At 31.6% G+C, this 278,685-nt stretch overlaps 10 protein-coding genes, 1 long non-coding RNA gene and 1 pseudogene across 18 annotated transcripts; 7 read left to right on the top strand and 5 right to left on the bottom strand.

The window, feature by feature from the left end:
• The first annotated feature begins 2,115 nt into the window (after positions 1 to 2,115).
• On the top strand, positions 2,116 to 3,247 carry LOC132737835 (uncharacterized; annotated as a pseudogene).
• A 1,029-nt stretch (positions 3,248 to 4,276) lies between these two features.
• On the bottom strand, positions 4,277 to 12,712 carry LOC132737836 (uncharacterized). Of its 2 annotated transcripts, none has more exons than XR_009626788.1 (4): positions 11,918 to 12,712; positions 5,735 to 5,815; positions 5,028 to 5,132; positions 4,277 to 4,508 (listed from the first exon to the last, which is right to left on the bottom strand). XR_009626788.1 is itself a non-coding variant. In XM_060725191.1 (4 exons), the coding sequence occupies exons 1-4, from the start codon at positions 11,425 to 11,427 to the stop codon at positions 4,420 to 4,422; spliced, it is 393 nt and encodes a 130-aa protein (XP_060581174.1). In that variant the 5' UTR covers positions 11,428 to 11,820; the 3' UTR covers positions 4,277 to 4,419. The 2 variants fall into 2 exon arrangements, 1 of the variants encoding a protein (XP_060581174.1); XM_060725191.1 differs by lacking the exon at positions 11,918 to 12,712 and adding an exon at positions 11,310 to 11,820.
• A 5,693-nt stretch (positions 12,713 to 18,405) lies between these two features.
• LOC132737833 (uncharacterized) lies at positions 18,406 to 33,230 on the top strand. 2 transcript variants are annotated; one of them, XM_060725189.1, is made up of 10 exons: positions 18,412 to 18,518; positions 21,673 to 22,014; positions 23,337 to 23,969; positions 24,601 to 24,628; positions 25,080 to 25,652; positions 26,109 to 26,180; positions 26,537 to 26,929; positions 27,373 to 27,582; positions 27,844 to 27,989; positions 30,140 to 33,230. In XM_060725189.1, exons 3-10 carry the CDS (start codon positions 23,349 to 23,351, stop codon positions 30,947 to 30,949), a joined length of 2,853 nt encoding a protein of 950 aa, XP_060581172.1. In that variant the 5' UTR covers positions 18,412 to 18,518; positions 21,673 to 22,014; positions 23,337 to 23,348; the 3' UTR covers positions 30,950 to 33,230. The 2 variants fall into 2 exon arrangements, with proteins under 2 accessions (XP_060581171.1, XP_060581172.1); XM_060725188.1 differs by lacking the exon at positions 21,673 to 22,014 and having other exon boundaries at positions 18,406 to 18,518.
• A 10,122-nt stretch (positions 33,231 to 43,352) lies between these two features.
• LOC132737834 (uncharacterized) lies at positions 43,353 to 49,083 on the top strand. The gene is made up of 5 exons (XM_060725190.1): positions 43,353 to 43,436; positions 43,857 to 44,249; positions 44,583 to 44,792; positions 45,006 to 45,148; positions 47,495 to 49,083. The coding sequence occupies exons 1-5, from the start codon at positions 43,400 to 43,402 to the stop codon at positions 48,278 to 48,280; spliced, it is 1,569 nt and encodes a 522-aa protein (XP_060581173.1). The 5' UTR covers positions 43,353 to 43,399; the 3' UTR covers positions 48,281 to 49,083.
• A 15,352-nt stretch (positions 49,084 to 64,435) lies between these two features.
• LOC132737838 (actin-10-like) lies at positions 64,436 to 81,013 on the bottom strand. Its single transcript, XM_060725192.1, has 3 exons — positions 80,840 to 81,013; positions 75,173 to 76,054; positions 64,436 to 65,604 (listed from the first exon to the last, which is right to left on the bottom strand). Exons 2-3 carry the CDS (start codon positions 76,047 to 76,049, stop codon positions 64,865 to 64,867), a joined length of 1,617 nt encoding a protein of 538 aa, XP_060581175.1. The 5' UTR covers positions 76,050 to 76,054; positions 80,840 to 81,013; the 3' UTR covers positions 64,436 to 64,864.
• A 3,712-nt stretch (positions 81,014 to 84,725) lies between these two features.
• Positions 84,726 to 92,619, top strand: LOC132737831 (kelch-like protein 3). Its single transcript, XM_060725186.1, has 8 exons — positions 84,726 to 84,836; positions 86,440 to 87,429; positions 87,875 to 88,021; positions 89,517 to 89,645; positions 89,968 to 90,144; positions 90,741 to 90,887; positions 91,386 to 91,551; positions 92,112 to 92,619. Exons 2-8 carry the CDS (start codon positions 86,466 to 86,468, stop codon positions 92,269 to 92,271), a joined length of 1,890 nt encoding a protein of 629 aa, XP_060581169.1. The 5' UTR covers positions 84,726 to 84,836; positions 86,440 to 86,465; the 3' UTR covers positions 92,272 to 92,619.
• A 2,925-nt stretch (positions 92,620 to 95,544) lies between these two features.
• LOC132737832 (uncharacterized) lies at positions 95,545 to 99,677 on the bottom strand. Its single transcript, XR_009626787.1, has 2 exons — positions 99,146 to 99,677; positions 95,545 to 98,981 (listed from the first exon to the last, which is right to left on the bottom strand). It is a non-coding gene; the product is annotated as an uncharacterized LOC132737832 (long non-coding RNA).
• Positions 99,678 to 103,552: 3,875 nt separating this feature from the next.
• Positions 103,553 to 182,515, bottom strand: LOC132737829 (multidrug resistance-associated protein 1-like). Of its 6 annotated transcripts, none has more exons than XM_060725183.1 (30): positions 182,363 to 182,515; positions 170,289 to 170,468; positions 159,725 to 159,850; positions 158,219 to 158,356; positions 155,911 to 156,036; positions 152,784 to 152,845; positions 149,854 to 149,985; positions 149,328 to 149,552; positions 148,516 to 148,693; positions 147,578 to 147,898; positions 146,910 to 147,047; positions 146,374 to 146,520; positions 145,791 to 145,875; positions 145,386 to 145,452; positions 144,217 to 144,343; positions 141,829 to 142,005; positions 141,431 to 141,598; positions 140,730 to 140,910; positions 140,188 to 140,257; positions 139,306 to 139,561; positions 138,578 to 138,806; positions 134,091 to 134,401; positions 110,270 to 110,469; positions 109,556 to 109,682; positions 109,212 to 109,313; positions 108,655 to 108,801; positions 107,950 to 108,108; positions 105,198 to 105,364; positions 104,291 to 104,485; positions 103,553 to 103,810 (listed from the first exon to the last, which is right to left on the bottom strand). In XM_060725183.1, exons 1-30 carry the CDS (start codon positions 182,390 to 182,392, stop codon positions 103,699 to 103,701), a joined length of 4,683 nt encoding a protein of 1,560 aa, XP_060581166.1. In that variant the 5' UTR covers positions 182,393 to 182,515; the 3' UTR covers positions 103,553 to 103,698. The 6 variants fall into 6 exon arrangements, with proteins under 6 accessions (XP_060581166.1, XP_060581164.1, XP_060581163.1 ...); XM_060725181.1 differs by lacking the exon at positions 134,091 to 134,401 and adding an exon at positions 131,419 to 131,729; XM_060725180.1 differs by lacking the exon at positions 134,091 to 134,401 and adding an exon at positions 128,877 to 129,187.
• Positions 182,516 to 186,951: 4,436 nt separating this feature from the next.
• LOC132737828 (mitotic spindle assembly checkpoint protein MAD2A-like) lies at positions 186,952 to 197,862 on the top strand. Its single transcript, XM_060725179.1, has 5 exons — positions 186,952 to 187,120; positions 193,208 to 193,354; positions 194,181 to 194,301; positions 195,408 to 195,511; positions 196,968 to 197,862. The coding sequence occupies exons 1-5, from the start codon at positions 187,051 to 187,053 to the stop codon at positions 197,132 to 197,134; spliced, it is 609 nt and encodes a 202-aa protein (XP_060581162.1). The 5' UTR covers positions 186,952 to 187,050; the 3' UTR covers positions 197,135 to 197,862.
• A 16,612-nt stretch (positions 197,863 to 214,474) lies between these two features.
• LOC132737849 (uncharacterized) lies at positions 214,475 to 216,032 on the top strand. Its single transcript, XM_060725209.1, has 2 exons — positions 214,475 to 215,007; positions 215,609 to 216,032. The coding sequence occupies exons 1-2, from the start codon at positions 214,475 to 214,477 to the stop codon at positions 216,012 to 216,014; spliced, it is 939 nt and encodes a 312-aa protein (XP_060581192.1). The 3' UTR covers positions 216,015 to 216,032.
• A 9,312-nt stretch (positions 216,033 to 225,344) lies between these two features.
• Positions 225,345 to 254,793, top strand: LOC132737848 (uncharacterized). The gene is made up of 24 exons (XM_060725208.1): positions 225,345 to 225,636; positions 226,315 to 226,419; positions 232,243 to 232,368; positions 235,682 to 235,876; positions 236,134 to 236,349; positions 236,966 to 236,995; positions 237,873 to 238,097; positions 238,524 to 238,608; positions 239,203 to 239,363; positions 239,940 to 240,098; positions 240,686 to 240,799; positions 241,356 to 241,478; positions 243,104 to 243,270; positions 243,701 to 243,813; positions 244,243 to 244,382; positions 244,620 to 244,757; positions 245,064 to 245,180; positions 245,628 to 246,161; positions 246,788 to 247,838; positions 248,455 to 248,984; positions 249,797 to 249,924; positions 252,299 to 252,347; positions 252,859 to 253,088; positions 254,559 to 254,793. Exons 1-24 carry the CDS (start codon positions 225,345 to 225,347, stop codon positions 254,685 to 254,687), a joined length of 5,157 nt encoding a protein of 1,718 aa, XP_060581191.1. The 3' UTR covers positions 254,688 to 254,793.
• Positions 254,794 to 259,075: 4,282 nt separating this feature from the next.
• Positions 259,076 to 263,131, bottom strand: LOC132737822 (uncharacterized). Its single transcript, XM_060725172.1, has 2 exons — positions 262,950 to 263,131; positions 259,076 to 259,344 (listed from the first exon to the last, which is right to left on the bottom strand). Exons 1-2 carry the CDS (start codon positions 263,106 to 263,108, stop codon positions 259,192 to 259,194), a joined length of 312 nt encoding a protein of 103 aa, XP_060581155.1. The 5' UTR covers positions 263,109 to 263,131; the 3' UTR covers positions 259,076 to 259,191.
• Between the last annotated feature and the right edge of the window lie 15,554 nt (positions 263,132 to 278,685).

The raw sequence follows: 278,685 nt of genomic DNA, 5'->3' as shown, positions 1-278,685 counted from the left end.
AAAATTATTTAGTTTAATAAGGTCTTATCGCAAAATAAATGTTGTTTAATTGACAACATATACAACATACAAAATCAAGCTCGGTTGGTCATGCTTTAATTTAAATTTTGCGGTGTCGTGTTTTGAATAAGGTTTACATTAGAATATACAACCATATAAACTATATACATGTATATATACCCGATAAATATAGCACTATACAATGTAAAAATCAATCAACGGTATCGATCATATCTATATTTAGCACAGTGACATACTGTATATACAACATGACTAACCGTACTTTTAATCTAAATATGTCAGATATAAATATAGCACGGTTACAAACAGACAACTCCTTATATGACAGAGTTTTCGTAGAATTTTAAGTGACACATTTACTTTTATAGTAAGTCCCTTAAGTATAAATATGGCTGGGCCCTCTATTTTACATCAAAACAAACCGAACATTGAAGACATATTTGTGGATAGTTTAAAACATTCAAACAGAAAGTAAGTTATATTTCTCTCTAATACAGTTTACAATATTTTTCAAAACATGCAATATTAGTGGAAAAATTAAAACATCAACTGTTATATAGTTTAACTATCTTTATTAAACTTGTATAATTTACACAAATGTCAAGTTTTATTGTTTGATTTTATTTACCTGTCAATTGCATACAGATTACACGGTCAATGCACACAATATATTAATCTTCGATAAATGATCGATAAACTTCGTGAGATTTACGCTATAAGATTTGATTAAATTTAATTTGTTTCCATGAAATAGTTATACTGTCCGTCATAGTGCAATAGGGTACTAGTAAGCTACCAGGTTTGTCTGTCCGCGATTGTCTGTATTTTCTTATTAATATTTTTTAAAGTTTTTTTTTGTTTTTGTTTGTTTATTGTTGTTGTTTTTTTTATATGTTTTGCACTCATTTTGGCAAAGACCATACAGTTTTTAAAAAGCATGGTTTTAGAATTAAAATTAAAATCAATAAATGCCATCAAGTTCGATACAAAACAGACAAACTTGTGTTTCTAAGTTGTTCCATATCTTTGTAGACTATTTTGCAAGCCCTATTCATTAGAACATACTTCAAAAACAAAGAAAGAATGGGTCGAACCATATACCTCCAATATATTAGGTAATCACTTAACCGACCAATGTTATGACCAGAACATAAATATTCAGATAGTGTGACTTTAAAAATATTAGTCATATATTCCAAATTAATTCTCGTAATCTATACGGACAGAACCGAAATTGAATCGAATATTTAAATGAGTGCTTTAATGTTTTTCATAATTGACAGGCCAGTAAATCAGACTATTGTATACAATGAGATCGACTGTTAAGTCAATCATACAACACCTTTGTCTACTCCAAAATCTTCATTTTTACCGCTAATACAGACAAGTTTACAGGCCCAAGAAATGCCTTAAATTCTTTTTTTCTCAAAAGTTTTTTATTTTAAGTGTACTTTTATAGTTTCAAGTAAGTTACTCATTGGTTAAATAGATTATACTTATCTCGTTGATACTGGCAATAAATACAGTTTTAAAGTATTGTATTTTTAAGGGGAAGCAAAATATTTGTATACTTTCCTTCAAAAAAGTATTTTCAAATTTACATTTTTTTCGGGTTTTAAGAAAAAAAATTTAAAAATAATTTAAAGTTAAAATTTTAATTACCCTTTTTAAAAAATTTAAAATGCATTTATTTTTTGGGCTTTTTTTAACTTTAATGATATTGGAACGTCAAGAAATTTTTCCTGGAAAAAATTTTAAAAAAAATTTTTTTCTGAAATTTTAACGAAAATAAGAATAAATTTTTTGTTCCAAATATATATTTTAAAGTTTTTGAAAGAACCCCAAAATTTTGCTTTCCATTTTCTGTTTTTAGAATTTTTTAAAAATTTTTTTTGGGTTTTTCTTTATATTTTTCCCATCATTATCTTAACATAATTATAAAAAAACTTCGTCATTATATACAACTATAAATGAAAATATCAAATTTATAATAACCATGAAAAAACACATAGAATAAAGATATACTGTATCTAGTGTCTAGGCAAAATGTTTAAAATACCATGTTTATATTTAATGTTTGTGTGTTTTAGATAAAATGAGTTATTCGTACGAAGAAGACATATCTGCTGTCGTTATTGACAACGGTTCGGGTATGTGTAAGGCAGGATTTGCCGGCGATGATGCACCAAGGGGCTGTATTCCCAGCTCTGACAGGACGGCCAAGATATGACATTGTTATGGCGGGGATGGGCGGGAAAGATACATATATTGGTGACGAGGCTCAAAGTAAACGAGGTATCCTGTCGCTTAGATATCCCGTGGAACATGGGCATTGTTACAAACTGGGACGATATGGAGAAAATATGGCATCATACATTTTATAATGAGGCTCCGTGTTGCACCAGAAGAACACCCTGTCCTTTTAACAGAAGCTCCGATGAATCCTAAGGCAAACAGAGAAAAAATGACACAGATTATGTTTTGAAACCTTCAATGCTCCAGCCTTTTTACGTTTCCGATACAAGCTGTTCTGTCTCTGTATGCCGCCGGGCGTACAACTGGTGTTGTATTTGACTCCGGGATGGTGTTTCTCATGTTGTTCCGATTTATGAAGGGTATGCATTGCCTCATGCAATTCAGCGGATGGATTTAGCAGGTAGAGATTTGACAAAATATTTGGCACGTATTCTTCATGAGCGTGGATACAACTTTACGAGTTCTTCTGAGATAAGAAATAGTTCGCGACATAAAGGAGAAAATGTGTTTACGCTGCTCTAGAATTTGAAGCAGAGATGGATTCAGCTGCCAGCTCGTCAATCGCTGAAAAAAGTTATGAACTTCCAGACGGACAGGTTATCACTATAGGAAATGAAAGAGATTTCCGATGTGTTTTGAAACATTATTTCAACCTTCCTTCATTGGAATGGAAAACGTCGGTGCTCACGAACTACTTTATAATTCTGTAATGAAATCCGATATAGACATACGAAAAGGACTTGTTTGCAAAATGTTGTATTGTCAGGCTCACTGGCACAACTATGTTTCCTGGCAATCGCAGACAGAATGAAAACATGAGCTCGACAATCTTGTTCCAAGCGCGATGAAGGTGAAGGTCATTGCTCCACCAGAGCGGAAGTACTCTGTCTGGATCGGAGGGATCAATTCTCTCTTCCTTGTCGACATTTGGTCAGATGTGGATTTCAAAACAAGAGTATGATGAATGTGGACCTGGTATCGTGCATAGAAAATTTTTTAATTTTAACAAATTTTTTAAAATTTTTATTCTTCAGGTGCAAAGGTTACAGTTAAAAAAAGGGAGAGGTTCAGCAGCTAATTCGGTGTATTTAACCGAGTTAATAACCCGTTTTTATTTCCGTTTTAAATTGATATGAATATGATAATAATCTCAGCAAAACATTTTTGCCCAATTTTGCTGTTAAACAATTTTAATTTTTCGATAATATAAAATTTATTTAAAATAAATATTTATTTAAGAAAGTTTTTGAAATGAGTGTTGCTGTTTTTACAGGTTTGAAAATTTGTATATTTTGTATTTAATAAAATGGTTTAAATTTTAATGCCAGGTTTCTTATTGTTTTTTCAGATATGAATTGAATTTTTTGTTATTTATTTTTTTCCATTTGTCTTTTTTTATTAAAATAAAGGTATAACTATCTTTTCATCGTCTTTATTGCCCTCCATTTTTGGTGCTACGTGGTAAAAAAAATTACTAATATTTATAGTATAGCTCATGTCTAAAACATCAAAACCATTTTATTCTGTAAATGGTTTAAAAACTCGATCAGCGGACAACTGGTTAAGGCGTACTGGAATTTTTAAGTTCCGTGTCTAAGAACTCCATGCTGGTGTCATGAAGGACATTAAAAGCTTTAACAAATGAACTTTTTGTTCCGGATTAAAATCATAGTTTTTAAATGCCAGAGACATTAACGTAACGTTAGTTATCTGTACCGGGTATACACTTATATCAGAAATTTAAAAGCAAGAAACACTTAAAACGAAAAGAAATGCATCGTCAACTATACTAGTAATATCTTTAATTAAAGAAGTAATTGAGTCTGCTATTGTTTTAATAGAATAGTTTTGAAACCCCGAAGGTTGAATAAAAGTTAGTCATACAAATCTATAAAGAGTGCTGTTATTTACTATATAGTTACATTTGCATAATTAACAATTTTTAAGTTCAAACTATTTTTTTTTTTTTTTTGGAACCAAGATTTAAGACTCGTGACAATATATGTAGCTAAAATTACATTATTATAATTATTGTACAAACACCGATCATTAAATAGAATTACACTTTATAAAATAAGGTAAACCATGAATATTTTGATATTTTACTGGTACAAATATTTCATTTAAAATATCATTCAACTATTATACCGACATTTCCCTCAAATGCTCAAACTGCATAAGTGATCCATAATAATATACGTCATATTCTATCTGTTGGCTTAATGTCTGACCTGAAAAAATAAAGATTAAGTCTCGTAAAGAATGTTCATTAGGATGATTAAAACTATTAGAGCTTATTCTTTGATAGTGTTAACGAAATGTAACTTAAAAAACGTATCTTCTGAAAAGAAAAAGCTCGTCAGATATTCCAAAATGCTAGTAATTAAGATGTATGTCTGTTATGGCAAAAAACTAACAAGAGCATATAATTATTAACATAACAATAGTTACACATATTTCACTTAATAATACGTATTTAGTTTCAAATGCATTTCCAATATCTCGATTTCATGCAAATTTAATGATCGAAGTTTCCGCACAAATTCTTTGCTAAAGCGCACGTTGTTTCAAAATAATTGCGACGATGATTTGGAAGAATTGAATCATGTACAGTTTCTGGCTTAAATGTTAGGGAATATTTTTCTAGTTTGCATATAAATAAAACAATTTTAAAATCAAAAAGAAATAAGAGAGATTAACTTCTTGAAAAATTATCAATAACATCGCCAAATCAGAAAATTGCATCATACCGGACGTAACAATCTTGTGCTGGGCTTTATGAAGACACACAGTTCCCATTGCATCATAATAGATTGTGGTAGTTGTGTTAGTTGGCAAAATACTTATATATCTCTCTGAAAACAATGTTGATTGATAGGTGAGATGTGATGAAGCAATGTCCTTCTCTACCGAAAATTAAATTTTTACCAAAAAAAAAAAGAAAAAAAAGAAGAGACATGTCATTTCTGAAATGGTAGATCTAAAATTGAAAGTTGTTTATGAAACGCAAACAAAGTATAGTCTAATCGACATTATTTAGATATTCCAACGCTTTTATAATTAATGACATTTTTCTTTGCATTTTAAATGTTTATGGAAGAACATGACTTGGCATGACTTATTTGGTTGTAGAACATGTATTCAGTAAAGGGAGGTGAGATAAATTCAATTTTGATTTAATTCAAACTAGTTACTGTCCCTTTGACGTACAGTCATACCGGAAGTAAATTTTATTTTGTTCTACAGTTCTACATCAACAGCTAAACTATATGTTATTTAAATTCTAATTGATTTACAACAACTAAAGGAAATAAATTGTCTGTTTTATTTATCCCAAAATATGATCTATAAAATCCGAATAAAATGAAGCCGATAGATTCTCTTAAAATAAGTTCAAGTTTAGTTTGAAGTCTTCTTTATAGGATTAAAATCATCTAGAAAAAATAAGTGCTATTACCGGTCCTTATGTTAGGCCTGCTGAAGACTTGTCCACTAAGCGCGTTCTGGCCAATCGCTGGGCGACCAGCATCTAGTGAAACTGGAATATAGAAATTGTGTTAACCGTACAGACAATTAAACATAATCTTCATTTTATTATTTTGTTGCGCATATACATGCATACATCATCATTTAAAAGGTAAAAAGTGTAAATGTTCCACTATGCATGTTATTCCTGTAACACATCTTTTAAAAAATTAAAGTTTATCCATGTAACATTTATTCAAGAAAGACGCGCTTTAAAACAATATCGTTGAAAAGAGTTCCACCAGAAATGCAGTCATCAATTCAAAAGAAATGAAAAAGTCAAATGACAGTAAAGTGTGACTTTTCCAAATAAAACAAAGGTTTATTTTTGGAAAAAAAATTTAATGTCAAATTCTCATACTAAATAAAAATAAAATGATATTAAATTTTTAAAACATAATAATAATAAGATTTTTAATTTTAGCTACCAAAGGAAAAAAAAGCACCCCAAAACGGCGGGGCAACCCCAAATGCAAATTTGTTTTAGTATAAAAAAAAATTTTTAAATTAAAAAGAGCCCCATTCTTTAAAACTTGTCCAAAAAATAATTATAAATTAATTACCATTTTAATACTAAGAGACCACCAAGGCGGGGACATTTGTAATCAAAAGAACATTACTATTTCATTTAAAGTTCCTTTTTGAGTTCTTTTTTGGTTCATGCCACGTTACCAAGATTTTGCCACAAGACGACTAAGAAGATATACTCTTATACGGTTAAGGTAAATTTGTTTGTACGTATACTGGTTTTAAACAATAATAAAATCGGTTTATAAATAATAGAAATATTTTCTATGCTCAAAAGGCGTCTGAGAGTCATGAATATTATACAGTTGGCAACAGTATAAAAAACCTTCTGCAGATCAAGAAGCACTTATCCAAGAAGCATTTTGTTTTCATTTAATTGCAAGATGCCTTTAAGTTTAGTTTGAAGTCATATAAATAGAATCTTAACCATTCTAAGTGCATCTTTTCAATGCCAAATATGCTTCTAGGATTCATTAATGAAATACAGTTGTCGACAGTGTAATAAAAACCTTTTGTAGATAATAAAACACTTTTCAAAGAATAAGTTTGTTTTCAGGTAAATGCAAGATGCCTTTAAGTTTAGTTGGACGTCCTATAAATAACACATAATCAAGTAAAAGCACCTTTTCTAGGCCCAATAGGTTTCTGGGGTTATGAATAAAATGTGAAGATGAAGAAAATAAATCTGCAGATCAAGAAGCACTATTCCAAGATTTATTTTGGTTTCATTTAAATGTAAGATGCCTTCTTAAGTTTATCTGGAAGTCATGTAAATAGGATCTTAACCATCTAAATACACATTTTCTATACCCAAAAGGCATATGAGATTCATGAATAGAATACAGTTGTCAACATTGTAAAAAAGGAACAAGCTGTAGATCAAGCAGCAGTATTCTAAGAAGTATTTTGTTTTTTCTGTAAATGCAAGATACCTTTAAGTTTAGTTGGATATCCTATAAAAAGAACCTTAACAATCTAAAAGCACATTTTCTTGACCCAAAAGGCTTCTGGGATTTTCGTTTAGTTGAAAATCCTTTAAATAGAATCTTTACAATCTAAATGCAAATTTTCTAAGCCCAAACGGCCTCTGGGATTTATGAATAAAATACAATTGTCAATAGTGTAAAAACAAGCTGTAGATCAAAAAGCACTATTCTTAGACGTATTTTGTTTTTCATTTTGATGCAAGATGCCTTTAAGTTTAATTGGACGTACTATAAATAGAATCTATATAATAATCCTATAGAAAGAGCACCTTTTCAAGGCTTCTGGGATTTACGTTAAGTTGGAAGTCCTATAAATAGAATCTTCATCATCGAAAAGCACCTTTTATAGGCCCAAAAGTCTTCTAGGATTCATGAATGAAATACAGTTGTCAATAGTGTATAAAAATGCAATTTAAATGCAAGATGCCTTTAAGGTTAGCTGGAAGACTTATATGTACGATCTAAACCATCCAAATGCACCTTTTCTTATGCCAAATACTACTGGGATTCATGAATAAAATCAGTTTGTTCAACAGCGTAAAAAGCATTCATTCTGCGAACATGTAGCACTTTTTTCCAAGAATTCAATTTATTTCCTTTTTTAATGCAATGCCTTTAGGTTTAATTGGAAGTTCTATAATATGGGATAAAACCATCTAAAAGCAAAGTAAGTATCTTCCCTTTTTGCCCTTAATTTTATTTCTTAATTTTCTTTTTCGTTTAGCTGATGTCCCAATAAAAATTGGATATTATTCATCATAAAAGCACTATTTCCTATGTCAAAACGGGCTTTTTTTGATTTAATGAATAAAATACAACTGTCAACAGTGTGTGAAAAATCTTTTTCAGATCAAGTAACACAATTCTAAGTATTATTTTTGTTTTCTATTAAATGCAGGTGCCTTAAAGTATAGTTGGAAATCCTTTATGTAGCATCTACACCATCTAAAAGCACGTTTTCTGAGCAGAATCTTAACCATCTAAATGCGTTTTGTCTATGCTGTGATCTACCTGTCAACAGCTTAAAAATCCTTCTACAGTTTAAGAAGCACTATTCTAAGAAGTATTTTGTCTTTATGTAATAGCAAGATGTTGTTAAATTTAGTTGAAAGTCCTTAAAGTAGGATCTTAACCATCTAACTGCTTCTTTTCTATGCCCAAAAGGCTTTTGCGATTCATGAAAAAATTACAGTTGTCAACATTGTAAAAAACCTTCTGCATATCAAGTAGCATTATTCCAGGTATCATTCTGCTTTAATTTAAATGCAAGAGGCCTTTTAGGTTACTTGGAAGTCCTATAAATAGAATCCTAACCATTAAATGCATTATTAATGAGCCCATAAGGCTTCTGGTATTCATAAAATAAAACACAATTGTCAACAGTGTATAAATACAAGCTGTACATCAAGTAACAAAACTTCCAAGAAGTATTTTGTTTTCCATTTAAATGCAAGATGCATTTACATTTAGTTGGAAGTCCTATAAATAGAATCCTGGCCATCTAAATGCATATTTTTCTATGCCTGTAAGGCTACTTGGAGTCATGCTCAAAATATTCCTGTCAACAGTTTAAAAACCTTTCTACAGTTCAAGAAGCACTATTCCAAGTTATTTTGTGTTTATGTAATTGCAAGATGTCTTCTTTTAAAGTCTAATTTAGTTGAAAGTCCTTAAACTAAGTACGATCTTAACGATCTAAATACATCTTTTCTATGCCCAAAAGGCTTCTGGGGTTTAATGCAAAAATACAGTTGTCAACAGTGTATAAGGCTTTCTGCATATCAAGAAGCACTATTGCAGGAATTCTGAGCTCAAAAGTCATATGGGATTCAAGAATAAAATACAGTTGTCAAAAATTTAAAACAAACTGTAGATCAAGTAGCACTTTTTCAAGAAGTATTTTATTTTCATCTTAATACAAGATGCCTTTACATTCAGTTGGAATTCCTGTATATAGGATCTAAACCATATGCACATTTGTGAGCCAAAAATGCATCTGGGATTCATGGATAAAATACAGATGACGAGAGTGTATAAAAACCAAGCTGCAGATGAGGTAGCACTATTCAAAGAATTATTTTATTTTCATATCAATGCAAAATGCCTTTATATTTAGTTAGAAGTCTTATAAATATAATCTTTATCATCTAAAATCACTCTTTCTATGCCCAAAAGGCTTCTTGGATCCATGAATAAACTGTATTTTTCAGCAGTGTAAGGAAAAACGTCTGCAGAAAAGTAGTACTAATCTAAGAATTATTTTGTTTTCTTTTAAATGCAGGTTCCTTTTTCCCTTTTTTTAAAAACCTTTTTTTCCCCCCTTTTTTTTTTTAATTTTTCTATTTTTGTTTTTAATTATAAAAATTTTCTTTGATTTTTTTAAAATTTTTATTAAAAAAATTTGTGTTTTTTCAAAAATTTTAGATTATTTAAAAGCAAATTTTTTTTTTTAATTTAAAAAAATTTTCTTATTTTTTTTAAAAACTTTAATTTTTAAAAATTTAAAAAAAAACCTTTTGGCCTTTTGTATTTTTAAAAAATTAAAATTTTGTTTGTTTTTCCTAAAAAATATTTTTTGGCCCCAAAAAATTATTTTTTATTTTCCTTTTTTTGGTTAAAAAATTTTAAAATATTTTTTAAATTTTTGCAAGATTTTTGGTTTGGGTTTTTTATTCTTTTCTTTCTATTTTTATTAAAATTTTGGGGTTTTTTTAAAAACTTTGGGGGTTTAAAAAAAATTTTTTTTTGTTTTTTTTTTTTTTTTTTTTTTTATTAAAATTTTTTTTTCCCCCCCTTTTTTCTGGTTTTTTTAAAAAATTTCAAATGTATACTTTTTTTTTTTTTTTCCTTTTTTTTTTTTTTTTTTTTTTTAAAACTTTGGTTACCTTTTTCAAAAATTTTTTCTTTGGGGGTTTTTTTTAAAATATTTCTTTTTTTTTTTTATTTTAGTTGGAAAAAATTTACAAAACAAATTTTTAAAACCAATTTTTTAAAAGGAAATTTCCCCAAGCCAAAAATCAGGGTTTTTCATTTTTTTTAAAATTTTAAAAAAGTTTTTTTAAAACAACTTTATTCGGTGCCCCCAAAAATTTTTTTTAAAAAAGGTTTTTTTTGGTTTTTCATTTTAAAGGCAAAAAAAATGCATTTTTTTTGTATAAATTTTTTCCCCTTACCAAATCCTTTTAAAAGGAAAAAAAAATAACAAAAAATGTTTTCCCCTGAAACAAATTTGGAATCAGAAAGGAATTTGAAAAAAATAAAAAAAAATATTTTTTGGGGGTTTTTTTTTTAAACAAAGATTTTCCTACATTGTTTTAAAGAACCCTTTTTATTAAAAAGGGAAATTTTAAGCAATCCCCCTTTTTGGTTTTAAAAATTAAAAGCGATAGGTTTGGGATCAAAATTTAAAAAAACAAATGTATTCAAAAAATTTTTTAAAAACACTTTGCAATCAAAAAACCATTCATTTCCAAAATAAAAAATTTTCATTTAAAAGGGCCCAAAAATTTTTTTTTGGGTTTTCGGGAAAAAAAACTATAAAAAAAAAAAAATTTTTTTTAAAATCTTTAAAAATTTTCATTAATTTTGGAAAGGGGCTTTTTTCGATTTTTTTGAAAAAAAAACAAAAATTGTTTTCAAAAGGGTACAAAACTTTGTAACATACTAATTGTAAGGCCCCTTGTGGCAAAGGGTTGCTTTTACGGGTTGAGGGATCAGAAATTCAGCCACTGTTTAACCCTGCGTGATTGTAAGAATTACTGGAGTAAGGCATCTCTTAGCTGATGGTTTTGACCCCTGGTGTTGCTTTGTTTTCTTTAAGAATATTAAATTATGTTCAAATCAATGTAAATAATTCTGCATATAACATGAATAATATCAGGAATTATTACCAAAAACCAATAAATGTTTATATAAAAGACAATGCTTTTCTTGTGTTGTTCAATTATTTATTTATCATATATGGAAACAAATGTATACTTATTTCAGACTTACAGAAAAAGAAATGTAGTCGAACATCTTGTGGAAAAACCTCAAACTTTAATGGCATCAAATCCTCAAAATGACGCAAATTTATAAGCTTTAATTCAGCTGTACCAAAAAAGAAAATCATACGTCAATCATTTATTGATTCTTTAAGTCACATAACGCACATAATTAAATATATTATTAAAAGCAATATCCTCGAGCACTAGTCTACTTGACATTGTTAATGTATATACATATAGTTAGTTCTTCGTTGGGAGTGGTTTCTTAAAAGTTCATTAATACCGACTGAAAATCTAAAGACTCGGGTAACATTACAATAAAGCAATCACGCGGCGAAAGATTCAATTTGAAATTATCTTCTTTAACCGCAGAATCGTAATTTTATATGCCTCTTTTCTCAACCTTATTCGCTTTTACTTACAAGTTCAATGAAACGAGAAGTTAAAATTTTAATAAATAAGTAGCGTTTAAATATCTTGAAATTGTAAACATGTGCCAAGGCCTAAAATATTTCACTTTTGACACATTTCAATATATATCCCCCCAAAAGAAACATAATTATAAGATCTACTTTGAATGAAAAACTTTGCATTGATCTGCACTGCTGCACTTACTTCGAAAGTACTGATTTGCGGAATCATTATCTTGCCATCCAAAAGAAGTGAACTAGTTTCTCTTGATCAACGCGTGAGGCCATCATTTCTTGTTTTTCCCCGTCCAAATCTATCGTTGAAAACAAAGAAGATCAAACATTGTCTTTTCGTTACCCGGAAGCATTACTTCATAATTATGTGTCGCGTTCATTTTTATCCAAGAAATATGTATCATGTGTTCGATGTAGATCTGAACAAATAACTTGTGTGCAAAATTTTATATCATTCGTAAAGTACTTTTTTCCAAATTAAAACCGTACTCAAAATGGGTAAGAATCGCATAAAAATCGATTTTTGAATAAATTGTAAGTAAATTTCTTAATCATCATTTGCACATTATTCCGCTTTAAGTTGCCTCAGTTGATAATATATAAGAATATAAAGTTTTATGTGTTTTAGAACTTAGTATAGCTTTTTTAAAAGCTTGTCTTGTCGTGTCCAAACACGTGATCACACAATATTGATTAAATAAACACTTGTAAATAATGGTTATTAAAATACTTAACTTCACTAAAACAAATAATTGTTGAGGTTTGATGTTCTATTACGTGAGTATAATCTCCCTTTTACATTGTAAATTTGACTGTCACATTTGTTATCACGTCTACAAAACGGAGTAAATTTCCTTTTTTTTGAATTAAATCAAACTATTAGTAAAAATGCGAACAGTATAAAATGTCATTTAATTATTCTTCTAAACAAAAACTAATCTTAAAGATAAAACATTACTTGTATTTTTGTAATTCTATTTCAGTTAATGAGTGAATGAAAAGGATCATTTTTCTGAATAAAAATGATTTTATCCATTCTACAAAAATCGCATGTAATTTGTAAATTCCTTTTCAGAAAATAACGCAAAGAAATAATAACTTACAAACAACACATCAATATATGATATATCAGAATTGATTTGCCAAACATATTATCAAAAGAAATACCGTGGTCTCATTGATAAAGACACAAATTATTATTTGTTGTAACTTGACCTGAATAGGAATGTCATTAAAGTAGTGTAATGTTCATAAATCTTTAGATAAATTAAATACCTTAGTACTTTGGCTTATTATATGGGGCACGCTTTATGACGTTTATTGTTTCAAATTTATTTAATAGTTATTGAACGCTTGAGGTCTACTTTTTGTTATATAGCTAATAAACAATGATACGATTAGACTTCGTGTTCATAACGTTCACTCATAAGTTATGGATAAATGTTCGCTATAGCAAAGACATCAGCACAGATTTGTTTAAGTGAGAAGTGTTTTATGTTTAACTTAAATAAGTCCATTTACATTCATACGGAAGGTATTAAAATGCTAAAACCAACGCTTTTAATAAAATAAAATTACAAAATGATAAATAAATAAAAAAAGATAAACAAAGAAACAAATAAATAGATTATTTATGAATTGATAATAATAAATGGAATGGGTAAATAAATATATTCCTAAGTTCTAGCAACCTAAATATGTAAGTGAGTAAATTCAGCGTTTAGTAATATTCAAGAAACAGTAAATGATTTTCTTAACAGAACTTACATGTAACTTAGTGCATCGCCATGTCAATAGATATACAAAAAATAACAACATATCACGTTGTCATGATAATTCAAAATGCATTTTAATAAATAACAAGAAAAGCATTGTTGCAAAGCATCGAAGGGCGTCCAAGCCAGAAATGCAGCAAGTGAAGATGAACTATAGTAGACATCTGGTGACCAGATACTAGTATTCTTATAAACTTTTCAATGGTTAATTGGTTTTTACCAGAATTGTATATCATTTATGAATGGGCAGACGAAAGACATTGTTCATCATGAACTTTGGTAGGCATGCCAGAGATAAGAATATTAATTTTTTCCACAGGAACTTGAAATTCTTAATATTAACGATAATATCAAAAATTAACAGGTCTATAATATCCAAGTTCATGTGGTATTTTCTTTGGCACATACAAAATAGTAGTCAAAATGAACAAAGTCTGTTACTTGATTTATTGGGAGGTCAATCTACTATTTTAATGAATTACTTCAAAAGCCTCGTCTGACCCACCAGTGTGTTTACATTCTTATCAATAAACCCATAACAACTCATGTTAAAATTGCAGACAAAAGTTTCTGTTGTTAAAATGTTAGACCTGCTAATAGTCGCACAAAATTACCACCCAATTGGCGATTCCCATCTGGACGGATATTCCGATATGAACCGCAACACATGACAGCTATTATTAATCTAGATTCATTTTATTCAACTGACTTCGTGCCTCTTTGATGATCCGTTCAGCTTTCAATATGCGTAATTTCATTTCTTTAGAGGATATAGATAAATTTAAAGAGTCATTGAAGCAAATGAGTGGAGGGAATACCATTCGGAGAAGAGAAAAATAACACAGACCTATTATGCAATTAAATTATATTTATTGTGAAATTTCAAAAGTATCGCAATTCATGATTGTTTGCATTTATTGATTAACTTGTATTAAATCAGTACAATACACGAAAAAGACAATAAAGCTTTACTCTAGAGGTAACTTAATAATATTTTTATCTCCTCGCGAACGACTAATTTTAGTGTTATCATTTTACTAAGAGTCGCTCAATGGGTGCTAAAAGAGTATGGGTGATCAATTTCCTATCATTTCTCATGTCATACAGATATAGATTGTTATTAGTGAAGGCAGTAAGAAGGTGTATTAACATAATAGGAAATATTTACTCAAAATAAATTCAAAATGTTGTTTACAAAAGATCTACTCCAATCTATGTACTTTTTCAGTGATGGTTCTCAGAATGCATATCGAACGTTTATCAAAAGAAATGTCAAGAAAAGCAAAAGAAATTGCCGATTTTCGTTTGTTAAACTTGCAAGTGTTTCACCAACAAGCATCGTTACACTTCAGGCGATTCAGCTATAGTATTACATTGTAAAAGTAAAACTCAAACTGAGAGAATTTCTGCTTTTTTTTAACTCAATAATCATCGACATTATTCTCCTTTTCAACTCAATAACCATCGACACTAGATATATTCGTTTATATATCAAATAATATATATAAGCATACTAGAAGGCGTAAGATTTGAAACATGATTTAACGATTTTCTTTTGAAAGCAAATGGTGGTAGTTTTTTTCACTCCGGATCACGGCAGTAGGCCACATTGAATTTACCAGAGCACAGTTCAAACTACGCATCATTCCTGGGCAGACTGAAGAATCACATTGCTTAATTGAATTAAGCGCATGCAAAAATATATTTGCGTTCTTAAGTAAAAGCAATGAAATATATGTCTTGATAAATATAAAATTAAAATATTTATTCATTATACTTTCCTGCCATAGCAATGAATAATGAACATCTTTTTACAAGACGAAACATTTATTGAACAACAATTTATCATAGATATTAATCGTGACAGTCTGTAAACTACACTGGCGTTTTCTTTCATCAGAATACGCGATAAGTAGGGCTTATAGTACAATTTGGGAAATGACAAGGAGCGGTAACAATACGTCTTAGCATCTTTGCTTTTGAGCAAAAGTAAAGCCAGTTATCACTCACTAGAAAGTCCTCGTTGACGAAGCCCATTTCAGGTTCTATGAATATGAAAGAGATGGAAATTCATCTTGCAGACGAGTTGCAGGGAAGAGATGTTACAAATCTGATGGAATTCCTGTTAATGTTAAATCCTTGGATAGCGGAGTTGGACGAAAGTTTCGAGTTGATAAGGTTGCTTTTGATGAGTATGATTGTATTGTTCGAAAAGAAAAGAAAAGAATTCACCATTATTTTAAAAAACAGATGTTATACGCCCCAAGATGTATAGTTCGCCTCATTGTGTTTCTATGACAAACCGAGATAAACGTACTTTAAACTATGTTGGCGTGAAGCAAATACGGGTTAATTAAATAGTCCACCAAAGATATTGATAGGAGTTTTGCTGGACAGTAAATAAAAAAAATGATTACATGTAGACGACAGTAAGCATGTTAACAGTAAGAATGACTTTTCAATAATTCAACATTCGACTGCATATTTGAGTCAAATAGTATAAATAGTATAAATCGTATGCAATGATATCGAAATCAGTTTTACTCCTATCAAGATCTCCTTATAAAATGAACAATGCAAACGGCACTGCTTTAGAAGTACATGTATTGTCATTAGCCGAACAACGACAGACAGTAAAAGCTGCTGGTAATTTGCTGCGTTTGAAGACTAGATGTTTTAAGAATAAGAAATAATCTTATGGTCATAGGCAATATGAACGACTATTGCTAATGAAATAAAGGGTTAGGTGGTTTACGAAATTGATAATCAAATAACCTACAAAAAATAATTTATTATCTTTTGACTATACAAATTCCATCAGAAGTAATTTTGAACAAAACAAAAATACAATAACTCGATATATCTGTTAAAATACTTAGCCTTTATAGATTATTTTATATGTAGGTCAATAAATTACTTTGTTCATATCTTGTTCATTTTCGCAAAATATTCTAATTTTATAATTGAACTCTACAGTTTGATTTTCATATGGCGACTTTTAGCTTTACTCGTGGAGAAAGATCTCAGATGCCTCCTATTTCAGGCACAAACGGACACCTTCGTAGACCCACCGATGTTCCGTACGTAGCTAGATAGCTTTCTCATATGATATAATCCATAGTCCCTGACGAGATTCATCACCTCTGCTGTGAGGGTCAAGTGATTCACAGTCAATGACCTTAATCACTCAGATGCTAGATGACTCGCACGATGCTCGTGTGACGATGTTAGACAATGCAATGCGCGTCAAAAAGGATAAATAATTAAAACATGATAACAATCGTAATTTTACACATTGTCAACGTTCAATTGATAATACATTTGATCACGTTAATTTGAACTGTACCCGTGATTCCAAGCTGTTGCTAAAATGATTCGAAATGTAAGTCAACTATTTGTTATGCTTATAAATTTTGTTGGACACGGTGCTGGAAAAGTTATCTCCAGTAAAAATATTTTCAAAATAAAGATACAAAAATGTTGCGGTAAGATGTAAGCTCTTTGAATAAACAACGAATGAAGAGAATACATGTTTGTTGAGTTGTTGAGTTTTCATTATAAAATAGAAAGACTAAGGTTACTTATGGAGAAAGCATTACCTTATTGTCAGAGAGAAGAATTGTCACTGTCTGAAGAACTTAACTAATATTCTGACACTTGAGTAGATCCAAAGTCAAGATAATAACAAACTGCCTGCATGATTACATCACACACAAATTAGCTACTTTAATAGTTTATTGTTATTAGATTATTTCTACAATACTATCTAAAACTGATGTACGTTTTGAGTTTTGAAAAGTATTTTAATAGACACTCTTTATAACGCATGTAGTATTGTATCTATTTATAGTGTATATCCTATATTTACGTATCTGACTGGAATAATAAGAAGATCATTACGATTTAAACAGGTTCAAGGTTTCTCTGGGATAATAATAAAATCTTGAAATATTTCATTTACACCATCAGGTGGATTGTTTAAATTAAATTCACGTACTTTGCTACTCAGACAATAAATAATAATTGGTTTATTTAAGTAAAATGAAACTTGAACTGCGGACCATTTATATAACAGAAATACATCAAGGCGTTATAAAACTTATACTTAAGAAATTTATACCAAGAAATATACATGATATGAAAATAAAGGATACCATGCTAGTGTCTGATATTACAAAAAATATCAGGCCCTTCTTATTTCGTGCCAAGCCTGATAAATTGTATAATATGAGACAATTGTTTGGTATTCTATTGATCATGTTTGCAATTTATATATGCGTTTCTTTCTTTACATTTCAAATGAAACAAAAACCTGTCAAGATCCTCGCGAGATCATGCCGCGCGGTATTATATGCCAAGAGTCATATATTTAAGAAAATAGTCCCAAATATTTTAGTCAAATGTAGAAGAGACTTTAAAATCCAAAAATGTATTCGATTCAAAGTTTATCTTTTAAATAACTTCAAACTGGTAAGAGGTAAAAAATTCCATTATCTTTATTACAATATGTATTGATGAGGTATCTGATAAAGCTGGGGGGGGGGGGGGGCTGGTGAAGACATGCACCTTATCGACATAAGTCAATGTGATGACCTGATCAAAACGCCATGTATATATACTTCAACAATTGTGAACTGTGATTACATATTAGATAATTGATAAACATCTTGACTATTGCATGTTCATTCTTATTGCCACCTAAAGATCTAAATTCAAACAAAGTAGTCGTTGAATGCATGCGTTCATTGAATGCCGCTCTTCTTTATTCGCCCATATTGATCTTTGTTTTTATTCTTAAATTATCCTAGGGAATTCATTTGTTTAAAAACACATTGACACATTAATTTAAAAAGACAATATATAAGTCTTTAAATATACAGTCTTCACACATTTCAATTCTTGACTTGATGTAACAAGGAATAAAACCATATTTTGTTTGTGATTTCCGGTGGTTCAAATATTGTTGAATTCAATGTCAATTTCTTTTATTTCCCCTAAAGGAAATAGTTAACTAGGGTAAGCTTTTTAAGTCTATTTTTCAGAGCAACCCAAATTATTTTTCATAGTAAACAGCTGACCATTTATTTTTGGTCACTGGATTCATATGCTTATTATGTTGAATTATGTCGAATTTATTATGGTGATTAATAAAAAGGTGTTTTACCACATTGTGTAGCGAATAAAAACAAAATATAACATGTTGTCCAAAAAGAGTTTAATCATTGAATATGTTGCATGCATATTTCATTAGACTCCCCCCCCCTCCACCCAAAAAATGTAATATGTCTCTTTGACAAAAATTGTCAAACAAAATTTCGGATGAAAGCAGCTTAGATTTAGAAAGATAGTCAATAATTATGTTAAGATAATCAAATGTTATCATGAAATCTACATCAAACAGGAATTAGTTATCAAGTAAGACTCTTGTAAGACGCGGACTACATTTTCACTTTTTAAATTCTATATTTACACATTTGATGTTATAATGTTAAAATACAAGATCAGAAAATGATTATTGAAATCGGTGCATCTTTGCAGATTGACAAATTTGTTATTTTTAACAATAATATTCTTTTTGAACATTTTGTTTGATCGTTTGATAACTTAACACATTTTCTAAAAAAATCATATAACATTTTGATGTCGGAAATGATGTTTAAATACCTCATATAAGGTATATATTTTATGACATGATATTGTAAATAGGCTAAACAATGTCTGAAACGAATAATTGAGCAATAATTTTTTCAAGTTTGACATCATATTTTTATATTAATAAAAGTATTGATAAAATTGGATTGTATAAACGTAATCTTTAAAGATGTCAAAATTTGTATTATTTGGTAACTGGGAATTTAAAAGTCTGTGTAAAATATTGTTCATTGATTCGCCTAAGCTTTACTGATTTTTTAAAAAGGTGACGTACTTGTTACACTTTACCGCTATTTACTGGCTGGCTATTAGCAAAGTCAATCTTTTTTATGTAAAATGACGCATATGTTTTCATATATTTGAGAAAAAAACATACACTGTCATAGTTGCCTTGTCATATGCGTGAAATTTCTGTTCATACAGCCATTTCAAATGATACACCGTTCATGTTTTTTTTTCATATTTAGCTATTTCTTAAAGTATTTAAAATATAATGAACACTTCATTCATTTACGCGTTATGCTAGATATAACCTTTAACGCATAAGAAGTACATATAAATCAAGTTTAACAAAGACAATACTGGGAGGAATTATTATTTTTCATTTACTTGCATAATAATTATCAATCTTTTGTAAATTGTGATAATGATTTAAAAAAGACAAAGTGTCAACTGCATACTGTTATAAGGATTACAACAGCAAAATGAATTTTCCCGAAGGTAGAAAACGTCATTGAATAAAAACTCATTCTATGTTTGAATATATCTTAGTAAAACTGTATTCCTAGAAACTTCCTGGGAAACAATATTTCACGTTTTGGCGGAGACACAATCGTGCAATAATAGTGACCACGAATTTCACATTATTAAGTCGCTGGTGTACTGTTCTATATAATAGTCGTTGCCATAAGTTTTTTGTTTGTAAATGGCAAAAGGCAAATGTATTGCTAATTGCCAATAAATGAACTTGAAACTGAAACTTAAATAACAATTAGGTTTCTGTATTTATTTGTTCACCTATACCTGAGAGACAAGATTAAGGCATACGAATTTGACAAATGTTTTTAACTTTACCTATAAGCAATTTATATATAAGAAGACAGCATTCTGATGTAACTCTCCATTACCAGAAAGTTGAAAATGCATACAAAACACAGACTTTTTTTTAAAGTTCAGATGAATTGTAACAGATCATAAAAATTATCATTGTATTATAGTTTGGGGACCTTTCTGTTGAAAATTTGTCCGAGATAAATCGTTTACATATACATGCACGTGCGTTAACTGGAGAGCAGGTATTAGTTACCCGTACTCCAGAGCATGTCCATTAATTGGCTCATTTTTGGTTTACTTATTGTGACGGCAGAGAAAGGGAAAGCGATAGAAATCTCATATTTAGATGCTCGTTCATTGGTAACTTTTCATGACAACAGGAAACGAGTTTTTATGTTTGACTATGATATAAAAGAGAAAGTACATCAAAACACTCGGCAATCTGATTAATACTCGGGGGCTACGCCCCCTCGTATAAATCAGATAGCCTCGTGTTTCGATGCTCTTTCTATTACTTATTGTTGTTTGTTTGATGGAGGTATTATCTCATTAGTAAACTCAAAACAAAGGGACACCACTTATATGCACGTGTTATTTACAAAAAGTTGTGGGGAAGCGCGTTTAAAGTGATAATGCTGGAAAACTTATGAAAACATATTATATTCTTGATTGTAATGTAAACATTTATACCCTTAAATTGTTTTATTTTATAAACCTGATTATACGGAACTGCACACAATATATATTTCTTCGACGACTTTCAATAACTTTCGTGAGATGTGATTAAGTTAATTTGTGTCTATGAAATTATTATACTGAGCGTTATAGTGCCATATGGTTAAAAGATCGAGACCGCAAATGTCCATATTTATATTCTCAACATTATCGAAGCTGTGATTATTTTATCTTGTTCGTTTTGTTTTAATGTGTTTTGAATTTTTTTGGTAACGTCTATACTCTTTTTAAATAACATGGTTTAAGAATTAATATTTAAAATTCATTCAAAGTACAATAAATGCATGTCATTTCAATGCCGTAAACACAATACAAACCGAGACAAAAATTGCAAAAATAACAAAAGAGTAGGTCTAAAACAACAGTGACATATGCATTAAGATTGTGTTGCCTTTCAAAACATTAGCTATATACTCAATATTTATTCTCGTAAACTATACAGAACCGAAGTTGGATCCAATATTTAAATGAGTGCTATAATGTATTCATAATTTACACGTCAATAAAACCAGACTATACTCTGTATACATTAATTTTATATGGCATATAAATAAACTAACAATAAAAATATTTGCGTTAAAAGCCGATGGAACCGAATTAACTTTTTGTTTGATTGACTCTGGTCATGGATTATTGTGGTAATTGCAAGCCCATGTCCCCTTTCACTGGCAAGTAGAAATCAACATTTAAACATGTAAGGGTATATTAATGAAATATAAACATCATATAGCGGTGATCATGGAGCCTTCAATGTAACACGTTAGTGCCATTCCACGAAAAGCGGCGTATGACATAGCCCCTAAGTGAAAAAAATGCCTGTGCCCTAAACAAGAAAACAATAAGCGGAACTTAAACAGAATGGAATTTTGAAAGGGCATCAGAGCTTATGAAGCCTGCATATAACAGATAAGATGTCAAACATAAGGGCAACATAACCTAAGGGTGATTATACGGTATTCAAGAAAAGAATACTGAAACCACCCAAGTAAAAATAGCTAAAGTGAAAGAACTAAAATACCACAAATTCAACTGTAATGTCGTGTTGAACGATTTTTAAGATAAACCAAACTAGGTGAGATACATTTTACAGTTTTGTTAACAATGAAATGGACTAATCCAGGAATAAGTGGAATGCAAAGTAATTTTTTTAGTATTACAGTAAACTTCACTTATAGCGATCACGGTTATAGCGAACTTCCTGTTATAAGGAACTATTAATTTTGGCCCGAATTTTGCCCTACTTTATTTGATATAAAAATACAGTTATAGCGAACACGGTTATAAGGAATTATTGCTTATAAGGAACTCATTTCTTAGTCCAATTTTAGTAAAAAGTACAGATAATTACTTTTTTATAACGAATTCTCCGCCAATAGATCCTGCATTTCAAATCTTATTTTCATTGGCACGAATTTAACCTGGCCGAATGTACCGTTTATTAATGTCTGTACTTCAATACATATTTGAAAATGAATTTGTATATCAGTACATAACAGTTTTCAATTTAGGATATTTTAGCATGAGGATAAAACGGTTTTTCCTTTTATTCTATTATTTCATTTCTTTAATAGATTTGCTCGAGTAAAGTTAAAAAACAAAATATGATATTTTATGAGAAATTGAGAAAGGTAGAAAAACTAAAAATGAAATAGCAAAGGATGTTCAAATTCCAAAAGTATGCTCTCGGATATTGTGTCTAAAAAGAAATATATGACTCTTTTTTCTTAATCAAATGCTCTTCAAAATGACTGACGATGGTTAACAATGGGTTCGTTATATGTAAACTGTTCGCTATAAAAACTCCTGATACAAAAAACTAATTCCCTATATGCTTACAAGGAACTCCGGATATATGGCACATATTTTGAATGTCCCAATAAGTTTACTGTACTCAGAAATACTGTATACTGTACACGATATAATCTTTCTATATCTTTATATATTTTTGAATGTGTGCTCTTGGGATTATTGATCACAAAAATATATATCCTTATTGAATAAATAGTCTACATTGTGCAAAGTATATGAAAGTTTGTCTACTTTAACACCAATGAAAGGTTATTCATAGGGGTATGTTCACTTACAAGAACCAGTGTATACGAACATGTTGTTTCAAATCGTATGATACTCAGGTTTAGAACAGACTTTTTATTTTAGTATATCTTTCATCAAGTCACATTAAAATCAGATAATTGAATTGGTATACATCTATATACAAACATGTTAAATTTTTACTCCTTTAGAAGTAAAACTTCTCTCTAATGTACTAAAGTAAAGCGAATTTTGTTCCATAGCATTTGATTTAATTTTGTATACAGCGATTTAAATTGTTTCAGGTATTTAATGTACCTGCTGATAGTAATCCAATATCTCCTTTACATTTTTGTGACACAGGAAACGGCTATAATGCCTGACAATTTAGAGAACTCATCAAACTATCTGCGCCTTATTTCCATGGTGATTGACCTTGGAACTGAAGTGATGCTCCTTTTGTTCTTTCATCTAAAACCTGAAGAAAAAGTTTCTGCCTTTTTTTCTGAACCGGGTGTAAGAGAAAAGCTCGACTACATGAAAAGACGAAACATATTAAAACCTCGTCAGTATAGAATTTTGACATTACCTTATCCAAATCCCCGTGAATTTGACTTGACGTTGCTGATAACGCTGCTAAGTAACATCTTTGAAGATAAAATTAAGGCGCCCATTAACGGTTGGGGCACTTTCCCTCCAGCTTCAGACGACTTCTCGATCGGCGCAGATTTGCTAAGGCTGAAGAGAATAAGAAACGAAATAGTTGGACACCATGTAAAAGCACAACTGTCAAACACGGAATTCACAGATCTTTGGCAACAGACAGAAAGCTTGCTATTAAGAATTGTTGAGGCTGTTGATTTAAAAGAGAAAGCTTCATATGAAACAAAATTCTCTACGTATACAACACGATCACTGCAAACAACGGTAGACGCCCAAAAAGCTTTAGAAACTGTACAAATGTGGTATGCTGAAATAAACATACTACAAGAACAGGCAAGTACTGTTTGTGAAAACTTTTAATTATGATTTCTTCCCAACCCATTTAGTCATTTGTTCATAGATACACTTCCACAAATATAAAATCTTATTGATTCAAATACTTTAAAATGTGTTATTTGTTGTTTTAAATTGTCAAGTTCTTATACAATTTTCAAGATGTTGTCAATTTTCCGCATAGGCCACCGTTGACTCCATGACATAAGCCTACAGAAACAATATATAACATATATTTTTGAATGGCATTATTCTTTTTCTTGACCTTTGTCATTTTTCACCTTTTACTAGAAAATAATTTAAACGATCAACAAAATATCGAATATTGTAAAAAGTAAATAGCTAGATTTACCATGCGCGATCAACTCACCAACATAACCAGTAGAATTAAAGATAACATTATCTATCATGTCAGACTCAATCAAGCCGAGTCGGTTATTTTCATGAAATTTTCCTGTTTTTAATGCTTCCGATGGATCACTTTTTTACCAGATATTTGTAAATGTTTCTGACATTGTAATTGTTATTATAAAGTATATCTTTTTTCACAGCCGGACTTATGCGTTGTTCATTTTTAATAATGTCTTAAACATTGAGTCTGTAATAAACAACTGCTTTTCATATGTTGTAGGTAGCGGATATGGCAAAAAAGACTAAAGGTATATTTTCAATATATCAATATCAATTTCAACACCGTATTTGATGTACTCTTCTCAGTGGCTTTCTATTTCATTTAATGACCTCTCATAAAAATCACGGTCTTAACAATAGTTAATAAATGATTAAAAAATTTGTTTAGCCGAGTGGTTATGATCATAGACTTCATGCAAATTGCATCTCTTCCTCCCCCCACCAACATTGCTGGAAAGTTGCCAAATGACATTTGCAGTATTGGTGCAACTTGAAACCCGGTAAAAAAAAAGAGAGAGAGAGACTCAAAGAATCTACTTAACGATAAATTGGATTTGTGTAAAACTTACATGTTCCCCCAATTAACCGTTATATTCCTGTATAAAGGCGCATCATTTCTTTGTTACTTTAAATAGCTTAATCAAGACATGATAGAATGTCGATATAATATTAGCAGTTTATCTTTTCTTCATTTTTTAGAATTATACGACAAACTTCAGTATGTTCAACAAGACCATAGAAAATACTTCAGTCTGCTTGTAGAAGGCGGCAGAATGGTACTTGTCGGTATATGGCAACGAGAAACGAGAACATACCAGGACAAAGAAATATGGAATATGCTCAAACAAACAAGAAATTTTCTTGAGAATGAATTTCATAGAAATTTAGAAGATCTACTGTCTCACGGGGTAAGAAATGGGAGTATTCAAGTGGATAATTTGGATATCTTACATTTAGGAACTCTAATAATACATTTATTCCCAAGCGAACTGGACGAGAGTGAAGTTAGTGCTGTAAAAGAACTTATTTGCTGGAGAAGGCGCTATACAGAGGTCGCATTTACATCGAATAAGACTTTTATCAGACAATGGACTGCTTTGGTCATGAACCTAACTTCGCTAGCAGCTAAACAAACGACGGAAATCCAATCACGTCTAACAGAGAAAGTTAATCATATAAGCGAGAATGAAGATCTTGAAGAAACAGGCGAATGTTTAAAAGAAATAGTGGAAAACGTAAGGGGATTGAAAACATTATCAGATGAATACAAAGGTAAAATATTTATTGAAATAGTTGCCAATCAAAATCTAACAGATAGAAGGATAAGTTTGGACGAAGCTTTACATTTTCTTGTGCATCATGCTTAAAATATTATGATTATACATAAAAGATATACGCAATGATTCCCCTGTATGTAAATGGTCTTTTTAGAAGTCTTCTGAAATACCGGTAAAATAAACAATCTTAAAATGGAAACAGAAATGCTTGTTTATAGTTCCTTCTTCAGTAAAATACTATTAATGCTTGAAAATAACCATTTGAGCAGAACGCCTCCAGATTTCTGTTAACTGTTATAAAATTGCACGTACAAATAATGTGATTCATCCTCGCGAAGCGAATTTACTACCCACAGATATTGCGTATAACTTGTCCTGTTATGCAGAAATTTCACCTACTGCAAACTTTGTATAATTTTAGTTATGAAAAATGAAATTTTATTTTTGGTAGAAAATGTAGATAAACTGAAAGAGTCATTGAAGCAAATGAGAGAAGAGGGAATACCATTTGGAGAGGAGAAAAGTAAGGCAAATTAATTATACAATACTTCATAATCGTATTTTAATCTGTATTTATAGAAATATTTTAAAAAGACGTAAAATTGTTTTTAATAACCAAATGGTAGAAAACACTACGATATATTCTACAGGCAATGTGACACTTGAGCAAATAATCTAAAATAATAACATTTATTACTGTTATTTCATACTCATCATTATGTTACAAGAATGATTTTTGCAATAAGCAAATGGCAATTTCTAATACATGTATTTTTTAAGTCGATCAGAGGATCCAATGTGTTTATACAAAATATGTGTACACTCCGAAAAGGTTCAGAATGTTTCTAAGGATCCGCTACAATTTATTTACTGTTTCAGCAATCGTTTTTAAGATGCACATCAAGGGTTCATCGAAAGAAATGTCAGTAAAAGCAGAAGAAATTGTCAATTGTACTATATCAAAGGCCCTGGAATTGACAAATTATTCAAACGAAGATGAAGAAATCACTGATGCTGTTGACAAAATTTTGGACCACATTCGTAACATTGATGGGGCAACACTTTTGTCGAGTGAAAGAAGCTGCATTCTACTTACTTTTACATGTACCTCATATTGCGGCATTTTAAGTCTGCTAGACTATTTTGAAAGCAACACTTTAAAAGAACAGATGTTTGATTTGGCTCAGAGTCTGAGTTTTTATTTGAGTGATGAGTTTATTATACTTGCAACTGTTTCGCCAACAAGCATCGTAGCACTACAAGAAATATCAGGTAAAGCTTGACATTGTATACATTCTTACATTTGGTAGCATTCCATCCTTTAACTCCAAATTCATTACCGTTGTCATTGAACAAATACATCCCCAGACGTAAGTAAACGATTAGTTATCTATCTTGATTTGTAAAAGAATATAAAAGCTTTGTTTTTCCGCAATTGAAATGGCAGATCAAATGTAATGTAGAGTAAAAGAATTTTGCAATATATCTATTTTCCTAGAGATGAAAACGAGTATAGCAATCAATATAAATAAACTTCGACTTAAAAATTGCTAAATAAAGGATTGTCATTTAGAAGCATTTATTACTTATTATTATTATTATTATTAATTGCATTATTATTTCTTGTACATATTTGACTCACTTATATGTTATATCTTATGATACTGTTTTCTTCCTTGATTTTGATGCAAAGTTTGGTTTTTTATCGTTTCTAGAAGTTAAAACACAGGGATGTTACGTTCCTATCAAAGTATCATGTGCCACAGTGTCCAGTTTAAATGAGGTCTACAGATGTTTCGATGCAAATGCGGTCAAAAGCACAGCTGATGTAAATAAACTAGCCGATGTCCTTTCGAGAGAGTTAAATGACACATACAACATTCAGTTAAGCGCTGATATAGGAACTAACAAACATTTACTTTTAGGTGGGATTTATGCTTTTTATTTGTACCCGTGAGAGACCCTATTTGATATTAAAACATGTGTATATAAATATGCATTTACCATGTTTTGTAGTTTGTAAAATCCTAATAAATGCTTAAAATGTGCCTTTTACCTGTATATTACATGGTATAATATAAAACACTGGACACATTTTTAAACAGTTGTTTAAACGTGTAGTTTCGAGTATTGGAAAAGTGCTATCTAAGGTTTATTTTAAAATCATTTAAATATTATTTTTGCAGAGGAGAAAGACGACGGGTCAAATTCATGTAAACCCAAAAATAGTGAAAATGCAATGGAAATGAAAGATGAAATGCCAAATTTGTACGAGCACATTCAAGCTGACAAGGTAACAGACGGAGCCACGGGATGTAGCGCTGATGATGAGGTATGAAAATAATGACTTATAAAGAGAGTTATAGTATATTTAAAATTAGTATATGCAAAACACATGTTACATTTTTAAATAGAAAACGACCACCTACAATTCAAGTCATGTGTTGTCTTTATAAATATATTAAAATTTACGTCTTGCAACATTTCATTGTTTTTATGAAAAATTGTATGTACGGGTAAGTATTGAAAACATATTTATGCAATTTGTCTGGCTCCTATTCTGTTATACGACCATCGCAATGCTTCCGCATTTATCTTACTTTAAATAAGTATTGATTATTTTCTATTGCATTGGTACATGCAAAATACATGCAGAATACTAGTTATTTTTTAAAGGCGTAGACATATGGAAGACTGAATACTACGTATAAGAATTAATTTAAACTTTGCGAAATTTTAGAATATAAATACAGAAACAGATAATCGAAAATAAATGTGGGGTGTACAAGCTCAATTCTAGTTATCAGCCCTTGAATTTGAAAATCTAGCCATTATTCATAGGCAAATAATTGACAATCATGGTCAGCTCTTTTTTCTACATTATATGTAGCTGACGACAAGTTATTATGCATACATTCAAAAATTGGTAATGAGCCGTTTTTTCTTCTTTACTTAAAGTTGTAACAATTTAATTGTGTGTTCAGTCTCCGTACTTGAACTGAAAACGGAAACAATGATTAAATAGAAATTTGATTTCTAAACTTTTTAAAACAAAGTAAACGTGGTCGTCGTACCACATTTTTGTATCCCTACTATAGGGGTGGGGGTATTTAGATTTACTCATGTCCGTCCGTTCGTGTGTGCGTTCTCATGTTATGTCACTTTTAAATTGCTTTAGCAAATAAATGTACATGAATGTTGATCAGCATGAGAAGCTTTGCACCTGGGGTTTCGTTTTTCGATTTATTCAGTATTTGCTACGAGTCATATTGCTCTTGACTTATTAAAAAGATTGCATTTTCAATTTGTGTCATGCGTTCCCCAAAAAGAATACGACTGAAAGTCATGATCAGCTTGTAAAGTTGTGCACCTAGGGTTTTTGCGTGTGGATTTATTCATTATTGCCCTCGTCCTAGTTAAAAATTGCATTTTTTCAAGTTGTTTCGTACGTAGCTCAAACATTATTTGACCTGTCATGAAACTTTACTGAAATGTTAGTCAGCAAGTGTAGTTGTGCACAACCTTTAGGTTTACTCATGCATTTTTTCAGTATTGGTAGAGTTATTGCCTTTTACTTACCGATACTTTGCATTTTCTGACTTGTGTTGTGCGTTGTGCAAAAAATAATTTACTACAGTCATGAACCTTACCAGAAATGTTGTTCATCATGTGAAGTTGTGCACCTGGTGTTTTTCATCTGCTTATACATGTATGTTTAATCAGAATTTGTTGAGTAAATTATCATGACTTAGTAAATATGTTCCAAAATGTTGTGTCATGTGTAACATGATTGAGTTAGAATCATCAAACTATACAGGAATGTTGGCGTGCATGTTAAGTTGTACAACTTGGTTTTGTGTGTGAATTTATTCAGTTTTGTTATTGAGTTATTGCCCTTGACTAAGTATATATTTTTGAATTTTCATCTTGTGTCTCACGCGGCCCCATAAGTATTCGACCTTAAGTCATGAAACATAACATAACTGTCGGTTAGCATGTGAAGTTATTCACGTTGGAGTTGCTTGTTAATTAATGCAGTTTTTGAAGAGATATTGTCCTTGACTAAATAAAATATTTGCAATTTTCCACTTATGTCTTGCATTAAACAAAGAGTCATGAAACGTTACAGGACTCTTGGTCAGCAAATAAAATCTTTTACCGGTCCCTCTGTCATACTGTCCTGCTGAATCACAGTAGACAGTTGAAAGTGGGGACACATGCGTCCTATGGATACATTTCTATTTTATCTTAAAATATATTGAATATCAAATTTATGATCATTCAAAGTTTGAATTTATTAAGTTATGTAGTTTTTAATCTACTATATGTCTACATGTTACCCTAACATGCACCTTTAAAGTGAGAACGCTTAGAAATGAATTATTTTTAAAATGTATAATGGTGGAAATCAAGGCATATCTAACACGTATATCATTATATAAACATAAGCTGTATATCTGTGTTCGTTAACTTCAATTATAGGTTCCTAGACAAGACATTGCTACAATCATTTCAAAGGGGAAGTATCCAATTAACTCTTTGAAGGAGTTAAATGCAGGTGACGTAGTATCAATATCATACATTTTATTTGAACATCAGGTTCTCGTAACAGATGTTCAGGTCGATGACAATGATACCAGAAGAGGCTCTATCAAATGTATTCATTATCGTCTTCCAAGTATTTTTACTTTTACAACACGTAAAATAGTTAGAGAGCAGATTGCTGTAGATCTTAAGCGCGACAGTTTGTATCGTGTAGACTACAATGGTGGTATATTTTCTACGGAGGAGGCAATAAGTCGGGCTAATAAGAGAATAGGGGAAAAGAAATGGAGCACTAGCAACAGATCTGAACATCTCTGTTATTGGGCAAAAGTAAAGCCAATTACAAATAAGGCAGATTACTCGTCGTTGATAAAGCCCAGTTCACGTTCTATGAGAATGAAAGAAATGGAGATTCATCTTGCAGACGAGCTACAGGAAGGTGATGTTATCTATTACAAGACTGATGGAATTCTTGTTAATGTTGAATCATTAGATGGCGGAATTGGACGAAAGTTTCAAATTGAAAAGGTTGCTTATGATGATTATGATTTTATTGTTCGAGAAAAGCATTACACTATTGATTTAAACAAAGATTTTATAAGCGTCAAGAAATATAGTTCGCCTTATTGTGTTTCTATGACAGAACGAGTTAAACGTGCTTTAAGCTATGTAGGCACGATAGGTAAATGGTGGAGTAGGTACGAATTCATCAAATCTTGCATAAAGGAATCTCGTTACGATTTGTAAATAAAATGTGCCTGATAATGACTGTATGATAAATGCTGACGACAGACAAAGCATGTTAAACATTGAGAGTGACTTTAAACATTGCAGGTACGAGTTTCAGTATGACATGATATATACCGCGGTTCCAAAAGCATTTACAAAATTGAGATTTCCTTATCAAATGGACAATGAACATGACTATGCTTTGAAGAATGTGTAGCTTATTTTTAAAATAAAATAAACATGAATAGTAAAAGCTGCTGTAACTGAACAGTAAAAGTTGCATAAAATTGTGTAGAATTTTCAAATATTGTGTTGCCTTAAATATCACGTGTATTCATTGATGCCAAACTGATTTCCGTTATATTTATATCTATTAATGCACTCATTTTTTATTTAGGTCCATGTATGCTTGTTTTACAGACCTATACTGACTGTTATTTTTACTAGAAATGGGCAAAATGGACATGAAAATCTACATACAATATAAGACAAAATACTATAATGAGAATATTCTAGCATGTATATTTATTAGCAGGTTTGTCTATAATATTTATAGAAAAACACCTTACCATAGAGTATGAAAAAAGATTTTTTTTAATAAAAATGAGGTTCAGTCATTTTCTTAATTTAGTTAATAACATTTATTTTCGAATATTTAACTACCTATTGATTTGTAATATTGTTCCACAAAAAAGATCATATGAACATATACATATCAATGGTGTGAAGATGATTCTTTATAGAAATTCCTTTGATAATTGTTATTTCAGTCAATCTCATGACAACAATTCAGTTTGCTTCGTCTGTTGATTTACTGCACTTATATAATAGTGGGGATTTGTGTGTACATTTAGTCCTTATTGATAGTTGATACAGAATTTATTTTTGTTCGGTCGTGTAGAAGGCTACAAGTTATACAAGTTTTCATTTTTCATACAAAAGTAAATTATTTTCTGTAAATTATTTATAAATAGTAATGTAAAGTTCAGGTGAATGTCAAAATTTAAGTAAAAACTACTTTAGGAATATAATAGTAAAGAGATGACCAATACTGAAGAAATCAGATTTTGGATACCGAATTAATTCGATGCTTTAACACCAATTCTTGTATACTTATAAAGTTTTATTTCAATTACGATATCCAAAATTGATGTGAAGGGATCTGAAATATTTAGAATATGTGTATAAAAATATGTCAATATTATTTATGTAAGTACGTTAATTAATCATTACAATTTTGCGTGAATGTTCCATTATATATGTGTGTTTGTTTTGTAAATCAAAACCAAGTTATTGTTATGGGGATTAATTTACTCGTAGAAAAAGATAGTTAATGAGAACACTTTCTTTCATGACAACCCAATATACCATTGTATTTTATGTATTGTTGCTATAAATATGTTTCATGTTTTATGTTATTAATATACAGAATTGATTTGAAATGTGAATACTTTTACTTTGTTATCAAGTTAACTAAATGTATACATTCATTTTTGAAGGTATTATTAAGACTGTTATTACTAAAAGTTAATACACGTATTCTTATTCAGTTTGAAATTCATATCAGTTTAATTTTAAGTTTATCTTAAGAGACATAGTGTTGTGTGTAAAGTTTAAGGTTTTGATACCTGGTAAAGAAACCTTTAAGTTTAGTGCTTATTGTGATATGAAAATATTAATTATGTAACACCTTATAAAAAATTTTGGCTGATAATTTCTTTATCAATCATACTTGATCTTTCCCAGATATTTGAAGATTGTAAATAGTGTATATAGTTGTTATGTTCATGTCATACAGTTTTCGTTATTTTGCATGTTTTGTGTCCTTCCTTTCGGACATTAAAGTGTATTGGAATAAAATAAAATGTTTACTGTCTACTGCCTATTAAATGATCTTGACCTTATAATCAATAATTCTTCTTTATTAATACCTGTCATGTGTGCCTCATTAGATAAACAAGAAGTTTATTTGACATTTCATTGGAAGATAAATACAATGTATATGAGTCAGGCCAAAAGGTTTTTATTTTTATTTTCACTAGCATGCAGTACCAAACTACTGAAAAAATCATTTAGGAAAAAAAGAGGAAAAAACGCCATTTTTTACTTCATTCCTTCAGTTTTATTTTCTTTCAAGTTAAACTATTTTATATGTTTAAGAATTGAACTTAATCATCCGTGATTCGGCTGCTAGATAGTGAACCGTTGAAAAAATTATAAGCTTCCAGACGGACAGGTTATTACTATAGGAAATGAAAGTTTCCGATGTGTTGAAATATTATTCCACCCTTCCTTCACTGAAATGGAAAACGTCGGTGCTCACGAACTTCTTTATAATTCTGTATTGAAATCTGATATAGACATACAGAAGTACTTATTTACAAATGTTGTGTTGTCAGGTGGAACAATTATGTTAACTGACATCGCAAACAGAATGAAAAGCGAGCTCGATTATTTGGTTCCAAGCGCAATGAAGGTGATGGTCATTGCACCACCAGAGCGGAAGTACTCCGTCTGGATCGGAAGATCAATTCTCTCTTCTTTGACGACATTTGGATGTGGATTTCAAAACACGAGTATGATGAATGTGGTCCTGGTATCGTGCATAGAAAATGTTTTTTAAGTTTCACTTAATGCAATACCGTGAGAGGTCCAAAAGCTAATTCGGTGATATGCAACCGGGTGAGATGAGAATAACAGTAATGATTTATCGATTGATATAAAATGAAATTTATTATTAGCAAAACATTAATATTGCTGTGACATTTGCTGTTCAACAATTAAGTTTTGATAATCATATCAATGATAATAGAATATAATGTAATGTTTAAGACTTCGTTGAAATGATTGTTGCCTGTTTATAAAGATTTGAAATATTTTATCAATGTTGTATTTACATTTAAATGGTTAATTTATGATGATCGAGATTTTACCTATAATATCGTTTGTCACATATGCATTGGATATTTTGTTATTTACATTTTCATTTTGTACTTTTGTAATCAAATATAGTCGTCTATATAGATTTAATATCTTACTCGTCCTTTATTGTCGTTCCATTTTCTGTTTCAACTCTTACTAGGAAATTAGATAACAACGATATTTTCATGGCATATCATTAAGATCAAAACATTTATTAACACTTATTTTGTAAATGGTAAAAAATCGATCGGACAACTGTTTAGGCTTAGTGGATTTCTAAGTTCGTGTGTATGAACCCAATGATATTTCTATCTCGACTTATGACTTTTGTTCCGTTTTCAAATGCCCTGAGACATTAAACTAACGTTAGGTTAGCCATGCCGGTATATATCAGAAGTATAAAAGTAAGAAACATTAAACAGAAAAGAAATTTATCCGTACAATATATCTACTAGTAAACCTTTAATTAACCTTTTCCCTTATATAAGCGTGTTTCGACGGCTTTTTGCCCCCCCCCCCTTTTTGAGGCCTCAAACAGTGAAAAAATGTCCTATTTAGACCCCAAACACTGTTTTTCGTTTGAGAAATGTTGTTAAAAAAAGTGACCATTTTTTCGGCGCCGTCCCCCATCCAAATAATACATCAGGGGGTTGCCAGAAGGGGGATGTGCCCCCTTCTGTTTGGGGGGTTTGAAGGGGGGCGGAGTCCCCCTCATCGCCAAGAAAATTTTGGACTTGTGAGAGGCTTAAAATGACCCCAGGTTGATCATACAGTAACGTGTAACCAACGCTGAAAAGCCTTTGACTCTATCTCAATCCATTGAGAAGTTGCAGCACTTTGAAATAAATTTTGATGGAAAAAATCGAGGCAAAATAGTGATTTTTGGCAATTTTGAGATGTCCCCTCGTTGCCATGGTAACAGGAAATTTAAGACTGAGCATGTCGTTACAAAGGCAATGGTCCAGTCAACATTTGTGCCAAGTTTGATTAGTATTGAAGCATTTTTCATAGTTTCATAGCAGTTTGAACTTGTAAGAGGAGGCTTTTCAGTTAAAATGGCCATTTTTCACGATATGCTCATGGGGGAAAGGGTTAAAAGAAGTAAATAGAGTCTGCTATTGTTTTTAATGAAGTAGTTCTGAAACCGAAGGTTGAATAAAAGTAATGGCGCACATCTATAAAGAGTGCTGTTATTATACTATAATACTTACATATGTATATTATAATTTAAGTTCAAACTATTTTATGGTTCTGTAGAACCAAGAATAAGACTCATGACAATAGCTGAAATAGCATTATTATTATTATTATTGTACAAACACCAGGCATAAAATAAAATAACATTTCAAAAAATAAGGTGTTGATATTTTATTGTACAAATATTTCCATTAAAATATCATTCAACTTTTATGCTGACATTTTCTTGTGCTCAAACTGCATTAGAGATCCATGATAATTTACGTGATACTCTATCTGTCGGCTTGATGTCCGAACTGAAAAAAATAATAGATTAAGACTCGTAGAGAAACTTTAATTAATATCAGCGCTTACTTTTTATAATATTTTACACAATTTAACTTAAAAACCAAACTCCTTGAAAGAAAAACCTCGTCAGATATTCCAGTACTCTAGTAATAAACATGTATGTATGTTATGGAAAAAACTGAGCATATAATAATTATAACAATAGTTATACGTATTTGATTTTAATTCTTTTTAAATAATGCGTTTTTAGTTTCAACTAAATTTCCAATATCTCAATTTCATGCAAATTTAATAATAAGTTTCCGCAAAAATGCTTGACTAAATCGTACGTTCTTTCAAGATAATTGCGACTACGATTTGGAAGAATTGCATCATGCTTAAATCTCGGGGAATATTTTACCAGTTTGCATATAATTACAACACTTTGTTGAAGAAATAAGAAAGATTTGTTTCTTGAAAAATTATCATTAACACAGCCAAATTAGAAAATTACATGATACCGGAAGTAACAATCTTGTGACGGGCTATATGAAGACAGACAGCTTCCATTGAATCATAAAGATTGGTGGAAGTTGACAAAATACTTAAACATGTATATCTCTCTGAAAACAATGTTGATTGATAGGTGAGAAAATGAAATGTGATGAAGCAGTGTCCTTTTCTATCGAAAATAAAATATTTACCAACAAATTTCCTAAATTGTTGCATTGTAGATCGAAAATTGAAAGTTGTTTATGAATCGCATACAAAAATATAGCCTAGTCGTCATTATTTAGATATTCCAACGCATATGGAATTTTTATTTGCATTTAAAATATTTATGGAATTCTTGAAATTATATTTGTTTTTTACGTACATTTAAGTAAAGGGAGATGACATAAATTGAATTTTGATTTATTTTAAACAAATTACTGTCCCTTTGACGTACATTCAAACCGGAAGTAAATTACATTTTGTTCTACAGTTCTTACATAAACAGCTAAAAATATATGCTATTTAAATTCTTATTGATTTACAATAAGTATAGAAAATAAATTGTCGGTTTTTTTCCAAAATAAAATTCCGAAAAAAGTCTGGTCCTGACATAAAGCCGAAAAAATCTTGAAAAAAAACCCCAACAAACCTAAAATCTTAGATGCTTTTACGATGCCTTAAGTCAGGCCTGATGAAGACTTGTCCACAAAATGCGTTCTGGCTATCTTGTGAAACTGAAATGTAGAATTTGTGTTAACCGTACAGACAATTATACATAATCTTCATTTTATTATTTTGCTGCGCAAATTAATGACACATACATGTAAACATATTAATTCCACCATCATTTTAAGGATAACAAGTGTAAATGATCCACTTTTCTACTGTTGTTGTTTTTGTTTAAAACCCATACAAAAGTTGAACTTAATTTGTCAATAATTTTCAAACAAGATGGTAAACTTTTGTAATTTTTTGTGCTTATGTCTAGAATATAGTAAAGTTTAATAAAATGAAGTTTTAAACGCCTTTTTCAAAGTGTCATTTACACTCAAAGTAGTCTTTGAATGCATGCGTTCATTGAATGCCGATCTTTGTTTTTATACTTAAGTTATCCGATAGTTTTCACTTGTTTGAAACAACTGACGCATTGAATTGGTAAAGACAATATATAAGTCTTTTATCATATAGCCCTCACATATTTCATTATTTTACTTGCTGTAATATGGAATGAAACCATTTTTGTGTGATTTTCAGTTCAAACTTTGTTGAATTCGATATTAATTTCTTTGATTTCCCCTGAAGGAGATAGTAAGCCATGGTAAGTTTTTTTTTATATCAGTCTATATTACAGGGCAACCCAAATTATTGTATAGTCAATTGACCATTTATTCTCGTTCACAGGTAATATATTTTGAAATTTATATGCTAATTATGTTGAATTATGTAGAATTTGTTATGGTGATTGAAAAAGGTTGTTACACTACACTGTGTAGTGACGAAAAACAAAATATAGCTTGTTGTCCAAAAAGAGTTTAATCATTGAATATGTTACATGTACATGTATATTTCATTAGATTTTTTCCCCCAAAAAAAGTTATATGTCTCTTTGGCAAACAAATTATCCAAAAAAATTCGGATGACGGCAACTTAGATTTAGAATGATAGTCAATAATTAGGTTAAGAAAATCGAATATTACTCCATCTTGAAATGTATATCAAACAGGAATGAGTTATCAAAAGACTCTTGTAAGAAAACGGGGACTACATTCTTACTTTAAATATACTAAATTTACACTTTTGATGTTATGATGTTAAAAAAACGAGATCAGAAAATCATTTTATTGAATACAGTGCATCGAAATCGAATCGAAAAAAAAATGTTATTTTTTTCAACAATATTCTTTTTGAACATTTTGTTTGATAGTTTAGTGACTAAAAACGGTTTCTAAAAATATCATATTACACTTTCATGTCGGAAATGGTGTATAAAAGCCCGATATAAGGCATATATTGTATGACATGATATTGTAAAAAGGCTTAACAATATCTGAAACGAACACTTACATTATAATTTATTCACATTTGACATCATATTTTTATATTAATAAAAGTATGTATAAAATTGAATTGTATAAACGTAATCTTTAACGATGTAAATTTCTTGTATTATTTCGTTCATTGGAATTCAAAAGGCTGTGTAAAGAATTGTTTACTTTATTGATTTTTGAAAAAGGTACGTACTTGTGACAAATTACCGCCATTAACTAGCTGGATATAAGCGAAGTCAATCTATTTTAAGTTAAATGACACATATTCTTTCATATGTTTGAGAAATAAAATTATACACTGTCATAGTTGCCTTATCATATGCGTGAGATTTCTGTTGAGAAACCAAATGATTTACTACGTTCATGCTTTCTTTTCATATTTTGTTATTTCTTTAAATATTTGAAATATATTGAACACTTCATTCATTAGCGCATTATGCTAGATATAACATTAAACGCATATATTACATATAAACCTTATATATAAAATGTTTTGCGACATTTGTAGTTTGACAAATGTCTAAGGTATACAGAATATGAAAAAATTAAAGTTTTAAATGTGTTAAATGTACATATTTATTTGAAGAAACACAAAAGTCACATTAAAAACTATAATTAGGTTGTCTTTCTCACGAATGATATCTAAAAAAGTAAACATATTCCTGAAAAAAATGTAATGCTGGTTTACTAAAGTATAATGTCGTAGCAGCCGTATGCGATTATGAAATGTGATGATTATTGGAAACGATGGCACGTTGAATACAACCAAAACAAATGTGGAATCATAGTCTCTAATGAACGTAATACATTAAAATCATTGCGTCAGTGGAAAATTGGTGCTCAGACAATTGAAAAAGTAGAAGACTATATGCATCTTGGTGTCAGTTGTAACGACTTCATGTCAACAAAGAAGTCAATTCAGGATGGGTGTATAAAACTACGGGGTACATTTCGGGAGTGGTCTGTGGCAAACATGCATACAGAACGACATTAATAAACTAGAGATTGCTCGCCGTTTTTGTATTAAAATCATACAGTCGCTTAAATCAGGTACAAGTACAGATTACTACCTAGCATAGCTGGATATAGACTCTATTGAAACCATGATCGACTTTTGGAAACTTGTTTTTCTTGGACAATTGTGAAGACATCCGTGCCAATATTTAACCAAAAGGGTATTCACAAATTGACTAACATGTTATCTTTATGACGACTATCAAGTGCTTGGTTTTATCCCTGACATTTACAGACTTTTTAAAATTCGAACTAGAGGAATATGTAAGAAGCATCATGTTTCTGAGTAAATACCAATGGAAGAATATACTTAATAAACATGTTATTATGACAGTAAAGAAGAAACGGTACGGACGCTTAGTGCAACACAGATCATTAGGTTAATGATACATACCAATGTAAGCTTTGGACAATATTGCAGAGTTACGTCCCTGTTGCGATTTGATAGTGTATATCCCCTGTTGCGATTTGATAGTGTATGTCGTTGGAAGACTTATATCGCGTCCGTACATAGAACAATATTTTTATTTTTATTTTTGTACTATCATTGTAGATCCTGCACAAAGAAGTCCTATTTACAACTGCATGTATGGGATTTGCTCATAGCTGACATAGGGATAATCTTTTATTTAGACGAGATAAATAAAATAAGATATGCTCCTCAACATCACATTTGACGGGGTCAGGAAAGCTAAGATTTTCTTTCCAGACTCTATCATTTGTTTAAAACAAGCTGCTGGCTTAATGCTAATGAAGGCCAAAACGATAATTCATAGTATGTACATGCTGTATACAAGTTTGTTTAGAATTTTTAGTTGATATTTCAAAACAATCATTTAGTAATTTTCCTCATATATGTTTTTTATGTAATAGTTGTTATTTGTTCAGTAAGGAAAAAACAACTAATAAACAACAGATAAAAACAACAGATAGATAGACATGACATGGTATGTGTATGTTGGGGTGTTCTTTTACTCAACATACTGCTTTTGTGAATACTGTTGTCCTAAATTTTCTATCACTACCTTGTCATAAGAAACAAAACTTTAAATGATCCAATTTTATAATAATATACTCTTGGTCAAATTAACAACAAAATGTTCTATTTCATGCATGTAAAACAAACTTGCTACTATCAAAATATCATATCAAATGCATCCAAAGGCATAAGTCATTGACGTATTGTTCTTTTTTTTTATTTCGACATGACTGTTTGGTATCTAAAGTAATATTAGTGGCAATGACTTATAAAAGAAGTGGTTTTGTGCCGTTGGTAATATCCATTGATCAGTTCTTGTCTTTTTCGTTTTCGGACAATACTGGCTTTCTTTATGGACAAACTATAAATAAAAACAGCACATATGCTTGCAATATTGCAATATTCACTGTATTATTACTATACATTAAAATGTTAAATGTTCTTAACCTAAATAATTAGTGTTAAGAAATTATTATTTTCCATCCATTCATCCATCCATTCATCCATCAATTAATCTATCTAGTGAAATCTTGAAACAAAGTAATCCCTCGGAAGCATTAATCAAAAAAAAATTACATGAGAATAGTAGACTCGGTTTGATTGAGTCTGTACGTGAGGAAAAATGAAAAAGTGCAACAAACTTAAGTTACATCTTTTTATTTAATTTATTAACACACAATTTGGAATTGGTATACATGTATATATAAACATGTTAAATCTTTTCCTCTTAAGAGGTACGAAGAAGTAAGATTTCTCTTTCATATACATAAGTTAACCGAAGTTTGTTCCATAGCATTTGATTTGAATTCATATACAGCGTATTAAATTATTTTAGGTATTAAATGTACCTTCTGATAGTAAGCCAATATCGTTTTATTTTCATTTTTGAGACACAGGAAACGGCTATAATGCCTGACAATTTAAAGAACTCATCGAACTATCAGCGCCTTATTTCCATGGTGATTGATCTTGGAACTGAATAGATGCTCCTTTTGTTTTTTCATCTAAAACCTGAAGAACAAGTTACTGCCTTTCTTTCTAAACCGGATGTAAGAAGAAAACTTGACTACATGAAGAGACGAAACATATTAACACCTCGTCAGTATAGAATTGTGACATTACCTTATCCAAATCCCCGTGAATTTGACTTGTCGTTGCTGCTAACGCTGCTAAGTAACATCTTTGAAGACGAAATTATGGCACCCATTCATGGTTGGGGCACGTTCCCTTCAGCCGCTTCGAACGACTTCTCGATCGGCGCAGATTTGCTAAGGCTGAAAAGAATCAGAAACGAAATAATTGGACACCATGTAAAAGCACAACTGTCAAACACGGAATTCACTGATCTTTGGCAACAGACAGAAAGTTTGCTTCTAAGAATTGTTGAGATTGTTGATTTTAAAGGCAAAGCTTCATATAAAGCAAAATTATCTACGTATGCATCCCCATCACCGTATTCAACTGTAGATGCCCAAAAAGCTTTAGAAACAGTAAAAATATGGTGTGACGAAATAAACATACTACAAAAACAGGCAAGTATTGTTTGTGAAATCTTATGAATTTGATCACTTCCCAACCCATTTATTCATCTGTCCAAAGATACACTTCCGCAAATATAAATTCTCATTGGTTCAAATACTTTAAAATGTGTTATTTAATGTTTTAAATTAACAAGTTCTTACACAATTTATAACACCTTGTCAAATTCCCGCCATACTACACGTTAGCTCTGTGACTAAAGCCTGCAGAAACAATATGTTACATAAAATTTTAATTGACATGGATCTTATTCGTGACCTTTATCATTTTTCTCTTTTTACTAGAAAAAATTTAAACGACCCATAAGAATATCGAATTTTGTAAAAAGAGTAAGAAGAAATGACTAGGTCATGATCATGCTTGATCAACACACCAAAATAACCAGTGGAATTAAAGATAACATTTTCCGTTATGCCATCTTTGAAAGTGTTGCTGACATTGCAATTGTAATCATCTGGTTTATCTTTTTTTCCAGTCGAATTTGATAAAAATTGCGTTGTTCATTTTTAATAATGTTTTAAACATTGAGTCAATAATAGACAACTGCTTTTTCATATGCTGTAGGTAGAGGAAATGGGGGAAAAGGCTAAAGGTATATTTCAATATTATATCAATATTAAATACAACCATACAACACCGTACATATTTTATGTACTCAATGGCTTTCTATTTCATTTAATGCCCTCTCATAAAAATTACGTTCTTAACAATAGTTATTGTTTTTTTTTTATAAATGATTGAATTAATTTTAACCGAGTGGTTATGCTCATAGACTTCATTCAAATTGCATCTCTTCCACCCCGACCAGTAAAGATGGAAAGTTGACACATGACATTTGCAGTGTTGGTGAAACTTAAAACCCGTAAAAAACAACAACAAAAATATTTGTTTTTGCTTGAGAGCGACTCAAAATCTACTTAACGATAAATTGGATTTGTGTAATACTTACATTTACCCCAATTAACCGTTATATTCCTGTATAAAGGCCAATATTTCTTTGTTACTTTCAAATATCTTAATCAAGACAAGATATAATGTTGATAGAATATTGGATCATTTTATTCTTCATTATTTAGAATTATACGACAAACTTCAGTATGTTCAACAAGACCATAGAAAATATTTCAGTCTGCTAGTAGAAGGTGGAAGAATTGTACTTGTCGGTATATGGCAACGAGAAACGAAAACATACAAGGACGAAGAAATATGGAATATGCTCAGACAACCAAGAATTTTTCTTGAGAAAGAATTACATAGAAATTTAGAAGATCTACTGTCTCACGGGGTAAAAAATGGGAGTATTCAAGTGAATAATTTGGATATCTTACATTTAGGAACTCTAATAATACATTTGTTCCCAAGCAAACTGGACGAGAGTGAAGTTAGTGCTGTAGAAAAACTTATTCGCTGGAGAAGGCACTACACAGAGGTCGCATTTACCTCGAAAGAAACTTTTTTCGGGCAATGGAATGCTTTGCTTATGAACCTAACTTCGCTAGCAGCTAAACAAACGATGGCAATTCAATCACGTCTAATAGAGGAAGTTGATCATATAAGCAAGAATGAAGATCTTGAAGAAACAGGCGAATGTTTAAAAGAAATAGTGGAAAACTTAAAGGGATTGAAAACATTATCAGATGAATACAAAGGTAAAATATTTATTGAAATAGTTGCCAATCAAAATCTAATAGATAGAAGGATAAGTTTGTACGAATCCTAACATTTTCTTGTACATCATGCTTAAAATATAATAATTATAAATAAAAGATATACGCAATGATTCCCCCGTATGTAAATGGTCTTTTTAGAATTTTTCTGAAATACAGGTATAATAAACAATCTTAAATTCTTAAATAGAAATGCTTGTTTTTAGTTACTTCTTCAGTATGATTCTATTTATGCTTGAAAATAGCACGCCTCCAGATTTCTCTTAACTATTATAAAATCCCATATTTTTTGTAGAAAATGTAGATAAACTGAGATAAACTGAAAGAGTCCTTGAAGCAAATGAGAGAAGAGGGAATACCATTTGGAGAGGAGAAAAGTAAGGCAAATTAATTATACAATACTTCATATTCGTATTTTAATCTGTATTTATAGAAATTTTTTTTTTTAAAGACGTCATTCGTGACTACTATTTGTTTTAATCAACCAAATGGTAGAAAACACTACGATACATTCAACAGGAAATGTGACTAGAGCAAATAATCTAATAACATTGATTACAGTTATTTCGTACTCGTCATTATGTTACAAGAATGATTATTATAATAAGCAATAAATATGTTATTTATGTATGTTATGTTATGTATGTTATATATAGGTATATTTATAAAAGTGAATGAGTTCCAATAAAATGTCCACCAGGATAACCAATGTGTTAATACAAAATATGTGTACATTTTCACTCCAAATAAGTTCAGAATGTCTCTAACGATCCGCTACAATTTATTTACTGTTTCAGCAATCGTTTTTAAGATGCACATCAATGGTTCATCGAAAGAAATGTCAGAAAAAGCAGAAGAAATTGTCAATTCTATCATATCAAAGGCCCAGGAATTGACAAATTATTCAAGCATATATGAAGAAATCACTAAAGCTGTTGGCAAAATTTTGGACCATATTCGTAACATTCATTGGGCAACACTTTTGTCGAGTGAAAGAAGCTGCATTTTACTAACTTTTACATGTACCTCATATTGCGTCATTTTAAGTCTACTAGACTGTTTTGAACGCAACACTTTAAAGGAACAGATGTTTGATTTGGCTCAGAGTCTGAGTTTTTACTTGAGTGATGAGTTTAATATACTTGCAACTGTTTCGCCAACAAGCATCGTAGTACTACAAGAAATGTCAGGTAAAGCTTGACATTGCATACATTCTTACATTTAGTAGCATTCACTCTTTTAACCACAAATTCATTACCGTTGTTATTGCACAAAAACATCCCCAGACGTTAGTGAACGATTCGATGTCTTTCTTGATTTGTAAAAGAATAATTATAAAAGCTTTGTTTTTCCGCAATTTAAATGGCAGGTCATATATGTATAGAGTAAAGAATTTTGCAATATATTTAATTTGCTAGAGATAAAAATGAGTATAGCAATCAATATAAATAAACTTCGACTTAAAAACTGCCTTAATAAAGGATTATCATCCAGAAGCATTTATTATTTTGAATGTTTTCTAGAAGTTAAAACACAGGGATGTTACGTTCCTATCAAAGTATCATGTGCCACAGTGTCCAGTTTAGATGAGGTCTACAGATGTTTCGATGCAACTGCGGTCAATAGCACAGCTGATGTTAAAAACCTAGCCAATGTCCTTTCGAGAGAGTTAAATGACACATACCACATTCAAATAAGCGCTGATATAGGAACTAAGCAACACTTACTTTTAGGTAAGATTTGTGCTTTTTATTTGTACCCGTGAGAGACCCTGTTTTATATTAAAACATGTGTATATAAATATGCATTTACCATGTTTTGTAGTGTGTAAAATTCTTATTAATGCTTACAATGAGCCTTTTACCTGTATATTACATGGTATAATATAAAAAACATGTAGTGCTATCTAAGGTTTATTTTAAAATCATTAAATATTATTTTTGCAGAGGAGAAAGACGGGTCAAATTCATGTAAACCCAAAAATAGTGAAAATGCAATGGAAATGGCAGATGAAATGCCAATTTTGTACAAGCACATTCAAACTGACAAGGCAACAGACGGAGCCACGGGATGTAGCGCTGATGATGAGGTATGAAAATAAGGACCTATGAAGAGAGTTATATTATACTTAAAATTAGTATATGCAAAAAACATGTAAAATGTTTTAATGGAAAACGGCCACAATTCAAGTCATGTGTTGTCTTTATAAATATATTAAAATTTACATCTTGCAACGTTTCATTGTTATTATGAGAAAGGCTTTGAATAGAACCCAATATTACAAAAACAGGGAAGTATTGAAAATTGTTTGGCTCCTTATTTCGTTACACAACCACAGGAATGCTTCCACATTTATCTTTATTTAAACAAGTATTTATTATTTTTACTGCATTGGTACATTCAAAGTATATGCAGAATACAAGTTACATTTTTAAAGGCGTAGATATATAGAAGAATGAATACTACATAACATAATTGATTTAAACTTTGCGTAATTTATAATATATATACAGAACTAAATGTGGGGTGCATGAGCTCAATTCGAGTTATCAGCTCGTGAATTTGAAAATCTAGCTATTTTTCAAAGGCAAATAATTGGCTTATTTTCTACATTTCATGTAGCTGACGGCCTACGAGTTATTATGCATTTATAAATTCAAAAACTTGGAAATGAGTTTTATTTCTTTACTTAAAGATGTACCAAATTTTGTAAGATTATTCAGTCTCTGTACTTAAACTAAAAATCAGAAAAAATGGTTAAATGGAATTCTATGTAATTTTGTGTATGTAATCTGCCCTTGAAATAATAAATCATAAAATAAAATAAAGTAGACGTGGTCGTTGTGAGACATTTTTTGTACCCCTACTATTGGGGGCATTTAGATGTGCCCTTGTCCGTCCGTCCGTTTGTGCGTGCGTTCTCATGTTGTGTCTCATGTAGCTCTAAAATTGCTAGGGCTAGAGTCAACAACACAGGAATGTTGATCAGCATAAGAAGTTGTGCAGCTGGCATTTCGCTTTTAGATTTATTCAGTATTTGTAGTGTTATTGCTCTTGACTTAGTAGTAATATGCAATTTTCAAATTGTGTCGTGCATAGCCCATATAGTATTTGTCCGAAAGTCATGAAATTTTACAGAAATGTTGATCAGCTTGTTGTGCACCCGGGGTTTTACGTGTTGATTTTTTCATTAATTGTAGAGTTATATTCCTAGTCTTAGTTAAAATTTACAATTTTTCAAATTGTGTCATACGTAGCCCAAACATTATTTGACCTAGAGTCATGAAACTTTACAGAAATGTAGTCAGCACGTGTAGTTGTGGATCACCTTGGGGTTGACTCATGCATTTATTCAGTATTGGTAGAGTTATTGCCCTCGTCGTAGTTACAATTTACATTTTTTCAACTTGTGTCGTATGTAGCCCAAACATTATTTGACTACAGTCATAAAACTTTACAGAAATGTTGTTAAGCATGTGAAGTTGTGCACCTGGTGTTTGGCATGTGGATTAATTTTAATTTTGTCAGAGTTATTGCCCTTGACTTAGTGAAAATTTCCAAATTCTAACTTGAGTCGCCCGTATCGAGTTGGGCACCTATGGTTTGCTTGTATTTTTAATCAGAATGTGTTGAGTAATTTCCCGTGACTTAGTAAATACTGTCCCACAATGTTGTGTCATGTGTAACATGACTGAGCTAGAATCATCAAACTTTACATGAATGTTAACCATTATGTGAAGTTGTGCAACTTGGTTTTGCGTGTGGATTAATTCATTATTATTTGCACTTGACTTAGTATAAATTATAAATTTTAACTTGTATTTGACCTTGTGTCATGAAACATTACAGGACTGTCGGTCAGCATGTGTAGTCATTCACTTTTGGGTTTGTTTGTTGATTTATTCAGAATTTATAGAGATATTGTTCTTGCCGTAGTAAAAATTTGCCATTTTCCACTTGTGTCTTGCATTAAACAAAAAGTATTTGACCTACTCATGAAACGTTACAGGACTGTTGGTCAGCATGTTAAGTATCGCTGCTGCGATTGGGGAAAATCAAGATATCAACACTGGAAAATTAGATTGTTTAAAGAGTATGTAGAGTCATATATAATCTAATCTTTTATCTGTCCTTCTGTCATACTGTCCTGCTGAATGCCAAAGGGGCACCTTTTTCCCATGGACACATTTCTAGTTTAGAATAAAATATATTCATTATCACATATATGATCATTCAAAGTTTTAATTGATGTTATTATGTAGTTTTCAGCTATATGTCTACATGTTACCCTAGCATACGCCTTTAAAGTAAAAACGATTAGAAATAAACTATTTTCAAAAGGTATAATGATGGAAATCAAGGCATACCTGACTTGTATATAATTATAAAAACCATAAGCTGTGAATTTATCTGTGTTCGTTATTTTCAATTATAGGTTCATAGACCAGACATTGATGCAATCATTTCAAAGGGGAAGTGTCCAATTAACTCTTTGAATGAGATAAATGTAGGTGACGTATTTGAGCATCAGATTCTTGTAACAAATGTTCAGGTCGATGACAATGATACCAGAAGAGGCTCTATCGAATTTATTCATTTTCGCTTTCCAAGTATTTTTACTATTACAACACGAAACATAGTTAGAGAGCAGATGGTTATAGATCTTAAGCGCGACAGTTTGTATCGTGCAAACTATTATGGTGGTATATTTTCTACGGAGGAGGCAATAAGTCGGGCTAATAAGAGAATAGGAGAAAGGAAATTGAGCACTAGCAACAGATTTGAACATTTCTGCTTTTGGGCAAAAGTAAAGCCAATTACAAATAAGGCAGATAACTCCTCGTTGAAAAAGCCCAGTTCTCGTTCAATGAGTATGAAAGAAATCGAGATTCATCTTGCAGAAGAGCTACAGGAAGGAGATGTTATCTATTTCAAATCTGATGGAATTCTGGTTAATATTGAATCCTTGGATGGCGGAATTGGACGAAGGTTTCGAATTGAAAAGGTTGCTTATGATGAGTATGATTATATTGTTCGGAAAAAGCATTACAATATTGATTTAAACACAGATTTTATAAGCGTCAAGAAATACAGTTCGTCTTACTGCGTTTCTATGACAGAACGAGTTAAACGTGCTTTAAACTATGTTGGCGTCAAAGGTAAATGGTGGAGTAGGAACGAATTCATTAAATATTGCATAAAGGAATCTCGTTACGATTGATGAATAAAGTGTCCCTGGTAATGAATATATCAGTTTTGAATAAAGATTTCGTTATCAAATGGACAGTGAACATGACTATGCTGTAGAAGATGTAACAATCATTTTTTGTAAATAATTTGATAACCTCAACACTTTGATTCCCCCAGAAGTACTTCTATGTATTTCATGTACCTACTTTTGCTATAACTCATTGTTGATCATAATTTTATGATAAGTGTACAAGTGTAATGATAATTCATGTTATTTCAGGAAATATAATTACTGTATACCTTAAATCGCGGTATTACCGGACAGTGTCCAAAATTAATATTTTAACAAATAATTAAAATGTTTTCCTCTAACCTCACTGTAACTGGTATTATTTGTTCGTTATCAAGAAATAATTGTGAATTTTCAGTTACATCCAGATTTATGCCCGCAATTACTAGTTCTACGTCATAAGATAATTGAAGCACTGTTTTTATATATGTATATGAATTTACCAGACACATACAAATTCTATGTAATAAATGTATGAATGTTTCTTCTTAAAATGTTTGAAATATGTACAAAACAGTAACTGACCAACTTGATATACATTTATGTCATTGCTATGAGTGTTTGTGTTTATGTTTCACTATTATATACATGCATTAAATTTTAAATAATTTCTTTCTGTTCATTTATAGTTTGTAGTTGAAAGTGATTAACCGTCATTTTAAAGGTTAAATATTGCAGCATTGTCGTTATAACACGCCTTCTACTTTGGACATTCAATCAGGCTCATGTATATACATGTATGAATGTAATCGTAATGGCAGCAGATCCCCGTTACTCGAATTCCGTTTCGCTTGAAGTAAAATGTCCAGTCCCTTGAAATTCGAGTTGCCGAGAGTCAACTGTACTATTTTCCCTTAAGATTGGCCCAGTTGAGCGGCTGTTTAAATAGCGTTATCTTGCAGTTTAAATTTTATTAGACTGAAAATATCAGGTACCAAAAGTAAGATAATCTAGCATTATTTAGTCAATAAATACCTTAAAAATGATAAATAATAATTTTATAATTAAAATTAAACATCTTAATGATACATAAATAATGTTAAACAATAATAATAAAAGTTGACCCCCCCCCTTAAATGCAGTTGACAGAATTTGTAGCATTTTAAGGTAGTCTTACTGTAATGCTTTCCCGCCAAAAAAATTCTAACATCGGCCAATATCGTAGCAAATGGGTTATTTCCGGGAACGTTATTTTTTCAAAATCTTGGGCATTAAATTATTTACAATTACTTATCCTTTATCACTATGTACTAAATTTTGATTATAAACGGTTAAAAAATTTGAAAACCTAAAATTGTGAAAAATAACGTCCCGGAAATCACCAATTATTAACGATTTTGACCATGTAAGAAATATTTTGGCGGGAAAGCATTACATTATGACTATCTTAAACACTCTTCTTAGCGGAGGTAATACCTCTTGTGGCAGCGCAACCAAGTGGTTACAGCGTCAGACTGATATTCTTTGATAATGCTCAAAAATAAGTTTAATACACCCATGAGTGCGATCTCTCTGAAATAGGTTTTGTATCCACATAAATAAATGTTCATATATACATGTTTGTGACGTACTTTATCAGTATTTACATTTGATAAAAACTCGAAGGGAGATATTAAGTCATACATACATTGAATTCATATTGATTAAATATGAAACAAGGACAATAATTTTATCTATCAATACTTGTTATATATGCCTCTTTTGATAATTCTTTGATTATTTTATAGATACATATTGCGTCAGGCCAAACGTTTTTTACCTTTAGGTTCTCTAGAACTCTGCAGCAAACTACAGAATAATCATAATATTAAAGAAAAAGAAATAATAGTCAAGTGTTTGCGAATTTATCTGTTAAGTACTTTGGTAATCCAGGAAATAATTTGTGCAATTATTAATATATTTACAGGAGAAAATGACTTTTAAATAGTACTATAAAGTAAGGAGTCTTCCAAACATCGTATTTAATACGAGCTGTCCGTATTCAACATCAACATTTGTTTCTAAAATACAAAAGAGAAAGCCATTGACATGTTCACAATATGGTAAAATTGCATTTAACAAATAAATCTTACAATGAGAATTGTCGAACCAAAAGTTGGAAAAATAAATATGCAATTTCGATTAAAGGCGAATGCTATGGTTAGAAAATTGAAAACCATTTTATTGAATAAGCTTTGCAGTATTTTAGAATATGGCAGCAGAAACATTTTAAGCTTTAGAAAATGGAAGTCTCCGATCTCGTTTTCGAGACACAGTTATCTGCCATTTCAGATGACAGTTGTTTTTTTCTCAAGTTATTTCAAGGGCAGATAACTAATACATTAGTCTGACACACTGTTTTACAATGGGTCTATGTTTTCTCATTTTATCCGTCATTCAGTATAAGTACGGCGACTGACTATACTTTAAAAGGAAATTGGCATAGCTGTAAAAACTACTAAATACCAAGTCTTGAAAGCTTGCACACGATCACTTTCATGGAAGTCATATGCAGTAATACAGAAAAAATAAAGCTTTTAGAATTTTAAATTCAAGGACAGATAACTCGAAAAACGAGGTAGGTGAGACCAAAATCTTTGTTTCGCTTAATTTGACAAATTATTTCCGATATCATATTTAAAAGTGACATTATGTTCAACTAGGTGTAAATAGACAGTGAATAGGTAAAAAAAAAAGAAAAAACTTGGCATTCTGACATAATTGTGTTCAATTTTATAATTTACTATTTTTCATTATCAATTATTTGGTTATCACCATGAAATATACAATGTTTTGAAGAATTATATTACTAATTCAACTCACAATGACAGCACAAAAAAGAAAGATCATAATGTGACTTTAAGTTTGTGACTTACTAATCAAGTCCAAAGTACAATACAAACAATATGAGAAGACTTTGGTCTTGTTGATCTTATCATAAAAGTGTGTATATTTATCTTGGTTTAAGTTTGAACATTTATATACTTTGTTGGATTTAAAGGGCTAGGTACGTTTTGGATCGACTTTGGCCCAAAATTTTGAGGCATACATCTTACAGATTATGTGAAAGATCAATATCCTTATAATAATGATGATGATGATGATGATGATGATGATGATAATGATAATCAAACACGTGCTTACATATAAGTTCTGAACTTTTCTAAATAGGTAAATACAAAAGACCACTGAATAAAAAAATATTGTAATAGCGGTAATATTACGAATATGTGCCTCTTCGTACAAACTTTTAATAGATTTTGGTGGTTAGCCCTTTTAAACTGAAGAAGGTTCAGTGCCGAAAATTTAACTATGAACTTGTCAAAGTAATTGTGTATTTTATAAAACACCAGTAACTGAACACACTTCTTAAATAGGCTAAGTTAATTGCAAAAATAAAAGCTATTGTACATGTCTTCCTTTTCGTCTGTTTTAATATACTTCACAGTGACTAATTATTCATGTCTGCAATCGTAATTGAACGGTAGAAATGTACATCAAATGTATATTCAACTCATTTGCATTACACGATAAACAATTTAGAAAATACATATGCGTCATTATATTTTTAATTACTCGAAGCGATGCGCTCAAAATAATACGTGACGTTGATGACGTCAAACTGTAGTCTTTTGTTTTCTTGATAGATTGTTTTGATTTCTTGTAACTTTTTTGGCTAAACAGATACCTGACTCAATTTTGCTTCATTTGTTGTAAATAAAGTTTGATTTTCATATATCAAATTTTGAATATTTTTGGCTGATGGGCCAAAATCGCCCCAAAACGTACCTAGCCCTTTACAATATCTTTCAGGATTTTTATTCAACGGGGAAGTTTGAACAATATACAAATGTTTTCATACGCGTGTTCTAAATTGTATCGTTGAAATTAAGTTAAATTTGATAATTAAACCATGAATTTAAAAAGAAAAACATACCATATGTTTATTTCAGTTTTCATTAATGAAATAGTTTTTGAAAATGTGTTGCGTACAATAAATTTTAAACGAATTGCTCCGCGATTACTGTTAACACTGAAGGGGTATAATCCATTTAAAATACAAACCTGGAGTTGTCTTTATTATTATGGGTATGTATCAATATTTAATGCAGTATTCATGTTTGATTACGCAAAGTTAATGAGTATATCAAAATAGAGCAGAGACTATTTTCAGGGACCAAACAAAAATGTTATAGCTGAATAAATGTCATCATTTTTATGCATATGTATTGTTGTTGCTACACAGAAAAATATTGTATTATTAAAATATTATGATTATCAGCACTAGCGTTTTAATAAACAGACAAATGAATGTATTAAAAGTAATTGATAATTCATTAAATTTAAGAAATAAAATAGAATAAATAATTAATTAACACATACTGAGAAATCAGACAGAACAGTAATCTTTAAAACCCGCCTCTATTTCTAATGAGTTGTCTTTATTTTTTTTCAGCGTTTAAAAACTCAGAATAGTGTGAACAAAGACGTTATTTATATTATGTTCACCTGATACTTTGTCCTGTCAAAAGAAAAGTATAAGTGCTACCTTTTGGTCTGATAAGGCATGACTTCTATAAACAGGCTACTAAGAGGTTGCAAACAAACAACTAAGTGGTTCGGATGATGTAAGTGATTTTTTTTGTGATACTGAATTTGCTTTACGTTTTGGTTATGTGGTGAAAATATTTGTTAAAAAGCTTATGATTATAGTTTTAAATAACATTTAAGTTATTTCTGTAAAAATAAACAGCGTTTACTCGGCTTGACCAAACAAATAGTCTTCATCCAGGATCATTCAATACACATGTATTCTATTCTAATAGTAAGGTATCCTGTCCTCTATATGTTCTTTTCTGAAATAATTAAGTATTTCAATTTTGTTGTTGTAATTTGTATGCATAGTTTTCAGGGTTTTTTCTTTTTTGTATGTTCATGTGTTTTATTTAAAGTTAAACGGTCATCTAGTATGCTTTATCCTTTACTTTGTTTCTTTTCCCTCTAGATTTCTATGGTGAGGTGTAAATTGTGTCAAAATGAAACAATGGTAAGCAATAACACATATATATTTCAACATTTGTTTTCCTATACCATCTAAGACAAAGATAGTGTCGGTGACGTAAAACCCAAAAACAAACAAATAAGAAAACGATAGAAAAACTTAAGATTTAGTGTTGTTTACTATATGACGATAATGCAGTAGCTAGTAAAGTAGTCCGGTATATTTAAATAAATACGATGGCACAGAGGTGATATATGCACTGCCTTATATATATATATCTCGTGAAAACAAGGTAATAACTAACAGTGTCTTGGTAACGAGATTGTCTCTGTTTTGTGGGAACGAATGATAATTTGTCGTTGGAACGAGATATTATACCTTGGCCACATTGGCCTCGAAATAAACAAGAAGGTAGACATGTCACTTTTGTGTCACCGTAGAAATAATCCCGGTTTCCCAGTTAAATGCTATAAATAGATGCTGTTCTAAAAGAAAAGATTTTTGTTTCTACAATAAATGAGTATGGTATATAATGCTAATAGTTTTGACGAATTAATATTACTATTTTAACTCCTGATTAAATTTAGAACGCTCTTATTACCTTACATCAATGCACGTGGAAAATAAAAGAAAATAAGAGGCACCCAGTGGGGGGAGCAAATACTTACGTAACATATGCAAGACGTTAACTGATGATACTAATAAGTATGCTTTCAGCTTCGTCAATATGTATTCCATACAATCGTAACATAAAAATGAATAAGCATGAACAAAAGTTTTTTTTTTTTTAATTTTATGAGGTACCAATAAAAATATTTGCCTTTGAAACTTACATGGTCTGCCCGAGACAATGTTTTCATATGACTATGATGTATTGATTTACTGTTCAGTTTAATTTAAAAACGGTGTTTCTGTAGTTAAACAACGAAACATTTATGTTGGTTTTGTCAACTGCCCTCTCCATTTTACAAAGTTAAATGATGTCTTTTTCTGGCGCTAATTTCTTTATATAGCTGTGTAGTAATCATGGGCTATAAATAGATACATGTAAAGATAAAGGTTGCTAGGAAGTTAAATATACTGTTGCTATTTAGTGAACAAAGACGAACGTATTTTTTCGTAAACAAACATGGAAGGTATGCATATAAAATTCAATAAAGGTTTTATTCGTTTATACTCTTGTGAAAAGTATTTACCTGATAACCATGATGAAACACGTTTGTCTGATCGCAAATTTGTTGTTGACATTACAAGGGCAAAATCCTACATACAAACATGTCTACATACCTATCTGCCGACTTACTTACTTATCCTCTTCGAGCTATGGTAACCTGATACGACTAGACAACATCTTCCGATATTGCCATCTTTCCTCGGCTGCCACACCAGCTCCATTAAATAGTTTCCATCCCAGTTGTTTTCGTTCATTTTCTGCACTTCTACGCCATGTTGTTCGTGGGCTACCTCTCTTCCGTCTTCCCTCTAGTGTCCATGTCATTTATACTTTGAAATTGTCGTTGTGTGGCTTTCTCAATACTTGTCCAATTTACCTCCATCTGCTGCACCTAATTCCATCATGTAACAGATATATTATTTCTGTACTCTAATACTATATACTATGATATACTAATTAACATAATGTTAGATTTATATATCATTCAAATATTATGTCCAAATGCTGAATAACTGGAATAGCTAATATATAAATGATTCAATACACATAATTATGTTTCTTTACCAATGGCTGTTCTATTAAATTACAAAACAAAACCCTTTATATGACCAGGGCAGTCACATTACTAGGAGATCAAAAACAGAATTGTGGGTATAATTACAAGGGCTTCATCATTCATAAGTAATGCTAACTGTGGTTGTAAGTTGGCTTAACTGTTGCAATAAGCCTTCAATAAAATGGTGTATTGATATGAACAGACAATACTTACTATGTTTAGGCTAACAATGAGGTTTGACATAGCCAATACATATATGAATATAAACAAAGACAAATGATGATGATGATGATGATGATCATCATCATCATCATCATCATCATCATCATTATCATTATCATCACTCTTATAGAACATGAATAAAGTAAACTTGGTGGTAATTCATGACCACAACTATGTTCATTTAGAAAAGCAGATAGCTTGCATTTGCAAGATATTAATACCACTATATTGTTGATGCAAAATAAAAATTAGATTCTCAGTAAGACACACCAGGCTACAATAATATATTACAATAATAATAAATTTTGTTGGTTGTATATAAAATTTCTATAAGACTTTTCAAACATTATATGCAAACAGTAAATTCTGTTTTATACATGTTTTAATGTAATTTTATACAAAAGAAGGCAAAACTGTAACAGAACCGATTTTGAAAACAGCAAATTCTTTATTTTTTCAATTGTTCTCCAACGTCCTCTTTTGAGTGAAGTTAATCAAATGCACATTTGGACATTTCAAGTTTCCCCATTCATCTAGAATTAATGTTTGAAACTTGGCAAAAGAAGAATTTCCAATTCTGATTATTGCATTGATACACATAAACATTGAAGTATAATTCTTGACGTAAAGCTTAACATACCTCTTATTAGATCTGATCTGTTATATCAAATGTTGGACAAATAGAAACGCATGTTCTCAAAAAATTATTTTCTTTCGTTTCAATAAGAGTCACATTATACATCAACACAAAAAGATTATTGGACATTTAAATGATTGCAAAGCAATAGTGTCAAAACAAATCCTGTATTTGCTATGTAAATCAAAATATGACAGTGAGTCAATTATCATGTTGACAGTACCTGCTCCTTTGATGTACCATATATGCATTTAATTTCATTGAAAAGCTGCATAACACTTACTGAGATATATCTTATATTGGACATGTTAAAATTGCCCAGACTGTGTTAGTTTATGTTAGTAAAAAAAGAATACACATGTAGCTACAATTTTACTAAGAATATTAGAAGCAAAAACATTAATCAGAGTTGTTATCTAAACTTCTAGACTTTACAACCTTTAAGATTCTTATTTGTCTAGTACGTGTAGAAAATATCATAATACTATGTATTGCAAATTTCATGCAAGTGTTTTAGGTATGTGTAGTGTATTCGGGGAGATGAAATAAATATGCAGTTTTAGATCTAAAAAATAGGGAACCTCTTAAAGCAAAATACACATTTGTACGGATCTTGATATGTTTGGGCTAAATTTTAGATGTGACAGAGCCTTTACTTCTATACAAAGACAAGTATTTGTCATCCCAATATGAATAAATTAAACTTGGAGCTAATTTATGACCAACTTCATTTAGAAAAGTAAATGGCTTGTATGAGAGTGAATTTCCTTTCATATTAATACCACTATGTTGTAGATTCGAAATAAAAATTAACTTCTTATTATCATTACAAATGAGACTAACATATATAACTTTAATGATAAAATTGTGTTGGTTGCATAAAATTCCAAACAGACAATGTGTGAATTCTGCTATTATACATTGTTTGATACAATTTTTACATAAAAGGCAAAATAAACAAATGACTGTAACAGAACCGTTTTTGAAAGTAACAGATACTTTTAATATTTATTTCTTTACAATGCCGTATTAAGAGTAAAATTTAAACAAGTGCCCATTACGTTTTCCCATTTTACATAGAATTCATGTTTGAATATAGGCAAAAGAAGAATGTTTTTACTTAGTATGTATTTGTGACTCTCGGAATGAAGGTTGAAAATCAAGCATTGGCATCAAACAAACGCCAAACAAATAAGAAACATTGTGAGTTTTGCGAAAAATCTAAACGTATGACACACAGAAAATGCCATTGATTGCACTGGTTTTTTTTAAGGAAAAGGGCGAATTCTAGAGTATCCTGCACACTATATTCGTATATTTTAGGTGTGATTTTGGGTAGGAGGGGGTAAATATAAATTTACTAGTATATAAATGCCAGTCTTTGGTTTTAGGAGCAATGCAAGCAAACTGTTTTTCTTTAATAAATGTAATATATTATTGGATAATGTTGTGCATTCTAATCCGCTTGTGTAAATGATTTGGAAATATTTGGTATAGTGTTGGAAACACTGAACTTCAAAATTGCTCATTCTCCTTTATGTTGACTATACAGAGTGCGTTTTCCACTAGTCCCCTGTTTCGGTATTTGATGCAGAATTTACAAAGGACATTTGCCATTCTGGATTACCTTGTTTAGCTGTTTTGCAATGATCAACTTTTCTGGTTGTCTTAGTATATAAAGACATACTGCAGCCTACTACTTGACTACGACATACATTTACATACATCTCATGAACACACCTATCAAACCTTGTACACATATTTCATTAGCAACACTTGCTTGCAGTGTATCTCCTTCTCTATACTATTAAGTATCTTATTTTTGTGTTGAAAAACATACATTATGCAATGTCATATTCAGAAAAAAAGGAAACACACATTTAGTGCTAGCATCATTTCTTTTTTGTTCAAACAAGTTACATGAAGAGTACCTCAGAAATATTTTTTTTGGTTTATCTTTTGTCATGACTGAGTGAATAATATGTGATTAGCATTTAGATTAACTGCGAGTGTGATTTATATTGTCATATTTGCATATACCTTTGTATGGCATTCATTCACAAAACTGGATTTCGCCATCAATAGTCTGAATGATTGATAATTATATATTATTTGAATAGTAGATAATGATTGTGTTGTGTTCTTATAGATAACTAGAAAACTGAAGCTCCTCTTTGTGCTCAAATAAGAATGAATGTATAAAGAATACATTTCAATTTTAAGGGAAAGTAGTATTTGTTGTCGTCTTCCCATTTTATTGTTTTTACGTGTAGAAAGCGATTGAAACTTAATTTGACATTGCAAATATTTAATAACACACATTGTGCATTATTATATAATTTGAGTCATTCATTTAACTAATCAAGGAAAATAATCATTCTTCCGTGTTTGTGTAAATCTTTACTAATTAATTTCCTTGTTATTCAGGAAATCGGCATGATATAAATCCTTAGTCCAATTTAACAATTACATAGTGGTACATACATACAATACATATAGCACATCTAAATTGACACACAAAAGTAATATACATGTAGTATAGAGTTAAATGACATAATGCAAATTAAGAAGCGCCTTCTACAATTGTTCCCCTTATTTGAGTGATTCATTCAAATATTTGGCAGTCTTGCATAAATTGAATTACTATTGCATTAAAGATATACTAGTATTATGCTCAAATTTGATATTTGAAAATATTGAAATTTTCCACACTGTTTCTTTGTAAATATAAAATAAACATGTTTATACTCAAAGTAGATATGTTATGTTTTAAATTCTACACACCATAGGAGTCCACAATATGAGTATATATAGCATCAATAAGAAAACTGGCAGTTTTTTTTAAAGAAAGGACCAACATTACAAACCAGATATAGGGAATGCAGCTTCCCATACATAGTTTGTACATTATTTTATTAAAAAAAGACATGTTTAGTAAGAATTTCATAGATTTCAATTAATTTCTGTGATAAAATTATGTTACTAAAAAATAAGCATAGTACATGTACATGTATATATGTATATCTGCATCTTATGTAAATTCCTGTTTTAGTCTCAAGTACCCAACAAGTATAATTAGAAGATTACATTTTTTCAAAATTATAGACATTATTCAATATATTATTTATGCATTTATGAAATTTAGTTATTCATTTTAAGCCAATACGAGTTTTAATGACGACTCTTAACAAAATAACAGTCTCACTCTCTCCAAAACCTCGGCATTTGGAATCTGTAGTTTAACGCCTATAACATTTTTACATTTTTACAAAATCTATGCGAATCTTCTTCCTTAAAATCATGAGTTCCCAATACATTTGAACTATTGGTACAACCATGGAATCAAAAATGTAAGCTAACACGATAATACAACTGTAAAATTACCAATATAAGTAAAAAATTAACACTAAAATTATTAACATATTCTAAGATTTCATCATTTATTGTACGAACATAATTGCAAGTTTTGTTTTCTTTTTCTTTTTTTAACAAAATGCTTAGAGTGTTTAAATAAAATATTAAATTTTAAAGATTTTAAAATATTAAAGAGATTACAAGATATGGCACAGCTAAGAAACTAAAGTCAATATAAATATCTGTTACATTATTAGTCAGATCACAACATTTAATACATTGTACTTCTTTTATGCAGATCTAGTTTTTTGATATTTCTTCAGCTATCAATTTCAATATATGATCAGAATTAACATTTCAGGCATAAATTCAGAATGTGTTGCATATGAAATATTCTAAAATCTTCTTATAATCCATTAGACTCACATCACTATAATTAACTATGATTTGTATTGAGAATTTAAAAAACAACAAGTTTCTTTTTTTACAGCTAAATTTTAAGTTTGCCTGTCATAAATTCTTAATATAAATGTATCTTCGACATCTTTTTCATAATACAAACAATGACATAAATGCCTCATTGCAATTATACTTTTACGAGTGCAAAAGTTGGAGCAAATGTATAGACAAATGGTTGTAAAAAGATAACTACTGATGGTTAACACACTACTTATATTTCAGTTTCCAAAGATGTTGGGCTTCTAGTTATTGGACAGAAAGCAATACATGGAAAAGTCTTGGCGAGGTCCGAATATAAAACTGGTAATATATTTAGAAGTCATTAAAACGAATTATATATATATTTATATGTAGCTTTCACTGTAGAATTGCATGAAATTGGTGTTGTTGATATAAAATAGTTGTATAAATTTTATGCTGGCACCTTAATCAAATCTTACAAAGTATTATCAACAACACCAAATTCATGCAATTCTACAGTGAAAGCAACAGTGTTAAAAAGATACAATAAGTTAGGAGAAAAAATAAATGGATAAAAACATCAAATACTGATATGTAATGTTTTACTACATATAACAAAATGTAATTTGCTCTTAATTTACTAATTCGCAAGTCATGGTTTGGCTGATCTGGCCAAAATTCAATAGTTTGAATGGAATAAATCTTTAAAACGTGTTACATTATTTCACTTTATAAAAGTAATACATACAACCTGTATGCATGTACAGTGTACATATTTAAATATATAGAAAATAAAATTGGTAAGAAAATATCAAGAACTTTATCAATATTTTTTTTTAAAGTTAAATAACAAAACATCAAATATGGTGTTATCATTGGAATTATTAATAACATAGATGTTCTCTTACATGTCGGAAACGGAACGTTCAAAGTACAATGAAATAATAACAAAATATCAGGTTCCATTACTTAAGTAAAATTAAAAAGATAAATATTTTATCTAAAGCTTACTCAAAGGTTTAACTGTTTTGACGATATAGGCTGAAAAACTTCAGAGTCAATTTGATTTACAAAGATAATGAGGACGTCTTGTATACCACTTCTACATTCAGTAATTGCAAAGCAAAAATACTGTATCAATGACAAAGTAAAAATTGTTTAGCCATATTTGACTGATAATTCCATTGCCAAAATTTTATATCAGATAATATAGGTTATTAAATGGCAAAAGTTATTAAATGTCCTGGCATCGTTTAAATAGTATATGTAATTATACAATTATGGAATAAAATCATTAACTAAGAGGATCCATGTGCCCCCTTTTTATTAATAATGATCACAAATGGTAATATAAAAAGAAGACCTTGATGGAATTTCCATCGTAAATGAGCTTAAATCGTTTTCACTCTGTAAGAGGGGCATCCGTGGCCGAGTGGTTAAAGTTGTTGACTTCAAACCATTTGCGCCTCACCACTGTGGGTTCGAATCCAGACAGGGGCTTTCGATTCTTTCATGTGAGGAAGCTCGGAACGTCGGTGGTTCTACTCATGTGCCCGTTCGTGCCTGACACAATAACGGAAAGGCACCTGAGGTCTTACTCCACTAGTAAAGTTGGAACGTCGCCATATGACCTATAATAAACCCACATAAACAAAGACTCTAAAAGAACATTTCCCAACAATTCCAGATACCTTGCAAATAATGCTTAATTAAACATGTTGAAATGTAATGTTATACATTTTGGTTTAAAGTGCATAAGACAAAATCAAACTTAAGATTTTCAAAAAAAAAAAAATGCTTTCATGAGCATGTACCTGAAAAATAGAGAAATTATCTCGAAATAAAAAGCATGCATCAAAACCACTGGATAAATTTTTTTTATCCTTCATCGAAATTAGTTAAAATGTCATGACATATGAAGAGCTGTGGATAGTAATAAACTACTGTTTAGACAGAGATTTGGAAATGATATTTATGATGATGATTCAGATCAAATTCATAAAAATTCTGAAATTTGTGAGAGTTGCAGCGAAAGTTGACAGCATGAAATTTTGTAACACTGGTGTCGTTGAATATCAGTTACGTTATCGTCTTTCTATCCAAACATGTATGGAGCTAACACGCATTTTTGTTCAGAAAAAAGTATGAATATGTCAGAATAACTGTATTTTTGCTGATAAAAGTAGAACAAATTTAATACGAAAGGAAAAAGTAAAAAAGTAATAACAAATTTTATTTATCTTTTAAGTTCTTGATGAAACATTGGCACGCACAAATGTGATGTTGTTTTTTGTTGCTGTTAATGTAATTTCCTTACTTAATAAGACTTAGTATCAATCGAAAAACATAGGTCCCATTATAGACATTTTTGAACTTTCAAAATTGTTTTCAGATGACGAAATATACAGTCTTTTGGCAACATCGGACAGTCTTCGTAATGCAGTGAGAACTATCCGTCTCCATGAACCCCGGGACAAGATTGTAATCTCCGGTATAAACTAATTCTCTGTATTGATTGTGGAAACGATACGTTCTATTTTAGATTTAACTATTGCTCACAACAATATATCGGGTTTGAATCAGATATTTCAGTTACCTAAATAAATCCTGATATTAATGGTGTATAAGTGACAAGAAACGGTTTGCAAATAATCACCTGCAGTCTGCTTGCATAATGAGTCATAAACAGTTTCGTCATGAAATTTTGCGACAACTTTGCTAATTCAATGTTCACGACCCTGTCATTAAAACATTTGCATTTCAATATCAATCAAAGTGGAGTACATTTAATTATTGCTTAGAATGCGTTTGTGACAGGCTTATTTTATTATAGACGTATGTGTAAGTAGGTCCTTATAAAAAAAGTTCTAAAAAAATAATCTTTATTTTACTGTATATATTGTAAATATGTATTGTAAATATGTTGCCTTATGGATCCATGGTGTACTGGCTTTGTGAAATAAAGATATTTAAAGATATATTAACAACTTTTTGTATGGATAAAGGGAAATAACTAGTTAAAATAATAATCTGATTTACTAAATTATTCCGTTGTTGTTGTTTTTCAGGTCAGACATCAAGCGGACAGAGAGAGTATGACGTATACTATTATGGATCTCTAATGCAATTTGAGCACAGGGATATGTCGGCATAATAGTTGAAAAAATGATAAATGAAATGTAAAAATGAAATTAAAATGTCATTTATGTACAAGGGTTATGTTATGCTTAGTTTTTATATTTGTGATATATGTTTGTACATAAATATTATCTAGCTATAGTCACTCGATTCTACGTAATCATTTCAGAAAAATAGAAATATGATTTGAATGATTAAAAGTAAAAATGATAAAAGTACATGTATATATAAAATAACAACACTACATGTATTAATAAGTTTAAGATACTAGTATGTCTTGAATTCAACCTTCAGCTTTAACGTTCTTCTCTTAAAGTGGATTGGTCTAAAAGGAGCAAATTTTCAAAAAGTATTTAATATATTAAAAAAAATAATGCATCAATTTGATATTCTTACAAAATATTTCTCGTAAAAATGTTGACCAAGTTCTAAGTGATTTGATATGAACATTTAAATGATGAATAATATTACATTGTTCTAGGACAATTTATTATCTGATAATTTATAAAAAATATATAATACCGGAACATGTATCTGACGTCGTGTTGATATTGCTGATCCAAAAAAAAAATGTAAGTCTATGTGACTGGACAGCATGAATGGAACTATTCTTAAAAATATAAAAAATAGCACACAAATTTTATGTAGGACTTTTGGTCTTAAAATTGATATCTTCATTCAATCAGGCAAAATGAATCCCAGACTGGTTTGTCATTACCCTTTATCAGCCGAGTAAATTTAGTTGTCCAATATTAACGGAGTGATCGTAAAATCAATTACAGAATAACTACAGTCACTTGCAAAGAAATATTTAAATACATGTATGTGGATAATAAACTAAAACTAACAATAAAGTAATTTATTGCTTCATGTTTTGAATTATTTAATTGATACATAATGTCTGATATGAGCCGACTGATAGAATATGACGTATATATTATTGTGGATCACTTATACAGTTTGAGCACAGGGAAATGTCGGCATAATAGTTGGTATTTCAAATGAAATATTTTTACCAGTAAAATATCAAAATATTCATTGTTTACCTTTTTAAAGTGTTATTTTATTTTATGTCCGGTGTTTGTACAATAATTATAATAATGCTATTTAAGCCATTGTCACGAGTCTTAATTCTTGGTTCTACAGAACCATAAAATAGTTTGAACTTAAATTATAATATGCAAATGTAAGTATATAGTAAAATAACAGCACTCGTTATAGATGTGCGACATTGCTTTCATTCAACCTTCGGTTTTAGAACTATTCTACTAAAATCAATAGCAGACTCAATTTACTTCTTTTAATTAATGATAGTTATGTTTAAGTGTTTGTTGTTGATTTTTTTTTGGCTTTTATAATTCTGATACATACCGGCTAATCTAACTAAGTTAATGTCTCTGGGCATTTGAAAACTATGATTTTAATCCGAACAAAAGTCATTAATGACTTTATGGAAACAGCATGGGGTTCATAGACACGGACTTATAAACCCAGTACGCCTAAACAGTTGTCTGATCGAGTTTTTACCATTTACAGAATAAGTGTTTTGATGTTTAGACATGATATACTATAAATATTAGTATATCTTTGTTATCACACGTAACACCAAAAATGGAACGGCAATAAAAGACGAGTAGAGTAAGATAGTATATACACTTTATTTAATAACAAAAGTACAAAATGAAAATATATAATAACAAAATATTCAATGCATATGTGACAAAAGATATTATAGGTTACATCTTGAAAATCATAAATTAACCATTTAAATGTAAATACAACATTGATACAAAATTTCAAATCCTTAATAAACATGAAACAATTATTTCAAACGGTTTTTATTATATTCTCGTGTTAATCATTGATACAGCTATCAAAACATCATTGTTGAACACCAAATGCCACAGCAATACTGTTTTGCTGAGAATATATTTCATGTTATAAATCATTATAGTTCTTCTCATCTCATAATATTATCCCCGAATTAGCTTCTGGGCGTCTCCCTCATGAACAGTAATATTATTGCACCTCAATTGAATGATTTTTGAAATATAAAGTTAAACTTAAAAACATTTTCTATGCACGATACCAGGTCCACATTCATCATACTCTTGTTTTGAAATCCACATCTGACCAAATGTCGACAAAGAAGAGAGAATTGATCCTCCGATCCAGACAGAGTATTTCCGCTCTGGTGGAGCAATGACCTTCACCTTCATCGCACTTGGAACCAGATTGTCGAGCTCGTGTTTCATTCTGTCTGCGATGCCAGGAAACATAGTTGTACCACCTGACAATACAACATTTGCAAATAAGTCCTTTCGTATGTCTATATCGGATTTCATTACAGAGTTATAAAGTAGTTCGTGAGCACCGACGTTTTCCATTCCAATGAAGGAAGGTTGAAATAATGTTTCAACACATCGGAATCTCTCATTTCCTATAGTAATAACCTGTCCGTCTGGAAGTTCATAACTTTTTTCAGCGATTGACGAGCTAGCAGCCGAATCCATCTCTGCTTCAAATTCTAGAGCTGCGTAACACATTTTCTCCTTTATGTCGCGAACTATTTCCATCTCAGAAGAACTTGTAAAGTTATATCCACGCTCATGAAGAATACGTGCCAAATATTTTGTCAAATCTCTACCTGCTAAATCCATCCGCTGAATTGCATGAGGCAATGCATACCCTTCATAGATCGGAACAACGTGAGAAACACCATCCCCGGAGTCAAATACAACACCAGTGGTACGCCCGGCGGCATACAGAGACAGAACAGCTTGTATGGAAACGTAAAATGCTGGAGCATTGAAGGTTTCAAACATAATCTGTGTCATTTTTTCTCTGTTTGCCTTAGGATTCATCGGAGCTTCTGTTAAAAGGACAGCGTGTTCTTCTGGTGCAACACGGAGCTCATTATAAAATGTATGGTGCCATATTTTCTCCATATCGTCCCAGTTTGTAACAATGCCATGTTCCACGGGATATCTAAGCGATAAGATACCTCGTTTACTTTGAGCCTCGTCACCAATATATGTATCTTTCCCGCCCATCCCCGCCATAACAATGTCATATCTTGGCCGTCCTGTCACAGCTGGGAATACAGCCCTTGGTGCATCATCGCCGGCAAATCCAGCCTTACACATACCCGATCCATTGTCAATAACGACGGCAGACACGTCTTCTTCGTATGAGTAACTCATTTTATCTGAAGGACAAGATAAAACAATATTTTGAAAACAATATTTGATATTTCAAATATATAAGGGTACTCTTTATTTTTGTCTAAATCACTCGCGGGTTATGTTTTGTGTATTTGCCATGGTAAGTTATATAACTGATACAAATATCTGACAAAAATGAACTCGATCGGATGAAATATAGAATATGTATAGCTGACTTATATGGAGGTCTAGGCGTGTCAAATCCATTCTATACACTAATGTTTCTCATTACTTCAAAAAAAAACAAATATGCACAGGTCTGTATATATGAAATATTTCATTCTGAAATGTCGTTTTAATATAAAATTGTTTACAATAAAGAAATTATCTTATTCATAGATATTGAGTTTATGCACATTTCATTAGCCGAAAAACATGGATTTATAATAAGGGTGAAGGCAGGCTGGTGCGCCGCTTCTGATTCTACAAAATGTATGAGAAAGTATTGTAAAGAATAAATTATAACTTTTTTTTTTATTTGATAAATGTAAATAAAAAATCATCATTATATTTATCTATTTACATTATTCGATATGGATGACCAGTTATACATATTTATAGTTATTTTTGACAATCAAATTTTACGATATCTGAAGATTTTCCGAAATCATTTTTTGAGATAGCCGGTAAAAAAAGAGCAAGATATAAAGTAACTGTAACTATTTGCATTATTAGCTGTAAAAGTAACGTAGAAAATGTACTTACTTTGAATTTATAATGCTTTAAACTATCCACATATATGTCTTCAATGTTCGGTTTGTTTTGATGTAAAATAGAGGGCCCAGCCATATTTATACTTAAGGGACTTACTATAAAAGTAAATGTGTCACTTAAAATTCTACGAAAACTCTGTCATATAAGGAGTTGTCTGTTTGTAACAGTGCTATATTTATATCTGACATATTTAGATTAAAGGTACGGTTAGTCATGTAGTATAGAAGTATGTCACTGAGCTAAATATAGATATGATCGATACCGTTGATTGATTTTACAATGTATAACGCTATATTTATCGGGTATATATGATTGCCTATTCTAATGTAAGGAACATTGAACGCAACTACTTGATATTGTATTAATTATGACAACTCAAAAAAGATGAAAACGGGACCAAATGAATACGTTATATTGTGTGTACGGGAGGACAATATTACGAAGATTATGCTTTTATTCGATGCTCTCAAACGAGCATAAATTATTTATTATCCTCCAACATACACCTACATTCAAGCATGCAACTTTAAAGAAAAACATAACATAAAAGAAGGTTAGAGGGCATGCCGTTAAGCCGTCCCGTTTATTTGACAAAAGATTTACAGGAAACAAAAGAAACAACTCAAATGATCAATACTTGAAGAAAAACTGCAAGTGTACTTCTAAACTTTTCGTGCTCTGCTCTCCGATCCAACCAACCAAACCTAATGAACTTCGATTTCTAAGAAATACTATTTTCAATCAATCGCAGGTAGAATTAATCAAATATAAAATAATTGGAAAAAGCCAAAGTCAGAAATGCTGCGAGCGGGCTACCCAACCCTACTCCGTCTTGGGCGGGGGAGGTAGGAAGCTCCAAAGCTATAGTTCAGCGGCTGCTTCAATCGCCTATCTGACATATCCCCAATTTTGAGTCTAATAAAAAAACCATTAATTATATGAAATGCATTACTTTCAGATTAAATCAAAACATGGCATTGATATCTTCCCTTTCCTTCATTTTTTTTTTTTTTAATTTTTACATCCATGTTAAAAACGAAGACTGAGAATCTGAAATAGATAAAACAAGATATCAAAAATCTGTTTAAGGCAATGTTAAATACATAAATTTATCCATGATATTTCGTAATATATGAACATTATATTTAAAGAAATTTCACAAATGGACGGCGTGAACGTAATGCCTCGAATGACTATATTTTATCAACTTACACGTAAAATCGTGCATAATTACCGCCAAAACTATAACCGTTAAAACACGAGGAATTACCATATATGGAAAGACACGGTGTATGCACCGTAAATAAATACATTTATAAATACTGACTCAGCTCGTAAAAATATGCGGAATTTTATCATGTTTTGTGAAAATATATGCTATATTTCACTCAAACAAAAATATCCTCTTAATCTACTAGTATATGATTATCTCATCTCTATATCTGTCGAACAAATAATGCCCCGAAAACATACTTTTTTAAAATAAATAAAACCGGTTTAACCCAAGGAAACGTCTGCTTTCCAAAGTAGAATATCAATGAAAAAAGAAGAAATAACATATTTGTAAGTTCTTAAGAAAGTCTTAAGTTTAAAATATGTATCTTAAACAGTATAGTTGCCAAAATAGAGAACACTTGTATAAACTTGTTATAAGCAACAAGACGTTATTTGCACAATTAGGCGCCATATATTTATATCATTATATTAAACTTGAAGATTTCAAATCTAGTTGTAAACGAAAATCATTTAAAAAACAACAACAACAATGCCAGTATTATGTTTTGGCTGGGATATAATATAACATGCCTAGTTTATGAATATTTTACTATATGTTAAATATATTATAGCTTAGACAGTTTATTAAGGTGAATTTGTGGTTTTGATATATATCAAGGTGAAAGCCATTTGCGAAAAACAATAAATCTCCATTAGTTTCTTCATTTTTGCGTCATAATAAATATTGAAATTTATTACATGTTTTGCAGTAGATTACTGAATTATAACGGTTAATTATATTCTGATAATTTCACAGTAATGATTACCAAATATAATTTCACAGTAGCCGAACTATATTTGGCGTAAAAATAAAATATTTATCATTAATGAATGTTTTTTCAGCGGAAATGTAGTCAATCATAATAAAAAATGTACGTGATAACTGTAGTTCGTAAATATTTACGAACGTTGTGCTGAAAAACATCTAAAATCTAAAAATAATCATGGAATTATATTTTGCTTCAACATTGTGACGTCATTATTTGATGACGTCATGAAGATAAGAGCATGACGTTACGCGGCAAAAATCAGTAAAATGGTGTAAAAATCGTTAAAAAATCATGAAATAAACAGAAAATTTGTTTGTTTTACATGTAAGATCAAATAATATTTCACTCGTGAACCCCAGCTATTATATTTTCACTCCTGGCTACGCGACTCGTGGAAAATATTGCATCTGGTGTTCACTCGGTGAAATATTTTTCCATCTTACACTGAAACAAACAAATATCCTCTATTTATTACATGTTTTGCAGTAGATTACGGAATTATAACGGTTAATTATATTCTGATAATTTCACAGTAATGATTACCAAATATAATTTCACAGTAGGGGAACTATATTTGGCGTAAAAATAAAATGTTTATCATTAATGAATGTTTTTTTCAGCGGAAATGTAGTCAATCATAATAAAAAATGTACATGATAACTGTAGTTCGTAAATATTTACGAACGTTGTGCTGAAAAACATCTAAAAACTAAAAATAATCATGGAATTATATTTTGCTTCAACATTGTGACGTCATTATTTGATGACTTCATGAAGATAAGAACATGACGTTACACGGCAAAAATCAGTGAAATGGTGTAAAAATTGTTAAAAAATCATGAAATAAACAGAAAATTTGTTTGTTTTACATGTAAGATCAAATAATATTTCACTCGTGAACCCCAGCTATTATATTTTCACTCCTGGCTACGCGACTCGTGGAAAATATTGCATCTGGTGTTCACTCGGTGAAATATTTTTCCATCTTACACTGAAACAAACAAATATCCTCTATTTATTACATGTTTTGCAGTAGATTACGGAATTATAATATACATGTGAGTGGGTTTTTTTTATTATTATAATTTCTTACTACATTTTGGAAATAGACACATAGTGTACATATTCACTTTTCCTTCGGTTTTATTTCTAAAGTGGTGGACGTGTGGCTCATTGAGAGTAGCAATATATTTATTTTATTTTTGACTAATTTTGTTTTGATATCAGTTTTGCAGAAAAAGGAGAATAGCTGAATCATTCATTAACATTTTATAAACAGTTCCATTTATTCTCATCCACAATACTGGATCCATGGAAATGGTTTCTCTTAATGATGGACACGAAAACGCAAAAAAGCAAGATTTATAACGATTTTTCGCAATTGAAATAAATTGAAAAATGTCGATAATTGACTTGGCATCGTTTACATATGTGTTTAAAGCGCTTCATGGACAGGCACCTATTTACATATAAAACATGCTAGACATTTATATCCCATCCAGACAACCTAGGTCCCAGAATGATTGTTTAACAGTCTGGTTGTGCCGCGAAGTAGGACTGTGACTTATGGTGATCGTGCTTTTATGACGGCAGCACCTTAACTCCTGGAATCCTTACCTAGAACACTTAAAAGCTGTGAAACTCTACCAATGTTTAAGAGAGCACCCACTGAGGATGATCACGTGACCAAAATTGTACAATGGGCTCAAATAAATATAAAAACCACGTACTGTTCTGTTATTGGTTACTTTCTAGCTCTCTCTGTTTAGGCCTGAAAGTCGAAAAAGTTGTTTTGGTTGATGAGTACAATGGCCAAACAGGCACTAAAATACGCTGTTTTCAGTAAAATAAACGCAATTTGAGCAAATTTAGCAATGAAATCTTGTGCACAATTGCAACTTTGCACGTCATGAACAATTTCCATCCTTTGTTAAGTTGCATAACGAAGTTGTGCATCTTTTTAAAAAAACGAGTACAATGGTCGAACCAAATTTAACGAGTACAATGGCCGAACGATTTTATTGCCTGTCCTATTTTCTCAATTTCTTCATTGAATTATGCTGTCTTTGAAATCATACAAATATAATATTTGAAGGTGAAAAGTAGAAAGAAGTATTAAATTAAATGAATTCATTATGCTTGCCATACATTCTCATCTTAATAGTATTCTGCTTTGATAACACACATGTACATTAGCTTAAAAGTATTTATTTACAATACAAAAATAAAATACAAACATGTACTTTATATAGAATTTATTTTACCAGCAAAATATATGTTTCAATTACATATATAAAAGGGGCGTCCGTGGCCGAGTTGTTAAGGTCGTTGACTTCAAACCACTTGTCCCTCACCGCTGTGGGTTCGAATCCCGACAGGGACTTTGGATTCTTTCATGTGAGGAAGCTATCCAGCTAGCTTACGGAACGTCGGTGGTTCTACTCAGGTGCCCGTTCATGCCTGAAATAAAGCACGGAAGGGCACCAGAGGTCTTCCTCCACCAGTAAAGCTGGAACGTCGCGATATGACCTATACTGTGTCGATGTGACGTAAAACCCAAAAACAAAAAACAAAATACATATATAAAATGTCATACCATTTTGACAATTATTTTGGAAATGAAAGCAGTTGTTCTTCTTCTTGTTGTTTTTGTATTTCAGACGCAGAAAAAGGTGTTCCTTTCAATGAAAAGCATGTTAACGTATACCTATAGAATATATACATGTATTGTTTGTTTTAAATTTTAATATTGTGTTGATATTATCGTTAAATACTTCATCACAACATATTAAGTAATTCAATATCTTTACAGGAATCGGAAATTCTGATGTGTTTATTTGCCGGCATTATGGCAAATCGTATAGAAGGCGATCATCTTCATGTCGTCCCGAGCAGGTTTACAATGGGGAAGATACCCCATACATGCTGTGGGACATGGTTCCTAAGTATTGGCAAATTGCAAAGACATTGGTTTGTAAATTGCATAATATACATGAAGTACATAGCCGTCTAATATTTCTACATACGGCTTGAGTGTCTAAGATGGAAAGAACACAAAGAAATGGTTACATGTTAATAAAGAAAAGCTATTAAGAAAAAGAAATTAGATAACCCTGGAGCAATATAGTGCCCCATTATTTGCTATAAGCAGCGACATACAATGTACCCTTTGTGTTGAGAAATGAACGCATTATATATATGTATTTAAATAGGTACAATTAAAGTACAAAATTTCTTATGAGGACAAATATTTTGAAACCCGGTCACCGTTAAACACAACATGGAAGCTATATTTACATCAATAAACTGATAGTATTTCTTAATTCTAATTTGTTTCAGTTGTTTCAGAGCAAACAACCATGGCAGAGCAAAACTGCATCAGTGCAAAGAATGACAATTCGTTTGCGACAAAATCTGAACTTAATCAACACAAGTTTTTCCATGCTAACCCACTCTAACTTGCAGCATCTGCCCAAAGCCTTTCGAACTAAGGCAATTCTGATTGATCACCTTTCTTCCTATTCCGGCAAAAAGAAACACAAATGTACATGTGGAAGAGCTTACATATATAGTCAGGGTTTGAGTAATCTCGTTCCAACGACTTAACTATCTCGTGGCCACGACTTAGTAACTCGTGGCCACGACATAGTATCTCGTGCGCACGAGATAAATAAAAAAACACACATGGCACCTTTGTGCCTCCGTAGATTGTGCATGGCAACGATATTTTCTATTTTAGATTTAACTTTTGCTCACGATATATCGGGTTTTAATAAGTTATTTCAGTTACCTACTCAGAATAGCAAACTTAATCCTGATATTAATGGTGTATAAGTGACAAGAAACGGTTTCCAAATCATCACCTACAGTCTGCTTGCAGAATTATTCATACACGGTTTCGTCATGAAAATCTTCGCCAATTCATGACGGCTTCGTCATTACCTTTTCCGGCAACTGCCAATTCAGTGTTCATATGTACCTGTCAATAAAACATTTCAATTTCAATATCAATCTTAAGTGAAATGCAACTAATTATTGCTAAGAATGCGTTTATGACTTGCGTGATGCTTATTTAATTATAGACGTACATGTAAATAGGGTCTTATAAAAAAGTACTTTTTATATGCTCGGTATAATAAAAAAGTAATCTTTATGTTATTGTATATATTGTTAATATGTTGCCTCATGGATCTCTGGTCAACTGGCTTTGTGAAATAAAATATATTCAAAGATATATTATCAAGGATAAAGGGATATAACTAGTAAAAATGATAATCTGATTTACTAAATTATTTCGTTGTTGTTTTTCAGGTCAGACATCAAGCGGACAGATAGAGTATGACGTGCATTATCACGGATCTCTAATGCAGTTTGAGCACAGGGATATGTCGGCATAATAGTTGAAAGAAATGATAAATGAAAATGTAAAAAAAATGAAATTAAAATGTCATTTATGTACAAGGGTTATGTTATGCTCAGTTTTTATATCTGTGATATATGTTTGTACATAAATATTAACAAGCTATAGTCACTCAGTTCTATGAAATCATTTCAGAAAAAATAGCAATATGATTTGAATGATTCAAAGAAAATATGATAAAAGTATATTAAAAAAACAACACTACATGTATTAATAAGTGTAAGATATGTCTTGAATTCAACCTTAGGCTTTAATGGTCATCTCTTAAAAAGGATTGGTCTAAAATGAGCAAATTTTCAAAAAAAATTAAAATATTGATAAAAAATAATGCATCATTTGGATATTAGTATAAAATATTTCTCGTAAAAATGCTGAACAAGTGCTAAGTGATTGGGTATGAACATTTATATGATGAATAATGTTACATTGTTCTAGGAAAATTATCTGATATAATTTATAAAAATGTATAATATCGGAACATGTATCTGACGTCGTGTTGATATTGCTGTACCAAATAAAAAGAACTGTAAGTCTATGTGACTGGACAGCATGTATGGAACTATTCTTAAAAAAATATAAAAGATAGCACACAAATTTTATGTAGGACTTTTGGTCTTAAAATTGATATCTTCATTCAATCAGGCATAATGAATCCCATACTCTTTTGCCATTACCCTTTATCAGTCGAGTAAATTTAGTTGTCCAAATTTAACGGAGTGGTCGTCATCAATTACAGAATAAGTACAGTCACTTGCGATAGGTGGATAATAAACTAAAACTAACAAAAAAAAGAATTTACTGCTTCATGTCTTGGATTATTTAATCAGATATGAGCCGACTTATAGAATATGACGTATATTAACATGGGTCACTTATGCAGTTTGAGCACAGGGAAATGTCGACATAATAGTTGAATGGTATTTCAAATGAAATATTTCTACCAGTAAAATATCAAAATATTCATTGTTTACCTTTTTAAAGTGTTACCGGTGTTTGTACAATAATTATAATAATGCTATTTAAGCTATTGTCACGAGTATTCTTGGTTCTACAGACCAGTTGTCCGTTCGAGTTTTTACCATTTACAGATAAGTGTTTTGATGTTTAGACATATCCGCCTCCGTGGTCGAGGGGTTAGAGTCGATGACTTCTAATCTAGTGATCTCTCTGGCGTGGGTTTGATTCCCGGGAGATGATTTGGTAGTTTAGCGCGGAGGAAGGTAGTCTAGTACTGGTGTAACTCTCCAGGAACGATGGTTAGGAAACTACCCGCCTATATGACTGAAATACTGTTGGGAAAAGGCGTAAAATGAAACAAACAAACAAACAAAATGTTTAGACATGATATACTATAAATATTAGTATATCTTTGTTATCACATTAACACCAAAAATGGAACGGCAATAAAAGATCAGTAGAGTAAGATAGTATATAAACTATATTTAATAACAAAAGTACAAAATGAAAATATATAAATAACAAAATATTCAATGCATATGTGACATAACTATAAAAACATCATTGTTGAACACCAAATGCCACAGCAATACTGTTTTGCTGAGAATATATTTCATGTGATATCAATCGATAAATCATTACAGTTCTTCTCATCTCATATCACCGAATTAGCTTTTGGACGTCTCCCTCATGAACAGTATTATTATTGCACCTGAATTGAATGAAGAGTTATAATATAAAGTTAAACTTAAAAACATTTTCTATGCACGATACCAGGTCCACATTCATCATACTCTTGTTTTGAAATCCACATCTGACCAAATGTCGACAAAGAAGAGAGAATTGATCCTCCGATCCAGACAGAGTACTTCCGCTCTGGTGGTGCAATGACCTTAACCTTCATTGCGCTTGGAACCAGATTGTCGAGCTCGTGTTTCATTCTGTCCGCGATACCAGGAAACATAGTTGTTCCACCTGACAATACAACATTTGCAAATAAATCCTTTCGTATGTCTATATCGGATTTCATTACAGAGTTATAAAGTAGTTCGTGAGCACCGACGTTTTCCATTCCAATGAAGGAAGGTTGAAATAATGTTTCAACACATCGGAATCTCTCATTTCCTATAGTGATAACCTGTCCGTCTGGAAGTTCATAACTTTTTTCAGCGATTGACGAGCTAGCAGCCGAATCCATCTCTGCTTCAAATTCTAGAGCTGCGTAACACATTTTCTCCTTTATGTCGCGAACTATTTCCATCTCAGAAGAACTTGTAAAGTTATATCCACGCTCATGAAGAATACGTGCTAAATATTTTGTCAAATCTCTACCTGCTAAATCCATCCGCTGAATTGCATGAGGCAATGCATATCCTTCATAGATCGGAACAACGTGAGAAACACCATCCCCTGAGTCAAATACAACACCAGTGGTACGTCCGGCGGCATACAGAGATAGAACAGCTTGTATGGAAACGTAAAATGCTGGAGCATTGAATGTTTCAAACATAATCTGTGTCATTTTTTCTCTGTTTGCCTTAGGATTCATCGGAGCTTCTGTTAAAAGGACAGCGTGTTCTTCTGGTGCAACACGGAGCTCATTATAAAATGTATGGTGCCATATTTTCTCCATATCGTCCCAGTTTGTAACAATGCCATGTTCTACGGGATATCTAAGCGATAAGATACCTCGTTTACTTTGAGCCTCGTCGCCAATATATGTATCTTTCCCACCCATTCCCGCCATAACAATGTCATATCTTGGCCGTCCTGTTAGAGCTGGGAATACAGCCCTTGGTGCATCATCGCCGGCAAATCCAGCCTTACACATACCAGAACCGTTGTCAATAACGACGGCTGATACGTCATCTTCGTATGAATAACTCATTTTGCCTGAAAGACAAGGTAAAACAATATTTTGAAAACAATATTTGACATTTCAAATATGTAAGGGTACTCTTTATTTTTGTCTAAATCACTCGCGGGTTATGTTTTGTGTATTTGCCATGGTAGGTGATATAGAGAGAATAATGCTCTAAAAGATGATATTGTCTATTTACAATCGCAGTCAATGCGGAATAACCTTGTATTTGCGAACATCGACGAAAGCCCGTCAGGGGTGCTGGAAAATACGGAGCAAAAGTTAAGAGAATTTTTGGAGCAAAATATGAAGATAGCTAAAGAGCAGGTGGGGAGAATGGCGTTTGAGCGAGTACATCGGATGGGGAATAAAATACCAGGTAGAACTAGAAATATCGTTGCGAAATTTACACTATTCAAAGAAAGAGAATTAGTTCGAAAACAATGGAAAACTTTAGATAAAACCAAATATTATGTTCATGAACAATTCCCCAAGGAAATTATTGCAAAGAGGCGAGAATTGGTGCCAAAGATGAAGGAAGCGAAGCGGAACGGTCATAATGCTTGGATCTCATATGATACGTTATATGTAAACGGAAAGGCGCAGCGCGATGAACGAAGCTAGGACCACGAAGGGGGTGGTTTGAACGTGTTGGCGTGGAACGTTAACGGGACTGACGAACGTGAAAAAAGAATGTCAAGGATTTGTAGATATTATTGACAAAAATGATGTGATATTTTTGTTTGAAGCGTGGACAAATTCTAAAAGTATTGTAGATATTGAAGGTTATGTATCATATAATTTTTATCGAAAATATCAACATCGAAATGCTAAAAGATGTAGCGGAGGCGTTGTTATCTATGTTAAAGACAATTTGAAAAAAGGTATTTCAGTTGTTAGAAATAATCACGATTCTGTTATCTGGTTAAAGATAGATAATTTTTTTTTCAATATACATATGGCCTGAAGGATCGCCATTTTATAATGTATGTAACGTTGATTTATTTGATGAAATTCAGAATGATATTTTTGAGTTTGAAAATGAAGGGTCTGTGTTTTTGATCGGCGATTGGAATAGTCGGGTAGGTCTTAAGGCGGATTATATTATATGTGATACTGCTATTAAGTCTATAGATAATGATGATTATATTCCCGATATATCCTCCGTCAGGGCCTCCTGTGATAAAACGTGTAATTCTAACGGAATAAAACTTCTTGACTTATGCAAATCTACGTGCTGTCGAATAGCTAACGGTCGGATCAGTAATGACTATGGTATTGGTGCGTTTACATTTGCATCACGTCAAGGGGCATCATTAATTGACTATCTACTCGCGAAAGAGCGTGATTTTGTAAATATTAGTGATTTCAAAGTACACGACTTCAATGAATGGAGCGACCATTGTCCGATTTCCGTTACTTTAAACTGTAATGCAATGCCCGAGGAAGTAAATAATTCAGGATTTATGAAAATTAGATGGTCAGACGAATTTAAATCTGAATTTCGTTCAGGTATTATTGGTTGTTTACCGCAATTTAACCGATTAACGGAGGATATGTACATGCAAGATAGAGCTTCTGTAAATAACATTTTAAATGAATTCACCGATACGGTTCGTCAGGTAGCTGACCCTCTGTTTACACGTTATGTGTCAAATCGACGCGATGTACATTTTGTTGATAATCGAACCAATGATAAAGAATGCTTTGACCTTGAATGTAAGCATGCAAGGCAAAGGTATATGGAAGCTCAGCGTGTTTTTAAAAAATGTAACTCTGAATATAGTAGAGAGCAGTTTTTGATGCTCAAAAGCAGATATAAACAAATAGTTAAGAAAAAGAAGAAAATATTTGAAATAAAAAAAATCATCTGATATCGAAAATTTACGTTTTCGAAGGCCTAAAGATTTTTGGAACTATTTTAAAGCTAAAAAAAGAATAATGATATAGATATATCGCTTGAATCTTTTTACAAATATTTTTCAGAAGTAAGAAATGATATAATTTAAAATAAAAATATTGAAGCAGAAGATTTTTCTACAAATCATAATTTAAACTCAAATTTAGAAAATGATGATAACACTGACGTTTTGAATAGTTCAATTACTATTAATGAAATTTTAATCGCTGTTAAATCTTTAAAGCGTGATAAATCCTGCGGAAACGATTTTTTGCTGAATGAATATTTTATTGAAACTGTAGATATACTGGCAGCGCATATATGTGATATTTTTAATTGTATTTTTGATAGCGGTTTTTTTCCTGAAAGATGGACTGAAGGGGTTATTGTACCATTGCACAAGAAAGGGGATAAAAACAATGTTAAAAATTATAGAGGCATTACTTTAGTAAGTTGTATGTCGAAATTATTTACGACAATACTAAATAATAGAATTGTTAAATATTGTAATGAGAATAATACCATATCAGATGCGCAGTTTGGATTCAGAAAAGGCTATTCGACAACTGATGCCTTGTTTATTTTGCATAATTTGGGTTCAAAAATATTTAAATGAAAATAAAAGATTATATTGTGTTTTTTGTTGATTTAAAAATGGCATATGATTTGTATATATAGAAATGCATTATGGCTTAAATTGTATAAGCACGGGGTTAACGGTAAAATTTTGAGAATAATTAAGGACATGTATGAAAAAGTAAAATCATGTGTTCGGTCGTGTAATTCGTACTCTGAGTTTTTCAAATATGCTGTTGGTTTAAGACAAGGGGAGGTAATTTCACCAGTATTATTTTCACTATTTGTTGAAGACTTAGAGTTATTTTTGCAAGATGATATAAATTCAGGTGTAAAATATTGATGATATTATTCTTATTCTACTTTTTGTTTGCAGATGATATGGTTATTCTTGGAAGACTCCGGATGAAATTAAACACTAATCTTATATTACTTTCTGAGTATTGCAAACTATGGAGTCTTGAAGTCAATGTATACAAAAACCAAAGTTATGGTATTTCGTAAACGTGGGGGACTTAGAAATAATGAGACTTTTGTGTATAATGGGACAATTTTGGAAGTTGTAAATGATTTTAACTATCTAGGAACTGTTTTTAATTATACGGGAAGTTTTGCATTAAATCAACAACAATTGGTCGGTAAAGCTTTGAAATCAATGAAAATGTTTTATTAGTTAAATGTCAAAATATAAAATGAAACCTAAAATTCTTTGTCAACTTTTTGATTCTTTTGTCGGATCAGTACTTAAATTATTCAAGTGAAATATGGGGGTTTACAAAATCAAAAGAAAATCGAAAGAATTCACCTTAAATTTTGTAAGAAAATTCTTTTTGTTAAAATGTCGACTCCTAATGTTGCAGTTTATGGGCGAATTGGGACGATATCCTTTGTATATTTTCGAGATATATTAGAATATTAAAATTTTGGTTTAAACCTTAACAGTACAGATAATATAATTTTGAAAACTGTATATAACATGTCATATAATGATTGTATAAATGGTAAAAAGAACTGGGTCTCAAATGTAAAAAAATTATTGTGTGAAAATGGATATAATTATGCTTTTGATAATCCTCATTCTGTTAAAGAAATCCGTTTTTAAGTATTTTTAGACAGCAGTTAATAGATTGTTTCTTGCAAGGTTGGCATAGTAATAAGTCAGGAAGCACAATGTTAGACCTTTACCACCATCTTAAAGAAAAATTTGAATATGAAAGGTATCACGATCTATTACCTTTTGATTTAAGAACATATTTAGTAAAACTAAGAGTGTCAGCTCATTCATTACGGGTACAAAACAAATAGGTATGGAATTAATAGATTACCCAGAAATGAACGAGTATGTCTTTTCTGTGATACAAGAGACATCGATGACGAATTCCACTTTGTATTTAAATGTCCATGTTTTAATGATATACGACGGTTATATATTGATCGATATTATTATATCAGACCAAACATGCATAAACTTATCGAATTGTTAAATTGCAGGGAAAAAGATACTCTTGTTAAACTTTGTAAATTTAGTAAGATTGCTTTTAATCGTAGAAATAAACAAATGAGTCAAAATATATAATCATAATCATCCTCTTAATAACTCATTGGTTGATATAACATTTGTATTGTTTTATATAGATTGTGTGACTATACTTGTGTTGTGTAAATATGTTATTTATGTGCACGATGTACATGATGTACAAGTGAAATAAATGTTCTGTTCTGTTCTGTTCTGTTCTGTTCTGATATAATTTGATACAAATATCTGACATAAATGAACTCGATCGGATGAAATATAGAATATGTATAGCTGACTTATATGGAGGTCTAGGCGTGTCAAATCCATTCTATACACTAATGTTTCTCATTACTTAAAAAAAAATATGCACAGGTCTGTATATATGAAATACTTCATTCTGAAATGTCGTTTTAATATAAAATTGTTTACAATAAAGAAATTATCTTATTCATAGATATTGAGTTTTTGCATATTTCATTAGTCGAAAAAATGGGATTTATAATAAGGGTGAAGGCAGGCTTTCGGTGCGCCGCTTCTGATTCTACAAAATTTATGAGAAAGTATTGTAAAGAATAAATTTTAACTTATTTTTTATTTGATAATTGTAAATAAAAAATCATCATTATATTTATCTATTTACATTATTCGATATGGATGACCAACTTCTACATATTTATAGTTATTTTTTACAATCAAATTTTACGATATTTTTTATCTTCTTCTGAAGATTTTCCAAAATCATATGTTTAAGCACGGATTTATAAATAAAGTAACTGTAAATATTCGCATTATTAACTATAAAAGTAACGTAGAAAATGCACTTACTTTGAATTTATAATGCTTTAAACTATCCACATATATGTCTTCAATGTTCGGTTTGTTTTGATGTAAAATAGAGGGCCCAGCCATATTTATACTTAAGGGACTTACTATAAAAGTAAATGTGTCACTTAAAATTCTACGAAAAATCTGTCATATAAGGAGTTGTCTGTTTGTAACCGTGCTATATTTATACCTGACATATTTAGATTAAAGATACGGTTAGTCATGTTGTATATACAGTATATCACTGGGCTAAATATAGATATGATCGATACCGTTGATTGATTTTACAATGTATAACGCTATATTTATCGGGTATATATGATTGCCTATTTTAATGTAAGGAACATTGAACGCAACTACATAATATTGTATTAACTACGACAACGCAAAAAGATGAAAACGGGACCAAATGAATACGTTATATTGTGTGTACGGGAGGGAAATATTACGAAGAGTATACTGACCCCCATATATATTTTATATGCCTTAAAGAAAAAAAAACATTGAATAATTCATATCTTTAAAAATTGACTGGTTATGTGATGTATAAAATAGATATTAAATAGTTTTATCTATTACCATACACCATAAATCACAAAATATACCTTTTTAAAATAAATAAACCCGGTTTACCCCAAAGGAATTGTCTCATTTCCAAAGTAGAATTTCAATAAAAATAAGTTCTTTAAGAAAGTCTTAAGTTTAAAATATGTATCTTTAACAGTATAGTTGCCAAAGAAGAGAAAAGAGCAATATTAAATAAATTAATAACTTTAAAAAAAACCATTACGAACTATGTTGTAATCATGTATTCATGTATCGACTTATTTTAAATAGGCAGGGGGGGGGGGTCACTATACTCTTCCGGACAATATGAACGTGCAAATGTTTAGTACATTTATGCATGTAATACAACCATTTTAGTAAGATAATTTATATAAACTTGTTATAAGCAACAATTAAGACGATATTAGCACAATTAGGCGCAGTATATTTATAACATTATATTAAACTTGAAGATTTCAAATCTATTTATAAACGAAAATTATTTTAAAAAAAATACAATGCCAGAATTATGTTTTGGCAGGGACATAACGTACCTGGTAAATGTAAATTTTAATATATGTTAAATATATTATAGCTTAGACAGTTTATTAAAGTGAATTTGTGGTTTTGATACAATTATATCAGTAGTGTACCATTTGCGAAAAACAATGAATCTCCATTAGTTTGTTCATTTTTGCGTCATAATAAATTTCAGTGTTTTTTTTTATATAATTATTTCTTAATAGATACAGTGTTACATATTCACTATATTCTTTTGGTTTTAAATCTAAAGTGTGTTACGGTACCTTTTACAGAATTAAAACAATAGGTGAAGGTGTGGCTCATTTTGAGTAGCAATATATTTATTTTTACTTTCACATTTTTTGACAAATTTTGTTTTTATATCAGTTTTGCAGAAAAAGGAAAATAGCTGAATCATTCATAAACATATTATAAACAGACTCATTAATTTATTCTCAGAATGTATGATTATCCACAATACTGAATCTATGGAAATAGTTTCCCTTAATTATGGACACGAGAACGCAAAAAAGCAAGATTTATAGCGAATTTTCGCAATTGAAAGAAATTGAAAAAAAATGTCGATAATTGACTTGGCATCGTTTACATATATGTGTTTAAGGCGCTTCATGGACAGACACTTATTTACATATAAAACATGCAAGACATTTACATCCCATGTCCCAGAATGATTGTTTAACATTGGTTGTACCGCGTAGTAGAAATGTGACTTATGGGGTCGTGAGTTTATGACGGCATCACCTAGACTCTCCATGGAATGCCTTACCTAGAACACTTAAAAGCTGTGAAACTCTACCAATGTTTAAGAGAGCACTTAAACTCACTTATTTAAGAGGTTTTATTTGAACAGATTAATTTTTAATTTCGCTTTTTAACAATTCTTAAGTGTTACCTGTATTTTATTTTTTGTGTTGGTCTATTTAAATTTTAAAACTCACTTCTTTGGACTGATTATTTTTTAGTTTCGATTTTTAACAATTCTTAAGTGTTACCTGTATTTTATTTTTTTGTGGGTCTTTTTAAATTTTAAAACTACATTTGAGTTGAAATTTTTACTTGAGCATTTTTTTTTAATATTGTATCATTTATATATTTGGTTATACTGTACAGTACTTTTGAACGTGTAAATGTGCATAAGAAAAGTGCTTAAGAAGTTTGGTATATAATAATGACATACATATGACCCGAGGCGCTTGCCGATGGTTACATGTTTTGTGTATAAGTCTCCCTGATCTTATCCCCTACTCTGGGTGGAGTTAAGTAGATTCGAACAGATCTGTCTTCATCAACTCTATCTTCAAGAAAGTTTGTATAGTTTCAAAAACAAACAACAAGATTCATATAGCATTTAACTAGAAGCTCGTCAGAGATCTCGAATACTTAAACCTGAATCCCTTAAACAATCGTGGAGAGAAAGTTATAGTTAATATCAATTTTTAAAGGACTGAAAGATATAGAGGATATTTGTTTGTTTCAGTGTAAGATCGAAAAATATTTCACCGAGTGAACACCAGATGCAATATTTTCCACGAGTGGCGTAGCCACGAGTGAAAATATAATAGCTGGGTTTCACGAGTGAAATATTATTTGATCTCACATGTAAACAAACAATTTTTTCTGTTTATTTCATGATTTTTTTTAACGATTTTTACAACATTTTACTGATTTTTTGCCGCGTAACGTCATGCTCTTATCTTCATGACGTCATCAAATAATGACGTCACAATGTTGAAGCAAAATATAATTCCATGATTATTTTTAGATTTTAGATGTTTTTCAGCACAACGTTCGTAAATATTTACGAACTACAGTTATCACGTACATTTTTTATTATGATTGACTACATTTCCGCTGAAAAAACATTCATTAATGATAAATATTTTATTTTTACGCCAAATATAGTTCGGCTACTGTGAAATTATATTTGGTAATCATTACTGTGAAATTATCAGAATATAATTAACCGTTATAACTCAGTAATCTACTGCAAAACATGTAATAAAATGATTTAATTCATATTATGATTTTTGAGGTGGAAGCATAGCGTAAATCAAAAACTTAATTAAAAAATGTGAACATTACAAGTTCATACTTGCACGAACTAGTCTTTTTAAACATGGTATGTTAAATTATGTGCCCAACACTGGAACGGAACAGAAAATGAACATTTCATATTCCTGGACCAAATGCATCTTATACGTGATTGTAATTCACTTCACAGCCTGCGATAATGTAAGGCACGTTATTTATGCCTCAGAAGCTATTTTTTTCTTCTTTAAACAGGCAAATATTAATTTTACATTTTTAGAGCATGTTATTAATTATAAATGCTTGTTGACCGAAAAAAGTATCGTTTATATGAAATAATTTGTCATAAAAGTAGCAAAATGTAAATTATAAGTTGCATCAGGTACGTATATTAACACGTACCTGGTTGCATGTGTTTTGACTTCCATACAAAATACTAATATACCATGGCTGTACTAAAAATTTGCCAAAAAAGGATCAGAAGTTCAAGATGGTTCAGGTAAATGGTAGTTAACGTTTTGGAAACTATAGATATACACCAAACATAAAAAGTTTTTGAGAGAAAAAATAAGCATTTCTGGGACAAAATGTGTCTTTAACCTTATTTGATTAAATATCACTTATTTCAAGATGTTTGGCGCATATGTGTTGAAGTTCCAAAAAATATATTGTTGGGCCCAATATCAAGCTGCATATTTATTACTTTAGAGCCATAAACACGCAAGTGAACTTTTTTTTAACATCAACAATTTTTGTATTTGGCGCACATAGTATATTCACATTGAACTTATTAATTGAATTTTTTTTAATAAGAAACAACGAGTACCTGTTATATGGTATGGTTTCGGTTTTTCAATTGGCCTAGATCGGATTTGTTGTGGTAAATTTTCTTTATTTATATGATCAATACTATATATATTTGATGTTCCAATTCAGATAATTTAAAAGCACTGAATGTTTATGTATTCATTATGTAAACCAATTATTATTTTGTATCGTAGTTAATATTTTTAAATATCTCTTACTTTTACTTTACAGTAAAGATTTTCGGATATGCCATATTTCGGACATACAAATACATTGCTGTAAATCTAACAGCTGTGATCTTTTCTGTGCTGGATTTGTGCTCGACGGATTTCTATACATGATCAGAAGTCTTACTTGACTATCTGTTATCTAAAAAAATGAAATGCTCTCCTGAATAATTGAAAAATATATACAGCTTGCTTTTATGTTAGGATTTTTAACAGTTTAAAAGGACACTGTATACATTCTCTGTTAATTTTTTTTCACAGCTCCTGTGTAGTTTGATAATGTTGAATATTATAAAGAAAACTTGAGTGTTTAGATAAAAAGTAAAGAATAATTAAGTAATATGACATGATAGCTTTTTCCCTTATATACATATTACTAATACTGGAAATCGGCACCATTCCCAATAAAAAATAGACAGCATATTTCCCAAGTTTTTTACTTTTAAAATTTCCAAAATTACTTTGAAAATTCCCTTTCAAAAAAAGGTAAACAAAAACTGCAATGGATGCTTCCAAATTGATATGTGATAAAAACCAAGTATAACTGCATCATGAGTATTATAAGACAGATAGACTGTCTGTCTGTCTGAGTATTATACGTACGGTGACCCAGTTCATTTTGTACTTCCAGGGTTTCGCACCTAAACATTTTTTGTTTATTTTTACTCAATTTATTTTAACTCAAATAGAAAAACAAATCATTTAAGTAAATTGTTTTATTGTTAATAGTTGCCGTTAATAATACATAGCTTTAAAGTGTATATTATGCATAATTCTCATGAATGTCTCCCTTGATAAATGAAATTCCCCATGAATACCTGAATGATATTGTTAAATTACCAATTTGTGTTAAAAGTTCAAAACAATGCATTTTTCCCAATTGGTTTGGTACTGGCACCATTTCCAAAGCAGGGGAAAAACAATGTATGATTATGTATGAACCTGGGATCCCAGAATGAATTAACCAGTCCAGTTAGTAAAACTCTAATCTTTAGAAAAGTTAATCAATGATATATTTTGTTTAGAGTGGTCCAAAACCTAACAAGTGAAAATAGTTTTTTTAATTTTAATACTGGATTACAGGTTACTTCCCAATATCAGGTAAAAAAATTCAATCTGTTTCAACTTCAGAGAAATGTTGAACTGTTTTGACTTGTTAAATCTTATAAGAAGTGACAATTGAGATAAGCATATACATGAATAAAACTTATAGTCATAAATAATGTATTTCTTGCATCTTTTTAAGGTTTCTCAAATTTCCCAAAATATAGGATAAGTTTTTCCAATGTGAGCCACGAATTTCTCCCAAAAAAGCTGGAAAAAAAATTGGACTTAAATATTTTTGGATGCAACACAATTTAATGGCTGTGATGCCAGCAAGAAATGTTTTTTTGAAGCCATGAATTTGTAGTGATATGAAGTTAATAAATGTATATTGTATTTGAACAGATCCGTCGGAAGACATTTAATCAGTCATGTCATCTGGGGATCATGCTGGACCCTGCATTGAGCATACAAGACCCCCGATGAATTTTGATGCTGGATATCTAGCAGGGTTTTGCTTGAGAAGGAATAGCGCTGACTCAACTTCTAGTATTCAAGACTCGGCAACAGATGAGGAATTCAAGTTTCACGAGATATCTCATGCTAGCCAGGTGCTCACCGGGTTAAATCATCTACGTGTTTCAAATCAGTTTTGTGATATGACTCTTGCTGCGGGCGGCCAAGAGTTTAAATGTCACAAAATTGTGTTAGCCTCATTTAGTCCATATTTCAATGCCATGTTCACTGGTAATCTAGCAGAAAGTACACAGGATATGGTAACTATAAATGATGTAGACGCATCTGTAATGGAACTTTTAATAAATTATGCCTACACTTCTGAAATTCTCATTAACAGACAAAATGTGCAGGCTCTTCTCTCTGCTTCAAACTTACTCGAAATTTTACCAGTGAAAGAGGCGTGTGGTCAATATTTAGAACACAACATGGACGAAACCAACAGTATTGGTATTCATTGTTTTGCGGAGGCCCATGCTTGCATAGAACTACAGCAAACGTCAAAGAAATACATACTGAGACATTTTAAATCTGTTTGTCTACAAGAAGAATATCTACAACTCACCAAAGATAAATTAATTGAGTTTTTACAAGATGAGGAATTAAATATAGATTCAGAGGAGCAGGTTTATCAGTCAGCTGTCAGGTGGCTGGACTTTGATACAGAAGGACGTAAAAATGACTTTGATAAAGTGCTAGAGCATATACGACTACCATTGATCAGTCCATACTATCTGTTTGATGTAGTAGAGAAACAGGAGGTTATCAGTCAGTCAGAGAAATGTAAAGTGCTGGTGGATGAAGCTAAGACATATCAACTATTGAGGGATAGGCACTCTGAACTGCAGTCAACAAGAACTCAACTTAGAAAATCCTTGGGTAAGTTACTGGAAATGTGAAATAAACATTTTGTGATTTAAATAGCAGACAACTTATTTAGAATTCTTAATTCATTTAGCATAAGAAAACAAACAGATGGTGTTACAAAGCATAACCAGGCTTTTTCTCTGATATATTTTTCTTAGGGAAGTAAACAATAGATAAATTATTTATGTTTACTTCTTCGATGTTAATGGCCAAAATAACTTTTCTATGGTGCACTGACATCTGTATAGTCAAGTCAATAGACTTATTATCTTTCAAAGCAAACTGCAAAGAATATAAACCTTAAAACAACATCAAGTTATGGCATTTTAATGAGGACCAGCATTTCTTCTTGGTTTCCTTTTCATTCAACTGAAAAATAAAAGAATGACTAGTTAACATACTGTATAAAGAGGTTATTTGAATGTAAAACAAATCTGATATAATTAAACCATTATAGGTTACATGGAGGTGATTATCTGCGTTGGTGGTGAGGATGACAAGGTTGTGCTGCGCAGTGTTGAGATGTTTGATCCTGGCTCCTGTAGGTGGAAGCCACTTGCCTGTCTGCCATTTGCTATCAGTAAACATGGCATGGTCTCATCAGGTAAATAGTGTTGTATATTTTATTTATCAGGAATTTTTTCCCAAAACAAAAAATTGATAATGAATAGCTTCATACTTACACAGCGCTTCTGTTAGTGGAAGTTTGGCAGTCGTTTACTTGTAATTTTAGCATGTGACTTCCAAAATATAACTGTTTTCCTTCTTCACCTGTATGACTACCAGTATCGAACATTTTGCAGTCTTTGACTTCCAAATTTTGGAACTTAATTACATGAATATTGAATTGGTAATAATATCATATACATGTAAATATTTAAAAACCCATCGTTTATGATGGTTTTGGTAATAACATACCACAAGCTTGTTGCAAAACAATTTTAAATCCCATTATTTCATCATGTTTTGTGATAGTTTGCTAGTATGTTCTCATGTATATACTGCAGTAAAAACTTGTATAGCATGATAACTTTATATATGGGTTCTTTACTGTTGTAAGCCTAACAACCATATTGTCAATTTGGCAAAATTGAATTTTTTTGTACATGTGTCATGTGTGTTTTCTATGAAACTGATTTTTTTGAGATTTGTTATTTTGTACTATTGTGAAGGACCTGTCTCTGATGTGTGAGGGGTCATTGGTTTTCCTTACATGTTTATAGAAAATAACTTGAACAATTTTGTCCTCTGTTTCTCCTCTTTTCCTTACATGTTTATAGAAAATAACTTGAACAATTTTGTCCTCTGTTTCTCCTCTGAACCTGTTGACTGCTACAAAGTTTGTTCAAATTATAGCCTTGGGTCCGGTCAAAACTGAATAAGAACCCAGTGATTTCCGTAGCATCTAGTGACTTCCCATAGCAACCAGTGAATTCCATTGCAACCACTGACTTGCCTTAGGCTCCAATGACTTCCATTGCAACCATTGACTTCCATTAGCAACCAGTAAAGCAACCATTGACTTTATTAGTAACCTGAGAATGTCATAGCAACAAGTGACTTCCATTTGCTATCAGTGAATTCTAAAGCAACCATTGCCTTCCCATAGCAACCAGTAACTTCCATAGCAACCAGTAACTTCCATAGCAACATTGACTTCTGTTAGCAACTAGTGACTTCCATAGCAACCATTGACTTCAATTAGCAACCACTGACTTCCACTTAGCAACCTGTGACTTCCATTAGAAGTCATTAACTTTCTTAAACAACAATTGAGTAAACTTACACTTGTAGCAACACTTGATTTTATTAGCTGACATTGACTTTCAATAGCAATCAGTGATTTCTTTTGGAAATCATGTAAACTATTTCACATGCAGATTATTAACCTGCCTCCTTTCATTAATATTTGTCAATATTAACTGTTCCTTGACATTAAGAATCGTTATTGTCAAGTGAGCAATAAGTGTGCCATCATGACCCTCATTTTTTTATCAATTATTACTTTGATAATGCAAAGTTACATATTTACTTTTTGTGTTGTTTGTATGTTAAAATACATATTTATACTATATATTTTTTGCCTTTATTTTATGTAGGAGATTACATATATTTAGCTGGTGGTGAGTTTCCTGATGGTTCTGCTAGCCGAAGTATGTGGAGATTTGATCAGAACCTTGATACATGGATGGAAATGGTGCCAATGAATATGGCTAGATCTGAATTAGGTCAGTATATCATGTCAATTTCTAGCATTGTAATTACTTGAACTTCATACAAAATTTATTTATGAAAACAACAGCTTATCCCTGTTTGAACCCATGTGGCCAGCAATACTCAGAATATTTGTACAATCCATTTAATAGCTACATTTACCACTCGGCCATGTGGCCAGGATTGTATTTATTCCTTAAGATGAATTATTAGTCTATTAAATAAGATTTCGTGTGATATAGTTGTTCAAGGTAATAAATGCAGAAAATTAAATTCAACATGTAAATTTATGTTAACTTTTCACAGACACTCTTATGATATAGTAAATTATCACAGGAATGGCAATGTTGGACGGTCATGTATATGCTATAGGAGGTTGGGATGGGTCTAGTAGACTTGACAGTGTAGAGAGGTATAACCCGGTACTGAACACATGGTCATTTATACCTCCAATGAAGATTGCACTCACTAGTCCAGCTGTTGTGGCTCTCAAAGGTCTCCTGTATGTGACAGGTATGTTTTTATAATGATGTTGATGTATAAATTATTTCTTAATGTGACACCTGACTAATTTTCAAAGTTTTCTATGTTTGTTTGCTGTTCTATTTATCTGAAAGCTTACATTAGTCATTTATTATAGTAGCTAACAATAAGAAAGATACAGGGTGTACTATTTTGACAATATGTTGCATGTTGACCTGGATTGTATCAGGCAGTTCAGTAGCTACCCAATAGCTCTTTTAATTTTCTAGCCACAAAAATGAAACCGAATGAATAGCATCAATTAAGATTGAATGTCAGTAGTTAGCATACATCTGAAACTTGGTGTCAGAAATAAAAGTTTTAGTGAAATTTATTGACTCTTAGGCTGCAGGAACCTTCAGTGAGATCAGTCTATGCCACCATTATAACACTTGCTTAAAAATTGTATGATTTGTTATTGAAATCCTTTTAAATTGAATTTTAATGTTGCATGTTTTGTTCTAAAAAGTGTTAAATACATTAAATTATAAAGCCCTTTGAATTTTTTAAAGGTATAACTATAGTCAAGTGTATATATATTATAATAAGGTAGAATGGTAATATAGGTTAATATTTGTTTATTAAAGGTGGTGCAGTGTTGGAGGATGGGGATGGTATAGATCTGGTACAGTGTTATAATCCAAGGACAGATATGTGGATAGATCGTCCTAACATGCAGATACCTAGATCTGGCAGTGCTTCATGTGTCCTAGATGGTCTCATCTATGTTATAGGTAAACTATTTTTACAGCAAAGTGTCTTTTTTTTGAAATTTATATAAAACTACAAAGAAGTCTATGTATTAAATTTTTTTGAAATTAATGTTGTATTTTAGTGAAGTTGAAGTGAATGCATAAACATGTTCTTGACAATATAGAGTATTAAGGCAAAATTTATCATTTTAAATGCCTGGATGAAGTGTCACACCATGTACCAGAACTGCAGCTCAAAGGTCAAGGTTACACTTGGAGGTCTAAGGAAAATAAATACTTGTCTTAGGCAAATGTCCTACATGCATTGATGGATTTTAATATAACATTGCAAGATGGAGTGTTGTGCTCAAATTTTAGGTCCCCATGGCCAAGGTCAAGATCACATGCAGAGGTCAGATTAAAATGTGTGTATTGACTATTTAGTCATAATTAATTGTGGGATTTTAATGAAAATGTGTTACTTTAAGCTTTGATTAAACATCCCTTTATTCTGATATACACTTGTTGTTATTGTTTCAGGTGGCTGGCATGCATCTACAGAGAATACAAACAAAGTTGAATGTTATGATCCCGAGAGAAATGAATGGTTACAGAAAGCACCGATGTTAGAGAGACGATACAGACCAGGCGTAGCTGTGATAGGTTCCAAAATATACGTCTGTGGTGGTGAGGAGGGCTGGGACAGGTATAATTTTAGTTATCTTTTTATTTAAATTTCAAAGGGGCGTAGTGTGATTATAAGGGAGGGAGGAGTTATCTTTTTATATATATTTTAAAGGGTCGTGGTGAGATTATAAGGGAGGAGTTATCTTTCTATTAAAAGTTTTAAGGGGAGTGGTGAGATTATAAGGGAGGGAGGAGTTATCTTTCTATTTTTGTTTTAAAGGAGCGTGGTGAGATTATAAGGGAGGGAGGGAGTTATCTTTTATTTAAATATTAAAGGGCTGTGGTGAGATTTTATAAGGGAGGGAGGAGTTATCTTTTTTATTTAATCTGTTATTAATGTAAATCCTGATTATAATTTGTATTATGATCTTAACTGCAGGAAAAGGAAAGTTATCTAAAAGTTATCATTATAACCACTCAGACACAAAGTTTTTAACCCTTAACATTCTGGAACCTATAAGTAATCAAAGACAAAGACATAAAACACCAAAAAAATATAAAGTAACTGATCACAGATGCTGTTAAGTGCACTTTTCCACTATATCAAATTTGAAATATACATTTTATTTCTATTTTTAGATATCATGACACAATTGAATGTTACAACTCACTGACAGACACATGGGATATTGTCGGGGAAATGTTAACAAGTCGCAGTTGGCTAAGTTGTGTATCCATGAGAATCCGGAAAGACATGCATAATGCTGAATGCCATAATAAATGTACATGTTCCGTGTGATATCATCTTGTGTAAATGTGCCGTGATATATGATATCAAATTTGTCTATAGTGTACGTACATGACATGATTGATATCATTATGATGTAGACTTCATAATGGCATGATGATATGTGTAAATATCTTTTTCTGTATAATTAAGATGCTTCTAAGGCATTAAGTATCTCATGTATTTAAAACTTGATGTGAAAAAGAAATGAATTATCAACAATGAAGAAGGCAGCTTATTATTAATATGATAACAACTTAGAAATGTCAACATTTCAACTTTGGAGAAGTTTGTTGAAATGGGCGGGGCTTATTTTTGATGTCAGGTTACTACGCAGTTGCATGATAGAATATGATAACAACGTAGTTCAACTTGGAAATGTCCACATTGGCAAAGTTTAGAAATGGAACATATTTGTAAGATGTTAATATAAAAATTTTCTTGTTAATGAGGTACATTATTAACATAATGTTTATAATGGCTGCATGGTTAACTGGAATGCAACATAATATTGGCTGCTTCTTGAAACGTTTTTAAATGACATGGACAACATGTTTTATTGGAATATAAGGTTTTAATTGCTTTTAATTGAATTGTCTGGCCTTCCGTTTGTCTGTCTAGCCATATAGTTATGGTTCTTTTTTATTCTGGTGTGTTAATGGTGTGTGAGTTAATTGAACACATTTTCTTGTTAGACCATTATTCTCTAAATACCTCTATGAACTACCATCTGGAGTTGCAAGTGTTAAAGACATGGTGGTTATTGTGGAAATGAAAAAGGGAGATGAGAAATCATTAGATACATTATTTGTTTGATATTAATTTCTTGATGAAAACATCCAGGCTTTACTGTTTTCACTGTCAAAACTATGTGTTCCATGTACTGAAAAAAAACAGGTAATATTCATTTTACATAGAATTCAAATTATTTACTTCATTTTAATAAATATTTCATTAAGAATGTATGTAGTATTTTAATGAGGAATTCTTTGAATGTTTCACCCATTTCATTGATTGTTGGAATATTTTTTTTTCTGGAATAATGTTAACTGTAAGCTGTTAGTACTGTTAATGCAGCTGTGTTTTACTATATAAAATTTACTGATTTTGAAGAATTATATGACATTAAGTAAGTATAGGAAAATTTAAACTCTTATTGCTGTTTAACATTCTTTGTCTGTCAATTTTCAAACATATTTTTTATTTGACCTATTGACTCCTTCTTTTTCAGTTGCATTAATGCTAGATTTATTGTTTGTAATAATGTACATGTACTTGTGATAATTCTAATTAGAACCAAGTTTTGTTTGAAGTTATTTTATATATGATTTTCTTTGTATATTTTGCACATAATATTAAAGAATAAACTTTACGTAGGCATGTAAAACATGCACTATTCTGTTTAAAATTTCTCCAGTGATTGAAAATTTGTATGCATGCAATTGACAATTGTTGTCTGCTGAAAATATTGTTGGCTTAATTTTTGAATAACATCTTTTTCTCAAATAAAGAAAGCAAGAATAAAGGGTGACTGTCAAACCAGTTGGCATCTAAAAAGACTCTGAGGTACTCCTGGCATCTGGCCACAGATTCTGTGATTGTCAAAACAATGATGTATTAATTGTTAAATTTTTTATGAGCATTTGACAAGATGTGGCTGTATGAATTTCTTGAATTTACTAATGTCTATTCTTTTCTTATTTTGTTTTACAATATTGTTTCATTTCACATTTATCATTTCAACACATTTTCTTTTGCAATCTTTGCAATTGGTACTATCTATTAAGACAAGCGAAAATGATTGTTTTTTTATAAAAAAGTCAGACTCGAGATATTTGGGGTTTGATATGATTGAAGGATAAATCTTTTTATTTTTGGTATTATAGGGCATGATAAAACTTAATCAGTCACTAGACTTAGTTTCGCTGCAGCTCTATAATAAATGATAGAATAAGGTTTTTATATTCAACATTAATGAGGCGTGTCATGACAAAACCAACATAGTGGGTTTGCTACCAGCATGGATCCAGACCAGCCTGCGCATCCGCGCAGTCTGATCAGGATCCATGCTGTTCGCTATCGGTTTCTCTACTTGTAATAGAGTTGGTGGGCGAACTGCATGGATCCTGATCAGACTGCGCGGATGCGCAGGCTGGTCTGGATCCATGCTGGTCGCAAACGCATTGTGTTGGTTTTGTCGTGACGCGGCTCAAATATTCTTGTTTTTGTCACATGGCTATGTGATTTCTGTCACCTGACCTTGTCATAAGTGATTTTCTCATGTGTTATATAAGTAATGCAGTAAAACCAATCCTATATGTTGAGATATAAACACTGTACTGATATTTTAATTAGTTTTATTAGATAAGCATTTTTAGAGGAGATTGGTTTTTTTTTTGTATTTTTTTATTGGGATGGATATTTCAAAGTTAATTTGCAAGGTGGTGAGTTCTAGCAGTCATTCTGTCACAACTGTTGTTTTCTAGCTTAAGAATTTTCAGACGTATTCTTTGTTAAAACATATTTCTTTCCTTAAATAAAATGTTACAGAAGAATTGTTGTACAGTTTTTAACTTGTCTGTTTCAAAAGCAAAAAGTAGAGCTTTTAAGATTGCTGCATCATTGTTGTTGTGCAAAAACTGTAATGAAGCCCATTATACAATCATTTATCAACATGAAATTGGAAATACTTGCTTATCATGTGCCTGAAATAATGCAAGAAAGGGCATTGTGTTTTTCCTTCACCAGTAAAGCTGGAACGTCGCCATATGACCTATAATGTACCGGTGCTGTCAAAGAATATAAATTTGCTAAACACGATTTCATTGGTCGATATTATACGCACCTGTTGCTGTATATCGAAGCAATTTGATTAATTTTACCCACGGTTGATTACATGTTATGCTACATGTTAATCAACCATGGGTATCTGACAATGTACTGTTGATTGATTTACTTTAAATTTTCATCACCATACCCTCAAATCAAAATAAGACTGTCCTTAAAATAGAAACTGGGCAAGTCCATTTAGCAGGTTAAGGGTCCCTAACTTTGTAATGCATGATTCTATCAAGCATAATAAATATCTACCCAGATCTATGATATAAATTTTATGTAGGTTTATTCAATTTTCAAAACAAAAATATTGGAACTGATAATTACTATTGTATCATTATCGGTATAAGAATTATTTAATGAGAAAAAAAAATAGATCCAACTTGTCAACTTTCAGGATGTTACTCTTTAGTGATACATAAACATAGATAAACAAATAGATTACAAACACTATGTGAAGCTATCATTTATTATTACAATCAACATTTACATGTGTTACTGTATTAAAATCACGATTGTTTTAAAATTGCCATATCTTCCCCAAAAATCAAACTGAATTAAAAATTAAAAATCATCAACTTTGTGAATTATTTTCAATGATCAACAGCTACATTAAGCATGTACTAACATTGCTATGAGCATAGTGATTACACCAAAAATTAATTTTTCAATTCAAAAATTTGCTAATGATTAGAATCTATGCCTATTCTTAGTTTCTAATAGACTAACTCTGGAATTCAGAACATTTTGGGTTTTCCCCAAGCTAACCTGGGGGTACAAACTAGCTTTTACAGCTACAGCTTCGAAAATAAGCGCAACAGGTTGACTAAACTACTGTGACTGGCATTGCACAGTGAAGCTAAAACGGTAAAAATTTGTTTGTACCCTGGGATTAGCTTGGAGAAACCCACTTTTGCTGAGTTCCGGATAATATCTATTGGAGAAAACTGTAACTATCTATATATAAGAAAATATATGTTTGTAATAACTGCCTCTTTTAAACCAATCATTCCACAGGATTATATATAATTTCAAACAACAACTACAACTACATTTGTAGACTGTACAAGACTGAACCAGAGAAAAATATATGCCCACACCGGAAAATACTTTAACCATTGACCTTCTGAAATTGTGTAATAAATTTGCCAAGGTTTGAATTTGAAACAGTCTATTCAAAATTTAGGGTTTTCAAAATCAAAAATGCAAAAATTGAGTACAGGCCCTGGCCTGGAACTTTACTGGTGGCTTAAGGCCAATTACTTCAAAATTCATCAGATCAATTGTTAAAAGGATAAAGGTAAAATTCTTTTACTTATTTATATTCATACAATCAAAATGCCAAATCAGAGAAAAAATATTGTGATTTTATCACAAAAAGTTCAAAGTCATGGAGAATAATAAGTGACATAAAATAAAACAATACTAAGTGGATCTTTGCAGATGCAATTTGAAGTTTTAGGGTCTCAGTCTGACAATAATTTCAGGCATTGTAGCTATTAAATTCGAATAAAAATGCTCAAGTGTCACATCATACATGTAACTGTTTATATATAGTATGGAACGAAAATGACATTCAATACAGAGAAAGCAGATTTAGAAAATATAACTGAATATTGAATAAACTATAAATATATAACACATGCACAGAATAGACAGTTTTCATGATATTGTATAAGAAAACATAAAAATACTTGAACAAGATTTGTCATGTCATAACCTTACATACTGTATGGACATATATGTTTCAAATCAATATTTGAGTGACACACCTATATGTATAACTGAGATTTTCCCTCGTCATGATCAATGAAGGATGTTAACATGCTTTTAATGTATCAGAATATATATTCTACATCTCGGCATAAGGTTTGAATAGTGTGAACTGTTAAGAAAGTTAATACTTATTGCCAAAATAAAAAAAGAGTAAAAAACACTAACTTTCCAATACCAAATTCTCACTCTGTTGCTTTACAGTAAAATATTTCAAGTTTTTGACATAAAAAGTTAACAAGTTTCAGAAGAAAAACAAGCATCCCAATTCTGAACATTCCTGAATGATAGAGGTAGAACATATTCCGATTGAGATATAATCTTACTTTAATTTCTATGTATTTATGTCTATGAAAAATGTTAATTGTTTTATGTCCCTAAGTAGCTATATAAAAGATACTCATTTAAATTTCTTAATGACAAAAAGGAAAGATTGTCTTTACCAAAGCTGAGTATGGCCCTTACAGTCATGGATTGATTAAACTGTCGTCCCACCCCTCAACAATCACACGACACTAATGAAAAGTTGAATAGGGACATCACTACTGAAATAATTTTATAATATGCACTACAGTTGCCCCATGAAGTAAATCATTATGGTGCTCTATTGATGACCGTCACTGTAACAAAATTTAACCTAATTCTAAATGACTTAAAACTACATGCTGCCTTTATTAATGGGAGTTTATTTAAAGCTATATGTAATAAAGAAAATAAAACTTATATAACAGAAATAAATAATATAACAGTGAATTTATTTACCCTATGCTAAATTTCTCATATAAACATGTATAAAGTACCATAATTTGTTTGGTCTAATTCTAACCATGAGAAAACTTGGTCTAATTCTAACCATGAGAAAACTTGGGTCTTATTTAAACCATGAGACAATTTAACAAAAAACATCTGAACTGTTGAATGATTCTGGATTCCTTTCATACTAAGATTGTTACATCTAGTGATCAAGAATGACTTAAAAGTGGTACCATCATTTCATGCACAAGAGACATTTCGACAAAGCTTTTGTTTGTTTGGTTTTATGGTGCAACAACACCATTTAGGTCATATGGTGCTAAAAGAGATGATTTTGGCTCACCTTGGGTGTAACAAACTTAAAAGTAACAACAGGGGTCAAAACCACCTCACCTGCTGGAGCTAAGTGATGCATAGACTCCAGTCATTTGAACCAGTTTAGTCATCTCTTACGATCACACTAAAATGACACAGTGGCTATTTAAAAAACTAGAAATGTGTCATCATGCCACGGATGCCCCCGCATGCAGCCAAAATTTCATATGTTATAATATTTAGTTCCAAATTTGTTTGCACAAATTATTTTTTTCATTTGCAGTTCAAAGCCCTTAAAACTTTTCAATGTTAACACAAACCATTTTCATACAATGTTCAAAGCACTGAAATTATTCAGTCTTAACCTTTTGAAAATAGCATATTTCATATTTGTAGCCAAAATAATGGCTACATACATTTCCACAAAAGTATGAGTGCTGAAACTGAAAGTTCAAAAATTTTCCAACATTCAAGAAAGATAAGTTTGTCCAAAATCATTGAACCACGACCAAATTCAAACTTTCCACAAAAGTATGAGTGCTGAAACTGAAAGTTCAAAATTTTTCAAACATTCAAGAAAGATAAGTTTGTCCAAAATCATTGAACCACGACCAAATTCAAACTTAAACTGCTTATTCCTAAGATGTATCTATATTATTTTCAAAGTGAAAGGGACATAACTCTGCCAAAAAATCATCGAACCATGACCAAATTCCAACTTGACCTGCCCATTCCTTTGACATATCCATATGTCAAATTTGAGTTGAATATGTAACACTGTTGGGTAGATAATGAACAGAAACTGTAAATTTCATATTATTTTCAAAGTAAAAGGGGCATTACTCTGCCAAAAATCATTGAACCATGACCAAATTCTAACTTGGCCTGGGCATTCCAAAAACATATCCATATGTCTAATTTGAGTTGAATGTGTTGTACTGTTGGGGAGATAATAAACAGAAACTGAAAATTTCATATTATTTTCAAAGTGAAAGGGGCATAACTCTGCCAAAAATCATTGAACCACGACCAAATTCGAACTTGACCTGCGCATTCCTTTTGATGTATCCATATGTCAAGTTTGAGTTGAATGTGTTTGTACCGTTGGGGAGATAATGAATGGAAACTGAAAATTTCATATTATTTTCAAAGTGAAAGGGGCATTAACTCTGCCAAAAATCATCGAACCATGACCAAATTCAAACTTGACCTGTATTTTCTCAAGACATATCCATATGTCAAATTTGAGTTGAATGTGTTGTACCTTTGGGGAGATAATGAACGGAAACTGAAAATTTCATATTATTTTCAAAGTAAAAGGGGCATAACTCTGCCAAAAATCATCGAACCATGACCAAATTTGAACTTGACCTGTATTTTCTCATGACATATCCATATGTCAAGTTTGAGTTGAATGTGTTGTATCGTTGGGGAGATAATGAACGGAAACTGAAAATTTCATATTATTTTAAAGTAAAAGGGGCATAACTCTGCCAAAAATCATCGAACCATGACCAAATTCGAACTTGACCTGTATTTTCTCATGACATATCCATATGTCAAATTTGAGTTGAATGTGTGCAACCGTTACTAAGATAATGAACGGAAACTGATGATGACGGAATGACAGAATGACGGAATGACGGAATGACGGAAGGACGGAATGACGGAAGGACGGAAGGACGGAACAGGGTAACACTATATGCCCCGGCCATTACATGGCGGGGGCATAAAAAATATTGTTGTAAGCTATCTGATAGCCATAAAAAGACCGGCATCTGTAGATGACAGCAAGAGGTTGAAAAATAAGTATTATAAGTCATTCATGAAGGCCAATTTACATAGCAGTATAAGTTGAGGCTATTTCTGTTTCTAATTAATTAAACACACTGCTTAATACTAACTGCTATATTTATCTGCTAAATTTAAAACAAGTAACAAAATGACATTACCAATGGATTAAAGGGGAAATTGTCATGATATCTTGAATACTTTTTAAAATTTTTACTGTACAATTTAAAAAAAAAAATTCATAATAAAAAAAAGTTCAGATCCAGAGTAAGTGTTTGCAAATCAATATGTACATGTAAGCAAATAAAATCAAAACTTTAAACTGTACTCAAAATTACTGGTATTTAAAACCTGTCAGAAATTATATAAAATAAAACATTTATCTTTCTTGCATCTACAGGGTTCTATTAAATACACTATACAAATAAATACATAATTTTTTATGTAAAATATAACTTGACCGGAAACATTGACTTAAAGAAAAGCAAAATGATATGTAACTCAACGGTGATAACCCATGACTAGGTAAATGCTATGATTATATAAAATATAACAGAATTTACTAGTATAGTTTACTAATTTACCCCTAATAACCAAAATCATTTATTGCTAATGTTGTTCTATACAATTGATTATACTTCTTTTTTTCGCCTACGTAAGTATAACTTACAGATGTGTAAGTTCCATTGATATTGTGCTCAATCAATTTTTCAATATAAAAGGTACAAGTCAGTGATTATTATATGTTACATACCTGAATTGTGATTACATATAACAAAAAAAAACCCAAAAACAAACAAGACTGAAATTTAGATTACCACAATTTATCGGCCTGCAAATCTAAAAAATCTTAAAGTCTTTCTCAAGTGATTAAGCAAACAATTTTTCTGTAAAGATTTGTAATGGTAAATTTCTTATATTTATCTTTAAGCTGAAGTTAACACTTTTATCTTGGAAAATAAAATAACATAATATATATCTAAATGTTAAAAAAAAACACAAAAAAAACAACAACAAAAACCAAAACAAGAGCTGTCGGTAGGACAGCAACGCTCGACTATTCTTAGTGCTTGATAGTAAAAAAAATGCTTGATAGAGTTACCTCCTCCTGTTTACAGGTTGGGGTCATGATGGTGAACAAGTGTGCAAAGTTTCAAAGCCATATGTCAATGGACTTTGAAAATATTTGAACTATTACAAAAACTTTAACGTAAATTCTAAGTCGAAAAAGGGGCATAATTCTGTCAAAATGCTTGATAGAGTTACCTCCTCCTGTTTACAGGTTGGGGTCATGATGGTGAACAAGTGTGCAAAGTTTCAAAGCCATATGTCAATGGACTGTGAAAATATTTGAACTATTACAAAAACTTTAACGTAAATTCTAAGTCGAAAAAGGGGCATAATTCTGTCAAAATGCTTGATAGAGTTACCTCCACCTGTTTCCAGGTTGGGGTCATGATGGTGAACAAGTGTGCAAAGTTTCAAAGCCATATGTCAATGGACTTTGAAAATATTTGAACTATTACAAAAACTTTAACGTAAATTCTAAGTCGAAAAAGGGGCATAATTCTGTCAAAATGCTTGATAGAGTTACCTCCTCCTGTTTACAGGTTGGGGTCATGATGTTGAACAAGTGTGCAAAGTTTCAAAGCCATATGTCAATGGACTTTGAAAATATTTGAACTATTACAAAAACTTTAACGTAAATTCTAAGTCGAAAAAGGGGCATAATTCTGTCAAAATGCTTGATAGAGTTACCTCCTCCTGTTTACAGGTTGGGGTCATGATGGTGAACAAGTGTGCAAAGTTTCAAAGCCATATGTCAATGGACTGTGAAAATATTTGAACTATTACAAAAACTTTAACGTAAATTCTAAGTCGAAAAAGGGGCATAATTCTGTCAAAATGCTTGATAGAGTTACCTCCACCTGTTTCCAGGTTGGGGTCATGATGGTGAACAAGTGTGCAAAGTTTCAAAGCCATATGTCAATGGACTTTGAAAATATTTGAACTATTACAAAAACTTTAACGTAAATTCTAAGTCGAAAAAGGGGCATAATTCTGTCAAAATGCTTGATAGAGTTACCTCCTCCTGTTTACAGGTTGGGGTCATGATGTTGAACAAGTGTGCAAAGTTTCAAAGCCATATGTCAATGGACTTTGAAAATATTTGAACTATTACAAAAACTTTTAACGTAAATTCTAAGTCGAAAAAGGGGCATAATTCTGTAAAAATGCTCGATAGAGTTACCTCCTCCTGTTTACAGGTTGGGGTCATGATGTTGAACAAGTTTGCAAAGTTTCAAAGCCATATGTCAATGGACTTTGAAAATATTTGAACTATTACAAAAACTTTAACGTAAATTCTAAGTCGAAAAAGGGGCATAATTCTGTCAAAATGCTTGATAGAGTTACCTCCTCCTGTTTACAGGTTGGGGTCATGATGGTGAACAAGTGTGCAAAGTTTCAAAGCCATATGTCAATGGACTTTGAAAATATTTGAACTATTACAAAAACTTTAACATAAGTGGTTACGCCGACGCGGACTCCGACGCTCGGGTGACTGCAATAGCTCTACTTATTCTTATCGAATAGTCGAGCTAAAAATAAAACATATCTTTTAATCAGCCTATCAAAGTAAACATGTGTATTACATTATTTTCAACTTTCTAATGATTTTTATAAAAGAAACCTGCAAACTAAAAGTTACATACATGTTTATGCAAGACTTACATATACAAAAGCAATGGTCAAGTTAACTTATTGTAGTCTACTAGAACAGGATGTATGATATCTCCCCTTCATTAAGATACAATACTTGCAAAAAAACTTACAAAAAATATGCTGTATTGCAAAATAGTTACTGAAAATATGCTATCTTTGGCTCTAAATGTCTTAGACAGTGGCATATATACATAATCAATGTTGCTAGAATAATTGGAAGAGCAAATATTAAAGCTATGGACATGTTTACAAAAATATTTTGTTTAATATCCATGAAGCAAAGGCCACTAAGAATAGAACATGAAGAACAACAAATTTTAATCCTAATTTTTACAATATAAAAGTAACAACAATTTATTTTGCAGAATAAAGAAAGACAAGAGCACTGCATGCGATGTTAACACTCTTCTGTTAAAAATTCTAAGTTAAAAAGGGGCATAACTCTAAAATAATCTTCATTATTCATAATTATGCCCTTTGTCTATCAGCTGCATCTTGTCATGATAAGCAAGTATTCCAAGTATCATGTTGATAACTTTAGAAATGTTTGAATGAATTATGGGCTACATTTAAGTTTTTACACGACGACAACGCCGCAGCAATCGACTTTTTTTTCTTAGAAAAAGGCAAGCTAAAAATGAGACAAAGTGATGGTCATGTAATAAATAATGGTGATAAAAATTATCAGATAAACAACTTTAAAATCTCCAACTTAAACACTTAAAGCCATGTATATTAATTTTGTAGTTTATATTAACATTTGCAAAATAAAATCTGAAAAAATCTTTGAATAACTACACCGGATTTACAAGGACTTTTGTTTGGAATTATATATATATAAACAATAAAAAGTTAAAACATTAAATTAAAAATAGCGAGCTTAAATGTTTTCTAATTAAAGTAAAGTCTTATTAAAGAACTTTAATAATTTTTTTATACAATATAAGAAATAGAAATATAATCTGATATAAACTAACTTTGTAATGAAAAATTTACAACCTGTATCAGACTTTATGCAATTAAAAGCTCAGTTCTCTGTGTGTTTTATATCAATACTATCATTGACTAAAATATCAAAATAATTTTCCAAATACTTTGCACACTACTGTCCTCTATTTAAAAAAAAAATGTTTGCTTTTTTCCCTCACTAAATTGAAGGAAAAGAAAAAAAATCACCTTTAAAATTGTCATACCCATTTATAAAACAAAACAATCACAAAACATATATATATCTGAGCACCTAAATATTTACACAAGACCTGCATCTGCGGCCATTCCATAGAATATACTATCTTTATCCTGTAACAGCTCTTGTGGGCTCTGGAACTCTTTAATTTTTCCTTGATCAAGAACCATAACTCTGTAAGTATATTCATATAACCATTTTTAAAACAGCAAAAAGTAACGTGTGACCTTAAACTTGAGCTGACACCTATTGCAGAATGTGTTCTACAAATTCACTGGTTGAGAAGGACATGCATGCCAAATTTGAAAAAAAAATCCTTCAAAGTGTAAAAGATGTTTAGAATGGACACAAAATTGTCCGACTTCAAATTCAAGGTTGACCTTGACCTGGTTACTCAGCATGGTTTTAAACAGAACACTGACACCTTAGTCAAAACCCACTGAACACTTTTGTGCAAAGTTTGAACAAATCTCTATCAAAGGATATAAGAGTTATAGAGTAGTTACCATGAAGATGGACTGAATGACTGAAAGTGATTTCAGTATAGCCCCCCTTCACAATATGTGGTGGGGGTTAATGTACTGTTATATCACAACCAAGATTATTTATTGTCATATAATTATACCTAGCTATATCTTGACATAGAAACCTTACCTTGTATAATCCATGATAGTGTTAAGTCTATGAGCTATTGTAAGTACTGTGGCATCACTGAATTCTGTACGTATAGTATGCTGGATCAGATCATCTGTTTCCAAGTCTACGGCAGCTGTCGCCTCGTCCAGTATCAGTATTTTTGTCTTCCGTAATAACGCTCTTGCTAAACATACCAGCTGTCTTTGACCAACACTGTAAATGATTGTTACAATTAGATACTTGTTTCATATAACCCAAGCAATATAAAACACTACTACCCTGTCTCTATACTGCTAGCTGCTTACATTTAATAATTTAACACATCTTTTTATCAATACAACATTTTAAATTTAAATCAGAGCATATCCATTAAAAGACATGCAATTTAACAGGGTGATAATTTATGTAACCAATACATTTTTTTGGTTGGGTATTACATTGCACCAACACAGAATATGTCATATGGCGACTTTCCAGCTTTACTTGGAGAAATACCTCTGCATTATTTCAGGCACAAATGGCACCAATGTTTCGGAAGTTAGCTGGATAGCTTCCTGATATGGATGAATCCAAAGTCCCTGTCAGATTCAACCCACAGCGGTGAGGTAAAGTGGTTTGAAGTCCTTAACCTTAATCACTCAGCCATCGACACCCCATATAACCAAACTCAAAAGTTATTTTAGCAAGAAGTTTTATAGTTTAAAATGGATTTCACATGAAAGTAAAGAAAATCATACCTTTACTTACTATTCATAAGATTTGCAACTCATTTTTAAAAAGCCTAATATAGCATGTAGAAAAATTTGTGAGGTAGGTCCAAGCTTACAATACATGAGAACTTTAATCCTGCATTAAATTTTTTTCTCTCTCAAAACAATTATGTCTAACATAAAAATTTATATTTTACCAAAGACTAAAAACGTACCTGAGATTTTCTCCTCCTTCTGTACATTCATGCTCGAGCTTTGTGGGTAATTCTGCTACAAATGCTTTAAGATGGGCGTGTTCTAAAGCTGTCCATACAGCATCATCTGTATGCTCATCAAATGGATCAAGATTCATCCTCAATGTTCCAGAAAATAATACTGGCTCCTAAAATGTTTTAAAACAAATTAGATAAAAGAAATTATATGAAATAATTGTACAGCTTTTAGCACTGATAGATATCCCAATTGCAAATCATTTAAAGATGCTATCTCATCTCAAGATTGTATGAACTTTTTTTTTCATATTGAAAAATTTAAAATCTTTAAATGAATATTTACAAGCTTTTCCCCAACTTAGTATATTTTTACAGTAAAAGTATAAGATTAGGAATTCTAATCCTACATATTTTCAATTACTGGTAGTAAATATTTAACAGATTATTAAACATTTCCTTGTCAATTGGAATTTTAAATTTTCATTTTAAAGAATTCTTAACGTATGAAGCCTAAAATACTATTCAAGTTTTCAATTGTTAACTTCTGATAATATTTAATTTCTACTGGTATGACCATTATTACTTTATACAATTCAATATGAAAATGATAAAAGTCCCATTATGCCTTAGAAATGCTAACATTTTCAGTACTCAAAAACTATTTTATTTCATGTATGTTGTTACAGTAACCAAAAAAAAAATTTAACAAATTTGCCATATACATAGACTACCTTTTGCTGCTTTTGTTATGTTGGCCATTTGTATAATTATAGTTAATAAGTAAATTGTACAGAAGTCTAAATACTACTTTGTTTTGTTCGATTTTGCTACCTTTACGACACATTACTGCATGTTTTGTGCTACTTCTTCACTTGTTAAACATTTAACATGCTCTTAACCCATTATCGAAACATTATTAAATACATGTTTGACAATTCTAAAAAAACAAGAGGGCCATGATGGCCCTGAGGTCGCTCACCTGTATATAGATCCCCCCCCCCCCCGGGCCAATTTTTACCCAAGGGCTTTTATTTGTTTATTTGAACAGACTTGGTAGACACCCATAAGAAGATGTTTCATGCAAAACATCTAAGTTCTAGCTCATTGGGTTTTTTAAAAGAAGATTTTTTAAGTTTTTACTATACACATAGAGTAAAAAACAATGACACCCCTCGGGCAGGGCCAGTTTTGACCCCTGGGCTTTTATTTGAACATACTTTGTAGATATTTACTTAAAGATGTTTCATGCTTAATATCTAAACTCTAGTTATTTGGGTTTTTTTAAAGAAGATTTTTAAGTTTTTGCTATGTATATAAGGAAAATCAATGACCCCCAGGCGGGGCCAGTTTTGACCCCAGGGCTTTTATTTGAACATACTTGGTAGACACCCATTAGAACATGTCTCATGCTAAATATCTTAGCTCTAGCTCTTTGGTTCTTTAAAAGAAGATTTTATAAGTTTTTACTATATGCATATAAGGAAAATCAATGACCCCTGGGGAGGGGCCAATTTGGACCCCAGGGGTTTTATTTGAACAAACTTGGTAGACATTCACTAGAAGATGTTTCATGCCAAATATATAAGCTTTAGCTCTTACAGTTCTTTAAAAGAAGATTTTTTAAGTTTTTACTATATGCATATAGGGAAAATCAATGACCCCCTGGGGCGGGGCCAATTTTGACCCCAGGGCTTTTATTTGAACAAACTTGGTAGACATTTACTAGAAGATATTTTATGCCAAATATCTAAGCTCTAGCTCTTACGGTTCTTTAAAAGAAGATTTTTTAAGTTTAAACTATATGCATATAGGGAAAATCAATTACCCCCAGGGCGGGGCCAATTTTGACCCCAGGGCTTTTATTTGAACAAACTTGGTAGACATTCACTAGAAGATGTTTCATGCCAAATATCTAAGCTCTAGCTCTTTGGGTTGTTTAAAAGAAGATTTTTTAAGTTTTTACTTTATGCATATAGAGAAAATCAATGACCCCCTGGGGCGGGGCCAATTTTGACCCCAGGGCTTTTATTTGAACAAACTTGGTAGACATTCACTAGAAGATGTTTCATGCCAAATATCTAAGCTCTAGCTCTTACAGTTCTTTAAAGGAAGATTTTTTAAGTGTTTACTATATGCATATAGGGAAAATCAATGACCCCCCGGGGCGGGGCCAATTTTGACCCCAGGGCTTTTATTTGAACAAACTTGGTAGACACTCACTAGAAGATGTTCCATGCCAAAAATCTTAGCTCTAGCTCTTACAGTTCTTTAAAAGAAGATCTTTTAAGTTTTTACTATATGCATATAGGGAAAATCAATGACCCCCCGGGGGCGGGGCCAATTTTGACCCCAGGGCTTTTATTTGAACAAACTTGGTAGACACTCATTAGAAGATGTTTCATGCCAAATATCTAAGCTCTAGCTCTTAGGATTGTTTAAAAGAAGATATTTAAAGATTTTTCTTTCGGTTGCCATGGCAACCAGAGTTCTGCATGGAATTAAATTCTTTGAACAATTTTTAAAGGTGACCACCAAAGGAACATTCCTGTGAAGTTTGGATGAAATTGGCTCAGTGGTTTATGAGGAGATGTCATTTAAAGCAAAAGTTTACGGACGGACGACGGACGGACGACGGACGGACGGACGGACGCCGGACGAAAAGCGATCACAAAAGCTCACCCTGTCACTTTGTGACAGGTGAGCTAAAAAACTAGTAGTCTGAGGTTAAATCAGACTGGTAAAAATTGTTACCAACCTGTGGTATGATTGTAAGTTTGCTACGTAGATCATGTAAGCCTATTTCCCCAATATTTACACCATCTATAATAATATGTCCCTGGGCTGGTTCTATAATACGGAACAAAGCAAGTGTCAGGGAAGACTTTCCAGCTCCTGTGCGACCTACTATTCCAACCTGAAACAATCAATTCTCATTATTTTGATAGTTAATGCAGACATAAATTTTTTCTAATTATCAAAGATGGGCTTATTATAGCATTGATAAGTAATTATTGTCAAATTTAATTTCATATATGAAAATGATTAACAGACTGATGAAAATACTGGAAAAATGAAAATATCATTAGACAGTTATGACATTACAATAAAGGACTTGACATATAAATTGTAGAAAAGTTCCTTTTTAAATTATTGTTATAGTCGTTTAAATTTGTTTGTTTCACGTCACACCGACACTGGTAACTATGGCTCTCCAGCTTTACTTAAAGTAGAGAAAGAAGATTGCAAGGCAACTGAGTTGAACCACCACCAATCTTCAGTGGGCTAGTTGGATGACTTAAATCTCACATGGAAGAATCCAAGGTCCCTGATGGGATTCAAACCCATCGCAGCGATGGAAATATGATTTGAAGTTGGCAACATTAACCACTTGGTCCATGAGGGCCAAATATAATCATATAAGGTCATATAGAACATAAGTTATAATATATTAATAACTTACTTTTTCTCCAGGTTTCACAGTACAGTCGATACCTTTAATGACAAGATCAAGCCCCTCTCTGTATCTAGTACCATAGTCTACAAACTTCACCTCACCTTTCTCGGGCCAATTCTCGGAGGGTCGTTTATCTTCAACTTCCCATGCAGCCTGTGATACATAATGATCAATTACAAATATTATACTAACACTTCATTCAAACACATGGTTGACACAATATATTTCCAATAACTTCAAATTTGACCTTGAATTAAAGGTCCAATTCATAGCAAGCTTTGAAGTTTTAATCAGTATTTGCAATGCTCTGCATTCTCTTTTCTATTTTACACAATGCAAAATTAATAAATGTCAATGGTCACAATGTGAGAATGACAATTGCAAAAAAAGATTGCTTTTCTTCCGATTTATTTTTATCAAGATATGCAGTTATCTGAGAACTAACTATTTTAATGGGGGAAAAAAACTAATTTATTTCTATTAATATATCCAGTAATCTGAAAATTAAATATATTTTATAAGAATAAAGCCTATGAAAATGATGAACAAAGTTTGCAGTATACCTCAGTGGGAGTTTCAGAATATTCCTTCACTCTCTCTACAGCAACAATGTTTGTCTCTAACTCTGTTGTCATACGTACCATCCAGTTCAATGTTTGGGTCACCTGTTCACATTATATAGTTTTTAATTTCTTCATAAAAATTACAAAAAAAAAATAAAAAGTTGATGCGCAATATACAAATTATTTACAAATGATTTTATGTATTAAATCATTATGTACAGGGTATATTAAATAAGAAATATAATATTTTTTGCTACATTTCGTATTATATTATAAACGCAGTGTACTATTCCTGCAAATTTATTTAGGAAATGCACCATTAAAATTGTTTAATATATACTTACATTGAGAGCATATGTGATGGACAGACCGACAATACCAGGTGAGAGGTCATTTCGTGCAATAACAGCAAACAGTGCCGCAAAGAACAAGATACAGTTCCCTACAAACTCCAAACGTATAGCTAGCCACCTAAAATTGTAAAGGAAAAAAAAACTTTGACCAGTTAATTCAGTTTAAAACAAAATATGTCTCGTTATTTAGCTACAAAAAACAAAACAATAACGCAGGTAAGATTAAAATGTCTAAACAGAAATATATAATCAGCTTTTTTGGTAGGAACTTTTTAGTATTAAAATTGTTAAAGAAGTCTTCATATGTCCCTCTATTTATCACTTCCGGCACAATCTGACATCCTAGTAGTACCTTCAACCATCTGCATGCTAGCAGAATACCTTACTTTGTTAAGTCTAAAATGAGGAAAAAACATTAATTGTATGAATGTGCAAACCAACATCCTAAAATTTCGGTACTGAAGTGGTTAACTTTTTGCTCTCCCATTTGTTCCTTTAAGCCATAAAAGGAAGAGTAACCACATAACATTCTACTAAATGAATATCATCAAATGAAATTTATTGTTATTTTAGCCACATAAGTATCTATACCATGTGTAATATATGTATGAATGGACAACCCAGTCATAGAATGCTCCTCACTTTTGAAGTGGGAGCATATAAATTAGTCAGCAGTTGTGTTTTATTTGCATTAAAAGTAATTACCTATTAGATATGATGGTAGGATAGTGACATTCTAAATTATCATCTACTTTATTGTCTGATGTCTCTATAAAGCGCTCCTGTTGTCTGTAGGCTCTGACTGTAGTTACACCTGTGACAGTCTCCCCAAAGTGAGAGTAGATTGGGGATCTGCTCACAGACTCCAATCTTTTTAGCTGACGAGATGTTGCAACGTAGAAACGCTGTTAAATATATACAAGTTCATTAATAGAAAATTTATAATTATGACATAAATTTCATGCAATAGATTTTCTTTTTTTTTTTTGGTTGGCTTTTATGTCACATAAACACAGCTAGTATAGGTCATATGGCGACTTTCCAGTTTACTGGTGGAGAAAACCTCAGGTGGCCTTCTGTGTTTAAGGCATGAATGGGCAACTGTGTAGAACCACCAACCTTCAATAAGCTAGCTGGATAGCTTCCTATCATGAAAGAATTCAAAGTCCCTGTCATGATTGGAACCCACAGCAGTGAGGGGCAAGCGGTTTGAAGTCAACAACTTTATCCACTCAGCCACAGACACCTCTATTTTATTTGTAACAGATTACTGAGATAATACAATAACACAATAATCTAATCACTTGCTTGAATAAATGTACTGATTATATAGATATACATGTAACTATATAAAATTTTCAAGTGTTTAATAATTTCACTGTTTCTTTTTAAATTATCTCACATTTAAGATTGATGCTTTATAGCAAAGAGGCATTAGTCTAGTGGTTAAGGTGTCTGCCTCGCAACCCAGGGATCATGGATTTCAGATGTACTTCCAGGGTTACAACTGTGTTTTCTTTTTTGAAACATGTACTGGTTAATTCATGGAAATAGACTCCATTTTAGTTCAAATAAGCTTTAAGTTTTTAATCCTAAACAAGCTAAATTAAACATGTTTCAAGTATTAAGTTATAACAAGTTTTATGAAAAATTTATTTTATTGATCTTTGTTGATTAACAGAAAAAATCGTAAGTAGAAGCATAATTTTGGACACATATAAATCAATATAAAAGAAAAAATTACAAAAGTCTGTGTAATAAAATATTCACAAAAACTCTGCCTTATTTTTTATGTATTTACTCTTCTTCTTTTCTCCTTCAAATTTTTACAATATCAACATATTAAAATCATAAAATTCACATACCCAGTTATTTAATTAGTAAGTTCATTTATGTAGGTTTTGATGAAAAAAAGAACTGAACTGTCTATTTTTTTTGTCCAAAATTAAGCTTTACCAACAGGACCAAAAACAAACAATAAAGACCACCTGTATATTCATATTTTCTCTTGTTATACATGTATCTTTTTCAAACCAATACTAAAATCTATACTTAAAATCAACCTTTAATTAATTATAATTAAACATTGAACTTTTTAAATAGACAATTTTTTTTTCAATTCTGTCACTATTTAAATAAAAAATGATAAAAAGCAAAAACAGAAAGTTTGAAAAAGGTCTTAAAAACACTGTATTTTGTTAATCATATTTATTCTCACATGTTGAAATTTCTGTATATCATCAGGTGATCTTTTATTGTAAGATTTTGAGATACAAAATGAAAATTATGACATTAATGGGGGATACAGCAGTTTGAAATGTACACCACTTATTTATGAATCAAGGCTTATCCAAACATGTACCCTACCAAACCCCGATCCTCACTCCCCCCACCCCATCCCCGCCAAAAAAAAACAAGAAAAAAAACTAGTGCAGCTGATTTATTAATCATTGAAATGAATATGTGACATTGAATGGTGTATTTCATCAAGCTGTTTGAAACACATAAAGAGGACATATATCATCCTGTATCTTGCTAAGCCATTTGAACCAAAAATATTTGACATCATACAGTGTCTTTTGTAAAGCTGTTTAAAGCATTTAAATAAAGTATCTGACATCCCATGGTATATTTTGTAAATCTGTTTGAAACTTTTAAATGAAGTTTCTGACATCACGTTTAAATGAAGTATCTGACATCACATGGTATATTTTGTAAATCTGTTTGAAACTTTTAAATGAAGTTTCTGACATCACGTTTAAATGAAGTATCTGACATCACATGGTATATTTTGTAAAGCTGTTTGAAACATTTAAATGAAGTTTCTGATATCACATTTAAATGAAGTATCTGACATAACATGGTTTATTTTGTAAAGCTGTTTGAAACATTTAAATGAAATATCTGACATCACATGGTGTATTTTGAAAAATGTTTGAAACATTTAAATGAAGTTTCTGACACCACATTTAAATGAAGTATCTGACATCACATGGTGTATTTTGTATAGCTGTTTGAAACATTTAAATGAAGTATCTGACATCACATGGTGTATTTTGTATAGCTGTTTGAAGCATTTAAATGAAGTATCTGACATCACATGGTGTATTTTGTATAGCTGTTTGAAACATTTAAATGAAGTATCTGACATCACATGGCATATTTTGTAAAGCTGTTTGAAACTTTTAAATGAAGTTTCTGATGTCACATTTAAATGAAGTATCTGACATCACATGGTGTATTTTGTAAAGTTGTTCGAAACATTCAAATGAAGTTTCTGACATCACATTTAAATGAATTTCTGACATCACATGGTATATTTTGTAAAGCTGTTTGAAACATTTAAATAAAGTTTCTGACAGCACATGGTATATTTGTAAATCTAAATGAAGTTTCTAACATCACATTTAAATGAAGTATATGACATCACATGGCATATTTTGTATAGCTGTTTGAAACATTTAAAAGAAGTATCTGACATCACATGGTGCATTTTGTATAGCTGTTGAAACATTTAAAAGAAGTACCTGAGATCAAATGGTATATTTTGTATAGCTGTTTGAAACAAGAAGTATCTGACATCACATGGTATATTTTGTACAGCTATTTGAAACATTTAAATGAAGTATCTGACATTACATGGTGTATTTTGTATAGCTGTTTGAAACATTTAAATAAGGTATCTGACATCACATGGTATATTTTGTAAATCTGTTTGAAACATTTAAATGAAGTTTCTGACATCACATGGGATATTTTGTAAAACTGTTTGAAACATTTAAATGAAGTATCTGACATTACATGGTGTATTTTGTATAGCTGTTTGAAACATTTAAATTAAGTATCTGACATTGCATGGTATATTTTGTACAGCTATTTGAAACATTTAAATGAAGTATCTGACATTACATGGTGTATTTTGTATAGCTGTTTGAAACATTTAAATAAGGTATCTGACATCACATGGTATATTTTGTAAATCTGTTTGAAACATTTAAATGAAGTTTCTGACATCACATGGGATATTTTGTAAAACTGTTTGAAACATTTAAATGAAGTTTCTGACATCACATTTAAATGAAGTATCTGACATCACATGGTATATTTTGTAATGCTGTTTGAAACATTTAAATGAAGTTTCTTACATCACATTTAAATGAAGTATCTGACATTACATGGTATATTTTGTAAAGCTGTTGAAACATTTAAATGAAGTTTCTGACATCACATTTAAATGAAGTATCTGACATTACATGGTATATTTTGTAAAGCTGTTTGAAACATTCAAATGAAGTATCTGACATGACATTTAAATGAAGTATCTGACATCACATGGTATATTTTGTAAAGCTGTTTGAAACTTTTAAATGAAGTTTCTGACACCACATTTAAATGAAGTTTCTGACATCACATGGTATATTTTGTAAATTTGTTTGAAACATTTAAATGAAGTTTCTGACATCACATTTAAATGAAGTTTCTGACAACACGTTTAAATGAAGTATCTGACATCACATGGTATATTTTGTAAAGCTGTTTGAAACATTTAAATGAAGTTTCTGATATCACATTTAAATGAAGTATCTGACATCACATGGCATATTTTGTAAAGCTGTTTGAAGCATTTAAATAAAGTATCTGACATCAAATGGTGTGTTTTGTTAAGCTGTTTGAAACATTTAAATGAAGTTTCTGACATCACATTAAACTGAAGTATCTGACATCAAATGGTGTATTTTGTTAAGCTGTTTGAAACATTTAAATGAAGTATCTGACATTACATAGTGATTTTGTATAGCTGTTTGAAGCATTTAAATAAAGTATCTGACATCACATGGTATATTTTGTACAGCTATTTGAAACATTTAAATGAAGTATCTGACATTACATGGTGTATTTTGTAAAGCTGTTTGAAACACTTAAATGAAGTATCTGACATGACATGGTATATTTTGTAAAGCTGTTTGAAACATTTAAATGAAGTATCTGACACCACATGGCATATTTTGAATAGCTGTTTAAATCTTTAACTTATTCTTCAACTGCATTTACCTTAATGGGAGCTTTTCTCCCTCCCCACTGAAGCATCAGATATGGAAGACCCCTTATTCTAACCAACATTTTGTTTGATGAAAAACATATAAAAAAAATAATTTGTACATAAATCATAGTAGTTTCCTTACTTACAGAATTATACATTAAGAACTGGTAACATAGTTCAAGACCACTAAGAGAATAGCAAAAATCTAAGACTTTTGTGATGTATAACACCTAACAATTAAGATACCTAATAGAAATTACTCCTAGTCCACCATTAAATGAATTTATTACAAGCCTCCTGAAGTTTTTTTTTAATATGAATCTGAAATAATCTTGAGGAGATATGTTTCATATCAATTTAACACTACTATTAATTTCATACAAATTCAACCCAACATTTATTTCACAGTTTAACACTTTTCACACACTTTCAAATATTTCCCATATATTTATATCATATAATGTACAAACTAACACTGGTTTGCATAATGGTAGCAAAGTTATACCAAGAACAAATCAAATTTCAATTTTTCTTTCTAAATCCTTGAGGAACTTCAATTTATTTTTCACTTTCGTTTGTTTGTTTGTTTCATTTTACGCCTTTTCCCATCAGTATTTCAGTCATATAGGCAGGTAGTTTCCTAACCATCGTTCCTGGAGAGTTACACCAGTACTAGACAACCTTCCTCTGCGCTAAACTACCAAAGCATCTCCGGGGATCGAACCCACGCCAGAGGGGTAACTGGATTAGAAGTCATCGACTCTAACCCCTCGACCGGCGGTTTATTTTTCACTAATCTGAATATAATTTATGTCTCTTCTGTACAAGATGTTAATATTTCCATGGTGGGTGATATTAGTCGAGATAGTGATCTGGTATTTACATATCTATTTTACAGTCTAGTGTTCTTACCAAGTACAAATAAAACACCCTTCTATAGATATTTGCAAGTCCTTTTCTACCTTAACATAGCACATTATATGATGGCATGTGACTCAGTCAATGAAATGTAAAGAAACATCAGAGTTTAAACCAGTATTCTATATGATAAAGGCAATTACTTAACCTGGAAATAAATAACATGAGCAAAGAAATAATGGGTCCTTTAACTTCATAATTATGTAATAAAGGTTACAAAAATATACAAGCAGAAAGACTTGATGAAATTTTACCTGGACAAAAAAATATATGACTCCTAGGGGAGGAATAACAACTAAAAACAGGTGTAATGTTGCCGCAATAATGCCCAAACTTGCCACAGTTTGTAACACTACATTTATCATTGAACGTATAGTAAATGGCACAACATAATCTATAGTTGCTATATCTTCAGACAGACGATTCAGCACACGGCCACTGAGGGTGGATTCATGAAAGCTCATTGGTTGATGAAAGAGATTGGTCAAAATGGCCGTATATATCTTTCTGGAGACTTTTATGCCACAGATTGCCATTATGAAAGCAGAGAAAGCCTCTAGGATGCCTGAAAGTACACAGGGAGATTTTGATTGGACAATATGTTGACTAGGATCTTTATATGACAACAATTGCAATACAAGAATATAACTTATGGGAAAGGTTTCCGCCTTGCATAGATCTGCGATTTTACTCATCATCAAGAAAGCAGTAGGGCATCTAAACAAGTAAATTAAGTATATCATGAAATAAGCAAAGCTTATCATTGACTTTTCTCTGCTCCTGTGGCACATACACTAAACTTGATGAAATTCTGTGACATTTATAATGAAAGCATCCAGATTCCTAAAATCTCATTCTATGACTGTTAACATGTTTATACCAGAAAAAGTTGCAAATAACATTGTGCAAAGGTTACAATGAAGCAAGTAAATTGGATCAAATCATTTGGACAAAGTGGCAAGATTTTTCTGTGACACAACTTGTCAGGTATGCAATGGGAGGGATGGCTGAATGGTTTATGTAAGACTGTTTTCAGGAATGGTAGTTTCCTACAAGGATAAACAATTTGCTGGAAAATGTGAGAAATGTGTCTATTATTCTGTATAATTTTGGTTTTATAAATATATACATGTACATGGTTTTCTCTTGATATAAAATCAAATTAAAGAATAACTGAAAAAATACATTTTTAATCAGGAAATTAAACAGCAGCTAAACAACTATTTAATGTAGCAAAAACGTCCAATTCAGGGGCAGATAACTCAAAAACGCGAATGATGACCCCAAATTTTTTTCTGCTTAAAATGTTTCTGTTTATTATATTCTAACAACAAGCCCAGTTTAAAGAAATTCTATTGAACAGTTTTCATTTTGCCTATATGTCTATATGAAAACTTCAACATTTTTTAGTGACACAACTTCTTATCTTTATTTCTTTTATACAGTGCATTATTGATTTATCTATGGTATTGTATGACCCTATTTCAACATTACTAATTTGTTGTTATCCTTTCAGAAAAGAACAAAGTTATGTTAATTCTGCAGATAAGAAACCGTTACCAATTCTGCAGAAACATAAAACAATGGATATCTCAATAAGTTTTCAAGCTCTGATATGCTAAAAGAAATTCTGTCCCATTTCAATGATGATCAAGAGACTTGATTTATTACACAACACAATCATATTATGTCAGCTTACATTATATCTCATAAATGAATACTGCTTTTCTGGTATATGTATGCTGTTTTCATAATAGATTTACAGCATGTTATCTTTTTATCATGTAAAGAAAGTGACAGCACTGAACGTGACAATGTGTTGTAAAAGTAGCAAATCATAATCAAAGTAGTATTTTTAATTCCATACTTAATCACTCTTCTAATACATAAGTATGTAATCAAAAGTTTTTTTCTGTAAGCAATACTAAACCACTCTTACTTAAGTAATGACAAACAAGCAAAAGATATTACAGCCTAATTGCCAATGAGTACAGATTTTGAAACTGTAATACATAAAAATAAAGTTTTTGATAAGTAAATATAATAGCATATTGTGGCTTACTGGGTCAGTATTAGAATATTGAAGTAGTCATGATAATTCCTCACCTTTAACCTCAGCATCCAAATGAGATAAACAAGAGGGCCATGATGGCCCTGAAGTCGCTCACCTGTATATAGGCCCCCAGAGCGGGGCCAGTTTAAACCCCAGGGCTTTTACTTAAACAAACTTGGTAGACACCCATTAGAAGATGTTTTATGCTAAACATCTAAGGTCTAGCTCATTGAGTTTTTTAAAAAAAATATTGTTTAAGTTTTAACTATACTCATATAGTTAAAAGCAATGACACCCCTAGGGCGGGGCCAGTTTTGACCCCAAGGCTTTTATTTGAACAAACTTTAAAGACACTCACTAGAAGATGTTTCATGCTTAATATCTAAACTCTAGCTATTTGGGTTTTTTCATAGAAGATTTTTAAGTTTTTGTTATACCCATATAAGGAAAATCAATGTCCCCCGGGGCAGGGCCAATTTTGACCCTAGGGCTTTTATTTGAACAAACTTTAAAGACACTAACTGGAAGATGTTTCATGCTTAATATCTTAACTCTAGCTATTTGGGTTTTTTCAAAGAAGATTTTTTTAAGTTTTTGCTTTACACATAAATAAAATCAATGATCCCCCGGGGCAGGGCCAATTTTGACCGAAGGGCTTTTATTTGAACAAACTTGATAGACACTCACTAGAAGATGTTTCATGCCAAATATCTAAGATCTACCCCTTTGGGTTTTTTAAAAGAAGATTTTTTTTAAAGTATTTGCTTTACACATATAAGGAAAATCAATGACCCCCGGGGCAGGGCCAATTTTAACCCCAGGGCTCTTAAAATTTAAAAGACACCCATTAGAACATGTTTCATGCTAAATATCTTAGCTCTAGCTCTTTGGGTTCTTTAAAAGAAGATTTTATAAGTTTTTACTATATGCATATTGGGAAAATCAATGACCCCTTGGGGCAGGGCCAATTTTGACCGAAGGGCTTTTATTTGAACAAACTTGATAAACACTCATTAGAAGATGTTTCATGCTAAATATCTTAGCTCTAGCTCTTTGGGTTATTTAAAAGAAGATTTTATAAGTTTTTATTATATGCATATAGGGAAAATCAATGACACCCTGGGGTCGGGCCAATTTTGACCCCAGGGCTTTTATTTGAACAAACTTGGTAGACACCCATTAAAAGATGTTTCATGCTAAATATCTTAGCTCTAGCTCTTTGGGTTCTTTAAAAGAAGATTTTACTATATGCATATAGGGAAAATCAATGACTCCCGGGGCAGGGCCAATTTTGACCTCAGGGCTTTTATTTGAACAAACTTGATAGACACTCACTAGAAGATGTTTCATGCCAAATATCTAAGCTCTACCTCTTTGGGTTTTTTAAAGAAGATATTTTAAGTTTTTTCTATCGGTTGCCATGGCAACCAGAGTTCTGCATGGAATTAAATTCTTTGAACAATTTTTAAAGGTGACCACCAAAGGAACATTGCTGTGAAGTTTGGATGAAACTGGCTCAGCGGTTTATGAGGAGATGTCATTTAAAGTAAAAGTTTACGGAAGACGGAAGCCGGGCGAAAAACGATCACAAAAGCTCACCCCTGTCACTTTGTGACAGGTGAGCTAAAAATCAACATACAAAAACTACCAAGAATCAACAAATTCATATGGACAATAATAGCTATCTCACTACTTTGAGTCCTAGTTGAGATAATAAGTACTAAGTTTTTGTAATCAGTAATGAGCCTTACATAGCCTCCTCTTCTATGTAGTCTAATCAGATGCTGTTTGCAACTAAATAATCCTATTTTTTTATACACTGTGACAATGAACACCTCTAAATTCAAGGACAAATCCAATGAGTAAGTCTGTAATGTTCTGTTATTCCATTGTCTTAGATATTGGCTATATTGATCTATATTGCTATATGACACCATTTTCATGACACAATTTTCTGAAAAAAGACTTTTTTGCACACAGTCTGTATATTGAAAATGTAACAAACCTGTACAATCATGTAGAATATTCCAAGAGGGATCAATGTTGTAAGAAATAGGGGTGTACTCATTCCAATGACAATAGGTACACAGATAACTCCGAGGAAACACATTATCGTTCCTCGGATTATAAAAGCTAAAACATTATCCAAAACATCAACATCTTTGCCAAATCGATTTAGAATACGTCCGCTAGGTGTTGTATCAAAAAAGCTCATGGGAGAACGCATTATGTTGTATAAGATTCCTAAATGGAGATTTCTGGCAGCCTTAAGAACACCATTGTACAGGGATATGGAGGCAGCTATTGTCAAAACACCTGAAACAAAGCAAGTATCCAATATGCTTCATATTGGTCATTGGTAATACTGAAAATGTGAGCAAAACATGGACAAGTAAGGAACACAATTAAAGGAAGTTAGTTTTGATGTTAAAATGAAGAAAAACAACCATTGTAAGAGTCAATCTTAATATTAAGTGACTAAGGTCTAAAAACCACAACAACTAAACACTAGGGGTATTAAGTGCTCAAAGAAACCAAAGTTTAAGATATTGTCATATTACAATGCATAGGCCTTACATTGCCAGTGCATATTTCTTAAAACAGGAACTCATTATGAAGTTACATGTCTGGCGACCATGAAAAAGTTCTGTTCATATATAAAGGTAGGTATGTTTTTTGTACCTCTTTAAATACACATTTTACCTCTTCTGTGATTTTTTTCTCATTATAAGAATACAATAATTTGGAAACAATCAGGACCATGCAATAAGAACCAGTACCTGTGACCTACCTACACATGCTATGACATTTGTAATTCTCTACATATATAGCAAATTTCTAATACATTCACCTCTAAAATGTGACACAAGAACCCTAGAGATTATATCAAATTCTGTGATACTTAAGTCTAAAAGTGTACAGAATTGGTTTATTTCAAACACCACAATACTGGCTTTTATACTGCATGCAACAAGTGTATCGTAAATCTTTCTAAAGTAATGCTTGTATACAAGATGTGATACTTGTGACTTAGTATGCATTGTTTGAACCAAGTATTAACATTATCAGATATATATATATCTAAATGCAAAATTGTTTGTTTCTGTAATTAGATTATTCAAATGGCTTTTACACATAAAACAAATATGCTAAAGAGAATTATGTCCAGTGTGCATTCATTATATAATTTCTGATGGGAATATTTGATCCAAAGAAGAATTAAACACAACTTTCAACAGGATATGTATGTTTTGTTACAAGATGACGAAGAAACAACCATGAAGAACAAAATGAAGTTTTAGAACAAACCAATTAAAAATCCAGAGATAGAACTATGAGATATGCTAAATAATGAAGTACAACATTCACTGACATACTTTGCTAGCTATACAATATCAACACTGAGCATTTGGCACTAGAACTGGAACCAACGAACAAGAATGAGTTTTGTAGGAAACACAACAATAATGTCAACAGAAAAGTACCAAGATGTTGGTAAAGATCAGAAACTAAGAGTCAAATATTTTTTATGTTTGATAAATATGCCCATTTATTTTATTTGATATTATGATCAGATATGTCAGTTAGTTCTTATTTACAGATAAATGTGCTGAAAAAAAATGAAAACATTTAAACAGTTACTTTAATTATTATCATTCATCTCTGAACTAGTACTTATGTTGTATTTTTTTAAATTCCACTCTCAAATAAAGTAGCCTTGGTAAACAATAAGATTATGACACACAATATCTTGAATTATTTCTTTGTATTTAAACTTGAGAATCAGCAGGGCTGGGAAATTCCACTTATCTGCTCTTTATGACGAGTAGACGTGCCATGAAGGACCAGAGATTTTTTGTATATGACCATTCTGCAGGATGAGTAAGATTTTTGCCAATATATGCTGTAACAAGATATGTTTGTAAAACATGTATGCCCCCTATCAGCAGCCAATTAGTCATGTGATAAGGTTATTATGCATGACTTCTGACCCAGTGATCAAACAATTAATAAGGGTTATCAAGTATCTACTGGTCATGACCTTAACCTTTGACCCCTTGACCCAAAACTCAATAGGGGTCATCTGCTGGTCACGACCAATCATCATACAAAGTTTGAAGTTCCTAGGCCTAAGTGTTTTTAGTAAATTGATCGGAAACCGTTTTACTTACAAGGTCAATGTGACCTTGACCTTTGACCCCTTGACCCCAAAATCAATAGGTCATCTGCTGGTCATGACCAATCACCATACCATGTTTGAAGTTCCTAGGCCAAAGGGTTCTTAAGTTATTGATTTGAAAGCATTTTTACCTACAAGATCAATGTGACCTTGCCCTTTGACCCCTTAACCCCAATATCAATAGGGGTCATCTGCTGGTCATGACCAATCATCATACCAAGTTTGAAGTTCCTAGGCCTAAGGGTTCTTTAGTTATTGATCGGAAACCGTTTATACCTAAGAGGTCAATGTGACCTTGACCTTTGACCCCTTGACCCCAAAATCAATAGGGGTCATCTACTGATCATGACCAATCACAATATCAAGTTTGAAGTTCCTAGGCTTAAGGGTTCTTTCGTTATTGATCAGAAACCGTTTTTACCCAAGAGGTCAATGTGACCTTGACCTTTGACCCCTTAACCCCAAAATCAATAGGGGTCATCTACTGATCATGACCAATCACCATACGAAGTTTGAAGTTCCTAGGCCTTAAAGTTCTTTAGTTATTGATCGGAAACCGTTATTGCTTACAAGGTCAATGTGACCTTGACCTTTGACCCCTTGACCCCAAAATCAATAGGGGTCATCTACTGATCATGACCAATCACCATACCAAGTTTGAAGTTCCTAGGCCTTAAAGTTCTTAAGTTATTGATCGGAAACTGTTTTTGCTTACAAGGTCAATGTGACCTTGACCTTTGACCCCTTGACCCCAAAATCAATAGGGGTCATCTACTGATCATTACCAATCACCATACCAAGTTTGAAGTTCCAAGGCCTTAAGGTTCTTTAGTTATTGATCGGAAACCGTTTTTGCTTACAAGGTCAATGTGACCTTGACCTTTGACCCCTTGACCCCAATATCAATAGGGATCATCTACTTGTCATGACCAATCACCATACCAAGTTTGAAGTTCCTAGGCTTTAAGGTTCTTTAGTTATTGATCGGAAACCGTTTTTGCTTACAAGGTCAATGTGACCTTGACCTTTGACCCCTTGACCCCAAAATCAATAGGGGTCATCTACTGGTCATGACCAATCACCATACCAAGTTTGAAGTTCCTAGGCCTAAGGGTTCTTTAGTTATCACTCGGAAACCATTTGGTCTACGGACCGACGGACCGACAAGTGCAAAGCAATATACCCCCTTTTCTTCGAAATGGGGGCATAATTAGAATTATTTTACACCTAAATGCTTTTTATTTCAACTATATGCTTTTCCTTAACTTATTTTAAAGATAAACTTTGTTTACAATGCAAGTGTTTGTTCGAGAAAATGTGATTTGTTTTGGTTTATGACTAAATCACAGACAAAATTAAAGGAGAGTTGAATATTTGCACTGCTTGAAAATATGTGCGGCAATTTCCATGTCTCTAAGATTACTGTAAAAATATATTGAGAAACAACTAATATTATTTAATTCAATGAATTTCCCTCCAATCAAAATGTTTTTCTGCTTTGTCATTAATTTTTTTTATTCAATGTCTACAAAATTATTTCACCTTAAGTTACCCTATGTTTGAGTGCAGGAGAAGATGCTTTTTAGGAAATTTTCCACCCCTATTATCGCTGGTCTTTCTTTTTTCAGCCAACAAGGATGATCAACAAAAGCTGTCAGATTTAAGGACCCATTCCATACCAACTTACGTGCAAAACTAAACCGGAGTATGTGCCCGACGCCTTGGTGAGTAAAATAGTTCTCCCTATTCTCCAAATAGTTGTGCTTAACACTGGCTTAGATTAATCATGTTTCAAACCTTGGACTAACCCACCTGAATCAGGAAGTAGATGATACCAAGTGGCACCAACGTGGCCAGGAACATTGGTGTGCTCAATGCTATAGCGATGGGAACTTTCAGTGCAGCAAGCACACAACTTAATGCTGCCTGGAGAACTTGCACTAACGCGTTATCTATAACGTCAATGTCTTTGCCGAATCTGTTCAAAATACGACCTTGAGGAGTAGTGTCAAAGAAGCTCATAGGTGACCGATGAATGTTGTACACTATTGCAGCATGGAATTTTCTCGCTGCGCTCACGCCACCAACATATATACAGATGGCGCCAAGAAATATAAACACTCCTGTAACATAGCAACAATTTATAACCTGAACTATGATAAAAATGCGGACAATTTTATAATAAAGCTACGGTTGAACTTGTATAGTATAAGAAAAGCAAAGACGCATCAGCAGTTTAAAGGCTGTGAGAAAGGATGTATAATGATATATCAGTATATATTATATCATTGAAACGGTATAATTATATAATGAAAATATACACATACAATGTAATATATCAATGTCTAAAATGTAATATAGAGAAGCAAAGATCAGGGCAATAGTCTCCTGTTTCATACTATATGAAGAACAATTGGAAGGACTTTTCTACTAGACTTAGAAAATCTAACATCTATTACAAGTTTATGGAATAGAGTTCTAGAAATTTTAAAAGGGGGTAGGACAATTACAATTCTAACAATAGAAAATATATAAGAGTTAAAAATGTTATATAGAAACAAATGGGTATAAAAATAGAAACACGCAATCTACAATTGGCTTATAATATTGTCAGAGAATGTACAGGTACATGTAATAGTTTCTATATTTATTTCAATCTAAATAACAAGTCATAATAAAAAAGATTTATAAACACTTGATTTGCATTATTGCTGTGAGAATGAACTGAGGCTTTGCTTTTAAAGATATCTTTCAGGTACTCCATATTATGGAAGTATGATTTATTGCATTTAATTGTGTGTTGATGTTTTGTAAGTACTTAAAATACATTCAAACTCTTAAGTGTATGCATGTGATTATTTTGAGGACATAAATTTTTGAAATTGTTAGCTCTTTCTCTGGAAATATTGTTTCTTTTTATAACTGATAAGTAGTATGCTTTATGGATGGCCACTTAAAATATGTTGTTTTTTTTTATATTTCCTATATACACACACCTTAAATTTTTTTTACTTCAAAATGAATTTCAAAACTTGAATAACATACTTCCTATTCATGCAGACAATTGATCAACATTATCAGTGAAACTTATTACAAGTAAATCAATGAAGAACATAAACCAGTACAGAAGAAATCTCATAGGCAAAGGAAGACCACTGGCAAAGTTAAAAGACTGCTTCAATGGTAACAGACAATGATAATGACTTTAAAATGTACAACCACAGGAAAACTTACAAACCTGTTCATCAATAAGATCTTAAAATACTTTCAACTGTAAGCTGCTCAAATGTCTAGAAAATACCCACACGCACAGAGACAATTCCAACGTCAAAGTAAAACAAAACATACAGTCTAACCTGTATACAGTGGTCAGTAAGACGACTGAGCTAAAATGATCGTTATAGGCAGGTGACCACTATATCCAGGTTGACATTAATATGAGAAAGTTATGATAAAATATCACTTGATATGGATGTGTTCTGTTGATATAAATTCATTTTTCTTACAAAAACAACATATAATAGTATATCAGTTTGCAATAAACAATGCTAATGAAAAAGTAACAACAGTTATTCATAAATCAGTTTTCTGTTGTAAAACATAAGTTATATTTTTCATTTATAAAGCAATTCTTATGCTGTCTGTAATTTGCAAGATAGAAATAGTATGTATATTTAGAATTAATGACAACAGCTTACAGATGAATAATAAAATTCAATTGGATACTTTATTTGATCACAATCTCATAAGATCTTGTGAGAACGAAATCTCCCAGTTTAATCTCAAAAACAAGCTTTCTGAATCATCGAAAATCTATTGTCAGTCATGTAGTATAAACACATTTTTATGATTATTTAACTGTAATTATCAGCTTTTAATGCTTCCGACCAGGTGACATAATATTTAAAATTTGTATGTTGTATAGTTTATGCAAATGTTTTCTTGGACTGACCATTAAATTGTCTCTTTTGAACTAAAATTTAGTGGCTGCTTAGCATGTTTAAGAAATCCATGTTATAAACAGTGTCTATATATAGAAATTTCATTCCATCGTACCCTAATCTGATCATTATAGGCAGTTTCACTTTATAAGGAGACAACTAAAGCAGTTTTGACTGTAATATCAGGGTACTTGAAATAAAACAAGTGCAAGTAAATTGTCATAAAACCCTTAATTTTATACAGATATCACATTTGTGATAAAAGCACCTAAAAGCTCTTAAATCTGTCAAAATGATCAAATCAAGAAGTCTTTACAATATGTGCCAGAGTATGTGATGACAAGAATTCTGCTCTCCTTAGTTTGCCCACCCTCCAACATTTACAAAACTAATCTCAGTATTCTATGTGTAAAATTGGTAAACAACAACTCAAACATACAAGAACAAACCTGAATCACTATGTAGAGTATGGCTAAAGGTAGAAGAGTAACAAGTATCCAAGGTGTACTGTACCCAACTACAATGGGCACAGTAACAATCTCCAGTAAACACAGGAACCAGTGGTCTATATTCATCGCTATGACCACATCAAGAGTATCTATATCTCGACTGAATCTGTTCAGAATACGCCCAAGTGGTGTTGTGTCAAAAAATAACATTGGGGATGCAATGACATTGCTTAAACATTTCCTATGCAATACAGCTCCAGCGTGAACGCATCCGAGATACAGGCAAATACCAGCAATGCAGGTACATACACCTGAAAAACAAGCAGGCCATTTAATCAATCTTAAAGTCAATACTGAATACTCTTCTGAATAAATATGCTGCATTGCAAATACACACTATGCAAAGTAACATTCAGAGACAGAAAGAATTCAGTATTGTACTCAACATTGCTTTCTGACCTGCTGCTGTTTTTCAAATGTTTTAAACGATTGCCAAGTTCAATTGCCAAGTTTAATGGGTTGTAGTTGGTGACAGGGTAATACTAATACTGATGCAAAATGTTTTTAGCCAGTATGGTAAACAAAATAACAATGCCTTCATACATAAAATTATCTAGATTTCATACATTTTAGTTTCAAAGCTTTTTTAGCCAATTATTCATGCTGATAATTTTCAATACTGAATCCTTAACAGAGCTAATTGCAAAATAATTGAACAAAAATACCATTCAAATTGCCAACATTCTGCAAGCAAATGTCATTAATTCATACATGCCATATTTCCAGCTACCAAGATAGGGGGTTTTGTCTTACATAAGCAGGGGATATGAACCAAAAATAGGTGGGATTTGATCCCAAAGCGAGAGATTTTCAAAATCTTAAGTAATATTTAGTTGTAATTTTTGTTTATGTTGTTGGGTTTACGTGGCACCAACATAGCTTTACAGGTGGAAGAAGACCTCAGGTGCTCTCTGTACATCACTTTTAGCACAAACGAGCATATGAGTAGAACCATCGATTTTCCGTAAGCTAGCTGGATATTTTTATCACATGTAGAATCCGACGATGCTTGCGTGGCTTGAACCTACAGCAAATTATAATTATTGATGACAAGTGTCAGTACACGTCTGGTAATCATTAGTCTAGACTCATACCACTTAAAGTATCATAAATGGATGAATGAGTCAATCCTTGAATCTGTCATTTCAAAAAAATTACTAACTGAATAGCGCCTAATCTTGGTCTGCACTGATTGCATGTATATATCTACTGCTGCTAGCAGACTAAAGGTTCAGTAAATAAGAGTTATCACAAAATATTCCTAACATACAATCAAACTTGTCCTTCATCATCAGATTAAAGTCTTTAAAAGTTTTACAAGTAAAAGAAAGAGCATCGAAACACGAGGTTATCTGATTTTCTCTTTTGTATCAGTCAAACATAAAATCAGGTTCCCTGCTGTCACAATATGAAATCCCAGAAAAAAGTAATCAATGAACGAGCATCTGAATATGATATTTCTATCGCTTTCCCTTTCTCTGCCATCACAATTAGTACACCCCAGCAAAAACTAGAGGATGCTTTTGTAAAAAAGCGCATGTCTCCCCCACTGCTGAGAATAACTGTGAATGGAAACAGGAATGGAAATGGAGAAATTGACCAACGGTCACTGTGACCTTGACCTTTGACCTACTGACCCCAAAAACAATAGGGATCATCTGCTCTATAAGACCAATCATCCTATGAAGTTTGAGGGCTGTAGGTCAAAAGGAACTCTAGTTATCATCCGGAAACGAGAAATTGACCAATGGTCACTGTGACCTTGACCTTTGAACTACTAACCCCAAAAACAATAGGGATCATCTGCATAATAAGACCAATCATCCTATGAAGTTTGAGGTCTGTAGGTCTAAAGGAACTCTAGTTATCATCCGGAAACGAGAAATTGACCAACGGTCAGTGTGACCTTGACCTTTGACCTACTGACCCCAAAAACAATAGGGATCATCAGCTCTATAAGACCAATCATCCTATGAAGTTTGAGGGCTGTAGGTCAAAAGGAACTCTAGTTATCATCCGGAAACGAGAAATTGACCAATGGTCACTGTGACCTTGACCTTTGAACTACTGACCCCAAAAACAATAGGGATCATCTGCTCAATAAGACCATTCATCCTATGAAGTTTGAGAGCTGTAGGTCAAAAGGAACTCTAGTTATCGTCCGGAAACGAAGAATGGACGGACGGACTGACGGACGGACGGACTGACGGACGGACAGGGCAAAAACAATATGTCTCCCCCCCGAGGTGGGGGAGACATAATTAATGGGCAATCAATGGGCATGCTCTAGAGTGCGCGTAACTAAAACCTGTACTCCCATTAACGCACTGTGCATGTATATGTATACGATTAAACTCTGACACATTTTCAACAGATTTTAAGGTCCCCAAACTATAATACATTAACAGAAAATTCTTATTGTTAGCCCATGCTACGATAATACAATCTCCTACAATCAGTATGCATGAGAAGCCTTGTTTTAATGCATATCTAGAAGACCATAAGAAGCTTTTCATTATTATACATTCTGCGAAAGAAGAGACACTTAACAAAACAATAAAAGAATGATAAAACAGAAAAATTGAAAAATAAAATGTTTTAAGGTGAAAACATTCAAACTGCTGCATCTCCCGAATGAAGTGATCGCGTAAAAAATACTGCCTCACCCACCTGTACCACTAAGTAGAATATGAAGAGGGGCACAATACATGTAAGAAACAATGGTGTGCTCATGCCCACTATGATAGGCACAGTGATCACACGCAGAAAACAGGAAATCCACATCTGGAAATTGTGGGCTATTGTCACATCTATTGTATCAATGTCTTTGCTAAATCTGTTCATTATACGCCCTAAAGGTGTTGTGTCAAAGAAACAAATGGGCGAACGGGCTATGTTACCAAGAATAGCCCCATGTAGGGTTCTTCCAGCTCTAACATTACCAATATATAAAGAGAGGGCACCAGCCACAACAAATACTCCTGTAAACAGACCATAGTTACATATACCTATATTAAACTAGAAGGTTTGGTAATGCACACAATACAGACATGCTAATATTCATTGTGATGCATGCATATGAAGACACCAATAAGGGGAAATAAATAAAAGGAACCTCAACATAACATCATTGGTATTTGCCCCATATATTGATTTTATTTAGATTAAGTGTCACTGTCAGACACTATTATCGTGTCTAAACAGGTACCATCACTGGTATATGTAATATATATGAGCCGATCACGAAAAAACCAACATAATGGGTTTGCGACCAGCATGGATCCAGACCAGCCTGCGCATCCATGCAGTCTGATCAGGATCCATGCTGTTGGCTATCAGTTTCACTACTTGTTATAGACTTTGTAAGCGACAGCATGGATCCTGGTCAGACTGCGCGAATCTGGTCTGGTCTGGACTGGTCTGGATCCATGCTGGTCGCAAACCCATTACTATGGTTTTGTCATGACGCGGCTCATATTTTCAATTTTGGTAATGCAACTAATTAAGACTATCAATAAATGGAGCAAATACCAGCATATAGTTTGTTTGAATACAACAACATTAATCACAGATCATGCAAATCCAATTGTATCGAAATTTTAAAATTAACCTCATGCAACACAAATCAAACTATTAACTAAATCAAATAAAAAAGCAAATGAATTTAATCAAACTACATAGCAAGTATTAACTTAATCAAAATTGTATGAATATGCACGTAATTTCAGGCAAAAACTACGAACCACTACAGTCTTTTTATGTCTAAGGTTTAGTGCATTTAATCGGGCAATTAACTGATTGCAAATGATTTAATGACTCTGCCTCATAAGATAACAGGATAGTAAAGTACACTAACCTGTCTTGTTAATATGTCAATGATCAATTTTCTGTTAAGAGTATTATTACAAGATTTAATGACAAATGAGCCGCTTCACGACAAAACCAACATAGTGGGTTTGCGACCAGCATCCGCGCAGTCTGATCAGGATCCATGCTGGTCGCAAACCCATTATGTTGGTTTTGTTGTGACGCCGCTCAAATATTGATACAGAAACAGTTGTGTAAATCTTTCTGTACAATTATATTTAAATCAAGCAAGTCCTTTTAAATTTGTTGCCAATGGTTACCATGGAAACAGCCAATGACCTAAGTTTCACATTCTTTCAGATAAAATTTGTGTTTTTATTTTTTATTTTTAGCGATCAGACTTAAAGTATATAACTAATATTGTCAGCTCTTACTGACCTTATAATTACTGTAATTCATGCATTATTTCCTAAAAAATGGGCATGCTTTTTAACAAAAAACTAAATACAACCTGAGTGAAAAATAGACTTGAACAAACGCTTATCATTCCAAAACATTGTCTCGAGGAGAAACACGAACAAGATAAAAGTAGAGAAAAAGGACTAGGACAAACTTGAAATATCAACATACTTTTAAACTACCTTGTAACTTTGGCTCCACAATTGTACAAGTAGTTAAAATAAAAATAATTCACAGCAAAATATTAATATCTCTACTACACCAATTGCACACTTTTTAAAAAGATGTTATTTTCAGTGATGCTAGTTTTTATTAGTGATGTCAGATAGTTATTGAATGTTTCAAACAAAATAAATGTGTAAATGCTTTTTAAAAGTATGAAGCATTATAAATTAGAAGACTAGCCTAAATTAAATTCATAATTATTAATCAATAATTTTCTTGATCATACCATAAGTGAATATTTATTCATTATTTGGAATATTGATGTATTGTATGCAACTTTGAAAGTATTTTACTATGTTTTTGAATATTTTATTATTCTCCTAGTTGATGTAAAAGAAAAGTTTTAACAATGACTGTCTTTGATGTAAAGTTATAACAATATTTGTCTCAAAACACACTATTTCTTCATTTATAAGGCTAAAGTTACACTGTTTCTTATTCTTGCTGTGAAAACAATGTTAGGGCAGATTCAATGGCACTGGTCTTCAATAATCATGTCTGTAAAACTGGAGATGAATCACATCAAAATAATGATGGGAATACAACTTAACTTTTGATTTAATCTAAAATCTGGCAACTTCAAATTACAGGCAAGATTTCAAAATAGAAGTTTTGACATGCAAAGTGACAAAATCTCATAAATTCTAGTATATTAAATCCCATTTGCGGTAAACATGATGTTTCACCCATTAATTAGAATGATAAAAATATGCAAACTAACCTGTACAAAAAAATAGAAAACTGCGATAGGTACGAAGATTGTAAGTATCAACGGAGTACTGTACCCTATCACAATAGGTACGGTCAGTATCTGGAGCAAGGAGCTGATGAAAAAACGCACATTTTGTACTATAATTGTATCTATCGTATCTATATCCTTGCCAAACCTATTCATTATTCTCCCAGATGGGGTCGTGTCAAAAAATGACATAGGGGATGCTACAATGTTCTTCAAAATTCTGCTATGAAGTCGACGTCCAGCTCGGACATTCCCAATAAATAAACTTAGAGCACCACACAACAGAAACGCTCCTGAAATTATTTAAAATCACCTATGACGAACTGTGTTTTTTAAGATTTAGAAAAATTGCTTTTTTCTATAATTCATGTAAAACCTATACATTTATTATATCTATCTTTTAAACTGTTTTCATATCAAATGATGAAGTTATAACAATGATAAGCCAAACATTTACCATTCAATTTCTAAACAAATGTATCATCTCATAGGTTTAAGCACAGAGGTTGAAAGGCAAATTTTAATTTAACACAAAACATAACAAGGGGTCAAAAGACTCACCATGGTTCACAAAGCATATTTTGAAAGTTTTTTCTAAATACAAATAGGTATTCACAAGCCTACTTCTTAGTTTTTTTTGTTTTGTTTTTTTGCATGAACAATAATTATTGTCCTAGACAGCCACTAGAGAATTAGTTCTATAAAATTAAATATTCAAATCATATAAAAATAATTGTGGTCATTCAAAGATAAATGTTGTTGGATCAGTTGGCAGAAATTTAAACTGAGTGCTCACACTAGCTCACCTCGAGTACAATGTGCTTTTGGTATATAAAATAAAAAGCCAAGCTCTCTTTACCTCTGCATGGTGGAGCAATCATTACTTGCCTTTGTCACCAGTATAGATTTAGGCCAGTTTGCAAACTACTGCAGTCTGACTTTCCTAATCACCATACTATAACAACTTCAAAATTTCTCAAAGGATAGTTCAAAATTCAGGGCCAGTCAGCTGATTATATTGTAAATGTAAGCAGGTTAATTAAACTATAGCATTTTGTGCACATTTTCCTTGCTCTAAATAGGTCTTTTAAAACATCAATCATCATTTGTAGATCTTCTCTGCTTTGTAAATTACATCAAATTTACTTTCACAAATAATACAATCTTTTTACATTTCCATTGAAATGTATGAATCTTCTTCAATGTTAAAGTTGTACAAAACAGAATCCTGTACAATTATTTATTTTAAAGTATATTGATGCAAATATGTATTCAAAGCTCTGAAAATGGACTGTAAGAAAAATATTCTACATTTGAATAGTTCCATGTACATGTACAGCATGTTCTTGAACAAAGTTTCCAATTATTTTCTGATTACTTTAAATGAAAAGCTGCAGCTTACAGCAACAGTGAGTGGTAGTTGAAGAAAATTTCATTGATAAAATCCTGAAATTGTATTGGTTAGTATAAATTACATTCTGTTTTTAATAAATTTGAAGAGAAGTGTTCATGCATTGTGAGAATTTAAGATTAAAATTGTTATATTTTTTAATTATTGTTTAGTTTTTATTAATTTAATGTGTTAAAGCAGAATGCCTCCAAATTTATGCAAATTTTCATGAAAATTATTAAAATGTAGAGTAGAATATTGTCAAGTTAACAAAGAAAGTGGCAGTAACTCAATTTTCAATGTTGTAGCTCTCAATACAAAAAGAAGGTCAATCAGTCAAAATCTAGGTAAATTTACAACTGTGCATTTAGTCCAAATTGTATAGCTTTAGGTCTTTTTACAGTATGTCACTGTTCTTTTAAATATTTTGTTCATCTGGAGGCATGCAGCTTAAAACTATACTTAGTCTTAATGAGGTTCCATCATAAATCAAGTCCTTTCTGGCATTGTGAGTATTATTAAGCAGGCAACTCTTAGGAGTCTTGTACAAGACCATTTTAATTAAATATTGGTGTAGCTGGTAGTAAGCACTCCTGAGAAATTTTAAAGAATTTTTATTTCTCATGGTTTAAGGTAAGAAGCAATTTGTTGAGGCTGATTTCATTGATAACTTTCACTGTTAAAGGTTTGAAGAAAATTAGTTCAAACATAAATAATGAAATTGTTGAAAATTGATGCTGTTTTGTTAATAAGTTACATTTTTTATATTAAATTAATAAACTAAAAAAAGAACTGTCCTAAGTTAGATGTTATGTAGACATACGTTAAACTGTGTATGTTAAACTGAATTGCTTTTGCAAGCACAGTTTCTCCAGTGTTATAATAAAGGCAGTTACAAGGAAAAGTACCGTATATACACTTTAAGAGAAAACAAGGCTACAGGGATACTTAATTTACATTCTTAAAGGTTTCTTTGAATTCGATATAGCAGAAAAGTATTTTTTCTTTCTTTGAATTGATTCGTTCTTTGAATTAATTCCCTTTATACATTAATTAAATCCTGAGTAAAATATGATGCTGTTTTAATACTTAAATCCATCTGAATGGGCACATGGTCTTTTTATGCCATTTAAATCAACTGAACAGTACATTGAAATTAAAAAACTGTCTGACATTAAAAGTTAAGCAAATTGGGTTATTATGTCCATTTTGTCAACCTCTTCAACTGCTGGATCCCCCATAACAACCTTTTACATTAACTAACCTGGATAACAAGGTAAAGGAAAAGGATGGGCACAAACACTGTCAGAAACAAGGGAGTACTAAATCCTATCACAATTGGAACACTGAGTACACGAAGAAGGCACGTTATCCACGCCTGGAAGTTGATTGCAATTAATGTGTCAATCACATCTATGTCTTTACTAAATCTGTTTAATATTCGACCCCCTGGTGTTGTGTCAAAAAACGACATAGGGGATGCTACAATGTTTCTTAAAATCCATAAATGAATTCTGCGACCCGCTCGAACATTGCCGATAAATAACGAGATACTTGCTGCTATGACAAATACACCTAAAAAAGGAATATATCGTTCAAAAATCAGCTATTGATAACATTTACCTAAGCTCTGAAATTATGCCACTTTATTCTTGTATTTAACCTGTAGTCACAATGAAGTTATTTAAAGTCATATGGCAACATTCCATGCAATGTTCTAGGCACAAGTGAGAAATATACCGTAGAATAATCAACATTGCATAAACTACCAGTATAGTTTCATCACACAAAAGAATTTTACATCCCTACCAGGCTTTGAACCTACAGAAGATAATTATCCATATATATATCTATCCAAGTTATTTATATTCATGATATATTTTCTACAGTGTACACCCAGTGACATGTTATTTCCCTGTACTTATTAGTTGTTCTACTAGTATGGTATATACATAAAATATTATCTTTAATTTCATTGTCATCCCATATATTCAATGTACCGTAGTTATAAAATCCCTGCACAGAATTATTAGTAATTTGTATCTGTTATTTATAATTGCATTTCCTTTTTTAAAGCTATATAATTCTAACAAATCATTTAAATAAACTCAATAATGTTCAAGCATAATATCAATATAATAATATTAAAAAAATATTGCTAGTATTTATTACATATTAAAGTATACAATGCAGAGCTACGGAAAACTAAATGCAAGATTTCAAGAATCAATGCCACTAACAAATAAAAACAAGCCTTTGACATTCTACATTGCAACAATACTGTGTATTATGTTTCTTTCTTTTCTTTCTTTTTTTTTATTTGCTTATCATAACTTGGACAATTTAAATAATGCTTCAAATTCTTCACAATGCTATTCTGCATGGAGTTTTGTGCATGTGCAATCTTGAAATAAGAAGTCGGTGACAGGAAAATTAAAATGCTTTGTTTGACTGAGACATAATTAAAGCATACAGTAAAATCAGAACATATCTTTTTTATTTAAATCCTGACCAATATCTGGCCAGGGATTCACCAAAAATCTACCAGACCTACTCAAACTTTGCAAAAATATGTGCAAAATAACAAAAAACACCCCACAATTGACAGTGAAGTGCAATATTTCTTATGGTGTTAAACATGTACTGAAGATATCAATCAAAATTCTTTCTCTTAGATATTTGGACATAACAGTGTTCCCTCCAACATTTTACATGCAAGACAGGCAAAGATCTCTAAACAATAATTCAATGGTGGTCTTCAACTGCTCACACAAACACACTAGCCCAACAAATGATATCTGTAACTGTGTTTCAAAATTGGAAAACCCCCAGCTAAAAATTCAGTAAAAACCAAGCTGACCTAATAATTTCTTCCTAATAATACACTATTTTTATCACGGTAAAGATTTTTTAAACAATCGAATTGGCCATTTTGGTCCATATCCTTCAATTCTTGTCGTTTTGTCTAAAACAGCTATCGTAATTCATGTGATCTATGTGTAACAATGTGAAAATTACATTTTATTTTTGTATAAAACAAACAGTTTCATTAACAACGAAAAACAACTACAATTATCAGCTGTTGGTGTGGAAAAAACACCACCAGAGACTATATTGTAGGATGTACAGTTGACAAGAAAGCCAATTTTACTATACAGGACTATAGTTTATACAACAAACTAATATACATGTAGTTCTATAGTTTTATACAGTAGACAAAAAAAGAAATATATGTAGTCTACACTTTGATTGATTGGAAAACGAAAAACCTCCTAAGAAAAACACAGAAATAATCAGCAGTTTCCAAACAAGCTCATAAATTTAACAAAATATTTACATGTTTAGATTACTTGTTCTTATCATTTCATCATTTAGCTTGTCCTTATTTTATTATTTATTAGTTTTAAGTACATTTTGCGGAAGTTTGGCCAAGTGGTTATCATGTCAGACTAGTAATCTTAGGATTTCTGGCTGTGTGGGTTCAAACACTGTCAGGGCCATGCCACTGTTTTTTTTTTTGGAGCATTGCTTCATACTGGTTGGTTCCAAGAATGGATTCGTGACGTGAGCCTGTCTATAACCTTATAGCTTCCTACACAATCAATTTAAAATATATTCTGTATTTATAAAGTAGATCTAATATATGAATGACCTAAAACTTTTCCCCTTTGTTAAAACTGTTTGTTACAATTTTTAAACTTCATAACTGTAATCTTGAAAAGTCTGATTTTATTTTAAACATAATTAAGATGTGTCATTTTAATATTAGTCATTGATAATGAATAGATTATACATTGTATTTATTAACTGTTTCTAATCCAGACTTCATGATAACTTATTGATAATTTTAGTCATTACTTTTATTCTTTGGCCAGTAACTTGCTGAAAATCCAGAATGGGATTGCCTTATTTCTTTTTAAAGTTAGTGTTACGGTTTGTTTTCACACGCCACCGGAATAATTACCGTAACGGCGAGAATTCAATTTTGAAACAGTCCATTTATCAATGTTAGGAATATTATCATGACTAGCCAATAGTATAAACTTGACAGACTGTACAATAGATGTCCTGGCTCTATACTGATGGCAAAGGCATAGTACACTAGTCTTTCTCTGTGAACATTATTAGGAATTAAAGTTGTTTTTAATCCAGTTAGCTTTTTGCCATTCAATCACTAAAAAAATTTTTTTCATTTATTTATTGCCATATTTTACCTTTTTTAAGTTTAATATAATTTTACTTAGGTATATTTTTTAATATAATTACTTTACGAATGCAGACTTTATCAAAGTCTTTTTTATTCTATAAGCAGTAAGTAGTTTAATAAAGCAACGCTGAATTAATTTAGTATTTAATTATAAGTTTAGCCGTGTGTTATAAGCAAGAATTCTGTTATTGATTAGTAGGTAGAGGTTACATAGGTTAGAGTGTAAGGGTTACATGAAGATTAAAGGTGATCAAAGGATTTGTGTGTGTGTAAAATGGTTGTTAACTTGTAATAAAGGTGTTGATATGACAGTTATACATCGCATGGGCTATAAACCTTTAATGATAACAAGAAACCATGTTCATTTTATACTAAAATCCATCTTTTTCTTTATTTTTTTTTTAATTATCTTTACTCCTAGAGACAGACACTTGACCTAAAATAATCATGATGGTAAAACAATGGTAAAATAATATTTCAGATTAAAAATTATTACTGACTAAATCTGTCATCTCAATACATATTATCTTGAAGCCACAACCATTTTTAGTAACATGCAAAGGTAGAGGCAAAGGCATGCAAATAACAGATGAAACAAGTAAAGTCTAGCATTAAATTGTAGCTGACAACCCAACAAGCAAAATATTTCAACAACAAAACAAGTTATTCCATACAGACAGTAACTGGTAAACTTTGATTGCCCCATTATGATTTATAATTTAATACACTAAATAGGTAAGATATAATTTTGCTAAAGCCAGTTTAACAATGTACAAGAATTGTTGCAATATATCAAGATAAGGTGGACAATCATGTCAAAATGGCAATTTTCCTTAACTGTCAATGTCTGTCATTAGTTTTGAAGAACCTCAATTTATCATATATCATAACCAAACATGGGTTATAAAGCATGCAATACAGAGTTGTTAAAATATCAGCCTCATGGTTGTCAGCTAACGCCAGTACCAATAGCATATTATATTTAACAATAAACAAAGGTATAACACAATCCTTCTTTATCTTTTTACAAGTTTCTGTGTCAGCAAATTAAGAATTAATAGTAAAAAATCACCAACATATTTTTTAAAATCTTCTGATAGTCCAATAAACATATATGTAAAACATTCATATTTTAGGTAAAACTTATATTCACTGTAACCGAAGAACTTATAGATAAACAAAGGACTGTGCTATTTGAAATACATATAAAAACATTCATATCATAAAAATGTTTCATAATAATCTGAAATGCAATTAAGAATTTTTTTCTGCTTTCTGTAACATGAACACAATAATATTTCTCATTCAATATTATACAAATATGTTTCAAGATTTAAATCATTATTTTAAGCATGCATGCAGTTTCAATATTATTATTTTAATTATTTAAGATCAAGCATTCTTTTAACACAGTACAAATTCAGAGTATGTTGTCTTGAAATCTGGACAAATTCTTTACCCCTCTTTCCAGTCATTTAAGAAGACTTGATGGAAATTGAGCAATTAAACAAGAAACTTGTCCATCATTCTGAGTGCAGACGTACCTTGTATGAACCCCAACAGGCCGTAGATACCTAATCTCATGTCTCTCTGTGCAGTGTCTACTGTAAAATTAGCCGACATGTTGTAATGAGTTACATCATTACTCCACTCACTCAACCATATGTTTGAGTATAAGTTGGCAGCATTGTATAATATATAAAATACCACAGTCAGTACACTGAGTAAAACACCAACTGACTTCACATAGGCAGCAAATACACCAAGTTTTACCTAAAAACACCAAACATTCAAGTATTTAAAGTTGGGAGAAAAAAAATCAAAAGCTGTGCATCAGTTAAGTATTTTAACAGCAAGGTTTTAGGTTGAACCTTTAAAAAGCCAGTGGAAAAAGACAAATAAAAATTTAAAAAAAAAAATACTTATATGTAAAGTATATAGAAAACAACATACATTTGTAATCATATTGTATACTTGCACATAATACTTATATCTTGATATTAAATTATTATAGTATTAAACACATAATATTCATTGGTAATCGATTCAAACACAGTATGCAATATTAATTAATCATGTGTATGTTGTGTGCATAATGCACAAAATTCATTTTTCAAAAATTAAATATAATGCACACCAAATTTCAACGTTGGAATTTTACAAATAAAAAATGTCCATCATTTAATAAACAAGAAGTATTTATCTTAATTTGTCAGTTTAAAGGAATCAACAAAATAACCATGTAATAACCATGACTGTTTGATATACTCACTCTGTCAGTCTCCATTTTCTCAGCCTCTATGAGTTTCTTCTCTTCATCTTTCTTGTTTCCAGCCTTCTTGTCAATGCCATTACCTACTTCATGTAGAGATTTCTGGGATGTTAAGTGTGTTTTACTACCAGAAGCATTCTTGTTTAAGTTTGGAGACCCCGGAGTGGCCCCTTTACGAGATATATCTGGGGTACCTGGTGGGGTAGATACAGCCTCCGATATGTTCCTCATACGCTCAGATAAAACAGATACTTGTCTGTAAAGAAAGATTAACCTCATTCAATACTGAAACAATAAATTTATTATTTCCGGTTCACAAAAATTTGCTATACCAATACCTAAAAGATGTACTAATTTTACTATCTTGTAAGCAAGCTCTTATAAGATGTTCTTTCCATACATTGAAATCATTTAGAAGAAAATGATGGACTGGAACCCGGGACCTTCAGAATACCGTACTGCAGCTCTACTGACTTAGCTACCAGCAGCTTACAAACTATCTCCCCTAATTTGTTTTGTTTGTTTTGGGTTTTACGTCACATCGACACAGTATAGGTCATATCGCGACGTTCCAGCTTTACTGGTGGAGGAAGACCTCAGGTGCCCTTTCCGTGCATTATTTCAGGCACCGAGTAGAACCACCGATGTTCCGTAAGCTAGCTGGATAGCTTCCTCACATGAAAGAATCCAAAGTCCCTGTCGGGATTCGAACCCACTGCGGTGAGGGGCAAGTGGTTTGAAGTCACCGACCTTAACCACTCGGCCACGGACACCCTTCCCCCTAATTTGTGAACAGTTAATTACCATGACTCTTATAAGACATTGACCTATTTTGCACACTATTTTACATAGAACAGATTCATTTATGAAGTCAAATTGTACCTTTGTAATGCAGCACTCTGACCTACAAATGTTTCAATCTGTGAAATGGTCTCCACATCTAACTCCATGTCTGCAATAGAATAATATGACATATAAACATTTACCAACGCCTTGTAAGATATATATGAACCTGGGAGTAACAGATATAGCATTAGGCCTAATATTCTCAAATTTAACAATCAACATATACACAATAACCTTTTCAATTAAATAATTAGGAAGCAGTGTAATCAATTATGGATAAAAATTCAAACCAAGATATTATATTGGTTTTAACTGACAATTTTTATGAGTTATATGCAAAACTATTATCATCATATCCTATTTTATGTATTTAAGTGATATTATGCCCATTCAAGGTAATATAGTGAGTGAACAGGTGAAAGTCAAAATAAGTAATCAATGAGCATAACGTCACTTTAAAAAAACCGTCCGATATTTAAATGACACAAAAAATTCCAAAATTGAAACACAGACCTCTTCATATATCTTAAACTTTTTATATCAATGTAAGAATTTGTCAGTAGAACACAATAAATCACCTTCTGCATTTTCTTTTTGCAACTCTTCAGTTAGGTAGTTTTTGAGAAACTGAGCAAACGCTCCATCATGGTCAAGTAGCTGCTTGTATGAACCAATCTCCGAGATCTGACCATCGGCTAGGACAACTATAGTATCTACATAGGGCAAGAATCCTACACCATGTGTCACCAACACTCTTGTCTGTAATAGAGAAAATATGGATATATGATATCCTATATGGTATATTGTTGGCATATGATATTTGTACATAATCAGGATTGAATCCTTAGTTTCATGACATATATATATAAATAAAATATCAGATGGAAAATGTTAACCAATAGGCAATGTTAACTGACAAATTTAAAGGTAAACACAATTTTTTTTTGCAACTTAATTAACTTATTATATAAAAGATTAATATTGATAAGATCAACTTTACTAGACTATATAAAACAGTCAGGTTTAGGTATCAAAATACAAATTTGTAAAATATATCAACATAAAATTATAATTTAACAAATCAGCACAAGTGATAAAACAACATTTTTTCCTATGGTACTGAAATACAACAACACGAATATAACTGTCTGAGTTTAAGATTGGATAATAACATGACCTATTTGGATAAGCCATTACTTAAAAAACTGATTAATAAAATGTAACTTTTGGCTAATCATTATATAGGAGAAAGAGTAAAATAATTTTATAAATGTATTACCTTTCCCTTCAACAGGCCATCTGGTCCAATGACATTTTCAAAGATATGTTTACCAACATGCGAGTCAACGGCACTCAGTGGGTCATCTAACAAATATAGGTCTCTATCCTGGTACACTGCTCTTGCTAAACTAACACGCTGTTTCTGCCCGCCAGACAGGTTAATACCCTGGAAATAAATATCCATAAATTTTACTGTGAAACTTGACCTTCAAGCTTACAAGGGAGTTATTCCCAAATAAACTTCAAAACAATTTTTTAAATAAAAACAACTTCATTGGCAAGACATACTGTTTTGTTTTTTTTCCTCCTAAAACTTCAATCTTAGTAGTTTGTTTAATTTATGTTTTCAAGCAAGACTAGAGTTCTGTAAAAGGGTAAACAGTCTAATATAATCACCTTTTCTCCAATTTCTGTCTGGTCCCCAGCAGGCATAATTTCTAGATCTGGTTGCAAAGCACATGCCTCTATAACATTACGGTACTGGCTAACATCAGCTGATTTACCAAACAGAATATTATCTTGTAGAGTGGCGTTCTGTATCCAGGCCTGCTGAGACACATATGCTATAGATCCCTGAAATATACAAGTAATGTAAATCATAACTACTTTCGATTATATTGGTGACATATAGACTTAGTTTAAGAATATTTTATTGAATATTTTGTACATGATAAATTTACACAATCTAACATTATAATCTTAAGCATAAATACAATGTACATACAAAACGATCAGACCAAAAGTTATACCAACATTATCTAGGGTCCTCCCATAGATAAATAGCCCAATGGGCAGAGCATCTTTTTCGCCATATATGCTATGTTATTTTAATACTCATGTAAATGTCACAATAATTAACAATACCTTACATAATCCATGCATATACAGCAGATTATATTTCATCATTTGCATTATTTCATGATTTAAGAAGCCATCTTTTAATCCCATTTCACTTTGATTAAAAGTGTCAAACATCTTAAGGAAAATCATCAAAAACATAAGTTCAATCCTTATTAAAACAAATATTTTCCAATTACATTTGAAACCTTGTACCCTTTTTCTTTAGATTAATCTTGACAAAACAATAAAGATATAAAATTCAATCAATCTTTAAGAAAAAATAATGATAAAATCTGAATTAATCTTAACAAAACAATCATGATATAAATTCAATAAATTTTTACAAAACTAGAACTCCGCGAGTCGAATGTGTCGCCTTGTGAACAATGTAGTTTAGGGGAAATGGCCAGGACAAAAATGAAATATGAAAAATAACAAAGGGCAATAACTAAAAAAATAATAAGTGCAGAGCAGCAGTTTCTGTACACTGCACTTCTTATCAATAAGATCTATCATTCTATGATGTTTCAAGTCCATAGCTTTCATACTTGAGGAGAAATGACCAGGACAAAAATAAAGTAAGAAAATCAACAAAGGGCAATAACTCAAAAATAAGAAATGCAGAGTATCAGTTCTTATGCACTGCACTTCTTTTTAATGAGATCTATCATCCTATCAAGTTTCAAGTCCATAACTTTTATACTTTCGGAGAAATGGCCTGGACAAAAATTAAGTATGAAAATTAACAAAGGGCCATAACTCAAAAATTAAGAAATGCAGAGTACTGATTCTTGTGCACTGCACTTCTTAATAATGAGATCTATCATCCTATGAAGTTTCAAGTCCATAGCTTTAATACTTAAGTAGAAATGGCCCGGACAAAATTAAAGTATGTAAATAAACAAAGGGCAATAACTCAAAAAATAAGAAATGCAGAGTACCAGTTCTTGTGCACTGCACTTTTTCTTAATGAAACCTATCATCCTATGAAGTTTCAAGTCCATGGCTTTTATACATTAGGAGAAATGGCCCGGACAAAAATAAAGTATGAAAATTAACAAAGGGCAATAACTCAAAAATTAGGAAGTGCAGAGTACCGATTCTTGTGCACTGCACTTCTTAATAATGAGATCTATCATCCTATGAAGTTTCAAGTCCATAGCTTTTTTAGTTGAAGAGAAATGGCCCGGACAAAATTAAAGTATGAAAATTAACAAAGGGCAATAACTCAAAAAATAAGAAATGCAGAGTACCAGTTCTTGTGCACTGCACTTCTTCTTAATGAGACCTATCATCCTATGAAGTTTCAAGTCCATGGCTTTTATACATTAGGAGAAATGGCCCGGACAAAAATAAAGTATGAAAATTAACAAAGGGCAATAACTCAAAAATTAGGAAGTGCAGAGTACCGATTCTTGTGCACTGCACTTCTTAATAATGAGATCTATCATCCCATGAAGTTTCAAGTCCATAGCTTTTTTAGTTGAAGAGAAATGGCCCGGACAAAATTAAAGTATGAAAATTAACAAAGGGCAATAACTCAAAAAATAAGAACTGCAGGGTACCGGTCCTTGTGCACTGCACTTCGCGTTATTGAAAGAAGCATGCATACCAAGTTTGAAGTAAATCAGACTTATAGTAACTAAGTTATGCTCCGGACAAGCTTTAGGGGACGCCGACAATGACGCCGACAACGACACAGACGCCGCCGACACCGCCGACAAAAGTAACCCCTATATGTCACCTTTTCAAGGCGACACAAAAATGATATAAAATACAATCAATCTTTGTGAAACAATTAAATTAAGTGCCATCCAAAATGCCAGTACTCTAGTTGTTCTAAAATAATTTCTATCGTCTATATAAAGTTCAGCAGTGTTGCATTGTTTTTTTTTTTCCAATATAATATTCTTGCATCATAACCATGTATAACAATTATCATACCTTAATCGTGACATCTCCCCTTAATTTCTCCATTTCTCCAAGCATAGCCTGTAATAAAGATGACTTGCCAGTGCCTACAGTCCCTACAACAGCAATCAAACTCCCCTCTGGTACCTCCAAGTTTATACTGAAATAAGTCAAAATCAAACTGTTGATACTAACAGTATTTACCTAATATGCATGTAAAAAATAATTCCTAAATGTCCTTCAGAAATTCGTAATATACTATTTACATAATGTAAGGAATTTTCTGAAGATCATTTAAATCTACTATCACATGGATATTTACAAAAATTTAGTATCAATATTAATATTATCCATTATATCTAGTTATTTCATTGCTAACTAAGTATGATCAAAGCAATCTGGTAATTTTGGTACCTATACAGGAGTGATTCTGATAACTTCAGGTGAATTTTAAAAAAAAATTCTAGAAGCCAAAAAATTATGAGCTACTAATAATTCTCTTTATTAAGTTAGTAAATACCACCTTTCCAGATTTTCTGATAGCAAAAGATGGAACAAACTGCTTCCAGTAAGCAGGCATGAATCATTGATGCTCATAATAGAGTTGTATCATAGTTAGGGGACCTTTCTGTTGAAAATGTGTCAGAGTTAAATCTTATACATATACATGCACAGTGTGTTAACTGGAGTGCAGGTATTAGTTACCCGCACTCCTAAGCATGCCCATTGATTGGCTCATTTTTGCTGGGGTTTACTTATTATTACTTCTTATTGTGATGGCAGAGAACAGGAAAGCGATAGAAATATCTAATTTAGATGCTCGTTCACTGGTTACTTTTTTTCTGGGGTTTCATACTGTGACAACAGGGAACGTGTTTTATGTTTGACAATGATACAAAAGAGAAAGAAAATCAAAACACTCATTAATCTGATAGCCTTGACTTTCGATTCTCTTTCTATCACTTAATGCAAAAAAGAACAAAGAGAAATCTGTCTGTCAATTAGTATAGATATGTTAGAAATTTGACCAATACTGTATCTCAAGTAATACTAATTTGTATTCTATAATTTGTATATTTTATGCACTGTGTGCCTAAGGCCTTCTGTACAATTAAACTTTTGAATTGAATTGTTTATACTAAATAAAAAAAAAAAAATTAAATCTTCTAAACATATTTAAGTGATAGAAGTTAAACACCTACTTTTTTAATGTAGTTCCAGCAGCTGAATCCCAAGAAAAGCATCCATTCTTTATAGAGAAAGCATATTCTAGAAACAAAATAAAACATTACATTTAAACTTAATTGAACAGCTAAACATGAATATCATGACCCGTCAGACTAGTAATCTATGGACCTGTAGCTGTGTGGGTTCAAACCAAGTCAGTGGCAAGTCGTTGTCTCCTTAAGCAAGAAACTTTACACTCATTGCTCCGTACTGGTTGATTTAAGGAATGGATTTGAGGCGTGTATAAGCTTATATAGCTTCTTACAAAATAAAACTAAAATAAAATCTATATAAACTAAGTCATACCGTCTATTTTCAAATGTAAGAATTTACAAAAAGTTTACTACAGTGAGATTTTGAATTTTATGAATTATACATACTTGAATTAGGATCACGTGAGACGGCGTCAGGGTCCAGCTCATCGTTTCCTAAGAAGTTTCTCAGACGTGTAAGAGATACCCTCACCTGTATGGATGGTAAACAATGTAAATAATGAATATATAACACTGGAACAATGTTGTTCTTGTTATCAATAAAACATAGATACAGTTGACACTAGGAATTAACATTTTATTTTTTATGAAATAAGGTGTAAATGTAATAATTTCTCAATTGTATCATGCCAAAAGTTAATATCAATACTAATTTTTCATTAGCATTATATTCCTTGAGATTATATTGAAGGAAACATTTTGAATACCGGTCATCTAGGTTCTATTCTGAAACAAGGTAAGCAAGCACAGACGTGCAGTTTGAGCAGACACTGGACTGCTGGTAGCTTATATATTGTATTTTGATAATTATAATCTCTAAACTTTGAATGGACAGTTCTAACTTCAAAGCAGGATCCATACCAAAAATTCAACAAGTTTGTTTGGGTAAAATGGCACAATGACACATTATTGGTCATACAGCAAATTCAACAGGTAATTGGTTAATTGAATATATCATTAAATGACTAACCTGTACAATGTTAGATATGACCATAGGTAACATTGAGAGCGGGAACCTGAGAATGTTAAACAGGGAGAGAGACACAAAAGCTTTCTCGGCATCAAGGATATTGTTGACATCTACCATCACATACACAGCAAATGTTACCAAACACACCTGATATACAATCACATATAAAACAATCTATTATTTCTCAGATTTATTTAGAAATAATTGCATCTATTGAAAAAAAATGTAAGAATTTTTTTTTTTGTACAAATGTAATATTTTCAAAAAATTATAAAGATATTATTTACGATTAACATAATATGTTTAAGAATTTATCAATAGCAAGAATTTAAAGTGTATAAAGCTATACATGTTTATCAGCTGCAAAAATTAAATTTGAATTTAAAAAAAAGAATACTACCAAACTTTTTGTATGGCAGAAATATGGTAGTAAATTACTTTAATCGAGAATGGCGCATGTACAAAAACGTAGCAAATGATGCAACAGATAAAACCCTACATAAAAAAGCAGAATAATATAAGAGTAGAATACTTACAGCAACAGGTGCTACAGTCCAGGTAAATGTTGTACAAGCATTCAGGTAGGACATTTTCTTTAGAACAGCAAGCTCTTTGTTTCTTATATCTAATACTTTCTGTTCGAAGGATGCTTCCCATGCATACAGTTTTAACACCTGTGACAAAATATATACAAAATATGTTATAATACAAATTTTAAAATAAACTTATTAAACATGTGTACGTATATGAGTTAAGTATTAGTTACAAGTGTATTTGCAGAAAGTTACCTTATGTTTTTTACAGTACTAACCTGTTTTTCTATATGCAAGTATTTCACATCAATCATTTGAATAAATACAATGTATTTGGGAAATAACTATCTAAGAAATCATGTTGAAAGCAATATTGGATTTCGGCTGAAAATTCTTTGATCAGTAGAATATACGCTCTCATTATTGAAATACTATACTATAATATGAGGTGAGTCAATCACAAGACACTGTTAACCAATCAAATAAACTGGCATGAAGTTATTTCAAATTATCATCAATATACATGTAGATAAAGTATGAACATAGAATTTTATTATAAATGGCAATCACCTTGTTCATGGTTCAGTTCATAAAAAAAGCTTTAAATTTCATTAGACTTTTTCTTTAATACATTAACTTTCTGGATAAAACGGGATAAAAGGTCAGTTTACCTTTATTCCGCTCAGAATTTCGTTCATCATTTTTATTCTTTTATCTTTCAGATTCATCTGTTGTACTTGAAACTGTTTCACTTTATTGGCAATTACAGCATTCACAGGTATAAGTATAATCATGACAGCCAAACCAGCCAATATTGATGGACCGAGGGTCACCCACAGGAAGTATATAGATATCGTGATCTGTACTGGACCGGACCAGATCATGTTGATGTATGTCATCATATCATTAAATCTCTGGGCATCAACAGACATCAAGTTGACAATCTCCCCGACAGTTGATGTTCTTCTTGCTGCTGTAGACAGTCTTAACATCTGTAATATAACATTGCCAATTAAATCCAAGTGGGTTTGTTTTGTTAAAGGATATAGCATCTAATAATACAATTGTGAACCTATAATAATATAACATTTACTTCAAACCACATGCCCTTTAACCACTGTTGGTTCGAATCCTGCCAGGGACTTTGGATTCTTTAATGTGAGGAAGCTATCCAGCTAGCTTACAGAATATTGGTGGTTCTACACAGGTGCCCATTTGTGCCTGAAAAAATTAATGCAGGGGCACCCAAAGTCTTCCTCCACCAGTAAAGCTGTAAAGTCGACATATGACCCTTTGTTTTGGTGCGACATAAAACACAACCAAGAAAACAAAAAATTAAATAGGTGATATGAAAAGAAATCACAGCCTGAACAAATCATGACTTAAAAATATCTCCTCTTTCATGTTACGTTAAAATGTTACTATCATTCTTTCATACAAAATATTCTCTTAACTGAAAAAATTATTTATACTCCAATAAAACTGTGTATCAAAATTTGTTTAAACTTATTGCTACAGAAGTCAAAAACCTTTAAGAAAATCAAAACAAAAACAAATTTAACTTAATCAAAATCTTAACAGGCAAAATAATGGCTCATACTGTCCCTACCTTTTCATAGACAGCACCAATTATAGCTGTTCTGAGCCTCATACCAACAACTGTACAGTTCTGAAAGTACTGATGCAGTACAACTGACTGGAATAGCACCACTGCTAACATTAAACTAGCGTACCAATATCCCTTCCAGGTCTCCTGCTTCTTATCTGTCGTGTATGCTATAAGATACCTGAAACATTCATTGTCTGTTAGTAAAATAGCCAAATTCTCACCTATGATAGTTATGAAATTAATGAGATTCATTGATTGTTTCCCCATTTTTTTTTTTTATTATGTCAATTTTAACCTACCAGAATGCCTTGGTCATATCTCCGCAATGGATCCCGCTAACCAGCTTAACTGAGTTACTTACCGATAATTACTTATTAATCCACATTTAGTGACTGACTACTAATTCCTCATTCTAATTCCAATTCTTAATCAAAGATCACATCTATACCAAATGACATGAATGTGGATTTTTTTCTAGTTGGAATTTTAAGTCACATCAAAACTATCAATTTTAACAGCTTCACTTGAAAAGAACTATTGTAACCTAAGGAGCATGTTTCACAGCTCTGTTAAAACTCTGACCATCCACTTGGTATGAAGAACTCAATGTCAAAAAATGTTAATTCAATAATCCCTTCGTAGACTAAAACTTGGTTTATCTTAATCATCATCTGATCTTAAATTTATAACTAATCAATAAATCATACAGATTTCATATCTCTTATATTCACCTGTTATAAAAGAGTATCATGTTGTAAAGTTGTTACTTTATTCATATTACAAATAAAGCAAAATATATGTACAGAACTTACTTTAGGATAAGAGGACTGACAAATTGAAGGACATCAAAGATTAGCTTGTAAACGGCAGCAATAAAACTTTTAAACCAGAATGTTTTCATCATGGCCCAGAAGAGACGAGGCTTCTTCTTTTCACATTGTATTTGAACCTTCGGGGTGCTGTCCTCCCTGGGCATCTCCTTCATCTCAACCTCCTTAGCATTAGTCTCTGTAGCGGGGCTTAAACTTTCATGAACCCTATTAAAATACATGTTTTTTTCTATTATTAGAATTTCTAACAAACAGAACCTATTACAGTAATATTTGAAAAAGAACTGCTAGATGAAAATTTAAATTTAAAATAAAGTTTTGTTACCTTTCCATTTTCAAAAATATCTTATGCTCTGTAAGCACTGTTATTTTCTTAATATATAAAGCCAATACAAACCAGGTCAAAACATAACTTGTTCAATTAACAGGAAAAAGGAATCTACCTAACTCATAAAAATGTGTTATGTACAAACTGAAATAAGAAAGGTAAAAAAACTTTCAAGGTTACCTCCTACATCTATTGAGTTCTTTTTGCAGATGTTTGTCAAACTTGGGCATAACATTTTTACATTTGTCAGATGGGTTGAGGTTCCATAAATCTGTCTTTTCGAGTGGCCTCTTATAACCTAATACCACCAAACTGCAAAATAAAGAAATTATACTGACAAAATAGAATAAAGCCTTTTTTAAATGTATCAAGACATTAACATGGCTTTTATTGTTTTCTAGGAAATCAAAGCTAGGAACGTGTCTATAGGACATAGATGCCTAAACTTTACACTATTTTGTCAGTCAATGGTCTGACAATGTGCCAGCAGGACTACAAGGCAGACAAGATAATCCGACAAATTTAAAACGTATCAATTAGCGAAAACCATAAACCGTTCTTGATGTAGTAAAATCAAAAGTCAATAATTAGAACAAAACTATAAGTTTTAAGCATAAAATACAGTATTTTCGTATGATTTAAGATGTGTTTTTGCTTAGGAATGAGGATCAAATTCACATGTTAACCTTTTCCTTTATATAAGCGTGTTTCGACGGCTATTTGCACCCCCCCCCCCCTTTTGAGGCCTCAAACAGTGAAAAAATGTCCTATTTAGACCCCAAACACTGTTTTTCGTTTGAGAAATGTTGTTAAAAAAAGTGACCATTTTTCGGCGCCGTCCCCCATCCAAATAATACATCAGGGGGTTGCCAGAAGGGGGATGTGCCCCCTTCTGTTTGGGGGGTTTGAAGGGGGGCGGAGTCCCCCTGATCGCCAAGAAAATTTTTGACTTGTGAGAGGCTTAAAATGACCCCAGGTTGATCATAAGGTAACGTGTAACCAACGCTGAAAAGCCTTTGACTCTATCTCAATCCCTTGAGAAGTTGCAGCACTTTGAAATAAATTTTGATGGAAAAAATCGAGGCAAAAAAGTGATTTTTGGCAATTTTGAGATGTCCCCTCGTTGCCATGGTAACAGGAAATTTAAGACTGAGCATGTCGTTACAAAGGCAATGGTCCAGTCAACATTTGTGCCAAGTTTGATTAGTATTGAAGCATTTTTCATAGTTTCATAGCAGTTTGAACTTGTAAGAGGAAGCTTTTCAGTGAAAATGGCCATTTTTCACAATATGCTCATGGGGGAAAGGGTTAAGTGTTCACTTCAGTAGATTAATTGCAAGAATGAAAAAATTGTCCTTATTTGTAAACATAAACAACTAAAGCATTTAACAAACAAGAGCCACCGCCGGGCGGGGGCAACGCTCGACTTTTTACTTTTTCTAAACGCAAACATAGAAAGGTTTGAACATACATGTTAATGTTTCCTTTTTATAAATTTAGTTGGTCTGTCTTGTCACATTAGTTTTGTTTATATATTTTGTATAAATATATAAATAGAAATATTACGCAATTTCTAAAAATAGCAACATGACGCAATTTCTAAAAATAGCAACAATGACGCAATTTCTAAAAATAGAAACAATGACGCAATTTCTAAAAATAGAAACAATGACGCAATTTCTATAAATAGAAACAATGACGCAATTTCTATAAATAGCAACAATGACGCAATTTCTAAAAATAGCAACAATGACGCAATTTCTAAAAATAGCAACAATGACGCAATTTCTAAAAATAGAAACAATGACGCAATTTCTAATAATAGAAACAATGACGCAATTTCTATAAATAGCAACAATGACGCAATTTCTAAAAATAGCAACAATGACACAATTTCTAAAAATAGCAACAATGACACAATTTCTAAAAATAGCAACAATGACGCAATTTCTAAAAATAGAAACAATTACGCAATTCTTGTTGTTGTTGTTGTAAATATATATATACACACACACACACACACCAATAAATATATAATTATGGTCATTTAATGCACAAATCTGAGAAAATTCAGTAATTTAACCTTCAAGGTCAAGGTCATTAAAGAGCCCAAGCAAATTTGGGTTTGATAAACAACGAGGTCTGGTCCTTAAGAATGTTCTGTTATAATATGAAGTTGATCCCTTCAATAATAGCAAAGTTACAGTCAGTTACCGCCAAAACAATGAAAATTTCAATAATTTGACCTTCAAAGACAATGTCATTAATGAGTGAAGGTCAAGGTCTTTCGATATATTTTTAACAGTTATCTTTGAAGATTATTATGTTCAAGTTTCAAGACAATCTATTCAAAAATAACAAAGTTACAGCCAATAATAGCCAAAAAAATGAAAATTTCAATAATTTGACCTTCAAAGTCAAGGTCATTTATGAGTGAAGGTCAACGTCTGTCTAGTTATTTTTAAGGGATATCCCTGAAGATAATTATGTTCAAGTTTGAAGACAATCCATTCAAAAATAACAAAGTTACAGCCAATAATAGCCAAAAAAATGAAAATTTCAATAATTTGACCTTCAAAGTCAAGGTCATTTATGAGTGAAGGCCAAGGTCTGGCGGGTTATTTTTAAGGGATATCCTTGAAGATTATTATGTTCAAGTTTGAAGACAATCCATTCAAAAATAACAAAGTTACAGCCAATAACAGCATGAACAAGCAAAAATTGGACTTTTAACCTTGAAGGTCAAGGTCATTTATGGATGAAGGTCAAGGTTAGTGTGGTCTACTGAAAGGTCTTGTCCCAAGGGTTGTTGTGGCCAAGTATGAAGACAATACACCAAGAAATAAAAAAGTTATGATCCAGGTACAAGTTTGCGGACGGCAACGGCAACGCCGACCTGACTATAACAATACCTCTACTTTTTTTTTCAAAAAAAAAAAAAAGTCGAGCTAAAAATAACAAACTATTAGTATTTCAAATAGGTATATTTATCAAGAATTGGAGAAAAAAAAACATTTTATTTTTATATTGATTGGTAACTTGACTATCCATTCAACAAAATAATCATTAATCACTATGTATTGTTTACTAGAAACATGCTAGTTACTTACCTAGAAAACCACCAGAATGTCACCTGGGACAGGAAGGATACATGAGGCTCTGGACATGGGTTCTGAAATGTACAAAAGTTTTATGTTAAAGGATTATAATATATATAAAGTTAATGAAGATAACAAACAAATTTCATTAAACATTTTCTTTTGTTCACATTCAATTCCAGCTTTATGCATCCAACTTAATTAAAATACATGTAATCATATTTTATTATTCTAGTTATATGCATGCACAAACATTATAACAGTGCACTCCAGATACAACGAGATCGTCGGGACTTCGCATGATTCCTCGTTATAACCAGGTCTCGTTGTAACCGGGACAGAACAAATTGAGAAATTCCACACCGTCGAGCATCATTTATTTCTACTTTAGCTTTCATGTGCATCCTTTTTGAAGAGTATATAATGGGAGGTAACTCTTTGTTATCAGAAGTTTTTGTTTTATTTAAATATACATGTATATAAATATATCTAGCTATCATATAATTTAAACAAAACATGAAAACACAACCTACGTCTAACCGCGTGTTTTTTTTTATTAATATGTACATTTTTAAATTCGTTTTCAAGTCACGCAGTGTATTTCTCACCAACACCGAATAACACCGCAAGAAATTAGCCGCTTCCTTTGTGCTAATCACTCAATGAAATTGTTTTGTTATGACATTTCGTCACCTTAAGGACAATTTAGCCCGGAGCGCTGACAAAACAAGGCTGACACATTTGATCGCTAATTGCTCGACCCATTATCTCGTCCCCAGTCAATAATTTCTCCCTTAATTGACCTTTATTATTGGTCATCTTTGTTTTTCTCAAGGTAACAAACTGATGCAGACAAAGTGCAAATGAAGTGACCTCATTAAAGTTCTGAAAAATATGCATTGGACGGCGAAATTATGTACGTTGTAACCGATATCTTGCTTAAACCGATCTCCTTATAAACGATAAAAAATGAAAGGAAAATAGAAGGAAAAAGGCCGGGACACAGTAGAATGTACGTTGTAAGCGGTACCTCGTTAAAACCGATCTCGTTATAAGTGGAGTAGACTGTATATGCATTAACTCAATCAATAGTATATTTGTTAAAGTATAGCCTATAATAATGCTCACTTAGATCAAAATGTTACCACATTGTTGCCCTTAAATACCAAATAATAATCATCAATTTAACCCTTAGTCTGCTGGTGGCAACTGATTCTTCCCATTCAACCAGTGCAGACAAAGATAATTTGATACAACGGTGCCATCTTCTGGTCATGGTCTGCACTGTTTGCTATTCAGTTAGTGTTAATTTTAAAAATTTTCCCCTAAAATGATAAATGAGCCGCGCCATGACAAAACCAACATAGTGTGTTGGTGACCAGCATGGATCCAGACCAGCCTGCGCATCCGCGCAGTCTGATCAGGATCCATGCTGTTTGCTATCAGTTTCTCTACTTGTTATAGAGTTTGTAAGCGAACAGCATGGATCCTGATCAGACTGGGCCGATGCGCAGACTGGTCTGGATTCATGCTGGTAGTAAACGCACTATGTTGGTTTTGTCGTGACGCGGTTCAAATGGTTTTGTCAAGTTTGTAAGATGGACAAGTCCATTTAAGATAATGAGTGTGGTAAAGGTTTAAGGGCATAAAACATTTCCATATAACTGTTCAAAGTAAAAACACTGAAAAATGGGTAACACACATACATGTTTATTAAATGTGAAATCATTTAAGGCTTCGATGGGCTGATCCAATTTATGAAATTATATAAGGCATGTCATAGTTTTACAGGGTCATCTCTACTAGATGTGAATAATAAATTATGTTGTTTTTTCAGATGATGATATATCAATATACGAGGACTGTCTTACACAACTAAATCGGAATAAAGGACCACAACTCAAAACTTAAATATCATATTAAGAGTGGCAGAATTATAAAATTACCAGTATATAAAATAGGCCTATCATTGATTTAATGTAGGGTTTAATGAAATCTTAATTTTTACTTTACAGATGAAGTCTTAAATCCAAATTTGAAACAAGTAGACAGAAAAAACAAAAACAAAGCGGCTTTGACCTCAAAATCCTTTATATGATTATTAATTATGAAAAAATTACCAGTATTATGCCTCATAAGTATACTGGAACTAATAAAGACAAATAATGTTTTTTTTGTGAGAAGCTTTAGAATTTTTGTTTCTTATGCTTCAAACATTAAATGATTTCACAGTTTCACAAATACAAAGACTATTTTAATCTGATTAAATCTGTTGATAACAAAATGTTACCTCTATGAACGAGGCTCTTGTAAGGTTTCTGCAATAAATAAGTGTTCAGAGAATTCAAGGGAAATAATACATCCCCTGATCTTTCGTAATATAAATCGACATATTTTTGTATAACTGATTATTGTTTTTTGTTTGTTTTGTTTTGGATTTTACGTCACATCGACACAGTATAGGTCATATCGCGACGTTCCAGCTTTGCTGGTGGAGGAAGACCTCAGGTGCCCTTCCGTGCATTATTTCAGGCACGAACAGGCACCTGAGTAGAACCACCGACGTTCCGTAAGCTAGCTGGATAGCTTCCTCACATGAAAGAATCCAAAGTCCCTGTAGGGATTCGAACCCACAGCGGTGAGGGGCAAGTGGTTTGAAGTCAACAACCTAAACTGATTATTGTATATGTCTTATAATTGCAACAAGTTAAAGACTGACAAAGATTTTCTATTTCACCTGTTTTTAATTTAGTTTTGTGGTACTCCATTTTCTACTTTCACATTTCTTTATTTTTTTGGGGAAATCTTTGCATTATGGACATTTCTTAGTTAAACTATATCAAAAGTCAAAACTGTACATAAGTCTCTTCTAATACCGGTATATAGATCAAATTTGATTTTAAAATAAGCTATGCAAATTCCAAAATCAGAAAAATATGTAACATATACATGTATATAAAAAGATGTAAGATACATATTTTTATACTAATTCTGATTATTCACACTTAACAACAATGGGAGACCAAAAATACAAAAATTATATGAGTTTTCCTCCCTTTTGTTCATATTCTGATAAACTCAAACAGGATGGAAGACAAACTGTGAGACTAGACAAACATTCACAATGTCATGTATATACCTCATCTTCTACAGGTACAGCCCCTACTGGTTGTTTATCCACTAATGTTGAGATGATCAGCTGGACAAGAATGACAGCGAAGAAGATATAAAATGTCACAAACCGGAACATGTCCTCCACTTCATCCTATCAAATAAACACAACATTATGCATGTATACATGGAAGATAAACAAGAGCTGTCAGAAGGACAGCGCGCTCGACTTTTTTAGTGCTTGCCTATAAAACAAAACTTTGACAGTTAAGGGCACACAAGACTTTAACTAGGAATTTCTAAGTACAAATCAAGAAACATTTTCACAGAGTTATCTTCTCTTGCTTACAGATAGGTCTCATGATGGCACATAAGAACTCCAACTTCCAAAGTAATATCTCAAATGGTTAGGTCAACAAGTGGACAAGAATGAAAATTTTAACTGAGTTTCTAAGTCAAAAAGGGCCATAATTCAAATAAAATCCTTAACAGAATTACCTTCTCCTGCCCATGTTTGGGACCATGATGGTAAACAAGTATTCCAACTTTCAATTTAATATCTCAACCAGTTCAGTCAAAAAGTTGACTGGTACAAAAAACTTAACCAAGATTCTAAGTCGATAAAAGGCCTTAATTTTTAAAACAAATCCCTGACAGAGTTACCTTCTCTTGCGTACAGATGGGGGTAATGATGTGAAATAGCATTAAAAGTTTCAAAGCAATATCTCAAAGGGTTAAGGCAATAAGTGGATTTTACCCATATTCAATGTATTTTCTAAGTCAAAAAGGGGCATAATTCTGTCAAAAACCTTGACAGAGTTATGTCCTCTTGTCTGTTGATGAAGGTCGTGATGGTAAACAAGTATGGTCAGTTTCAAAGCAATACCTCCAATGGTTTTGAAATAAAGTGAGGTGGTACAAAAAACTTAACCAAGCTCAATACACTTTCTAAGTCAAAAAAGGGCCATAATTCTGTCAAAAACCTTGACAGAGTTATGTACTCTTGTCTGTAGATGGAGGTTATGATGGTGAACAAGTATGGTAAGTTTCAAAGCCATACTTGTAATACTTCTGAAATAAAGTGGGGTGGTACGAAAAACTTAACCAAGGTGTGACGCCAACGCCGACGCTAACGCCGACGCCGGGGCGAGTAGGATAGCTCCCCTTTTCATAGAAAAGTCGAGCTAAAAATGCACACATTTAATCTGTGATTTTTCTAACTTAATTGGAAAGAGGCTTTAGCCTCTCTATTTTTGAGAAATTATCAATAAAATTGCTAATTTTGAAAGTAAAAAGCAGGTTTAAGTTCAAATTTTTGGGATAACTGCATGATTTTAAAGAAAATTTAATTTGGGAAAAGGCCTTGTATGTGATTCTAAGCAGGAAAATCACTGTTCATATACCATTTTCTATAATTATGTAAATGTCAAAAACTATCAAATATGTAGAAAATAAACCAGAGTTCATTTGGCTTTTTTTTATAACTTTGTTCAACACATGAAAAGTAGACAAGCTGCAAAAAATGCTCTCTTTCAGTCAATTCTTTCTTTTTTTATCAAATTTATTATATCATCTATTAATTCTATACCTAATAAAATGCATTTCAATAAGCAAGATTATATATAGACAAATATGGCAAACTCTCTTTTGCTCATTATCCATCCCTTTTTGAAAATGCATGTTATATTTCTAACTAGAGGTCACTATCTAGTACATGTCCTGAATATTGTCATAATGACCTACATATCTGTTTGACCTTTCATTATTTGCATCATCAAATTCTTGTTTGAGATAAACATTATTTGACTTCAAAAGTATTTGACTTAACAGATGTTTGTACTGAGTGTCCAACACTTGAATGAACACATGAAATGTTGATATTTTTAGCGATAACAAGAAGTTTTAAGTTTGTCAAATGTTTGCACATTTTTAACAATTTCATACCTGTATCCAGTTATTCACCTCAGGGGTGCAACTTAAAAGTAAACAAATTCATACTTGATACCCAAGAATACATTAAAGTGGTCAATATTTAGTTAGTTTTATCATACCTCAAGCGGATTATCACCTATTTGGTCAAAACAATATTAATTCATTTATAAACAATCAAACACATCCAAATTTCAACTAAGGTTGATGTTAATTTCAGATAAGATCATTTCTAATGAATTCCATCAACAATTTAAGACAGCAAGACATTCATATAAATAAAATGACATTTTTAATATCTCTTCTTTTCACAAAAGACTTTACAATGTATTACATGAAATGTTTATGAAACATCATTGTGTGTATATATTTTATAAACAGACATTTCAAACATTTCTGAAACTCACCTTCAAGAGAGCTACTCTGATTTTTGACCTGAACGTTACTATGGATACAAGGAACATAATAAACCAGAAATTAAAGAGAAATCCTGATGATCTCACACTATTCTTCCTTTCAAAGTGAATGACCAGCACATAAACAATCTGTAAAAAAAAAACCAGGAATAATAGGTGACTATTAAAATTTGCAAAAACACAAATTTTAGTGTAAATTAAATTTGCACAGTTGTTAAACATTTCTATCAATGCAATTAGCACTGCCCAATATCATGATAATATTTTATTATTTCTTACAACCAAATCAAAGTGGTCAACTTCTTAATTATAGCATCAAGTTATAAAACAAATTCTTTCTTTTTTGTTGGTTTTTATGCTGCACCAACACAATAAAGGTTATATGGGGACTTTCCAGCTTTACTGGTGGAAGAAGACCACCGATGCCCTTCAGTGCATTAATTCAGAAATGAAAGGGTACCTGAGTAGAACCACCGACATTCAGTAAGCAAGCTGGATTGCTTTCTCACATGAAAGAATTCATAGTCTCTGTCGCCCGGGATTCTTTAAAAGAAAATTTCAACTGGGAAGAGGCCTCTTATGCACCTCTGTTATATAATGTAAAAAAGCCCTGCTTGGATAGGGAAAAAAATTGAATTATTTGACATTAAGATTTGTTCTGATAGTCTGACCTATGACTAGGTAGAGAATGCCCTGCTCTGGTATATTTGCTTAACAAAATGTTTAAAGAGTTCAATTTAAAGTTCAAGTGCAAAGCAAAGGTGTAGTATTACATCTCTTTAAACAAGTAACATTTACTATGCTGAAGTCCTGTAACACATTTGTCCCACTTACTTTCTATTGCCAGTTCAAGTATTTTAATATAGAAAACCAAATAATTAAAAACTGACTGCACTACAAAGATATACATGCTGACCTCAGTGACCTGGCTCAGACTCCTAACTGGTGGTAAGAGTCTACCTAAACCTTGGCCTGCAACCTATCCTTGCAACCAGTGCAGACCAAGATCAGTCTGCACATATGTGCCGTCAGATCGTGATCTGTACTATTTGCAATTCAGTCATTACCATACTTTGAAAATTTCCTAATCCTATCAATTTCCTATTGATAAATAGCTTTGTCCAGATTGGAAGTAAACATTTAAGGATATTTAGCATAATGTAAATGTTGCCTGCAGGTAAACAAAAAATCAATGTGAATTTTCAATCACAATATTTGACATGATTCATATTTCTTTCTTTGAGAGGTTAATTCTGTAATTTATGTTGCAATTTTCTTTCAGATGATACTTTATATTTGCACATGCATAGAAAATGGCGGATCAAAGCTGTGATTTGATAAGAATAAAGATGCAGATTATTTATCCAGGATTAAAACTGTTATATCCACCATGGTAACAAGGCCATGATTAAATGTATTTGTTTTTGCCAATAAAATATTTGACTTGGCTTGATTATAATATGGATATTCATATAACTTGAATCAAGTTAGACTTACCATGGTGAGAACCAACACAAGTGGAGACAGGAAATCTACCACAGGGACAGTTGTTCCATTAAAATGTTCATAGATACTATAACCTATGTCTAGTGCTCCAAGCAAGGCAATAACAAATGCCAATCCCTGAAAATACAGAATCTTTGTTAAAATATAAATAGAATATGATAATAATATACCATATTTGAAAATATTGGCAGTATTTTCATAAAGCCTCAGCTTTCACATGTATAAATAGCATGTTATCCTAACGCATCGAGTCCACAACGCCGCTTCAACGAACCGTAAAAAACATGACCAAACCATGCGCGCGACCATGTCAACCCCAGAAATCATAGTTTTCCTGGCGTCGTTGAATAGTCCACACGTGTTACGCTTACTTTCGTTTTCTTATGCAGTTTTTGAGGTTTGTTTTGTATTTACAGCTCTCGGCTTTTTGTTTGTCGGTAAGTTTGTGAATTGACGTGAAATTATTTTGTTATTTTTATTTCTTATACAGTATTTTTGGCTCTGTCTAGGACGTTGTCCAGACTTTGTTGTTTTTTCAATATGAGCCAGTCCGAAGACGATGTCTCGGTAAATAGGAATTTATCTGTTCAGAATGAAGATGTGTTACATCTTTCTGACGAGAGTCCAGAGTTTTCTGGATTTTCGGAGGACGATGTCCCCGTTAAGAATAAGAGCCGTGGTAAAGGGCCTGGCAGAATTAAAAGTTCAGTGTCAAAAGTTGGTCAAGAGGTCGCGAAAACTGGTAAAAAATCTAAGACAACAAAGACCTCTGTTAGTGATAAAAAGGGGACAAAATCAAGGAACGCTAACAAAAGTTTGATTGATTTAAATAAATTATCCTCTGATGATTTAGAGTTGTTACGTAGAAAAAATTGGGGTTTCCCCTGCCCACGGGTTTTTCAAACATTTTTTTTCTATGGAACAAATTTAAATTATAAAAAAGAGTATTTTAAAATTTTGGCCCAGAAACCTAATTTTAAAAATTTGGGAAAGTTAAAAAATAAATTTTTTTAGATAGCGTCCCAGTATTGGCCCCCAACCTAAAAAGGGCCCATCCCTAAAAGCGAGATTTTGAAAAAAGGCTGATTGATTCAATTTTTGGAAAGAGGACGTTTTGTGCCCCATGTTAGGTAAATAAATAAGATTGGGGTTTGCCAAAAAATTAAACAGAGAAAAAAGGTGAGGCAATTTTTTCCTCCTTAGCAAAACCCTTTTTAATACTCCCTGAAACGCACTTTGGACGTAAAGGGAACTTTGTGTTTAAATACCCTGTCCCAGCAAAACTGTGAGAATTTAAAACCCCCAAAGGGTTTGAACATGGAAATTTGGAAGGTTATGGATAAACGTTCTCGGTTCATGACCGTCTATTTCAGGATATTCAGTCGTTGTTAGCAGCTGGTATGGTGCCCATTATTAAGCTGGCTAAGATTTTGAAGACCTCTATTTTCTGCTAAACCACAGGCTAAACAGTTACTATTCTGATTCTTTGTCAATTCTTGGACAAGCACAGTATAACATAAGTATCAGACGTAGATATTTGATTCGTCCATCATTGAACAAGAGGTATAAAAATTTGTGTAACATGACTGTCCCTATTTCAACCTCTCTTTTTGGTGACGATATTTCTAAAGAGATTAAGCATTGTGAAGTAGGGGTTAATCTGGGAAAGGATTATAACGCACAGTATAATAGGAATTCTTTCAGAGGTCGTTTTTCTAGAGCAAGGCATTTTAACAGAGGAAGAATGACACCTTATCCACAGGTGCGGGGTGGTTATTCCCAGAGAGCTCCCATGAGGAAGGGAACATTTAAGTCTGCCACTGTGACGGCACCCCCAAACGGGGAGAAATAAGTTCGGTAGGTAAGTTAAGATACTTTATTCATGCATGGGAAAAGTTTTCTAATGACCCTTGGGTTTTGAGTACTGTTCAGGGTTATTCATTAGAATTTGATGTTTATCCTGTGCAATATTCTTTACCAAAGGAAATCAATTTTAATACAGAAGAAATGAGTATTATAGATTCTGAAGTTGAAGATTTGCTTAAAAAAGGGGCTATTGCACCTTCTGTGGAGGAAAGTGATCAATTTATTTCTAATATTTTTGTAGTGAAAAAGCCAAATGGTAAATATAGACCAATCATTAATCTCAAAGAGTTAAATACTTTTGTTCATTATGAACATTTCAAACAGGAGCATTTCAAAGTAATTTTGGACTTTAGTTCAAGAAAATGATTATTTTTTGTTCAGTTGATTTACAAGATGCTTACTTTTCCATTCCCATTCATTCAGAGTTCCAAAAATTTCTGAAATTTTATTGGAGAGATTCATTATATGCCTTTGTTTGTTTACCATTTGGTTATAGTGCTGCACCTAGAGTCTTTACCAAATTATTAAAACCTATTTATGCCTGGTTTCGTTCTCAAGCCATCAGATGTGCCTATTATATAGATGATTCTTTAAATATGAACTGTGATAGAGATTTGTGTCTAGAAAATGCAAAGATTATTTGTGACACATTACAGTCTTTAGGCTATGTTATTAATGAGAAAAAAATCAAGTTTGGTACCCAGTCATAAAATTGTCTTTTTTTGGGTATCTTTTGGATTCAGTTCTTTTATTTGGTGTTTTTGACAGAGGAAAAGATTGAGAAAAATACTCTCAAAGGCTAATAATCTCATTCACAGTGAGTTAGTGATTGTTAGAGAGCTTGCTTCATTTATAGGGTCTGTTATAAATGCCTTCCATGCAGTTTTAGAAGCTCCTCTTCATTATAGACAAATGGAAAGATGTAAAATTAATGGATTAGGTAAAAATATGAATTTTGACAATAAAGTGTTTTTTGTCCGAAGGTGCAAAAATCTGAAATTCGTTGGTGGCTTGAAAATATACGTCTCAAGAATGGTAAGCGAATACGACCTCAAAATATTTCCTTTACGTGTCAAACAGATGCTAGTAAACTTGGCTGGGCTTGTGTTGATGTTTCATCAGGTTCAGTTTGCTAATGGTCGTTGGTTAATTTGTGAACAAAGTTTTGCCATAAATTATTTAGAACTTTTAGCTTGTTTTTAATGGAATTAAAGCTTGTATGATAGTTTTAAAAGTTGTCATCTTCAGGTTTTTTCAGACAATGTGACAGCTGTAGCATACATAAATGACATGGGTGGAATGTCTTCCCCCAGTCTTGATAGTTTAGCTATTGATATCTGGAATTGGTGCTTAGAGAGATTTTATATTTTTATCAGCTAATTATCTTAAAGGTTCAGAGAATGTACAAGCTGATTATTTTTCTCGACATTTTCGTTCAGAGTCTGCTGAATGGATGTTAAAAAAGGAGATTTTTTGATAGAATCTGTTCACAGATGTTTCTTTCCAGACATCGATTTATTTGCGTGTAGGTTAAACTGTCAATTGTCAAGGTTTGTGTCATGGTTTCCCCAGCCTGGGGCATTTAGAAATGATGCTTTTTTTCGTTTCCTTGGTCAAACCTTAAGCCCTATTTGTTTCCACCATTCTCGTTGGTTGGGAGAGTTATCAATAAATTAAAAGATGATAAGGTTAAAAAAAGCTATATTGATTATCCCTTTGTGGAGAACACAATTTTGGTTTCCACTTATTATGGATCTTCTAATTTCTGATCCTGTTAGGTTGCCGCGTCACAAGATCTGATGATTATGCCTCAAGATTCCAGTACAGTGTGTCCAATGGTCCATTCTACAACTTTTGTCGCTCTTCAACTATCAGCAGATATCTCCAAGGTAGAGGATTACTTCCAGAAATTGTTGCCATCATCCTTGGTTCCTTGGAAACAAGGAACTCGTAAACAGTATTCCATGGCATGGAAAAGATGGCTGTTTTGGTGTTCACAGAAAATGTAAGAATCCCCTTAAAAGCAACTGAAATGGAGGTAATATCGTTTTTATATTTTTTTGCATCTAGACAAGAAGTCATATTCGGTGCTGAATTCTCACAAGGCTATGTTATTGCAGACTTTGTCATTGTTAGGAAATGATTGGTGTGATTCACCTAATTTGATTAAACGTTTTATGAGAGGGATTTTTATTTTAAAACCGGCGTTACCGAGATACAAGTTCACATGGGATGTGACAATAGTTTTGAAATTGCTTAGTACTTTGGTATCCTTTAGAAACTTTAAATTTAAAGTTTTTAACATTAAAAGTTACGGCACTTATAGCGTTGGCATGTGCTCCTAGAGCTCAGACAATTATGTCACTTGATTTGAATTATATGAAGGTACATAATTCTTATTGTGTGTTTTATTTCCCGAATCTATTGAAGACTTCAGTCGTGGGAAAAGAAAAATAATTTTTGTGTTAAATTTGAGCATTTTAGGAAAAGAAAGTTTGTGTGTATATCATACATTATTATATTATATCAAAGTAACGGAACAGTTGAGACTATCTGATCAATTATTAATTTCATATGTAACATTTAATGCAGTTACATCAAGCACTATTGCTAGATGGCTAAAGACAGTGTTACAATTGTCAGGCATTGATGTTGCCATTTTTAAGGCCCATTCTTTTCGTGGGGCCTCGGTATCGGCAGCAGCAAGAAGTCAGAGATGTTCAAATTAAAAATATCTTGAATACAGCTGGTTGGAAATCGGACAATAACTTTTACAAGTTTTATTATAGACCTATTATTGAAAATGAGGATCTGTCTTTTTCTACAGCTGTTTTTTCCTCAAAGTGACAATCTGGATTTATTATTTTTGATGAAATATGAATTTTATATTTTGTTTGATATAAAATATTATGGATTTGTCAGATATTACATTTGTGTTTCTTGATTGGCGTTATGTGTCTTTTTCATTTTTCTAATGACATGGAAATATTTGTTGCCGATCTTTAAAGATGCTATTTATACATGTGAAAGCTGAGGGCTTTTATGAAAATAACTGTCCCCCCTCATCCAAGCTTTAGTGATGGATGAGGGGCAGTATTGGAATAAAGCCGGAGGCTGAGCATGTATAAACCCCCCCATTTTTTGGGTGCTACAAGTTTTTTCTTTTTCCCTCCCAGTTTATTTTTTATGTACGTCAACAAATTTTTTGGGCTTTGAATTATGATTTCTTGGGGTTGACATGGTCGCGCGCATGGTTTGGTCATGTTTTTTTACGGTTCGTTGAAGCGCGTTGTGGACTCGATGCGTTAGGATAACATGCTATTTATACATGCTCAGCCTCCGGCTTTATTCCAATACTGCCCCTCATCCATCACTTAAGCTTGGATGAGGGGGGGCAAATTTTTTCTTTAAAAACCCTTTAAATTTTGGCTGAAATTTTTTTTTAAAAAATATTTTAAATTTGTCCCAAAAGACAGGGAAATTGTATTTCCAAAAAACGCAAACAAAAACCCCGGGTTTGATAAACACAAAATTTTTTTCCCCAATTTTCCCGGTATATTAAGTTAAATCGACCTTTTTAGAAAGCTTTAAAAAATACCCATTAAATTTTTTCAATGCGAAAAAGGGGAAAAAAACTGTTATTTAACTTGTAAAGATCATTTTAATTTTTAAATTTGTAAAAAGGAAGTTTAAATTAATCAAATTTTGAAGCCCTTTGTAAAAGGGTTTGAATTTAAAAAATGTAAGAAAACTTTAAACTAGCTGGGTTAGGTTAAACCCAAATTGGGAAAACAAAATGGGTGGTGTTTTCCAAAGTTGACATAAATAGGTTATTTCTTTGATCTTTAAAGCCCATTCAATTAGCAACATTTGTTTATGCCATATGCAGCCTTTTTCCCACATGTCAGTCTGTACATAACAAACATGGACGTTCATCCCATATACATGTTCCCAGAGTGTTTGAAGACAGACAGAATTGATGAACAGTTAACTTTCTATTGGCTCAGGGGCATAAAAATCTAGCTACTTACAGTGAACTGGTTTCAAAGGCTTATCATTTTCAGCCTCAGCAGGCTAATACCCTATGGGTTATTGAGGTTAAGTTGTTATAATGTTGCAAGAGTTGATAGTAAAAAAATCTTATCAAACTATTATTATAGGCACGTGTTAGAATGACATAATACAACTGAATATAGGGCTTAGGGAAGCCAAAAAGCAAAAAGTCATCCGGTTAGCTCAATTACAAGGTCAAGCATTGGCGTGTGAATCAGGCGACCCAGGTTTGATTCTCAGATAGTACAGGTCACTTTCATTGTGATTGATTATGAAATTCTTTTTATGGTTATTCGCAAATGGTCTGGCATGTATAGAGAGTTATCAGTTCCTTGGGAAAGTGAAGGCAATTAGTTCTGGTAAACTGCTTGACAGCCTGCCCAGGAACGATGCAGTGGCTGAACTGTACTCTGGTAAATTCAATATGGCTTACTGCCGTGATCCAAAGTGAAAACTATTAACACCACCTGGCACCAGCTAAAATGTTTGTTTTGACTTGCTGGGATAAGCTTATATTATACAGTTGTGTGACTTACTTAACAGCTTTCATGAGGCTTCAGTACCAATAACAATGTCCTTTAATAACAACATCTAAGAAAGACTATATCTTAATTCTTTTAAGGGTTTACATTTAAGTTGATCAATATAACTGTGAAGTGCATATACTACATGTATGCATGACTTTAAAAGTAACCTATTTTTATACAACCTTTACCAAGGACATTTATATTTAACATTCCATGCATAGATTTGATGTAACAAATACAATGTATTTGTATTTTAAAATACAACAACAGAATAATGCATACAAAATAAAACAGACATGTGGATGTCTTGTTGACAACCTTTATGTATCATTAATTATATTTAAGTACAATATCAAATCAATCTGATAAAGTATTGGCTAAAGATTAACAAATAAACCAGGAAGTAAAACCATATATGTTATCAAATTTTCACAGTAGAAATTTCTCTGATACCTACCTTATATATCTCAACCAAAAAACAAATTTCAATATAATTTATCCTTGCATGAGCATAAATATTTCATTCAGTTGATTTGAACTTTTATTTTAATATTGTATTTTCGTCAAATTTATTATATTGATGTAAGTGGAAGCTCCAATAGTGCAAGGTAATTAAAATGAAAACCAGATAATCTGAACAAGTAAACAATCGTAAGATAAATATAAACAAACCTACATTAGTGGTATTCTGAATTTCAGAGAAATATTTGAAGTATAATGAGATTTAACTTCAAATTCACAGGCATTTATTTGCATTGCACTTTTTTCTTTGCTATTGAAGTACAGAAATATGAATGTTTTTTGTTGTCATGGTAACTCATTTCTTTGAATATTTCCTACTAGTTTGTTTGTATGATTATTTCATATGATTATAACATATAACATAACCTAACACAAGTACCAACAACAAATTAAAAGAAATGTTACGGCTGACATTGATGGGAAACTTTGTATCAATATATTGAAAGCTTAATGTTGATAATGTATCCAATCACACAACTGTGATAAAAATTTGAATATGTGTACCAAATTGTCATCATGGAGTTAGGAGTACCTTATTTAGTCGTTGCAAATACAACAACTAATTTAAATTCCAGATACATGAAGCTACATGTAGTCAAGAACTAGAACTCCGCAAGTCGGATGTGTCGCCTTGTGAACAATGTAGTTTAGGAGAAATGGCCAGGACAAAAATGAAATATGAAAAATAACAAAAGGGCAATAACTAAAAAAATAATAAGTGCAGAGCAGCAGTTTCTGTGCACTGCACTTCTTATCAATAAGATGATTAGATCTATCATTCTATGATGTTTCAAGTCCATAGCTTTCATACTTGAGGAGAAATGACCAGGAAAAAAATAAAGTAAGAAAATCAACAAAGGGCAATAACTCAAAAAATAAGAAATGCAGAGTATCAGTTCTTGTGCACTGCACTTCTTCTTAATGAGATCTATCATCCTATGAAGTTTCAAGTCCATAGCTTTTATAGTTAAGGAGAAATGGCCCGGACAAAATTAAACTATGAAAATAAACAAAGGGCAATAACTCAAAAAACAAGAGGGCCATGATGGCCCTGAGGTCGCTCACCTGTATATAGCCCCCCCCCCCCCCCCCCCCACACACACACCCATAAGAAGATGTTTCATGCTAAACATCAAGCTCTAGCTCATTGGGCTTTTTAAAAGAAGATTTTTTTAAGTTTTTACATTACATATATAGTTAAAACAAAGACACCCCTGGGGCGGGGCCAGTTTTGACCCCCAGGGCTTTTATTTGAACAAACTTTGTAGACACTTACTAGAAGATGTTTCATGCTTAATATCTAAACTCTAGCTATTTGGGTTTTTTCAAAGAAGATTTTTTAAGTTTTTGCTATACACATATAAGGAAAATCAATGACCCCGGGGCGGGGCCAATTTTGACCCCACGGCTTTTATTTGAACAAACTTGGTAGACACCTATTAGAACATGTTTGATGCTAAATATCTTAGCTCTAGCTCTTTGAGTTCTTTAAAAGAAGATTTTTTAAGTTTTTACTTTATGCATATAGGGAAAATCAATGACCCCCTGGGGCGGGGCCAATTTTGACCCCAGGGCTTTTATGTAAACAAACTTGGTAGACACCCATATGAAGATGTTTCATGCTAAACATCTAAGCTCTAGCTCATTGGGCTTTTTAAAAGAAGATTTTTAAGTTTTTACTATACACATATAGTTAAAAACAATGACACCCCTGGGGCGGGGCCAGTTTTGACCCCAGGGCTTTTATTTGAACAAACTTTGTAGACACTTACTAGAAGATGTTTCATGTTTAATATCTAACCTAAGTTATTTGGGTTTTTTCAAAGGAGATTTTAAGTTTTTGCTATACACATATAAGGAAAATCAATGACCCCCCGGGGCGGGGCCAATTTAGACCCCAGGGCTTTTATTTGAACAAACTTTGTAGACACTCACTAGAACATGTTTCATGCTTAATATCTAAACTCTAGCTATTTGGGTTTTTTCAAAGAAGATTTTTTAAGTTTTTGCTATACACATATAAGGAAAATCAATGACCCCCGGGGCAGGGCCAATTTAGACCCCAGGGCTTTTATTTGAACAAATTTAGTAGACACCTATTAGAACATGTTTGATGCTAAATATCTTAGTTCTAGCTCTTTGAGTTCTTTAAAAGAAGATTTTTTAAGTTTTTACTATATGCATATAGGGAAAATCAATGACCCCCTGGGGCAGGGCCAATTTTGACCCCAGGGCTTTTATTTGAACAAACTTGGTAGGCACTCATTAGAACATGTTTCATGCTAAATATCTTAGCTCTAGCTCTTTGGGTTCTTTAAAAGAAGATTTTTAAGTATTTACTATATGCTTATAGGGAAAATCAATGACCCCCAGGGCAATTTTGACCCCAGGGCTTTTATTTGAACAAACTTGGTAGACACTCACTAGAAGAAGATGTTTCATGCCAAATATCTAAGCTCTAGCTCTTAGGGTTTTTCAAAAGAAGATATTTAAAGTTTTTTCTTTCGGTTGCCATGGCAACCAGAGTTCTGCATGGAATTAAATTCTTTGAACAATTTTGAAAGGTGACCACCAAAGGAACATTCCTGTGAAGTTTGGATGAAATTGGCCTAGTGGTTTATGAGGAGATGTCATTTAAAGTAAAAGTTTACGGACGGACGGACGCCGGACGGACGCCGGACTAAAAGCGATCACAAAAGCTCACCCTGTCACTTTGTGACAGGTGAGCTAATAAGAAATGCAGAGTACCTGTTCTTGTGCACTGCACTTCTTCTTAATTAGACCTATCATCCTATGAAGTTTCAAGTCCATGGCTTTTATACATTAGGAGAAATGGCCCGGACAAAATTAAAGTATGAAAATTAACAAAGGGCAATAACTCAAAAATTAGGAAGTGCAGAGTACTTGTTCTTGTGCACTGCACTTCTTCTTAATGAGATCTATCATCCTATGAAGTTTCAAGTCCATAGCTTTTTTAGTTGAAGAGAAATGGCCCAGACAAAAGTAAAGTATGAAAATTAACAAAGGGCAATAACTCAAAAAATAAGAACTGCAGAGTACCGGTCCTTGTGCACTGCACTTCGGGTTATTTAAAGAAGCATGCATACCAAGTTTGAAGTCAATCAGACTTATAGTGACTGAATTATGCTCCGGACAAGCTTTAGGGGACGCCGACGCCGACAATGACGCCAACAACGACACAGACACCGCCCACGCTGCCGACAAAAGTAACCCCTATATGTCACTTTTTCAAGGCGACACAAAAAGGGGAGGGACTTGATTTCTCTTTTCAGACAAAAAAAATATTTCACAGGAGACATGGATTTCAAATGATATATTCTAAATTGCGAATCAATATCGACTCAATGTTTAATATCTATGACATATCAACATAGTAATTTTCAATAATGAGTTAATGACAGTCCTAGTACACCCCCTCTCCCAAAAGCATTGATCGAGATTTACATGTATTATACTATGAACCAATCTCTTATCGTATTTCTTACACATCAAGCAGTTTATACTGTTTAAAAAAATTAAAATCATTTTTTTTTTAATATGAAAATCTAACTATATGTCATCCTTACCAATTTTGTTCGGCTGCGCCATGACCATGGTATGATATGTTTGTGGTCGCTGTTATGTAAAATCAAGATCCGAGCCGGGGCCAACAAAAGCAGGAAACCACATGGTATCCATAGCAACACAGTTTTCTGGAAACATTCGGAGAAATCAGGATCTGTTGTATTCCAATACTGGTTTTCATTCTGAAATAAAGTAAATTTACATCAGGATTAAGAATTTTCCAGGAATAAATTCCAAATCTACTTGTAACATAAACAACAAATATTTATGTAAATAAACATATATTTACATGACTGTATGGACATACAAGTTTCCAATGCATAATTTTCTTATATATAAATTGCAACACATGTATTTTCCATAAACATTAAACTTTTCTGAAATAATTTCATTTATAAGGCTATTATAGCAGAATTATTCTTAGTTTATCACTTATGTTGACCTATATTAGATGCAACTTTAATTAGAATCTTAGATTAGATTAATAGTTTTATATGGAAACTATCAACGTTTATGGACACATTGTAAAAGTAGACTTCGGTAATTTTAAGAATGAACTAAAATTCTTATCAAAATGATTGTCAGTACTGCTATTCAAAATGTATGGTTCCACAGGAAGAATTTTTTTTTTATTTCTTTCCAACATTAAGGAGAATCTACATGCATCCTTCTTTTTAACTTCTTGGACAGGTGTGGTTAAAAAAATAGAAAATTAGAAATGGTAGTTCTGTCAAGCTACTGCTATTTTCAAAACCAGAAAAATATGTAATAAATGTACAATAAGCTCTCTGAAAATTGTTCCATTTACTGACCTTTTGCCTATGTACAGGTTGATTATTGTGTAACAAATATTGGACTTCGAAGTCTTAATAATAAAGGTCAAAATCTTTCAAGCAAACAATGCTGACCAAACAATCGTGTGAAAGTACTAAATTATACACTTAAGTCATTTTTCTACTTTAACGTCACATTTATTGGTGAAATAAACTTTAACCCTTGACCTTCTGGAACCAAAAGTAATAATTATTAAACTTTTGTTAACTGCCTTAAAAGTACCGAGCATTTAGGCCAGCATGCATGTCAATGCAGTATTACTAGGCTCTATACTATCATTAACTATATTTTTGTATTTTGATAGAATAAGGTATTTGCTTCTATAGGATGATCTTTGAGTAAGAATGCTTTCTTCACTTAGCTTAAAGGCCCATTATGCCCCAGAAATGCTATCAAAAGCTTATAATTTGTTTGTGCCCTGTAAAGGTTTCCAAAAAGTTACTCAATTGACCTTATTACCTGAACTTTTGCTTTGGTAGCATTCTGGCAATTAGTAAAAATGTAGCGATTTTGTCATTTTGAATGGTACACAAAACACTTCTTTGTTTACATATTGTTATAATCATTTCAAACTCAGGGGAGATAAGCATCTAAAATGCTTTAAAACCATTATTTCAATATCATTAACTCATGTTTGTCTTTTCTATATAATGATTTTTTAAAATTCATTTTTGAAGCATGATGTGCCTTTAATATCACATACTCTAGATTTTATAACATAGTAATTCAAAACATATTATGCATATTTACTTTAATCCTAAAACCATAAATGTAAAGTTTATTTATTTTGATCAAGGTTAGATCATATCACGTCATATCACAAATAAAAACTAATTCTTTAATTACCATATCTAATATTTCAATGAGAAAAAAATGATTGTTTAAATTGTTAAAATGAAGAACATTCACATGATTGTTTACCATTGTATAGAGAGATGTACAACTAACAATAAACATACAGCAGTTCAACTTATTCACATTCACTTTTGTGAAGCACTTAATGACAACTTTTTAACTTTAATAAATCCATATTCTCATTGTTAGTGAATAAGTTTATACATGTCATTTTATGCATTTATGAAATTAAGACTGCTATTCAACTTTTCAGTTTAACATAAAGCAACTGATACCAGGTGAAAGTCCTAGAGCTTATTTATAGATAATTGATTATACCATTAAATTTTCAATGAAATCTTAAATATAATACCAGTGTTCCCATTTACGCACAAATGTGCGTATTTTACGCATAAAATCGACCGTTCACGTACAGAAATTTAGGTAAGGGGGTAAAAATACGCACAGAAAAATCGGGAACTCAATCGGGTATTTGGCTTAACGTAATGGAATGACGTAACTAGGAAATACTTCTCATTATTAAATAAAACAAAGAACAATCGGGAACTTCATCAGGTACTTGTTACTATTTTTAGCACGCGCACCCGCTAAATTGAACTTCCGAAACGTAATGGAATGACGTAACTGGAAAATACCTACATATTCGACTGGTTGTTTAATAAATACGTACATTTTATTGAATTAATTCGCGACACAGTCAATCGTATTCGCACATGTTTTTGCTACGTCATTAGTATGTACGTCATACCGTTAGTCTGTAAATACCGCTATGGCGCAGAGAAAAATAACCGATATTTTCGGAAAAGGAAATGCTGAGACGCCGACGATATCCCCATCCAGTTCTCAAACAAATAATGAAAATAATGTGCTGCAGGCGGCTGAACAATCTAGCAAAAAGTCGAAAAGAATTCTTAAGTTTAGAAATGAATGGCTATCTGAATTTTCATGGTTACGCTATGATAATACAACTCTTACTCATAGGCACTTGGTTTCGGGATAAAAAGCCTTTTGAAGGGTTTGTAGGACTCAAATTTGATTGAATGTAACGATTTTTTAACGTAGATGTCTCGATTCTAAATTCGACATTTTTCCGATATTACTGTGTTTTTTTTAGTAATATCGGAAAAATGTCGAATTAAGAATCGAGACATCTACGTTAAAAAATCGTTACATTCAATCAAATTTGAGTCCTACAAACCCTTCAAAAGGCTTTTTATCCCGAAACCAAGTTCTTACTATGCATTGCCGTGTTTGTGAAGAGTTTGACAGCTCTTCAAAAGTAGCATAATGTTACTGGTTGAAAACAGAATGATCATTGCATATGGAGCAAATAGAGCAGACTTTTATCAAAATGAGGTTATCTCTAGAGCATGTGAGCTTGCTAAAAATAATTAAGTACATTGTTATGATCTTTCATGTAATGTACAAATTTTGCTATGTCTGAAGAAAGAAATGAATAAACACAGTAACTTTTGAAAAAGACTTTATTAGTACTTTAACCATTCTATATATACATTGTACACATTTATCTTTCTGTACCCCCTGATTTTTCATTTTACCCCCAGTTTTCCAAGGTAAGGGGTAAAAAAAACCCTAAGGAAAAATGGTGGTGGGAACACTGAATACAGAATTATTTATATTTTAATGAATTTACATACTACTTAATTTGAAATATTACAAAAAATTCTAAAATTTTGAATTTTTAATAGTATAACTTGCATTAATTGTTAGAGTTTGACATCAAAAAAAATAATTATGTTGACTACCAAAGTTGAAAAAAGGGCATAATCTTATCAAAATCCATGACAGAGTTATGTCCCCTTGCTCGGAAGTGGGGATGATAGTCACTAACAAGTATTTAAGGTTTCAAAGCAAAACCTTAAAGGGTATAGGAAATAAAATAGGGTGGCAAGAGAACCTAACAGAAATTCAAAGTAAAAACAGGTGCAATGACAGAGTTACTAATAGTTGATATCCCATGTAATTAAAACTTATTAATGTGATAAAATAAGAATATATCAATACTTCATTGTCTGATAGCAAAAATAATTAACAGGTAAAATCTCATATAATTTTATACTCAAGATTACTTGAGAAATCCTCTTGACTTAAAATCCATGTCGCTTTTTGATGCCGATTTCGACTATTACTAAATGATCCGTAAATTATTCTAATGAACTGATGTCATCTGCTGAGTTTGAGAAAAGAAAGGAAAATCGATTCTTTGGAATGACTGTGAAGTCATAGCAGAAGTACATCTAACTTGACCTAGAAATCATCCAAAACAACCAAACTTGTGTTTGGTTCAGATTGTTCTTATGCCTATTAATTTAACGATTTTAACAACATCGGTGGCTTTGACGATTTTGCGAATGCCGGGCGGTTTTAAATCTGAAACCTAGCCTTGTCATGAATGTAACTGTCGCCAGGCCATTTAGACAAGCATACTGACCATGTTCAAACTCGTCCGAGCAATTACCTAGACAACCATCCTGACAAAGTTTGATGAATATTGAGTCAAAAATGTGAACTCTAGAGTGTTAACAAGGTTTTTCAATATTTGGGCAGTGTGACCTAGTTTTTGACCTCATGTGACCCATATTCGAACTTGATCTAGAAATCATCAAAACAAACTTGCAGACTGATTTCCAGAATATTTGGATAACAACAGTAGCCACTAGAGAGTTCACAAGAATTTTCTATTTTAAGCTCCTGTGACCTAGTTTCATCAAAGATGACCCATTTTCGAACTCCTCCAAGCTATTAACTAGACAGGGATCACGTTTCTAGGCAATTTGGGCGACAAAGTCGCCTTGTCTCTCTCCTTCTCGCCTAGAAAAGCGAAAACAAAGTCACCCTAATTTTCGATAAACGCTTGCGATAAGTTTTTAAGTGTCAACCAAGTCAGTATCGTCTACGCTCCTCCTATTTCAAAGCCATTTTTTAATGTATTTTCATTGGTCGGTAAAATTGAAAAGCTAATGAAATGCGGCGAGATAACTTAGCGAGTGTTGAAATTGAGTGTTGAAATTGAACGGTTGACATCTTCGGTATTGGCAAATCATTATTATCAATAAACAAAAAATAAACAGATATTAAGCAGTGATTCATGTCAATTTGGATAAATTGGGGGCATACTTATTACATTAATTAGTCGGTAAGTTTAGTGATCTTATTCACACATTTTCTCTTTACAAAAGCGCATCGCCAAACGTGTTGGTCACATGTAGCTACATGGACTCTGTACTGCCTATTAATATTTCTTGGGAAAACATTGAAAATAATGAAATATAGGGGCCTACTAGTGATTTACTTAAATAAATTATTTTTTATTTCAGCACAACATCACCTGGATCAAAACAAGCTACACATGATAAAGATGATATAGAAGAAACTAGAAATGTGTCCATGGGACATGGGTGCCCCCACACTCCAGTGTTCTGTCAATCTTATGACTCTAGGTAAAATATTTTTTGGACTACATGTGCCACAAGTTGAAAACTAAAAACCTGTTACTAAATAAAGGGCAAGAACTTTACAAATACTGAATACATCCACAAGCAACCTACACATGCTGACAAACATTCTTGTAAACTCTCAGGTCTACAAGTCAAATACTTTTTGAGCTATGCATGAACAAGTTGAAAATTGCAAATTTATACTACTGTAAGTCAAGAGCAATATAAAACTAAAAAAAAAATCCACATGCAAAGTCCCAGGTGCATAGCTTCACAGTGATGTTGATCCTTATTCCTGCAAAGTTTGTTGATTCTAACTCAAGCACTCAAGTAACAAATAACACAACACAATTAAACGGTTTTTAAGTCAAGGGCAACAAGGAACATCGCAATGCGATGCAACCAGGTTTTCAGCAAAATATTTCACAGAAGCTTCGTCATGCAGGGGCATTTGTTTTAAAGTGAACACCCGCCCGCCCACCGAAAATCACAAAACCCCGATGATATGCACAAGGACTCTTGATGAGAAAGCTTCTGTGAAAGTTTGTCAAAATAGTTTGTAGGAAGAGGTGTGCAAATAAGAATTTGTTCACTTTATATTCTATATATGGAACAAAAACAATATATTTCTATATAAGGGAAAAAAATAAATGGCCATAATTAGGTCAAACATTATCAAATCTCATAACCCTGACAACATGCAGCAAGAGTTGATGACAAAGCTTCTGCGAGAGTTTTGTCAAAATCCCTAGAGAATTGTAGGAGTTGCGCACAGAATTGCGCAGAGAAGAAGTGTTCACTATATATATTTCTGTATAAGGAAAAAAAACAAAGGGCCATAATTAGGTAAAAAATTATCTAATCACAAAACCCCGACAATATGTGCTATGGCACTTGATGACAAAGCTTCTGTGAAAGTTTGGTCAAAATCCGTTGAGAAATGTAGGAGAAGTTGCGCACTGTAGAAATTGTTCACTATTATATTCTGTATAAGGAAAATACACAAAGGGCCATAATTCGGTAAAATATTATCCAATCACAAAACCCTGACAATATGTGCCAGGCACTTGATAACAAAGCTTCTAAGAAAGTTTGGTCAAAATCCGTTGAGAAATGTAGGAGGAGTTGCGCACAGAAGAAATTGTTCACTATAATATTCTCTATAATGAAAAAAAAACAAAGGGCCATAATTAGGTCCAATATGTACCAATTGCAAAACCCTGACAATATGTGTCAGGGCACTTGATGACAAAGCTTCTGAGAAAGTTTGGTCAAAATCCGTTGAGAAATGTAGGAGGAGTTGCGCACAGAAGAAATTGTTCACTAAATATTCTATATAAGGAAAAAAAACAAAGGGCCATAATTAGGTCAAATATCATCTAATCGCAAAACCCCGACAATATGCGCCAGGGCACTTTGATGACAAAGCTTCTGTGAAAGTTTGGTCAAAATCCGTTGAGAAATGTAGGAGGAGTTGCGCACAGAAGAAATTGTTCACTATATATTCTATATAAGGAAAAAAAACAAAGGGCCATAATTAGGTCAAATATTATCTAATCGCAAAACCCCGACCAATATGCGCCAGGGCACTTGATGACAAAGCTTCTGTGAAAGTTTGGTCAAAATCCGTTGAGAAATGTAGGAGGAGTTGCGCACAGAAGAAATTGTTTACGCCCGCCCGCCCGTCCGCCCGCCCGCCCACCCGCCCCGCCCGCCGACATACCTCAATCTAATAACCAGTTTTTTCCTTCGGAAAACCTGGTTAATAACTCTACAAATACTGGATAAATCCACAAGTGAAACCCAAGGTGCACAACTACATATGCTGAGCAACATTCCCATAAGATTTCAGGCCTATATCCAATCCTTCTTGAGTTACATGCATAATAACTCTAAAAATACTATATAAATTCATATGAAAATACCCAGGTGCCCAACTACACATGCTGATCAATATTCCTGTAAAGTTTCATGACTCAAGGCCAAATCCTTTTTGAGTTACATGCGACACAAGGCGAAATTGCAAAATTTTACTAAGTCAAGGGCATTAACTCTAAAAATACTATATAAATCCACATGAAAATACCCAGGTGCACAACTACACATGCTGATCAACATTCCTATTAAGTTTCATGACTCTAGGTCAAATACTTTTTGAGTTCCTTTTGACACAAAAGAGAACGGACGGTAGGAAGAACGGATGGACGGACAAGGGTAAATCTAAATGACCCTTAAAGTGGGGGCATAAAAAAAGACGGCCTCATTTGTAATTTTGCTGTTTATTGTTATGAGTTACTTAATAAACTGTTATGTACTCCACCTAATGTTGGTCAGTCTTAAAACTTAGTATTAAATGGAACATCAACATCAAACAAGAGCTGTCGGTAGGACAGCACGCTCGACTATTCTAAGTGCTTGATAGTAAAAGAGACTTGATAATGTTTTAATTTTTTAAGTTCACAAAAGGGCTAATTTTTTTTTTATAAATTCATGTTATTGGCCTTAGAGAGAGTCTAATTATACAGTATTGGCTTGACTATTCGGAAGGTAATGTCACAAGGGTGTTTTATTGAGTATAATAATACTAATTACCTATGAATACATAAATTTGACAGAAAAGGTACAAAGGCTTGTTATTAAGATGTTTTATCAAGTAAATCACTGCTTTAATAATATGAATGCATAAAATTGTCCCAAAAAAGGCACAAACCCTTCAGTAGTTATTGAGATAAAAGCTTACAAGCAAAACTTTACCATGAATTTCTAAGTTGAAAAAGGGGAGAAAAATCAGCCTTAATGCAAGATAGAATTATGGATTTTTATCAGTGACCTACAATTATGACCTTAAATGCATATGTGAAGTTTTAAATAAATATCTTTAATAGTTATTGAGATTATGTAAAACTTGCATGTAAACATTAACCAAGAGACTAAGTAGAAAAGGGGATATGAATCAGCCTTAATGCAAGATAGAGTTATGGAACATATGGAGTCAGTGACATACAATTATGAACCTCCAATTATGACTCTAAGTGCATGTGTAAAGTTTTAAGTAAATATCTTTGAAGACCTTTAACCTTTAACCAAAATTTCTAAGTTTCAAAGGGGCAAATAATTCTGCAAATATTGCAGGCAGAGTTATGCAATTTTGCAAACTGATGTACATTGTTACTATAAAAAAGTATTTTAAATTTCAATTGAATATCTCAAGCAATAATTGAGATATATTTGACTTTACAAAAAAACTTTAACCAAAATTTCTAAGTTCCAAAGGGGCATAATTCTGTCAATATTGTAGGCAGAGTTATCCAACTTGTCAATATGATGTACCTTGTTACTATAAATAAGTATTGTAAGTTTCAATTGAATATCTCAAGTAATAATTGAGATATTTGACTTTACAAAAAACTGAACTAAAATTTCTAAGTTAAAAAGGGGCGTAATTCTGTCAATATTGTAGGCAGAGTTATCCAACTTGTCAATCTGATGTACCTTGTTACTATAAATAAGTATTGTAAGTTTCAATTGAATATCTCAAGAAATAATTGAGATATTTGACTTTACAAAAAACTTTAACCAAAATTTCTAAGTTAAAAAGGGGCATAATTCTGTCAATATTGTAGGCAGAGTTATCCAACTTGTCAATCTGATGTACCTTGTTACTATTAATAAGTATTGTAAGTTTCAATTGAATATCTAAAGTAATAATTGAGATATTTGACTTTACAAAAAACTTTAACCAACGCAGACGCCGACGCGGACGCTGACGCCGGGGCGACTACAATAGCTCTCATATTCTTCGAATAGTCGAGCTAAAAATGCAATTCTTATGCACTTCTCCTTGTCCACAAAAACTTCTCCCTATTTTCACTGGAGGGAAGTCACTTCTCCCTAAATTTCAGGGCTAGCGTGATCCCTGCTAGACAAGCATCCTGACCAAGTGTGATGACAATTGAGTCAAAATGTTACCATTAGAATATGAACAAGGTTTTTCCATATTTGGGCAGTATGACCTAGAGATGACCCATATTTGATCTTGACCTGTATTTCATTGAGACAAACATTCTGACAAAGTTTGTTTATGGCCAATCAAAACCGTGACTGCTAGAGTATTAACAACCCAAATGTTGATGATGCACGACGACCCACGCCTTGTGGCCAGGTGAGCAAAAAATAATTAGCGTAGACGTTAGGGCTGTGCATTGCCATTTTTTTCTGTCACGATACATATCACGATACTTGCATTTCTAAACGATGCGATTCATGATATGTATTGCATACTTTGATAAAATGCAATTCTTATGTTTCGATGCAATACGTATCACAATACTGACTTTCAGACTTTATCTATATAAAAAACTTGGTCTTTGTTCACAGCATAATTACGAATGTAATATAAAAACTATTACAATAACAAAACAATAAACTCTTCAACTTGTTATTATAACTTATTTTGAAGTTTTGATCTTTCAACAATTTACATTACTTATTACTTAAGGATTTTTACTTTTTACTTAAGGATTAAAGGTATTTTTCATTATACCATAACTATTAGTGTATTGCGATACTTTCCCGCTATATTGATGCATCGGGAGGTGAAATATGTATTGCATCCTGATACATTGGAATTTATAAATTCATTACCATGCATACATCAAGGACAGGGCAGATCGCGATGTATCAATGCATCAATGAATCGTTACACCTCTAGTAGACGTTCAAATATGAAGTTCATGTAAAATCTAAAGGAATTCACAGATACATTTACAACTACAAAATACTCAAGCAGCTTTTACAACAAACTCAAGCGGTGAGCTCGCCATTTGACAAAATGATTACTGTCCAGTGCCTGTGCATAAATCGTCCAATTTATCATGTTGACCAGTTTTGTATAAATCGTCCAATTTATCATGGTGACCAGACAAAACAGGCCGATATTACGATTTTTTTGAGAAATAGACGCCACCCAGTGACCCAGCAGCAGTTAGTCATTTGTGACTGAGGTATTAGTCATATCATGGATCCTAATAAATCTGTAGTTGTATTAAAATAGTTTAAGAGCAACAGATATTAAAAAGCTTTGATAATAAATTGGGTATTACTCCATCATTTCATGTGGAACTGGGTATTGGCCCATTTAATTGCGTATTCTAAAACCTGTTACCCTGTGATTTTAAGATCGACTGGGTATTTAATCATAAAGATATAAATTTCATGGTCCATTATTATCATTTATGCTATCACCCAAATGTGCCAATGTGCCAGATTTTTGTGTACATTTCAGAATGTCACACATAAACATCGTCCAGAATATTTAAACAACTTCGTTTTCTGGCGGATTTTTAGTTATTTAGAACTGTTATGTTCCAAATCTTCTTTTATTCCCTATAATGTATGTATGACGCCATATTGTTTTCAGAGCGTCTATTGATACAGGTTTTTTGCATGGTGGTCTCCACAAAAACAACTGTCTCTACCGGTCTGTAATTGTAAAGACTGTCAACTTGAGTAGAGTATTTTATAAATTGACGGTCTCGTGCTTAATTGATTTGACTTCGGCATTCCCGTGAAGACCAGAGACAATCATTAAGGAAGCCCAAAATTACATTTTGGAATATTCCGATAGCATGCATAAAACTATTGTCCAAAACTACAAGCAGAAGACAGACGAAATTGTGGATCTTTAATTGCGTATCTTACTTTTTTTAAATGGGTTTTGATATGCATATTAAATTAAAAGAACAAATTGCGTATGTTGTAAAATTAATTGCATTAATACACAAATACATCTTATCTGTTGCTCTGTGTAACTTCACTTTATCTAATAAAAATCTTTAAAATTGAGAGGTTGAATCTTGATATTGATAAGATGGACGATTAGAACAACCACAACATGTCCTTGTATAGTCCTAATTATAAGACCTATACGTAACCTATTTCATATTTATCATTCATTAATCTGATATTTTACATTTTTCATTTTCCATGTTACGTTAGGTCTTAACAGATCTTTGCAAAATCGTGTAGCAAAAAAATTGACATTAGACATCGATTTAGATCTAATGCATTTTAACAATTAAAACAGCGTGTATTTACATAAATTTTGAACTATTTATGAACAAAACTAAAAATTAAATACCTTTCAACAAAATAATTGAACTGTCACACCCGAAAAGTCATGATTAAATCCTCTCATTTAATTAAATTCCATGTACAGCAGATATACAAATGGCCGCCATACAGTGCGCGAAATCTGATTGGCTTATTCAAATGCAAGCGTTTAAATGACCCAGAAGTTTCTAACGGAATATTTTTTCAACGAAATAATTGCCCATGCACCGTCAGTGTGTTCGAAAATATTTTTCCGTTCAAAAAATTGGAATCAATCTGTAAAATGCTTTACTAAACCAGTATGGCGATGAGCGAAATAGATTGATATTTATATTTTATTTTTAATTAATAAGTACATTGTTTGAAACTTTTTTGTTAATGATAGACCATGCAATTGAAAGAACAGAAGATAAGCTTTTGAATAAAGCTTGAAAGGCAAGTCAACAGACATTTTTTTAATTTTTCAAAATGCTACGCGTTTTTGACCAATAACTATTAGACGTCAGGCTTGACCAACATAAAACTTTAACAAGCCTGTAACGTCTAATCTATTGGACTAGTCCTTGCAAATCTCCATGTAGTGTTACGGCTGCTAAGTGACCTTTTAGTGATATAAGTAAATAGGAAAAAATTATTTTATCTAAACCTTTTTTTTCATTTAACAGAGAAAAATTGTTTTTGTTTTCTTCTAAAACCCTCTAATGGGTACGAAATAATTTGGAACGAATGCAAAATGTCATGTTCACTTTCTAAATATCAAATAGTTAAATATTGCAGTTCAACCACTTTACATTATAATATGCTGAAAGATCACTTACTAGGAACTCCTCCGACGGATCGCAAAACATGACTGTCTCCAATCCACGCTATTTATTGAATATACTATGATAATTTAGGCCTCTTTGCTTTCCATGTTCCAATTTTCAACCAAATAGGCACGCTTGAATACAACAAACCAGAAAGTGGAATAGGTTATGATTAAAATACGAAAGTAACTTTTTTTGACGAAAGTGACTTTAAAAATATTAAATAGATCTACAGCGTTTAATCAATATTGCAGATAGTAGACGTATATCATAATAAATAAATAATAATTATTTTCAAAAATAATTATTACGATGATTTTATCTCCATTTAATTGCATAATTTCTATGTACAAGTTCAGAGATCTTCCTTTCGTCATCTGTGAACAATACGAAAGTGACTTATAAATGATTGAATTAGCTTTTAATTAAAACAGAATTTTACATTAATATTGCAGTTTGCAGACGTTATATAAGTGAATATAATACAATAATAATAATTATTCAGTTTTATTTATAATGATAATTTCCAAAAAAATACATTATTCATTAATGAAAAAATAGAATCTACATGGTGCTTCTACCATCTGAAATAATTATAAAAAATGATTACGCTATATTAAATATTTTATAAGTCACTTTCGTACTGTATACATGTATATTCCACATGTTATTTAATATTAATCGAGCAAAAATATACCCAATACAACCATGGAGCTAAATATAGATCTATGATACAATGTACAATCATATATTGTTAAACATTGCGATTATGCTCTATGAAGAGTGAGGCGATTACTGAAGATGATGATGATGATGATGATGATGATTGGTAGCCTTTGAAAATTCTTTTTCTCCCAGAAAGTCTTATTAGCTATAGCAAGCTATATTTTCGTACATATTGATCTGGGTACACTTTCTTTATTATTAATATATCAACATCAATTTTTCTTATGGAATCTGGTTCTGAAACTATATAGAGCAGAGAATTTCTATCACAGAATTTGATAATTGAAAGAAAAATTATGACAAAATAAATGGGGTCACCATCCTGATTTAAGAGTTTTTGCCCCTGAAAGGGAACTTTTCTCTTTAGGTCATTTTCAAGAGTTGATAATACAAAATAAAGCATTGTGGTACTTTTTGGAATTATTCATATTCTTATAGTTCAAAACATTTCTTTCAAACAAGCATTTTAATACAAACATTCAAAAGGGACATTACTGGAAAAATTGAATTAAATAATTATGTAACCATGGTTATTCAATATCAAATACTGTATTCAACCAATGCCCAAATTGCAGAAAACAATTTATGATCGCTGTACATAATATTTTATGGAAAATATATGAAATTTAATGGAATATGAAAACGCAAGACTGTTAGTCCTATTACAATTTGAACAGCCCTCGTATTTTTTTTTATAAATATGAGCACTGTGATAATTTAGTACAAGCTAGGTTCATTATAAGTTACAGTAAATTACGAGCCAGGAAACAAAATGCCAAGAAATAGTTTGTACATGTATCTTATACCAAATCCAATGTTTCAAGATCGCAAAAATGATTTAGATATTCTAAAAGTTGAAACTATAGAGTCTATTTCCCCCTTGTAAATTTTGTTCGTTTATAAATTTACGGAAGTAATTTAATGCAATTTAAAAGCTACTGATTTTTGCTCGACTGAAGTAATTAAATATCCTTGATATAAGTTATAACGTTTAAAAGTTATCTTTTACGAATATCTTTGTGAAGAAATACATGTATATGATGATAATGCATTTAAGTTTTTAGGAGGGATTGTATCGACTGGCTTTTTGAGTAAGTTTTCCTTATCATAACAGAATAAGAAAATTTATACAAAGTATTGAGCAAAAGTTATCGTTGAATATTACTTAAAGAATAAGAACGATAACGTGAAATTTTTAGGGTACAGTACATAAATATAAATATAGATCAACGATAGGTAAACCTTTTTTTTTCTAATTCAGAAATTTTGTATAAAACCAAATATATATAATATATATATATATATATATATATATATATATATATATATATATATATATATATATATATATATATATATATATATATATATATATTATATATATATATATATATATATATATTTGGTTTTATACAAAATTTCTGAATTAGAAAAAAAAAGGTTTACCTATTGTACAAATAATAATATTGTAAAAATGTACAATAATTAGGAAAATATAGGTAATTTAGGCAGTCAATTCATGTTGAGCATTATGTACAATATCAATAGGAAGAAAACGATTCTTCAATAGAATGACCTTCACTATCAAAATGAACAGCCACTAAAAATACTAGAATATGTTGGGCCGCTGAAATTATTTATATCAAACATGGTTGTCGACACTTTTTGACGTGTTTGTCAAATATATTGTATTTGGCATTTTTGACGGTGTCTAATTCAAACAGAAAAGACACTTTTAAAGATAGAATATCCAAAGCCGATGTAAGGCTACGTGGCGCAATATGTATATATCATGCCATAATTTCCCCCTTTCTGAAATACATGTATATTAAGTATATATTTTATCAAAACAGCGTACCATAAGTCAGCAGAATATCTGATATATATCAGATATCTATATAGGAACAGAACAGAACAAATACTTTATTAAGATTTGTACATTGTACATCATCTATAAACGACGAGTCCTTTGTGTCGATATTTATTGTATGTAAGTTTACTGGTAAATATGTGGTCGAGGGTCGAACGGAACACCGTATGCCTTGCGAGTTTCATAACTTGTTTTATTTACTTGATTTTATATATCTTAATGTTTAAAATGAAATAAATGAGTCGTATGAAATCGTTATCTTCTGTCATTCACGTATATCACAACAGAATGCTCAAAAAATATAGAAAGCCATATATTTTTAGATAACGGATGCAATAGGAAGATTCTTTGAATAATCCACTTTATCATATGATCTAAATATAGCTGCAATCTCATTGGTCCAAACAGTAGTCAACAGAACTTTTTATAAAATCATATTCACTGAGTGCAGTATCATATTCACTGGCTAAATTGGATTTTCCCAGTATAAAAATAGATTGAGACTCGTATTTAATGACCATACACCGTAGATTATTAATTACGCCTGTCTGTTAAAAAATAATAGTTGCGTTTTTTTCTTTATGGCATATTTCTCGATTAAAATATCATTACTTTACTATTATACTTAAAGGCTATAACGCAATGGTGAGTATATATTTGAATTACTTTTGAATGCACAGCGTTCGAGTAGTCGTTGCACGCCTAACACGTGCGTCTTTTTTCCCGCGCTTCAACGAGGCAAAATTTGTACATGTATGTAAGGTTGTACTTTTTGTGATTTAAAAAAAAATTCTTAGCCTATTCATATAATAAAACAATTATTGACTAGTGAGCCATTGAATATGATGTGATATTCACCGGCAGAAAGTGATATTGACCTCGGCTATCGCCTCGGTCAATATGTCATCTGCCGGTGAAAATCACATCATATTTAATATTCACTAGTCAATAATTGTATAATATTGGTCAGTGTTCAGAGGTAGAAAATTTAAAATATTGGGGAAAATGATCTTTTTATGTCCTAGATAAAATAGTTCTATACAGTATCCATTTGTAAATCATATAAGGATTTTTGAAAATCTTGAAATTAACGCTCTTCTAAAATTTTACAATTGACAAAAACGAGTGATAATTATATCAATGCAAAATATCTAAATACCAATGCAAAATATCTAACGAAAGGATTATATTTTAATTTCAATAAGAGACAATAAAAACTGTAAATAATGGTTACTGGTTGGGGACTACCAAAACCGGACAACCACCAAACCCGGACGGCCCTGAAAATGCTTAATTTAGTATATTCTTTGTTCAGTGGTTGTCTGTCACTTTTTATTAACAATAAATGTATGTTTCATCTAAAATTAAGTAAATCAATTTATTTCAACCTCCGTAAATGGTAATATTTAAATGACTATTTCAAGAATGTTGACGTTGAAATGTGGGGGTCAAGAAAGCAATGCCTGACCTCATATACCAGCTATAATCATTTGCAGAGTAAACAATGGAATATTCAAAACTTCAGCATTTGTTGCTGAAATATTGTATATCATGTAAAAATCAAAAATCAAAACACCCAAGCTTTTATCTGAATTAAATCACGTCATGTACATATCTGTCCGGACACATGGTACAGTAGTGTATACAATTTAGGTACTTTTGATACCCTCTTTGTCAAGCCTCAGATATAAGTGTCAATACAATCAGAAATAAACAAACTAGTTTGTTAGTTAGGAGAAGAACCTAGCTGAACTGTGTCAATCTTTCTTATCTCTAGGTAAAAAATTATGAAATCTGTATCGAAAAATGTTCAAAAAGTGTCCGGTTGATGGTCCCCGACCAGTATGCTTAAACATTTTTTTTTTGTGATCTTGAAACATCAGATTTGGTATAAGATACATGTACACAATCATCATGACATAGCAGACGGTTTTATCTTTTCCGGGTTTTCCGCGGGATTTTCCGCGGAATATACCTGCCCAACATTTAGACGTTTATAACCGTATTTTAGTACTTACGACTAATTCAATTTTCAAGGACACCGCCGGCTTAATTTTTGCGGGAAATTAAAAAATATTTTTTTGACCTAAAACGCAACACCAGGATGGCAGCAACAGCTGCCAAGAACGCAATAACTCTTAAAGGTTCCACGGAAACAGTTGCTGAATTTTTCGGTAAATTTATAAATGGCACTTGATTATAACATAGATCTAGTGTGAACAGATGTCATAAGAGAAATAATCTTGTGAATCATCATCATGAATGTCATGACGATTGAAGTTTTTAGTTTTTCATTACTACACGTGGACAAAGAGACAGGTCAGGCCCGTCGTCACGATTTTGTGATTGGTGCGGCCAATTTGGTTGGTTTTAGCCAGATTCTAGGGGGGGTACGGTGGCATGCTCCCCCGGAAATTTTTTTATTCTAGGATGCTCTCAGGGCCGTTTTCCCGTATATTTGGCACAGTTTATAGTCTGCCGTTAGTACAAATTATAGTAATATGTTAACGATTTTTTACAGATTTAAGTGCGTCGTGAAGGACGGATAGGTGTACATAAATGATGAATACATGTAATTGATATTTGGCAAATGAAAAGCAAACAATAACTGATGTTGTTATAATTCTTTATATGTATTTTATCTGATAATTATAAATAAACAAATACAAGAAATATTATAGTACTAGGACTATTGTTTAACATAAATCACACAATGGTATAAGCTTAAATAACAATCGATGACATGATGGAAGAATAGCACATTATGAGTCAACAATAACCACCGTTTGTTTAGCAGTAACTTGTATTTTGTTCACAATCATCTTACACAACAAAGAGTCTCATTCTATGTAAATTTCCCAAAAACACACCGCCGTCGTTCTCTAGTGGTAATGAACTCATCGGCAATTACACGTAAGTTGAGTGAATCTGTCCTGTACTTATGAATATGTAACACCATAAGATTGTTCAAGCGTACTTGAGACATTGTCGATCTCAGGTATGTCTTTATTCTTCTGAGCGCCGAGAATGACCTTTCACTGGTAGCATTAGAAGCAGGCATTACTAACAAAATCTTAAGCAACACAACGACCTCAGAGAACAGTGCATGTTCTAGCACCGACTGTTCTGACACACATTTCAAAACATCAGGTAGAGTAATAGCACTATCAAAATGTGAACGTAGCAGCTGAAGCTGCACCTCTAAGATATCTCGGTTAATATCATTTCCATAGAAATCACAAACAAAACCAAGTTCTCTAGTGTACTCGGTCTTCAAAGGTTGTGCGGCCTTAATAAGTAAATCCTCCACGTTCTGAAGTACGCGATATCCCGGTTGGTCAAATCTCTCTTGAACACTGGCCATGGCAAGATCGATTGCTTCAAAGTACTTAGGGCGGAACACATCTTGCACTGTAACGGGGTGGTAGCCAACACCGTTCCCAATCTCGAATCGTGTGGGCGCCTTCCTCTTCCGGGGAACATTTGGATCGTTAACATCGACTCGATCACTCTCACTTTGAACTTTAATCCAAAAAGAATCAAAAATGTCGCCTGACCTCATGTCTATCAAGCTATCTAGAGTCCGCTTTGCTAGCCGCTGGCCCTCGGATGCTGACAATGAAACTTGTTGAAGAGATTTGCTGAGGTTGTCTGTCAATGCTAGGATGTTGTGTGCGAGCATAACACCGAAAAAGTACTCAAAAGTCCTCATCTGAGCAGAAACACCAAGTATTCGCGCCCTGGTCTCGGAGTCCTTAGCGTTACACTCGTCCCATAGGTCCTGTAGCACAGTGTAGTTATCAATCACACTTTTGAGACTAGCTGCACAGACTGTTCTTTATATTCATTGCGACGTCTCGCAGGATAGATAAGGCCATAATTTTCAACATTTCATTTTGGGATCCTGCACATGTATATTTGTCATTCTTGCGTTTAATCCATTCTAGAATATTTGAATCATCTTCACCCCTGAGTTTAAGTAGCTGAATATAATTGCTATCACTTCCATCATTATCACCACGTAACGCTAATCCCTGGCGCGCTATGAATCTGATTGAGGATAGGATCTTTAACAAACACTCTCGGTTGTTTACTTTTTCACTAGCATGGGACTCGGACAACATTTCACCAACGTCCTTGGTAACCTTCGGCAAGGTGATAACGCGCTCCACCGCTTCTTTGTGACATCCAGAAGATTCATGGGTCTTGAATGCCGCGGTCCCGTCTTTCCAGTTAGAAAATCCTGACTCGAGGAACGCTTTGTCCGCTTTGGAAGATTGTAGCTTACCATCTCGTTTAGCTACTATGCACACGTAACAGAACGCAAGGTCACGGGACTCGTCGTAATGCAGCCATTTTCGGGTGTTGAACCAACTGCTTTGGAAAGATCTCTGAACGGGAGCTTTTTTTCCTACATTAAAAGAAACACATATTTTAATGTATGAAAATTTAGAATATGTTCTTAATAGTAAGCAGTATGACAAATATACCAATAAATTGATATGATTTATCTTAATAAAATGTTCCTTTTTCCGTTAGTAAATATTTAGAAAGTAGAAATATGATTGTGAAATGAGTCTCAAATATATGAGTCTGAAATGATATATGTCTTTATTCAATTTAATTTATCCTCATATGGAAGCGTTCCCCTTTTAACTTGAGTTTAATTTCGTTATGTTAAAGAGTAAATTGAATGAGTTTATTACTGAATTTATTTCACAGAGTTGCGAAAACAATGATATCAAGTTCTCGGAGAATTCAGGCATACTAGTTTGAGATACTCATAATGCATATTGCAAATCTCATGCACTTTTTTTCTTTTTCTTGCTATATCATAATATACATAACATTGATGAAAAAATGTACTCACCAAATGTTCGTTTCGGAAACGAAAATGATTTTGGTTGATTTGGTTCCGATGGAATTGTGTCAAACATCATGATATTTTACTATCTTAAACTATTCATATTAAGATACTTGTATGTGAACTAGGGATTAAACGATGATCGAGTATAATCGATAATTGATCGTTTATAGGACCGATTAGCGATGATCGAATACAAAGTTCAATAATCGATCATCGGTTATTTATCTTCTTGCTGTTACTTAAGTGACTCACTGTATTATAACAACACTTTAAATTAAAGCCAGCTTTGGTTTACCCAATAATTTTCATTAAAATGAATGAGAAAGCATACTGGTGACCATGAGGTTAATAGTTGACAGTGAGGCATTCTAGTTTAAAGACATACTATGCTCAAATTTGAAATTAGAAAATTGCTACACAGTCTATTTGTAAATATGAAATAAACATGTTTTGACTTCACACAAAGAAGATATGTATAAAATTATTCTACACACTAAAGATGGTTACAATATCAATATATAGTGTCATTAAAAAAAACTGGCATTTTTGTTAATGACCAACTTCTCTTGTTCCCATACATAGCTTATTCATTCCTTTATTGGAATTGAGACATAATAATTTCATAGATATAATGATTTTATTTGATTAAAATTTTTTACTCAAGGATGAACATAAGCATGAGTAACTAGTTTATTTCAATTGATTAAGTGGTAGTTACACAAAATATAGAATATTAATGGAATTCTTATAAAAATTAAAGCATGATATATGCATTGTACTTATTTACTTTGTTATTGCAAATGTTTCGATTATATAATCAATGATTGATCGAAAAAGGTTGTTCGATTATTTTTGATGATCGATTATGATTTTTGTCCGATTAAGAAACTCTAATGTGAACAGAGGTAAAATTTAAGAATTGTGATGTTACTATTTTGAATAAACATATATATACGGTGAACTGTCGGAAGCCACGTCGATGTCAATTAATGCCAATTAAAATAATTTCACACTTGACTTTGGGGGACACCGACATGTACCTGGCAATTTGCATAAGGGGCTAGTTAAGTGTCATATCGCTAATCAGCGATGCGTTTTTTTTTGTTTTGTTTTTTTATCATTTTTGGCCAGAATATTGGTCCGGCCAAGGCCGGACCGGCCGGACCATCGACGACGGCCTTGCAGGTACATATGTGTCTCTTAGATCGGGACCCACTTACAATGACAGTCACAATGGCGTCAAATTGCCAGATATTCAAAATGCTGCTGATGACATTTTGGAAATTCATAGGCAGTTAAAGCCGCAAAAATCCCTGCCCTGGTAGGGAGAATTTTGTAGGCGTGTTTATCAGATAAATCATGCAAAGGACGCTGTACCTGTGCTAAATTTAGCTGATGTAAACAAACACTATAGCAGACAATTACTGATCAGCAGCTCCCTTCCTAGAGTAAAATTTCAAGTTTCTACTGGAAAGTTAACACTGCCATGTGTATTTGTTTACAACCTGCAGTTCATGACCCCATTTACTCCGCCCCGGGATTTTCAAATTTTTGACAGTTAACTTCACAAAGTATACATTTTAGTGAATCTTTTGTGATATTTTCTCTGCCATTTTATTTCAAATGTTGCAAAGAAGTTATACAAAAAGTTTTTAGGCAAAATACTTCTTGGTTATTTTACTATTTCAAAAAAGGGCTGTTAGATGTGAAGCATGTCAAAAATACCATGAAAATCTGCCCCAGCGCCATCTAGTGGCTTAAATAGTCAAGTTGCAGGTTTAAAATATTGGGTCACTCTTAGTCCTATAACATAAGACGTTTCTGTTCGTACTACGTACACTCCCAACGTCTTATCGACTTCTTCGCAAAACGCGCATTGATTTTGAGGCGCTATATAAACCCTCATAATTTACTAGATCTTCAAAAACAATATTTTGAGTCAAAAGATATGCAGACAGAAAATTTAAACATTTTTGCATCAATGTGCAGCCAAAAAAATAAATGACTCGCCTTTGAATGTAAATAAATCCAATCCAAAACAATTTATACCACTTTCACCGCTATATACTTTCGGCCATATTACCTGTATACATGTGAGCGCATTTTGCTAAAGCAACTTATGAAGAAGTCGATAAGATGTTGGAGTGTACCTAGTACGAACGAAAACGTCTTATGTTATAGGACTAGGTCACTCTATGCAGTATCCAGTATTCCAAGACAATGCGCCTGCTTAGTGTAATCGTAAACAACATTGAAATTTTCTTTAAAATTCATGCAGTTTTCCCAAAAATCTTAACTTTACCCAAAAATCTGAACTTTACTTCCCAAATCAGCAAGTTTAGCAATAATTTTCCCCAAAATCAAGAGGCTAAGGCCTCTTCCCAATTAAGTGAGAATAATCACTGACCTAAAACGTACTCAGCCTCTGAGTCAGCTCAGACCTATTCCAACTTGGCAGGGGTCAACTCTGCCCACTTTTCAATATTTAATATATTGGTTTGTTTTATCGCTCTATTGTTGGAACCACCAGTGAATTTTCCCACTTAATTGGGAAGAGGGCTTAGCCACTTGATTTTGGGGAAAATTATCATTAAAATTGTTAATTTGGGAAGTAAAAAAGCAGGTATAAGTTCAGTTTTTTGGGAAAACTACATGATTTTAAAGAAAATTTCATTTGGGAAGAGGATTTTTATCGGAGTCTGGTATATAAGCAGGAAAATCAATGACCACATAATTAATATAATATTATGGACTTATTCACAAACATGGAAAGATGTTTTCTTAAATTATCATCACCCGATATTATTACCAATCAATTAGGATACTGATTTATCAGGTGATAATTATGATTGACGCAAAAGACTTCCTGAAAGTTAAAAAAAAGTGTCAGACATTTGGTCTGACAAACCATGAAAATCTGTCGGACCGAAACGAAATCTGTCAGACCGGATAGAATTAATTAAAATCAAAGGAAAACTTGTGTTTGTATTTCTTACACAATTTTCGGTTTTAATTTTTTCGCCGTAAAAATCGGCACAGTCCATACTGTGCATTTTCATCTCCTCCCTCAGTGTCATACACCAACGATTCACGGTCCTGCTTCCATTTTTCATTAAATTTTGTCTCAGGTCTATTCTTTTCATCCTTTTACTGCTGTTCTGTGCGCTCCTCTGACGTAGATTTTCGTTTTTTCCCAGGTTTGGCACCTTTAGCAAGGCCATTTTATATACATGCAACTTGGATAAAAGCCGGACAGTCAGACCGATCCGGAATAAAAAATCATCGTACCTAATCAAAGTTTATCGGACATGTCCGACGGACCGACGTATTTCAGGAAGTCTGATGCAATCATTGAAATTTGATTAATGACCACCTGCAATTCATGTGATTTCAGATTATGGTATCAACAGTATTTTGTATCAGCGAGGTATATACCCACCAGAAACATTTACCAGAGTACAAAAGTATGGACTAACCCTTCTTATCAGCACAGATGATGCAATTAAAAAATATCTATCTGAAGTTATTTCACAAATAAAAGGTAAGTTATTGTTTTGATTAAATCATTTCGAAAAAAAAAATCATTTTGCCACTGCAGAATTATTTCTCCTAAAACTAAGGAAGATCAGAACGATGCTTATGTATTTAAATTATCTGTTGTCATAGATGGTTCGACATCTTTCAAAAAAGTCAAGAATGTGTTAAAATTGGAATAAAAAGCAGAAAAACCAACAAAATTTTTAATTTAAATCACAGTTCAGTGAGTTAATTAGCTGATAACTAATTATACTTGTGGTTGAAAACAGAGCTTTAATGATACTGTACTTAGATATTAGCAATTCAGTCCATGACAGTAAGGTGATTCCTGGTTCTATTCATGAAGCATTGGGTCTTAAATCGTGGATGAGATAGCCATCTGGCCAGCAATACACAGCCTAAAAGGGACTCCACTATGGTTTTTGGATATAAAACAATTTTTCGGGAATAATGTTCCATATTTTATGAAAATGTAGACGAATAACTAGTGTGCAAAATTTCAGAATATTTGTTCACTCTGTTTTTCCAGAATCATTATTATAATTGTGAAAAATGACGCAAAACTGAAAAGTGTTGCAATGCTTTTCACTCAAATCGGGGCTATGAATAGCACAAAAATACGAATTTCCATTTATTTCTGATTTCTTAAATATTTTTTTTTTTTATCTTTCTGTTTAAAGTGTCCAAGCTGATGTACATGTATGTAAGGAATTTAAATTTTATGTTTTAGGCTTTTGGATCATCAGTGGTGTTCCTTATATACGTTTTATGCCTGAATAAGGTTTATGCATATACATTTAAATGTAGTGTAATTCTTTTTATTGTTACAGAATGGCTTTTAAATATGACAGTAAACAAGCTGGTGGTAGTAATAAAAAGTCTGAACACAAATGAAGTGTTAGAACGCTGGCAGTTTGATGTGGAGTGTGATAAAACTGCATTAACTGATAGGTATGTGTTTATTATATCCTTAAAAGGTGGAAAAATTTTGTTAAACTAGCCTTTATAAAAAGTTTATTTTAGAGAAGTTGGTCATTAATCTCCGAGCAGAGGTTTATTTTAATTATCTAATACACTTGTCTGATATCATTTGTACTTGTTTGTCCGAGCACATGCCAATGTATAGAGGGTATTTGTTTAGTTCAGTGTAAGATTGGAATAAATTTCACCGACTGAGCCGGTAAAGGTAAATTTCTTGAGTGGCGCAGCCACAAATGAAATATGAACTTTTGGGGTTCACAAAGTGAAATATATTTTCGATCTTACACTAAACTAAACAAATTATATCTTTTTATTATATGCAAAAAAATGTTTAAAAAGACATTTTAACCTAATACTAAATGAAAAGCTTGCCAAGTAATAATACAACATAACGTTATTCATGACGTCAACATCATTATGTTTGTTTCCTGTGCATGCCGGTATTTCAACGTAATGGGCTTAAATTCAAAACAGTGAAAAATATCACATTTTATATATTACCCATACATTTCTGTAAACCTTAGAAAAGCATGTAATAAATGTTATTGTTTGTGTTGAGTTTAAATCAGATCAAAAATAAAAAGTCATTGGGCGACTTTCAGGTGGAAGAAGACCTTGAATGCATTTTTAGGGCCAAAACAAGCTCCCAAGTGGAAGCACTCCCTTCTGTTAGCTAGCCGAGTTGTGTATGTTAAGGTTTTAATTTGTTTTGTGGATGTCAATGATAAACTGTTAGCCATTGAATCTTTGTGGTTCTTATAAATAAATTGACCATTTTCCACATACAAGTACTTGCTCATGTAATGCATACATACATAATACTGGTAAGTAATTTAAAGGATTAAGCTAGGAGTTAAAAGCAAAAACTATTTTATGTACAAGACTGGAATTTAAAATGTTTCTTTTATAAAACCATCGCAGCTAGGCAACATAGTTAGTGTGAAAGTTTTTAGAACTTTTCACTGAACTGTATGCAGATAGGATTAAACATTGTACTGTCTAAAGATTGAAACAATATGTGGTTTAATGCTATATTTAATTATTTAAATACTTTACTTTTTATGTATATTTTTTAGTAAACCTCGTGAAAAGTCAGAGAAAGAAGTGACTGGAGAAATTAGAGCAGTTATTAGACAGATTACGGCATCTGTAACCTTTCTACCACTCATAGAAGAACCTTGTATGTTTTATGTCAAATATTTCACTTTTTTAAAGAAGAAATGATTTTATTTTCCCCCTATTTTGCATTTGTAGGCAATCAAGTGAATTATTACACAATATATGCATAGCATGAAAAACGAATTTCTTTACACATCATGATGATTGTCATATGAGGTCAATTTATAATATAGCGAAAATTTCTTTGACGTTCAATGACATTCAACAAAATTTTATCAGTTCTCTTTTTATTAGCATGTAAGAATGGAACTTGATAGTAATTTTTCTTGCATTATAGAATAATAATGCATGGTTTATCTTTCAAATGCTTTTGAATTTATTACTCAGGCATTCCTGAGCATTTGAGCTCAAGTTCTGTATTATTCTACAACAATGTTTTCTACATTGTTATCTATTTCCTAAAAGAATGGGGAGAGTTATTGTACTCAAATGATTGTCTGCATCCAAGAAGGCATCATACTTGGATTAAGTTTTTGTACCACCTTGTTCTCTAATTGAACCAACTGAAGTATTGTTTGAGACTTTGGATTCTTGTTAATGACTTTCCTGAAATTATAGGCATGAATCGATTTATAACTATGATAATGCCCATTATTTCACGTAAAATATGCTGTTTATGAATTAAGATAACATAAATAATGGTTATATTTATTGAGATGGAGATATATGCCAGTATGTGTTGGTCACAATGAATTTTACCTAAAGGGGGGGGGGTGTGGAGTGAATCTTGAAGAAAACAGCATAATTGCCTGATGTATGGTTTTGGAATTATCCTTAAATTTCATATAATTATTGTTCAAATTTATGTACTACCTGAATTTTTATTTTACCCCCAGTTTTCAAAGGTAAGGGGTAGAAATACCCCCAATGAAAAATACAAGTGGGAACACTGGTAAATTTCATGTTTTAAGGCTTGCTGTTCTTCAATGATACAAGTAGAATCTTAGTAGATATCATAGTGTACAAGTATATTAGTAATAAACATATTGTTGTCATTTAGGGGTTATTACAAATAGATTAAAACCAGCTAAAATTTACAACACTGATAAAAAAGAGAAAAATTAGACAATAGAATTTTAGATATATTAACTGAAATCATGAATCTTGAACATGTCCAGTGTAAATGAGCCGTGTCATGACAAAACCAACATAATGGGTTTGCAACCAGCATGGACCCAGACCAGCCTGTGCATCCGCGCAGTCTGATCAGGATCCATGCTGTTCACTGTCAGTTTCTCCACTTGTAATAAAGTTGGTAAGCGAACAGCATGGATCCTGATCAGACTGCGCAGATGCGCAGGCTGGTCTGGATCCATGCTGGTCGCAAATCCATTATGTTGGTTTTGTCATGACGCGGCTCAAATATCTTTTTTTTATTCTATAAATTGGCGATGTAAAATTAATGTTTCTTGAGGATTGGAAATTAATACAAGTATTTTATCAATTTTATTTGACAGGTAGTTTTGATTTGCTGGTATATACCGACAAAGATCTAGAGGTCCCTGATTCCTGGGGCGAGTCTGGGCCGCAGTTTGTGAATAACTCTGAAGAAGTTCGCTTACGATCTTTCACAACAACAATACACAAAGTAGATACAATGGTAGCATATAAGAAAACTGATTGATACAGACTACAGTTGTGTAACTTAACTATATGTATGTAAGAATTGAAGAAAAAGAATATAATGTGCAATGCAGTTGAAAGGGGTGGGTGAGGGGGCTGTGTTAGAAATCTTAGATTCCATAGATTCCATTACATGAATGGAAAGTGTTGTACTGAAAAGCAATAGTTGAACTCTATTACTTAATGTCAAACATGGAAATTGGATTGACATTATTTAAAGGTATGAACACCTGTAAACATGTAAATACAATCATGTCTTAAACTTAAAGACGCAGATAACTTTGAAGATGGTGCTTTATATGTTTATATTTGTGAGAAGTTGGTTACATAAGATTTATTACATACCAGTGTTGTTATTGAAGGTTTAATACATATAATATTACATGGCAGTGCTTGTAATATGTAAATAAATTGATTTATTGGATTGTACAGTCAAGATTGTCATACAGGACTTACCAAGGGAACATTACTGTAAGTTCAAAGTATGTAAATAAAATAAGTATGCCAACAGAACACATATAATTTGATGTACAATGTACATATACATGTATAATCAATAAAGATTATAGTATTATTTCAAAATAGCAAAATACAATGCCTGAAATAAATTGATGTATCTGAAATACTTGTACTAAAATGATTAAAACAACCTAGTTTTTTTCTTTTTAAATGGAAAGCTTGAATTTAGTCTTTTCCTCTAGAATTCTTTTTAGCCTATAATAGTGAAATTTTTATAGGCAGTCTTAAAAAATTAGAATGAAAAAGGTCCAGTCTGTTCAAGTGCATATTTTTTGGCATGTTTAACAAGGCATTTTGTATGTTGCTCCTGTCACTGTTATATGGGTTGGTGATATTTGTTGATTCTAATGATATATATGTTTTTAATCTAATGGGCTTTCCTAGCTGTGAATTTTGTGTTGAATATTTAAGGGATGTCAATATCAAAGTAGAGAAAATGAGGAATGAACAGTATAGGCCCTTGTCAGACTGCATGTTAGTGCATGCCGACCTGGCTCTATACCTGGCTCTATACTGATGTCAAAGGTTGATTACTTTCAGCTCCAGCAGGTAAAGTGTTAGTATTGAAGTTTTTGAAATTTTTCCATGCTGTATATTGTAGCCAAAACTTGTCCATGCTAAATGTATTGTAGCCAAAAGTTGTACTTTATTTATTCAGATAACTTGCATTCTTTATATATATATCTGAATTTAAGGGCATTATATATTGTTTATTTAAGAAAAATAGAGAATAAAGATTACTCGTGATGGAAAACATAATCTTTTATTGAAAATAATTACAGTTATCATTTTTTTTGCGAAGGTTAACATTAAAAAATAACTACATTTCAATAAATGAGAAGATTGCTTAGCTTGCTTTTGGTTATTTGTTTGATATATTACCATTATTTATCCAGCTTTGAATTTGTATTTGTGCTGTATTGACATGTAAATCAAAGTCTCTTTCAACATACAAAGATAGCTGATCGTTTATCTTTTTTGCTGAAAATAAGATACAGTGGTGTTAATCCGTGCATTCTGAGAAAATTTTATTTTCATTAAGTACATGTGACATTGTGAAACTGATTGCTATGATACTCTTTATGCTTTTATCATATGCTACAAATTTAAAGGAACCTATATTGCAAGCCATTTGCCCTTGAAAGATAATAAATTTTGCCACCTATATTCATGTAGAGCCGGGCCAGCCTTAGCATTTTGCAGTCTGAATATACTACATCCTTTTGGTTGATGATATCAATAAGTTCTTGAACTAGACAGGAAATTTGGATAAGTAAAAGTTGCCATTGTGCTATGCAGTGAGGAAAAATATATAGTGGCAGCTGTTACAGTGGCCTGTGTTTTGTCAAATTTTGCTATACTTTGAAAATAAAAGGTAGAAAAAGCATATTGTTGTAGAATTTCCTTATTTGTTTTCTTATGGCGAAACTGTAAAACGCAGTGCCATAGGCAATTAATTTTCACTGCAAAATGGAAGGCAAGCTGCTCCGGAATTTCATTATTTGACACTCTCCTGAGCGGTCTGAAAAATATTATGGTTTGTTTATTTTGTTGGATTTTAAGTTGGCCCAACACTGTACAAGACATTTAGTAACTTCAGTTGTTATTCTGTCCCAGACTTTCAGCACGACCGGGCACCAAATATAACCACCGACCTCCCGTTATGTAGCCAGATAACTTCCTCATGAATGAATGAATCCTAAGTCCATGATGAAATTTTTCATTTGAAAATTGTGTTATTTAGCGCAAATATATTCAAACTGCACCGATCTTAAAATTTTGAAGTAGACATGTTCATGCAATTCAATGAAAGACAACGGATGGTTCTTAAGTTCCAGATTGTGCATGCTATGCATGTTAAAGCAATGGGCGGAACAATATAGAACGGAATCTTGTGAAGAGGTTAGAGGTAAAGAAGCAAAGACAACTATTAAAAGATAAATTTATAAGGCTGTCACCATCCTAAGGGTGATAATATATAAAACAAGGCGTGAAATCAACACAGCCGTCAATGAATATGGTTCAAACAAACCTTTCAATTTTGCCTTTTTGGGGTTCTTTAAGGATTTCCATTTTCTAATTCTATTTTCAATGTCAAGAATCAACGATTGGGAATAGAGACTCCATCATTAATATTGCAAGTTAAAGCCATTTTGGAGTATTTTCCTTCTTGCAAATTGTCATTGAAGTTATAAATGATTTAGATATTTTTTATATAGCAGTACTTTATATCAAATGTCAGAATTTTTTAATCATAAGGGACAATATACAATTGCTCTATCTATTTATAGTGCTAGAAGGTTAATTAAATAAATGAGCCGCGTCATGACAAAAACAATAGTGCGTTTGCGACCAGCATGGATCTAGACGACCAGCCTGCGCATCCGCGAAGTCTGATCAGAATCCATGCTGTTCGCTTACAAACCCTAATACAAGTGGAGAAACAGCATGGATCCTGATCAGACTGCGCGGATGCCCAGGCTGATCTGGATCCATGCAGGTCGCAAACGCACTATGTTGGTTTTGTTGTGAATATTTTTGTGTCAAATTATTCCCTTTATGATCTAGAGTTTCCATTAAAAATCTTTTATTAATTTCATTTGTACATAGTTTAGACAGAGCAATTCCATTTCTTTTTTTTTAAATGAGGCATTCATATTTAGAATGTAAAAGCCATGGGATTAATTATTATCATGAAAGTATGGAACATTTGTGTTCGATTTGTAATAAAAGAAGAAAAAAAAAAACACCCCAGGTGATACATACACAAAAAATCAACCTTTAGGCTAATTTTGAAAATTTCCAATCCACCATTTCAGAATTTGCCAAATATGATCATATATTATTTGATGTATTCTGTTCTGTAAACTTAATTGAATTATATTTTGCTCTGTCCCATTGCCACTGATTTAGATCTTCTGATAATTTTCCCGGAATGTAGAATGTTTCAATCTAACGGGATTTTTGTTTTAAAGAATCAATTAATTCCACTATCTAGACATTAATTTATAATAATTGTTGATTTCTGTTATATTTGTTATATTTGCCACTGATTTTTTTCAACTGTGAGGCACTTTGTTCATACTGAGCAGTCTACCAAACTGTCCAAAGGTGTTTTTTGTTTTAACTGACTAATGTTTCTTCCTTGGTGCGGACTGTTCCTATCTAAAAAAACCCATTACCCTGTTACTTGTGTGTTGGTTTTGGTCCAGTCACGCGGTCTTTTATCCAACACGCCCTTTGTTCCGTCTTTTTAATTTTTTCCAACCGCGTGACTTTTGTTTTTATTCTGTGGATTTTGTTTTATTTGATGGTACATTGTATTTATAGCCTTTTCAACACTTCCAATTGTGTGTTCTTAGTTCAATACTGTGTGACCTTTCTCCAACTTGGGTTGTCATTTTTAACTCTTTCAAAGGCGTGCTTGTCCTTTTCTCAACTGTGTTGACTTTATTCTGACCATGTGATCTTTGTTCTTATTGTTTGATCATTTTAACTTTCCTAAATGTGTTTCCTTTTTTCCGACTATTTGGTCTCTGTTCAACACTCGTTTTTAAGAAGTCAAACGCGTGAAATGTGTTCAAAACAAACATTTACCTATTAATTACTTAATTGGTTATTACGTTAATTAAAGCGAAACTTCACTATTTATTAAAAATGGGCCAAAGACAGAAAAGGCCGGGTTGCATTTGTTTACCAAATATCATGATGCTGTGATGTTACGAAAAAAATTTGCCACTGATCAATGTCGAAAATTTAACTGAGTCGGAAAAAAGGATGTGGATAAGAAATAGACTTGAAATCGAATACCACGGTAGAGGACCATGTGTCAATGCTGTATGCCAAATATCAAGAGGCTGTGATAAGAAGTTGCTGAGAAAACTGTTACGAAAATTTCCTTCCATTGACCATTAATGTCGAAAATTCAACTAAGTCGGTAAACAGGAAGTGGATAAGCAACATACCTGAAATCAAATCCCACGGTATGGGACCACGTATCAATGCTGTATGGCAAATATCAAGAGGCTGTGATAAGTAGTTACTGAGAAATCTGTTACGAAAATTTCCTTCCATTGACCATTAATGTCGAAAATTTATCTAAGTCGGTAAACAGGAAGTGGATAAGCAACATACCTGAAATCAAATCCCACGGTATGGGACCACGTATCAATGCTGTATCGCAAATATCAAGAGGCTGTGATAAGTAGTTGCTGAGAAAACTGTTACGAGAAATTTCATACCATTTACCATTATTGTCGAAAATTTAACCAAGTCGGTAAACAGGAAGTGGATATAAGCAACAGATCTGAAATAGAATCCCAAGGTATGGGACCACGTTTCAATGCTGTATGTCAAATATCAAGAGGCCGTGATAAGTAGTTGCTGAGAAAACTGTTACGAACCGCCTGAACGCCCGCCGCCCGACATTCACCATAAAATAAACAGGCAAACAGTGCAACCAGGCCAATAATAATATGTTTGTCTGATTTCGCATGCACCTTGCCAATGACGCACATACAGGTGGTTTAAATGAATATTTTCAACATCCGCATGATTTTTTTTTCAGCATAGACAAATGAATCAAATACGTAAAATAGATTCTTTTGACGCTGACATGTGACGACTCGAAATCAATGAGACAACATTACATGAAAATTATAGACTCGATGTGATTTCGTCTGTTCATGAGAGATAATGCACCATCTAAAGTGATATTCATTTGATAACCTAAGATCGCCACAGATGATATTTGCTGGGTAACATTTTTTGTTTTGCTGCCGATTTATGAAGAAATCTCATTTGTCTTACAAAACGATTCTTGCTGTATTATAAATTCGTTATAAATATTTCTGACAGGTTATAAGACCGTTTATTATCCTAGTATATTTATAATCCTATAAAAAGCACCTGCCACGTTTAATAACACGATAACCTGCCTGAAAACAGGGCCAATATCTAAATCACTTTTTCGGCCCCGGGCCGAAAAGTAATATAGATATAAAGCCCGCATTTTGGAGTAATTTGATTGGCTAATAAAGCACGGCCAAAAATGATATAGATTTCTGCAAGAAAGTGGGAAATGGCAGCCATTTTGTTTTAACTCGGTTGTATAAATAAAGCAAAAAAATTCTCATGCAGTTTCTAAATATTCACAGTCTGACATTTTGTTGTACATGCACAATATAAGTTACAAAATGTAGGTTTTCCAAACAAACTGATAAAATGCAGTAATATTTACAGTTGTTCTTTGTTATAATTAAAATATGTTAGAATTGAAATAAGAAGAAATAACCGAAGATTAAATGTGAAATATTATAAGTACTTGTAGTTATTTAATAAAATTGTCAAAAAATAAGTGATTTGATATCGGCCTTGGGCCAATACGACTGCCCTCGGACAAATAACAGGGCCAATATCAAATCACTTATTTATTAACATATAATATCAACGGTTGTTTGCAATATAACCCGCGCCTACCGGCTCGGGTTATATTTCCAAACAACCGTTTATATAGAGCCATATAACCTGTCAAAAAACTTTATAACAAATATTATACAAACGCTTTAACAATTACATCCTGAAATAACTTTATATAACCTTTAATACAACAGTTGTTACATCAAGCTCATGTAACTTGAATAACATACTGTTATGTTGGTTAATGAGACTGCTTTAAACAGACATGGAAAAAACTCATAAAGCTGTTGCATTTACCCCTAATTAAATAATAATGTGTACGCATCAATTAGTCTATTTTCCACATATTACTAGTAATTACTCTCATCATATTTCTCATTTCATTGATTAAATACAAGGAAGCAATAACGCAAGATTTTCCTAATATTTTATATAGAATTGAGAAAACTAAAAAAAAAAGAACTAATTTATTGGTAAAAAATCCATTAAAACCAAGTATTTGAAAGAACGTATATTTACGTGAAGTTATATATAAGAAAAAAGGGTTCAGAACATACTGATTTAAGTCCATTGTTTTCAATACATTATATTTTACAAATTAAAAAGGTTTGTAGTGATGCTATGGGCGCACAAAATGTGTCTTAAAAGGTAAAATATCTCACAAGTCTACATAGTTGCAACAATTGTTTGTCCACAGTGCTCCCGGAAAATCTCAACTATTCGGGATTTTAGAACATGTTTATACTGTATACATGATGACTTATACGCACATTTTGTTTCAGCTCATAGAGCTGTTGCGCTTTTATTTGCCACTAACAAGCATTTCTTTATTGCTCATATCGTTTCAGATTTTATTTTGCAATGCAAAAAGATGCAGAATCTATCGTCAAGCATATAGAAATGTTATATTGTTGTTAACTTATTTGTAAATCAAACGTTATTCTTGTAAAAGGAAAAGTTCCATGCTTTCTAAATATACAGTACAATGTACTTAATTGTCGTAAAGTCTAACGCATACACAAGTTATTTACGATAACCTTAAACAATGGCATAGGTGTAGAGAGAAGCTGGCATCCAGTACAGTCCCAAATAAACCAACCCTTTTTTTTCGTCTCCTGACAGAATCTGTAGTAAAGTTAAGAGTTTATTTGTGCTCCTTAAAATTTTAATGTTTATCTTCAACTGGCTAACATATATACATAATATAAATGCGTCGCATTGTTAATGTTGTAGCTTCGTTAAATAAAAGTTGTTGCTTATATTACCTTATACTAATACAACCATATTTCTGTGAGACAGAAATTATAGATTTTCCCCTGAAACTTCAGTTTTCTTCAGCCGGTTAATTATAGAGTTGTAATACCACAAATCATACAACATTACCAATAATCTACTGAAGAAAATATTCTGAAATGAACGAAAATTCGAGTTCGAGTGAAACACCAGGATTAAGAAGTGGGTATGACCTACCGGTGTATGGTTTATCTAACGGATCATTTTATTATATACATATCCCCGCGCTTGTCTGTATATTATGCAGCTTTAGTTGTGTCATTATTACATTAACTTTTGCATTCAAACATGGTAATTTTAGAAAATTCTTCACATGGTCAAAAAGTAATCGTTTTGTCGTCTACATGGCCAATTTGCGAGGGAGGTTTTAATAAGTTCACGCGGGCCCATTTTCATATGTGTCACAAAGGGGCATGTGGACCGAAAAAAATTTTTGCGACTTGTGGGGGGTTTTTTTGGGGTTTTAATACTTTCCAATCTGATGTAAAATGTAGTCCAAACGCGTTGATGAAGGTTTCAAAAACAAGAATCGGCAATTTTGATTGGAAACTCTGACATATTTTTGAATTTGGGTTTTGTTTCGGTGCAGTGTTTCAACAGTTTGGCCCACCCGGGGATAGTAAGTCTTTTTTCATTTTGATTTTAATTTTTTTGCCATAAAAAAAATTTTCACATTGAAATTTAAATGCAAAAAAAAATCTATTTTCCCTATGTTTTTAATTGATTGATAAATGGAAAAAAGGATAAAAATTTGTTTTTAAAAAATGACCCAAACCGAAAATTTTTATTTTTACTTTTTTGCTGCAAAATACTATATTTTTTAAAAAACGTTTTGTTAATTTTCTGAAATATTGTAAAAATTCGACCGAAAATTTTCTAAAATCACACATAAGACCCCCAAAGAAAACAGGTAGCAAAAAAACATAAGATTCTGTGCCCCATTTATTTAAAAAGCCAAATAGTAATTTTTACTTTAATTAAATCAAAAATTTTTTTAAATTCCCCTTTTTATGAGTTAAGGGGGTACGCTAAAAGGTTTTTAAAAAAGGTTTTCCCTTTTTTTCCTCACCTTAAAAAAGGGCGATTACATGGGGGGATCAAACAAATACAAAGGTCTTCACAAAATATACAAAAAGAAAACTGCTAACAAGTCAAAAACTGCTAAAAAATTAATGTTTTTTATAGCATTCATAATTTAATGTGGCCGTTAGGTCCACGGGATTGGGACTTTTAGATTCAAAAGTACACAGGCATTTATTCATACTGCGACAAAATTTTTCCCAAATCGGGCTGTTTGAAACCTTTTTCATTTTTCTCATCCAAGCCAGAAAAAAAGATTGCGCATAGAGACACGATGTAGCAAATGAAAACAACAGTGAGATTTTTTGGCTTACGTTATTTAAAGAGCAAGTGAACGGATATAAATTGAGCATAAATGTACTTGTACTGAGGTATGTTTTGTAGTAGAAATCAGTGACATGGCATTAACACATTTGCAAAGATTAAGTTGGCTATTGGCTTATCTTGTCCTTATCAATTATCGATATGTTAATGTTCTGACTCTAATTAAAAGGAGACGTTTGTTCAGACAATTTAATAATTTTGTGAGGTCAAAATTAATGAATTTAATCAAGCAGACATTTTGAGAATTATGATAGTTTTGATATTCATTGGAAACCACATGTCACGTTATGTATGCTTTTGTGTATATTTTGTATGTTTTTCATTTATTATTTGTTTATTGATTGTATTCATAAAATTCACAGTATTTCATCTAATGAATGTGAAATAAATATGTAAATATAAATAAATTTCAATGGTTTCATTTCTCGTCTTCCTATTGTCAAACCTGTAATTTAGAAGGATCTGAATGAAATAAATTTTATATACAAGAATGTATATGAGCTAAACTATATGCATGTATAAAAAACAAAATGGAATATGGCATTCAGATTTAATACTTGAACTACTAGAAAAAATATGTCACTGCTGTTAAATTTAATCAATCAATTTCATTTTACTCTGCAGCTACATCTGAAGCGTAAAATATTTAAATATTCTAAAATTTTCCCAATTTTAGTTAGCAAAAAGCAACAAGTAATTCATCAGAATAAAAACAATTCTATGGGGGTTATCCGTTGTGCCAATTAACGATCAACGAAAAATGACTGTCGATTATATTAATTAAATTACGTATATATACGTATATATAAATTTTATATCACCATCTTTAAAGCAGTCAAATAATTAAATCATTAAATTTTGATTTCGACTTTAAACACTTCAAAATATGCTAAGGCGGAGGAAGATCGATACAGCGACCTCTCAATTGCAAGCCCGATGCTGTCCATTGAGCTAAACAGGCGGAGGATTGATACAGCGACCTCTTAATTACAAAACCGATGATCTCCGTATTGAGCTAAACAGGCGGGAGATCGATTCATCGACCCCTCAATTATCAATCCAATGATGACTGTATTTAGCTAAGCGGGCGGAGGATCGATTCAACGACCCCTCAATAACAAATCCGATGATCTCCCTCTTAAGCTCGTCGGATGGACATATATGCTCTGTATATAACAATAGTTTCATTAGATTTGACTTTTACGCTTATAATTGGAAATGGGTAAGAGTAGTCAGTTTGATCTCTTGATTTTTTTTCCATTTACTATGTTCTTTCATATATGAATTACAAACATTCCAGTAAACATACTGTTGTTACATGTATTCAACATAATATGTTCCATTTTAATAATTATTCACTTCTAAAACAGTAATGTAAACACACACTCAAACGCACGCACACACACACACATACACATACACACACCGCACGCATATACACATACATACACAAGCACTCACTCAGGCACGCTCCTCTTATTGTTGGCCGGGTCAAATTGAAGATATATACGGAGTCTAAAAAGAAAGAAGAATATGTTCTTATTCATTGCCCTTTATTCTTTCTACTTAAAACACGGCGGAGACTGCCGTTGCATAACAACATGTGGCATAATAACATTTAACTAATTGTTCACAACTAAAAATAACAATGTTTTGACTTTACTCATGTCTAGGGGTACATGCAAAGAGTATTAAAATATAAATCATTATTATGATAATACTGCAATGTAAAATGTTTGGAATGAATAATAATAACCTAATTAACAACACAACCTTAATTATTTATATATCTGATTGAAATAAAAACATATTAAACTGATGATTACTAAACTGCTACTATAGATACTTAACTTGAGAATTTACTATTATGCATAAAACAATAAAATCTAAATCATTGGCACAAATGATAATACTGACAATCAATTAATTTGGCACTTATAACTGTATATACTTAACAAAAGATGCAAGATAATAATGAATTTTCATATGTTCGGTGAGACAAATAGCATATAAACAACATTCAAAATAATATTTTATATGTTCGAATTTATGTCGTTTATTTAGTAATGTTCAAAACAATACATTATATGTTCGACTTTATGTCGTTTATTTAGTAATGTTCAAAACAATATATTATATGTTCGACTTTATGTCGTTTATTTAGTAATGTTCAAAACAATATATTATATGTTCGACCTTATGTCGTTTAATCGCTCTTTCCAAACATGGCATAATACATGCTTTTCTAAATAATTGTCTTAACAATTATTAAACTGTATTATACTTATAACAAGTTCATAATTATCATGTAAAATGCGTATTAACAATAAACAGTAAAAATATGATGATATAAAGATGAATCCTAAAATGCGTATGTAAAACGTTTATTCGCGAAAACATATGACTCTAAACTTTAAACATGTTTGCAAGCAAAACAATACAATGTCATTGATAACAGTTACGATAAACGAAAAATACAATGAATAAACCTATCGAGGAAAGTCTTTTCTTTCTCTAACTTGTAAATACTTACCTAAAAAGAAAAGAATATGTTCTTAATTCATTGCCTTTATTCTTTCTGATTAAAACATGGCGGAGACTGCGCCAAACTACCGCAAAGAATAACTAACGCAAAGAACGCTCAACATTTTTTAAAGGGGTGCCTCCATCAACTTCACATTATGCTTTTGAAAGTTATCATAAAACATGACATATGGAAGCTCCTTGATAACTGTATACGACTGGACATGAGTTGTTATGGCATAAATCATAATAAAAGATACATAGCATTTATTTCATACCTGACAAAAAGGAAACAACAATGATATATTTGCTGCATTGAAAATCAAAATTTCCCTACACAAAAAATACAGTTGATTTTGAAAAAAAATCTTTCACGAGGTTGCCTTTTTAGTCACTGATGAAGGATTGCTACTGCAAACAGATGGAGGTTGCTTTTGTTTTCAATATTTTTAAATTCGTTTTTTTTAAAAAAGGCTGTGTTCACGTTTACTCTCCTTTTAGCATTTGTTTTTCAGAGAAGCAATAATTTTCACAGTATATCAGATGTTCACATTACAAAATCCCGTGACATCAAAAATATTTGATGTAAAAAGCAATTAAGATAGATGATATAGGATTTTTCGTAATAACTTTGCTTCCGTCTATTAGAGGAACGCCGATAGTGATATTTATTGTAGGTAATTAAGTACTGCTTACTTAGAGGTAGAATTAATAACAACTTATAAAGAAAATTCGTACATGTTCATAAAATGGATCATATTCAAATTAAAAATAAAACTGATAATGATTCAACAATTTAATTGCTGTTTGTTAAGTAATGAGACGTTTTAAAATGCACCAACCATGTGAGTTATTTCTTACATGACCGTATGGTAACTTGGAAACAAGAAATGCACTAGAGAAAGCATGAATGAATAATTTATTTACTGTGTGGTTCAAGCGAAGAATATTGGAAAAGCGTAATTTGAGAGGCAACGCTGAAACCCACTTTATGATATATAGGAGATTTTTAATATAATATAAATTACAACACAAAATTCTTAAAGCAGAAATCGGCCAGCATAGTATCGAGCTTTGCAATTTTTATATTCATTATTTCACAGCAGGCCCGCCGTTTACCGTTGTTATGGGACTCATTATATCCGTAAAGTTGGCAAGTCAGCGCGCAGCGCAATTGGGAAAATTGAAGTTAAACGGAAGCGTTACGACACGGAAATTCCATTACGTCCCTAATAATACTCGTTTTATACTGTTCAGGATAAAAAGATAAATAGATGACGACAAATTGCATCAGCTCTTACACTACAATGATGCGTTTTGTCCAATGCAGTGAACCTTTAGATGGAGACAAAGTGTTTAAAGCAATATTCAATGCAATAACATCGGCATCGGCAACGGCAACGTCAACGTCAACGACAACATGACTGTAGCAATATTCGAGAGAGCTAATTAAAGAGCTAAAACTAAATCAGGTTTCTTTATTGTTTTAAACAAAAACTTAACAACACTTATCTGACGTAAAACAAGAAGGGGAACTCTCCATAGTACATAGACGGCAGCACTACAATACTTAATTAATAAATTTTTCATTCCCTTTGTGAAAGACCGATATTTCAGACCCAAAGTTAAAAGAACTTTAAAACTATAAAATCTAATATCCTTACATAAATCAATGGAAGCACTTAAAATGGAAAAATTTGCAAAAATCTGCAAAGGTTAATATGCTCAGAATTAAATTGAAAATCGATTTGTGTGCATTTCTCAGCCCGGTTTGAGTGAAAAGCGTTGCAACTCTTTTTTTATTTTTGGGTTATATTGCATAATAAAAAATGATAATTCTGGAAAAACGGGGAGAGTAAACGTTCTGAAAACTTGCAAAAAGATACAGGTCTAAACATTTATCAAATTTTACATAAACATTGGACAAATATCTCCAATCCTGTCAAGTAAAAAAAAAAAAAAAAAAAAAAAAAAAAACAACAAAAACCCACCTCAGTGGAGTCCTTATATGAATAAATGGATTTAACATTTTTATCAAGAATATTCAATTACAAGTTGTTGAAAAATGTGAACGCTAGCTCAGACAAAGGATTTATGATGTAAAATGAAGATACTGTTTGGGGAAATTGTTTGAAATATCATAACAGCGGGCTTGTAATGGTTCAAAGATATTCCCCCAGTTTATTTTTGATATTTGTACATTTCTTTATATGTGAAAACAGTTTCATCAGCAAACAGTTTTAAAAGTTTTAAAAATATATGTAAGTTTTGTATACGTTTGCCATTACTGCTCTCAATAAAGATTTGGCTTTCATGAATTGTTGAATGCTATGTGCGATTAATCATTTCATATGTTGTAATTTTATTTAATTAAGGAAGACGTGCAAGATATTTTTGCAAAATATTAATTTTGCTTATTTTCTATTTCAAAAACATAAAATCTTGAAACTTCATTACATTAAAATATAGTTAAAACATAAAGCAAAGCAACTTATCGTATTTGTTTGTAATGTAAATGTAAAATTTGATAAACCATTGATAAAATATTGGAATATGTTTTTATTGATATATAATATACCTGTACGAATGGCAAAGTAATTTATTGTTTGAAACTCTTTGTAAATGGTTAAGGTTGCTACAAGTGTACATATGAATCTTATAACATATCACAACAAACATTCCCTTCATCTTTCTCACATGAAATATGGTGACTTTAATAAATCTGTAATATTATTATTGTCATTTACATCCTCTAAAATACTTCAGAAATTGAATGATACTATTATAAAGTAATATTACTAACCATTTTATTGTCATCACATATTTTATTTCCTCTTTACAGAGTACACATATACGTCATTTCAGTAAAATGAAATTCCCTTTGGAGAAAAATTAAAAGCATATATTATTCATAAAATCGTGATTTAATGAGTGCCTTTGATGTCAAATGAAAATAGATAAATAAAATATATATGTATGCTTTAATGTGATGTTAACAAATTGACTTTATATTATAGTCTATAAGGCAATATTTTAGTTTTATTGCATAAGATTCAAAAGACAAATTTGCATGTTTATAATCATCATAAAGAATTCAATTTATAATTCTGAATTATGTATTGTATGCTATTCGATCATTAACTACTTTAGAATTAAGTTATAGCAATTATAATCATCATAAAATACATTACTGTTTACATTATTGTTTGTGTTATCTTATTTGCGTCTCATTGTACTTATAGCATTATCGTGAACTCAACACATTTAATGTGCTACAATGCCATTTAATATTGTATTATAAGAGATTTAAGTATTATTCAAAGCATCATATCTAAAACATTTGTAGTGGTATATTTTCAAAACTTCTAAGAAGTAATCAGGATTTTAAAGTGATATATTCTGCTTTATTTTTTTTAACATCTGAAATATCTGAGAGAATTGTAAACTATAAGAATTATTGACACACGTAATGTAATTGAGAATATACTGTTTATGAAATGCAATTACAATGTATCAACTACCTTCAAACACAAGAATAATAAAACCACAGCAACTTACTATGAAGCTAATATAGTTTTCTAAATAATTATCTTACAAAAGTAAATAAATAAATAAATAAATAAATAGAGAAATAAGAGAACCGAAATTGACGTTCACTTTGACACGGAAAGCCGCCAACAATACTCAGCTTTTAAGAACCTTTGACGACAAATTTTAAATGTGACGGACAAGGAACAATTAATTTTTTATCGGTATTGATACAATAACCCCTTACTTATAAATTATGTGAAGTTAAAGAATGTGAAAGAGAGTATTAGCTGTGACATTTGCCATTTCCCTGTTAAATATTAAAAAGCAAGGGAGAAAATAAACAACCTTGTCGTTAGCCACGATGAAGGTTCTTAAGCCAATTAGTCTTACATAAGATGACCTTGATTGATGGTAAGAACATATTGCCATCAACCCTACGATCATTTAACTTTAAATTTTAAATACTATGCTCACCTTTGAGGAAAATATTTTAATCGAAAAAATTTATTAAAACCTATGAAATTCTTACTGAATATGTCTGATTTAAATGAAAAATGATTAATAAACTATATTTGAAATCACGTTCTCTATTACAGGACAAGTAAAGCTGGTCTTTTCTTTGAAAAACTTGCCACTTTTTTAACAACACAATATATTCATATTGTGACGACCTATGTGTGTAGAGTTTTAAACATGACATATTAACTTTGTGTGAAGTCAAAACATGTTTATTTCATATTTACAAAGAGACTGTGTAGCAATTATCAATATTTTTATATCAAATTTGAGCATAGTATATCTTTAAAGTTAATTTCTATCAATGATATAATAGGTTTTCTTGTTAACGAAAAGCACAGAAAGTAGTGTTCAACCTTTTATTGCTTCAATAATGTTGGTAAGTGAAAGAACGTGACCAATTGTACTTCTGCCTTTCTTAAATCATTTTGCTTATCAAACAATATATCATGATTTTCAGTCGATTTAAACAAATGTTGGTATAAGAAAAAAGAAGAGTTATTTAATACTTAGTACAAGACATTGAAAGGTATTTGTATGACAATAAAATGCTAGGATTTAAGCATTAATTTTGGTTTAAAAATTGGTCTTAAACTATTTTTCCCAAATAAGATGGAATAATATCATAAAAAATAAAGATCACGATATTGAAAAAAGGCGTGGAAATATCTAAGAAAGTGCTACTGATGTATTTCTGACCGTTTTCAAGTTTGTACTAATCTTAGTTGTCTTAAGGTTGCTAGGCTGCCAACTTCAGACTGCTAGGCTGCCAGCTTCAGGCTGTTAGGCTGCCAACTTCACGAACATTAGTTTCTTATAGATTTACTAAGTCCAATATATATAGTGAATACAGTGATGTTTAGCATATTTTCATAAAGTTATGGTACAGGACACACTGTTATTTTAAAGGAACTATACACACACATTTTCTGTTATTCTGAATAAAATCTGAAAAAATTGTATGAAAATTTGCTTTTTTTGATAATTTTAGTGTTTTTTTCTCGAAATTTATATTTTACCTTTTTTACGAGAACACTTGGGACTGTTTTTTCTCACTGTTTTATAGATAAATATATGATTTTTTTTATGATTACCCTTGTTTGTGTTTTACATTAATGCAGTGCTGTTTTAGCATTTTTTCATCAAGTTGAAATGCTACGGAACACAGTGTACTGAACACATATACTTAAGGAAGGGAGGGATACGGAGCACATTCTAACTTGTTAAACTTAAAATTTGCCATATGACCATGACAGCTTTGGTAAAAAGTGAAACCTAACCTAAAATGACCAACATTACCTGTCTTAAAAGTTATTGATGTTTTAAAAGCTTCATGTCGTTAAACAACATTTCAAAACTACGGAAATGTTTAATTAAAAATAAAGTTGCCGTTGCTTAAATCTTTAATGTGTTTCCAGTTTTACTAATGCCCATTTGGGTATTAATTAAGGCCCTTACGGGCAACAACGGTTTCAAAGGAGCAAGGCCTGCCTAGAACACACGTGGAAATAACTACGAAACTATAAATATTAAAAATGAAGTAATAGATACTTATTAATAAGTTATAACTGTTAAAATGTAATTAATATTAATAAGTAATAAAGGATACTCACAGGTTAAATTGTTGTTAACTTATTTGTAAATCTAACGTTATTCTCGTAAAAGCAAAAGTTCCATGCTTTCTAAATATACAGCATGTGTACAGTACATGTACTAAATTATCGGTAAATTCTAACGCATACACAAGTTATTTTAGATTACCCTAAAAAATCTAGGTGTGGAGATAGTAGCTGGCATTTACCAGTACCGTCCAGTACAGTCCGAACAAATCAAGTCTTCAACATTGTCCATTATACCATTCTGGCCGAAGTAAAAGGGTCATATTCTACACTTGTTAGATTGTCTCCTAACAGAATATGTAGTATCAGTAAGAGTTTATTTGTTGCTCTTTAAAATTTTAATGTTTATCATTGTGAATTCATTCAACTGGCTAACATATTTACATATATAAATGCGTCGCGTTATTAATGTAGTAGCTTCGATAAATAAAAGTTGTTGCTTAATTTAGCTTATTCTGTGAAACTGACACCGCATATTATACAACATTAACAATAATCTTCTAAGAAGATATTCTAAAATGAATGAAAATTCAAGTAAGAGTGAAAAACCAGGATTAAGAAGTGGGTATGACTTACCGGTGTATGGTTTATCTAACGGATCATTTTATTATATACATATCCCCGCGCTTGTCTGTATATTATGCAGTTTTAGTTGTGCCATTATTACATTAACCTTTGTATTCAAGCATGGAAATTTTAGAAAATTCTTCACATGGTCAAAAAGTAATCGTTTTGTCGTCTACATGGCAATTTGCGACGGAGGATTTAATATAGTTCACAGCATGGACCATATTCACTATGTCGTCACGAAGGAGCATGTGCGACCGAAAGAACTTTGCGACTTGTATGGGTTTTTGCTGGTAGAGTTCATCTCTTCACAAATCTTGATGTCAAATGTTGTGGCAATTAACGCGTTTATGATTATGGTTTTCAAGAAACAACTTATATTCGGCAAATATGATTGGAAACTTCTGACATGGACTTTTGGAATCCCGTTTGTTTGTGCCTCGATCGCAGGGGCTTTCAAACAGTTTGGACCTGCCGGGTCATTGTAAGTCATTTTTCCTTTTGATTTCCCACTCTTTTATCTTTTTTGATTGATTGTTTGTACTAGTGAGAACGATATATAAAGATTACACCTTAATTAACATTGATGTGACTTTCCGAAAGGTTTGAAATTTTCATGATGACAGATAATACATGTAGTACAAAATTAAAAGTGGGTAAACAGTATGTTTCCCTATGTACATACTTCCCTATGTACTTAAGTTTTTTCGTTCTCATTTAACTTTTTGATTGAAAATCGATGATAAAGGAAAAAAAGAGGAAAAAAGGAATGAATTGTTGTTGCTAAAATCAAGGACTACAAAACCTCAAAAGAAATTTTTATTTCTACATTTCTTGCATTTAAATAGTTTTGCATGATGTCTATATCATTATACATTAAATAATTGTTAAGATGCTGCAAATCTGATTGTTATATTTACTTTTATGGTAGAGATGTTCTAAAAATTCGACAGTAACTCTCTAATAATCACACATACAGAATTCAGAAAGAAAAAAAATGTGGCAGAAATAACTTACTGATATCGGTGAAACACCTATAGTTCAAAATATATTGATTTGATTCTTGAATTCAACTACTTTTTCAGTTGTCTTTTTGATGGAGTTAATGGTGGTACAGCTAACATCGTCTTAACAACAGTTCCTCTTCTAATTTTCCTCACCTTAAACAGTGGTCTGTATATTATCACATGGAGGAAGATCAAACAAGATACTAGCGGTCTTCATCAAGATATACAAACAGAGAATACTGCTAACAAGTCAAAAAGAGCTGCTAAAAACATGTCAATGTTTGTTGTAGCATTCATAATTCAATGGTGGCCGTTAGGTCCGTCAGGTATCTGGACACTTATAGATGTCAACGTACCACAGGCATTGATTCATGCTGGGACAATATTTTCCAACATCGGCGGCTGTTTGAACCTTTGCATTTATCTCATCATCAGGCGCAGAAATAAGATTGCGGCGATAGAGACCACGAGTGTAGCAAGATGAAAACAACATCGTGAGCATTTTGGCCATACGTTATTTGTTACGTTATATGAAGTTGAGCATAAATGTACTTGTACTAAGTTATTTCTTGTAGCTTGTAGTAGAAATCAGTTATATGGCGTTAACACACATCGAAAGAGAATGAAAATTTATGTCCTTCTTAAATTCGATACTTGCTTATTTTGTCCTTATCAATATAATCAATATGTTATTGTTCTGACTTAAGTTAAAAGAAAACGCATTTGTTCACAAACTTTGACGTTTTTGTGATGTCAAAACTAATGAATTTAGACAAGCAGACATTTTGAGGAATTTTAACACGTTATTATCTTCAAGATAATTTTGTTATTCATTGGCAACCACAGGTCACGTAACGTATGCTTTTGTGTATGTTTTTTTTCTATCTATTATTTGTGTATTAATTTCATCCGACGTATAAATTATAATATTTCATCATTTATGAAATAAATGTGAAATGAATGTGTAAATAATTTTCAATGGTTTCATTTCTCGTCTTCCTATTGTCAGACCTGTTATTTAGAAGTTTCTTAAATGAAATTTTATAAACAAGAATGTATTCGAGTTAAAATATACATAACAACAAAATGGAATATGGCATCCAGATCTAATACTTGAACTAATAGAAAAAATAAGTCACTGCTGTTAAATTTAATCAATCAATTAATTTTCTCTGCAGCTACAAGCGTAAAATAGTTAAATATTCTAAATTTTCCCATTTTAGTTACAAAAGCACAAGTAATTCATCAGATAAAAACAATTCTATTGGGGATTATCCGTTGTGCCAATTAACGATCCAACGAAAATGACTGTCGATTATATGAATTGAATTACGTATTTATAAATTTTATATCACAATGCTTTAAAGCAGTCAAATAATGAAATCATTAAATTTTGTATTTCGACTTTAAACGCTTCAAAATATGCGACGGACTTTGATTTAGAGGTAAAACAATCAAAAAGATATTTTTTTCGCGTGAACTGTTTGAATTTCAAATTACACAAGTATACAAGATAAGAAATACTCACCAATGCAATATACCGTGATGTGATACCAATGAAAATTAGTATCCCTAAAATCTTTGCAAAGTTCAACAAATCTGGTAAAAGATGATCCCTCGGAAGCATTCATCACAACAAAATTACATGAAAATTTGATTAAGTCTGTACAATTGGAATAATAAAAAAGTGCATCTGCCCCTAGCACCGCTTTAGCGGCACTCAATTTTCAACTCTTAAATGCGCTGAAAGTAATGATCCCGAAAGATAAGAAAAGTATAACAACACAGAAGTGATGTCTTATTCCTGAACATTATATTTTTTTGGAGCAAAGATCCATAAAGTTTGAATAAGATATTTGTAAATAAAAGATTTTTGGCAAAAGTAAGAACTTTTAAATGGTTCCCAACGTGTTATGGTGTAAATGACAAATTTTATGTACTTTCATCTTTTAAATTACTGAGAACTCACAAAATAAATCGTGTCATTTTGCTATAAATCACACGTCTTATTCCAAATCGTACAATACTTGGCGCCAAAGGGCGCGAGACAAATAACAATTAGTCTCAATGTCCGAGATCAACTTTCACGGAAATACCTTATTCAAGATTCGAAATGATACTCTCCGTATTTAGCTAAACGGGCGGAGGATCGATTCATCGACCCCTCATTTTGCAAATCCGATGATGTCCGTATTGAGCTAAGTGGAAGGAGGATCAATTCACCGACCCCTCAATCGCAAACCCGATGATCTCCGTAATGAGCTAAACAGACGGAGGATCGATTCAATGACCCCTCAATAACAAATCCGATGCTCTCCCTCTTAAGGTCAGCGGGTAGACATATATACTCTGTATATAACAACAGTTTCATTAAATTTGACTTTTTCTCATATAATTGGAAATTGGTAAGAGTAGTCAGTTTGATCTCTTGAAAGTTATCATAAAACATGACACATGAAAGCTCCTTGATAAACTGTATATGACTGGACACGAGTTGTTATGGCATAAATCATAAAAGAATGATATATATCATTTATTTCATACCTGACAAAAAGGAAACAATAATGATAGATTTGCTGTATTGAAATTAAAATTACCCTACACAAATAATACAGTCGATTTTGAAAAAAAATCTTTCACGAGGTTGCCTTTTTTAGTCACTGATGAAGGATTGTTACTGCACACAAATGGAGGTCGCTTTTGTTTTCAATATCATTTAAATTCGTTTTTTTAAAAAGGCCGTGTTCACGTTTGCACTCTTTTTAGCATTTGTTTTCAGAGAAGAAGGAATTCAATAATTTTCACAGTATATCGTATGTTCACATTACGAAATCCCGTGACATCAAAAATATCTGATATATAAAGCAATTAAGATAGATGATATAGGATTTTTCGTAATGACTTTGCTTCCGTCTATTAGAGGAACGCCTAGTGATATATATTGTAGGTAATTAAGTTTGTAAGTTAAGTAATAATGTCTGCTTACTTAGAGGAAGGGTTAACATCAACTTAAAGAGAATATTCGTAAATGTTCATAAAACTGACCACATTTAAAATAAAAATAAAACTAGTAATGATTCAACAATTTAACGGTCGTTTGTAAAGTGATGAAACTTTTTAAAATGTATCAACTTTTTGAGTTATTTCTTATACACAAACCGTATGGCAACTTGGAAACAAGAAATGCGCTAGACAAAGTATTTTTTAATTGTTGTTCAAGCGGAGAGTTTTGATAAAATTGTCTTATTCTGATAGAATATATAATACAGAAGTCAGGAAAAATGGGTAATTTGGGAAGAAACGCTAAAATCTACTTTACAAAATTAAAAAAGAGATTTATATGATATTTAATAAAATACATTTTCTTAAAATATATGGTATTGAGCATTGAAAATGTTTTTATTCATTTTTGCAAAGCAGACCTTCCGCTTATCGATGCTATGGGACTGACTAAAACATAGTGTTCGTGAAGTTTGCAGGTAAGCAACATTGCATCCTTGTAGCCTAGCAGCAGCCTGAAGTTGACAGCATTGCCTGGTAAAAAGCTGGTAAAAAGTAATCAAAAAAAAAAAAAAAATCATTTTTGCCTTGCAACCGTGATGCTTTAGTTCAAATTTGTTGAAAAAATAAATACATACATATTATTCATTTGATTATTCTTCCTTCTCATTGTTGAAACTCACTTAAACATGACAATATCAAACTGCACCTAGAAGTACAACGCATCCAGATTGTATGGATCGCGCCATCTTTATATTAGGAAGTTTTACTTCGAGTTCAGAAGTTAACAAAGTATAGAGTAGCAGACGACAGAAAAAAGTATATGTTTTATTATAGAAGAAATGTAGCGAAGCTTGGTGAAAAGATAGCAAATATGTCATTCTTCATCATACATGGCATCTAAACTAAAATATAAATGCCATTCTTAATTGATTTAATTCTTCGTTTTCTGTAAAAACATATTGGTTCCCATTCCAATCGGACGAGTATATAAAATCTATTATATGTTTTATTGCATCATAAAAGCATCTTGTAGCCTACTTCAAGATGAAGTTGTGCGGTCAGTTGCAGGCTGTTTCAAAGTCAAATTAGACAACGTATTGTTGTTACCTAGTCAGTGATTTTCAAATAAATAGAACGTAAGTGACCATAGGTTGGTTCTTCATTGCACACTTTACACAATTCATTCATCTGTTACGACAATCAATGCATCATGTATGCAGAACTACATTTTACTCTAATGGATATTGAATTAATTAGAAATTCGAAATCAGAACGATTTTGTTTATGAGAACTAAGCTATTATCAATAAATATTTAAAGAAAAATCCGCTTCTTTCCTTGGACTCCTGTTTATAACCGTATTTATATATTTAGTGTTACCCTAGAAAAAAAATATTGGTAGGCTAAACTTGTGAAATCAAAATGCTTATTTGTCTATCGAAATAGTGGCAAAAAAAATTAACAAGCAAGGCTTAACGCAAGTGTCAAATGGCTGCGTATAAATGTTGTAACACCATAGCTGTGAACTGCATACATTTAGATACTACCTTGACAAATGTCAGAGCAGTTGGGACAATTGAAGTTAAAGGGAAGAGTTACGACATGGAAATTCCATTACGTCCATACTTGTACTCGTTTTATACTGTTCCAGATAAAAAGATAAATAGATGACGACATAATGCATCAGTTCTTACAATGATGCGTTTTGTGTTAGATGCAGTGCACCTTTAGATGGAGACAAAGTGTATAAGGAATATTTAAGGTATTAGCACCCTAAAGCATTACCTCTGCTTTGAAATGTATTCAAATAGGCTAGAATTACTGTTAAAGACATTGAAAATTAGGGCTGCCAGTGTTCAAAACCCAGACGGGTCAACTTTCTTTCCTTTTTATTCTTTTAGCATGATTTATGTATCTCTCATATCCCTTATGGAAGAAAAAAGTGTTTAATTTTAAATTTTTAATTTATATTAGGTATTTATTGGCTAAATTATGCTAAATCTAATAACAAATATGGTACCTGATATTTTCAAAGTGTAATATAATCAAAACTAGACGGTAAAAGTATTTCATATTTTACAAGATCAACCAATATACTTTTAAAAAAATTTAGGGAAACTTTGAAAACAGGCACTCATTTGGGTAAATTTTAAGAATTTTTTGAATTAGGCTCCCTTAGTAGAAAAATGGTCAGAAATGTGGTAAAAATGGGTGGGGTAGGGTAACATTTTTATACAGATTTCATAAATTTTAAGTAGAAACCATAATTTTGCTCATGTGGATTGTTAGCTGAATGGTACTATTTGTTTCTTACCAAAAATTCATGGGAAAACAGTTTTCATTAGAATGTTATTGCAGATTATTTAAAGGTTCCTTATTTCTAAAAAAGGGCCCTCATAACATTCTAGCTTGAGTTCAGAAAAGTGGCCATAACTTTATTTCTGTACGGTAAACTTTGTTTAAATTTTGCATACAGGCCTACTTTAAGGTATACATCTGACCTATGATGTCATTTCTTTAGTTCCTGATAGTGCCCATTAGGGTCCTAATACCTTAATGCAATAATATCGGTAACGGCAACGTCAACGACAACATGACTGTAGCAATATTCGAGAGTGCTAACTTTTTAAAAGAGCTAAAACTACATCAGGTTTCTTTACTGTTTTAAACAAAGACTTAACAATACTTATCTTACGAAAAACAAGAAGGGGAACTCTCCTTAGTACATAGAAGGCAGCACTACAATACTTGTTTAATAAACTTTTCATACCCTTTGTGAAAGACCGATATTTCAGACCCAAATTTAAAGGAACTCGTTGAGTTCAAAAGCCTAAAACCATAAAATGTGATATTCCTGCATAAAACAAGTGAAGCACTTAAAATGGAAAATCTGCAAAAATCTGCAAAGGATAATAATGATAATAAAGAGATGATAAAGAAATATGCTCAGAATTAAATTGAAAATCGATTTGTGTGCATTTCTCAGCCCGGTTTGAGTGAAAAGCATTGCAACCCTTTTATTTTTATTTTTGGGGTTATATTGCACAATACAAAATTAATGTTGATTCTGAAAAAAACGGAGAGAGGGAACGTTCTGAAAACTTGCATAAAAGCTATTGGTCTAGACATGCATCAAATGTTACATTAATATTGGACAAATATCTTAAACCCCGTCAAGTAAAAAATACCTCAGTTGAGGGAATTTAAGAATTAATTGATTTAACATTTTTATCAAGAATATTCAATGGCAAGTTGTTGAAAAATGTGAAGGCTAGCTCAGACAAAGGATTTATAATGTAAAATGAAGATACTGTTTGGGGAAATTGTTTGAAAATATCATAACAGCGGGTTTGTAATGGTTCAAAGATATTCCCCCAGTCTATATTTAATAATTGTATATTTCTTTATAATTATGTGAAAACAGTTTCATCAGCAAACAGTTTTAAAAGTTTTAAAAATATATGTAAGCTTTTGTTTACGTTTGCCACTACTGCTCTCAATAAATATTTGGCTTTCATGAATTGTTAGATGCTGTGGGCTATTTATCATTTCCTATGTTATAATCTCATTTACTTGAGGAAGACGTGCATGTTTCTTTTAAAATTAATTTTGCTTATTTTCTATTTGAAAAAGGAAAAATCAAAGGGAAATTCGTTACATTAAAATATGGTTAAAACATAGAGCAAAGTATCTTATTGTATTTGTGTTTTTTTGTAAATGTAAATTTTGATAAACCATTGATCAAATATTGGAATATGTTTGTTTAATATATCTGTACTAATGGCAAAGTAATTTATTGTTAGAAATTATTTGTTGATGGTTAAGGTTGCTGCAAGTGTACATCATATCACAACAAACATTCCCTTCATCTTTATCACATGAAATAGGGTGACTTTTATAAATCTGTAATATTATTCTGGTCATTTTCATCCTCTAAAGTACTTCAGAAATTGAATGATACTATTATTAAGTTATATTACTAACCATTTTATTGTCATCAAAAGTCATCACATAAAAAAATCTCTTTACAGAGTACACATATACGTCATTTCATTAAAATGAAGTTTCCCTTTGGAGAAAAATTACAAGCATATAATAATCATAAAATCTTGATTTAATGACTGCCTCTCGTATGTATGCTTTAATGTAATGTTTAATTAATTAATTGATTCTTACAAAAGGTATGTACTCAGGAGAGTTCCCCTTCTTGTTTTATTGATTAATTAATTAATTAATTAATTAATTAATTAATAAGTAAGAAAATAGAGAAACAAGAGAACCAAAATAGACGTTCACTATGACACGGAAATCCGCCAACAATACTCAGCTTCACAGAACCACATACCTTTGACGACAAATTTTGTCGCACAAGGAACAATTAATTTTTATCATTATTGATTAAACTATTGATGCAAGTAACCCTTACCTACAAATAATGTTCATTTGAAGAATGTTATAGAGAGACTTTGTTGAGATATTTGTCATTTCCCTGTTTAAAGATTAAAAAGAATGGGAGAAAACAAACAACCTTGTCGTCATCCACGATGAAGGTACTTAAGCCATTTAGTCTTACATTAGATGATCTTGATTGGTGGAAAGAACATATTGCCATCAACCCTATGATCATTTAAACTTTAAACTTTACAATTAAAGTAAATTTCTATCAATGAAATGATAGGTTTTCTTGTTAACGAAAAGCACAGAAAGTAGTGTCCAACATTTTTCTTGTTTCAGTAACGTTGGTAAGTGAAAGAGCGTGACCAATTGTACTTAAGTTTAAAGGCATTAGTGATTTCTTATTCATGAAATGTTCCTGTTTTAATATTATAATTTTAAACGAAAGTTTATGGTAGTTACTCACAAATGCTTCTTGTTAAAAGTAATGATTTGCAAAATATTAAGATTTACAATTAAATGTAAAATTATATGTATATTTAATTATTTTTGTATCATTAAATTTCACTTTTTTTTGTTATAAAAAGTAAGTAATGTTATTACATTAATGTGTTCTATAAATTGTACTTATAATAATAATAATAATAATCTTAATAATAATAATAATAATAATAATAATAATAAACCTTAATGTAGCTGAAATCAAAGAACTTATGTTTATTTAAAAAAAAAACTCTACTTATAGTAGATAAGCACTAATGGATCAAATACACCGTTTCATCTAGTTTGTTTAAAAGCTTTTCAAAAAGCTTGTTAAAACGAATTAATGCACTTTCATCTATAACGTATTGATTAATGTAATTAATGCGCTTTCATCTATTACGTATTAATTAATGTCATTAATGTAATGTCATTTCAGACAACAAATACTCTAGTGTATTTTTTCTTACTGAAGCATGTAAAACAGTAGAATATTTTGGTCTGTATGATAGAACTATAGTTGTTACGATGATATGTTGAAGTAACTAGTATGGCAAGGCTTTTTAAATCGTTTAGTTTTATTCTGTTACTAGAATACATGCTTAGTTCTACAAAAGGTAAGGGAGTTCTTATCATAAAAAACATAAAATTTATTATATCATCCGATATCTTAGTATTAAATTATTTTGTACATTAATGGATAATAAGTTGTTTGCAATAAAATATGTATTATTCATCTTATAAATGTTTATACTAAGTGTTAATAATTTGATCGATATTTTTTTTTCAATCAATATTTGATAATATATAATATCCAAATGATACATTTTTATTGCTTTTATCAATATTTGAAATTCATACGGAAAATGTGACAATTGTGGACCACCAATCAACTTTAAGAATACAGATCCTAATTGCATATTTGACAGATAATGCAACGGATAACCCCGTCATCGAGATTTTATTTTGACTTTTGGCTTTTTATTGTATATAGAACATTTTCCTATACCATGTAATGAAACATTAGCGATTTTATTTTTCAATAAATTTTATATACAAAGTAATAATGAATTGTTCATAGTTTAAAACTTAAAGTTACCATCTGTAAAATAAAAAGTGTAAAGTTTGTGATAAACAGATGACTAAATAATAGATATTTAGATATTATTAACAGATTTATTTTGAAAAACAAACGTTAAAATGCCATAATTATTTAAAAGACTTTTAGAAAAATAAATTAATAACATCATTCACAATAAATATACTGAAGTGTACTGTTTCTTATAATTATTTCAATTTTTATCTGCCTGTGAATTGCATGATTATAACAAGGGTTGGAAGGAACTTGTCTCATTTTTCAAATTTTCTCGGACTTAAAATTCGTTTCGTAAATGTAGCTGCACCAACGCTTGTTAAAATGTCTTATTATATGTAAAACATTAAAAAAGTCCTTCCTTAAAAATAGTTATATTAAATAGCACATTAAAACATGACGTGATAGATTAACAAAAATGTTAAGCAAAATCTCTGCCGATGACTTTATATAAAATACAAAATTTTCATTTTTACTAGTATGTTAAAAACTTAGTGATGAAATTCAAAAATAAAAATCATTAAAAGTCTTAAATATATTTGACAAACCGAGTATCTATAGTAGAAAACGTGGAATATTGACCCTATTTCAAACGCATCCGAAATTTTATATAACATATCTAAGCATTTTAAAACTGGAAATTGAATGATTTAGTTACCTCTACCAAGAACAGTCTCAATTAAATCGACCGAGCCTTCTTCTTCAGTGTTGATTTTACCTTTATTTTACTGTAAAAGAAAGACACAAACTGCAGTTATTTTGTAAATATTTAAACATAAACCATTGGATATATGATATAGGTGTTCACACAAACGAATCTCCATATGTATCAATCGTTTTACCAATGTCGAAGGATGGCTGTCCATATGGTGCTTCAAAAGGTTGGAAGACTGGTTATATCAATATATCAACTCTTCTTCCATTAGATGAACCTGAATCATATACAGAGGAATGTCAACAAAGAGTAATGAATTTTTCTTTTCAAAACTCAACATCAGTGCTTGGGCCATTTAATAAACATACATTGCAGCTAAACTTTTGCTTTGAATCTGAAGAACAATTGACAGAGTCAGACAGTATACGCTGGTTTAATGGCTCATATGGGATTTACGGAACAGACAAAGGATGTCCCTTAGGTACAATTTCTAATTATTTTAGTGTTATGACTGACCTGCCCCTTTTAACATAATTGCTTTTTGAAAGCGCGCGAATTATGGTTTAATTTAATAACAATATATCACTTAATATGGTGTTATTCTTACACAAAAACCACATTTTTTCTGTAACACTGATAAAAGTAAAGCTTTAGTTTAAAATTTAATACTAGATCTACAGGTACGTTATATCGAGTACATTGAAACTTATTATTTTCCTGAAAAAAATTGTATTTGTATTGTTATTTTGAAGATGCAATATGTAATAAACAAAATAAAGAAAATATAACTAGTCAACCTATTAAAACATCAAACAAGGAATGGCCATGGACTGATATAAAAACTGTTACATCAAGAATGGTACATATTACAATGCTGGTCTACTTTTGTAAAATATATTTTATTCTTTAACTCTATACTGCAGGGCTATATGAACTACCTTGCCATCAATTTAACAAGAGGACAACGAATTGAGTGTACTTCTCCAAATTTTTTTAGTGTACAATAAATATAGATTCGAATTTCACCTTTATATTCTATATATAGGCAAAAAAAATGTCTCTCTGCATTTCCTCAATTGGCCAAGCTCATGAAAGAACAATGTATGATTTTAAGGGCTTTCTTACTATTTATTGATGAGATTGTCAATCTAATGTTCAGGTTTTAGTGCACATAACATGTCCATATGTCTACCAGTACTTCAATATTACAATATTGACGGCCACATTCCATACCATAAGGTGATAGAAACTAAAGATTTTACAGGTGAGCACTCTAATCATAATGTCACTGTTTAACTTAATTTATACGCCTATAGTCATATTATAGGTGATACTGGTTACATATGGCTCTTATCAATATCAGTTGATTGGTCTCCGATGTATTTTAAATGTATATGAATTTATATATCATTATTATTATTATTACATTCTTTATTATTATTATTATTATTATTATAATTATATTTGTTAATGTGAGAGGTTCATATCAATAATTTAATAATTAAATGATTTGTTATTTTCGGACTTAAAAAAATCTGACTAGTTGCTATGCAGATCGTGTCAAAGCAACGTTTTGTAAATAAATACCAGATTGTGAGATGAGTTAGGAATGGTATTTATAACATAAATAGAAATATATATAACACTAAACACTAATAAAATAAACGTGTTTTTATTCTTTCATTGTTTTGTAAAATATTTAAAGTGAATGATAAAAGATCACACAGGCTTTCAAATATCTTCGATTTCAGATTTACAATTAATTTACTGCAGACGTGAAATATTTTCTAACGACGACGTCGTTCAAGAAGCTACATTTCTTAATCCGTTTTTGGTGTTACAGGTAAACATAGAACAATAAAATATAAAATATAATAATGGCATCTTTTTATTTTAGGCGGAATAAAACAGAGAAAACAGAATCCCAGAAAAGCGCTCAAAATATCAAAATTTCAATGATATACTTTAGCTCGTTTTGAATGAGCCTGTTTATCAACGGTCCTACCGTTCACGCCCCGTGGCACCGGCTAAAGCAGTTTTCATCATTTTAACTTGTAATGTTGAAAGTTTTCAATTAAAAACATCAGCAAATGTGTCCATACCGCGATGATCAGTCTTAGTCAAAATTTTACTATTTCATGTTTAAATGTTGAATTCTGCTTAAGCCGGTGCTAGGGGGCGTGGACGGTAACTTGCACTTTTCAGTACCGTCCATGAACAGGCTCAATCAAACCGAGCCTGCAACATTTTCAATTTTGCCGTGTTGGGCTTTCTTTAGGGATTCTGTATTTATCTATTTTAGTACTAAATACTTAGTTTTTCTTTATCATTTCATGGGTATTTTGCAAGAAAGTGCAATTTGAACAAATATTGAACTTATACATTTTAGTATCATTTCTTTCCTCACCAATAGCATTGTATGGTATTTTATTAGAGATCGTCAGTTATCAGCATTCTTAACAAATGCCATGTGATTTAAATCATTTATTGCAAGCTTCGAACACTTATTTGCAAAACTTGAGCCCATTGAACCTTGTTTTTGACCATGTACTTACGTTCACGACGATTTTTATTCTCTAGGATTTTACACAAACAACAGAGTGTCCCGAATTGGATGGGTTTATAATTACACAAGAACATCTTCCCGTGCCATTATCGGCACGTATCATGAACAGTTCTGGAGAATGGCTGCCATATTATCAGTTTACATTCTGCCACATAGTACCTAGCAGTTTTAACGATGGGGGAAAGACAGGTTATGAAATATTCATAAATACACAAATGTTTATATGCACTTCTTCATTTAAACAAAATAAAGATTTAACGATTTCTGTAACTAAAGTATCAACATTCACTGTTATTATCCCTTTTTTGATTTACAAACTGTTTAGCCTTATTTGACCTCAGGAGGTAACAATTTGTAGTGTATCCATGGCAAGATAATTTTTCGGCCCTTTACATTTCCAAACGGCGTTTTAGGTATTAAATGTTTTCCTTGAATATACCGAAGCGTTACGTCACTTGTGTCTGGTATCACCCTCAAAAGGATGTGATATCTATAAACTATTAATTGATTATAGCAATAAAAAGGAGATCATGTATTTCAGAAAGGACTTTTAATTAAAAGCATATAATAGTTTAGCTTTTAAGTTTAGATTTCTTTTTAAGGTAACGATGTACTGTAAACTGTTTTATATAAGTTCTATTAAAATATCTCCGGTCGAAATATTTGAAATTTTTGGGAAAAACCTGCCTTAACGTCAGTTACTTTAAAGCGAATGATCAGAAATGGTACAAAGTGCTTTCATGTTAAATATATTTACTGATACAACTTTATTTGTCAACTGTCAAGGAAACATATTGCTTGAGATTGATGTTTATTTGCGAAATTTATTTAAAACATGGTTTTTATTTCAGACTATGGACAAGAAATGATTGGTAAACAATATGTTTTACTTACAATAATATGTTTTTTAGTTGAACTAAATACGTACTTCAAGATTATTAACAACCTTTTGGGAAGAAAATTGACATCAAACATCTTTTAAATCTAATTTGTGGATGACGTAAATGTTACTTAACAGATAATGTGACCTTAACTATTGTTATGATAATAATTCTGAATTCTAATGGCAAGAATAAGAAATTGTCGTAAAAAAGAAAATATATAGCATAACAGTAACGGACAAAGAAGGCAATTACACAAGAGTAAATACACACATAAATCCATGCTGCAGGACTCATGCGCCCAAAATAATCAGTAGCATTACACAAATAATATAGACAACTTTGGAAGAAGGTTTAAGATTAGGACAACTCTACAACTAAGGGGTGTATACTTCCTTTAAATAAACAGTGACACAAATAAATCGCTAAGCATATAATGAAATAATTGTTTATATAATATCAATTTAATTAGCTGATGTAAATAATCTAAATGCAATTGATGTTCTCACTATTTTCTACTTTTCATGTAAGAATGGTTTGGATACCCTGGTTACGGTTATGCCTTTGTAGGAATAAGCATGAGTATAAATCAGCGCTGTTACCATTATCAGAACGGTTTGTTTTAGTCACACAACATTCTTACAGTAATCGCAAAATTTAAATAAATAAAGAATTATACAAGGTTTCAGCATTAACATGACTTAAGGTTCAGAAGCACCTTTGGTGTAATTGTAAAGTGATTTGCAAAGGAACCACCACTATTATTTAATATTAGAAGAATATTTATTTAAGTAATACGTATAGGTTATAACATGGGGCAAGTGTCCCTTTAGTCCATATTGCTCTTGGTGACTTATTTGCCCGTAGGCTTTAGCTTATTGGCACACTTGCTCAAATATGGGATTTTCGCATGTCATATTCAGAAAAAAGATCGCATCTTTTATTACTAATTAAAGTAACATACGCAATAATTGAATATATCATACACTGATGGAAAGATAATAGCTTTCAAATATTTTTGAAGGAGAGAAAAATATATAAATTTACACTCTTTGTTTTCTCTTGGTACTGTTATATTCTGGTGAGTTTGTAAGTTGTGCAACCCTTCATAGAAATATGTTAAGAATTGTGAAAATTTGTTTTCTAATTAAGGACCTGTGCAAGAATGTGACTATTTTGAGACGTTGGTAATGCTTGATGCGAGACAAACTGTATTAGTATCCGGAATACTATTTTCGAAAATTGACATGTTGAATCTTTGTAAGTTATTTATCGAATTATTCCTCATCGCAATAGTTCTTTTATTTATATATTAATCAAAATAAATGTTCGTGATACAATTGTTGTTTTTATTTCATATATTGAAAAAAATAAAAAAAATGTTTTCTGTAATTTACTTAGAATAACTTTTATATATGGTGTCTCTTATTTGATTAGTACTAACAAGGTGATTAATCTCATAATGACGCATTGCAGAGCTGTCCTTAATTCTCAATTAATTCCTTTTGAATCTCAGATCATTTGGAACATATTTTCGTGAGTGAAAACAGATGGAGTCATGTGAACGACGGAGCTTTCATCTGTAGACATTCTGTAGACACGTCTACTATTTCCAGTCCTGTGGTTATTCGATGTAAAAGGTATAACATTAGAGTACATATAGTTAAGCTGGTACTTTAAATACATAAACAAATTTAACAATATCTAAATGTGATAATAAGGTTAAAGTAAGTGTAAAAGTAATTTGGTTAACTGAAAGTGCCATTTCCAATGTGTAAATTGCTTTCTTTGACTTGAATATACATTGAATTTTTAACACATTTTAAATATTTTCATGAAAATAAGCATGAATCTGGAGACATGCTGCGTTAAAATAGATTCATTTACAGAACATAATTTGCAATGCAGGGATATACGAGTATAAAGCTTAGTAATGATTGTTTACTAAAGATTATAGGTATATTTTGTGTATTCTTCATTCATTATCTGTTACAATATTGATCAATTTAGGTCACTGTTTGGAAGGTATGTTACAATATTGTTTAAGTCAAACACCACAGATTTTGATGATGACTTTTCAAAGGACTTCGAGAAAACGTTTATTTCTATAATGTCTTATGATCTGGATCAAGGTAAATATATTTCTTCATATGACCGTTCATTCAGAAAATAATATGATCAGAACTAGTAATATATATAAATCAAATGTAAAAAAAATTGTTTTTTGCCTTATAGTTTTATTGCAGTAATTGTATTTGTATTCGTATTCATTATTTTCACGTTATATAAAGTACAGGTATTTTTTGTCGAAAGTTGCAATTCTTAAAATTTGCTCAATAAACATTTACGGAAATGAACAAAACACAAAAAAGAAGAAAAAAAGAAAAACAAAGCAACATTCAATTTATTGTCTTAATCGGATAGTTAATTTAACATTTACTTTATTGACCATATTATATATCAGAAATGAAAATGTATTTCAATAACGTAGATGCTAAACATCAATTAAAAAAATGCGGTTTAAACTGATTTATCATAAATTCGTTCAGTAAAAAGACGTAAAATTCTATTTAAAATGATGAAATCAAACTTATTACTTTTGTTATTTTAGTGAAAATGATGTATCTCAAAAGTCAAACAGCAGATTTGAACCAAATAGTAGTCAATTTTATCAATAATACAATGTATTCGGCGATTCAAACTGGTATCTATTTTTTGTTTTACATCTCACTATCCTTATTTAATATCGATCAAATATTTTCAATATTAATGTAAAATCTCAATATTGATGAAATATCCCAATGAGATTACAGTGCATAATGATAAAATTACATTGTTATCAGTTGTTAAGATAGTGTACTGGCATTTCCCCAACGGGTTTCTTTTAACCCTTTTCCAGATTTTCATACACCACAAGTGTCAAGTGCCATGTAAAATGTTGCCGCCCTACTTTACTTCATGATTTCATATTTGCCTGGTCCTTCGGGATCATTGACACCAACACATCAGTGTTGAAGACTGACAACCGGTTAAGTCAGTGCTAAGGGGCACGCGGGTGTTGTTGCACATTTCTCTTATCTCATTTGAACAGACTAAATAAAACCGAATCTACAATTTTCATATAAAACTGTTGCTTTCATTGCTTTCAAAAGATCGGCCCATTTCCAGATTTCGATACATAACTTTACCAAACATATTTTAGCACTGATAATAACTAAGAACAAAGCTACAGACATTTAATTGTACAGTAAAATAATTGAAGCTATATTAAGCACGTTTTAAGAGCAATTGTGCAAGTGATATATAAAATCTATACGTTCATACGTCGAAATCCAGATGCATTGTTGCCAATGGAAAATGTTTTATATTAGAATGCGTATCAATATAAAGATAATCGGGGAAAATTATTCTTTTATCTTTATTAGCGAACCCTAATGTAACATACTAGTACAGTAATTGTTTAAAGTTTAAAAACATTGCCACACCTTATTTACGATGCAAGGAATCCTGCAGAAAACATTGAAAGTATGTTTTTACTTATAAATTTATTTTGTTTTCTTAATTGCTAGCAAAACCGATAATTGAAAACAAGATTATACAAGGAATAATTCTGTAAAATGAAATTCTGATTTGTTTTCAGGCTTTTACAGTGAAAGATGTAACCAAGAATTCGGTATGAATAACTTTGACATTTCGGAGAATCAAATAACGGCATCTTCCTGGCAGCAATCACACGAACCAAGAGAAGCCCGTCCTCATTTAACTGGTTGGTGTGCCAATTCATCCGATGTAAAACCATATATCCAGGTTGTTATTTAAATCTTTCCTGATGGTTCTTTTTATCTCATTTATTATTCCACATTATGTTAAGGTGTCTTATTGGTATGTACTTAACACCTGGACGCCACTGCTTTAATTAACATGTTTATGATAGTCTTGAACGATTTGTTGGAAATTAACAATATTGATAACTTTGCTCATGTAATTTTGCTGTTAGAGCTCTGCAGTGCGTATTATGTGACAAAATTCATGATGTGTTTGTTTACTTTAAGCAATCAATGTATAATACTGGCAGCAACAGTGTTTGACTGACCTAGTCAGGAAAATTACTTTGAGATTTAAGTTTTACTGTTTCTCTCATTAAATTATCATTTTTTTTTTAAAATCACGTTTTAAACACAGGTGAAATTCATGGAGGCTATCACAATAGATGGACTGGAAATAAAAATGTGGAATGAGAAAGATATTTGTAAACAAGACGATAACAGTTGCAAGTCGTTCGATTTAGAACATAGCCGGACAGCAAACGTCTACAAAGTATACAACGAAAAGGTTATGTATCATTATCCGTCGACAATAAAAAAGGAAGAGATATTGAAATAACCCTGTCTGTCTATATGTCTGTCCATATGTCTGTCCATATGCTCGAGCAACTAGATTAGGATAAGAGTCCTTTTAACGATAAACAAGCAATAGATATTTTCCAAAACAAAAAGAAATAAAGAACAAAAAACGAATTAGATATGATCCATGACCTTTTTTCGTTAAGTCATTCCTTCTGTCTGAACTGATTGATCAGTTTTAAATAAAACATTACCTGAATATCACCGTGATTGAAGCTAATGGCATATCATTCAAATCAGTTTTTTAAGTTATAGGCCTTTGTTGTTTGAAAAACTATAAAGGTTTTAATGCATTTGGGAAATGTGATTTTACGATGGTTTTCTTTAAAATATTTTTTATATAAACGCATATGCATATCTACCAACTACATGTACTATCGTCTAATGAATTAGTGTTCATTGATAAATTGTGTACATTCTTGGGCTAATTTGAATATCAGTGAATCTAAATACTAATTTTGCATATCTCAATGCTCTTGAATCAGACATATATTATTGAAATTATTAATAACATACTTTTAAATAAATAACCGGATGAAATTAATGTCAACATACCTCAAAGGATGCTAATTACTTTTAAAGCTATTTTGCCCGGCATTGCTGTCATTTTTAAGACTATTGCAGTTCAATATCTGAAACTTTCATAAAATTCATAAGAAAAATATATGTATATGTGTGTATATGTGCGCCTTATGTCTGAATAGGAGCAATATGTTCACCTGGAAACAAATTTCACTGGGCTACATTTGGAATTCAAATACTTTTTTTTACAAATTACATGTATTACAAATGATATATCGCCTTCCAGCCGTTCGTTTATCATGAACCTATAAATTCACGAGAATCACGGTCGTTCATATTTAGTGATCCATTTCAAGCGAACGTTCTTCGAATATATCCCTCTAGCTGTGACGCTGGAGGCGTTCTGTGTATCAACTTCGAATTATTCGGCTGCAGAAATACAGGTTTGTTTGAGCTTGTTAAGCCTTTAATACCACAAGTTCCACTTTGAAGAATAATTTTGTAAAAAACATTTAACACTAAGTGTGCGAATATTTATTTGTCACCAGTTATAATGTGTATACCACTAAGAAGGAGCGTAATTTGTAGCAATTTCTATTCATTTAAAATGATGCATTTTTATATTCATTTCATGTGTATATTCATTCAAATATTGGTCTAGTTTGGCTTCAATGAATTTCTAATTTATTTTTTTCTGTGATATCATAAAAGTATAATTTTCAGTTATATTTCACTAATCTATTGTTATATGTAATGAATATATTTCTTTTATTTCACCATAGCAATTTTATTTGCTACAATATTTTTCTACCTGATCATGACGTAAATACATGATACATAAATTTCTATCGTTTTCTATCTTAATTTTAGAAAGGAACACGTCTGCAGCTGCCACATTCAGACTTGGTTCAGACAGGAAAATAATGTTCGATTTTGAGTCATCAAAATTAATATCATCAACTGCTGTTATAGGTTTTTATTATCCAATGACGCGCTCGTTCAATGGCATATATACGTGGAAAATTCAGCTTCCGATAGAAAATTCCATGTTACAGTTCACACTCATTTCGCTGCGAAATTTTGAGGTAAATAATTGTATATTAAAATAAATGTGGAAATAGTAATACCGACTTGGGCCGTCAACAGAGGTATAATAAATATTTGCTTATAAATGAATGCATGGAAGAATGAATAAATGCTTAAAGAATGAATGATTGTGTAAATAAATGAATGATTAAAGAAGACAATCAAAAATATTTACAGATGAGTGTTTTGAGTTCAACAATATAAATGCAATTACAATCTTTTTAACAAGAAGCAATAACGCCTTTTCAAAATAATATTTATATATCTTTTTAAAGTAAAACTAATTCAATACTTTTTTTTCCAAACATAGATGACACAATTAGATCCATTAAACACCTTTTCTTCTTTTGCAATTCTTTACTTACCGATATTTTGTATATAAAAATGGCATATTTTCTCCTGACAAATATTTTTTTTTGCAACAATCAATGCCACCTCATTTAATTTACATAAGGCTTTCAGTATATATTTGTACAGGTGACAATTTATGATATAACATAGCAACGATAAGACATTTTACCTAGCAACTATATCTAGGCAAATTAATTAAAAAAAGTAATTATGATTCAAACTAACATCAAGCAATTAATATTTCATAAAAAGCCTGTAGGCGACGATACGTTTCTCAACAACCGTATTTGCGGAGATGTTATTATATACTCATCATATGATATCACGTATGACCTAATTTCGGCGATACCTGTCGATGACCAGAACCTCCGTAGAATAAATGGCAGTAGTAATGGGAAAATACCCGGGTTTTCTATAATAAACAAAATGGCATTTTTGACGTTTATCGCTTGCCCTGCAGGGAACATGCTGTACCGTGGCAAAGGTTTCAAAGTTCATGTAACGGAAACTGGTAAGCACAATGGTTTTGAAATTTATTACATTTTTTTTTTCAAACATGCTGTTTTGTCATATATGCAAATAAATGACAGATTGATAAAGAAAAAAGAACCAGCACTTTATGTACACATAGTTGTATCTGAACTTTCCTAAAAATCATGAGTCACACTTATGTATTATACTATGACTATACTGAGATTATTTTATTTATTTCCAAAGATTCTGCAATTTGTGAGAGCAGTTATACAACAAGGAAGTGTATGTTACCAGAAATGGATTTGTATTCGTACAATTTTTTGGGAAGATATGATGATCAAGTTAATAACCATATTTACGTGTGGACGTTGGAAGGACCAACAAACTCTATAATGATGACAATAAATTTCAAAGAGTTTGACATCAGTTGTATCTCTGGTAAGGTTTAAGCCTATATTTTATTTCCTTATAGAACATCAATGACAAAGCACCAACCATGTTTGGGCATGATTAAAAAAAAACATGCTTGACGAATATTTTTCGGCTTGTAATTTCAAGAATAAAACTTGGGTAATAAATATCATAACGTACATTTTCTTTGAAAGTTAATAGGGATAATTGTTATTTAATCTGAATGTGTACTTGTATTCACAAATGCGGACAGTGATATAACATTATTACACTGTTGTTTTTAGAGTCTCAGTTTAGAATTCAAGGTCCTTATATCAAACAAAGAATGGAATATTGTAATTCGGATCGACCACATGGAAACATTTCTCTCCCGGCTGGGACGACAAATATATTATATAAGCCATTCAAAAGCAACGTGTTTGGATCAAACCCATTTCCGGAGGGGTTCCAGCTGAAATATAACTTCATTCCAATGCAAGACAAAATTACGATGGCAATCGGTAAGACTTTAGATTTATGACAATTATCGTTTCATTGATATAATATGGTAAATATAACACCAAAATTAAACCTCTCTGTATATGAACAAATGGTAAAATTACTTTAAATATTTATCATACTGACAGGACATGTTACTGATTAAACAATTATCTATTTCATCAAACTTTTAGATATCATCTTTGATAGCGAATATCAGAATTGTTGATGATCTAGCCTTTTGAATGAAGGTTGTATTTTCATTTTCTAAGGACCTACAGTGCCTCCGATAATATTTTATGACGTATCACATACATGAAAAATTACCTTTATAGTTCATTAGAAAAATCATACGAATTAGCATATGAAAGAATAAGAGAATGGGTAATGTTTTAATATTATATGGAAATCCTAATCAAATTGCAATTCAATAGTCTTTAAAAACAGTTATGGCAAACCAGTTTTTGAAATGTGCGCATATTTTGTTTCTGAGCATAATATAATTTATCACACTGCGTGGTATATTAGACGTTTCTCTTCTCCCATTTTGTTTCTCCGCCGACTTGATTTCGCGAATCGTTGCTTTTCTGTAACAACAATAGATGCAGTGTTTTTATTTGTCTTTTTTTTTTATTTCAGACGATGCTGATTTTCCATTAACAAGGAAAGGTAAATAAGCATGCATATTTTGTTCTTTATACTATTTAATTTTCCATAAAAATTTTTCTTAGTAGAAAGAATGTACGACTTTGAATTACATACACTATAAGGAAAAAGTTTTAATATAAGAAAAGTAGCTGTTATGCTGGGATCGTTTTTATATTATACTATGTTGACATTTTTATATTCATCTATCATATTTATTTTTTTTCTAAATTTACGCTAATAAAATAAATATCATTTTGTATAAAAATTCGAAATTCATAGACCAATACAAAACAATAAATTTGTGTTGTTCAATAGCAAGGAAAACCAATCATAAGGTAAGACATAAAGTTTGGAATTATAATAAACTTGATTAACAATTTATTTGCACTGGTGTCAACTCAGTGTCCACCAGTTGGAAAGAAGTTAATATATTTTGGTTTGTTGAGTTGGGTCTCTGAGCCTAGGGTTATTTGGGTCAATGTTACTGATGCATACAGTGTATGCTGCTTTTTTATATTCAATAACATATTTTGCATTGTAAAATATCGACAAAAAGCTGTTTCAGGAAATAGGCATTTCCTTTGGTGATATGTCTTATTAAACAAGCCAAGAATCAAAGGCGAACATATGTTTTAGACTAGCATGACAATAAAGTTATAATAATTTATCAGGCAGCTTATCTTCACATCATCTTAACAGATGATTTTCACCAGAATTCAAATGCTTAATAATTAGTTTTCAATCATTCGAAATTTGATTAAAATTCCTGAAAAGGATTACAAATTATAAAGTAAAATCGTTTTTGGTCAGTTTAGAATGAAAAATTTCAATACTATAATCTAATAGAAAATCAATGATTATAGCAAAACTTTACATGTTTTGTCTTTTATTTTTTAAGTATGCGTAGATGAGTTCAAGAAATTTTATCACCTCAAATCAAGAACCGGAAGCAGTTGGGATATAGCACAAGGAAATTGTGAAAATTTGAAGATGACATTAATAAACTTAAAGTCGAAAAAAGAACAACAATTTACACGTGAATTATTGCTAAACTTCTATTACGATGTGATTAAAACGAAAGGTACACACGGTGCAAATCCTACTATGGCATTTACATACATAGGTAAGAGCTACTCAGTTATCTCTGGCAGTGAAAAAAGCTTCTCTGTGTTTTGATGATTTTATATATTCTTAATAGTTCTGATAAGGATATCTTGTATTATATTTTCATAAACTACCAAAATAGTGCTGGTAGTTTCAATTAAAAATGTGCGAGGGTATATTTAGGCCATTTTGACTTAAATTTCACAACTAAAGAGAAAGAACTTTTGTCTTAAGACCTAGATATTTGATCCCCTGTAAAAAATCATAAAATAAGAAATATTATGAGTATCATGTTAGGATAGTGTAGCACTTTGTTTAGACTCAAAATACATCGAGTGACATTTCTTTTCAGTTGTAATGACCAGTTAAAGAGTTATTTAAGCCTTTTTATGGATGACCACTGAATTTTATGCAGACGTTAATTCGTCATTTTCAATTATTACAGGTTTAACGTTAGAACCGGATGAAATGACTGGATACGGTTTACTGCAGTTTTGGAATGACGGATCACCGCTGACATTTACTGCATGGTATATTGTAAATTATTTCATTCTATACCCCAGTAAAACGACTATAATCTTGCCCCTTTCACGGCGATCTTAACTGGTATTTCTTTCGAAAGCGTCGCAGACGTTCTAGGAACCCCGATATTGTTTTTGACAAAATTGCAATTTCATTTCTAGCACGAAGAGAATCGCATATACGCCGGATATCTGTGTTTGAACCAATTGTAATTAAGGGTGTTTTGTCCAATTCCGTGTTGATTTATTGTTTATCACTGAAAACAGTTCATCAATAATTTTAAACTTTGGTTATATATGAAGAGGTAAATGCATGTTTAGTTTTAAAAATGTTTTAATTCTAGTAAATATTGGCATAGTTTTTTCTTCTTTTTTACCTCTTAGAAATGGATATGAAATTAACATGCACTGAAATATTTTTGAGACTAGAGCAGGCACAATATGGAACTTTTATTATGATTATATGAAAGTAACCCGTCATTGATTTGAAAAAGCCTCAATCTTTGACACAAATCAATTGAATAAATGTTTTAATTAAATGCATCTGAAAAAGTACGTAAAATTCATGTGAGGAGAGCTACGTTTCTAAAATTTTATTTTAAGGGACGGAAATGAACCTTCTAAAATTGAAAAGATGCAGAATGTAATAATGTACTTATATCCGATTGAAAATGAAAACCCTTGGAAAGTAATTGCTGGAATTACGTACTTGCGTGATCTCACAGTGTTTGCCTGTGAGGAAGTTCTTGGACGCGCAACTGAAGGTATCTATGACAAATAATGGTCATTAGATTTCTATTGCAAGGAAATACACACGTATATTATGACAAATAATTAAACCATTTTTTTTCACTAAAAACAGTATCATTCACAATGGTTAATAAAATGTGTTAGTTGTATTGGCAAACGGCTGCCTCTCCTTTAAACTGTGACCAATGTCTTTCAATATTAATTTATACAGTAGTGTAAATACTACTAGAAATGCAATATAACAATTAATATATACGTATATGTGAATATCGCAGACTTGGTTTGATTGAACCTGTTTATGTAAAAACAATGAAAATTGCAGCTTCTCTCCAGCCCACTAACACCTGCGTAAGAAATGTTCAATCTCCAAATGATTAAAAATGTCTTTAATGGTATATGAAGAATCTTGTATATTCAAATTCATACTCTTTGAATTCATCTTAATGATACATTCTACATTTAAAACTATACACAACTTACTTTATACAGAATTGAAATTTGATTTGACACGAACCGCTAAGCAGGTCACATTCGTGATATAAAGCACTTATACAATACAGGAAGTACCAAATGTTTATTGATATATTTAGGCATATCATCGAAATACAAAGAAGTGGATAAAACTCGAACTAAACAGGACTCGCATACATTATTTGAATGTGGAAGCGGCGAATACGTACATGCATTGGCATTGTGTAATGCTGTCAGCGAGTGCCTAGATGCATCAGATGAAAGAAATTGTACTTCTAGTAAGTTGACAATATAAGAGATTGAGTCTCTTATATTCATCTTTATAACGCATTTAAAGTCACATTAGACCCTAGATATATTTTTATTCTTTAAAAAGGACAACCATGTGTATTTTAAAAGTTGTAATATTGACTTCAAAATGTGAGTCGCTTGTAATCTGGAAGAAATTAGCGCTGCATGTAAAATAATTCGTCAAAAATTCATAAATGAAAACAAAGAATATTGACTTCAATACAAAATACTAAATCATTATATATGTTCTAATTTACAAAACGCAAAAAGATGCAAAAGATGTCTATAAGATAAATGCTTAACTTTTTGCTTTGGAATCAGTAACAGAAACAAACCAGAAATAAATGTTATTGAAAAATAAGTTTCAACATTTTTAGGTTCAACATACCTTTAAGATAATAAAATAACACCATTGTCTTTTAAGTCAATAAAAATCAGAGATACCATTACAGAAACAAAATTGCCATTTAATGGAAAAAAGATGTACACGTATGTTATAGCAAATTTACAGTGAGTGGGAACATTTCATGATTAAACAGATGTAAACATTAGTTACTTTTCATTCGGTTTTTAGAACCCTATAGTTGTCTGGAAAACGAATTCGAATGCAATGACGGTCGATGCATCCACGTAAGTAGGGTCTGCGATTTCAAGAATGACTGTTACAATGCTGAGGATGAATATTGTGGTAATTTTTCTATTTATCGTGCTTTTTGTCTGCTTTTCTTAAATGTTTAAGAGCTCTTTATCATGCTATTACCATTAGTTTTGAGCCTTTTCTATTGAAAATGTGCCCGCCCATACATGCACAGTGCTTTAACTGGAGTACATGGATAAGTTACCCGCAGTCCAGTTACCACACTGTGTGTAGGTAATTAAATTGGAGCATACTCGTTGATTGGCTACATTTTTTTCTGAGGTTCTTTATTGTCATGACAGGGAAAGGGATAACGATAGAAGAGTCATATTCAGATGCTCGTAAACTACTTTTGCCTATAATACAAAAGAGAAAGAACATATAGAAGCACTCGGCAATCTGATTTGTACTCGGAGACTTTTTAAGCGTCGTGTCTCGATGTTATTTTACTGTTTGGTAATAAACTGTTCATTTGTGACCCGATGAAGAAAAATATTTTTTTTACATCACGTGTCACTATTAAATTTTAGATTTAAAAATTCCCTAAAACTTACCAAAGTATACACACAGTGTTCATCAAATTGTTGGATATCAATTTTCTTTGTAGAATTCCACGTATGCAAACACATTTCGCTGCAATTTACATGTACAAGTGGAGAGTGTATACCAATACGTCACGCTTGTGACGGCGAAGTTCATTGTCTCGATGGCAGTGATGAAACAGATTGTGGTAAATATAAGTTTCTTTCCCTATCTCACTGATGTCCTTCCTCATATGTTTTTATATACACGTTTTTTTCTCTCCTTTTTTTCTGTAAGAATTAGTAGTATCTTAAACGAACGTTTAGATCGTCAGCCTGAGGGTGGAAAAAGTCGCCATTTCACCTTTACAGTGTCGGTATATCTCTACATGTGAGGGACAGATAGAAATATGCTGAAAGATGTGTCGTCTGCAGTAATGAACACAATTATTAGACAACCAAAGAAGCAATGCATAGTGTCAACCTATCAATATGTGTTATGTTTGTTATTAGAAATATGATAGAAATGATATATTTCTCATCAATCTTTTTGTTTAACATAGTTAAAGATATACTATACTCATATTTGAGTAAAATATCCTTATCACAGAAAATTATAATCTATGAAATCATGACTGAATGTTTTAAATTTGAGTAAAAAAGTGTTCAAATTTTGTATTGAAAGCTGCATTCGCTATTAAAGGACGAATGTAGTTGGTCTTTTCTTAAAAAAATAACTGCCAGTTTCTTAATGACACGATATATTCATATTGTGACTACTAATAGCGTAAAGAGTTTAAAACATAACATATCTACGTTGAACGAAGCCAAATCATGTTTATTTTATATTTACAAAGAGGCTGTGTAGCAGTTATCAATATTTTCAAACATCAAATTTGAGCAAAGTATATTTTTAGATCTCATGTTAACTGTTCCAAATCTTTGAATATGAACAAAATCAAGTCGATGTTATTTAAGACTTTTATACAACTGTAATAAGGAAATTCAAAATTGAAAAAAACTGGATTGTCAATCCCTATGAAAAAAGGCAGCAAATAAAACCATATGGATTCGTTATGAGCCTTTTGGACTCTGGAATGAAAACGAGGCTTAATTGATAAGATAAGACTGGATCCAAAAATGATTTCTTTTGGAACATCACGTTGTGCAAGGAGGCTCGGCTGAATGATTGGTTATATTCTTATGGGTGTGAGATAAACGGATATTCGGCGCGATAATCACATTAGGAATAAGAATAAGAAGCTATGAGCATTTAAGATGAGTTTGTGCCTTGTTTTACGGTGTGTAATTGCTTTAGAGCAACATTTTATGTTGAAAACGTTCTGGTGCAGATGTCGGTGAGATATGTGTTAACAATATACGGTTGTGCTTCTCTAATAGAGTTTGGTGCAGGAAATTGAACACAAATCCTTAGTTGTCTTGGTGACACGTGTGGATTCCTTAAACTGCTTGGTTTGTACACGTATGTGGATGTTCATTTGGCGAGACGAGCAGGCTGTATTCGACATACGAAGGATCTGTGAAACTTGTGAAGTGTGTGTTTACAAAAGAGTGGAAAATATTTACACGGTTAGAGGTAATAATTATGTTGTCAAATGATTAATATTGGGATAACTGTTATTAGAGATGAAAGAATAATATGGTTATTGCCAGCAAGATATTTAGTCTCTACCTTATTTCTTAAAGCTGAACATGATGTATCAATGTTTGACTTATGAGCGTGGATTATTCCTATCTTGTTTTTCCACTTGTATATAAATAATATTTCCATGTTTTTTATATTTTATAGTAGGTGAGTTTCTTTTTTTTCTAGAGAATCAGATATACGTTTACTGTGACTTTAACAATATACACACCGATAAGATGATTACAATGTCATTCATGAATTCTGACTGGAAGCAAATATCAACTACATTATATAAGATAACTACACCGGGTATCAAAGAAGCGCTAAATGCCGGATACAAATGCAAACAGAAGGTAAATGATTAGTAAGAAATGTTTAAAGAAGAAAATAGTTACATTTATTAGAAAAGATTCAGTTTGTACACTTGTGGCACAATATACAAAGACTTTATTGATAAAGATCGATATTGACTACAAACACCTTTTATTATGTTTTTGTTACATTTTTGTTTGTTTTCTTTTTATTTCAGGTACGCTCATTTATTTTCGACATGAAAAACATCTTCTGTAATATTAAGAATGAAATAATATTTCTTTTTTATCTAAATTATATTTATATCAGAATAATACTCCGTTCTATCAATAAATGATTTCATTAACATAGTAAAACAGGCTCAGAAGCCATACAAAAATACTTTTTTAATGTTTTCAACAAAAATCATTGACTTATGTTTGATGAAAGATCTAAATGTGCCAAATAGTTTAACTGTTGTATTCCTTTCAGTTTTCAGAAGTTCCCCGACTGGAACAAATGAAAGTAATGGATTTGGAAAATATGACTTATCACACCTATGACTGGGAATTTGACCTGCACTCTGGCAGTGACGAGACTAATGGGTATGTTTGAGTTATGAGAATATACCAAACTTATTACTGACATTTAAAACACTAAACTTAATTGATATAATTATATTTATCACTTACATTGATCTGATATAAACATCTCAAAAAGAGTAAAAACATAACATATTCAGGTACATTGAACAAAGTCGTAGTCTTTATTTACTTAGGACGTAAAATTATGAGTGTTTCACTATAAATGACATTTATATCGTTGAATTTGTCAAAGTTTGAAACGTATGCCTGCGATATGATTTTCCTTGTTTTCTTTTTCTTTCATTTTCTTGAAGCTTTCAGAATAACTAGCACATCAAAAATAACGGAGGTGTTTTATTTTAAACCACGTCGCATTTTGAACAAAATATGAACTGACAGTCGTTTTGTATAAACATGTCATTTCTTTTTATTTTTTAATTTTCTTTTCAGGTCTTTTAACACGTCTTTTAAACTAGAAATGGTGTCAGATGGGGAAATTTATGACTCATTTCTTTTACAAACCACAGAAAGTTTTACTAACAATGATTACCAAAACAGATTACATATCGGTAATGTTATTTGCAAAAAAGGTAAGAAATAATATTTAGTGATCTATACACTTACGATTTCAATGTTTGTAAAAGTTTCATAAGTATATTATCTTCATACATTTGATGATAGGGAAATACACGAAGAAACAAATCTGGAAACAGGGCATTTATCACAACAAAATAAATCATTTTATCTCTTTTGAAATTTAAAACTGTATTGTCTGACAATGTCAAAGTAAATTCAATTCTAACTCAATTAAATATATATCTTAAAAGAGGTAAAAAATACAGATACAGGAATTTTCTGTCGAAGTGGTGTCAACACTGTAAGTGCTAATAGCAGATGTTTGTACAATAAAGATTCAAGAGGAAGAGTAACTGGATGTCGTTCCTTAAATCATTTACAAAATTGTGGTATGTGTGTATTTTCATCTTAACCTTAACTTGTGATATTGGCGTGAAAAATTAAAATTACTCGGAATATATAATATTTATAGATTTTTAGATAACAGACGAAATAGTTGATATAATGGAATTAAATATTCTTTGAAAGGTTTAAGAAGTAAAAATATCAGAATATCAAAGTAACATAAAGTAATAAAAAATGATTTATTTTAAAATAAATATCACATGGCTAGGTTTGTCTGGGTTCTTCAAAACATTTAATTTTGATTTATACACCATAGTCACTTGTACATAAGGTTATTGTTTTCATTGCAGGAGATTTCAATTGTCCTAAATATTACTATAAATGCCCTGACAGTTACTGTATTCCGTATATGCTTGTATGTAATGGTTATGTTGATTGTGGTGATGGAGCCGATGAAAGTAACTGTGGTAAATAGTTTAAAGATTTATTTAGTCCAAACCCAGATATCACATTGCTTGTAAGTAATTTTAATGTTAAAAAAGAGATAGCATCACGGAAGAATTGAAGCCGTCCTTCTGGCAATATTGTTCCTTTTTTAAAGAAACACATTTTAATATGCCGCAATATAAACTAAAAACCATGTCGTTTGCTAGCACTCTGATGATATAAATAGTTTCATATATGTACACCACACTATATGTGTTTTTTTCTAGTTTGTAAATTAGAATTTATTTCATTAAAATCATCTCTAGTTTCTTAATATTGCTAATTTTTATCTTGTATTTGTTGTGATTTGTTGTGAAATCCTCTAAGAACTTTTGCTTCTTAAATGGGTTGTTAGAATAAATTCTTTACAGTATTTTACTAAAAACCATTTGTTTATCTCCCCAAAAATTTAATTTCTTTAATTACAGCATGCAGCAATGCCGAAACAAGGAATATTCTTATTATATATGAACAAGAGGGTGACGTTTTTCAAACCAAATATATTGACATACAGTCTTTATTAGGAGGTTCGCTCTATACAGCAAACTCTACAGTAAGGATAGTTGCAGAAGTAAATTTTGTTGATTTTGATGAATTTGGTAATTATGCCGGAGAGTTTCAGCAACCATTATCCATAAGTTTTGATATAAAATCAAATAGTTACATGAGAACGAAATTTGAAAACCCTTCTTATATGTTTGACAGTGTGTGGAAAGATAATTTGAAAGAGACCAACGGTATCATTTGGATTTCCGACAACATCAAAACGCACCTTCTCCCATACTTTAGTGAGAAACCACCTTTCAAATTAGAAAATGTTCATCAATATTTTGTGACAATTGACGAAGGCATGAAGGAAATGGTGACTGTGAAGAAATCAGCTACTCTGACCAATATTCGCATTAATCAACCTGGATTACTCGGTACAATAGGCTCAGCATTGTTTCCGGAAATATGTAAACGTAAGGTGTAATTAAAATCTAGACATAGATATGATTGGTTGTCTTTTTATATGTTTATATCATGAGTTTAGTGCTCAATGTTGAGAATATTAATGAATTACACAGCTGCAAAACTATATTGGACAAGTTCTTTGTTATGCATTCAGCATAGCCGTTTCTTTAAACACAAATCAGTTTAACATTTCGACAAAACTTTGTTAATTAAGAACAATATGTATTGATAAGGATTTTTCCACTCGTTGATGAAGTCTAGACTAGACGGAGTACAATATTTATTTGATATTGATTTTCTGGACTCGACAAATAAAACCGAGGCTAGATTTATTACAATTTTGATTTGATATGAATGTTTTGGAATGTTTTGGAAAATGAAAACAATTCTAAATTGGGGGGGGGGGGGTCATATTTTGCAAACGCTGCAAATTCATTGGTTACGTTTTCCTAGGTCTATAAACAAATTAATGGAAAACATGTGACTTCGTCACTTTGCGTTATATTTAACACATAAACTGTTTTTTTTCTACAATTTTCAAATTAAAAAGGAAGTCTTTACTCATCTGATGGAAATCATTTTTAAGTATTATTTCATTGATGCAGCTATTTTAGATCACCTTCTATTTTAACAGCTGGTAACACCGATTGCGAAGGAATGTACCGTTGCAGTATGAGCAGAGTGTGTATTCCAATGAACCAAGTGTGTGATGGAAAGAAACATTGTCCGTACGATGATGACGAAGAAAAATGTGAAATAAAATGTCCTACTGGATGCACATGTAGTTTAGCTGTAATAAACTGTTCTGGCGTTGAATCAAAATTAAGTTATGAACACCTGCAATCACCCTTACGAATCCTTGATGTAAGTAATACAGTTAAACTGTGTCAATATGTGATGGATTTACCATTATTATGTAGACTGTATATTTTCAACCTACGTGAAATAAACGCTTCAGTTTGTCATCTTAAAGCACTTAATAGGAAACAACTTGAGTGCCATGCCAACGTAGTATCGCTAGACATAAGTCATAATTTGTTTGAAACATTCCTAAAAGATACTTTTATAAATTTACGGAAACTCAAAATATTGTATTTACATGGAAATAGCCAGCTCCGTACACTAGAAGCAGGTGCTTTCAATGGTCTGAAAGTAGAGTTTCTCAATCTCAAAATGGCAAGTATTGAAGTATTAGATAAAGATACGTTTTCTGGATTAAATCTGTCAAGACTTGACTTATCAAATAACCGAATTCGGTATATCGAAGACGAATCATTTAATGGAATGAATTGTTATTCTATCAACATACAGAATAATCCAATTAAAGAATTTAGTAAAGGATTATTCACAGGTGTAACAGGGGTTGAAAAAATCATAACCCCAGCGTTCAAGTTTTGCTGTGTAAGGCCACTTGGCTTAAGTGAGGAACAATGTCTACCCCATAGAGATGAATTTTCTTCATGTGAGGATCTAATGCGAAAAACAGTTTTACGAGTACTGTTATGGGTAATTGGTGTCATGGCACTGTCAGGAAACGTCATGTCCTTGATATATCGTTTAGTTTATGACAGGAAACGATTTAAACTCGGGTATGGTATATTTGTTACAAACCTTGCTGTTGCTGATCTGTTGATGGGCATATACATGTTAATTATCGCAATAGCAGATTACTGGTTCCGAGAAAGGTATTTATAAAACAATTTATTTAATAATTAACTGATTCTACAAAATATTGATATATATTTACTTGATGTTTTTTTTTGAAAAAAGATTTTAAAACTTTGTAACTTAAACAACCCTAACTGGTCTACAATTGAAAGTATGAAATGTAATAAATAATTACGTTGATAGAAATAAGTATCACATGTAACAACAAACCACAAAAGAATTACACCTGTACTGGTCAGATGTTGTTGGTAAGTGTGAGATTGATATACAGGATCCGAAATTACTTATATAGCAGACGATAAAGTGTCCTAGAACTTTATATTATTATTCAGCATTAAAATGCGCATACAATATCACATAAAAATTTATAAACATTTTTCTCTCAAGCAATATTTTATAAAAAATATTCAAATAATACCTTCCTATAGCATTTTCAATATTCAAATTACTTACGGAAAATGAGCCAATTGTAGACCATTAATTTTCACTTTAAAGCTGTAAAAGTACACGCATTCTGTTCAGTGAGTTACATTATAACAATACAAAAACTGTAGGTCGTATAGATTTATCTCACAAAATAACACTACATTTTCATGATATTGTGATATAAAGAGGTGTAATTCTCTTTTCCAGATATATTGAAGTCGATGAAGAATGGCGAAACGGCACTACATGTAAGATTGCTGGCATACTGTCAACCACATCCTCGGAGACAAGCGTCTTTTTTATGTGTCTGATTACAATTGACAGAATTCTTGTCATTAGGTACCCTTTTGGACAGGTACGATTTACAACAAAATCAGCCGTAGCTACCAGCTTGGCCGGATGGGTACTTGCCTTGGTCATTGCACTCTTCCCAATCCTGTACAGCGACTTCTTTGAAGGGAGCTTTTACAGCAAATCTGGTGTTTGCCTCGCATTGCCTTTGACACGTGACAGACCTCCAGGATGGTTATATTCCGTTGTAATTTTCATCGGCCTCAACTTTGTCACTTTTGTACTTATTGCAGCCGGTCAGCTTTTCATCTTTGCAGAAATAAAGAAAACAAGAACAGCCCAGAAGTCCATGAATGTTTCAAGAAAATACGACTTAACAGTAGCCAGGAACCTACTGCTTGTTGTGACTACTGACTTTTTGTGCTGGTTCCCGATTGGTGTCATGGGTAAGCTATTTAATTTTGCACCAATAAAATATACAAAATATCTTCATACAGTCTTACAAAAGAGCAAAAACTTGCTCGGGTAAGAATCTCAAAAGAATTGTTAAAACATTTCCCTAAATACAACAATCGATCTTTCGCAAATACCATCACTGACGATGAGACATGGGTTCACTTCAATGAGCCCGTGCGAAAGATACATAACAAAATATGGACAAGCAAAGGATGTCAAAGATTTTGCATAGCAAAGCGCACCATGAGCGTCAAAAATTTCATGCATGTAATTTTCTTTACTAATCAAGGTCCTGCTATTCAATGGTAAATCTGTAATGCCAAGTTTTACAAAGGCAATGTCCTTCATAAATTAAGGAAATATTTTCAAACCCGTCGACCCGTTGTACGAGAATATCTGACACAGGAAAAGGTTGTTAAGCTGCCTCATCCTCCTTATTCGTCAGATTTTGTTCCTTGTACCTTGTTCTATTTCCGAGGCTAAAAAAACACCTTGCTGGAAGAAAATATCAAACGCGAAAAAATCTCGGTTGGGCTATTTCCAAGTGTGTGAACAGTATACCTCCAACAGATTATAAAAACGCATTTAATAATTGGATGAAAAATACTAAAACTTTGTATTTCATGTGGTTGTGAGAAATTTAAAGGATGAGATAATTATTTTGGCACTGTTTGTTAAGCACTTCTGAAAATTTACCCAGTTGCATTCATATTTGAACACCCCTCGTACCATCAGTTAAAATTTGCAGTAACTGTATATCATTTTTGCCTTTTCTTATTTTAATATACTTAAAACAATTTAGGTATTCTATCTATGAATGGATACATCATACCTGGTGAAGTTTACGCCTGGACAGCAGTTTTGATATTACCGATAAACTCTGCACTGAATCCATTTATGTACACGTTATCGGCTGTTTTAGGAAAGTCAGTAAGTAAAACAAGTTTTTGGAAATAAAAGAAAGAATGCTTATTGGCATAGCCATACATTATATGGTAACTATTTTGAAATTTCTATAATGTAAGACCAAGTGTCACAAGCTTATTAGAGTTGTTAAATTGTAATAACATTCTGAAGAACCTGACGCGTGTTCACTAAGAGTTAAAGATCAGGATCATGATAAGGTTCAAAATTACAAATCTTTGTTTATTCTCTTACTTTAAAAGGTTAAATTTTCAATATAAGCTTAATACAAGTGGACTTGAAATAGCATAATGTTGAACTCTTAGAAAAAACTAAACAATAAATAAATATGCGCGTTTAACAGTTGATAGAAATATGAATCCAAAAAAAATGTATCCATTATTTTTGTATTTCATATTGTTATCCCCCCAAAAAATGTTATTAGTCCCCTACCGGTTTACTGGAGGGGACTTTAGGTTTACCCTCCGTCCGTCTGTCCGTCCGTCAGTCCGTCCGTCTGTCCGTCCGTCAGTCCGTCCGACCACAAAACTTGATCCCGCGATAACGCAAAAAGTACTGAAAATATTTTAATGAAACTTGATATATGGATAGATGGCAGTATGGAGATGATGCACGTCTTTTTCTTTTCTTCCTATGTTGAAAATTCTGGTTGCTTTGGCAACAAATAGACTGAAAAAATGGCAAATTTTACACATAACCTGGATCCCGCGATAACGCAAAAAGTACTGAAAATATTTTTATGAAACTTGATATATGGATAGATGGCAGTATGGAGATTATGCACGTCTTTTTCTTTTTTTCCTGTGCTGAAAATTCTGGATGCTATGGCAACAAATAGACTGAATTTCAAGATTTCTGAGTCTAGTTTAAGTTTTTTCACTATAAGTTCTTTATTTCTTAAGGTATTTTCTTGAAACTTTTAATATAAGTTGCTAGTCATCAACCACATCATATGTGACAAGATTTACAACTCTAGCACAAAATTTATCAGAATTACCTCCCTTGAACTTAAAATTTTCATGAAAAAAATATTGTTTTTTTTAATAACTTCTTTTTTTTCTGAATGTATCTACTTCAAACTTCATATAAATGTTTCTTATTATCACTCAACATATGCGAGAAAGTTCAATACTCTAGCAAGACTATTTCCAGAATTATGCCCCTTTTGAACTTAGACTTTTTTTTGAGAAATTGTTAATTTTTGCTCCAACTTCTTAATTCATGATAGGATTTTCTTCAAACTTCCACATCGTAATAATATGACAAGGTTTATAAATCTAGCATCCATATTTCCAGAATTATTTCCTCCTTAAACTTTTAATCTTTCCTATTCGTTCTTTTAACTTTCATTAACTTCAAATTCAAAATAAACATTCATTATTCATACCTTCATTACTAATTGTTCTTTGTTACACTCACATCATGTATGACATCTTGCATCTTTATTTCAAGAGTTATCTCGTTTTTAAAAATTTTGCTTTTAAAAATGTTATATTTTGATAACAGAGATGTTTAAAAAATAACTTTAGAGTGTCTTTCAGTCCGTCTGTCTGTCTGTACATAAAAACTGTTTCCTGTGATCACTTTTAAAGAACTTTTTCAACAAATTTACTTAAAATAGAAACATAAGTGAATGGCCAATGGCCCTTCAGAATGTTGCTGGGGTTCTAACCGGTAGGGGACTTATGGATTGCTTGCAATACTATGATAATTGCTTGTTTTTTTGTTTTGTTTTTTTACAAATGAGCAATATTTTTACCAATTGTACCATACAGTTTTAGTATTTTATGACCAATATTAGTTTCATAAAACAATGTAAATGAAAACGGGCTCATTTGATCTTCCTTCTGCTCTTTTTGTGAGCACGGGGACCTAGCTTATTACTATGGTTGTTTATAAAGTTATAGGATTGCGGTCCTATTGTTCACATACACGATTTTAAAAGCGACACATATCGGAGCATGTCTTCTGCATACAGTAAAATAAATTTGTAAGACAATGAACATTATCCTAAAACCAATATTTCAGAAGTTATGCCCCTATAAAAGTTATAATATTTTGAAAACTTGTTATTGATAGTGGTTGCCCTTTATAGATGACCGTTAATACCTCATGCGGTGGTCTTGTTTTCCTTTTTTGATGCTATTACAACAACTAGACTTAAAATACTATTAAAATAACAATTCGTTCGGACCCATTTATTAGGGATGTAAATGATATACTTTTTGTTGGAATATAACCGGTAGGTGGCATTTATATTGCTTGCAATACTTGCTTGTTTGTTCTGTTTTGTTCTAATATGCGTGAAGCGTAGTAAAAACTGGATTGCAAATATTGCGTGTCACATACATATATATCTTTTTGATTTTGCATTAAACAGAAATTCAGTCCAAACATTGAGGAGCAGACAAAGTCGGAAAATGCGAAAGGTAACAATTCTTAAAGACAGCATAAAAAATATTTTTGACATACCATTAGATTTTATTGTTGCTAGGTTTCGTTGTCCTCAACTAATATGGTTTGTTTATAATTGATTTTAATTTTATAGTTTTTATTTTTGGAAAATATATCATTTGATATGTTACTCTAGAGGAAAATTAGTTTGAGATGAATGTTGTAATTAACTTTGGGCTTAAGAACTTCATGTAATAAAATGTATTTGTCAATCGCTTGCACTTTTCATACAGTATTTCTGTAATTATTATTGATACATAATATAATGCAACTATTCAAGGAATACCTGTATATAGAATTATTTAAACGTTTTACAGTGTTGTGTTTAGTTAGCAAGTACATCTATTTGTTAGTTGCAAGTATATATGTTTTTACACAGTCATGTTTGATATGAAGGTGATAACATTTTGTGCGTCAAAAATGTAAATTTATATTTTTCTTATTTATTTCATATCTAGTTTATTTCGTTCTAATCTTATATTTTAGAAACTGGAAAGTCGATGCTTTTGATGCACCCTTTTATATCTGGAGGATTATATAACAAGAAGATGTCGTCCCTGTCTGTTTTCGAGAAAGATCATGCATTTACTGTTAAACAGTATACATGCATACTACACCAAGTCTGTAGTTTTGTAAAGCTTCTACATGAAAATGAGTTGGTTCTAAAGACGCTTACATGTGATGACGTTTTGTTTAAAGTCGGTAATGATGGAAAGGTAGGTATACCTCAAAACAGCATAAAATATATTTATAGATCATTTATTTATTTATTTATCGCTATCGCTGGGGCTGTGACAGTCAATCAAACTTAAATCAGTTACTTTTATGAAACAAATAAATATTTTCTTGAACAGATTAACAAAATTAAAATAATAAAACAATGTTCACGTTTTATTTATCATTGTGTACTTTTTTAAGAAATATCGTAATTATTGATTTCACTTGCCATCTTTCAAAAGTAAATTATCATTATGTTTTAAATATACCGTTGCATCAATGGCCATGACGAAATACGTTATATCCAATTCCTTATAATAAAACGAATTTCTGATATAACGGAGCAATATTCTATAGAAATTCGTTATAAGTATGTCTCACTGTCTTCATATAGGTCATCCCCAAAATTATAAAGGCATGTAGATTTTTTTTGTTTACCGTCTGAAAACCCACAACAATAGTTTTTCTTGAATTGTATCATAGTTTGGGGACCTTTCTGTAGAAAAAGTGTCAGAGTTAAATCGTATACATATACATGCACAGTGCGGTAACTGGAGTGCAGGTATCAATTACCCGCACTCCAGATAATGCCCGTGGATTGGTTCATTTTTGCCGGGGTTTACATATTGTGACAGCAGAGAAAGAGAAAGGGGCAGAACTATCATATTCAGATGCTCATTCATTGGTTATTTTTTTCCGGGGTTTCATATTATGACAACAGGGAACGTGCTGTCATGTTTGACTATGATACAAAATAGAAAGAACACCAAAACACTCGGCAATCTGATTAATACTCGGGGGCTACGCCCCCTCGTACAAATCAGATAGCCTCGTGTTTCGGTGCTCTTTCTATTACTTATTTAAAAGATTTCATCCGTAGTCAAGTATCATCAAGCTTTACAATGAATTTTTGCTCAGTTGTATTTAATAGATTTATTCTTTAAAAAAAGATATTTTGCCTTAAATGAAAACTCTTTTTTTTGAGTTTTGCCTTGAAATTAATTAAAATTGTTTTAAATATATACTAAATTATGGTATAAACATACAATGTACGTATTTCTTTTACTTAATTTGAAACATTCTTATTTAGTTATTACGACCTCTTACTCTCTATTGATATCAAGAGAACAAAAAAATAGGAAAAGATCTATAGGTACAAAATGTTTGATAAGTAATAAAAATAAAAATATGAGCCGCGTCATGACAAATACCAACATAATGGGTTTGTGACCAGCATGGATCCAGACCAGCCTGCGCATCCGCGCAGTCTGATAAGGATCCATGCTGTTCGCTTAACTACTCTTTTACAAGTAGAGAAACTGATAGAGAACATCATGGATCCAGATCAGACTGCGCGGATGCGCAGGCTGGTCTGGATCTATGCTGGTTGCAAACCCATTTTGTTGGTTTTGTCATGACGCGGCTCATATATAAAAAATAAGTAATTCTAAAAATCATTTAATATTCAGATAAGAGCAGTGAAGATTCTTCGTGTACCAGTGATGTGTGAAGATATAAATGATTGCGCTGATGATGTTATCATTGTTGCAAATCTCATCAGGAAATCGCTGTTTTCCTTCAGACGTCGTGAAAACTAACATTCGTCTTAGTCGTTAATAAATTCATAGTCGAATGACTATGATTATTTATGAATTTGAGTGTTGTGTTTTATTATTTTGTCATCAATTTAATGCTAGTTTATTAGATGTGTCAGAAGTTATGTGTTTAAGTTTTCTCGTGTCACATGATGTACATATTTTTTAAAAAAAATATTCTTTGTTTAGTACATGTTGATTAAGGTTTATGCTAGTTATTCAAATGTTATGAATTACAAAATATCATTTTCAAAATTCTTAATAATGCATTTGTATGACTTTATTAATATTTTCTTTACCTTTTTTGTCAAAATATAAATGATTTAACTTTATGCTTTGAAAACACATTTAAGTAAACAGTGGGCAACACTTTGTATAACTTGTATTTGGTAATGCGAGGTAATGATATATTATCGTTTTAATACTAATATTTCTATTCCAATATACACATAAATGAACACAACTGCTTCTAGAAATAAGAAAAGCAAGTGGGTTTGGCACCATTTTGCGCCACAGTTGGTTTCGGTGTGTTATTTACATGACACGTTTCATGCTGATGGTTAAATGAAACTTTTATTTATTATCAAAACAAATTATGTCATTGTGTATCATCCTCTAAATAACCTTGATATTGTATATGCAAAGCTAATGTAATAAATGTTTCTGGGCATTGTATAAATAATTTTTTTTTAAATAACAAGTCAATTCTGTTTTGCTTTTAATTCGTTTTTTGTGTGTAAAGTCAGGTTTTGGGATAATTGATAGTGCTTTTTATGTATTGAAATTAAATATGTATATTCTTATAACTTATATTGTAAAGTATCGTTGTCTACACTCTATATCATTTTTATCTCTGTATGTTGAATGTTTTACTATTTATTAAAAGAAAACTCTTTGAAAATATATGAAAAACTTTCATTTCACAACTTTAGAATCCGTAAAAAAACTCTTTTTTTCAGAATGGCTCTATGCCGATGGCCTGTGTTACTGGTTTTTGTTGGGGATGCTTTCATAAATTTCCCCCTTTTATTATCAAGGTCTGTTTTCATATAGCAAGTATCTTTACAATTATGAATTTCATTCATAAATAACAGTTTAATGCTTATAAATATGCCTCAATTCTGTTTGAAAGATTATATCGCAACATATTTTCTCAACATAATTTACATTTATTGTGTCAAATATTAGACAAATTATATGTATAATTGCTCAGTTGAGTGCTGACCAATGGGATTAAGCATACAAGTAAGATCTTTGCATATACCATTCAACCACAACTATAAACCATCTAACAAAGAACTTAAAAAATCCCAAGTGCTGAAGAAATTAACTCATTGACAAACTGTACCTTAACATTGCATTGGATATATAGCGGAAAAGAATTGAGGAATTCGATTGTGAATTGTCGACGTCGCAAATAAGAATATATAATCATTTTAAGGCTTTGAGCATTTTTCTTGTTTATGTTTACAATATCATTAATTTCACATACTTGCTTGGTGTACAGGGAAAATTAAATTGCCTACATAGAACGTATCAGACTTTGCATACAGTACTAGTATTTTATGAGGTACCAAACTATTTCATCTCTAACTAGTTCACTTGTCCCGTTTTGTATTTGAAACTCACGGTTTTGCATATGGGATTACCATACTGCATTTGGAATATTAACTTTAGTGGTCTGTGATTGTATTTCTTTATTGTTTTTTCCTATCTGACAATGCTGACGCTGACTTTATCTATGTGCCAACATTATAATTTGATTAACATCCAACGTGTATTTTGCCATAATGTTGTCTAAACTTATATTTATCAATTATTTGGACAACATTTTTAATGACAAAATACACAATAACAGCTTTACACACTCTGTAAAACAGCTCATCCGAATTTACTGTAAGAAAGCGTAAATAGCATGACTGTACAATTTGTGAATTAAAAAACAACACGTTGATTATTGGAAGCTATTTATTGATTCAAATTTTTGTTATGTAAAATAATGCTTACTCTATAAACCTAATACTGACGGTCCTACAACTCTTTAGGTTTGCATGAAAAGGAAAATTATCTGTTTGCATATGGATGAATATCATTCTAAACTAGATCAAGTCAAATTTGGTTTAGAAATTGCAAATGTGAATATTTGCTTAATCTAGTGTACGATTATTAGAATGTTATAAGTGAATTTATCTTAGCACTTTTATTATCGAGGGAGTAATGTTTACTATACTGTTATTGTGTACAAAATGGAAATAAATAAAAGTGTACATGATTATTTTGAATACAGTGTATTTACCTCAAATGGAGACTTTTCTCAGATAATCTTAAAGGTATTGCTCAATTTCTCGACATATGTGATTAATACGTTTTATTCAGTGCATAGTTTCACGTCCATAAAAAAACTAAAGCATTTTTCATAAAAATCTCATCAGAATTTTCTGTAAAAAAACCTTAAAAGCACGACTATACAATTTGTGAATAAAAACCAAAAGAAAACAAAACATCCCCAATAAACCAATTAAACCATGTTAAAATATTTCTTTAAAAATATTTCTTTAAAAAATCATTTATGTTTCTCTTAGAAAAATCAATAAATAAAAAATATACAGACATGCAGTACTTATAAAGAAGTAGACCTACACAAAAGTTAATACATTTAATAAAATACTGTAAAGAATAACATTGTCAAGAGGACTCGTGGGAAAACAAACATTTCAAATTCTCAATTTCTAATGATTGACTCTTTGTTTATTCGCCTATGTTGTACGTACAAACTAACTTGTTGATAAAAAATTAAACGTTAAACTTATCAAATAATTGCTTTTTGACATGTTTTACAACCCTATATAAACAGATGTTTGTTTATATGAACCAAACCGTAATGCGAATGATATACGGCTATATAATCTGACAAGAATCTTAATTACGAATTTTTATTACATGCTTTTCAGTGGTTTACAGAAATATATCAGTGATATAAAACTGGTAATTTCACTGTTTCAAACAGTGAAATTACCACTTTGATAATTTCACTGTTTTGAATTTAAGCCCCTCACGTTGTTTCAGTGAAATACCAGCGTGCACAGTACTGGGTACCAACTTAATGACGTGACGTCGTTAATGACGTCACGTTGTATTATTATCTGGCGCGCTTTTTATTCAGTATTAGGTTTAATGTCTTTTTAAAACGTTTCTTTGCATGTAATAAAAAGAAAATTTGTTTAGTTTAGTGTAAGATCGAAATATATTTCACCTTGTGAACACCAAAAGGTCATATTTCACTCGTGGCTGCGCCACTCGTGAAATATACCTTTTGGTGCTCACTCGGTGAAATATATTCCGATCTTACACTGACCTAAACAAATATCCTCTATATAATAATGCAAACTCCCGTTGTTAAAGAAAGAAGTGAAATTTCTTTACTTATTGACTGCAGCTTTGTATAAAGAATATATAAACGTCAGGAACGACGATACAAACGTGCAGTATGTATTATAACTTTAGTCTATTAAATGCAGATTTTATTCAACACTAATTTACAATTTGATTTGTGAAATACTGATTACGAAGAAAAGAGATTTGTTAGAACTACACTACAAAGAATTACAAAACGACGAAGAACTAAGTTAATTACAAAGGAATATTAGAATACGGAAGTATTTGACACACATACATTTAATGACAGTCATTCACAGAGATAACCTCACTTATGTCAGTATTAAACACATTTAACCTAGAATCATCCCATTGTTTCATTTTTTATAATTAAAATTTTTCTATGTAATCTTTTAATATTTCACAAAAGTACATATAACTAAACCATCTTTTGCTTCCTTTGCTTTTTTCGCAAGAAGTTAAGTTATATAGATTCAGTTTTTGTATGAAAGACAAAAGATGACTTTGTTGAATGTTTCCCTTCCTTTATGAGTCATAACTTAGTATAAGTTCAGCAATACTTACTTTTGGTGAAAAGCATCTTAATCATGCTTAAAATTCATTGTAAAACATTATCAAACACATATTTGTATTTTTTTCTGAAGAATGTTTTCGGGATCATTAATTCCAACACTTTTAAGTGTTGAAAACTGAGTACCGCTCAAGCCGGTGCCAGCGGTCTTGGGAGGGATATTGCACTTTTTCATTATCCCTCATGTACAGACTCAATCAAACCGAATTTTGCAAATTGTTTTTATATTCATATAATTATTAAAATTTGGCCATTAACATTTTACAAAAAAATAGGAACTAGACAATCACTTACTATAATAATCATAATTATTGTACTTTTTCGAAGTGGGGTTATTTAAGATAACAAACATGAGTATCATAACAGATATGAACATTAATCAAAGTTTCCTTTTTTTATTAGAAATCTAAAGAGGAGTCCTAGCTTTCATAATTTTCATTCAATTTAGATACCGTCATGTACCTTGGTGATACAATTTATATTTTGTTGGTTTACAGATTTATACTCTAAACATAAGCATCTTGCCTATGCTGATATTGTTTATTCTCGTACATTTGGATTGTAGTCTTCTCTGGCACGGACTTCGATCGCATATGAGTATCTTTCATCGATCGTTAAATTAGCCATTGACGAGTGATGCAGCTTCTCACATATTCCTGTTTCCTTATGAAGCCGACATCCCACATATTCATTCTATATATAGAGAAAGAAAATGAAAAAGAAAACTTTCAAATCATTGCAAAGAGGAAAATGTTTTAACTTTTGTTCACAATCGCAAGGATAACAAGAGCACCGCCTGCGGTGAAACGCTCGTCTGTAAAAATAACCACTTTTGATAAAAAGTTAAAAAAGGGCATAACTTTAAAAATATTTAACTTTCATAATAATGCCTGTTACCTTGTCATGATAAGCAAGAATTCCAAGTTTCATGCTGATACCTTTAAAATAGTTTGAGTAATGTGCTACATGTTTTACATGATGACAACCTTGACAACACCGCAGTGATTATAATAACGCTTCGAAAGACACTTTGACCGCCTATAGCAATATGCGACATTTAAAGTGACAAGATGACTATCTAAGTGTAAATGGTGAGTGTACAGATAAAGACAAAAATGCTATACATTTTTACATAATTGTTTTAACTTTGTATTGTATTTCGCAAAATAATCAATATTCAACGTGTCTGATGAATATCTTTCAGAATGTATCTAGAACGTTTAATTTATAAAAAGAATTGAGCAGTCTTTTAACATCTTAAGCGGTTTTATATCTTATTCTAAAATGTGTGAAGTCGGCGGCCTAGGTGCCTTCCTGCCTTAAATTTTACTAAGTCTTTTTTTTAAATTTATTTCGGGACTTAAAGCAGCACACCTCCAGTTTCATTTTAATTTTCTTGAAAATTTGAAAATGTATTTAACAGTATACAGGGCTGGGAATCAAAACTGCGTCGTATCCTACAAAATGTAAACAAACGCCGCCATCTTGGAACGAAAAACGTATGAAAACCAGACATACGTATGTATTAACACGCTACACTATTTTCCGCTTCGTTCGGTATATGTTGCTTGCACAACTATTTTGTAAAACAAAAGTTATAGCGAACTTGCAACTCGAAGCGGGGGAGAATTTTTATAAAATGTGTGGATACGACGCAGTTCATATTGCTTTATCTATCGTTTTTTCCTTCAAATCAATTATATATTTGTTTCCGAGTTCATAATAAACTTTGAAATATAATTTTGCATCATTTACTAAAATTTCTTTAAAAAGAGGTGTTAATTTTCTAAGAAAATAATGATTTTTACGAAATGATACGACGCAGTTGAAATTAAAATATGATACGACGCAGTTGTATTTTTGGCAGTATTTTCATTAGGGATATAATTTTGGCAATTTATTTCTATTTTTAATCACTTGCGCTAGATAAAAAAAACCCGGATCATTTGCGGTGTATAGCAATGTTCTGTTGCTTTTGATTATTAAGAATACATTGTGTCATGTCCAATATAACATATAATTTGAAAGTTTACATTGCGGAAGCTACTTTTCAGTTAAACATGAACATGTTACCTAATTGATCATAATATCTGAAATAATTTCTTATATTTTCCTGTATGTTCAATATTATCCCTAATTTTTTTCGCAAAAAAATGTAGAAATCTATTAACTTGAATTCATTTTGGCTAGCTACGCTCTAAGTTAACTGTGGTTCTGCATGTTCTGGGTAATGATTGCTTTTTTGTGGTTTCTTTTCAAACTTTCACTCTACACATTAGCTTTACTAGGGGCGAGGACCTCAGGTGCGCCTTTGAAATTGTGCATTATTTCAGGCAAAATGCTTCACCTGCAGAGAACCATCGACATTTTGAAACTAGCTTGATAGGTTTTCCACATGAAAGAATAAAAAGTCCCTGGTGGTTTTCAAATTCATAGCAGTTCAGTTCAAGTGATTTGAATTCAGTAAACATAAACAGCTCGGCCTCGGTCAGACACACCTGTCTGATTTGTTTTTTCAAAAAAATTTGTTAACGTCAGCTGTACAAATAAGCAGCTTTTTTTTATTAACTTCTGGTGTGAAGTTTTAAGATTATAAATATTTGAATTAATTATAAAGAGAATAACATTTAAATTTCTTATTTCGGTATGACTAACAGAGAAATTTTCAATGTAAACAGGGGGTAATCCTCCTTGAAGTAATTTTCTGAAAACTTTTGTTTAAGTTTTCAGGCAATTCATTATCAAGTAAAAATCACACTTTAGTATGAAGGTATGTTAAGATGTCATGTCTCTAGTCTGTTGAAAATTCGGTGCGATAATCTGACCTAAATTTTCTGTTCAATATTGTGAAAACTTCTTCAATACTGTTGAAAGATCATGCCAGCCTATATCTGTATCAAATTTATCGGTGCACAGCGTAAAAATACCTTTGCAAAACGGACACCTTCTTTACAAAATAATTTGTAGTTGTATCATATGTCACTCGATTTTGAAAATTTAAAGTTTTTGATGGAGAAGAATGATACTTAAGTGCAAATATAAAAAATACATTCCGTAGACCTTTCCCAACGACGATAAAGAAATGTAATACGACAAAATCAGCGGTAAAGTTCTCGGCGCTGAACATAAACTGACTAAACGGAACGCATAACCTACTTGCAAAAATATATTGTAGCTTAACCATTTATAATATGATTTTAAAAATTTAATGTTCAGTTTCAAATAATCAATCTCATCTGTCCTCACCGATTATTAAGAAAATGAATACAATAAAATCGGCACGTAAAAGACATAAGTAATAACGGAATTGACGGAAATCAATGAGTGACCTCTGCTTTTGGACGTTATTAGCATACCTAGCACATAATTTAAATAGTTTAACCAATATGCAGCCTGCAATGAAAATACAACTTCGTCGTATCATATTTTAATTTCAACTGCGTCGTATCATTTCGTAAAAATCATTATTTTCTTGAAAAGTAAACATCTCTTTTTAATGAAAGTTTAGTAAATGATCCAAAATTATGTTTTGAGGTTTATGGTGAACTCTGAAAACGAGTATATAATTGATTTGAAGGAAAAAACGATAGATAAAGCAACATGAACTGCGTCGTATCCACACATTTTCATATAAAATTCTCCCCCGCTTCGAGTTGCAAGTCCGCTATAACTTTTGTTTTACAAAATAGTTGTGCAAGCAACATATACCGAACGAAGCGGAAAATAGTGTAGCGTGTTAATACATATATCTGGTTTTCAGTCATTTCCAACAAAAAGAGTTATAAACAAAAACATACATTTTTCGCTCCAAGATTGCGGCGTTTGTTTACATTTTGTAGGATACGACGCAGTTTTGATTCCCAGCCCTGAGTATATTACTGTAAAGTTACCAAATGGATGCAATTTACACATTATCAATGGCCCTTAAAACCTAGGTAAATTACTATAAAGAGGTCAAAATATGCAAAAAAGCCCTTACTGCGTTAGTAACACCGTAGTAATATAGTTATACATACTGAAAAATTCAGTCATTAATCGCACATAACATGCAAAATTTTACTAGAATTTTGAATCTTTATACCTTTCCTAAAACATTTTTCCCAGGTTTGATTTTATCGAAATATTTTTGCTCATCTCGAGGCGAGCAGCTTTAACTTTGCCTAAATATTTTCACAAATTTAAAAAATAAACAAACAAAATAAATAAAATTGATAGATGTTAACAATGTTGAATTGGTATTCCCGATTTTACTTGACTGTAAGAAATATTCATATTGAAAAATAAAAGAGTAAACTTACTTTTGCAAGCACCTGAATGGCACATTCTGATATCATAGGATGTTTGTTCAGTACTTGAAAATATTCCGTTCTTGTGTTAAAGCTGTACACGAAAATGCATGGAGCACCAATACCAAGGATTAAAACTACAGAAAACACAAAAGCCGCTGTGTTATCCATGTTTCAACTGCCAGAGTCCAAGACTTTTCTTTGAATGAAACGCGGAGACAGTAAACAGGAAATGTGCACTGAATATTTAATTGTTTAAAGATATTTATAGAGCTCTTGTAAGAGGAAACATAGCAGACAAAAGACTGAAAGTGTCATTTGTGGATACACTATGTCTCGCAACATATTATTTATGTGTTGCGACATTGTCTTATGACAGGAAATGTTGATGGGAAAGATAACCCATATTGAAAAATAAGCAAGGTTAGCTTATGTAAGAAAACAGCCTGTATTTATATTTAATATTATTATCAGTTTAAGCCCTAAAAGCCAAGATTACATCAGCGGCGCAAATACCAGAAATAGGTGTTTGGCCTGATGTTATGTCTTATCTAGTTTTTATGATGTTTGGTACTGTATATTATTGATAAAACAATGTTTATTGTTGTATTTTAATTACATCAGCTTTGAAGTCATGAAAAATATGTGAATAAAATCTCGATGAATAATATCCTAAAAGAACATTAAAATCGTTATAAATATTTTCCTATAGTATATATACACTTGGCGATAACGAAGATGGATCCACAAGTCGCTAATGCCAATATCTAAGCGACGGCATTGTTCTTTTGCAACACGCCTTAACTGTACTGGGATAACTCCCAGATGGCAGTTTCTTTTTAGCTAAGAGGCATAATCCATAAAACGTGTATAAGTTCACTAGACAACCTAAATGCCAAGCATCTAATTTTATTAAAAATTACTCCGCGCGGCATAAAAGGTATATGGAATAATTGTATTTCAACATGGAGTTAGTTTTTTCATATTTTACTTTTTTACTATAATTATAGTCAATGCATAGATCCCTGACCTATTTAATTCTTATCATCAGATTAGTGGATAAAAGAAGAAAAAAGAAAAGCAATTTCACCACAACCTATTTGTTAACAAAAGAGCACATGTCAATGTTTGTGGTTAAATCTATTGTTATTCAAATAAAAGGTCAGAGTAGGGATATATCACAGTTAATATAGCAAACAATAATTTATTATTTTTACTCAATATATTTGTAGCCAACTTATGCTTAATTTTGTAATTAATGTTTTGCTCAGACTTCTACAAGGTAAACAAGTTAAAATTCAAGGCTACCAGTGAAAGAAAATGTTTTTAATAAATTGATGAAAATGACCAAAAAATCAAATTCGAAATAAAGTATGAAATTAAAAAAAATCACCATGTAATAATATGCATATTTCACAAAAAAAGACAAACATCCTGACTATAAGTATATTATTCTTAAGCTATACAACATTAGACAGTAGCTGCAAAATGTAAACAAAAGGCCATCGCAATAGTTCATTACATTATTTTTTTTTATATTAATGGATAAATGTATCTTGCAGTATAATTGTGCCATAATTTAAATACTTTCGAGCAGGACCGTTTCAGGAGATGATGGGCTGAGAGTGCTGTTGAATCTACATTTTTTCAACGTGGGATATTATCAAAATAATCTATGGTCTTTTCGTGTAAATTAAGACAGAATGTAATTTTTTCTAAAGCAAACTGTATATTTGTAAAAGTCATTGTAGTACAATAAAAAAAACGTGTGTGTTAATGTTAGCTGCTCAGTGCATGGTAAGTGTATAATTTTAACCATTATTTTGATAAAGATGTATATATTAATGAGAGACGAGATGTCAATAATTATATTCATAGAGAGTTATCTTATAATAACATCTTTTGTATAAGTAATAGAAAGAATACCGAAACACGAGGTTATCTGTACGAGGGGCAAAGTCCCCGAGTATTAATCAGATTGCCAAGTGTTTTGATGTACTCTTTCTTTTGTATCATAGTCAAACATAAAAACACGTGCCCTGTTGTCACAATTTGAAACCCCAGATAAACAGTGATCGAGCATCTGAATATGATATTATATAGCTTTCCCTTTCACTACCGTAACAATAAGTAAACTCCCGGAAAAATACGCCGATCTATGGACATGCTCTGGGGTGCGGGTAACTATTGCCTGCACTTCAGTTAACACATTGTGGATGTATGTTCATACGACACATTTTCAACAGAAAGGTCCCCAAATTATGATATAATGCTTTGTAAATTCTCACGTTTTGATCTTACCTTATCGATACAACACTGACTGATAATCCCAAAAAGACCTAGCGTACTCCGCGCCTAAGACAAAAGTTGTAACATTTAAGTTCTAAAACGTAAGTCCCAATTCGACTAAGGACGAAGTAGACGCAAAAAAGATCTCCGTAGAATAACTCCTCTATTTAGTAAAAAACATGCATTTTGTCGGTTTTAATTAAAACCAAATACAAGAATGAGATCAACAGGACAAAGGCAACGTTCACAGGACGCAGCCCCACCCCGACACACCCAAGTAGGGCACCCAGAGGGCACCAAACCCAACAATGAAAATGTCAAAATGGCGGTTTCCTAGCGAACAACTCAGCTTTCCTTTGAGCATAATTTAAAGGGTAAAAAGCTATATCTAATGATATTTTTATTATATGTATTAATTAATAAATGGTAAAAATATGTTGTTTCAATAATCTTATGGTAGATTCTATTATCTAACACACTGACTAGTGTATGTTCTGTGAATAAAAGGTTGTAGTGAAATTTTAGTGTATGATCATCCGCTCTAAAAGAAAGACAGGAATATTTCTTTTATACAGGTATTCTGAAATGATTCTTTTTCAAAATTCAGACAATAATTTTATAAACTACAGCTTTATGCACTTTAAGGTTGATAATGTATTAATTGATTGTCATTTTTGTGTGTTTGCGCCAAATTTTTATTTGTTTGAATTTTTTTTCTTTTTAAATGATAATATTTTATGCATATGGCATAGTTATATCGTATCTTTCTATGTTAGGTGAATGACATTCTCTCCTCTTCAGACTGAACCATTCTTAGATATAAAGTTTTTAATTTTAATATGATTTGTTTGAACACAACTTCCTTTTGTTATAAGGGAAGACCTTACCATCTAAGACAAAGCCTTCATGCTATACTTTTATTATCTTAATGAGTTATTTGAAAATAAATGTTTTGAAATATTCTTAGTGGTTATGGTATGGATATTAAGATTTCCTCTTAAGCGATTATCCATCAAAGTACAGAAGCAATAAAGAATTTAAAACAGTGTGATCTTTACTATTAGTCAAAGTGTTAACCACTTTCAGAGCGTTTCTGTCATCATCGACAGTCTCTCGAAAATACATTTTGCGTATAATGGCAGCATCTTCTCTTCGACCGGTCTAGTTTGAAGGCCGGTAATATTTTCATTGGAAGACACACTGGGTCAATAAAGGACTTGCGTAACCCTAAATGATAAATATCTCTGTGTAAAATATCTCTTCTTTTTTAAAACTTACGGTATTTTGAATAATGCAAAAAAAAAAAAAAAATGAAAATGTAACGATGCATAAAAAAGGAGATGCCAAAAATGCAAAATCACGACCAAGTTTTATTTTCACGTGTCTTCGTAGTTTTGCATTGTTGTTGTGTCAAAAGATGTTATGCAAAGAAATATAAAACCAGCTTAACATGGAATGATATATAAAGATATTGAAAAACAAATTTTATACAAAAACATACGACCTACATATTGCATACGTATGAATGATTGATTCTGGATTTTTTATCGCTAAAAATGTATTTCACCAGTCAGGTAAAATGGTGATTTAAAGATAGGACAAGGTCGTATTCTTGCATTCACAAGTACCGAATTTGTACCTGCATAGCTACTCTTGTAGTTCTAGCAGTAGTCATCGTCGTTGAAGTCGTATTTATTCAGAATTTTTATGTTATATATATATACATCTATATACATTACCTAACAAAGTTACATTAGCGCGGAGGAAGGTAGTCTAGTACTGGTGTAACTCTCCAGGAACGATGGTTAGGAAACTACCCGCCTATATGACTGAAATACTGTTGGGAAAAGGCGTAAAATGAAACAAACAAACAAACAAACAAATAAAAACTTACATAAATTTAAAAACAAATATTTGGCACATACCTATAATAAATAATCTCATCTTTGCTTACTTATACTATCACTATTTATTATTTGACTGTTTCATTATCATATAATAAACGAGAGAATTTAACATTTGTCTAAGAGCTTAGTGTATTCATTTCTTTCAGTGGTGCAGATATCGTGGTGGCACTGGGCCTTTGTATGTCTAGTTCTAGTTTCATGGATATGTATTTAATAGAAGATTTTCCTTTATTCCAAATTTAAAGAGATCATAAGACTTAATGTATTGGGGCTTAAAGCTCATTTGAGATTGTGTCTGGAACAGACTGGGACATGAAACCTCTACTATACTGGAATTATACAAAGGCCTAGTATGATCAAGGCGGGTCTGCAGTTTGACTGGGATTTACAGGTACTTGATGCGTTCCATGACAAAGAGTAACATTCCTTTTGCCACATTTCGAACACCGCCAGTAGAAAGTCACTATCCTAAGGCAAGAGAACTTTCCATTTATCTACGCTTTACCTTCAGTTCGTTAATGATGTGTCCTGCTAGGATGAAAAGTAGTTCTTATTTACAAAATGCATTTTATCATACCTGTTTATACTATATGAATCTTACACTGGCTGCCGGTACAGACCGGAATATCTAGCTCGAGGGTGACTGTTTACGGCAGTAACGAGACTCTGCCGAGTTTCCGCTAAACAGTTACCCGAGAGCTAGATATTCCCGTCTGTACCTGACAGCCGGTGTTTGGTTCTTTTTCTTGCATATAACATATCAATTATTTCCAGAACAGAAATTCCGAAAACTGATATTCTCATTACGCACTTTTTTCTTACAGTCGCGTATGAACGTACAACTTCATTAACGGCTAAGTGACGTCATCATAAGAACAAAAGGCGCGCATTAATGACGTCATTTTAAGCACGCGACTTGTCTTACATGAGGGTTTTCTAGCACCGGTGTAAACGGTAGATAATCATGTCTGATCTGCAAGAAAATACCTACCTGGCAGTGAATTATGAAGGACTTAACTGGAAAGTAAAGTGTAGACGAGTATGAATTCAGAAATATTTTATTATTTCCTATTAGCAATACTTAGTTCAAACTGTACAGTATCAAGATCACCATATGTTGCGTGCTATTGCATTAATTATATTTATTTCCTTAATATTCGCTTTCGCTCAAACGGAAATAAATCAGATATCATTTAGTCGTCAATAAATAACACAAATATGTACTATCAATCGTTCACATTGCATTTATTCTATAACATTCTATATGTAAATGTATGCATAGATATAGAAACATGGTAAATAACAATCGTTCGACTCTGATATGATCCGATAACATAACTATTATAATGAACCTGAAAATGTTCCACATATGATAATATGTACAAGTATTTTTGGACCTATTATATAGCAGTTTAAATAAATAGATTTGAATTGATAAAGGTGTATAAGGTTACCCATGTAATCAGAAATTCTGTATGCCAAACTAACTACTTCAAAAATATTTCTTATACAAGCTGAAAGAAAAAATAAATTATGAAATGGCGGATAAGGGGGTTCAAACTATAAAACGTGGCAATGCGAATACCTCAAATGATAAATTATACAGTAGCGATCCACTTAGTTTTATATCAACACAGCAGCACGTAAATTTCGTGCAAATAGCGATGTGTAGAAACAATGATAAATGCATAGTAATTGATTTCCTATAACTTTTAGCAATTCAATGTTTATATGTACTTCATTCTAATTTCGAATGATAAAAACAGTTATTTCATTAAGCTATAGATAATTAAGTTACTCAATATGTTTGCCATTTTAGAACCATAAAAATCATTGACTTATATGTACACTGCAGTTCACTTCTTTAATTGTGTCTCTGTCGTATTTGCATATATTGTTGATACGAACGATTTACAAAAAAAAAACAAACAAACAAAAAAAAAAACAACAAAAAACCTTATATGATATACTATACATTGTTATTCTTTAAAATTAGGTTGACCAAAACAAATCAATATTACATCACATTAAAAAACAAATATTTTACAACACAAATACATTTCACAAAATGCATAACACAACATATTACACAACAAGTCAAATTGCAATCCCAGAACTAAATCAGCTATAAATAACTTGCATTCAAAAATCAATCATCCACCACTCACCTTGCAAAACCAGTTTAATCACCCATTACAAAGAACAAAAGACAAACATGAACAAATAACACCGCAAAGAGAACTCGGAATATTTAACCTTATCTACATATAACACATCTAAAACATGAGAATGTTAAAAAGCTTAAATGGATAAATTGAAAGTCATGAACTTAAACAAGGTATGTCAAAACTCTTAAAACTTAATTCATCATCATACTGTATTTATGTTATCATAAATGAATGTATGACGTATATAGATTCTTTCAACTAAATATCACTGCACACAACATGTTGTTGCAATTGTTTTCTGTATGCAAGCAATAGATGTCTCAAATCTTTTATACAACTGTTCATAATTAAATGCGCGTATTCAATTAATTCTGAAATTCGCTGGTTTACTTATCAAATCTAGAATAACATGTTTATAATTGTAATATTCATAGGCATCATCTTCTGATACGGTATTTAACAAATTCAAAAGCACTTGAAACTGTTGTCTGAATGCGTGCAAATATTCCTCGTCGTACATTAATACTTGTGGGAGTTGTGCGCATGTCAGAATGTGTTCATCAAACCATAACGAGGTTACAGATTCATGGTTACCACGAAGACATGATTCGGACAAATCTATAATACGATTAAGGATTACCTTGAAACATGTTGCAACGTCGTCGTGCCGTGAAATCGTGTCACTGCCATGAATAATTTCATCAAGGATGATTGTTTTTAGGACATAACTGTGAAACCGTAGACCATGTAATTGTCCTTTCACTTTAAATCTTGACCACAGAGGTTCTAATCGTTTAAAGATTTGATAAGTTATAAATAGATTGTTGAATGAATTCTTAAGTTCTTTCATCAATGTATTTTCATGGTGAACATGAGATGTTAAGAAAGACAACTCAGCAAACAATTTATTCTCATCGGACATTCTTGCAATGACATCTTCATAAGTTAGAGAATAGGTCCCCCCTTCCATTTGCTCAATGTCGGACATGTAGTCATATCTGTCATTTCCCAACATATAACATATGACTGGATATGACATAAATCTTTTGGCATTTAGATTTGTGTCTTTAAATGTCGTCATAGAGATATCAGTAAACTGGTCTGATATCGATATTACAGGTGCAATATCAACATTGATTCTATATCCTTTTCCATAGTTTTGAACCCAAAGTAGTGGAAGTGTCCATGCTGGGCCATTTTCCTCAGAGTTGTATTTGTCTTCATCTGGAAATTCGACAACCAGTTTCCCGGTCGAACATGTTTTGGAATATTGGTCACGAACCATCTGTTTTACAACGGAGCCAATACGTCTTTTAAAGAAACTGTGCATTTTAAAAGCAGTAAAAGCAGATATGTAATAATGGTTATTAACTTTCGTTAAAAGTCTAAACAGCTCACTTTCTTCATCAATCCTTCCTGTATATCTTAGTTGAACAAATGCATTGTCATATTCATACAGCAAGTATTTATGTATACACATAAATTTGTCAGGTTTTATGCTTCTTCCGTGTTCAACATTGTCTGCAGAAAATGCTGGAAATATAATAGAAAAGTCAAACTCGTCTGGCCGTTGAACCTTCGATTCTTCTTGACAGCTTCCAACTAGCTTAACATTGACATTTTCCCGTTTTATGACCAAAATACTGTCCTTGCATGAAAACACTTCGACTATGATATCTTCAACCAAGCTTTGTATAGACCTACTTATATCTTTGTACTCTTTGCTACCCCAAGTTGGTTTCATGAGAACGTCATTTCTCCAAAAGTCCACCAAGAACATGTTCATCCTATTATGGCGTTTTTTACTTCCTGCAGTTCAAAAATAGAAGAATATGTAGATTTTCTATGTACTGTACAAGTAAAAATTAAGTGTGCGTTTCATTTCAAATGTAATAAATATTCAATCAATGGTTAACTTGAGTTATAAACATGTGATATATATGTATGTCATTGGGTTTCATAGAAACGATAGTTTCGATACTTACTTGCTTGATACATGGGTCGACATATAAACCAGAGGACTAGGAACAGTGTGGTTAAAAATCCTATTATCAATGTACCTGCAATCTGAACAGTCTGAAATGACGAATGTTAATATTGTTCATGAACATATACCATTGCAATATATGTGTAATTGCCAAAGTGACAATAGCGGATAGAAAATAAGGGATATGGAGTTGTTATGCATTTTGTATTGAACTGATTTAACGAGTTCAGTCATTCTTATTCGGAATACGCATTAATTTAATATTTTATATACAACATACCTTGATTTAGCTAATAAAAACAAAAGTGACAAGAGCTCTAATAATAGTTTCGTTATAAATTTCAAACGATGTACATAATTAATAAATAATCAAAAATGGAAATTAAATGAACATTGCAGACATTGGTCAATCATGAACAGTTTAAATCATGACTAAACTCATTTTGCAAACGCTATTCAAATAACTCAGATTATTGTTAACACGACCTTGTCTCATGGCTTGAACATAAAACTTGTTTTGCGCTATTGTGTCAATGTTTAAACTCCCTAAATATCATACCTTTATGAACACAACACAGTACGAATTCTTTCATGAAAAATAATAAAACCGCGCTTTATTGCAAAAAAAAAAACAAAAAAAAAAAAAAAAAAAAAAAAAAACAAAAAAAACAAACAAAAAAAAAACAAACAAACAAAACAAAACCAAAACAAAACAAACAAAACATGGTCAATTTAGTCGAAAGAAAATATCATTTATTCAGTTTTAGAGCATGAAAATAATTATTATGTTTCCAAACACATGAGCCAGCTGCGGCAATATATGTCTGAAATATATTGTTAAACAAAGATTTGGCAATTTGTAAAGAAACAAAAGCAAAAACATAGCTTGATAGATATGTACCATCGGGCATTTACACGTATTTACTTATTTGGAGAATATTTCTTTTAGATAAATGACTTGTTTGTATTTGACTAAACACTTACTGTCCTAAGATGATAATTTGGACTTAACGGTACATGGGAAAGTCGAAAAACGGGGTTATCTGGATTATGTATCCGATATTGTACAAGTAAACACTTACATATACTATATAGCATAATTCTTACAGAATCGTTTGTGTATTACCGTTATGGCTCTGTCGGTAGGTCGGAGTAATTGTAACTTTTAGTGTTTTGTACTCTTAGGTTCGAACCCCAATTAGTGTCATTTTATAATCACAGTTTTTTCTTCTTACTCTGTTTTTTTATCATTATTCTTTATTTATTTTTCGTTTTCCTTTTTGTTTTCTTCTTATAATATATATTATATAGTATATATTTATTTTTTTATTTCCATTCTATTTTCTTTTTGTATTTTTTATCACAGTGTAATAAAATATTCGATATCATATTCATGTATGTATATGTATGTATATGTATGTATATAAAAAAACGGTCAAACTTGTTTTCTGAAAACTTGGCTGTTCTGAGGTAAAAACATGTGTCGTACCAGTAGTCGAACTTCTGCCTGTACGGGTAAAACATAATACTGACACGGTTGCTCTACGTACTGCGCTAACAAGTCACATGATAATATGTAGTTTTATTTTCATTTTTATAGGTTGTGGCATTAATCTGCCTAACCTATTTTTCGCATTGTTATTGGTCTTTGTTATGTAAACAAAGGCTCAAGTTATCATCCTAGGACAGTAGAGATGTTGTAGGCCAGTTCTGTTTACATTTGGAAGCTTTTTAATAACTATGAAACTATAACAGCTTTGGAATACTAGTTCATTTCACGTGAAACGTCTCATTTGCATATTATACGCACAGTAGTACCACTGATAAGTAATAGATACTTCATATTGCATTCATTGCATAACCTTTTCCGTTTAGATTTTACACATTTGCTGACATTGAAGCATGTGTGGTTTAACCCTGAACATGCTGATTATTTTAAATGGACTTGTCTCACTTCCATTTTTGGGACTGTCCTTTATCAATTTTAGGGATATCAATTTGAATATTTAAAGTTTGTCAGCCAACAGTATAGAGCCTGGTCAGACTGCACGAATGTGCAGGCTGGCCTGGCTCTATACTGGTGGCAAAGGCTGAACATTTTCGGTTCCAGCACTTTAAGGGATAATATCCTGCATATAATACTGCAGCATTTTCACAGGAAACAAAAGTAACAAGTTTGTTCATTGCTTGCCAGGCTTTAATACCTCGGAAGAGAATGTAATGACTGGACTATTGTAGTGTTTTGATCTTTTTGTTGTACCTGAAAAAAAGAAGAATTAGATATTTAAAGCTTCTATCAGCTTCGTGTAATAAGGAGATATCTGATGTTAACCTTTTACCTACTGCACATTGACTTGCACTGCTTTAGATTTGGAACATTTTATATGAAAATATAAAGGCTTTCAACAAAATCAGAATATAAAATTGAGCCACCAACAGTATAGTTCCTTGGTAGAATTTGCAGATGTACAGGCTGGCATGACTATACTGATAGCAAAGTCTTATTACTTTTGGGTCCATCAGGTTAAGGATTAATATTTATTCATTTACAACTATCTGGAATATAGAAGGTTTCAGAAACCTTTCAATGATTCAAAATGTTGAATTTAAGTTAATATGTAGAATATTTGTAGTTAACTAGTATACTTTTTAGAATTTGGGGAGTCAATGGTTTACGAACAGAAGTGTAATTTCTCATCAATAATTTGTCATTGAATTTTAGTGAAACATCGTAAAATATAAACTTACCTTCTGCTAAAGTAAAACACCATACGGTTAAAATAACTGGCAGATCAATATTCTTTAGAGCCATAATAAATTATTTATCAAAGAAAACACCTTTTCTGTCTCAGATATTGAAAGTAGATCTAACAAATAGAAAAAAAAATACGACTGTGAAAACAGACATGTTAAGAAAATGTCTCAGTCTTATGAAGTTATGAAGCATTTTGACACTTATTTTGTTTTCTGATCGAAACATTTTTTTAATTAAAGAAGGAGGACGAACATGAAGTATGGTTTGCTTTAGGCGATAAGAATATGGCCTTATTGCAAAAATTGCAAAAAAAATTAAAAAATTCTGAGTGAATATTTTTGTAAATTAAAGGGACTCAACTGAGGTTTAAACGCCTAAAAACATAACATTTGAATTTCTTATATAAATGAGCTGGGACACTTTAAACAGAAATATATGCAAAAAAATAGACTTTGAAATTAATTGAAAATCGTATTTTTATGCTTTTCTCAGCCCGATTTGTGTGAAAAGCGTTAAAACGCTTTTCATTTTGAGTTTTCTTTTTACAATTTGGTTTAAACAATATTTATTTCTTCATCAATATTTACAGACAATATTACAATATATAAATTTCATTCAGGATTGAGTAGAAAGCTTAGAGCTTATATGAAACTCTCTCCTGTAAAAAACATATCTACAATTTATTTTAGTAACAACATGACATAGCAAAAGTTCATTGTACCTGCATTTTATTCCTTCCATATATTTACAAGAAGATAATAAATACCTACTACTTATGACGTAATTTGTAAAGGATTATAAAGAGGAGCTGAACATGTCAAGTGTGTAATGCAATGCCTGTATCAAATTTAAATAATTTCTCGACATGGGGGAAAGGGAGATAAATAGACAAGAAAAGAAAAAAAGAGACCAGAATAGAGACAAAAAGTGGAGTAAAGTGTGTGGGGGGTGTCACTGTAATATAATGGAAAGTGTAGGTCCTATTTAAGAATATTACAAGAATTAAAAAAAAAAATTATTATTTACCAAGTATTGACACTTTAAATGATTTCTTTCTAAGTAATGTAGTAATAAGTTTCCTAGTGGTAATATGCTATAATTATTATAGCATATAATAAGGAAACACATAAAACAGAGGTTCTGAAAGCAAGATAAGGTAACTCTTGCGAAACGAAATGAAGAGCGCCCTTTCTTGCGTAATACCTTGTGAGTTTATTACAAAGTATCTTAAACACATAGATAAACAAGATATTCCAGATTCCATATTCAATTAACATTTCAAGTTCATATATATGACTTGTTATTTAAAGCGTCTGCATGCATACTCCAGTGCAGACTTGTTACCATAATGAAAGAAAATTATTTTGCAGAACTATAATTCAGATCGGTTAGAAACAGTTGTCCCTGACCGCCTTCTCGTGGACCTGAACTCAACCAGAGCACGAACTGGGACCTAGAAGCTCCAGTAAGGTCTTCCTGCGACGACACGCGCCCCAGTTCGTGCTAGGTGCACTCCTGAACCTCGACCCTTACGTGGTGGTCGGGATCCAGGAGTACCCCCGACATCACGATAAGCTCTATGCACAGGTGTCAGAGGCAACAGTTACCACCATCTTTAGTACTAAGTTAAGTAATAATAATAATAATAGAAATAATAATAATAATAATAATAACAATAATAATAATAGAAAGGAGAATAGAAGGATAAAAGACATTATTTTAGTAAACCTTTTCGTCTTCTGAATGTACTTTTGAACATGTAAGAATATAGATGTGTTTGATTCATATGAGAGATTGGCATCACCGAATAGGAGTATAGATAGGTTGTCTGTTGTAAAATTTCGTAAATTGTCAAGAAGTTCAGCACGCTGTGCATTAAAGCGTGGACACTTAAAGAAGTAATGACACGTGTCTTCGATTTCCCCACATTCGCAGAGAGGACTGTCTATAATATTTTTTGAAAATAAATGCTCCTTTAGTGAACTACAATGGGTCCTTAGTCGTGTGTGATATACTTGATCAGTTCTCGAGCCAATATAATAGTACTTCGGGATCTTTTGTGAATTTGAGTTTAACTTGCTTTTAAAAATACTTAAGGATGAAGAATTTCTATAATCATTAGGGAGTTGATTCCATTCAGAGACAGTAAGTGGAAGAAAGGAATTTGAATAAAGCTGGGTGTTGCAGTGTATAATTCTAGAATTGGCAGAATTGCGGAGATTATAAGTAGTAGTATCGCCAACATTATCAGGGACTAAATTAGATAAGTACGACGGAGTTATGTTGTTTTTCATCTTATAAAATAAAGTAAGTCTATGATTTCTTCTTCTGATTTTAAGCGGTTCAAATCTAGTTTCTGTGTATAAGTTTGAGATAGAAACAAGTTTAGTGGCCCCAGTGATAATTCTACAAGCTTCAAGCTGTATTTTCTCAATTTCATATTCCTGATGTATTGTTATGTTGTCCCATACGACATCTGAGTATTCAAGAAGTGGTCTTATAAACGTAATATATATGATTTCTAGAGATTTTCTATCAAGAATAAATTTTAATTTTCTCATGACGTTGATTCGTTGCCATGCTTTTGCTTTGATAGTGTCAATATGATGATTCCAAGTGCCGTCATTTGAAAAAGTAACACCAAGATGTTTGTGGGTTATGACTTCCGATATTTGAGTACCATTCATTTCTAGAGGGGGGTGGATAGGCTTAGTAACTTTTCGAGAAATTAATACAGAATCAGTTTTATTTGGGTTGAATGTAACCAGCCATTTATTTGCCCAATTAGTGACTTTATTCAGATCATCGTTCAAAATATTCGCAGCTGTTATCGGATTTTCAACAATTATATACAAGCTTGTATCATCAGCAAATAGTCTAATAGTGGAATTTATATCACAAACAATATCATTTTACAATTTGAATAATTATTCCGGAAAAACAAAGTGCGAGAATGATCTGAAATTTTGCACAAAGGTTAGTGGTTTAAACCTACATTAAATGGTACATTTATCTGGATAAAAATATTCTCAGTCCCATCATGTCAAAAAACTCAATAGAGTCCCTTTAAAGTATAACTCTATAATTTGATCTAAATTTCATGTACAAGTCCGTAAAACAAAGGTTTTGCTTTGATATGCATTCAACACTAAAACATTGTGTAAAACAAATACGGAAACAGAAAAAAGTTATTCAGTCATTTCTAAGTGTACCGGTGCAATATGTGAGCCATACTAGTAATTATTTACAATTTTAACGGTTTAAAAATGAAGAGTGCCTTTTTGATATATTCCATGATACTTCTTAATAAAACAAATTAATCCATTGTGTATGTTGATCTCATTTATAGCTTTATCGCAATTTATTCACTTTGGATTGTCGTGTGGTAACTTCTGATTATATGCGTGACCTGGAAGCTTAATCGTTTCTAAACAACCCTGGTGTAGTGATGGTTTTGACTTTAAGATCTTAGCTTTTTTACTTTGATCAAATACAGCCGTGTTAAAATAAATTGCCTATAATAAATAGCTTTTGATGATTCTTTTAGAGAATCTAAACTCTTTCTGAAAAAAAAGCTATGTTAATTGCTATACAATCACTCAGGAACCATATCTATGATTACGATTTTGAAAACGGAAGTAAGGTGATTATACTTATACAAACGGTCACACTCTAATAATGTGTTTGTTATATTTTTGATTTGGAATAGGTTTTGGACAAAGTCGTGATTTTCTAGATCTTCTGTCTTATTTTAAGGCTTCGATATTCTTTATAAATCATGTATTTCCATGAACATTTTGTTCTTTCAGCTTAAATTGAGGTTTGTTCTTGAGTGTTTTAAATTCCGTAAAAGTTTTTTGCTAATGAATGTTTCAATTCCCCGTCATGTTCTTTTCTGTGTGCGTTTCCCACAATAATATGTGCTAATCGATTCGGTAAGTACTTTTCAGAACTGGCCAATGGACAATTTTATTCTCCTCCGCTCTTCCCTTAAATACCCTTATAATTTGTTATAGTACCCTTAAAGATGCGTGATATTATTGCCATCCCTTCCACTGCCCTTATGCCCATTATGACTGGTGTCGTTTGACTGGACTTTATTGTGGGTTGCGTTCCGTGGGCGGCGTTCTCTTAAGTAGATTGTCTTTTGCATTTATGTAATATTTTGTTGTGTACTCTAAGTACCTTGTACCTAAGTACATTCATTATTTCATGCTAGTAAAAAAAATCGCCTAAAGCTGAAGACAAAGTATATTAAGTATCCGTAATGGACGTTGTCGACCTCCGCTGACTTCTGTTTATAAAAATGACAGTTCCGCTATTCAAATTGGTATTCCAACAATCATTCATTTAATCAATATACAGTCTATATTATTACCCCTCACTTTTTTTTGTAATGTTTATTTCCCACAGGCCTCTGGGAGTTAATCTTACTGTTAATGCATGTGTACCACGTGACTAAGAAGTCTGTACTCTTACATAGGTAACAGTATATAAATAACACATTGGTTTGTGGGTAACAGTATAAATATCATCCCGAGGAAAATACTCATAACCGTATAAATGGGTTAGTGTTTTGTTGTCTAAGTAAAACACAGATTATTGTATGTTTATGACTAGTAGATATCATCACTTGCTTAAA

This window comes from Ruditapes philippinarum, unplaced genomic scaffold (assembly GCF_026571515.1).
Source record: "Ruditapes philippinarum isolate M1 unplaced genomic scaffold, ASM2657151v2 ctg125_1_1_1_1, whole genome shotgun sequence".
Classification (NCBI taxonomy): domain Eukaryota; kingdom Metazoa; phylum Mollusca; class Bivalvia; order Venerida; family Veneridae; genus Ruditapes; species Ruditapes philippinarum.
This window is presented reverse-complemented; position numbering and strand designations above follow the sequence as displayed.

Bases quoted from the DNA above. Each gene is read 5' to 3' on its own strand.
- LOC132737836 (XM_060725191.1), bottom strand. From the start codon at position 11,427: ATGATTTTCTTTTTTGGTACAGCTGAATTAAAGCTTATAAATTTGCGT. The intron at 5,133-5,734 runs GTAATAGCACTT...CATTGTTTTCAG, and splicing joins CAGGCCTAACATAAGGACCG to AGAGATATATAAGTATTTTG. The intron at 4,509-5,027 runs GTATGATGCAAT...TTATTTTTTCAG, and splicing joins GCACAAGATTGTTACGTCCG to GTCAGACATTAAGCCAACAG.
- LOC132737833 (XM_060725188.1), top strand. From the start codon at position 23,349: ATGCCTGACAATTTAGAGAACTCATCAAACTATCTGCGCCTTATTTCC. The intron at 27,583-27,843 runs GTGGGATTTATG...TTATTTTTGCAG, and splicing joins TAACAAACATTTACTTTTAG to AGGAGAAAGACGACGGGTCA. The intron at 27,990-30,139 runs GTATGAAAATAA...CTTCAATTATAG, and splicing joins GATGTAGCGCTGATGATGAG to GTTCCTAGACAAGACATTGC.
- LOC132737834 (XM_060725190.1), top strand. From the start codon at position 43,400: ATGAGAGAAGAGGGAATACCATTTGGAGAGGAGAAAA. The intron at 44,793-45,005 runs GTAAGATTTGTG...TTATTTTTGCAG, and splicing joins TAAGCAACACTTACTTTTAG to AGGAGAAAGACGGGTCAAAT. The intron at 45,149-47,494 runs GTATGAAAATAA...TTTCAATTATAG, and splicing joins GATGTAGCGCTGATGATGAG to GTTCATAGACCAGACATTGA.
- LOC132737838 (XM_060725192.1), bottom strand. From the start codon at position 76,049: ATGAGTTATTCATACGAAGATGACGTATCAGCCGTCGTTATTGACAAC. The intron at 65,605-75,172 runs TACGAAAGGATT...CCTTCAATGCTC, and splicing joins AATGAAATCCGATATAGACA to CAGCATTTTACGTTTCCATA.
- LOC132737831 (XM_060725186.1), top strand. From the start codon at position 86,466: ATGTCATCTGGGGATCATGCTGGACCCTGCATTGAGCATACAAGACCC. The intron at 89,646-89,967 runs GTCAGTATATCA...AAATTATCACAG, and splicing joins TATGGCTAGATCTGAATTAG to GAATGGCAATGTTGGACGGT. The intron at 90,888-91,385 runs GTAAACTATTTT...TTATTGTTTCAG, and splicing joins TGGTCTCATCTATGTTATAG to GTGGCTGGCATGCATCTACA.
- LOC132737829 (XM_060725183.1), bottom strand. From the start codon at position 182,392: ATGTTTTGCGATCCGTCGGAGGAGTTCCTA. The intron at 139,562-140,187 runs GTACAATTTGAC...CTTTCTTTACAG, and splicing joins CAGAGTGCTGCATTACAAAG to ACAAGTATCTGTTTTATCTG. The intron at 134,402-138,577 runs GTACGTCTGCAC...TTCCTTTTTTAG, and splicing joins CCTGTTGGGGTTCATACAAG to GTGTATTTGTCATAGCAGCA.
- LOC132737828 (XM_060725179.1), top strand. From the start codon at position 187,051: ATGGCAGCAACAGCTGCCAAGAACGCAATAACTCTTAAAGGTTCCACG. The intron at 187,121-193,207 runs GTAAATTTATAA...ATGTGATTTCAG, and splicing joins AACAGTTGCTGAATTTTTCG to ATTATGGTATCAACAGTATT. The intron at 195,512-196,967 runs GTATGTTTTATG...TTTATTTGACAG, and splicing joins ACCACTCATAGAAGAACCTT to GTAGTTTTGATTTGCTGGTA.
- LOC132737849 (XM_060725209.1), top strand. From the start codon at position 214,475: ATGAATGAAAATTCAAGTAAGAGTGAAAAACCAGGATTAAGAAGTGGG. The intron at 215,008-215,608 runs GTAAGTCATTTT...CTACTTTTTCAG, and splicing joins TTTGGACCTGCCGGGTCATT to TTGTCTTTTTGATGGAGTTA.
- LOC132737848 (XM_060725208.1), top strand. From the start codon at position 225,345: ATGTCGAAGGATGGCTGTCCATATGGTGCTTCAAAAGGTTGGAAGACT. The intron at 226,420-232,242 runs GTGAGCACTCTA...ATTTGTTTTCAG, and splicing joins AGAAACTAAAGATTTTACAG to GCTTTTACAGTGAAAGATGT. The intron at 241,479-243,103 runs GTAAATATAAGT...TTTTTTTTCTAG, and splicing joins CAGTGATGAAACAGATTGTG to AGAATCAGATATACGTTTAC.
- LOC132737822 (XM_060725172.1), bottom strand. From the start codon at position 263,108: ATGGATAACACAGCGGCTTTTGTGTTTTCTGTAGTTTTAATCCTTGGT. The intron at 259,345-262,949 runs GTAAGTTTACTC...CTCTATATATAG, and splicing joins CCATTCAGGTGCTTGCAAAA to AATGAATATGTGGGATGTCG.